Source organism: Telmatherina bonti, assembly GCF_933228915.1.
Source record: "Telmatherina bonti genome assembly, chromosome: 1".
NCBI classification, from domain to species: Eukaryota; Metazoa; Chordata; class Actinopteri; order Atheriniformes; family Telmatherinidae; genus Telmatherina; species Telmatherina bonti.
The window spans coordinates 40,419,735-40,685,203 of NC_136619.1; the positions used below are offsets into that span (position 1 = coordinate 40,419,735).

Below are 265,469 nucleotides of genomic sequence, written 5' to 3' on the forward strand. Positions count from 1 at the left end.
ACAGTAAATCCTGCAGTTTGACTTTTCTTATTATTTAACAGAGGAATAATGAGGAAATTCAAATGTCATATCTGGATTTTCCACAGACGGTCAGGAAATGACAACCAGATCTTATTTGTGCTTGTGTTCACATCGACTAATGAGGCGGAAAAAAAACTCAGGGCTGAGAGGCGGTCGCAGCTCGTTCATCTGTGTCGATGAGGCCTTAAAGCGTCTGGCTTATGTAACTAATGGTCAAGTTCAGCGGAGGGGATTACGCATGACTGTCAGTAAAAGCACAAGCTGTTCAGTGTCACTAAACTCTATTTCAAACCACTAATGTGGTCATAAATGAGACAACTGAGCTGGTATCCAGCATGTTTTTATGACAAACTTCACACATGGCAACAAATACACTTTCTTAATTAGATTTTTATTTAAAAATATATAGAAACAGGAACCACAGGTATAAACATTCAGTAACATGAAACAGTGTACACACTTTAACGCAGTTAACCCAGACTGGAAAAAGAGAAACACAAATCCCACTTCAGAGCAGCACTTCACCTTCAAAAACCATCAAAACGGCACACACTGCATGTTCAAAAGAATATTCTCACAGCTGGCATCCCTGTACGTCTAACATCAGGTGCGTTTTTATCAGATTTTATAATGAAACTAAACAGAAGCTTCAGCAGAGAAAAGCTTCATTTAACTACAATTAAAACGTCCAGTCAAAAAGCCTTACGTTCATCGTAGAAACATCTTTGTGACGGATCTGAAATCCTCATTTTAATTGTGTTTTGAGCCTTAAAAAAACAAACCAGTTTTTTTTACATTTATTGTAGCGGCACCAGATGTCAACAAACGTCCAAACCGGCTGGAAAAACCAATAAAGTGCAGTTGTTTAGGGAATGAGAATGAAATCACAACCTGAAATAAAACGATTAATGGTAAAAATATTATTTACTTACAGGTGAGAAACAAAATCTGGTTCATTTTTTACTTTTTTTCTTCTAAACTAAAAAGTGTTTAGAAAAGTTCCTACGTGAGTTGAGGCTGCGGGCGGCGCGGCGGGTCGTCAGAGCGGTAAAAACATGTTATTAGTGAGTCTGCATGACTCAGTTCCCTTGTGAATAATCACTTAGACTCTACAGATGCAGAAAAAAGTAGAATCACAAAGCAGGTTTGATCAGGGTGTGAGAACACAGGAAGGAACTATACCGACCCTAATCCTACTGTGAGTAATGGCAACAACAAATCTTTTAACTTTATTACACCAAAATAATGCGAAAAGCTCACCTCTGACATGGAGGTGGTGTTATTGTACTCCTGAACCACTTCAGAATGATGCAGTTTACAGCCTGATGCTGATAAAAGTCTGTCAAAGTGATGTAAGGAGTTCTTAGGTCTTCTCTTTTCTGCAGACTGAAGGCGGTTTTTTCCTGTTTTGGTGACGTGACAAAGACGGAGCTTCTGTATTACGTTACAAAAAGCACAGTTGGAAACACAACGTGACATTTAATGCTTTAGTTTAGCTGCATAACAGTCTGGTCCCAGCGCGTTTTCCACCAGCTCCACAGCAGGACGGCGCTCTCTATGAGGAAGCTTCTTCCGGCTGCTCGCCCTGAAACGGGTAGCTGAGTGCAGGAGGGAAGCCCTGAGTACGAGGCTGCTCATCCAGAAGCATCAAGTCCTCCACGTCCTTCCCTTTGTATCTCCGCCTGCAGATCTTTACTGTCACTTTCCGGCCCTGAAAGACTTTCAGGGCTTCTTTGGAGGCCATCGCCCTGGCGGCGGGCTCATCCCGCCCGTACCCGGTGCCCATGTAGACCGTCTGACAGCGGATTTCACACACGTGGCCTTCTTTCTGCGTGCGGCCTGCAGGGAGGCCGGTGATATCCTTCAGCGGCACAAAGACACACATCAGGGTCTGTTTACAGGATTCCACGCAGCTCCGTAAGATTTCAAAGTGGTCCAAGTTGGGACCGAAGCCCCCCGCCGACACCAGCTTCCACGCCACAGCCTTGTAGAGTCGGTTGAAGAAGGGCTGGTGCTCTGCTGGAGCCTGTGGAGGAGGTCCTGATTTCTGACTGGCAGGCCGCGTGCTTGTCCTCCCAGCGGGTCGACCGTCGAGCTCATTAGGCCCGGATTTGGCCCGTTTCACACAGCTGTCAGCATCACACTCTGCAAACGAACACACAGCAAGAAGGACGGGGTTAACGGCACACGAAGCCACGCTTAACGAGGGAGCCGACCCCGGCCTCAGGTGTGGGTGTGTACTAAACAAACTGGAATGTGTAACGATGCACTGGTTGGTAACAAGCAGCAGAGACACTGTGGAGACGCACGGAGGTCTCCACAGTCCAACCTGCGCGTAAACAGTCTTATTGTTTATGTAATGATACTAAATATTCCAACCCTTCAAACCATGTAAAAACATTTCAGATTATTATTTTCACTTGTTAGAAAACATCTTTTATTTTTCAGTCGTTTCTTCTGCATGAATTAAACTGAATAACAGATTTTTTCACAACAAAATCCTCTAAATGAATGTTTAAAGTTACCGTATATGTTAAAATGAAAACATCTTTACCGGTTGTGGCGCACCGCTTGCCTTTGGCCATGGTTTCATCTTTTGTGGTTTTGTTAACAGGAGCATCTTGGACGACTATCCCGTCGCCCATTTCCCGGATCTTCTCCATCACAGGCTGCGGATAACTGGAGACATGAAGAGAACCAGTAACCTCTCAGCTTTAGAGGTTTAACAGTTTATGTACTCTGTTAAACTTTACATTAAAATTCTAAATAAAAAGATTTTTGTTTAAATAAATATCAACTGTAAATTACATAAATTAAATTCTGAATAAAGTTAAATGTTTTCAAATTGTTATTTGTTTAAAAAACTTAATATTACATTCAAATTAAATTACACTTTCTTATATAAAAATGCATGTATATACATTTGAAATATATATTTTTTTACTTTGAATTTTATTTAAATATCTAAGCTAAGTTCAATTATATGATTCAATAAAACATAAACAATTGCAAATATGTATCATAATGTATAATAATTTCTAATTTCATTATTTTATAATTCAAGCTGTTTCAGTTCGATTTATAGTGAATGGTAAAGGAACTGTAGCGCTTTTCCAGTGAGTGTGTTCAAGCAGGATGTTACGGCTAAAGTTTTTTATCAGTATATTATACACAGAAACACCAATTAATCTGATTACTGTGGGGAAAAAAATAAATAAATAAAATAAAAAATGTTCTGATCAACAAATTTGTTTCTCTTCTACTAATCCAAATAGTAAATAATTATTTTTAAAAAACTGGAATGGATCAGTTTTAAACTCCACAACATGCACCGTGTAACACTGTTCACATGTCATTGACCAAATAAAAATAAACAGATTTTTCTTGTTCATCGTCACTTCCTGACAGCCTTGCCTGGAGACATGTAACCATGGCAACATACCTACACTGGCGCTACTAAGATACTGAATTCCAAACACTTATTACGCTGAGCAAAATTAAATAAAACTCTTCTTATTTTAAGAGGTGCATCATGACCTGCATTGCATTGTGGGAATATTTAGCCAGTATAGTGTGTCGTGCTCCAACATTTCCCCAGACATGTAAAAATCTCACATATGATCTGAAATCATTTTGCTTCAGTCAACTTGGTGGAGAAAACAGATTGAATGCAGAAGAGTTAAAAGTTTCAGATGCAACCAGGAATTCTAGTAATATACAGTTATCCTCATATGTCTTCATCCCCTTTCATTAAAGAAAAGGCTGAATTTACAACAGTCACTCAAATAACTGGAGACTTAAAAAAGGAACAATAACTAAAAATTTGCAAAAATATAATTTAGTAATATAAGACACTGTTTTTTCATTTAATTGAGTTGAAGAAATAAAAAAACAAACAAACAAACAAATGTGTCCTGGACAAATTAGAGACTTTTCTGTTGAACAGTGGGACAAAATACCTGTCAACAGGTGCAGAAGTCTGACTGAGAGGAACAGAAAACACCTGACTGGAGCGGAAACATTGAAGGATTGTTCAACTAAATATTACTTTATGACTGATGTAATATGTAATAAATTATCTTATTTGTTTGTTTTTTAAGAAAAATATTTCTATTGAACCAGAATTAGAAAATAATGTAATGATTTTCATAAAATTTTTATTTATTATTACTTTAGTCAATTTTTAGCTTATTTTACAGGCAGCTGTTTTTTTTTCCCCTTCTTTAATGAAAAGGTATGAATAAATATGAGCACAACTGTATTATTTATACGCCATCTTCACAGTTTGGCTTCACACATTGTTAACATTTCTTTTAAATGCTAATTATGAAACATTTAAGAAGCAGTGCTTCACATGGAAGTGCTGTTTGAAATAAAAAATAAACATTATTTTATCTGAATTGTTATGAAGTGAAACTACAAAGTTTCACAAGACAAAAATATCCAAGTAAAGGATAAATCTTTGCCTGGTTTAAGGGGTTTGACGCAGCAGTTGAGTAAATGTACTTTCCACCATGTCAGGTGTCTCCTACCTGCATCCAAGGAAAACGTGATTAGCCCAGACCATGGACAGCGAGAGCAGCCTGTCCAGACTGCTGCTGGGGACTCCTGGCTCCACTGTGGGGAACGCCTCCATGTTCCTCAGGATGAACTCTCTCCGAGCAAACCAGTGCTTGTTGGTCTCACAGTAGCCTCTGAATGTGTCGACCCACTGGGCCAGCTGCGGGTTCTGGCCCAGATACTCTGAGACTACGTCCTCTCTGCTCCTCTCCCCCGCCATCCCTGGATCGTCAAGACAACAACAGCAAACTCAAGCTTGCTCTAAAAAAATCTATTCATGCAACACTAAAGTTAATATGGCTCACTTCAATCTAGAATGTCGGTCTGGTTTACTAACTAGGTAACGTTTTGGACCACTGCTGTTTTCATACCAACTTGTCTGGCAGGTAAATACCCTTAGTATAAATGACTAATTAATGACTGTCAGATTATTACTTAAAAAGTTTCTAATACAGTTGTGCTCATATTTATTCATCCCCTTTCATTAAAAAAGGAAAAAAAAACAGCTGCCTGTAAAATAAGATGAAATTGACGAAAGTAATAATAAATAAAAATTTTATGAAAATCATGACATTATTTTCTAATTCTGGTTCAATAGAAAAAAATTGTTTTTAAAAAGCAAACAAATAAGATAATGTATTACATATTACATCAGTCACAAACTAATATTAAGTTGAACAATCCTTTAATGTTTCCGTTCCAGTCAGGTGTTTTCTGTTCCTCTCAGTCAGACTTCTGCACCTGTTGACAGGTATTTTGTCCCACTGTTCAACAGAAAAGTGCTCTAATTTGTCCAGGACCAATTTGTTTGTTTTTTTCTTTCTTTCTTCAACTTAATTAAATGAAAAAACAGTGTTTTATGTTACTAAATTATACTTTTTACAAATTTTTAGATATTGTTCCTTTTTTAAGTCTCTAGTTATTTGAGTGACTGTTGTAAATTCAGCCTTTTCTTTAATGAAAGGAGATAAATACATATGAGCACAACTGTATACACGACTGGTTAAGCGGCACGTAAAGAAACATTAGCTTCACCGTAAGGCACGTAATAAGTACAACATAAAGTCAAAACAGGCTATATTACGATGACTAACAAGCTACCAACTGCTTATACATGTTGTGAGAAGTGGTAATCGGACTAGAAAACAAAAAACATACCACGATTTCTCTTGCGACGACTTGCTAGCTAGCTACATGACCGAGTGATTACGCAAGGCGACGGCTGCGCGAAGAAAACTACATTTCCCATGAGTCCAAGGCAAAGCTACAGGTTGTCGCGCTAACCAGTGTTTTTTAACGCTAAAAAACTCCTACTTATGATAACATTCCTGGAAACTAAAACGTTTATTTGATAAGAGATATATTTACCGTGGGAAAAAACACTCACTCTTATTTTTTTGCTAATTTTTTCTCATGTAAATACAACGAAACGCGTAAACGACTAAACACATGCTACAACTAGCAGCCGCGGATGTGTTAGCATCCGTCACGTGATGCTTTGCTTGCCTACGTAACAAGCTGCGACGGTCCGATCGGGCGGTTTGTTGTTGCAGATGAATTAAAACCATTGTGTTAATATTTAGATTAATGAAAACCATCGCATATTTAGATACTGTAATCAGGTGAATCATCATGATCCACGAGCTGTTACTGGCGCTAAGTGGATATCCAGGGACAATCTTTACATGGAATAAACGAACAGGTTTGCAGGTAAAAGTGCAGCTTTATGATGCAGCAACAGTGTGCTGGCTAGTATGTTTAGTCTTATATCCTTTATATCTTATTTTTAAACAGGTTTAACTTATAGTATTAAGTTTTGTTACTGGAAGGTTATCATGTTTTGCCATTATGATTTAAGGTTAAAGCGACAAAACACGTTAACCTGCTTATTTGGCTTGAAAAATATGAGTCAATGTATGTTTATTGAAAAAAGAAAGAAACTAAGATAGCTCTTATTTTTATATTTAGACAAAGATTTATTTTAGCTCTATCTATCTATCTATCTATCTATCTATCTATCTATCTATCTATCTATCTATCTATCTATATCTACACACACATATTTTTTATATGTGTATATAAATATATATATATATATATATATATATATATATATATATATATATATATATATATATATATATATATATATAATGTATGTGTACATATATATATGTATGTATGTGTACATATATATATATATATATATATATATATATGTATGTGTACATATATATATATGTATGTGTATATATATATATATATATATATATATATATACACACACGTGTGTGTGTGTGTATGAATGTATGGATGTATGTATGTATGGATGGATGGATGTATATCTGCGACTGAGTGTGTTTTTTGCCAAACATAACCTCTTTAGGTTTTTCCACAGGTGTCCCAGGAACTGCCCTTCCTTCATCCCAGTGAGACCAGTGTCCTTAACCGGCTATGTAAATTGGGCTCTGATTACATCCGCTTCACAGAGTTCATAGAGCAACACACCGGTCATGTTCATCAACAAGTGAGTCTCAGTGCTCCCTGCGCAACATTTGTGCACACATTTCTCAATTTAGTGTCCATAACTTTAGAAAATGATCATTTGCACAAGTTTTGATATATTTGCAGATATTTCACAAGGTCTTCATTTATTCAAAAATAAAACAAATACAGTGGCAATGTATTTGACTAAACTTGAGATGAATCCCAAGACTGATGTGACTTTTCTAAAACTTGGATGGTAGGAACATCACACAAGCCAGCCCAACCAGACGGGACTTCATGGAATCTATTTGCGAGCTTTTTGCACAGGATTGGACTCCATGCTGCAGCCATACAGACAGGCTCTGCTGGACCTCGAGCAAGAGGTAAAGAAAAGTAAAAACATATTAAATACAGCCCAAAAAAAATTAATCTTCATGCAGGGGAGAGATTTTCTTCTTTTAACTAATGTGTATGTTTCAGTTCCTTGGAGACCCACATCTGACAATATCTCATGTGAATTACAAGCTCGACCAGGTAACTCAGAAAAGAAACTTGTTTATTATTTTGAAGGTTTTTTAAAGTCAACCAAAAATCTAAACTTGTCAGTTTGTTTAATGCTTTTCTTTCATTGATTTAGTTTCAGCTGCTGTTTCCATCCGTCATGGTGGTGGTGGAGACAATAAAATCCCAGAAGGTAACGATGCTTTAAAGCATTTTATTTCCCACCAGAGTCAAAGCAACAATTGTCTCATTATTTAAAGAAATCCAAACATTTGAGCTCTTTTCTTCATTTTTAAAGCAAACTATTGCAATTTTTAAAAAACATTATCTGTAACTTAATATTCAGAAAATGTTCACAGAAGGAGAAGGGAATTATAATTTAAGGGGAAAGCTACAATTTAAAAGGCAAAAAGTAAGAACAACAATGAAAAGTATGTGCATATCAAGCTGTGGGGGGACTTTGTGCAACAAGCTGGATGAAGAATTAAAGCAAAGCAGAAACATAAATATATTCAAAAAGAGGTACAAAAATTTCATTCTGGAAAAAGTACATGGATGAGGGATAAAAATGAAAAAAAAAGATATAAGGAATATTATAAGTAGATGGACATTAATGTAATATATTGTAGACATGGATGTAAGTACATGTATGTATGTAGTATATCTGTGTGGATGTGTTTATATGAATGGAGGAATATGGGAATGTGTGTGTAAGTGTAAATATGTGAATGTAAATATTTATAGTAAATTAAATAAGTATGTCGTGACGTGAAGCGACAGAATATAAAACTAGATGATTAGAAAAAGGGTGGGAATACTAAATACACTTCTTCCCACTCCTTTTTCAAATTCCTTTTATCTCACAAATTTATTTAATTATCAAATTGATGAGGAATTATTATTTTTATTGTTATTAATATGAATATTTGAGATTATTATTATTTTCTTAATTAGTATGTATATGTATGTATGTATATATATGTAAATGTGCGTGTATGTACATATGTATGTATAGGTATGTACGTATATTTTTCTTTGGTGGTTAAATAGTTTTAATGCGTCTCATTTTGTAAGAATACATAATCCTGATCTAAGTTTATGATGATTAATGCAAATGTTAGTTCAGACCATCCCGTTCTGTTATCAGAAAGAGTCTAAAATGGCCAAAGAAACAATCTCAATGTGAACATACTTCAGTGTTTGTTTTAATGAAGCTGCCTTTTAGCTTTTCTTTATCTCTTTTTTCAGCACACAGATCAGATATTTTACCTTATATTTAAACAGAAATCTAGAAAACTGTAACATACTTTCAAGCACCTTCTAAAAGTTGAGCCAAACTCTGACGTTTGGACCGATGGTGACTTTCTGGACAGAAAAAGTTGTCTGATTATTTGCCGCCTGTGCTGGTTTAGATCCACGGCTGTCAGATCCTGGAGACTGTGTACAAACACAGCTGTGGGGGGCTTCCTCCAGTACGCATGGCCTTAGAAAAGTAAGTTGACATGAGGCATTGATGTGACATATGTTTGTTACAGATTTGTCCCACTAAGGTCTAAAAACAGAGAAACAAAAGAGTGATTTCTTTAATATGTTGCATTTTGCAGAATTCTGGCTGTGTGCCACGGTGTCATGTACAAACAGCTCGCAGCCTGGATGCTGCACGGTTTGCTGTTGGACCAAAATGAGGAGTTTTTCGTGAAGCAGGGTCCCAGTGCAGGAGGCGCCGCTGCCAACCAGGAGGAAGAGGAGGAAGACTTGGGATTAGGAGGTCTGAGTGGGAAACAGCTCAGAGAGTTACAGGACCTGGTGAGAAAGACACGCATCCAGCACCGGTCTGGATCTTAGAACATGTTTGCACAGTCCGCTTTAGTCCTGGACATGAGTCTTTTCTGTCCTGCAGAGGCTGATTGAGGAGGAGCACATGCTGGCGCCGTCGCTGCAGCAGTTCTCTCTGCGAACGGAGATGCTTCCATCCTACATTCCCATCCGAGTGGCAGAGAAGATCCTCTTTGTAGGAGAGTCTGTTCAGATGTTTGAAAACCACAACTACAGCCCCTCCAGAGCCGGTACTGTTCTGCAGAGGCCTTGTTGCACCTTCTTGTTTCACGAAAACAAACTCATGATGGTTTTATCTTCAGGCTCCATCCTGAAACACCAGGAGGACATGTTTGCAGCTGAGCTGCACAGACTCAAACAGCAGCCACTTTTCAGCTTGGTGGACTTTGAAAATGTGATTGATCGCATCAGGAGCACAGTGGCCGAGGTGAGCTGCGTTGAGCTAAGTGTTCAGTCGACAGCGTTGCAGAAATGAATCCTAACGTCCCGTTTCTGTTGCTGCTCCTAAGTTATGGAACAGCCTTCCCCTTCACATCAGAGCGGCTCAGTCTGTTTCTGATTTTAAGTCTGTCCTTAAAACCCACTTCTCTGCGCTGGCACTTGGTCATGCCTGAGCTTTTTCTTTGTGTATTTTACTTTTATTTTAAGTTTTTGTTTTGTGTCCAGATTTAATGTATTTTTTTAATGTGCAGTGTTTTTGTTTGTTGCATTACTGTTCAGCACTTTGGGCTGCAGCTGCTGTAGAAATGTGCCATATGAATAAACTTGAACTTGAACTTGCAGCATCTGTGGACGTTGATGGTGGAGGAGGCAGACCTGCTGGAACAGCTCAAGGTTCGTTATCATCACATGATGCTTCTCTGTGAGAAATCCTCTGTAAAATGAATCGCGTTCACTCCTGGATTTTCCTGCAGATCATTAAAGACTTCTACCTGTTGGGCCGAGGCGAACTCTACCAGGTTTTCATCGACCTCGCGCAGCACATGCTGAAGACGCCTCCGACAGCTGTTACTGAGCACGGTGAGTGTTTCTGCTCAGATCCGACTCTCAGCACAGCTTCTGGATTTCAGATGAACCAGATGCAATCAGAATCAGAACATTGAGGGATTACCTGGAAGAAGAAGAAGAAACAGAAACATGGGGTACCGGACCCCCTTGTACGAGCTGTCCGGTCCCTGTACGACAGGTGTCAGAGCTTGGTCCGCATTGCCGGTAGTAAGTCGGATTCGTTTCCGGTGAGGGTTGGACTCCGCCAAGGCTGCCCTTTATCACCGATTCTGTTCATTACTTATATGGACAGAATTTCTAGGCGCAGCCGAGGTGTAGAGGGGATCCGACTTGGTGGCCTCAGGATTGGGTCCCTGCTTTTTGCGGATGACGTGGTCCTGTTGGCTTCATCTGGTCGTGATCTCCAGCTCTCGCTTGAGCGATTCGCGGCCGAGTGTGAAGCGGCTGGGATGAGAATCAGCACCTCAAAATCTGAGACCATGGTCCTCAGCCGGAATAGGGTGGATTGCCCTCTCCGGGTTGGGAGTCAGGTCCTGCCTCAAGTGGAGGAGTTTAAATATCTCGGGGTCTTGTTCACGAGTGAGGGAAGGATGGAGCGCGAGATCGACAGACGGATCGGTGCGGCGTCTGCAGTAATGCGGACTCTGCGCCGGTCTGTCGTGGTGAAGAAGGAGCTGAGCCAGAAGGTGAAGCTCTCGATTTACCAGTCGATCTACGTTCCTACCCTCACCTATGGTCATGAGCTGTGGGTCGTGACCGAAAGAAGGAGATCTCGTATACAGGCGGCTGAAATGAGTTTCCTCCGCAGGGTGGCCGGGCTCACCCTTAGAGATAGGGTGAGGAGCTCAGTCATCCGGGAGGAGATCAGAGTAGAGCCGCTGCTCCTTCGCATCGAGAGGAACCAGTTGAGGTGGCTCGGGCATCTGGTCAGGATGCCTCCTGGACCTCCCTGGTGAGGTGTTCCAGGCACGTCCCTCTGGGAGGAGACCCCGGGGAAGACCCAGGACACGCTGGAGGGATTATATCTCTCGGCTGGCCTGGGAACGCCTCGGGATCCCCCCCGCAGAGTTGGTAAATGTGGCTGGGGAGAGGGAAGTCTGGGCTTCCCTGCTTACGCTGCTGCCCCCGCGACCCGACCCCGGAGTTACGATGATGTAAGTAAGGTGATATGAATTAAACCCACATTGCTTCGTTGGCTTTAACTTTTCACTCAGCTCAAAGCGTTACCGTAGAGACACACATCTGCTGCTACTGGACAGCTGTTGGGATCTGAGCTGATATAAAACAGACAAACATTACAGACAGTTATTCTCAGCAGCATTTTTATTGTTATGTTTTCAGGTTGATGTTTCATTCATGTTGTTATCTTGAAGTATTTTTAGCCACAGCAACCGGAGAAACTGGTGAAGCTCTAATACAAGGAGTTTATTTAGACTTCATGCAAGTGTTTTATGTTCCGGAGATGATGAAATAGTCTCCACTGTAGGAGTGTGTGCGTGACTTTGCCAACAGTCCAAGATGGTCCGTGTTTCTGCTGCATTTCCTGCAACGACAGCCTGGAAGCAGCATCTCTGCGTCGGGTGTGACGGAGCTTTTCATGCTGCTGTCTTCCTTCCAGACGTGAACGTGGCTTTCCAGCAGGCGGCTCATAAGGTGCTGCTGGACGATGACAACCTCCTGCCTCTGCTGCACCTCACTGTGGACTACCAGGGCAAAGACAGCAAAGGTCTGCACTTCCTGCAGCTTGTTTAGGAGAATTAAATCTAAAAGATGTTGTTTTCCTGCAAGTAGAATCCTTTTTTTATTAGTTTCCAAACAGCCTGTAGCGACTGTACGGTCGCTCTGAACCGTAGGCATTGTTAGAAGTTTTGTGTTTTTAACCTTTATCTGTGAATATTTCTGTTTGCCTGTTGTTTCCAGAGGCGTCCGGCACCAGAGATGGAGCAACTCCACCTCAGGACACCTCGCCACGAGAGGTTCCTCCCACCGGCTGGGCGGCTCTGGGCCTCGCCTACAAGGTCCAGTGGCCGCTGCACATCCTCTTCACCCCCGCTGTCCTGGAGAAGTGCATACCCATTCATTCTGATTAACACAGCCCCTGTGTTTCTACTAACCAACCTCACCCCCCCTCTCACTCGTCCCTCCAGGTACAATGTTGTGTTCAGGTACCTGCTGAGTGTGCGGCGGGTTCAGTCGCAGCTGCAGCACTGCTGGGCTCTTCAGATGCAGCGGAAACACCTGAAATCCAGCCAGACGGACGCCGTTAAGTGGCGGCTCCGCAACCACATGGCCTTCTTGATTGACAACCTGCAGTACTACTTACAGGTACCAAGCTGTAGACACACCTCGCCTGGTAGCTAAACGGCGGCTACCAGGTGAGAGGTAGCAGAGAGGGAGAGGCTTTAAAAGCAGATGTTGCCATAGCGACCACAGTTTGCAAACCACACGGCTGGTTTATAAAGCTTGTGGAGAGTCGTTGTTAGGGCTGTGATGATACGCTTTTGTCCCGATTCAATTCTGATTTTTTGGGTGCCGATTCGATATAACTTGCGATTCTCACAATTCTTTGATATTGCTGATTTTTGTAGATTAAAAACAAAGAAAATGTATCAAATTTTTTTTGCTCGTCATTTTTCTCGATTTCAATTAAGCCAGACCATCATTCTGCTGCTATAATGCCCAAGAAGACAAGTTAAAAGATCAATAAAAACAATAAAAATGACTAAAATTTTATAATGGATTATTTTTATTTATTTGAATAAAAAAAAGATTTTTCTTGATTTCAATGAGGAAAAAACAAGACAGTAAGCCAGACCACCATTTTGCTGCTATAATGCCCAAGAAGACAAGTTAAAAGATCAATAAAAACAATAAAAAAAAAAAAAATTATAATGGATTATACTTATTTATTTGAAGAAAAAATAAGATTTTTTGTTAAAGAAATCTATTTTAAAATTGTGAAGCAAAAAAATCTCAATTTTGCATTTTTCGATTCGACTTTCCCAGCCCTTGTAGTTGTGTGTTTCATGATTCTGGTTCCAGATATAGGTTTAAAAATGAACTCTGAAGTCGTCCGTCTGTCTCCAGGTGGATGTCCTGGAGTCCCAGTTCTCCCAGCTGCTTCAGCAGATTAACTCCACCAGAGACTTTGAGAGCATCCGACTGGCCCACGATCACTTCCTCAGTAACCTCCTGGCCCAGTCCTTCATCCTCCTGAAGCCGGTAGACCTCCTGAACCTGCTTTTAGCTCCTGTTTAAACTGGTCCTTTCTCAGTTTAGACGTGTTCAGACTGAAATGACCAGCATGTAAAACTAAACTACAGGAGTTATAAAGCTAAAAACTGTGTTCCTGTTGGCTGCTAGACTAAATGAATGTGATTGTGTGACAGTGTGTGTGAACAGGAGAGGATGAAGGCTTTAGTGTATCGCAGATCTGAAATGTGATTCTGATCATGCCGTATGTTCAGAGACACTCAGTAAATGTCAGAACTAAAGTAAGAAATGATCTTTATTTTAGCTGAACCTCAACTTTTCATCAAAATGCAGGAAAATCTGTTTGTTTTGATGAAATAAGAGTTTTATGTGTTCAGGTGTTCCACTGCCTGAACGAGATCCTGGAGCTCTGCCACAACTTCTGCTCTCTGGTCAGTCAGACCGTTGCTTCACTGGACGAGAGAGGAACCGCTCAGCTGGACCTGCTGGTCAAGGTACCGTCCCAGTGACTGCTGTGGACCAGAACCAGTCTGGAGCTCTGCTTCAGGGAGATGTCTCCTCTGATGCATCACGGTTTGATCGTTACGATTCAGGATTCTCAGTTCATCTTCAGGTTGTTTTCCTCCTCCTATGGCTACTACATCATACTCCATTCATTTAACCAAATTTATCTCCACTGTTTATGTGGAACCATAAATAAAATTATCGCCTGAATCTACAGTAACAACAAGAAGCTCCTCTAACCGGAAAGGAAAGGAGCTGCTGTCACACGTTTCTAGTATTACTGTTAGACTGTTAAAAGGTGGAGTATGTAAGATTTTCAATATTTTAAAAAAAGTAAACTAAAAAAAATAACTACCGGTACAATCATAATTAGTTTTTCAAACATGTAGGTTCCAGTCTGTCCATATTTGATGCGTTATTAAATTACAAGTTTAATTAATGACAAAGACCCTTCTTAAATGTTTGCCTACCAGTAAAAAAAAAAAAGTGCTTTTTGTCATTTGTCATTAATTAAACTTGTAGTTTAATAACACATCAAATATGGACAGACTGGAACCTACATGTTCAAAAAAATTATCTAATGATGATTGTAGTTATTTTATTAATTTATCTTTAAATATTGACAATCTTACATACTCCACCTTTAACATCTTCCATGTGGAGTCATTCTTCTGGATGTTTTCATGTCCATAAAAACTAAAATGTTTCTAAACACAAGCCTTCAAACCCGTAAATCTAATGCTCTGAAAGAGTCGCTGCTATCTGTTTAACCGGGACACATCAGGGTGTCAGATTCCAGCCCGAGGACCAGTATCCTGCTGGTTTTAGTTGTCTCCATGCTCCAACACATCTGACTAAAATAAATGCGCAGGTTGACAGGAAGCTGTTGAATCCATTAAATGTGAATCAGGTGTGTTGGAGCAGGGAAACAAAGACTCTGCTGGAGTTTAACACCCCTGCATTAGGAGGACGGACCCTGAAGCGTCTGGCCTGCAGCCCGACTTCTCAGACTTTTCTGCTCCTACCGCACTTTGCAGCTGCGTTTCTGTCATTTCAGTTTAGAAAATAATCATTTATGAACATTAGCGAATTGTAATTGAATCGTCACCTATGTATGAAAAGCGAGTCTTCCCATTTGTAACGCCACCGTGTGAAACTTCAGGGCTTCAGGCGCCAGTCATCCCTGCTGTTTAAAATCCTGTCCAGCGTGAGGAACCATCAGATCAACTCGGATCTGGCTCAGCTCCTACTGCGACTCGATTACAACAAGTACTACACACAAGCAGGAGGCACCCTGGGCAGGTAGGACACAGAACGCAGCGACACGCAGCGACACGCAGCGACACGCAGCGACACGCAGCCTCAGTGGTCCAGACTCTGACCTGATCCAACATCTGTCCTTTCAGTGTTTAAGGAGAGCAGAGAGGATGAAGATGCAAGCTCCACTCATCTTCATGTGTAAATATTGCATGTTTGTTTGGAGAAAATAAAGTTAAAAGCATTAAAATGAAACAAGAGTCACAATTTATTATCCCATAAAAACAGACAGGATGGAGTTATGTACAGCGGAGGCATGCAACAGAACATTTAGCTTGGTCCAAGGCGTTTCTCGTGTGTGGAGTCAGACTGAGGAGGAGGAGGAGGAGGAGGAGGAGTAGTCGTGGCGGTACTGAGGCTTGCTGTGGAAACCAAGGCACTCCCCGCAGATGAGGCTGTGGATGAGCCACTCCGGAGACACCAGCGGGACGTCCTGGGATGTCAGGTTTCTCTCTACCAGTGGTGGACAGGCGCCGTCTGTCAGCACCACGTCGTACTTCCCAGGAGAAATGTCTGCAGGAGAGGAAAAGCAACCTGCTGAGCAAAGTTTGGACGGGATATCGAGCTCTTTGGGATGCGCTGTGGGTTCAGTACCGGAGCTGTCCTTGTCGGCCTGGAAGTGCCGGACGGAGGAAGCTCCGCCCATCGTGACCAGCTGAGCCCACAGCTCCTCCGGCTTGTCGAACACCAGCAGGACGCGGAGGCTTCTGAACGGGCTGGAGCGGGGATGCCTGAAGGAGGAAGAAAACACAGAAACCAGCTGAAGACATTCATGTCTCCTGATGTCGGGTCTCGGCGAGGAGGGAAAGTTGGATGTTTTGTCTTTTTTTACCTCCTGCCAGGTCATCGTTGTAAACAACAAGCGGTTCTCAATTGATTGTAAATGGTAAAATAAAGATTAAATAACTAAAAATTCTGCTCCAGCAGCTTCAACTCCTGCTTATATTTTTTTTTTAGAGGTGCAGTTGATTAAAATTAAATTAAAAAAAAAAAAAAAAAAGGAGCAAATAAAGTGAGAAAACGTCTCATTTGGGGAAACAATCACATTCATAACTCCACTGTCAATTATATTCTTTAAATATTGACGTGTTTATGTTTTATCCTTATATTTTTATTTTTACATATCTATGCCATTTATTTTCTATTAATGTGCGTTTAATCTGAGATTCTTCAAATATAAAAAAACACAGAAAAAAATTACCTGAATGGATAAAAATGTCCCTGATGACCTAAAACACCGAGTATTAATGTTACAGTCTTTGGATTAATATTTTATTAGTGATTAAAAGCAGTTTGTTTTTGTTTTTTTCATAAGTTTTGTAAAAACGTGAATAATTACTTTCACTGTGTTCAGATACAGTTGTGCTCATATTTATTCATCCCCTTTCATTAAAGAAGGAATTTAACAGCTGCCTGTAAAATAAGCTGAAATTGACTAAAGTAATAATAAATAAAAACTATGAAAATCATGACATTATTTTCTAATTCTGGTTCAATAGAAATATTTTTTTAAAAAGCAAACAAATAAGATAATTTATTCCATATTACATCAGTCATAAAGTAATATTTAGTTGAACAATCCTTTAATGTTTCCGCTCCAGTCAGGTGTTTTCTGTTCTTCTCAGTCAGACTTCTGCACCTGTTGACAGGGATTTTGTCCCACTGTTCAACAGAAAACTGCTCTGATTTGTCCAGGACACATTTGTTTGTTTTTTTTCTTTCTTCGACTCAATTAATTGAAAAAACAGTGTCTTATATTATTATTAATATCATATTACTTATACTAAATTATATTTTTGCAAACTTTTAGTTATTGTTCCTTTTTTAAGTCTCCAGTTATTTGAGTGACTGTTGTAAATTCAGCCTTTTCTTTAATGAAAGGGGATGAATACATATGAGCACAATTGTAATATTTCCGAAACATTAAAACCACTGTTTGCAACAGAATATTAATTAATATTCTGTAATGATAATAATTACTATGATTATTTCCCATTTAAAACACATTTTTTCAGCAACAGAGTGAAAGCAGCACGCTGAGCTTCATCTCACCATTCCACGATGGCGTCGTCCGGACCAACGCCTGCAGGCAGCAGGTAGTTCCTGTAGTTGAGCAGCTTATTCTCTTTGCAGCAGTCTCGGACCCAAATATGAGACACGCAGGGGACACCGCTGGCCAAACACAGCATGTACTTCCTGGTACGGCAGTGCTGGTCTGCGATGAGCAGGCTCTGGTACGCCGCCTTACACTGGCCACGGAGAAGAGATGATTACAGACCCGAGACGTCCGCGAGGGGAAACTTATCACTTCACTTTAACAGGTAAACGTCTCAGGTTGGATGATCAGCATCAGTTACCATGGTGACATAGGATGGATCTCTGAAAAAGTGCATTTTTACTGCTCTGCTCTGTAACTTCAGCGGCGCGTCGTGACAGAAATTTAACCTGATCTTGAGCATTAATGTGAAACATCAAACAGTAACATGTTTATGTGTTTGTAAAGAAGCTGCAGCAGAGGAAGTTTAATTCTCCAAGCTCAGTATCCTAACTCGTATAAACAAAACACACGATGGTCTGAACACTAGAAACAGCCAATTTGAACCGTTTTGAAGTTTGTATGTTCAATAACGTTTAAATAAAATCACAAAGCTGCTTTTTTATGTTTTTATGTTCCTGCAGGAGCAGCTTGAGGAACTTCATGTGAAGTTTGTGGAGGAGAAACGGACAGAAAGGCAGGGGGAACGAGCTGAATCATTAGTACAACAACTGACTCCTAGAGAGGAGCAGAGGAGCTGCGATGACAATGAAACCTCCGACACCTGCAGCCGACGCCGTGTGAGAGAGATGTGTCTGAAGAACAGACCCTATCTGCTCTGACTCTCTATAAACCGCATAATAAACACAGCAAACAACCAGAAAGATGTCAAAATCCTGGCCTTTATGTAACTCATCACCTTCTTCGGTTGCTGCTTTGCCAACGAAACAAAGCTACAGTTTTATTAATGATAAATAACGTTTTATAAAACCTTATTTAGCTCTAATTAAACGTGAAACCTGCAGCGGTCACACAGCTCTTGTAGCCGCTACAGAATGTTAAATTCTCTACTAATGATAATTGTTTTAATGCATACCTGCTCCTCATTGAAGTCCAGCAGGATGAAGCCTCCACCCGCCTGCAGCTGGGACTCCGTGTACGTTCTGTTATACGGACCTGTCTGCACATAATCTGGGAAAAAAGTAAAAAAAAAAAATAAAAAAAAAACATTAACCCTACAATAAAGGAAATGTAAAGTCTGATCATTTTCCACTCCTGCTCTCAGCGAAGGCGGCTGCTTTTTTCTGCGCTCCTGTTTCCTCCCTCTCCTCCCACTCTGGCCTGCGACTTTGTCCTGTCTGACTCGGAGCCTCTTTTTACATCTCTTTACTTCCACTCAAACTACATCATGGATTTGATCGGCTGGTCTCTCAAAGCAATTGATCAAATTTTCTCAACCTGAAGATCGGGCAGAGGGCAGCCCGCATGTCCTGAGGGGACGCTTCCGGCTGGATACGTTCAGGACTCGTGGGCCAGATAGAGGACAGAACCGCCAGACACATCGGTCTCCGAGGACGTGGAGGATGTTTACATGTTTGGATTATTGGTGATCGGGATTCTGCTGATTGGTGCTGGTGGAGTCCTGATCTACCTCAAGACCCGTGAGATTCTGGCAACAACTGGCAGGCTGCCTGAGTTCTGTAACGGTATGTGCCGGGCTAGCAGTGCACAGACTCTTGCGCTGACCAGACTCGACCGTAAGCAGGATACCAGTCTGACCCACACTGGTCATCTGGCCGCGGTCCCGGAGCTGGTCAGCAAAATTGATAACATGGAGAAAATGTCTGCTAGAATCGGTGGAAATTGACCCCCCCCCCCCCCCCCCCCCCCCCGTATTGCTCTTTTGTCATGAATGTTACATGTCTGTATGTCTGACCTTGGACGAGCTGGCTTGAACTCTGAATTTCCCCTCGGGGATGAATAAAGTATCTTTGATTCTTTGATTTGATCTGCTCCTAAACACAAGTTTCTACCCATCTGTTTGTAACGTCAGACGTTCTGCTGACATAACGTCTGGTTTACAACCAGCAGTTTGACCCCTAACCTGCACGTTGTACAACTTTTATCCAACATTAAACCCAAATCCGGTGCAGATTTCTGGACAGAACTATAAAACTCCTGCTTTCTGATCTGCCTCACCTTCCTCCTCCTCATCGCTGAGGATCTTGTTGGTCAGCCGGTCGCTCTCAGAGGAGGCCGTCAGCATGAAGGCGAAGCCCATGAAGAGCGATGCATTCTGAGGCAGTGGGCCGTGCGTTTCCGCCACGTCGCACGACTGACCGGGGAGATCTGTTCCGCTGCCGGAGGTGTTGCACACACCGAGCCGATGAGCTGAGGACGGGAATTCAGCTCAATGTTAAGGAAGAAAATGATCATTTAAACAGACAAAAGTACTTTATTAAAAGCAAATTGTCTGCAGCTGAACTTGCACCATGTGCCCATGGCATAGTTCCCCTTGTGGGACAATAAAGTTTCATTCAATTCAAAATCATAAAAATATTAACAATAAAAGTATTTAACACTTTGTTTAAATATGAAAATGTAAAAGAAACTAATATAAATATATACAAAAAGTACACTGCCCGTCCAAAAACCAAGATTTAGCAAAGCCAACAGATTGGATAATTCCTGCATCGATGATGATGATGATGTTTCAGTTCTTTCACCCTAAATGAGAAGCTTCTCACCTCCTAAACAACCATGTGGAAGGACACTTCCCGTGGACGTGGAAATTACGTTTATCTGTGTCCGAAGGGTCACGTCGTTGGCACAGAGCACAGAAAACCAAGGACATGTTGAAAGGACTGAAACTGGCTAAAAGCTGGAAGGAAAGTGGAGAAGCATCGTCTTCCAGGAAGAGATGTGGCGGGAGAAACGTCCTGAACATTTGCTGAAATCAGATCAGCAGCATGTTTAACAGGGAAAGTGAGAATGTTTCCATCTTAGGGGGCGGAGCAGCTGTGGAGCCGGAAGAAAATCACTGATCAGTGAAGCTAAAATGTTCCGTTTGCTGGGTAGCATAAAGACTGGACTCATCTCCTCATGCAGACATCATGCCTGATGTCTTCTGTACGAGCCTGCGGGGGCAGTCTATGATCTGGAGTTTCTGCAGTTTGTCAGGTCTACGTTCAGGTCTATGTTTAGCAAGACTGAGGTCAGCCGACTACCTGAATATAACGAACAAGCAGGTTATTCCCTGAAGGAACGACCATGTTAAAAGATGACAATTCCAGGACTTATTGGGCTCAAATCATGACAGAGTGGATCTGGGAGCAGAACTGGCCAGACCTGAACCCCCTGAGAAGCTTTCTGGAGAAGGCTTTGCACTGCGGTCGGACTCTCCACCATCAATACAGGATCATTGGGAACAATGAATGCAACACTGGAGGGAAATAAATGTTCTGACGTTGCAGAAGCTCTTCGATGCCAGTGGATGTGTACTGTAATCAGAGCTAAACGCAGTCCAATAAAATACCAGTGGCCTTTTTTTTTTTTGGATGGGCAGTGTTTATTTTAAAGACAAGTTCAGCTAAATGATCATTTGCTCTGAATCCGTCAGATTTCCTGTAAAAGTGGATAAATCAAGCAGCAGATTAAAAAGTCAAGATTCCAAGAGGTTTGTGCAAAGAAAGCAGCGGTTTGCTGGATAAACACCATAGACTGTATATGAAAAGATGGGCGGAGCCTCCGTGACGCCACCCGTAGGTTTCTGAAGAGCTGAATTGAAGCTCGGTGGGCGGTTCCTACCATCACCATCTTGGCAGCGTCATGCGCGTCGTCTCGTCCGGAAAATACAAATATGGACAAAGAGGTGGAGTTGAGAGGGGGCTGTGAGCGTCATGGTGGAGGATTGACATCGAGCGAACTCCGAGCTTTCTGTAGCTAAGAGCTAACCGAGCTAACCCGGAGATAACAGGAGCTAACCAGCTAACGGAGGTAAGCGGGCTAAAGCTAAGTCACATTGTTAACCGGCTAAAAACTGCTGTTGTTCTACGTTCTTCTTACTTGAAGCGGGAGATCGGGTACCTGTCAATCAAAAGGACACGCCCCTAAATATGCAGAACTTCGAGATTAAATTACTTTTAAACGGGCGAGTTAGAAAAAAATTCACTCCCCCCACAGTTGTCATGAAGGTAAACCTGACCTATTAAACCTAAAATGGATTTTTGAACCAGGCTGTAAACATGTTTATTTCTGCTGTAAACATGTTTATTTCTGTTGTAAACATGTTTATTTCTGTTGTAAACATCTTTATTTCTGCTGTGAAGTTGGTCTTTTTTAACATGGGAGTCTATGGGGATTTGCTCTGTTTTGCAGCCCCTAGTGGATGAAGGGGGAACTGCAGGTTTATGCACTGCCTCGTAGGCTTCACTTTTAACCATCAGAAGCTCCGTCCATCTTTCACATGCAGTCTATGATAAAGACACTATACACCTCTTCTATTTCAGCTGAACTGATCTTCTGACACACACACAGAACTACATCAGCAAACGCACCCGTAATGCATCTTCCCTCCACCTGTGAACCAACACCAACACAGCATGCAGCGTGTTATTCATTACCAATTCAGCCTCAGCGGCAACCAGCAGGTCACATGGACGTCGAATGGACGCAGGTCACATGGAGGTCGAAATGTCTCAGTTACACTCCACACAAAAATCACACATTTCTGATTTCACATCAAATAACGTGATGCATCGTCCCAGTTAAAAATCCAAACATTAAAACTATTTAGCTAAAAGAAGAGTAAAAACCATTAAAAAGTAAAAAATGCTGCAACATCTACGAAGTCGATTCACAAAATCTCATTAAAGTGGTTTCATGTAAAAACTGTACAGGAAACCATGAATTCAGGTTGTTTAAACAAACCGGCCCACCCCTACCCCCCAGTTCGGAGACAGTCATGGTCCCAGTGAGCGGGTCACCGTACCAGCTCTGGCTCCACCCCCTCTTCGCCCTCGTTTAGAAGGCGTCCGGTTCTCATCGGAAGTCACCAGCTTCCTCTTGCCGGAGGGGCCGGGGGTCCGAGGGCTGCTTGAGGAGCGGTTGGGAGTGTTCTGACCGCTGGGGGTTCCTCTGCGCCGCCTCTTCCCTTCCACTAAGTTATCTACAGAAAAAAAAGACCCAGAATCATGTTAGAAGACATCCAGAGCTGCGAGTTAACACTGCGGCGTCAGACATCTTGCAAGCCTGACCCAGACTGATGTCGGAGGCTTTGGTCAGGGGAGTGGTGGGCTCGTAGGGTCCGAGGCTGTGCTGCTCCCTCAGCTTGTTTCCCTGCTCCAGAGACAAGATGATGGCCGTCCTGTTGTACCACTGTCTCTGGCCCTCCTTCTCCACGCTGTAGAACAGCTCCTGGCCCTCAGACTTATGGCCCTTCACCACACCTGCACACAGGAAGAAGACGATTATCGTGATTTCGTACGACACACTGTTTGTGTGGTTTGCTTGAAGCGGAGACATAAGAAGCAGCGCACAATGTTTTCATGTTTTTGCTACGTTCTGATAAAACTGCTGGGGGTAGAACTGTGTTTCATTTCAATGTGTTTTAGCCGAGTTTCAACCTGAGATCTTAGTGAAATACATGGAAGGATTGGAGTTTGTTGGGTTAAGAAAAGATCGTTGCCACTGCAGCATCTCATGTGATGGACTGGCCACCTGTCCAGGGCGTACCTACCTCTCATCCAATCACTGCTGAGATAGAACCAGCTTACTGCAAGCTGTAAGTACTAGTTAAGGATATAAATGAATAAATGGATGGATGGATGGACAGAGATGGATGGATGGATGGATGGATGGATGGATGGAATGAATGAAGGGACAAAGATGTGATGGATGGACGGATGGATGAAGGAATGGATGAAAGGCTGGATGGATGAAGGAATGGATGAAGGAATGGATGAATGGCTGGATGGATGGATGGATGGAGACAGATGGATGGATGCTGTGTTCCTTAGCTATCATGTATATTTTGTGTTTCCCAAGTTGCTGCTCCTCCCTGTCTGACGCCTCTTCACAACATGGAACAGTTGTGAGGTAAAAACCCGTAACTGATGTCAAGATGTGGAAACGGATCAGGGAGAATTATTTGTGTACAGACACAACATTCACGTTACACACTGACAATTTTCGTTTCATTTGCATGCACAGTTTGCATCCCGCTTGCATGAACACTCACTACATAAACACGTTTTTCAACGATTAATATGCATTTACAGATGAATATTTTCTTCTCTGCTGACTGAAACTGGAGCTGCAGCGCTCAGTTGTTGTCATCCCCCCCCTTAAGATACTAAATCCCTCTGATGCGAAACCCATGCACCGCTCCAACTAGCCCATACTTCTTATTTGTAAGCTAATTTGAATACAAATTTATGTTTAATTAATCTAATTAATGATGAGAGCAAGTCATCCATGTAGATGCAGAGATGACAAGCAGCTGATTACATCCATGTTGAGATGCCTGCAGAGGGAAATGAAACCAGGAGCAGAGCAGGTGGAGCTGTACTCCACCATGTTATGGAAAAGCAACACCATTTATCTGACTGTGTGACGATGAAATGTACAAGTTTCTTCCTCAACAAGAGGATCAGAGAAATCAAATGTCGTCTTCCCCACCTATACTGAAGTATTCGTCCTCCAGCAGAGCCGTGACCTCCGTCTCCAGGGGGATGGGGTCACACAGGAGAATGTCCTTCCCCGCCACCTCACACTCATAGCCGTCATCAAAGCGAAGGCGGAATCTCCCGTCCCCGGCGTCTTTGATGATTCGGCCCGAGTAGAAGTAGCCATTGGATGACCATTTGGCCACAACTCGCAAGCCGACGAAGCTGCTTCCAGCCGAGCTCGCCTCCTCCGGCGAAGACCTGAGGGAGTCTGAGCGGCTGGTGAGGTCGGGGTCGGTGGGGCTGACAGGGAGGCGCGGGGGCAGCATGCGGGTATATGGTTCATCCTCTGAGGAGGACTGGGGCTGGCCTTGAGCACTGAGCCTCTGAAGCGAGCTGACACCACCACCCCTGAAAGAGAGAGGTACATAAGATACAAGCATCTACTGCCAAATAAACTGCAGCTTTTATTACACGATTAGAACAAAATATCAACAATTTGTCTCTTTTTCAGGGTGATAAATGCTGAAATTCTTCCTATCTGGGGATTCCAGGATATAGCGGGACATTTTCTACATGTTAATGGTTTAAATCTGCAGCTTCACTGCCATCCTGTCCTTTATTAAAAATAGTTTATGTTGATGAAATAGCTCTGATTAGGACTGAAGCTGATAAGAATGTTTAACACTTCAAAAGTGAAAAAAAACTTCCAGTTTTTTCTGCAGGAACTGAGGAACCAACAATCCTAAATGTCCCTTTTTTGACATAAACCTGCACTGTTTTACAAAACAAAACAAAAAATAAGAAAAATCAACTAAATTATTGTTTGATTTTACTGACATATTGAGAGATTTATTATTATATGACACTATGCTGCTTTCTTCTTATAACAGGGGCATCATTTTGAAAAAATAACCATAAAAATATAAAAATTTACAGATTAGGACTGAAGTGGAATAAAAACATTCCAGCTTAAAAAGTGGAAAATAATAATAAAAATAATTCTGTAAAACTGCAGGAGGCCAATTTGTGTCCAAACTGTCCCAGATTTATTTTTTAATCCACATATAAACCTGAACTTCTCAAAAATAACAATGCATTAAAATAAATGTTGTTATATCATCTATTTACTACTTGCCGATATGCTAATATCATCTATTACTACTTTTATACTTACCGATATGCTCTCTACAACATCAAGAGAATCAGATCGTACCTGACAGAACATACAACTCAGCTTCTGGTTCTGGCGCTGATCATCTCGCACATCGATTACTGCAGTTCCCTACTGGCAGGTCTGCCTGCATGCTGGTTAAACCTCTGCAGATGATCCAGAACCAGCAGCACGTCTGATTTTCAACCAACTCAAACGAGCTCATATCACTCCACTGCTAATCACACTTCACTGGTTTCCAGTTGCAGCACAGATCAAATTTAAAGCTTTGCTTCTGGCTTACAAAACAATAACTCAAACGGCTCCCGTCTACCTTCACTCCCTAATCCAGACCTAAACTCCCTCTCCACAGCTAAGAAAAACAAGTGAGAGAAATAAAAAACTGTGCCCACCCCGACGTGGATGATTAGTTGCAGCTCTAAGTGGGAAGATTAATCAGTGAAGGAGTGAAAAGAGGAGAAGTGTTACGGCGGTGAGGGCTGGAGCAACACGTCTTTGTCTGGGTGCAGGGTTGAGCCTCAGGGAGGACTCACCTGGACAAGGAGGAGCGGGATGGGGGTCGCCCCCTTCTAGCCCTTCCTCTGGGGGTCAGCGGGACGAAGGCCCGGGACCCAAAACTGCTGTAGCCTCTGCCCGTTGTGACCACTGACCCTGCCCTTTGAGCCCTGTGACCCCTCTGTTGATGCCCACCTCCCCTCCTGGGACTGCAGACACACAGAGGGGACGAACGGAGCCGGTCAGGTTTCACAGACAGCTGATCAGCAGGGGAGGGCTGTGAAAATGTAGAGCGCCCCCCCCCCCCCTGCTGATGTCTGTGAAAACATGCACCTGAACCAGGCAGGGATCAGTGAACCACAGAGAAAGGAGGAGGTTAGAAAGACAAGAAGGTGAAGGACTGAAGACTCTGCATGCAGCTAGTGCAGACGGGAAGAGCAGAGAGATCCACGAGGGACGCTCCGAGACGAGGCGGTACCTAACGGAAGTGGCCCCTCTGCTGGGGGGCATGATGAAGTCTTGTCTAGCGTTTCCAGTGCTGCCGCTGGTGCCTCCGGAGCTGTGGTGCAGGCTGGAGGCTTTGGACGACAGAGAGCTGATGTCGGCCAGGTCACCTGAGGTGATGGAGCTGCTGCCTGTACGGCACGGAGAGATGTCGCTGTCGAGGACCTGACAATCCACCACGGGCTCCTCGCTCTCCTGCAACACCGAAACACAGCAGCAGGACGAGAAACAAGGCGTTACGACTGCAGATTTACAATAAAAGCTGCGTTAACATGACATTATGTCCACAATAAGAGTCTGCAGCAACATCAGCAGCTCTGCGAGGCAGGAATGTGTAAAAAATCTGCCTGTTTTTTCCTTAAATGTCAGAAATTGAAAGCTGAGGGACATCATTTAAGTCTGAACTGTGTTGCAGAGGTTGTGTTTTTGTGAATGTTGTCATTTTATAACACCTGCAGGAATGTATGAGCGCTGCTGCTCCGGGATAACATCTAAATAAAGTTTCTAACCCTTCTTTTACACATTCTGATGGAAACTGAGTGTAAATGCTGCTCTGCACGGCTCATTGAGCATTCAGAAACGTTTACGGTTGCATGAAACCGCTTGACATTTACAGGCAAGTGTGTAATGCTGTGCAGGGATGAAACAAGATGCCATTTATGTATATTAATAAGTTACATGCCAGCCAGTTCATGCACAATGTTGAGCTATATTTATACTGTTTATCTTTGTTTCATTATTTAAATCTTTATTGTTTCTCTGGTGGTCCTCAGCGGGAGCCCTCTGCACTGGGTGTCGTTTTGGACATGGCTGCAGGGACACCTTTCACCTCTTTGGTCTTTAGACCAGTGACCGTCATGGTGCCAGATACGGTGGTCTGGTGGACTCCTGGTGCAGACCTGTGAAGGTGTTTCCTTACCCGGCTTATCTGTGCTCAGCAACATATAACTAGGAGGTTTATATGTGATGTTTAAAACCAGTGTTGGAAATGGAAGCACTTTGTGTTGCATTCTATTGTGTTGCATTCACAAATAAAGTTTGATTTGATTTAATGCATTCAGTCTGTTTCCACTGTCCAACAAAGACTGAGTGAGAGAAATAACCATTTCAGCTCCCTGGTATCTGGAATCAGGTGAGTTTCTACACAGCAAAGCAGGTAAAAACATTTTTATTCCTCGGCCTTTAACCCAATGTAAGACATGTTCCGGTCAGTGTGCTTTAGTTTATTTTTATTAATTTTTTTATTTAGGTTATTTACTATTATTTATATATTTATAAACTTTGTTTTATTGTTTTAATTCCGTGTTCCTTGTATGACCTGTTGTTTTATTGTGTGATTTTTTTGCATTTGAACTGTTTTATTCTGTTTTTGTGTTTCAACTCTGGTTGTTTTAAAGGGCTTTATAAATAAAGTTGGGTTGAAAACATGGAAGAGTTCTTTATGTGTGGATAAGTGAATGGAGTCGGAATCGAGACCTCTCAGGATAAATCCTGCATCGTTTCTGCTTCTCTCAGCTCTTCTCTTTTTCTACAAACACGAGTTAAAATGAGCTCAGTATGTGTGCTTGCCAGATACTTGCTCAGCAACTGCAACCTTTACAAGGAAACATGGATTTATATTCACACAGCGCCGGTTTACAAAGTCATTCACATGGGCTCCACAGAGGCCTGACGCGCCTCTTCCAGACTGGATAAATCCAGCTTAAAGCATCTTCCTCCCATGTTCAGGTCTCCAAGGAGCTTTGCTGACCTCCACTTCCCCGTAGGCAGAACTACTGAAGCATATGACGCCACGTGAACACGACAACTACGTGGAAATGTCACAACACAACGGGAAATGAACACTCACTTCTAAAGTTGTCAAGCTATTTTGTCCAAACTCGTTTGTGTTGCGTTACTCAGCTGCCCGCCTGTTAACGCTCTGGGGACGCCGGCATCGTCGGCGATACCAGGGACCATGTTGTGTTTAATCGAGCATAACTTTCGAACCATAAAAGATAGAAACTTACTTTTTTCCCCTCTTAATCGGGAGACTCCGGGCTTTCAGACGGTAGTCCCGGCATCACTGTAGCCCATTCATAGGTGATACAGTGTTGTGTCAAAATAGGTGTTCCAATCAGAGCCTTTGTCTTTGGCGCATGACACGTGTTTGTCCAATCAGAACCGACGATGCCTCAGGAAACGCCTCCAAACGGTGTCAATCACTCTGCATCGGTGTCATTAGCAGTCGGATAGCTGCCTTCTGTATTTACAAGGCCGATAAATGATGAAAACAACAGCTTTTATGCACGCATACCATGCGTAATTGCTCAAACAAACATTTGCATTCCTCAAGTAGTTTATTTCAACATGAACGACACGACGGCGTCGTAACAGATGGATAACTTGGTAACAGATACAGTGTGTGCAGCGGAAAGCTGCGGTGCTTCAGTCCCCTTCAGTACCTTTAGTCATGCTTCGAAATGATGATACTCTTTATTTCAAGCAAAGGAACCTCATTTACATAGCAGTTTATCATATTTCAATTCAAAATAATAAAAAAAACAAGGTATAGGACATTATGGGGCATTGAAAGGTGGAGTTTATTAGCATTTAAACTAATAAAAGTCAGGTTTATTTCTCTAAAATACCCTTGGTCCCCAGAAGGTTAACGGGGAAAAGACGGTGGGAGCACATGATGCTGCGATCGCTTCACCGGCTGCCTGTCTCATTTAAAACAGTTTTTAAAGCTTTACTTTTGGCTTTTAAATGTTTAAATGGTCTGGCACCTCTGTACCTCTCTGAGCTTCTGCAGCATCATCGTCCCGTTAGAGCTCTTAGATCAGATGCTTCTAGTCGTCCCGAGGACTTGTGACTCGTGGAGACGGAGCCTTTTCTACAGCAGCCCCCAAACTATGGGCCGGTCTCCCTCTTTCAGAAAAGTCTGCTGGGACTTTAAGTGGTTTTAAATCTCTTTTGAAAACTTACAAAAGGTCTTATCTGTCTTATTTTGTCTTTTAACTATTATGTTGTCTTTATTTTAGTGCTTTTAATGTTGATTTATTTTATTTTACCTGTACAGCACACAGGTTACTTTGAGGGATGTGAAAGTGCTCTACTAATAAAGTTTGATTGATTGATTGATTGATTGATTGATTGATTGCCATTTAACGCCACTTAAATCGCTGTAAGTCAAGCTGAGTCCAGACCGCAGGGACGAGGACACGTACCTCTGTGACTTTCCGGTCCACCTCTTTGCCATCCTCGTAGTAAACGTCTGTGATGATCCGTGTGATGGTGGTCCGTACTTCCTGGATGGTGCGCACGTGTCTGCGGTGGGTTGGAGCTGCGGTTCTCCTAAATGACGGCGAATCAGGTTCACCCTTTGAGACAGAACCGTGATCGTTAGACAGCCGTTACAGACAGGAGCTGTGAATGGACGCCGTTCTCCGTACCCTGCCAGGAGGCGAGCGCGGACCCGGGGCATCGAAGCTGGTCTGCTGAGAAACCGTCTGCTGCCGCATCTGAGACAAAGAGGCCGTTATGACACACATGCTGCGTTCAACACGAGAACAATCTGGGATGTTTAACATGGGTTAAATATTCAGTCTGAGCGCAACACATGCACGAGTTTCAGATCCACGTTCGTGCTGGATCGACTGGCTGACGAACCTTCTTCAGGGAAGCGACGGCATTGTTGGATTTCTGCTGGGGAACGACCCTCTGCCTGACATCCGCCCTGCGTGAAGGAGGCGTCTCAGGCGCCGCTGGGGGTCTCCGTCTGTCTTCAGACGACTCAGCAGGAGCGAGAGGCTCTGGAGGGTTCTCCTGCTGCGATGCCATCACCTCTGACTGGCTGTTCGGGAGACTGTTGCATCCCAGCGAGGACGCCTGGGAGCTTCTCTGTGGAGAGGCGAAGAGCTCCCCCCTGGAAAAGATGCAACGACTCCAACGTATGAAAATGAACCAGTAGAGCTGCTCGATTATGACAAAAATTATAATCACGATTATTTGGACTGAAACTGAGATCTGGATTATTTAACACAATTATCCAGTATTTCCAGTGGTGTTCTAGACTCCGTGTCGTGCATTATAACCGTCTAATGGACGGTTCCGAGTTGTTTAATCTGCTTTTACTGCTTATATAGGAACTATTTTACGTTGGCCTGGATGTACGTTTTATACCAAACAGCCGCTGTCAGGCTGCAGCGCGTTTCTCTCATTCACCTGTTAAAAGACGGCTGATCTGAACCAGCTGGTTAACGCGTTGCTATGGTAACGCCCCGTAACGGAGGGATATTACAGTGTTTAACTGGCCGAACTATGTATAGGAAAATAATGCAGCCAGTTGTCACTGACAACGGTATAAACTATGTTTAGGAGAACTTCCACAACCTACTGCAGTTATTCTACATTGACCTGCAGCCGGAGCCGACTGAGACTGGCCGCCTGGGAGTGCTTTAGGACGGGAGAGGCTCCCGCTGCTCCTTCCTTACAGTAACTGCAGAACAATATGTGCCTTCAAGTCAGTCGCCAAAACACCAGAAAAGTCTCTAATAACTCCAGTAAAAGCTGCTAGATTTGTCGCTTTTAACAAAAAAAAGTCTCCAGATTTAGCGAGAAAGTCTCCAAGTTGGCAACAGTGTCTGAATGAAAGCAAAGCGGCTGTGGGAGGAGTTTACAGCACAGCGCTGCAACGCCAGAGACGCTCGATTAGCAGCTGAAGACAGCAGGAGAGGAAACTGCAGAGAGAGAAATAATCACACACTTTTATTTTTATTTATTTTTTTTTATAATCGCTGAAAACTCAGATCGTACTGAGATTAAAATCTGATTAATCGCCCAGCTCTACCAACCACGCTTCAGAAACTTTAAATAAATTTTAAAAAATCACTTCAGGATAAACAATAGAAAACAAAATAAAAACAGATACATGTTTATTTTCCACATAATGATATCTGCTCTATGGCCAACCTTCAGTCCTCACGTGGACTAAATCCAGTTTGGTCGTGTCGGGCCGATGCCCAACTGCGCTTCAACTGCGTAAACAGTTTTTATAAAAACAACCAATCAAACTGGGAGCTACATGGAATAACTGCAGCACAGCATTTTAAAATGTAAAAACATCGACTAAAACAAGCTTATTAAGATGTAACGGTGTGTTTTCACCAGACTCGCCGCTGGTCACTAAACTGTCACTGATGTGTCCAACGACCAAGTCCTGACGTGGAAAAGAGAGGCGGAGCTTTCCTCCGTCTCAGCCCCGTCTCTGGTTCACCAGATAAATCGTCGGCGTTTTGAGTTTCACCGTTTACTCCAGGAGCTGCATGCTAATGATTTCGTCTCACCCGGCCCAGTCAGACAACCTGCTGAGCCGAATAATACATCGCTCTGATTGGTCGACGCCCTGCGTCAAGCAGCAAAAGTTTGGATTTTCCTTCTCTGGCGTTTGACCTCATCCTTATGAAACTCTTTAAATTTTCAGCGCGTGACGTGTGTCACGGCAAACGCTGAAAACAAGAAAGCTTGACGCCTCCATAAAGACTTCACATGTAAACCTGACGCTCAACACGCCTCTGGTGTGAACACACCGTGAAAGCTTGAATAAAGTCAACATTTCAGTATAAACAGCTCCTTCTGACAGAGGCTGCTTCAGAAAGGACCAAACACGCAAACAAGCCGGCTGGTGTTGCGTACGCAGCCTCAAACCACCACTTTATTAGGTCAGGAGAGCAGCTCTAACCCCTGGCCGAAACCCGGAGGTCCGTCTGCATCTCCAGCACAAACGAGATTCTGGACCATAAACTGCCACATTTACACTCTTCATCCCATTTTGGTCCAAACATGGAATTATAACTTAACTTCAGGCATCTCTTTCCAGCCCTGAAATGAACTTTTAGTGAAAATACTTTGAAACAGGCGAGTTTTCGTTCCAAAGACGCAACAAGTCAGAATGAAACTGCAGGTATTTTTCTGTAAAACTTTGTCCAAGAGGCAGGACAAAACTGCACTTATCCAATCTTCCCCCAAGAGAACAAAACAAGCACAGGAGTCCAAAAGTAGGTCTCTCTCATACACACACACACACACACACACACACACACACACACACAAAAGACCTATTTCTGTCTACTGAAACACATTACAACAGGGGAAAGCTATTCATACTTGCACCGGTCAGAGAAACACGACCCTCCAGCAGCTCTGAACCGCCGTGAATGTCAGAGAGATGTGAACGTTGTGAAGAAAGGAAAAACTATTTCTGTAAATATTTTGATAAAGAGGAGCTCAAGTCACAACTTTTTATTGTAAATTCACAGAAGTGGGACAACCCTGCTGGCCTGTTTAGTCCTTGATGCTCGTATAACAACAGCATATGTAGCTAAAAAGCACCAGAAACATGTTTACGTTCTTCTACCGTCTCTCATCTTGTAAATAACTACGAATAGTTCACATAAAATTCATCTCATCTCCAACTGCAAGCTGTTCTGTCTCATCAGGATTCATTAAGTATCATTTACCTGACAGGAGCAGAGTTGTTTCCAGGCTGGCTGTCATCCGCTACCTCCTGCTCCTGCTGCTGCTGGTGTACCTGCCTGACCCGAGTGAACACGGAGGGGCTGCTGCAACACCAAACATATGTGTTGTTTACATCTGTTTCAGGAACAAACATCTTCTCAGACTTTAAACACCAGAGGTCAAAGGCAAACTAGAAACCTTAAAGTCCAATATTATGCCAATAAATCACTAGTTTCACTGTAATATGCTGCTTTTATGGTTAATATTTCAGTATTTGTAGATTTCAGTATTTGTTTCTGATGCTGATTATTCCATCCAACTGATTCTGCACATCCGCTTTATGCTTTTTAAACACGTGCATGTGTTCACTGACAAACTTAGAAAATCATTTTAGAGCTAAAGACTCTAAGTGGAAAATGTTTGGGCAGATCTGAAGGGAATCAGAAGCTGGACTTATTATTTCCAGTCTGTCATTATATAGTCTGATTAGTCTGTGATCGCTTCATGCACCTGAGTGAAAACATCACAAATGTCACTTTGTCCATATAGTCTTCTAACATGTTTGAGTATCTGCATAAAACTAAATTAAATCATTCAATTATTTGTATTTAATGAGGAAATTTACTAATAAACAGCTTTAAAAAATGTAGTAATTTTACCAAAAGACCAGGCTGCTTGGATTTTCTGAATGAGATGCATGTGCAGGATGCCTTCTAGTGGCCAGTTTGGTATTTCTCAGAACAAATACGCACCAACGGCTTTCTGAAACCCTTTTTAATGAAATGATCAGAGCAAACTGGCTTTTTTCAGACGTAAACAGGAGCTAAAACTAAGTGTTACAGACAAAAGGAGATGAGATGTGCAGCAGCAACAGATGTTTTTAAACCTTTTCTGCTTTAAACACTAAGAGCGACGTACCTGGAAATAAGCATGATGAGGCTGCTTGGACAGGAAAACAACGTCACGCAGGATAAGAATGAATTATTTGGGTTTTAAGGAATTCTGAGATAAAAACGGTCACCAACGCTGAAAATGATAAAACTGTTTTATTTATGCAGCATTTCCGTCATTTCTTCCTCCACATCTTTTTTTTTTTCATGCATTTTATTCATGATCCCAGTTCTGATCAGTCTGTTGTTAAAAAAAAAAAAAAAAAAGCAGCTTATGTATGAAGGAGTTGGGTTAATGAGAAAAGTCAGGGTCACAGCGCCTGGTTACCTGGCTGCAGCCATGGAAACAGTCGTAACCTTGACAACGGAGGTATCCTCCTGCGATAGTGTTGGCTCTAAAGAAGGAAAAGCAAGAGTGAAAGAGTGCAAAAGGTGATAAAAATAAAACCTGGACTCGTCTCCTTGGATATTATCTCATCACTTTTAACACAAAGAGTTCTCACTCTGCAGACTGAAGCGCTCCGAGCTGCCTTCTTCCACCGGCGTCACCAGCTTCATCCTCAAACTCAGCTTCCCAGCTTCCTTTTCAGCCGTGTCCTCTCCGCTTTCCCCCGATACAATATCACTGGAGGCCATTGCAACATCTGCACAGACATCAGCCGCTACATCTGGCTTTTCAGAGAATGGAGGGATCTCTGCGTTAAAAAGAAGAAGAGGCATCAGCTGCGAATCACCGGTGCTCATTAACATCTGCTGAGGTTTGGTCGGACATGAACCCACCGATGGGCGTGCTGTGTCTCAGCGTCTGCTTCAGCTGGTTGATCAGAGGCGGTGTCGCTCCGACAGAAGGACCGATCAGCTCACCTTCTTTGGGAAGTGTGAAGTGGAAGGAAATTTCTGTCACAAGAAAAACAAGACAAACCTGAAGATCTGTGGAAGCAAAATCCACAAAGGAAAAAGAAGTAACAGAACGTTATCAGCTGCTTCAGCACTGAATGTAAAGAATCCTTTTTGAGACTTTTAAATATGCAATATTTAACACAGACTGTAAACAAGTTGCCAGGTTTAATATGTGGAATTAGTTACTTTATTTATAGTTTTTGTTTTTTTTTTTACACTGAGACACTCATTTGTAAGAGAGACCTGTTCACCGAACCGGTCTGCATGGTGGGAGGAAGCCGGAAAACCCGGAGAGAAGCCGCTGCTTGATCCGTCTGATGAGCCGAGGCTCCAACCAGAGGAACATTTCTTTTCTGCTCAAACAGCTTGTTTGTGTTCACTTGTTTTAACAGCCAAACGATTTTTCAGGAAAAAAGCCAAACTTTTGTTTGCTTAGCGTTGGCTTTGGTTGTTAATCACGTCTTTCTCAGGGCTGTGACGATGTGCTTTGGTCCCGATTCCATTCCGATTTTATGGATGCCGATTTGATTTAAATTAAGATTCTCACGATTCCTTGATATTGCTGATTTTTGTGGAATAAAAAAGGGGAAAAAATGTACAAAACTTCTTTTTTTCTCATCATTTTTCTTGATTTCAATGAGGAAAAAACAACCCAGTAGCCAGACCATCATTCTGCTGCTACGATGCACATGAAAGACAAGTTAAAGGATCAATAAAAACAATAAAAATGACAGAAGAATTTTTATCATGGATTATTTTTATTAATTTGAAAAAAAAATTGGATTTTAAAATTGTGAAGCAAAAACTCCTGATATTTGATTTTTCTATTCGATTTTCTCACCCCAGTAATTACTACTTGTAGGGCTGGGCGATTAATCAGATTTTAATCTCAGTACGATCTGGGTTTTCAGTGATTATAAAACTAAAAGGGTGTGATTATTTTCCTCTCTGCAGTTTCCTCTCCTGCTGTCTTCAGCTGCTAATCGAGCGTCTCTGGCGTTGCAGCGCTGTGCTGTAAACTCCTCCCACAGCCGCTTTGCTTTCATTCAGACACTGTTGCCAACTTGGAGACTTTCTCGCTAAATCTGGAGACTTTTTTTGTTAAAAGCGACAAATCTAGCAGCTTTTACTGGAGTTATTAGAGACTTTTCTGGTGTTTTGGCGACTGACTTGAAGGCACATATTGTTCTGCAGTTACTGTAAGGAAGGAGCAGCGGGAGCCTCTCCCGTCCTAAAGCACTCCCAGGCGGCCAGTCTCAGTCGGCTCCGGCTGCAGGTCAATGTAGAATAACTGCAGTAGGTTGTGGAAGTTCACCTAAACATAGTTTATACCATTGTCAGTGACAACCGGCTGCATTATTTTCCTATACATAGTTCGGCCAGTTAAACACTGTAATATCCCTCCGTTACGGGGCGTTACCATAGCAACGCGTTAACCAGCTGGTTCAGATCAGCCGTCTTTTAACAGGTGAATGAGAGAAACGCGCTGCAGCCTGACAGCGGCTGGTTGGTATAAAACGTAAAATAGTTCCTATATAAGCGGTAAAAGTGGATTAAACAACTCGGAACCGTCCATTAGACGGTTATAATGTACGACACGGAGTCTAGAACACCACGACGCGCAGCGTTGTTTATAAATACTGGATAATTGTGTTAAATAATCCAGATCTCAATTTCAGTCCAAATAATAATTATAATTTTTGCCATAATAGAGCAGCCCCGCTAATTGTTGTCCAATCGAAGGAGAAAAACTTCTGGAAAGTCTGGTTGTAAGTCAGACTCTGGACATAGTTACATGTCATGCCTCTCTAACAGGAGGAGGTAATATTTGCCGAGCGGAGTGCTTACCTCCCGAGCTGTCACTCAGGCTCTTTTCTTTGTTGCCCTCTGCTTCGCAAACCGCCTTCCCAGCCTGGGATGACCTATGAGGATCCACACGGACCTCCTTCCCTCCAGTTTGGGATTCGTGGCCGTTAGTGGAGGCCGACACGTTAACGGAAGGAGGCGGGGAGCCGCTGGTCTTCGTCTGCGAGGTTCCGCTTCTTTTCTCAACAAGCTGGGAGTCTTTCTCGCTGTCTGTTACTACGATGATGCTGTCTCCACCCTGGTCTTCGCTCTCCCCCTCCTCCATGGGTTCAGGAGACAGCAGCTGGCTCTGGGAGAGGACTAGAGCCATTCCTGAGGCGTGTCCCGTGTTCTCCTCCTCCTCCATCACCCCCTCCTCATGCTCTTCTTCATCACCCGTCTCCCCCACTTTGTCCTCTTCCGTCTGGCTGTTAACCTGCGGCTGTGACGGCGGTCCTGCAGACCGACTCTTGGAGGTTTCTCCTCTCGAGTCCACATTAGGAGAGCTTTGAGAGATCATTGACTGCGAGGGCAAACTGCCGGGCGTGGCGTCGGGCGGAGTTTCCTGCACACAGCTGTTCAGAGTCGAATCAGAGCAGGACACCGTATGAACTGAGCTCGCCTCTTTACTGCCGCTCACATCCTTAACATTCAGAGAAGTTTCTGTTAACTCGAGCCCGTCAGACTTCTGCAGCTGACCGCTCTGCTTGGTACATTCGCTGCGCTGCGATTGGGATTCAGCACAGATGGAAGTTTTGGAAGCTTGGGACTCGGTAGGAACCGCAGAACTTTTCCAACTGCGACGCGGATTCACAGAGTCACTGGTGTCAACGCCAGGAGGCTCGTCCAGTTCTTCGATCTGCGTGGCCTGACTGTCCTCCTCGACCTGCTCGGGACCTTTCTCATGAGGACTTGTGCTTTCTGTGTTCGCAGAGAGCTGCAAAGGCAAAGTAAAGGGAGCCGAGTCCAGACGCTGAGACTGCGCCGCTCCAGGCGGCGAGGCCGACTTCCTGTCGGAGGGCTGTGGTGTTTCCTGGCTCTGCGTTGGGACAAACGCATCCTGAAATACAGAAAAAATCCTTCATCCGTTTGGAAGCAAAGTATTTATTCTTACAGATAACGGTTAAAAGGTATTCTTTAAATGCACACCACGTGTCAGATTTCTAAATAATTTTCTCAAACTAACAGTGAAAATGAGCAAAAAGTCGGAGAATTTGGACTTTTTAAAGCAGGATTTAGTAACTTTCAGAATAAAACGAAGGAAAACCAACTCTCTCCTTCTCTGATGTGCTTCAGCTCTGCCTCCTAAGCTCCTCCCAGTGGAGCACACCTCCACAAACAGACGAATCGTATCGAGCCTCGCCCACGTGAGCAAAACATCCTTAAAGGGGTCCTGTGATGGTATTTGGAGTTTTCTGAGCTTTCTACAGTGTTGAATCTTCATCAGACATGTGAACGACACTGTTTTTTATCACCTAAATGCATGTTTGAGTTTGAGTTTAAGTTCCTGCACTCGCTCCATTCGGTTTCGGTTCGGTCGTGCAGGCGGCTGGGCGGGTCGTGCAGGCGGCTGGGCGGGTCGTGCAGGCGGCGGGGCGGGTCGTGCAGGCGGCAGGGCGGGTCGTGCACGATCGAGGTGGTACTTTCTCACCACCTCGATCAGCTGTTTTATCAAAACAATCCATTTTACCTGCAACAGTGAAAACGCGCAACTCCACTTCCTGCTTTCTCCATGTTAACCACGCCCACCTCACATGTCCGACCAATCACACAATACTTCTCAGAGTCCCGCAAGAATAAAGTTCTGCCAGCCCGATGTGTCGAGAACCGTCTTCAAACGCGTCATTTTCCTCTCGGTGCCTCGAGAACAAGAACTACGTTCTGGCTTTTTCTTTCTTTTTCTCTTTATCTCTCTCTTTGAGTTGGACTCAACTCAATCTGTTGGTTTCCTTATATAGGCTGTTATGAATTGGCCTTCATTATGTTTTCCCCTCTGTCTGTAAAGCGTCTTGAGATGGCATTGCCGTGATTTGACGCTATATAAATAAAGTTAAATTGAATTGAATTGGCTTCTCGTAGAGGATGGAACAGAGCCTGAGATCCACTAACTTGGTCACCAGCAGCTAAATGCCATCTTGTATAACTGGCTTTTGTTAAGCTTCTCCTTTTTATTTCTAGATTTCTGGTATTTTACTGCAAAGTATTTTCTGATTTTAATCTTGAAAGGTGCGTTCATAAATACAATTTTTATTTGCTTCACTATAAAAGCTCCTAAACTGGAGTAACAGGAAGGAAGCTGTAAAGATGTGTGCTAAACTTACATTTCTTTTCCTTTTCCATATGTATGTAAAGCTACAGGGAGAGCTCATCAAGTCAAACGGTTGGTTTCAGAATAAAACCAGTAAGGAACCTCTCATACACAGTTAGATGTTTAGTTATTGGTGAATATTTAACAATATTCAGCTATATTAAAGCATAAAAAAGCGATGACAAGATGGATCTCATTTCTGACGTTGGTGGAAAAAGTGTTAAAATGATCAACTCGTTCTGAGGCTGGTTGTAAAAAGAGCGAAGCACCTACATGAGAGAAGTCGGGCTGTGAGGGAACAGAGAGATGTGGCTCCACCGCGAAGCCAGGAGAACTCTGGGAAACAGGCGTAGAGGCAGACGGACGTGGCTTAGCGAAGGTCTCGGTTTCCATCGGCTCTTCCTTTTCCTCGACGCGGTCGTCGGGAGGCAGCGAGGTATCCATGGGTTCACCCGCGCCTGACGGAGCAAATTAAATCAACTGGTTTTTAACCGCCTGACTGAATTTACCAATTTAAACTCACCACCTGAGACCGATTTGGTCCTTTACCGTGTTCATTTTCTGCTTCGGTTGGTGAGCTGGGAACAATTAAAGGAGTGTGTGTGAAGTTGTCTGGGGTGGGGGCAACATAATCAGTAGAACTCCTGGAGAAATAAGCAGAAAGAGACGAACATTTGGGTTGTTTTTGTGTACGGCTGAACACAAAGTGCAAGAGCAAGACGTGGCTTACTGGGACAGACTTTCCTGCACCAGGGTTCGCTGTCCGGACAGGTGCAGCAGCCGGAGGGTGTGGCTCGGCGTCGGCGTGGGGCGGCCCTGCTGCTCCGGCTCGGACACCGTGCTGTCGACTGCAGCGCCTGAAAGCAGCACAGACGTCATGCAGAGAGAAATGCACCTTAAGTTTCAGCTGCAAAACAAGCAAATGTGTTTATGTGTGACTGGGAGGACTGGAGTCCAGCAGGAGTTACAGACACTGGGTTTCAGTCACATGACTCTTACAGGCTCATGCACTGGTGGACAAACAAATCAAATTGTACAAAGACAACACAAGACTTTATCTGAGTTATAACTTAAAAAAATGTGAGTTATGTGATGACATCACACCCAGGATTAGACTAACTAAAGTAAACGACATTTTAATAGAGCTGCTCGATTATGACAAAGATTATAATCACAATTATTTGGACTGAAATTGAGATCTCGATTATTTAACACAATTATCCAGTATTTCCAGTGGTGTTCTAGACTCCGTGTCGTGCATTATAACCGTCTAATTCACGGTTCTGAGTTGTTTAATCTGCTTTTACCGCTTATATAGGAACTATTTTACGTTGGCCTGGATGTACATTTTATGCCAAACAACCGCTGTCAGGCTGCAGCGCGTTTCTCTCATTCACCTGTTAAAAGACGGCTGATCTGAACCAGCTGGTTAACGCGTTGCTATGGTAACGCCCTGTAACGGAGGGATATTACAGTGTTTAACTCGCCGAAATATGTATAGGAAACTAATGCAGCCAGTTGTCACTGACAATGGTATAAACTATGTTTAGGTGAACTTCCACAACCTACTGCAGTTATTCTACATTGACCTGCAGCCGGAGCCGACTGAGACTGGCCGCCTGGGAGTGCTTTAGGACGGGAGAGGCTCCCGCTGCTCCTTCCTTACAGTAACTGCAGAACAATATGTGCCTCCAAGTCAGTCGCCACAAGACCAGAAAAGTCTCTAATAACTCCAGTAAAAGCTGCTAGATTTGTCGCTTTTAACAAAAAAAGTCTCCAGATTTAGCGAGAAAGTCTCCAAGTTGGCAACAGTGTCTGAATGAAAGCAAAGCGGCTGTGGGAGGAGTTTACAGCACAGCGCTGCAACGCCAGAGACGCTCGATTAGCAGCTGAAGACAGCAGGAGAGGAAACTGCAGAGAGAAAAATAATCACACCCTTTTAGTTTTATCATCATTGGAAACCCAGATCGAGATTAAAATCTGATTAATCGCCCAGACCTACATTTTAACACCATCAGAAATAACAACAAAAGCCTTTAAGAAGCTAAAAAGATGCAAAACCTTTGGATGAAGTTCAATGTTCACAGAAAAAGCCAGTTCCTGAAAGCACCATAAACAGCATTTATGTACCAGTCCTATCAGCGTCGAACAGGTCCTCCTGAGAGGACAGGATCTCACAGTCCTGCTGGTCCTCGTCCCCGCGGGCCTGGAGGCTCTGAGAGTGCAGCAGAACCTGGACACTCAGCTGCCGGCTTGACAGACCCAGAGACTCTGAGGAGCTGCTGGAGCTCACCTCAGACCTGCAGGATGGAAGCTGCGTTAGTACGAGGCTGGGATTCCTTCAGAAAGCAGGGCGTGACGTGGAGACGCACCTGGCGGCTTTGTGGTCCTGATTCTGCGAAGTCCTGGAAGCGAGGCGATGCTCTGCTGATAAGAAGGTATAAGATGGGTTGATAGATCCTCCAAGCAGGTGATGATGAACTGTTACAGCATGGTATTAGAGCTTCCTTAATCATCATTTACTCTCTCTATATGTATGCAAGCATGTCACCAGCAGCAGCATATGAAGCTAATAGCAGAGCTGGAAAAAAAACCTGATGAGATCATGCAGTAAAATCCTGACCCAGGAATGAGTAAAAACACACCAAGCGTTCGCTGCCTTTCGCTATCCGACTGTGGGACGACGTCTTCTGCTCCCTGCAGATCCTGACTCTGAGACAGCTCAAGAAAACCAAACTGGGAAGATCCTCCTGAGACACATGCAAGCACATTTAATCCCACATAATCACAGAAACGCTCCAGATTATTTATCTAAAGGTACCAGACTGAACAGAAACTGTAGCCGTACCCTCAGACTGAACGCAGTTTGTTGTAGAATCCGCTCCAGAATCCATTTCACCGTCTTCTGGTGCACACCTGACCGAATGAAAACACTCCATCAGCGTCTGACCCTCAGCATCATCAGTCTGTGTAGTCCACACAAACCTGTTCCTGGTTGGAGGCGGGCAGACGTTTAGAACTTGGCTCTCTTCCTGCGGCGGTGAGCTGGGGTTCGCCGCTGCAACGAACTCTACATGAAGAAACAGGATCGTTTCGTTATTTTTCCGACACCGTGTTCGTACCTGCCAGCATGTCTGACCACAGAGAACCACCGACCTGGTTCAGCGTGGTTGTTGCTCTCTGATTGGCTGTCGGTCTGAGAGCATCGGCTTCCTAATGGTGACGATATCAGCTCCTGGTTGGAAAGTAAAGTTTAAAAAAAAGTTAAAGTCACAATGAAACAAATGGTAAATAATGTAAATCAGGCAATTTCAATTAGAAGTCCAACGCCGGGGAAATTCAGATATGAGATGAAATTCATTCCACGCAGCCAGTAATGAATCAATGAGTTGGTTTTTTTTGCTCGTCGTCTCAGAGGCTGTTGAGACGACGTCATGTGATCACACATCACTTCCTGACAAAGCATCACCCAGACACACAGCGCTACCACCGGCATGCAGTGCAGCTCAGCCAGGCTGCCTTTTTGTGAACTGTCTGGTATGAACTCAGTAATGAACTGGATTAATCTGGATTTATTTTGATTGGTTTGAACTGATTATGTTGTCCAATGACCCATAGGTCAGCGGTTCAAATCCCGACCTTGATCAATCCGCCGTTGTGTCCCTGAGTATGGCTGTATGAAGGATGGGAGAGGCGGCTGGGTCGGGTTTCTGTTTCCTACACATGTAGCTTAACATCCCCAAGTGTGTCTGAATAAAGGACTCAAAACAAACCGCTTTGCGTTCCTCGAAAAGTGCTGAACGAATATAATCCATTCATTTTAATCTTTTTATTCATATTTTATGTATTAGTTGTAGATTAGTTACACCTGATCCAGTTCAAACTACCTTTTTAAATCCTAACTTTCATGCAGACAAAAGGTCCAGATGTGCGACAGTTGTCTGAATACTCCACAGACAAATCCAATCCACTTCATTTATAAAGCACATTTTATAAACATAAACAGTTTCCAAAGTGCTGCACAGAACAAAAACAATGTTACAATACTAAAATGACAGTAAATACAAAGTAATAAATACAAATAAAAGTACAGGGGAACAATTGAATAAAAATAAAATAATAAAATAACTAATAAATAAATAAATAAAAGTACACAGATAATAAAAATGAAATAATAAAATAACTAAAAAATAAATAATAAAAGTACACAGAGGACCAATTGAATAAAAATAAAATAATATAATAAATAAAAATAAATAAAAGTACACAATTGAATAAAAATTAAATAATAAAATACATAAAAAATAAAAATAAATAGAAGTACACAGATAATAAAAATGAAATAATCACATAACTAAAACATAAATAAATAAAAGTACACAGAGGACCACACATCTTACACGGTGTTAAAAGCCAGAGAACAAAAGAGAGTCTTAAGATTTAAAACACTCCAGGGTCGGGGCTGTTGTGGCTGACAGGTGTCAGTTTCTGACTCAATATCAAGCAAGCCTGAATTCTGCAAGTCTTCTTCAGGATGGAGACGGTGAGGGGAGGAGCCACAGTCAATGACAACATAAGACAAAGGGTCAGGGTCCATTACAGAGGCCTTCTGGGAATTTATAAATCTTAAAATGTGAAATGTCCTGGACTGTATCTGCAGCTGGAGGAGGACAGAACCCAATAAAGATTCCATCTCTGTTGTAACATGATTCTTTGAAGCTTTTTGGTTAACCTTCACCGGTTTTAAATGTCCCGTAGAGATGAAGATGACTTCATCGGATGGAGCTTACACACACATTTCCAGAATCATTGCAACGCTACTCTTTGATTTCAATGCTGAATTATTGAAGAGAAAATAAAAGCATTTTGGTCTGGGAAAAAGAATAGACACTAATGCAGCTTAGTGATGGTCGGGGAATGTCCAACCTGTCTCCCTTCTCGTCCCACTGACCAGAAGCCCACTCGGATGAACACTAAGCTCTTTTATTTGAGTCAGTGCATTGAAAATCTGCAGAGTCGTGGCCCTCGAACACCAAAGCAGGACACTCCTGGCTCAGTTAGTGGAACTTTAAAACACCAACCCAAACATTACCCGAATCTCTTCTGGGAAGGAGAATCTGTTCAGAAGTCACCGACCTGATCAGACGCACTCAGAGTCTGAATGATTCTAGTTCATGTCAGAACAATGGTGATAAATTCTCACGTTTGTCACAGGTATCTTTAGGAACCAATTAGGCTGCATGTCTGTTTATTTTTCTAAAATATGATTCAATTCAACTTTATTTATATCGCGTCAAATCACGGCAATGCTATCTCAAGACGCTTTACAGACAGGAAAGAAAACATATTGAAAGTCAATTCATAACAGCCTTTATAAGGAAACCAACAGATTGAGTTGGAAAATACGACTAAATATGTGGTTATTATTTAGTTTAAATGAAAAATGTATGTGGATACGAACGCTGCTGTGACACCAGGAGAAATACTTTAGTTTCCATGTTCTGCCCTTAGTTTCTGTGCAGATCGGTGTGTATGCATGCTTGATAAATATGGAAATTGGATGTGAAATCTAAGGGACAACGTGAAGCAGGGCTGCACAATTTCATGCAAATGAGAATACAAAACACGACGCATCCAGAAATTCTGCTGTATATGACGTATAAGCCACTTTCCACAACTGTCACCTGATATCAAGCATCCTGAAATTAGCTTGGTTTATCCTGGTCTGCATGGGTTTACATGCTGTTATCTGGGCTGCTCCAGGAAGGAACTTTATTTCTGTCAGCTACCATACAGCTGTGCTCATATTTATTCATACCTTTTCATTAAAGAAGGAGAAAAAAAAAAACAGCTGCCTGTAAAATAAGATGAAATTGACTAAAGTAGTAATAAATAAAAATTTTATGAAAATCATGACATTATTTTCTAATTCTGGTTCAATAGAAATATTTTTTTAAAAAGCAAACAAATAAGATAATTTATTACATATCACATCACTCATAAAGTAATATTTAGTTGAACAATCCTTCATAAAGTAATATTTAGTTGAACAATCCTTCAATGTTTCCGCTCCAGTCAGGTGTTTTCTGGTCCTCTCAGTCAGACTTCTGCACCTGTTGACAGGTATTTTGTCTCACTGTTCAACAGAAAAGTGTTCTAATTTGTCCAGGACACATTTGTTTGTTTGTTTTATTTTCTTTCTTCAACTCAATAAAATGAAAAAACATTTACCTAAAATTACTAAATTATATTTTTGCAAATTTTTAGTTATTGTTCCTTTTTTAAGTCTCCAGTTATTTGAGTGGCTGTTGTGAATCCAGCCTTTTCTTTAAATGAATACATCTGAGCACAACTGTAGATGAAGATGATGAAGGTCAGTTTCTCATATAGCTCATACAAGGAGCACTAAATTCTGATTTTAAGAAAACCTGGCTGAACAACTAAGTAAGGAGTAAAAGGAAGTTTTTAAAAGCACCACATTGACCTATGACCTCTAAAGTTCACGCCCTCAAAAACAGCAGTGAAAACAACCCCAAAGTGTGGATTATAACTACATAAACGTGACAGGAGATTCCTCTTGGATTCAGCTTACCAGAACCGGACTGCGGGAGGTGGGCTGGAGGCTGGACAGGCGGCGGGCCAGCAGAGCTCGGTAGCTGCTCTCCGGGTCGTCTTCAAGAGCGACGCTGTCCGGCTGGGAGTCCTCCACGATGAGACATGGGTTTTCTGGCTGAGGCAGGCTGGAGTCCAGTTCACTCCCACTGGGATCCATGTGTTCAGTCCGAGAACAGGAGGAGGCCGGCTGTTGTCAGCTAGCCGAGCAAAGGGAGATAAAAGCGGACACGTGACTTGTTGTTACCCGGGACTAGCCGGTGCTTTAGCATGCATGCTAAGCTACAAGCTAACCGCTAACGCTCCGCCCAACAACAAAACACGTTGTTACCCCGCTAAAGTAGCAGCCTGGTGGGGAAGAGACCTCATCATAAAAATGGAGACGTAAACAGCTGTAGTAACATAACTGCAAAGCATTATTTATAATTATTTTCACTCTTTTGTCTGTTTTGTTTTCAGACATTAACAACACGCCCACTTCAACTCCCCTTTCTCGCGGGAAAACTTCCAACAGCTGATTTCATTGGTCCGCTTGGGCGGTGACGTCACATACATGCGCAGATCAGTTTTATAGTTACAAACATAGACATAATATACATAGACGCCGCATCATCGCGCCGCCATCTTGGAGGGGTCTACCATGCGCGTCCAATACATTTATTAAAAAGGGGTAGACCGTGTAGACCCAATCTCAACACTAATTTAACGAATTTTCCCCAATTTTATTTTTCTCACAGCTTAGTATATTACAAAGGACAGAGGTATTGTTATGATACCAATCATTGTAAAATATTTTTTTTGAAAAAACAAGGCGCTTTTATGATAAAATATTTTTTTATGCTATTTAACTAAGACATAAAGTAACTAGTGCCCTGCGATGGACTGGCGAGCTGTCCAGGGTGTACCCTGCCTGTTGCCCAAAGCCGGCTGGGATAGGCTCCAGCTTCCCCGCGACCCTGAATTGGAATAAGCGGTTCGGAAAATGAATGAATGAATGAATAAAGTAACTAGAATATAAGTAAATGTATAAAATGAATTCCATACTAACATGTTTGATTGTTTATTAATGCATTTGGATTTGTCTATCTTTTTTATCTGGTCAAATTAATTATTATTCAACCTTGTGAAACGTAATTCCACACCATCTGTTTTCAATATTTTGCCGGTTATTGCAACTGTACAGACAACAAATTAAGACAAACAAATAAAGCCGGTAAAATCATAACCTCCTTGGCGGAGGTAATTATGCTACCATGTAAAACTCTCTTTGTGAAACATCAATGTCATATTTTTCCATAAACATCTCATAGGAGTCAAATTTATCATTTGCACATAGTAGATAATTCACTGTGTTAACATCAACCAATTATATAGAAAAGTGTTTTGTTTGTGTGTAATATATAAGCATTGTTCCACAGAAAACAGGAAACTACATTGACTCTGCAGCAAAACTCAAAAGCGGAGACCCATCCAATAAGGCGGCATTGTATATATATATATATATATATATATATATATATATACTGTATGTATATATGATGTCTATGGTTGTAAACATATATACGTAGACGCCTCATTGAGCGCTGGAGAGTGCCGCCATATTTATTTAACTTACGTATGAACTTACATATGTTCAAGATAACTAAAGTTATTGACGGATGTCAGGACTTGTTGGAAACATGAAAAGGAAGAACTGATTTACTTTTGGTGGTGATCCTGATCACCGTTTGGATCCAGGAACTTTTTAAAGGCCTTGGTTGAGGTTTGTGATCTCCAAGTGTTTTTCTGTGTAACTTCTGAATTGCACAGTTTTGATACAATACTTTATTTTCAGACTTTGTACAACTTTATCTCCACATTTATAAATAATAAATATAAAAAAAAGAGTCAACCGTAGTCAAGAGAAAGCCAGCAACTATTCCCGTATTTTGTTCAGCATACATTGCAATAGCAGGCAAAATATTGACATTTCACAAGTTTGAATAATAATTTATTGAACCAGATAAAAATAGATAGATAAATCCAAATGCATCAATAAACAATGAAATATGTTTGAATCAAATTCATTTATACATTTATTCATATTGCAGCTTCCTTATGTCTTTGTTAAATTGCATTATAAAAATATTTTAGCATAAAAACATGTTGTTTTTAATGTTTACAGTGACCTGTATCATAACAATATCTCTGTCCTCTGAAAAAAACCAAACTGTGAAAAAAATCAGGCAAAAATTGACGAAGTTATTGTTGTGGTTGGACCTGCATCTTAGAAATAAATGCATTGGAGGCGCATGAAGACCCATCCAAGATGGCAACGTGATGCTATATATGATGTCTATGGTTACAATAGATAATTGATAGGTAATTTATTGACATAGAAACATAGACCGTATATGTCTCTGCATAGAAACCACTGATCACCTTTTCTTAGAATGCATACCTTTAGATTCTGGGAAGATCTACAGAATTGAATAAATACAAAAGTTCCAACTATCGGCTCCCCTCACCAGGAATAAGATTGTGTTTGGTGTCAATATGAACAATACAAAAAGTCACTTTGTAATGAACAATTTATTGCTGCTTGCTATATTTTTCATCCACACCTACAAATGCAGGAAAACAAAACCCGTCTTCCCTGCATTTAAAAAGACTTCTTGGACCATCTCAATGCCTTAAAGCTGATGAAAAGGAAACCTGCACTATATCTTCTTACAGCCGATGAGGAACTAAATATGTTCAATGATAGCATGTAACTGACTGGAATCTCATTTATTAAACTATTTATTTGTTTTCCTTTTCATTTAATCACATTTTTTAAATTTGTTTTATTCCTTTTACTTAAATTTAAGCTTAATGTTGGACTTTCTGTTCATGTTATATGACACCTGTTCTGATGACTGTGCCTTTATGTCAAAATATTTTCAATTGAGAGCATAAAATGCCCCGTATTTGTGTACAAAATATTCAATAAAGAAAAGAAAATTGTAATTTATTATTTATTCGTGATTGATTAAAAATAGGATACTGTTTAAACTCTGCAATAGTTGATATGAACCATTTGTTGAGTAAATTATATATGTCCAAATAATAAACTTATTTAATTGGAGTCAATTCCAAATAATGACAAAATATTTTTATAAGTTTTAACTTATGTCAAAATAAAAGCACTAACCTTGTCATTTGAAAATAGCCTCCTCAGATATTTTGGGATTTCTTTTTTCATTCTTCAGTCCATCTATCATGTGATTTGTTAACCTTAAATCTGTGTTTGGGGTCAATTTTGTTGTTTGTTATAAGAATAAGAGGACGCTTCAAGGTTTTCCATGGTGAGTTTTTTTGCACTCTGTAATGATAAATCATGTAAAAGATAGAAATCCAGGGCATTCTGTCCCACAGCGGGATCCCTAAGACCTTCATGGGTCCTTGTAGGATTCACAGGGAGCTGAACAATATAGGTTAACTTTTTTATCATTTCCCTCAGTGCAGCGTTGCTGAATTTCTCTGCACTGAATACATCTAACCATTATTACCTCCACACCTCCCTCTTAATACAAACAGTTTTTGTTTTATATGTATTTTATCATCACTATAATAAATCTCAAAGATGGGTCATTAAAAAACTTGGAACAGAGCTTCCCTGTATGGAAATGTCAGGTGTAATGAATTCACATCTGGGCCACTGCAGGTCTAATTGCTCTATTCATCATTCACATTTCCAATATGATTGTCCTCTTGCTGTTGTAAAAAAAAAATCACATAGGACACCATATCAGTGTTCAAATCATAGCAGATATTAATCATTCCTGTGAGCACATGTTGATGCAGAGTTATTAAAACTGTGAAGACATTGTAATGAACTTTTAATCTTGAGCTGTGTGCTCAGTTTTGAAGATTAATACACGGGCCTCTGAAATATTAACATGACTTTGTCATCACCATTTGACAGCCTCAGTTTCCATGGAGACAACACATTCCTTTAATGTTGCAGTCTAAGCTTATGTAGATCAGAGGAGAAAAACACACAAAGCACCCATCATTTGTCTGATGGAGGCTGCAGGGAAGCTGGGGTACAAAGCAAAACTTGGCTGAACTAAGTCACAGCAACACAACCAGGTTCATCAAATCAGCTCAGATCCATCCTCCTCTGGAGTCAAGAAGACTCAGAAAAGTCATCATAGGTACTAAGTCTGTCCAAGAAAGTCTCCAGTTACCTGCAAACAGCCCCCATTAAGGAACAGAGAGGGATACTTTGTGCATCATATGATATCCTGCAAGAGGCATCACATAGCATCAGTGATGTGTAGCACAAGTTGAGGTCAGCTCAGGTTGCCACCGAGCAAAATGATCAGAGGAAAAGGCTGCATTTTATCCTGCAGAATCCAAATCTGACTTATGTCACGTCTGGGCAGCTTTTTCCAGCTTTTTCACGTTTTGCAAACATCTGGAGGTGTTTGTCTTTTCTCCCAGCAGGGGCCTGGTCGCAGCCACAACCGGCTTTCATGAGGAAAAGGCTGAAGTGGAGCGAGGCAACAATGCAACCCTGAATGACTGGACGAGCATCTCGCAGAGATTCTGCCCACAAACAGAAAGAAACGAGAGGAAAAACCAGGGAAAGAGGTCTGAAAGGACGCAGCTGGCCAACATGCACCGGCACCGCAAAGTTCAGCGTCATTTCTGCAGGTCTGCTGACTCCCACATGAAGAAATACGCAGCCACTACCCCAAAATGTCTCATCTGAGCCACCTCTGCTGGAGCTGGCGGAGCCTGCAGGGCGCACTGGCAGCGCCAGAACGCCGCTGCGCCTCTCCTCACAGCGCAACTCTTCCTGCTTTTACCGCAATCAGGACGCAGAGGAACAAAGAGCTTTACCTGGGAAATGTGTCTGCTCCTGGGCTGCTTCTGCTTTCTTCCACTGTCCCGCTGGTTGCAAGAATCACGCGTCCAGCATCGCTCAGTCTTGCCTTGCCTCTGTTTTGCTGAGAGTCAGGGTGTGTGGGATACACACACACGCATGGCACGTAAAGATGCAAAGGCATTTTTAATGTAGATATCATTCTCACCTCCTCTCAAGTCAGCAGCATCACAGTGATTAGTTAGAGGTGCAAAATACTGAAGGGAATAAAGGCAAAGTGACTTATTTTAGAATGCAGTTTTAGATGTTTCCAAGATTTTATTTCAATTTCAAGTCAGGTGTGTTTTGTTTTGGATTTGCAGCTCCAAGATGACATCATGGCTAATGCTCATCTTTTGTTCTGAAGCAGAACATTTAGAGTTGAGATACAAAGCAAGAGAAACTCAGTGTGGTTGTATTTCCAGCAAAGCTATAACTGTAAATAAAGAGAGTTTACTTACTTTAAAACTAAAGAAAAAAAAAAAATCAGACTTGTAACTAAATATGATAGAAATTAAAATCTGTTTTAGTTTTTATTATGAGGAAAAATGACATTTGGACAGATAAGACCAGACTGGGCTCTTTCTGCAGCCAAATAATTAATCTTTTTATGAAATATTCTACAATCAAACACAAGTCCATCTGTCTAACAGCTAATGCAACAAGACAATGATCCCAAATGCTGCGACATATCTACAGCAGACGGTCTGAAAAAGGGAAATAATCAAGGTTTTGTAATGATCCAGTTGTTTCAGACCTCAAGTTGACTGAAATGCTGCGGCAGGACCTCCAGGGAGCTGCAGAAACCAATGAACTGAAGCTATGTTGTGAAGAAGAGAGGACCAACATTCCTCCACAACCACATGAGACACTGATAATATTACAACCATTATTTCACCTCATTGGTGCTGAAGATGTTTCTGAAAGCTGCTGGATCATAATGAGAAATCAGAAATAAGTGATTAAAACACTGTAAAGACGGCATGTGCTAGTAGGCCACTTATCTTTCATGGTTTCTTTCTTTGAGTTGATAATTTTTCCTTCTTTTTTACAGATTCGTGAATAATAGAAGTCATATCTTTAAGTTGCAGCAAAATGTCTTATTATATGATAAATATATGAATTTTCAGGGCATAAAAATGTCTGTACAGTAAATAGTTTGTGTTCTCGGTTCTTGCAGTTCCTTCTCCTCCCTGCAGGGGTCAGTGGAGACTCTGAAGTGTGTGACAGCAGACTGCTGAATCACTGCTGGTCACACACATCTTCCTCACAAGAGATTTACCCAGAGATGCCACATTAAACTTCATGGTCTTCCATCTTTAGCAACCTTTGCTCTGCAAATGAGACACAAAAAGCAGTTTTAAAAAAGAAGGAACCCAGAATAACGCAGAGCTTGTGGGATTGTGTGCTTCTTTAACTTCCACTACTGAGCAAACTGAAGACCAAGTTGAATTTTTATGCAGATATTCTCTAAAAATATTGCATAAAATCTGATGTTAGTCACATGAAATTACATTTTGGTCCTGCATGTGTTCGGGATCAGGGCACAGTTACCTACAAAGTCATTTATATTAGCCTCAAAAAGCTCAACACAACCATTCTGACTTTCTGACTCTTATTTTATGTTTGGTTTTTAATCTTAAACTGAACACTTTTATGCTTTTGAGTCTTAATCTGCTCAGTGTGCAACAACACCAGGTAGCTGACTATCCCACCAGAGATGTTAAGACGTAAAATCTCTCCATCCCTGTCCGTTTCTTTTCACTCTGACTGACTGTCCCGAGCATACTGACATCTGCAGGGCACAACTCGCTTCACTCATCCTGCAGCCTTTTACAAAAATCAGCTCTGCAGTGTGGAGTGTGAGCTGCTCGGTCCTTCCTGCAACATTCAGGAGATATTTATGACAAAGTTCCTCTCCTTCATCTTCCAACTCCGCGTCAGATTAGTTCTAAAAAGCAAGAATCACATTGACGTGATTGTTGATCAGCTGAAATGTGGTTTTTATTTTGTTTGCTTTTGTCTTTTGTGTTTACTTTGGTTGTGACAAAGTTGCACAACCACAAAAAGTTTTAATGTTTCAGTATTTAATTTTTCTTTAATAAAATAAAAAGAAAAATCATAACATAACCAAACTTTGGAAGAAATCATTGTAGATGTTCACAAAGTTCTCTGGAGTGTTTGAAACAACAGTGGAGTTACTGGAAACAGCACAAAAAGACAAACCACACAATGGATTTCTGGTCTTTTCTGACAACTTGTGACTTTTGTGCTGCAAAAGGAGCTCTTTTGAATCCCTCATGAAGCTTAAATGAAGAGTTTTTCCCTGGTGACTGTGAGTCTTTGTCAGCGTTTCTCTCTGCACACATGAAGCATTGTTTCGTCTGAGGGAAACAAGAGAATGTCAGTTTAACTGAAGCGCAGTACTCACAGTGACAGTCTCTGTGCCACAAACGTCTTCGTACCAACGTCTTTTAGTCTCTTAGTGAGGTTTAATATGCAGCAACACAAAGATAACTTCAATGGGATTCATGCCTCCCAATAAATATAACATCTGAAACTGATTAAATCATTTTTCTTTAAAAAAAAAAAAAAATCAATAAAAACATTCAGTGAGCACATTTCAGTCTGCATCAGTGGTGATGGTGTGTTTCAGCTGTCTCAAACAGGAAATATGATCAACATTAAATTTCATAGCCCATAAAGCTTTTATCCAATCATGTGTTGTGACATCAAATAGTCACATAACCTGCCGTCCAATCAAATATTCCCGATCTGTGATGCCGCGCCCATCGCTCCTCCCGCCTCATCCTGCATAGTCATGGTGCTTGCTCTGGATGCAGTTGTCATGGAGATGGAGAAGAGCTCAGCGTCCACTAGTGGCACTGTTACCATGGAAATCTCCACCGCTGCAACGGTCTCAGTGGTGCGGGCAGAACCGGAGGAGTTTGTTCAGCTTCACGGGCAGCACCGCTCCGGAGCCGCATTCCTGCACAGAAACTATCGGATGCTGATCGTGATAGGAGAGATTTCCACCGACCATCACCTGGAAGCTGCCAGGAAGCAGATCATACAAGGTAAACCAGCCGAGACGCCTGGGATCCTGCAGCTCTCTTCACTTCTACTAAATACTAAATTAAATCTACAGTATTTATCACAAACTGAATTTCTGTGTGTTAAAACTCCATTTTCATTAAAGATTAGTTTTTCATTCTTTACAAAGTACAAATACCACATTGTGCAGATTACCGTAGCAGGTCGAAGTTTAATCTAAACGTATTCCTCTTACATAATTTAAAGTGCTTTAACCTAATAGCAGCCAAAGAGGAAATAATTCAAAATTATGCAATTATTTTTAATAATGCAACATATCTTAACCAAAGGCACATCAGGATCTTTTTAATGATGTAATATGTCAATGTGGCATCACTTTTAACACACGCTGAATGCTGCAACATCATGTGTTATGTGCATTTAATAATGTCCTCATAGAAAGATCTTGAGCCCTTCATCACCAGATGTTCTGTTTTCGCTGACATAGTAGAATACAGTGAAAAAATTACCTGAAACATGCATAAACCATAAACCAAAATCCATAAAAATGGAGCAAAGTTGATTCTACGGAAGCAGAAAGCTGCCAAGCTCACGTGTCTTTTTACCAGTTTTCTCCTGATGATGAGATAAAATATCTAAAACTTCATTTTCCTCCAGATAGCAGATTATTCAGAGGCACAGTTGTGACTGTCTGGTCCGTCACAGACCCAATCTGAACCTTCAGTCAGACTCAGACTCAGTCCTAGTGAGAAGTTAGACTCATAGCAGCCTAACATGCACGTCTGTGCACGGTGGGAGGAAGCTGGGAATCAAATCAATCAAAATCAAAGATACTTTATTAATCCCAAAGGGAAAAGTTCAGAGTTCTAGTTCAAGAACAGCTCGTACAAGATTTGACAGAAAGACAACCAACATTTATGACATAGATCGACAGGTCTGAAACGAACTTTGGCCCCGCAGCCAGCTCTACCGACGGCGCCTTACAACAGATAAGAACAGAGGTCCGTTAGGATCAGTAGGATCAAGGGTAAAAAAAACAGGTACCATCAAACTGTGCCACAGGAGGGCGCAGTCTGGAGAGACAAAAGAAAACACCTTTCGTACACACAAGCACAAAGTCAAACGAAGACAACAGTCCAGAAAGGTGGTGAGTCAGAGGGTAAAGGAAGGGTACAATGGAGGAGGACAGAGCGTCAATGAACATCCCATTCCTTTCTCAGGGGGGTTGTGCCGGCCCAAGGCCGCTGGGAAGGCAAATCCAGATATGATTGTTGTTTGAGTTTCAGGCTAGGAAAATATTTTGCCCTCGGCCTTGAGTCCATGACTGGTCTCACATGCTGGCTGCTCCAAACAGCCTGATGGCGGTCAATTTCCACTGATACGAGCAAACATCTGTTCAGTGCTGGAATCAATTCTGCGGACCAGCTCTGGAACCGCCACCAGTTTGCCAGTTTGGGCCAGAGTGGCATCCTGCTTACGGCCGAGGTCAACGCATGAGTCCGTGCATTGCTAGCTCGGCACGTTCCGCTACAGAATTCAGTCAGCCTGCCAGTATCTCACGGGTCTTCAAGTAGATCAGAAATCCGCCATCGTCAATCAGCAGAATCCCGATCACCAATAATCCAAAGATGTAAACTTCCTCCATGTCCTCAGAGGACAGAACCGCCAGACACATTGGTCGCCACCTGGCCCGTGAGTCCTTTCCAGCCGGAAGCGTCCCTTCAGGACATGGGTGCTCCCCTCTGCCCGATCTCTGGGTTGAAAAAATTTGATAGATTGCGTTAAGAGACCAGCTGATCAGGCAGGATGTAAATTTTTCAGAAAGAAGAGATGTACAGTGAGTCTCAGAGGCAGACTGGACAAAGAAGCGGGCCAGAAAGGAAGGAGGGGGAGAAACAGAAGAGCAGAGAAAAAAGCCTCCGCCTTTGTTGAGAGCAGAGCTTGCCTCCCAGGCAAACACGGGGAGAAACTCTACACAGCTTCCCTCACAAACCTTCCTGTTCTCAATGGAAATACATAAGTAGCCTACGAACATCGCTGAATTGGATTTTGCTGAGAGTTTTTTTTGGTGCTACTGGAAGCGGCACTGGTTTCCAGTCTAACTGCTGCAGGAATCAAGGACCTGCACGCTCTGCTCCTTCAACGTGGATGAAGGTTAGCCATCATCTGTCCAAACTCCTCAGCTGGTGGGTCAGAGGTTGTGTCCGCTGCTGGATGTCTCAGTGCAGTCAAGTTCCATCCGTAACGGTTTAATACATCCGATTTTACTCTTATCAAGTCCGACAAAAGCTGAAACTGCGACGTGTCCGACGGTTTTGTTTCACCACCATTCACAGAATTACACAAACACACCAGCCCCTCCCCCGAACTGGCTCAATTTTAGACGGTGAAACCAGGTGTAGCAGAGTATCCACTAACCTTTTGAGCCCACTTTCATCATCGCACCATCGTTAAAAAACAAACTTCATTTTCTTGAGATAACGATAAAAGCAGAATAATATGATTGGCTGCTCTCAGCTTCCGTAGCTTCAGCTCCTCCGCTCTACCAAATAAATCTGGATAATCTATAAATGCCCATTCAATTTGGACATTTTTCAATTGATGCCCCTGTTTTGCTTCAGTCTTTTTAAGGAAATATTTGAGTGTCGCCATGCAGGAAGTCGTTAAATTCATTACAAGCTTTTGCTTCCTTAAAGATTTCTTCCCCTCCGTGGGAAACTGAGCAGAAAATATAAATCTGTCCTCTTTAAGATAAGAGGATGATCCTGTCTGTTGTTTGTGTTGTCTTTGTTGTAAAACCAGGTCTGTGCTCCTGGAACGTCGACCTCTCCGTTTTAGACCTGAATAAGGAGCTGCAGCTGTTCGAGACCAGACACACGGCCCAGTTTTCCTCACAGGTCAAAGGTCAGTCCGCATTGATGGAAACACATACTGCGTCGTGCACATTGAATGTTTCTGTCTTTTCCTGCCTGCAGACGGTTAGTGTCTTCATGCTGTGTGGAAGTAGCGGATGACTGTTCATGCAGCGAGTCTGCAGAGACAATCTTGTGACAATCTAGTGTTTTGTTTCTTCCAAATTAAGCCTTTCAATGATCCCCCCCCCACCCGTTCAGAGGACACTGTTGTGTCGTGATGAGTAATCTATGAGAAGACGTCTAAATGAAGGTCAAACTGAGACAGATTTCGAGCGAAATCCTGGATACAAAGATCGTACTAAAAGCGATTGACATTAATAAATGTGTTCAAATAAAAACTGAACCAGATCCGCTCAGTTTAGTGTGAAGTTCAGGAAGAAGCGGATATTTTACAGATGTGGATAAAATCACTCTGAGCAGCTGTTTTGTTGCCCCAAGTTCAGTATTTTTGTCGTGTGTTCACGCCAAACACGATTGGTGTGAAAGTGTTACAGTACATGAATAAATCTGATCTGTAGGATCAGATCATACCCAAGCCGGACCAAATTAAAGACACACACCCAATCATTCATGATCTATCTGTCATGCACTCTGATAGATAATGCACACACCCCCCACAAACCCACAACTTTACACAGTAAACAAAATCTGACAGCTAATATAAGGCTTGATGTTGCCGTTGGGAAGCTATATCTGGGGGAGATATGACCTATCCATGACAACAGAGGCCACAAGGACCACCGCAGCCATTAGGCTGCAGCGCAGGAACCCAACAACCACCCAGACAAGGGCGGTCCCTGCAGCAGCAACACTGCAGACAGAAGCAGGAGAAACCTTTTGCGTGCAGGATCCCAAGGAGAAACACAAAGTAAAAAATTAAGTAAAACAATCAAATAAACCTAAAAATAATGAGGGGGCGAGGGAAAAAAGGATAATAAAAAGGTTATGAGCAAGAAGTATAAAATATGTAAAATAAAACAGTAAAACCAGAACAGAGCAAGCTAAGTAAACATGTTGTGCTTAAAATAAGATACCTCACATGTGCAAATTCATCCGCCGGACTGCTGTTTTATGTGTTTAACAGCACAGATGTTCGCCTCTGGTTTGCATGAAGCCACAAGTGTTTCTGCCATCAAGTCAAGTATAGAAAAATGAAAACCAGAACTCAAATAAAAATGGCAAAAATAAAAAGACTAAAATGGAATAAAAACAGTAAAACATGATTGTTCTATGAAATAAAACAAAAGAGTGATTGCACGAGGAACAAAGACATTTGCTCACTTTACCTCCATCATCACAGCAGGCATTTTTTTTTTACCTGGAGAGCCGAAGCCAGGAGTGCCCAAATCCAGTCCTGGAGATCTACCATCCTGCAACCTTTAGATGCAACCCCTGTCCAGCACAGCTGAGTCAAATAGCTGAATTCCTCTTCTGCATGTCATCCAGCTCTGCAGAGGCCTGCTAACGAGCCATTTATCTGATCCAGGTGTGTTGGAGAAGGGTTGCACCTAAAAACAGCAGGATGGTAGATCTCCAGGACCGGACTTGGGCACCCCTGGCCTTTGCTGAACAGAAAGACGACTTGCATTCTTCCACATCTGGAGAAACAGCAGGGAGGGTTTGGGGGAACAGTAAATTGGAGGGAAGGTAACCAAAAGTCTCTAAAGTTTATTAATAAATGTAAAACCAAATGTTTAATGTTTAATAAAAACCTTGTAGTCATAAGGATTTAATAAAAAGAAATAAAACAGTGAAAAGGAAACATAAAGATGAACATCTTGCTGTTTGTGTGTCCTCTCACGCCTTATATGTGGAGCCAGTTGTGCATAATTTCCTGTTGCATCATCAAGTTCCTGCCTTGATCCACCCAGGATGCATAAACTCCCAGCGTCTTTCTTTTAACACACACACCAACATGCTTCCCTGTGAAAATGGCCAGCTGAGATGATGTTTTTGGTGCTTTTTGTCTCCAAACCAGCCATGTTTTGAGTCTCGCTGTCTTGTTTGGGCTGCAGTTTTTATGTCTGATGGTTAATGCACGTGTGTCTTCTCAGTGTTGCCTCTGTTGGACTTCTGTAACTGTTTAGCTTTCTCAGTACAGCAACAGGCCGTTCCTGTATGTGATGGTTTTACCGATGCACAGAGAGACCTGAGTCCTGCTGGAGGGTCAGATATGTGGTCTGAGCTGCAGTTCAGCCTCTGTTGTTTTGTTTTTTGGTCAAACACTCAGGATTATTTAGATCTGGAAACCATGAGAGGTGCATGCTGAAGCAGAAAAACTTGACTTTGCTTCCGTTTTGCTTGAATTGTGCTGGTCCTCTGGATGAGCTTGCATCCTCTGGATGAGTGTCTGTCATCAGATAACACAGTAACTTGCTGACACACTGTGATTCCCAGAGACATTGAAGCTGCCCAGAAAATATTTTAGAAAACCTCCTTTAGCTTGTTTGGAGTGGCTGAAAGTGTGTTTGTTTCTAAAGGCCTAAAAAGACAAGAACATTTGCAGAAAAACAAGGAATTTCTTCTTTACACTCAGATCTGTGGAAGAACTTGTGGAGCGAACAGCGTTTTTGTTTCAGCTGGTTTTATTTGGACTAATCTGCAAATCTGCCATAGTTTAAACGAGATGTCTGACATGAAAAGGCTGTGACAAGGTTTATAATGGTGTTTTACATCTATATGCACAACAAAAACATGAGACAGGCAAATATTTCCTCTTTACTGGTGCAGCAGGGACGCAGGTTGGGCTTTAACTGGACTTTCTAACCCCTTCATTCATTCAAAGGAAGCAGAGACATGAAATTCCAGTGTATATAGGAGTATAAAGTCTCCTCTCGACGCAGGCAGCTGATTTACCTCCCAGCTCCTCCTGCACCTCTGCATTAGATTAAAAGTAAAGAAAATGGATTTGTTTATTTGTTTTCTTTGAGTTTGCACTTTAAAGTGGAACTATTCTGTGCATTTCAGGCTAATTTATTTTTTATTTCTGAGACCAGAAGGGCTGGGATTGATCGAGTTATTGTCACAAATGGCTTTATTTACTTCAGACCGACCCTCTCCGTAGGCTGTCAGATCAGCCTGCGGGCAAAACGAGTGGATTGAGACTCTTCCGCATTAAGCCCCGCCTCCCGCCACTGCACTACATCGGGAGCGCGCACCGCACCTGCTTTCACCGTCATTGTAACATCTCATAAACAGAAGGATTAGGCTCATATGAACTCAGTTAAATACAATGTCAACACATAGCATACAGCCCTACATGTTGGAACCTGAATCAGAGCCTGAAAACGAAGTGGAAAACAGCAACCCACAGCAAGGAATGCAGCAGGATGTCTCTCTTTGGTAAACTCACCAGCCATCGTTGGAAATAACTTTATCCCACGTTTTCCACCCGCCTGATGTATTTGTACATGCCCTTGTTAACCAGTAGAAGGTAACCAATCACCGAACCTTATCCCCCGGGACGTCACAAGGATTTCCAAGTAGAAAAAACTTTTTAAAAGTTTTTCGTCGCCATGGAAACCGAACTGAAAGAGTGCTGGAACTCAAACTCAAACTCAAACATGCGTTTAGGTGATAAAAAACAGTGTCGTTCACATGTCTGATGAGGATTCAACACTGTAACACTGTAGAAAGCTCAGAAAACTTGAAATACCATCATAGGAACCCTTTAAAAGTAACAGTAGAACATAGAGAAAAAAAGTAAGAGGAAATGATAGACAATACGCGTAAAATAATATTATAAATTACAGTACTGGGGAGCTTGGAAACCCTATCAGGGCTTATCGAGAACCTCACCATAATCTAAATACAAAAATAAATTAAGTAATTGATTAAACCAGGTAAAGGAAATACATACAATGAAGCATAAAAAAACAACTAAAAAACAAACAAGCATTAAATGCAAAAATATTACAAATAAAATAAATATAAAGTAGAGCACAATTTAACACGATCCCACTGCAAATAGATGTTCCTTCAAATTCTTTTTGTATAATAATTCAGAAGGTGATATGTCTAACAAGGTGATGTATTAATTCCATAAATGGACCCCTCTGAATTTAATGGAAAATAGACTTCTAGTGGTGTGACAAAGTGGGGAAGAAGCTTAGATTGCCTGGTATTTTTCTGGAAACAATATTTAAATTATGTTGGAAGTACTATTGGAATTGATAAGGAAGTGTGTGACCCAAATACTGGACTTCGTAGAGAAAAATACATCTTTCTACAATGTTTATATTATAAACTGTCTAGATGTTCGCTTTAGTAAGTCGAATAACAGACCTATCAGTATGGTTGGAACGAGTGTTTATTCTGATGAAACATTTCTGAATTAAATAGAGTTTATTTAGGTAAGTGGGATAGCTGCTTGCCCAGACAATGTTGCAACACAGAAGGATGTATAAGACTATAATATAATGTTAATAAGCCAGATCTGTTAAGGTATTTGAACACATTTCTGATAATTCCCAGATTTTTGGACATTGTTTTAGATATAAAATCGATATATTCTTTCCAAGAGCACTTCTCATCAACATATACACCCAAGAAACAAGTGGAGTATACTCTCTGTATTTCTATTCCATCAATGGATATTTCAGCATCATCAATTTTCTTCTCGCCAGCAAAAATCTTATAGTTTGTTTTCTTTATATTCAGTGATAATTTATTTAGCTGGAAGCATTTTGAATTAAAGTTTTAAAATGCTTATGGGAAAGAAACTGGATGGAAGACAAAGTGAAGGGTGTTGTGACTTATTTGAAGAGTGACTGAGGTGTTAAAGACCATTCTTAATTCATGGGTTAATTAATAGAGGTTCAAGTTAAATGTTTGACTGAAATAATTTGATGATTTAATAGTTAGGAAAAATGAATCTGTTCCAGAGCTTGGACATAGGCTAGTGCGCCCAGATTTGTTTTTGAGAACTTCATTACCCACAAAGCATATGGGTCAGGAACGCTTTGCTTCTATGGTTTTTTTTTGGCGCAAACGGGAAGTAGTAATGAATAACAAGAAAAAGTGGAGTCGAAGATTTTTCTCTGTACCTGTGATCTAAGAGTTCACTAAAAAACGTTCAACCGCAAGCCAGAGTCTCGTCCCATCCTTTTTTTTGATGCAGTTCGCATGCACTGCAACAACAAAGGGAAGCTGCAACAGATGATCCTGCTGACCAGCTGAATATCAACATTAGACCATAATAATGCTGCTATAGTGTACATAAAGTTGTTTTTTCCTGTTTTAACTTGATTAATTGATTGTGCACATGACGCAGTGACATGGAGAATAAGAAACTGTGGAGCACAGCTAAAATGTTTACGATTGATGCTATTGATTATTCTGTCTTTGATTATTGCATCGATGTCTCCCGCTGCTCACATCGACTGAAGTCTTAAACCTTCTGCACAGACATGGAAATGGAGCCAGCCTTTTTCTGTTCGTGGGTTTTCATTGTGACATGTTTTCTATCCTATTTTCCCTTTTTACTAATGTTAGTGTGGATTTTTGCATTTAGACGTCCAGTCACCATTTTTCTAATATTTCTTGCCTAACCAGCATCTTATCAGTGATTATTCTACTTTATCTATGACCCTCATCATTATACAGTCATGCTCACTCAGGTGCACCCCCCACCCCCCTGCGCTCCCATCAGATGTCACGGAAACTGCTTGAAACTGACAAAAAAAAGAGTAAATAATAATCAAATGAAAATCTTGATGCTCCTTTGAAGTAATCACAGTATTCAGGTGTTTCCTGCACCTGTCAGTCAGACTTCTGTACCTGTCTGCAGGTGTTCTGGCCCTGTTGGGACTGGGCTTCTTCCTCTTCTTCTTAGATTTTTATTATTATTATGATTATTATTATAATATCATGATTATTTATTATCATTTATTATTCTTATTATTCTTATTATTCTTATTATTATTATTATTATTATTATTATTATTATTATTATTGTCATTATTGTCATTATTATAATCATTATTAATAATATTATTATTAGGGTCCGAGCCATACAAAGTATGGCAAGGCCCTATTGTTGTTGTTGTTATTATTATTATTATTATTATTATTATTATTATTATTATTATTATTATTATTAATAATAATAATAATAATAATAATAATAATAATAATAATAATAATAATAATAATAATAATATTATCATCATCATCATCATCATCATTATTATTATTAATATTTTTATTGTTATTATGATTATTATCTATTAGAATTTTTATTAATATTGTCATTATTGTTATGGTTATTATGAATATTATTATTATTATTTTCAGCCACAGCTCCAATGCAGTGCCTCTTTTCAATTAAAGTTTTGCAAATTTAAATTTATGATTGTTATTTTGTTCAGTTTCTAGTGATTTGAGTGGCTGTTGTAAATCAGCCTTTTCTCTAATAGGAAGCTGTCAGTCCCCTTGAACACGACTATTTTTTTTATCACGGCTTTCTGATCTGACTTTTATTTGGATTCATGCTTTTGGGAACTTTTCCATTTCCTGCCTGCGCTCCTGTTTTTGTACATATAATTAAAGACTTCATCTGATTTATTCCCCGGTCTCTGGTGTACTATATTTGGATCATATAGTTAAAAGACTTGACAATAATCTTGCTGCACGCAAAAACAGTCACCGTGGTGCAACCGTTCCCCCGACAGGATTCATCTTAACCTGAAGCACCACCTGCTTAACCTCTAACTTCACCTTCTCATCCAAGCATTTACATGACAAGCATGTCTCTATTTTGTCTGCTTAGAGCTTCCTATTTCACTTTAAACAGCTTATTTGTCCATTTTCATCCTGAAACAACCATTTTTCTCCTCTTTCACACATTATTATCGCTGCCATCCCCCTCTCTAAGACCACACTGCTGTCAAAACCAAAAATATCTCTTTGTATTTTAAAGGACTGATAATCTGCATCGGATCTGCTCTGGATGCAGACCGCACCTGGACCGCTAAAGAAAGCGATGGCTCAGACTGCATTAATAATAGACAAAGAAGAAGAAATCTGTAGGCTCAGATGAAGTTTTCAGAGATGCTAATCAGTGAATGGAAGAATTGCAGTATAATTTCCCCTGAGTCAAAACACATTTCATAAAGTCAGTCCTCTTATTTCATCTTAAAGAGAATCAGCTGACAGCGATCAGGATAAAAGTCTAGGCATCGCCTGCAAACAGGCGACTATTAAAATGCAGTTTAGCATCTTAAAGCTGCTTTTTTCATCCTAATCATTAAAAAAGAACAGCAAAATGTATTTCTGAACGTTTGCATGTAGAAGGAGATAATCTTCTTGTGTGAGCTCTTATTGACATCCGTGGTTTCAGTGAAAATAAATGAAGCTCAGATCAATGTTCTGCATCCAGGCGGGGGAGGAGCAGTGATCCTGGGTGTGAACGTAACGTAAGATACCACGTTGTTACTGGAAAATCAACATTTGACCCTGCATTTGCAAAGACAGCAATATATTTATGATTTCAGGCCAGTAGAGAACGTGTCTGATGGGATGGAGCTCCAGTTCGGCTGCTGCTGGACGAGCCGGGATGAAACATGGGTTCAGTGTTGCTTACAGCCTGCAAAGGTCACATTGATCTGGTTCAGGCATGAGAGATGTCTGCAAGGAGAAGGGATTCCCTTCAATCAGGAAGACATTTCTTTTGCTGTGGTTCTCAAAGAGCACGGGGGTCCCCGAGGCTTTGACTGTTCGGAGCCAGTGGGATTTAAATTCATCCACACAAAGAGTTGAGGTGTATTTTCTTAAGTTTCTTTTAATATTTGGGTGTTTTGGGAGTCAGACAGAAAGCATATTTCATGCAGCTAAACCAAACATGGCTTCAACATGGTGGAGGGTCCACAGCCTTCTGCTAGATGCATGAGGAGTCCTAAAGGAACATAGACTGGGAACCACTGTGCTCGTGTCTCTCCTGCAACATGCCAACATTCAGAGGGGTTTTAGACCCTAACACTCACCGTGTGTTGGCTGGACGAGCAGCCACGCCGGCCGCGCTACAGCTCCTCCGCGTCTGTGCCTGGAATACTGATACGCAGCAGCTGTGGGAGTGCACAGTCATCATGGCTGACAAGCTCAAACACAAAGAAAAATCCAGAAGAAACAAGTAAAGATAAACTGTAACTTCCAGGACGGGACAACTGACTGCTTTATCCCCTTTTTACCTAGTTTAATATACAACGTTGATCATTAGTGACTGATTTATGTTCGTTCATCAGCAGGATGAATCCTGGAAACATGAACCGTCTGGCCTGAGAAAATAACTGGAAACAGAAACCAAAAACAACCACAGGATAAACATTCATTCTAAAGAGTATCATGATACAATAATGGTAATAAAAAACAAATAAGATGTTAAAATGACGTAAATAAAACCCCAGCACATCACATGCTGTATTACAGCTTGTCAGTATTTACCAAAAATAAACCAAGTCTTTCTGCTTCCTTATGAGCAGGATGGATGCAGGCAGGTGGTGTTGATCACATGGAGCTTGATTAGCGGATCATCATCAGTCTGAACATCTGTAAAGATGCTTTCTGGTCTGTAAACCTGAAGAAACAACTGTTACAGCTCATCATACTGAAGAGCTCGTCACTTCCCAACTCTTCAGAATCTGTTATGCTTCAGAGAGAAATTTTACTGATGAGTGGAAAACAGGTAAGATATCCCGAAGGACCCCTGGAGTCTGGATGTGTGGCGGAAAGGTTTATTCACAAAGGACCCAGAGTGGATGGTATCACTACATAGTGGAAGTTGCAGCTTACAGACAGAGTCCAGGAGTCAAGCGAGACGTCAGAGCCGGGGAGACAGCATACGGGGAATCCTGAGACCACCAGGAGGATCAGAGTCAGCCTGGTTCCAGAGAAGCCTGGAAAAGTTGGGAAGATCAGAGCCAGGAGAGCTATCCGATGATCTTCAGGGAAGGTGTGCAAGTCGAAGGGATGAGGAAAAAGATGAGGATAGTTATGAGGTCCGACGATGAGTGACTGGGAAACTGGTGAAGTGAACAGAGGACAGGTGGGAATGATTAGAAATCAGGTGAACTGCTACGTGGGTAGTGGATTGCAGCGGTGTGATCATGGCAGAGCCTGCAGGTGTCACACAAGACAGCTAATCTGTAGGGAAAATAGACTGAAAAGCCAAATCTCAGACTCTCCAGGCCTCAGTCTGCGCAGTAAATGTTAAAATTCATGTATAATTACAATCAACACATGCAGAAAAAAAATCAATGAATTGTTCTTAAATAAAGCCTGAATTTGTAAGTATGAATGAAAATATCTTCCTTCTCCTTACAGAAAAACTACATGAAAATATATTTTAAAAAAACTGTTTCGCATGTGCTTCACGTGTTCATCACATATTTACACATCTGGTTCCCATGTACATGTGGAGCACATTTTTTCTCTCTCTCAGGGCGAAACCGTTACTGCAAGTTACCACTGCTAACGGTGTTCCTACCATCTGCTGAATCCTGAGATGGCGTTACGTTTTGTTAAGTAAATAAGTTCTTTTGTTAAGTACTTCTGTTATTCCATTTAGAGAGAAAGAACAAAACATGCACGACTAGCTGACATCACATGAATACTTCCCAGCACTAAAACACAACCTGCACACGAGCAACACACATGACAGCTACAGCTACATTTCAGTATGGAAGCCCAGATGGGCCAAGTTTGAACATGTCATTGTCTCAACATAATACGTTTACTATCCCAAAAAATGTTATGTTTTTTTTAGATATGAAGAATCATTTACATTGTTTTCTCAAGTTAACAGTTTGCTTTTAACAAATATGACTTATTTTTGTCTTTATTTGACCAGAAATGAATCTAATAAACACATCTTTATATAAACATTATATAGAACGTTGTTTGTTTTAGAACACAAAGTGCATAGAAACACACTTACAGGTCAAAATATCAAAAACAGGAACCAGCAAAGTGTTTAAGGCAAAAGCCATAGTTCCCATAAAACTGCATAAATGATCAAGTCTGCAGTTCTGTGTAAGTAAATCTATAAAGTCCAGATCAATAATCACCTTTAGCATCATGTAGGAGCAAACAGCACGACTGGGAATCCCAGTGTGCAACTTAACCCACACAGAACAACGCGAATCTGCCATTAACCACGTAATCAAAACCAAATGACTAGGATTAACCCCTTAATGCCTGAATTTATGTACAATAAAACAAAATTAATGCGGGGAGAAAAAATCAGGAAAAAACAAGAAATATTTTAGAATAAAATATTAAATAAATGAATAACAATAAACAATAAATAAAATAAAATAATGAATAAAATAAATACATAATTAAGAGTAATAAAATAAAAAATGTAATAAAATTGATTAATTAGATAAAAAAAAGATAAAGACAAGAAATGTATTTTTTTTTAACATAGAGTTTAAAAAGTAAAAAAAAAAAACAAACAAAAAAAAAAACAAAAAAACAAAATGAGTTCCTTTTCAATAGACACCTGTTTCCATGGAGATAAAATTAAATAATGAATAAATTCGGGCAAAAGAGATCACCTAAAACCTGACATTTAAGGTCCCTTTTTAGCTGCTGGATGATTTCCCTGGGGAGGGGGGGGGGGGGGGCGCACGCTCTGATGACGTTACGGTGAAACGGAAACTTCGCCACGCATCCATCACTCCCAGTCGATCAGTTCTCAGCATCTAAACCAGGAGTCCCACAGACACTCTGGCAACATGAAAGATCACATGTCATCCCGAGAGAGTGGAAGGAGAGGAAGAGGAGAGACAGCAGGAGGAAGATAAATGCAGCTGTCGCCCACATGCTGCAATTAATAAAGCCCCAGTGGAGCTGCTGCAGATTGATGGCTGCTAAACAAAAGCTGGTGGCATCGGGGCGCTCTCGGGGGAAATGCAGTCGATAGTGACCCTAAGACTTAGTGCTTCTTGCATTTCATGTCTGTAAACACAAATATTAACACACAAGGCACAGATGACGTCTTTATGTTTGCTTTGGAGGGCTGGAGGTGTCATATGAAGCTTATTAATCCTTCATAGCAGTAAGCATTTAAGAGAAAAGGTTCGTAAGCTGCAGCTTGAACACTAGTTGCTTATTTCATCCATGTAGCGACAGTACAGTCTGAACTGGTCGATGTTTTCACATTCTTTTATTTTTCCTGTATACTTTGGACTTATTGACCGTCCTTCCATGGTTTTCTGGGATTCTTTGGGATTTTTCTGATCCAAAATGTTTGGATTTGCTCGGACTTTTTGGAAAGAGATGTCATTTTTTTTCACAGTTTTCTTTCTTTATTCATGTTTTTGTTATTGTTTGTTGACAACTTATTGTTTTAGTTTTTTTTTGCCTTTAAATCTATTTGAATCATTTATTTCTCTCTTAGAGGTCCTGCTCTACCATTTGGTAATGGTAAATTTTCAGTAACTTTGATGAATTTCTTTAAAAAAATTGTGGAAATGAATCTGCCTGAACATCTCTACCAACTGGTTTGGGTGTGTTAAACCCAAACTAAGTGTTCGTAATAACACGACTGCTTCACATTTCAACCATTTCACTGTTATTTGATTATTATTTACTTCTTTTTAACATCTCAACCATTTGCTAAAAACATTTGTTGTGTTTCTTTTTGTCCAAAACAAACAGAAAAACACAAAGAAACATTTTTCTCTGGATTAGTTGTTGGTGTGAAAGTTAAAGGAGTAAAATTCAGACTCGATATTTTAACAATCTTTAGTGAAATAAAGATGCAGGGAGAGTTTGGCACCATTCACATTCAGATGAGTTTTTTTTTACCTGCTGATGCATAAACTATTAGCAAAACAGCACCACAATGTTTTCCAGCAAATATTTTACACCTAGACATGTACACAGTGATTTTAGCTTTAATTTGTGTTTAATCTTATGTGGCTTTTTATTTGATTTATTTTCAGCTCTTAACGATAAAAAATGACTCAGTTTCAGTGTCAGATATGTTGTTTATGCTCGACTGAGAATAAAACATGTCTGGATGAGGTTTATAAATGATTGCAATCTGATTTTGTTCCCATTCTTCACAATGTCTTGTCTTTTTTTTTTTTTTTTTTTAATCAAATCAAACTTTATTTTTCGGACAGAAATAATTCATAATGCCCAAAACAAAGCAACCAGGTGACGACATATAGAGGAACATATGCAGGTAAGAGCAGAACAAGGTGGATGAAAAGGCAGCTTCTCAAGCAGAGAGGAAATATAAAGTTAAAAGAATATAAAACAATACAAAAATAAAAGACAACTAGTTAAATGAGAGGGTTATTAGTAGAGTTTAAGGGGTTGTTTAAAACAGTGTTTGAGTGATTTGAGTCAAGTGTGTTGCAGCAGGGAAACTGCAAACACTTGCAGTACTCCAACGCCATCGAGGGCTGGAGGTGTCCACCATGTCTGACGGGAAAACCGACATCAGAATGAAACGAACGACTTGATGAAGTTCATTAATCTGAATCAGGTGTGTTGGAGCAGGAACACATAGAACATGCTGGACAGTCGGTCCTGACGGTCTGGGTTTAGCAGCAGCAATGAGCAGAAGAAGCCAGGGTTTCAGGTGCTCTGCAGTTCTGGCTTCATGTGGATTCTTCATGTTTGGTTCCAACGCCGGGAACAGAAAGCAGCGTAACGATCAGCGCTGCCTGGAAGGGTCGTGGTGTAACAGAAGCACTGGGATATATTATACTCCCCAGTCAGTTTGTTGGACAGGGAACCAGTATAAAGACCTAAAAACAGGAGCGACATGATCCACCTTTGTGGTGTCGGTGAGAACTGGAGCTGCCGTGTCGCAGTGGTCCAGTCTGCTGAAAGTAAACGCATCAACCAGTTTATCACCAGACAGCGGAGGCTTATTCATGCACAGGAGCTGCCACTTTTTTAAATATTAAAGCATAAAACATAAAACTGATTAAATACTTTTTAATTGCAAGATCATTTTGAAACATTTTAATGTTTCTTCCAAGCAGTTTTTAGGCACCAAAACAGAGAATTTGGTTAATTTCTGACGAAACTTCTGGCATTATTTACTGTGAAATCTGCTGCCGTATGTTCAGTCCATCATTCCAGGCACTTCAGTTACTCATGCATCAAGCCTGGTAGTTTATAGAAGATGAGATTACAATGAAGACAGTTGCAATATCTAATGTGACGTATAAGTTCCTCACAAACCCACACCCACAGGCCGGGTGGGTGTTCACGGAGCATGACGGACACAACTGTAGGCTGAGATGAGCGATGGCTGCAAGAGAGAGGAGGCTGTCCGGGGAGCTGAGTTCACACTCATGCGTCGGACACACATGTTTAATATCTGCTCATGTTTTCTGGTCACGTACACACAACCGAATCGCTGGCAGGGAAGAGGAAGAAGGAGCAGAGCAGACCAACGTCGGCATCATGGCGGACGGTGATTTACCGCCGCAGAGTCAGCATGTTTGCTTTCCGCCTGCATCACAACTTTATTAATCACACTTACAACTCATGTTACTCATGTTTATTTTCCCTCTCTCTCCTGTCATCTTTATGAGTTTCCTCCTCTCTTGGGGATTTTAGTCGTGATGCTGATCCAACAGAAAGAGTTTTTCCTGGACTGCGCACACTTGGTTAATCTCTTTCTCTATTGATCATGAAGGGTCCGGAAATACCACAAATCACCGGAATGTGACGTGAAAAGCACTACCTGCAGGTCATACTGATGAGAGGGAAACTGACTGATACGTCAGGCTGCAGGGATGAGGTGCAGTCTTTAGGGCCGTTAGTTATCGAATGACTTTTTACAACTTTAATGAGGCGCTGAAGGAAATCTCCAGGCACAATGAGGAGCTTTGATTGTGGGGTGAGGCTGAGGTGACCGCGTGTGGATATTATTGACGTGCTCTTTTGTTTCTGTGCAGTCGGGGATGTGCATGACGACACCAAATCTCCTGCTCAGATTTATTCCTTTGGAATAAATGTGACACTACGAACATACAAATACCAAAGTTCAGGTTACAGCAGGACAGCTTTGGCTTCTCATTTCTAGTGGGAAAGTTTGGAAAACAGGTTTTTTCATCTAAATCCGTGTGTGAATGTGATGGATGGCGTGTAAATTTATTATTACCTGTAATGTGAAGTTTATGAGTTGCTTTAATCCAGCCTTTAAAAAGCTAACAAGCAGTTCGTTGTGAGGAAAACGTGGAATCACAGATCACATTGTGGCGTCTTGTATTTATCACTCTGCGGTACAAACTTCCCCGTTTCATTTTTCATTTCATTTTTATTTATGTCATTCAAAACAACATAAAAATAAATACAAAATAAGACTGCCAATTAAATATGGCTTGAATGAAAAGGAGCAGAAAGAAGAGCAATCTTATGATATCTGCCCCCATTAATTTCATGATCATCCATTTAACAATATTCACATACAATATCCAGTTGTTCCAAAATTTGCATTAAATACCCATTATATTCTTTTCTTTTAATAGTTTTGAAAGCATTTACAGATGTAACACCATCAAAATTACTCAAAGTAATTCACATTATGCTTCTAACTCTTCATAAGTCTTTAATTTTGTTCTTATTATGCTTTTCTTCAACACATTGAGACATTAAAAACTTCAGCACCCTTCCATAGCTCACACAGGGAAACTAATCAAAGCTGGGAATGTAAATTGTCTTTATTTTTTATTCTGATTGACTACAAAAGTGTCTGTACTTATATGATTAATTATTTACAACATTTATCCAAAATATACCTGCATTAAAAATGTCCTGAAGATGATGGATTTCCTTGTGCTGTGATGCTTCAAGATGCCAACTTAAAATAGGAATAACAAGAGAAAATCTAAATTTAGCATAAAAAGCTACAAAGTAGAGGTTTTATTCCTTTCTTCAAAACCAGTTATAGTAGATTACATGACTTATTATTTTATCTTTATTCTAATATGTCGTATTATTGGCATGTTCTGATTTGAGAAGCAGCTTTTCAGGAAACTCATGAAGCTCTTTTACATTTATATTTTAACAGGACTTTGTTGGTAGCTGAAGTGTGAAGTTTGTTGCATAGCAACAGTGTTTTTGATTAAATGCGATGATGCAGATGTGAGAAAGTGGCCAAAATTTCACCTCATTAGCATATCAAAACCATCATATCAAACCATCAGCCAGTTTACCAGCTGCAGTTAGTCCAGAACGTTGCAGGTCCAGTCCACAATAAGACCAGGAAACTGGATCAGAAAACTCCAGTCATGAAATCTTTACATCCATCTTCTGCAGCTTATCCGGTGTCGGGTCGCGGGGGCAGCAGCCTAAGCAGGGAAGCCCAGACTTCCCTCTCCCCAGCCACATTTACCAACTCTGCGGGGGGGATCCCGAGGTGTTCCCAGGCCAGCCGAGAGATATAATCCCTCCAGCGTGTCCTGGGTCTTCCCCGGGGTCTCCTCCCAGAGGGACGTGCCTGGAACACCTCATCAGGGAGGTCCAGGAAGCATCCTGACCAGATGCCCGAGCCATCTCAACTGGTTCCTCTCGATGCGGAGGAGCAGCGGCTCTACTCTGATCTCCTCCCGGATGACCGAGCTCCTCACCCTATCTCTAAGGGAGAGCCCGGCCACCCTGCGGAGGAAACTCATTTCAGCCGCCTGTATACTAGATCTGGTTCTTTCGGCCACGACCCACAGCTCATGACCATAGGTGAGGGTAGGAACGTAGATCGACTGGTAAATCGAGAGCTTTCCTTCTGGCTCAGCTCCTTCTTCACCACGACAGACCGGCGCAGAGCCCGCATTACTGCAGACGCCGCACCGATCCGTCTGTCGATCTCACGCTCCATCCTTCCCTCACTCATGAACAGGACCCCGACATACAGGAACTCCTTCACTTGAGGCAGGACCTGATTCTCGACCCGGAGAGGGCAATCCACCCTATTCCAGCTGAGGACCATGGTCTCAGATTTGGAGGTGCTGATTCTCATCCCAGCCGCTTCACACTCAGGTCTTTACACTGACCTCTAAATCCTGCTGGTAGTTTATAAAGCAGTTAATGGTTTAGGACCCGAATCCATTCAGGATCTTCTGGGTTGTTATGAACCAACCAGATCCATCAGGTCATCAGAGTCAGGTCTACTTTCTGTTCCCAGAGTCAGAAACAAACATGGAGGCAGCGTTCAGGTTTTCAGCTCCTCACATGTGGAACAAACTCTTAGAAATTCTGCTGAAACTCTCAGCTGCTTTATATCAAGGTTGGAGATGGTTTTATTTGCCACCTTTTATCAAAATAACTCTTAATTCCTCCCACTCATTAAACCAGAAAAACATTAACAATGAATCTTTTTCCAAATCATTTTATCTGCAGCTTAAGTTTTTTTTTTTTAAAAACATACAGTAAAAGTAAAAATACTAAAAACCTGAATCATTTCTATTATAAAGTCAAAATGAAACTTATTTCTCCAGCACATTTAAAACAACCTGACTGACCAAAGCGCTTTACAAATGTATTTAAATTATGTTAATAAACGCTAAGAAAGTATTCCTGCTGAGGAGGGTGTTGATGCTGGCATTTAAAAGACACTAACTAAAAAAATGCATCTGAATGAAGTCGTGACACCGGGGGAAAAGTAGGAGATTCCTCTAAAACAATCACAGTTTATATTGCATCATATTAAAGGTTGGTGACATTTGAGTTAATGTTCGCATTTTCAAAGCCAACTACAACCCTGTTGGGTTATAATACTGCTCCATACACACATATCCGTTCATCCAGACGGCTGTCCTTTAAATGAACTGCTTTATTCTGGACAGAATAGTCAGTGCAGTTCAGCGCAGTCATACAGGATCAGGAATACTTAAAAACCTTCTCAGAAATGCATTAATCTCCAAAAACCATGTGACCCTGCCCGGCCGCCATCTGCATTCGTGCATGTGTGAGGGATTTAACAGGGATGATGTAAGGAGGTGGTGGAGGGAGGAGAGGAGGCGTTGTGGAGACATTCAGAGGAGTGAAACAGAGGAGAAAGGCAAGGCGGGTCGGACATCCGAGCAGTGCAGCCAACAGCTGTCTGACATTTAGAAGAAGCTGCCGGTCATCTGAGACGATGCTGCATCAGTAACGTGGCTGCAATGCAACTTATTGTCTGCAGAGACATTTAAAAGACAGAAGCAACCAGAGGCAAAACCGTCTCAGAGGACAAAGTCCGCGAGTGGAGAGCATCGGTGTCTCTAAAGGGGTTGCAATCTTTATTTTAATACAGACAAATACAGCACTTTCTGTTGCTTTGGCTGTCATTTTTTGCTTTTTCATTAATTTAAAAAAAAGGTTTAAATAGGAAAAAAAAAAGAGATAAAAGAGGCAGTTTCTTATTTATAGCTGGTGGTTGGTTAAAAAGACTGTGACAGATTTAATCAGCAGCAGAAAAACAGCTGTAAATCAAGACAATGTGGGAAAAAGTCGTCTCCAGCTGACTGTTTAACACAGATACAAGTGCCAATCAGATGGACATCATTTCCAGCGGTTTATGGTTCATGTTGAAGTAAAACAGCCGCCTGATGGTGGTGTCTGATTATTCATCTAAGGCCAGGTCCAACAGGCAGCTTGTGTGGCTGCTGAACATGTGTGGTAGGCACAGCAAGACCAGATTTAGAGGTGGTCTGGGACACTTGTGTCCATATTTCCAAACCAGTGTGACCACAAATGTTCCTTGGACTCAGCTGTGACACCACACAAGCAGCAGAGGTTTTACTGGAATGTTTAACTGGGAGAGAAAAAATAGCCATTTTCTCAACAAGATAACTTTTTATTAGATTTTTTTCTAAATTTACTAAAAAAAATTTTCCCTTTCTCTGTCTTAATGAACACTGATGTCCACGGTGAGTGGGGGTATTCACAGAACTTCAGGTCAGGTATCAGGTCCCTAACCTTTCACTAAGGTCTAGGACTACAAATAATTAAGAGTGAGAGTAATAAAGAATTCATGTTATACTTGAGGAAATGACACTCAGAGGCGATTCTCGAGTCTCTTAGGGTCAGGGCAAAATTTAACAGGGGACCCCTCCATCCACCACTCGTTGCTTTTATACTAAGCTATATTTTTAATAAAATGTCAGTAATATTATATAAAGGCTTTGTTGTTTTAGCATTAAATTCTTCAGATGCAACCTATTGAACATTCTTTGGTAGCTTTTATTCTCCTACTTTCCGTTTCCACTTAATTAGATTGTTTTTATTTACATGAGGAGTGGCGATGTGATTTAACATGATTCTAAAGCAGAACATTAAACCATGTGCTGAAGCTTGCAGAACTATTAAGGACAACATTTGAAACAGCTATTTGAAAGATATAGAAAAAATATAAACACCACTTTCACATGGCACTGTAACTTTGATTTAAAGACTTAGCATTGTTAGCTTAGCAGTTAGCTTAGCTGGACAAAGCTTTACTTTGGTTGCTGAAGAAGAAGTAATGACAGAGTTGTTTTTATTTTTAGCATGGTGACACCCAGGTATTCAACTGGAGGACTTAGCTGCTCTGATCTAAACATGTTTCTGGATCATTTGCACAACTTATTGCACAACATAAGCACTCTTATGTATGTAATAGATACATCCCAAGCAGCAACCTCCAGCGGTTAAAAGCGAAGCCTATGCAGAAGTGCATAAAACTGCAGTTCCCCCTTCATCCTCTACAGTGCAACAGTGCAAATCCCCATAGACTCCCATGTTAAAAAGACCAACTTCACAGCAGAAATAAACATGTTTACAGCAGAAATAAACATGTTTACAGCAGAAATAAACATGTTTACAGCCTGGTTCAAAAATCCATTTTAGGTTTAATAGGTCAGGTTTACCTTCATGACAACTGTCGGGGGAGTGAATTTCTTTCTAACTCGCCCGTTTAAAAGTAATTTAATCTCAAAATTCAGCATATTTAGGGGCGTGTCCTTTTGATTGACAGGTACCCGATCTCCTGGTTCAAGTAAGAAGAACATAGAACAACCGCGGTTTTTAGCCGGTTAACAACGTGACTTAGCTTTAGCCCGCTTACCTCCGTTAGCTGGTTAGCTCCTGTTAGCTCCAGGTTAGCTCGGTTAGCTCTTAGCTACAGAAAGCTCGGAGTTCGCTCGATGTCAATCATCCACCATGATGCTCACAGCCCCCCTCTCAGCTCCACCTCTTTGCCCATATTTGTATTTTCTGGGCGAGACGATGCGCATGTCCCTGCCAAGATGGTGATGGTAGGAACCGCCCACCGAGCTTCAATTCAGCTCTTCAGAAACCTACGGGTGACGTCACAGAGGTTCTGCCCATCTTTTCATATACAGTCTATGGTTACATCCGTTTCAAACGCTGTCATTTGTGTAACTGACAGAAAATCATGGCTCACTGTGAAGAAGTTGACAAGAAGCTGTTGAATCCATTTGATTTTATTCAGGTGTGTTGGAGCAGAGGAACAACCAAAACCTGCAGGACAGTGACCTCTTGAGGACTGAAGTTTGACACCCCTGAACTTTGTCGTGTTACAGGGATGCCTCATTTATTATGCAGAGTGACAACATACCTCACATGAACAGTTTCATACGACACATGCTGTATAGTTCTGCTTCAGTACTTCTGAAATATTTCAGCATTGTTTCTTTACAGCCCTGCGATGGACTGGCGAGCTGTCCAGGGTGTACCCTGCCTGTCGCCCAAAGCCAGCTGGGATAGGCTCCAGCTTCCCCGCGACCCTGAATTGGAATAAGCGGTTCAGAAAATGAATGAATGAATGAATGAATGAATGTTTCTTTACAATGTGGAATTCAGAGGGAATAACAAGGATAAAACATGATATCCAACGTGTTTTAACATAATTATAGCAAATAAAACCTCTCTTTTTCTTGTGCTTTGACATGATTTTGAATAGATAACATTTGTTACATCAGCAACTCCAGGAATAAGGTGAGGCTTTTGCTATATGATAGAAAACATACTAAAGTGAGTTTATACTCACACCATTAAGCACATGTGTTATTTTACCTTCTCTGTGAACTTAAACTTGAACGGCTTCCTTGTGACTGACATCTTTTTCAGCATCTATGAAAACCTGCATGATGAAGCTTTGTCTTTCCTTGCTTTTAACTTCCCACGCGGTTTAAAAAAGGAAAGAAAAACTTTTTAACCACCTTTGAAGGCTATTTCTGTTTCAAAGCGAACCATTTTCTGTGATTTAACAGAACATTATTTTAGGGATAAAAGAATAGCGACAGTCTAGACTAGTTTCTTACATGTCTAGACATGTGAGGTTCACTGAATCTGTGACAACCTCCTTTCTGAATCAGGATCAGACTCTACGTATAACGCTTAAAAGTGATGACTCCTGGTTTATGGTGTAGGGTTAAGCTGACAAGGCGCAGAGCCTATTTTAGCTGTAGTTTTAGTCCCACACAGCAGCTGCAGTTTGAGTCACAGCTGTTTGACAAGTCTCTTCCCAGATGAGACGATCCATTTGCTTCCCAGCATGCAGTGAAGCTGACAGGTTTATATCTACTCAGCCGAGCAACATCTGATCAAACACTTTCTCTGTCATATTTGTAGGTGGAAAACTCAAAAAATCATTAAATCAATTTGCACCACTGTGGTAATAAGCAAGTTGGAGGATAAATAGTTTCATTGCTGTTGTTACTTTGGGGGCTTCTACTCCACACTTGCTGCAGAGCACCACGGTGTACCTCAAGGGTCGATGCCCGGTCTCTTCTTCACCTTTTACATGCCTCCCTACTAATCGACAGCTTCACTCTTATGCTGACGACACTCCGCTATATCTATTCCATTTATCTATTCCATGGTTTATCTGGTTAAACGAAGTTTAAAATTCAAGCTCCAATCCATCCTCCGAGTTCCTCCTTGTTCAAGTTTCTGCATGAAATCTGTGGCCATGAAATAATGTCACCATACAAGCTCCATGAAAAACATACATATCTACTTATTTTTAAAAAAATAAAGCATGTTTCTATTTAACTAAACTAACTTAACTGTCAACAGTGGTAGCTACAGCATAGCAATAATTTATTGTTTAACTGGACCACATCAGGCTAATCCAGACTACATCTACTTATTTCTACTCATTTATTTATTTGTTTGGTTGTTAATTAACTCGGAAACAATTCTTTGCTCTTTAAACCGGCCTTAAAGGGGAAACTGAATGCACTTTTACCCAATCTGAAACAGTTCTCTGATATGTAAATTAAACTCTGGAGCCCTGCTTTGGTAAACGTGGTACAGCACTGCTCAGGTGACGCCTTGTTCCAGGCAGCTTCTTTTTCCTCTGATTTTGGGAGTTGATGTAGAGAAGCCTCTTCCATCTGGCTGGACACAGCTCCTACTGCTTCCTGACAGGCTGAAGGTGGGCCGCAGACAGGCTAAGGTCGGGCTAACGCGGGCTGAAGTCGGGCTGAAGTCAGGCTAAGGTCGTGCTGTAGTCGGGCTGAAGATGGGCCAAAGTTGGGCCAAAGTCGGGCTAAAGTCGGGCTACAGTCGAGCTGAAGATGGGCTGAAGATGGGGTGAAGTTGGGCTGAAGTCGGGCTGAAGTCGGGCTAAAGTTGAGATGAAGACAGGCTGAAGTCAGGCTGAAGTCTGGCCAAAGTCGGGTTAAAGTCAAGCTGAAGATGGGCCAAAGTCGGGCTAAAGTCGGGCTACAGTCGAGCTGAAGATGGAGTGAAGTTGGGCTGAAGTCGGGCTAAAGTCGGGCTAAAGTCGGGCTGAAGATGAGCTGAAGACGAGCTAAATTCGGGCAGAAGTCTGGCTTAATATGGGCTAAAGTTGGGCTGAAGACAAGCTGAAGACGAGCTAAATTCGGGCAGAAGTCTGGCTTAATATGGGCTAAAGTTGGGCTGAAGACGAGCTGAAGACGAGCTAAATTCGGGCAGAAGTCTGGCTTAATATGGGCTAAAGTTGGGCTGAAGACGAGCTGAAGACGAGCTAAATTCGGGCAGAAGTCTGGCTTAATATGGGCTAAAGTTGGGCTGAAGAGGAGCTGAAGTCAGGCTAAAGACGAGCTGAGGAGGGGTGAGTCGAGGAAACCCCATACAGACATGGACGGTGTTGAAGACCGGAACTTAATAGTTTATGACGTCATAAAAATGGAGATTTTAAAACGAGCTGTTTAAATAAATAATGTTAAAGTCCTGGGTGTTTTTTTTTTAAATAGGATTTTTTTTTTAATTTTTTTTTTTTTATTTTACTGTTCGTGACTTAAATCACGAGACATTTTTAAGCACTCAAAAAAAAGCCATTTTTAGATTGCAACGTCCCCTTTAAATCCTCGCGACCGCTGAAGCTGCTGTGTACGACGGGTCTTGAATGCAGCACGGTGTAGGTGTTGAGCTGCAGCAGGCCGGTCTCCCTCCATCCGCATCTTCAGCAGCAGCAACATCCTCCTCCTCATCATCATCAGCAGCAGCAGCAGCACCGCCCCTCCCTCTGCTCCATCCACACACCGCTGAAGGACGCAGAGCGACGCCTCGCAGCGGTGACTCTCCCCCCGCATCCAACACGCCGGCTCCCCGCTTCTTGGTTCTCTGGCGGACAAGGATCGTGGAGGCTGACCGGACTGGGGGGGGGTCTGGTTTTTCTAAAACCGCCTGCAGACGGTCGAAGCCACTGGAGGAATCCGCATTCAACATTATTCCTGACAGCAACTGTGCGTTTTCAGAGGCCGTGAAGGAGATGCGTGTAATGTGAGTAAATTCATGCTGTAGATCATCATAATCCATCATAATCAATGCATTCTGTTCACCAGCATGAACTAAATAACCTGCTTTCTACTGAAACACTCCAACTACAGCTTGCATATCTGCATGTGGTGCATGTTTCTGTCACATTTGTGTCAAGATTTTACACATCAGTTGGTCTTAAATCCCAACATAACAGCAGAGGAAACCATCCTTCTTCCTGCTGATCTATTTCATGTCAGCAATACTTCTTTTTTGATGGTTACAATGAAATTTACTGTTAAATTCAAAAGCTGTCAAAACAAAATCTATTTAATTCCCCTCCATAAAAACAGTCAAATGTAAAAAAAATTAAAAGATATCTTCAAGCCAGAATGAACTAAAAAAACATAGCCGTCCACAACCTCCATTTTAACATCTTGGTAATTCTTATTCTTTATGATGATGCTGCAGTTTGTTTATATATGAGCATATTAGAGGCCTGCAGGCTCTCTGACTCGTGCTCACATCACTAAAATACAGTTAACAGTCATTTCCCAGTTTGTTAGTTGCTCTGAATTCAGCTGAGCACATTGTTGTGACCTGATTTTACGGTGAGAAGAAGAAAAAACGAGCACAGAGTGCTTCTTGTGACCTGCAGGCAACAGCTGAGGCTCACCGAGCGTGAGGCAGCATCAGGCCGTTCATGTTGAAAACTGTGCAGGGATGTGGATTATCTCTCAATAACCCACAAGTTATGCAACTGACAAGACCAAAATAATGGATAAAAACAGGAAGGTACACATGGTAACCTGACAGCTGTTTTAATCCAGAAACACACGAAGAAGAGAAGCTCTCTGAGAGTTAGAAATGTTGTTTGCATAATGGAAAGCTTTAATCTGAGCAGCTTTACTGAGATGTTTCGCTGATTCAGCCAATTTAAATAAAACAAAACGACAAATTATTTAAATCTTACATGACCTGCTACATACAAGCTGTTACATGGATTTAGCTGTTTAAATCTAATATACTGGGATTTAGAAAACTGTCTCGATGAAGGTTTTGGCTTTAATATTGTTATGATTTTATTTTCCAATTTCACATTTAAAAATTTGATCCTTCATATGAAAATTCAGAGAACAAAAAGATGATGAAACAAATTGTTTTAGTGATGAATTTAGTTGATTTAGTGACTCTGATTGTCTCTGTTAATTAGGTGTTATTAAAGCAAAAAGCACCCAAAACTATTATTCATATTTCAGTCAGACTTTTTAGATTTATTTGACAATGATGCAATTTTTTAGTTGGACTGATTTTATTGGTTATTTTTTTTATTCATTCTTTAACTTTACATATAAGAGAACAGAAAACCATCCAGAAAAAAAGACAAGAGTTGGATTCTGACACTCAAATAAAGAAATGTTGGACATTTTAATCTCCAAATGTTTCCCTTAATCATTAATCCTTTATTAAAAATGTGCATCTGTCCTCCAGTGTATCATTTAAACATATTCTGAGTCTCTTTTATAACAAACTGTGACAGTGATTTGTAAATCCCTGATGGCAGCAAGGCCGAGTTCAGCTAGCAGCGAGCGTCTCTAACTGGGAGCATTTCCGAGACGTCCTTGAGCTGGTGTTATATTTCACCCAGACTGAAGCTTTTCCTCCTGCAGGCTGACCGGCAGGACACAGCCAAGCAGCTCGGATCATCTCTGACTCTGTAGAACAGGCTTCTCACATTGTGCCAAGGTCGTGGTTTTTACAACATCGACAGCCGCCTGAATGACATCAGGTTTTAGCTTTTGTGTTAGATTCTCCTGCAGAGCAAACGGTTCCACAGCGCCGGAGTAACCCCCTCACACTGCTCTGTGAACTCCCATCATGCCTCAGGCTGGGCGAGGCAGAGAGTGCTGAGCTCAGCAGGATCGGGTGGGGTGTGGATAGACTGGATGCCCAGCAGTGGGGATCGTCTCTGTACTGGTTTCATAGAGGTGTGGCTCAGACTGACTGCAGTCACTCCTACAGTGTAAAAAACAGCTCAGCGTTGCAGATTTAACAACAACAAAAAAAAGGATGACATGTGACCTTAAAGTCTGAATTTATAGGATTTTTTTTAATAACCAGAATCCATCATGATAAAATAATTCTAAAAATAATCGTAGTGCAGAATAATTAAAAGGAAGGAGATGTGGTCATCAGGATTGACGTAATGAGATATATACGTTAGGGATGTATCTCATAACGAGACACTGAAAAGAGAGGAAGACGTTTCATGTTTCACCTGTAAAACTTTCTTTCATTGGAATGTGGACGGAGATCTTTTTACATGTCTGGAAACATGCAGGAAACTGGCTTAAATGTAAGGAATAGCAAACTTTTTTATGTTTTTATATAATTTCTTAGGCAAACTAGTCAGTTCTTGTCATGTGATGATGATGAGATGATTATTTGCTGCCAGTTGGACAAACTAATCTCTTCAGTCTCTGTTTGTGCTTCTTTTTACAATGAAATATTAAACCTGAATGACTTTTGTCTTGTTTGCTTTTATAAGTGACTGTTGTCGTCCTACAAAGGACCCAATCAGCTGTTTGTTCATGCAGCAAATCACTACCTGCTACTAAGAACATTTGAGTTTTAAGGCAACACTTACTGAACTTATGCAGGTTTTTGCACTTTGATCCCTCTAATGACAGCTAATTTGGCATCCTGTCTCTTCTCTGAGCTCTCTCCAGCCGGTAAAAGTCAGCCCAGTTATATAACTTTGGTCTAGCCTCTCATTTGGTCCCTTTCTTGGCTTCTTTCCCTCTTGTATTTCTTTGCTGAATCAGCCATGTTGCACGTTAGAAACGGCCAATGTGTTGACACCAGTTCCTTGTATGTGGTACAAATCGATACACAGGTGTCATGTGATACCTCAAGGTGGAACACAAAGTTATGTTTCTCATCCCTAAAATGCTGCAGGGCAACAATCGCTCCAGGAATACGCACCATGTGTCACTAAGCCACCAAAACGAGTCAGAAGCACAGAATTTTGATGTTGGAAACTTATTTGTTGTACATGATGTGGTATAAAGATTGTATTTGAGCATTGACCAGGATCATTTCTTTTTTTTAATCAAGGTATTTTTTATCATCATTAGCAACATTTCAACATACAAACATATAGCACTTCCCCATCCCATCCTACCCCTTGGTACCAGATCTCACATAATCCTATAGGGAAAAAAAGACAAACAAGGATTGTACACACCATACACATTTATACCAATGGGTCACTGGTTAATAAACATAAACTACAAAATTATGAATCAATATCTGCAGCAGACATATCCTCAACATAGCAAGCATGACATTTTTCAACACATCCTCTGATAGTGAATTTTATCTTTTCTAAATGAAGGTAACTCGTCACACTTCTAATCCATTGGGCAGGAGTCGGGGGGCTGTGAGTCCTTCCATTAGCTTAGGATCAATTTCCTGGCCAGGAAAGAGGAATATGCAATCATGTTTGAATAAAGTTTATTTTTTGGATACTGTGAAGGGCCATCAAGGGGGTTGGATTGATAATTTGACCGGTTATTTTGGAGTAAGATTCTAAGATTAAGCTCCAGAATCTGAACAGGTGTGAACAGTAACAGAGGTGGCAATTCCTGGTCCAGAAAGTAGAAGTCCTGCCATGTTTCTGGATCTACCTGTACATTTAGAACAGGCGTTTTCACTAACAGGCTCGTTCACCCGGCAAATAAACTCTGCTCATTAAATTTAGCTGGTTTGGTGACTGGTTGGAACAGCTGCCGGACTGGACTTTTACTTTCTGGACCAGGAATTGCCACCTCTAGTCATGACCAAAACATATGTATTAGTGTAGCTGTGGTTGTCTTACATTGGTCACATGTGCTGTCTAGATCTTTTTTAAACCTTGCCAATCTATCTTTAGACCAATGAAGGTGGTGCACAATTTTAAACTGCATAACAGAGTGTCTAAGGCATATTGATGACGAGGAGATCTTTTTAAGAATCTGGAGCCAAATTACCTCTGTTATTGGTTCTCCCAGGTCTCCTTCCCATCTCCCATAAGCTCCTCTAGACTGGGGGTGTTGTAATTGTTAAGTATTGAGTATAATTTGCCTATTATCTGTTTTGGGTTGTTTTTAGTTTCAGGTCCAGAAGAGGAGTAGAAGGACACAAAGGAAAACATTCCAAGTTGGATTAAACAAAACACCGAATTTGCAGATATCTAAAAAATTGAGATCTATTTAAATTGAACTTTTGAGACAATTCTTCAAAAGAAGCAAATCTACCATCTATATATAGGTCATTTAATGACTCAAGCCCAAGCTTTTGCCAGTTATTAAACGCTTCATCCATGACTGAGGGTGGGAACGGATTATTTTCTTGTTACTGGAGCAACAACCTACATCTCAGTAAGGGTAAAATGATAATTTCTGACAGAACTCTGCGCTTTAATTGCTTGAACTCAACCAGGAAGTGACAAAAAGGTTTTTGCTGTGTTGACTCGTATTATTCCATCGTTGTAGTTCTGTAATAGAAAGTGCTGCATGTCACCATCAAATTTAATTTAATCTATCTAAAGTAAATATATGAGAATGTTTAATTTTTTTACATGGTGATGCTCTAAGAGTCAAAGTTGGGACTGACCAACATGTCAAATGGTCATTTAGTTCTGAGATGTGTCGTACTGTAGCTGCTTAGAGAATGTCTTAATGCATCGTTTTTAGCTTAATGCAAGGTTTTTGTGTGTTTGTGCACAAGTTAAAAGCTACTGCATGCCTGCAGGGTCAGGAAGCTTCATCGAAAGGAAGTATAACTGGTCCATAATATGTTAAAACGGTGTGACTGATGGTGTTGCCACATCGTCAGCATCCACACTGTTCTTCAGCTCCTTGTTTTCTTACCTTTCATTGTTGTTTTCGATCCAAGTGCATGTGAAGCTGGTAAGCTGAGTTATATTCAGGCTGCATATGATCAGATACAGAGACATTTATATCATGCAGACATCTCTCAGTAACCACACACAGAACCCATTAAGCTGGATTTATACTTGCACAGCGTCTGCGGACGATACGGCTGGCACAGCCGATGCCGGTGAAATGTGCTCTCACATGAGTGTATGGTTACAGCATCGTTTTGTAGTTTTTCTTCTGTGTTTACTGCACAAACTCTGCGAGAAGCTTTAGAAATCCTGAAGGACGCAATCACAAACCACAAACGAGTAAAAATCCAGCTTTATCTGCCTTCAAGAGTGTGAACGAGGTCCTTTAGTCTGCAGGATCATCGTGCATGAAGAAGTTGCACTTTACTGCCTCAGCAGCAAGAAATTTCATGATTAGTTTTGTTTGATCAGTTTGTCAGGAAGCTGTCTCTCCTTTAATCTGGCTAAAAGTTGCCTTCTTTATGTTTAAATCTAAAATTTCAATGTAAATTTTTCTCCACATTTGATCATTTTTTTGACCAAAACTCTGATCTTAATGATGCAACACTGACAACTGGAAAGAAACATCATGAATATATATTTTTCTAAAAGAATTTGAGGCAATATTATTACATCAATATTATTTAGTAACAGGTGAAAATAAATGAATCCACATTAAATTCAACAATCAAGTCCACAACCATCCCAGAGTTCAGTGGCGACAAGGACTATTTTAAACATCCTGCTGCTGTGGAACATCACAGACTGTTTGCCGTGTCTGCTGGCGAGAAGTTCCTGTGTTAGACGTGTAAATTAGTTTCTGCTGCTTTTTTTATTTGTACCTGAAGCCAGAATTTATTCGAGCAGGTGACAAATGGAAAAAATAAAGAACTGTACTTATCTTAAAGCCACCTGCTGTGGCATTTATGAGGCGACATCTTGCCTGTTAGCGATAAGGCTGAGGTCTGAATTTATTCACTGAGTCTTCTCATCTTCCAGACAGGTTGTTTCAGACCTGACAGGGTTTAAAGTAGTTTCACATGACTTTTAAAAAGCTTAACAGTATGGAAATGATTGAAAAGCAAAAAGAAAAGCAACTTAATTATAAAATTACATAAAATGGTGAAGAAGTGCTTTTATCACTGCAACTGTTTTGATTTAATCAGCATCTATAAGTTAAAATCATCACACTAGTTTGCCAAGCTGTTTGATTCCTGCCAGAAAAACAACCAAAGAAGAAGGCTTGACAAAAGCTACGTTTTGGTATAAAGTGTTCTGTTTTGATGCTAAAGGGGTGCAAATATAAGAAACACACAGTCAAATGCTACATATGAGTCCAGCATATCTGTTACTAGATAAATTTAGCATGTTAGCAGCTAGTATAATGGCAATGCATAGTTTTGTTTTTTTAAGTCATATCTTCTACCAAATCACAATTTTCTTGATGAAAAACAGCAAATCTTCTCTGGCAGGGCCTAACAGTTTATTGTGCTATTTTTTAAAGGTTCTGTAATCATGGACCCCATTAGCGCGGCCTGTTACTAGATAAATTTAGCATGTTAGCAGCTAGTATAATGGCAATGCATAGTTTTGTTTTTAAGTCATATCTTTTACCAAATCATAATTTTCTTGATGAAAAACAGCAAATCTTCTCTGGCAGGGCCTAACAGTTTATTGTGCTATTTTTTAAAGGTTCTGTAATCATGGACCCCATTAGCGCGGCCTGTTACTAGATAAATTTAGCATGTTAGCAGCTAGTATAATGGCAATGCATAGTTTTGTTTTTAAGTCATATCTTTTACCAAATCATAATTTTCTTGATGAAAAACAGCAAATCTTCTCTGGCAGGGCCTAACAGTTTATTGTGCTATTTTTTTAAGGTTCTGTGAGCATGGACCCATTAGTGCGGTCAGTTTGCATCTGATCCAAGCACAAGAAAGCTACGCTAACTGCTGCTCCGATACGGTAACAGCTTTTTAATGAAGGCAAAGTGATGGTGTGTGGTGTCCTCTTCCTACTGAGGCCCCCATTTGTTAAATGAATTTTTTAATAAATTGCTTATATGTCTCGTTTCTGCAGAATTCAATCACAAAACCCAAGAAATGGCACCAAATTAGAGTCAATAGCAGAATAAGCTGTTTGGCATTGGCAAACATTGAGTAGAAGCAACCCACATACTAAACTCTGATCTCTCAGTAAACGTGGCTCCATTTGAAATAAACAAACCAAAAAGGTGTGTTCCCACAAAGAAATGCTACAGTGTGAGATTTTATATGAATCGTTTGGCTGCAGCAGCTTCGCAGGCTGTAGCTTTTCATGCCATGAAAACTTTGCTCATCTCCCTGATAATTTCCCTCAAGACTCACCTGCAAACTGCATCAGTGTTAATCCGTCTGACAGCGAAGGCAGCAGGTACAAATCACCTGCGTGTCATAGTTATGTCCCTCTGAGGAAATGTACACTGGAGTCCATCTGGATAACTCTGTGTCCCTGCAGCTTTTAGTCATAATTCACTTTAGTGTTTTATCCCCTGCGGTTACATCACTGTGTTTGTGAGCTGATCCCATTTCAGTGAATGTTTTCTGTGTCGTCTGTTAGACAGTAAACTGACGAATCGGCGATCTGTACCAGTGTAATGATTGATGCAATGCTCCCTTAAGGAAGACATGGAAGGTACACGGGTTTAGACTTCAGCAAAGAACATGGTGAGCAGAAACTCCCAGACCTGGACTGGAGCAGGCCATGAAATAATGATCAGTATGTGGTCAAATTAGAAAGGATTTGGCAAAAAAAATTGCATTTTTCTACTGATTAATCTTAAACTTGAGCACGATGCAGAGATTTCTAATGTTTTCCATTCCACTGTAAGTAATGTCTGTAAGAGATTTGTGTCTTTTGTAATGATACGCTTTGGAGCTGCTGTTGTTGCTTCTTTGTCTGGTTTTGTTTTCCATGTGATGCAGCGATGCTTTTCCTTTGCTGGTTTCTGACGTTTGCACTCTGCTGAGTTACGTTATTCCTCATGTTTATGCTTGCCGTGTAGTTTATTCCTGTTCAGGTGTGCCAGGTCGACATATTTATTACAAACAGTTAAGGCATTTTGCATCACTTTATGGTAAAAACTTTGCTCAAAGTCCTGTTGAAACATATTTCTGGCTTCCTAATAAGCAGAAGCAGAAAATTACCCCGTAATACTTTTGACGTGCCTTATGGTAATAAATAGTAAATATCACAAAGATATATAATTTTTTGTAACATTTTATTAAAGGGCAAAATAAAGACCTCATATGAAATTAGATTTTTCTCACCGTTTATTCACGGGTCAGACCTTAAAGCATTAAGTTAGTCATGTTTGTCACCAACAGATGGAAGTTTTCAGTCTAAATCCAAACCGCTTCCTTGTCACTGACATATTGCCGGCATTGTTTGTCAACTACTTGGACAGTTTCGGAAGATAATGTGATTTCAGCTTGCAGTCACACCTAGCTGTTTTTATTTTCTTCAGCTATTCTTATTTTCTCCAATGTTTCTGCTCAGTTTCCTTCTTTAGTCTGCATACAGGTCATTTTATTATTGGGGGATTGTTTCTTGTGGTTTTAGGCTCATGGTTGGATTTACGGAGGAGCTACGGGAAAAAGCAGAGGAACTGCCATGAAGACATTCAGCTGATACGTTAAGGGTCCCACGCTGGATTTATGTGTGTGGGGTTGTTAAAGTCGAGATGAATTGAGGATATTTTTATGGGAGTGTGTGAAAAGTGTGTGTTTTACCTCCTGAACACGGCTGGTCAACAAATGCAAATGCAAGGTGATGATGATGATGATGATGATGTGTTGTGCCCGACTCCATCACTTCTGTCTCTGTTTTCAGATGTTTCTGTTCATTTTTTGTAGATTTTTGTGGGATTCTTGCAACCCAACATGTTTGCTTTAGTAGTTTGCATCATATCTTTCACATTTTCAGGTGTTTCTCTTCACTTTAGTTGGTTTGATTTGAATGAATTAGCATGAACAAGAGAAAATTAGATTTTTTTTTTCATATCCATATCTATTTTCTGAACTGCTTAGTCCAATTCAGGAGTCTGTCCCAGCAATCCCTGTGTGAGAGGCAGATACACCCTGACAGGCCTACAGTCCATCACAGGGCCACAACATGTAGCAATAAATTTCATTCATAGCTTTTATTTATGAAAATAAAACACGTCGTACCTGGTATAGTATCATACATATAGCAGCACAGAACCTGCATGTAAACAGCAAAAATACAATAACTAAAGTGCACAAAAACACTAATTTAATAACGTCAACAACAAAAGCAAATTTGTGTTTGATGGCCACATAAAACCAATAAAAGTAAATGAAACCAGCCACATAAACTGTAAACGCAGTAAAAAGTTTATGTAAATGATTTCTGTCAGGTCGGCGGTGGGAAAGATGCAGAGACGCAGAATTAATAGAAATTAGAACAATTTGCATTAATTGCTTCGTGACATTTTGGCCGCCCGGAGCTCAGACAAGAGGACGCTGAATCATCGTGCAAAGCGCTTTAACACCCATCTGATAGTTTTTGAAACATTTTGACATATTTATAAGCTTAAAATATTTGCAGCTCTGCAGAATAAACTCATCCCATAACAAACCACAACAATTATTGGTTTTACGTGCTGATAATTACAGCGTGATGAAAACAGTAACTCAGTTTATTGTATGCACATTTTGCATCCCTTGCTGCGACTAGTAACTCTCCCAGGAGCTCTAATCAGTCATAACGACGGTGTGTTATTGCTTCTGTTAAAAAGGGAAGCTGCCATTCATCATGTCACCCAAAATGAACAGAAGAACAGGTCAGAAACATCTGCAGGCTAAAAAAGCAGCAGAAAAGTCTTTTTCATGGTTAAAATAACTTTGGTGACTAAAGTTCTGGCCAAATATTTGACTTTTGAAACCATTTCTACTGGAAAAAGTGAAGAAAGATGTTGTGATTAAAGGTCTTTGCCTGCATTTTGTTCTCACAGCCGATGTGTCAGCAGTTCTTTCTGCTCTCTCTGAGTTCTCCTTCTGAACCACCACAGTCAACCATTTCCAGCATATTTTTAACCACTACCGTGAGAATCAAGCCATGTTGACTCATACAAAGTGACATATATGGGACATGGTCCACTTTCACAAATAAACACGCATTAACGCTCCGCTGACATCTCCCTCGGCCTCAGTTGGCATGTTGGCACGTGAAGTTGTGGCTTCGGCTCAGCGGTGAGTTGGCAGAAAACGTGCCGCTGCCTGTGGTGGCTGCAGAGCTTTTCCCATCATGCACCAGAGGCAGCAGTGTGTAGGCTGCCTCTGCTTTAGATTTAGACTCATCCTGCGATGCTTTCAGCACCCACTCAGTGTCAGACAGCTCACTGTTGAGATCCTTCTGCACCATCTCAATTCCAAACCTGGAGATACTTGCTTGAAGATTGTTTGTTGTCGAGATTAATAATGTGAGAAATGCTGATGAAAGACAATCACATGCCAGAAGCTGAGTGTATTTAGTCGTGAAGACATGGTGAAGACGACTTGCTGGAGTTCAAACTGAGCATCACAATGAGCTCAGGAGAATGAACTTTGAACGTGGCGTGTTTGTTGGTTTGAGGATTTACTGGGATTTTCACACTTAATCGTCGATAGAGAGACAACAGGAGGTCAAATAAGCACTGGTTCCAAGTAGGATATGTAGAACAGCAACAACACATCCAACCTTGAAGCAGATGGTCTACAGCAGCAGAACGCACCGAGTGCCAAGAACAGGAAACTGAGGCTACAGTCTCATCATTGTAGCCTCAGGGAAGGTTTTTTTGTCCCCATTTGGTCCCCTCAGTACCAACATGACATGATTTAACCTCCACAGCCTACCTGAGTGTTGCTATGACCATGTCCATCCCTTTATGAGCACAGTGTAGCATCTTCTGATGGAAACTTCCAGCAGGATGATGCACCATGTCACAAAGCTCACATCATCTCCACCATGACGATGAGTTCACTGTCCTCCAACGGCTCCACAGTCACCAGATCTACATCCAGCAGAGCAGCTTTGGGATGTGGTGGAACGGGAGATTCTCATGGTGATGAGGTGGAACGGGAGATTCTCATGGTGATGAGGCTGAACGGGAGATTCTCATGGTGATGAGGTGGAACAGGAGATTCTCATGGTGATGAGGAGGAACGGGAGATTCTCATGGTGATGAGGTGGAACAGGAGATTCTCATGGTGATGAGTAGGAACGGGAGATTCTCATCATGATGAGGTGGAACGGGAGATTCTCATGGTGATGAGGTGGAACGGGAGATTCTCATGGTGATGAGGTGGAACGGGAGATTCTCATCATGATGAGGTGGAACGGGAGATTCTCATGGTGATGAGGTGGAACGGGAGATTCTCATGGTGATGAGGTGGAACGGGAGATTCTCATCATGATGAGGTGGAACGGGAGATTCTCATGGTGATGAGGTGGAACGGGAGATTCTCATCATGATGAGGTGGTTGGGAGATTCTCATGGTGATGAGGTGGAACGGGAGATTCTCATCATGATGAGGTGGAACGGGAGATTCTCATGGTGATGAGGTGGAACGGGAGATTCTCATGGTGATGAGGTGGAACGGGAGATTCTCATGGTGATGAGGTGGAACGGGAGATTCTCATGGTGATGAGGTGCAACGGGAGATTCTCATGGTGATGTGGTGGAACGGGAGATTCTCATGGTGATGAGGTGCAACGGGAGATTCTCATGGTGATGAGGTGGAACGGGAGATTCTCATCATGATGAGGTGGAACGGGAGATTCTCATCATGATGAGGTGGAACGGGAGATTCTCATCATGATGAGGTGGAACGGGAGATTCTCATGGTGATGAGGTGGAACGGGAGATTCTCATGGTGATGAGGAGGAACGGGAGATTCTCATGGTGATGAGGTGGAACGGGAGATTCTCATCATGATGAGGTGGAACGGGAGATTCTCATGGTGATGAGGAGGAACAGGAGATTCTCATGGTGATGAGGTGGAACGGGAGATTCTCATCATGATGAGGTGGAACGGGAGATTCTCATGGTGATGAGGTGGAACAGGAGATTCTCATCATGATGAGGTGGAACGGGAGATTCTCATGGTGATGAGGTGGAACGGGAGATTCTCATGGTGATGAGGTGGAACGGGAGATTCTCATCATGATGAGGTGGAACGGGAGATTCTCATGGTGATGAGGTGGAACGGGAGATTCTCATCATGATGAGGTGGAACGGGAGATTCTCATGGTGATGAGGTGGAACGGGAGATTCTCATGGTGATGAGGTGGAACGGGAGATTCTCATCATGATGAGGTGGAACGGGAGATTCTCATGGTGATGAGGTGGAACGGGAGATTCTCATCATGATGAGGTGGAACGGGAGATTCTCATCATGATGAGGTGGAACGGGAGATTCTCATGGTGATGAGGTGGAACGGGAGATTCTCATGGTGATGAGGCTGAACGGGAGATTCTCATGGTGATGAGGTGGAACGGGAGATTCTCATCATGATGAGGTGGAACGGGAGATTCTCATGGTGATGAGGTGGAACGGGAGATTCTCATGGTGATGAGGTGGAACGGGAGATTCTCATCATGATGAGGTGGAACGGGAGATTCTCATCATGATGAGGTGGAACGGGAGATTCTCATGGTGATGAGGTGGAACGGGAGATTCTCATGGTGATGAGGAGGAACGGGAGATTCTCATGGTGATGAGGTGGAACGAGAGATTCTCATGGTGATGAGGTGGAACGGGAGATTCTCATGGTGATGAGGTGGAACGGGAGATTCTCATCATGATGAGGTGGAACGGGAGATTCTCATCGTGATGAGGTGGAACGGGAGATTCTCATGGTGATGAGGAGGAACGGGAGATTCTCATGGTGATGAGGAGGAACGGGAGATTCTCATGGTGATGAGGTGGAACGAGAGATTCTCATGGTGATGAGGTGGAACGGGAGATTCTCATGGTGATGAGGTGGAACAGGAGATTCTCATCATGATGAGGTGGAACGGGAGATTCTCATGGTGATGAGGTGGAACGGGAGATTCTCATCATGATGAGGTGGAACAGGAGATTCTCATCATGATGAGGTGGAACGGGAGATTCTCATGGTGATGTGGTGGAACAGGAGATTCTCATCATGATGAGGTGGAACGGGAGATTCTCATGGTGATGAGGTGGAACGGGAGATTCTCATGGTGATGAGGTGGAACGGGAGATTCTCATCATGATGAGGTGGAACGGGAGATTCTCATGGTGATGAGGTGGAACGGGAGATTCTCATGGTGATGAGGTGGAACAGGAGATTCTCATCATGATGAGGTGGAACGGGAGATTCTCATGGTGATGTGGTGGAACAGGAGATTCTCATCATGATGAGGTGGAACGGGAGATTCTCATGGTGATGAGGTGGAACGGGAGATTCTCATGGTGATGAGGTGGAACGGGAGATTCTCATGGTGATGAGGTGGAACGGGAGATTCTCATGGTGATGAGGTGGAACGGGAGATTCTCATCATGATGAGGTGGAACGGGAGATTCTCATGGTGATGAGGTGGAATGGGAGATTCTCATCATGATGAGGTGGAACGGGAGATTCTCATGGTGATGAGGTGGAACGGGAGATTCTCATGGTGATGAGGTGGAACGGGAGATTCTCATCATGATGAGGTGGAACGGGAGATTCTCATCATGATGAGGTGGAACGGGAGATTCTCATCATGATGAGGTGGAACGGGAGATTCTCATGGTGATGAGGTGGAACGGGAGATTCTCATCGTGATGAGGTGGAACGGGAGATTCTCATGGTGATGAGGTGGAACGGGAGATTCTCATGGTGATGAGGTGGAACGGGAGATTCTCATCATGATGAGGTGGAACGGGAGATTCTCATCATGATGAGGTGGAACGGGAGATTCTCATCATGATGAGGTGGAACGGGAGATTCTCATCATGATGAGGTGGAATGGGAGATTCTCATGGTGATGAGGTGGAACGGGAGATTCTCATCATGATGAGGTGGAACGGGAGATTCTCATGGTGATGTGGTGGAGCGGGAGATTCTCATTTTGGACGTCCAGCAAATGTGTGATGTTTCATATCAGTATGGAGGAAAATCTCTCTAGAATGATTCCAAAACCTTTTTGAATCTCTCACACCAAGAATGAAGGAAGTTCTGGAGGTAAAAAGGGCTCCAACAGAACCTGGTTTTAATAAACTGCCTGGCAAATGTTGCCTCAGACATTAGAGCCAAAAAGGCTGAGAAAGGGGCACATATTTCCCCGTTTGTCCCTCCATTATCAGAGCGAGGCGCTCATCTGATTAGAGGCACCAGCCTCAGAGACCCAGACTCCATCTGTGGAGCGCTGGTTTCCATGATAACAGTCTGAATGATGTGTGGGCAACACAAGTGGCCTCAGAAGAGATTGTCCTCGAGCACGTTAATATCTTGAAATAAGAATGAGAGGAGCGAGGCGGTTAATGGGCTTCTCAGACCAGCAGAGCATTTATATGAGCTGGCTGGAGCGGTGGCAGGCTGTCACGGCGTGGAGGGAGGAGTCATGGCTCACGTCGACATTCTTTCTTCTTACATCAGACTGGTTGTTTCTGATCCCTCCTGACTGGACCGTCACCGTGCTCTTTGCTGTAGACATGTCAGGACTTATGTTGCCATCGACTCAGTTTCAGTCTCACTTTAATTAAAGCAACATTTGATTCGCTTCAGATTATTTCAGCCGTCTCTGTGTATTTATTCTGTACATGCTTCGGTTTGCTTCTCTATTAAAGAGGAGATTCGTACAGTGGTTGTGAAGTTGCTGCCATGCTGCTAGAATTAGAATAAAATAATCGATTTCAGACTTTTTAATGGTAAATTGATGAGTTTTCTCTTATTATTAATAACACACCATTGTATCATTATATTATTCATCATTATTGTCTTTTATTTTGTGCGTTTGATGAGTGTTGCCTCATTCTTCTTCTGTGGTTTAATCCCACCTGAAAGCAGACGTAGCACCGCTAGCCGTTTGCGCTGCATTGCTTAACTCTAAATCTTGGTGTTGCATTTTCATGCCTTTTTAATGTTTTGCATTCACTGCGCTGCAGATGTCGTCATTCATCCCTCATCTTGAGGTCTTTCAAGGTTTGTCTTCAGACATTGACTGTTTTATTTTACTCATCTTTGGTCCATTTCTTTTTGCCTTTTCTTTATTTGCTAACTTGACTCGTAGTTATGAGCTTTTCAGACATTAAAACGGTTCCAGACTCGTATGAATGTGTGTTCTGTCGACACATAACAGACCCAGCAGTAAAGAACCGGTTTAAACTGGATCTTTAGGCTCTTTGTTGTTAGCAGCTTGTAAACAACGACCTGAACTGGACCTGAGAGATGCCTCTGGACCGTCAGTAGATCTGTTGGATCAGTAAGCCTCAGTAGAAATGGTTTCCATGGAAACGTGGCTAGAAACAGAGAGAAAATGATGAGGTGTGACAGATGACACATGAACTGGATTATAAAACCAGCAGCAACAGGTCTGATGGAGGAGCAGATCCTCCCCAGAACCTGGACTTTGATGTCACTGAAGCAGTGTGGATCATCTGGACGAGAACGGAACAAAAAGGCAAAAATAAGTTCAGTCTGTATGGGACCCGCATCTCGGTCTCTGCAGATACGTAGAATTCTGTTCCAGCTGGTTGCTTGATTGTTTATTTATAAGCTAATTGACTTTGTTAAAGAGGAAAACACACACACACACACACACACACACACACACACACACACACGTTCTGCTGAACAAATGCTTTTCCACAAACTTTGTTTATCTGAAATATTTATTTTTCTTGTAAAGCTGTTGCTAATGAAAAGGTGATGATTCAATGTGGTTATGATTTAAAACAGTCATGCAACCAAATAAAATCATATTTATCTCATGCAAAAGACTTTAATTGAATCTGATTGAATTATTTAGGTAGATTATAGAACTCTGCTCCTGTTCTCCTCGCTGTAAATCAGGTTGTGTTGTATTAAAGCTGGAATTTAAGTTTAAAGTTTTCAGTACAGATTTGTTTAAAATCTATTTTATAAAACGACTATTTGCTGAATTAAACGTGAATTTCCCCAACTAGAACATATTCTACTCTCACCTTCTGGGATTAAATCCACCTCCTGTATTTAATCATCTGCTCCTCCTGCCACGTCCACTTCATGGGACTGTTTCAGAATCAGAAACTGGAATTCTGCCAAGATGTTCTGAAGAGGATTTGCTCATCATCATCATCATCATCATCATCACGGGGGACTTGTTTAAAGCTCTCAGTCTTCGCAGGACGTCGTCAAGGTTACAGAAACATCGTGGGGCAGTTTGTGTTCAGGGAGCAGCTCAGATTAATGTGCTGGAGGTGATAAGATGATGGAGCCTGTTAATGTGTGTGCGCAGTCAAATCAGATGTTATTACTGAACATGGTTTAGTTTGGTCGTATCTTTGTAGACCATCAAGTTTCAGAGTAACGGAACAGATAACACGCGTTCAGCTAATGACCACCATATTAAAGCTAAACTCGTAACTTTAGTCTGCCGTCAACTTCTCCCAGTTAATATCCTGGTTTAGATGAGTCTGAACAGAAAAACCTTTATCTGGACTGATGACTCACACACACACACACACACACACACACACACACACACACACACACACTGCAGTCAGTGATACAGATGTTAATGCTGGAGTTTTATAAACTCTTAGTTGCCTGTTGTAGCAGAAATCATTGTAGCACACGTCATGTTGGTACTAAGGAGCCCCGACCCCAAGCGTTGATCCTGACGGCAGGATGGATCCATGTTGTCATGATGTTTCCAGCAGATTCTGATCCTACCATGTGAATGTGGAGCTGAACTGGAGACTCATCAGACCAGCAACGTTTCTCCATCTTGTATTGTCCAGTTCTGGTGAGTCTGTGTGAATCGTAGCCTCAGTTTCCTGTTCTTACTGACAGGAGGAACCCGCTGTGGTCTTCTGCTGCTGGAGACCATCTGCTTCCAGGCTGGACGTGTTGTAGCTGCATATGTTGGTTGGAACCAGTGCTTACTGGTCTTCCTGTTGCCTTTCTATCACCTCCAACCAGTCTGTCCAGTCTCCTCTGACATCAGCCAGACCTTCTGGTCCAGACTGCTGCTGGATATTTTCTCTTCTTCAGAGCTTCTCTGTAAACCCTGGAGATGTTTGTGTGTAAAAATCCTAGTCAAGGCCGTTAAATCTCTTTTCTTCTTCATTCTGATGCTCAGTTTGAGTCGTCTTCATCACGTCTGCGTGACGAGATGCACCTGATAGAATGTGAGTGGATAAGCAGCTGAACAAATACAGATAAACTGTTTCCGTGTTGCCATGGAGAAACAAAACAACGGTGCCCTCTAAAAGCTCATCCACGTTGTGTTTAATCACTAAACATGCGAAGCTGATGTTGGCTGTTGCAGTCACATTTGTTTTACGCCTCATTAATTACTGCTTAAAATGACACTTCCGCGTTGCATCTCTGCATATCTGACTTGTTAATGGAGGATTCTGTGACATGAACATGAAGGCAGGTCACCCCTCGCTGCCCTTCCTCCTCTCTGATGCAGCCTGTGTCAGCTCCTCCACATTTAGGGTATGGAGGATGAGCAGGTTTCCTGCTAAAAATAGACATCCCCTCCAAAAAAGAAAAAAAAAAAATCGGGCGCATGCATGCTTATCAAGGTGCCGCTCGTTGCATGTGATGCTGCGTGCATGTGCTCACGCAATGCACGCCTCCCCCCCTCTCACAGAAATGCTGCAATGCGTCTCCCTCAGCCAAGACTGGGTCAGTGTAACTCTGCTGGCAGTGGCAGCCGGTGGACTGTCTCCATGGCAACAGCCAATCAGACTTGTAGCTTAGGATGTTTTTTCTCCTTGTTTTGCATTGTTGTTATGATTGTATATGAAAATGAGCATACTTTGAGGTTTAAACTCGTCATGTAGGCTTTAGTTGATGGTTTCTCAGAAGTGAGATGGCAGGAGAGGCGGTGGGCGGGGCTGAGGGTGCAACGCCACAGCCATGTTAAAAAGGATGAAGATCAGAAAACGATTCTGTGCTACGTGCTTCGTTTTCAACTCATTCCAGTAAAACTCAGCCTGATAGCTTTTCCTTCCCTGCTTGTTTCATTTCCATCTGTGGGGTCAGGCAGATGAAGCAGAACCGAAGCAGAAGAAAATGTGACGGTCTGTCACGCCGGGCTGCGTCTGGGGAAGGAAGCTTTCCCTTGTGGAGGACATTTACTGTGTCTGCTACCATTCCTCATCTGGTTTTAAGGGTTGTTTATCTCTCTGTCCATTTAAAAACACCATTTAGACCAGTTAGGTTTAGACACACTTCAGGAACAAACATTTCCTAAATGAAAATAAACCAAACGTGTCTGAAAATGATTGTTTTACATTGTTCTTTACATTAAAATGCAAGTCTGGCACATGATTGGATGTCTTACAGACTTCGTGGTGTCTTCAGTTATAGGGCTGTGACGATATGTTTTTGTCTCGATTCGGTTCTGAGTTTTTGGGTGCCAATTAGATTTGAATTGAAATTCTCACAATTCTATTATATTAATGATTTTTGTAGATTAAAAGCAGAAATAAAGTAGAAAACTTTTTTTTTTTTTTTTTACTCGTCATTTTCCTTCATTTGATTGAGGAAAAAACAACACAGCAGCCAGACCTTCATTCTGCTGCTAAAATACCCAAAAAGACAAGTTAAAAGATCAATAAAAACAATAAAAATGATTAAAAAAAAAAAAAAATTATAATGGATTATTATTTTGAAAAAAAAAAATCGATATTTTAACAAAATAAATTTGAAATTGTGAAGCAAAATAATCCAGATTTACGATTTTTCGATTCAGTTTTCCCGCCCCTAGTCATTACTCTATGTATCCAAAGTTTTTCAGTTTTTATGTCTTTAGCGACAGATGTGGAAATCACTGCTGTGATAAAAAAGTTTCACCTCTGACGTACTCATGGTGCAGAGACACTCTGATGTTAGAAAAGCTTGCAGGATCTGCAAGCTACAGCTTTGTCGTCAATGTTGCTCAAAATGCTCAAATCTAATTGGTCAGAAGAGCTGACCTGAATATCACACCATTGTGTCCACCATGCAGCACCTTCACTCACTGCACTGCAAAAACTCAGCCTTAAAAAACAAGAAAAAAATACACAAAATTTAGGTAAATGTTGCTTAAAATAAGATAAATTATCTACCAACAGAACAAGAAAATTTGGCTTGTCAAGACTTCCCAAAACAAGTAAAAATACTCTTAAAGAAAGAGGAATTCCCTGGTATAAAAACTAAGAATTATCTTATCTTTAAAAAAAAAAAGCATATGTGTACTCAGTCTAAGATTTTCCGTCTTAGATTTCAGTTTTTGCCGTGTAAACCTCTTCTTTGGACTGAGTTCATGTAAAATCCAAGGAAGTTCTTTACAACATTTTTTTTTTTTTTAGATAAACACATTTTAAAGTTAAAAAACAAAACTGTATTTTAAAATCAAATTCACAATGCAAAAAACAAATTCAATCTCAAAAACCAAGTTTACATAAAAAATAAAATAAAATAAAATAAATAAAAGAAACAAAGTCCCTCTTTTGGAAATAAATACACATTTTAAAAAACAAATTTATATTTCCAGAAACATTTATACATTTTAGACAAGAAATAAAATTAATAAAATGTTCTATTTGGGGAAACAAATTTATATTTCAGGAAACAGTTTTAAAAGAGCCGAGACGAGCTGCAGACGGCAGAACACTTTCACACATCCCGAAACAAATGAAGAAAAGGCAGCTTTACATGGAAAGGACTTCAACACCGGAAGTGGCACAAGGGAGAAATAATTTCATAGTAGACTCCAAGATTCTGTTGTTTGCCTGTGAAAGGAGTGTTGGGGGTGTAGTGGTTAAAATTTTAATTTGTTTTGCACTTCCCAGCCACCGTAGTTTAGGACTCTGCTTTAAAATGTCATAACGAATAAGAATATCTGTATGAGTCCTTCTGGAGCCATTTCACTGTGCATACGCAGACTTTCATGTTGGTATTTGTCTATAAATCCATTCTTGCTTCCCTCTTACTTGTGTGATTATATTTATTTAAAGTCCAGATACTATCATCTGCCTATTAATGCTTTTCTCATCCTGAAAGCTGAACTTGTGAATTCCCTACATCCTGGATCAGCTTCCGGCTGAAGCCTGTCCAGCTGACTGTGCTTTCCCTGTCCATTCTCCCTCTCAAATGTATGTTTTATACTCTATGTTTAATGTCTTTTGTTTTCATTCAGGTTATCTTCATTATTGAAACAGCACTGCTGTCATTTTTCCTTTTAAAAAAAAGGGTCTTTGTAATCTTGGTGGGATTTTACTGCTAAAATGAAGAATAATTTAAATAATAATGATAAATGTAGTAAATAGTGAGATTTATAAATCTCACTATTAAAGATTTTCTGATATTATCAGCCTACTGATATTTTTTGGTCGATATCGGCATTAAAATTCAAAATCAGAAATGATCAGTGTCGGTTTTTACTTTTTTAATGACACAACTTTTACACAATATGCACGTATTATACATCAAACGCATATATTGGCACCATACATCATCTCTGCAAAGGTCGATTCTGATAAACAGAAACAGAATAATCATAAAAATGAGAAAAGTTTTAGTGCAGATAGTTCAGACGAGGTCTCCAGAAAGACCAGTGTTGCACAATCTCGTCTGAAATCAGCCTTTAAAAGCTCAACCCGTCAGTGCAGCCTGTTTTTAAAACGGTTTATGAGCATCAGTCCGCAACGGTTCCTCTGTGACTCAGTGAACTTTCCCGTTTTATTACCTGCCAGACAATATCTGAGCTCAGCAGGGTTTATTTGCTTTCCATCTGTTTGCTGCAGGCCAGCGAACCCTCCAGTATCAGAGTGATGTCCTGGAGACCGTTGTGTTGGTGAACCCAGCAGAGGAGACCGTTTCTTCAGAGGTGAGTCAAAGCTGAAATTGAGCGTTACATCTCTGTTACATCGCCAAACACCAAAAACTCAACAGCAAACCTTTAACCTTTAAAATGACAGCAGGTTGCAGCTGCTTCTACTGCTTCAAAGCAGCTGGAGATGTTTAAACTGTTGTTAATACGGGCATTTTGAGCAGTAAGATAAAAAAAAAAAAAAAAAAAAAAAAGATCATTTCTGTTCATGCTGCAGGAATAATTAGTGATTATTCTTGCATATTTACTGACACAGTAAATCTGAAAGCAAAAACAAAAAAAACCTCCCAGCTGTACCTTTGAAATTGTCCCATTATGCAGTTATTTACATTCTTTCTATTGGTATTTTACTATTTTGTTGGATTACAACCTGGAATTAACACAGTTTTTGTAGGGTTTGATCAACACAACATGAATATCACATTTACGGTTCAAAACTGGAAACAAGAAAATATATTTTGGACTCACAGAGAATGTTTGAGTATTTATGAGTATTTTCTTCCTCTACACAGATTCGCTCCCTGATCACCGATTCTGCTGCAAATAAGTTGCTGATCCTGAGCGGCCAGAGCTCCGAGCAGGGAGGCGACATCCTTCTCCAAGGTGGAGCCTTCACCTGGCAGCACTTCTCAAACATCATCTCCAGCCCTCAAGTAAGCCGAGCATGCAGTCACTTCGCATACTTAAGCTTGTTCCATCCTCTATGAGAAGCAAGAACTGAGTTCTGTCTCTCGAGGCTGCAAGAACAAGAAAAAACTTGTGATGTCGGCTTTTATGTGCAATGAACCCGGTTGTTACCTCCACCAAAGGTTAGGTTTTTCCCGCCGTCTTTGTGCTCAAGATAACTCAAAAGGTTACGGACGGATTTTTATAAAAACTTTCAGGAGTTGTCGGAAATGTAAAAATGAAGAACTGATTAAATTCTGGAGGTGATCTGGATCACCGTTTGGATCCAGGAATGTTTTAAAAGGATTCTTTAACATTGTGCTTGGCGGTGGTTTCTGCTCTTCTTCTTCTAGTTCGTTTACTTCGTCCACGGCAGGGCGGGTCGTGCACGCGGCTGGGTCCGAGTGTTTTAATGCCACATGTCAAAATGTTGGTACTTTCTCACCACCTCGATCAGCTGTTTTATCAAAACAATCGTTTTACCTGCAACAGCAAAAACGCGGAAGTAGCAACTCCGCTTCATGTTTTCTCCGTGTTAACCACGCCCACCTCACATGTCGAGCCAATCACATGATACTTCTCGGAGCGCTGCAAGGAGAAAGTTCTGCCAGCCCGATGTGTCGAGAACTGTCTTCAAACGCGTCCACGATAACAAAATGACGTCATTTTCTTCTCTGAGCCTCAAGAACAAGAAAAAATTTCTAGCGTCTCATGGAGGATGGAACAAGCTTCAGTCCCAGTTGATGTGTTAAGACAGCAGGTGCGTTTCCATTAAAACACGAATTGTGCAAAAACTAAATATCACAATAAAAACCTCTAATGCAGAGGTGCCCGAGTCTGGTCCAGGAGATCTACCATCCTGCTGTTTTTAGGTGCAACCCTTCTCCAACACACCTGGATCAGATAAGTGTCTCGTTAGCAGGCCTCTGCAGAGCTGGATGACATGCAGAAGAGGAATTCAGCTGTTTGACTCACCTGTGCTGGACAGGGGTTGCATCTAAAGGTTGCAGGATGGTCAATCTCCAGGACTGGAATTGAGCACCCCTGCTCTAAATGGAACTTCAACTTCAACTTCAACTTTATTTATATAGCGTCAAATCACGGCAATGCCATCTCAAGACGCTTTACAGACAGAGGGGAAAACATAATGAAGGCCAATTCATAACAGCCTATATAAGGAAACCAACAGATTGAGTTGAGTCCAACTCAATCTCCCATCCTGAGCTGCACACTGGCGACAGTGGGAAGGAAAAAACTCCCTTTTAACAGGAAGGAAACCTCCGGCAGAACCCGGCTCAGGACAGGCAGCCATCTGCCTCTGCTGTGTGGGGGGAAGAGGACAGAAAGACAACAGACAACAGGAACTGCTACTCCCGGCCAGGGAGACCTGCTGAGACAGGAGACATACATGTTAATGATGCAACACTGTTAAAGGGGGGGGGGGGGGGGGGGGGTAAAAGAAAGAGATAAAGAGAAAAAGAAAGAAGCTCAGTGTATCAGGAAATGTCCCTCAGCAGTCTAAACCTATAGCAGCATAACTAAGGGATGCTAACCATCCCTAACTCTAGGACTTATCAAAAAGATAAGTCTTCAGCCTAGTCTTAAAGGTGGGGAGGGTGTCTGCTTCCCTAACACTAACTGGGAGCTTATTCCATAAGAGAGGGGCCTGATAACCAAAGGCTCTGCCTCCTGCTCGGAGGCAAAATCTAAGTGGAAACACTTAGATTTTGAAAAAAGTCTCAAATATTGATAAAAAAGTTTTTACACTCTCATGAGGTGTTTTTTCTTTAGACGGTTGACATAGAAACATATCGCAAATGTTTAACGGAATGCTTTTTTCACATTTACGTGTCTCTGGATGTAACGTGTGGGCATCATGATTAGTTCATTTCAGGTAAAGAAACAAAAAAATAGCAAATTTCAGAGTTTTAAAAAAGAAAATATGTGAGAAAAGCTTTGAAAATCTGTAGCAAATTCTCCGCACCAAGTAGAAAACCTCAAAATAACGGTACTTGCCTATTATGTATAAACCACAATTTTTGTAAAATCTCGCGAGAGTAATGAGATTTTACGAGACTTGAGGCTAAAGCACTAAAAACCGTTCAATGGAAACACTCACAAACCACAATTGCTGTTTGTCAAAATGTACAAATGTCACTTTTATTTTGCGAAAAAATGAAAAGGAAACGTAGCTAGTGTTTCCCAATCCAGGTCCTCCCCCCCGCCCTGCATGTTTTATAGGTAACACTACTTTAACACACCTGAATGAAATAAAGGCGGGTTAACAGGGTGCAAAGAACTTGATGAGGAAGTTAAATAATCTGAGTCAAGTGTTTTGGAGGAGGAACATGTCTAAAACATGCATGGCTGGGGGGCCTGAGGACCTGGATTGGAAAACACTGTTAAGATGTTCGGAGAAAACAAAGGTAGATGTCCTTCTGCTCCTGTGTTTTCAGGTGATTGAAGTCCTGTCCAGAGTCTCGTCAGAGCAGCCATCCAGGCTCACTGTTTCCTGTCAGGGAGAAGGGGGCTGGAGCTCCCTGGGCCAAAGCCAGGAGCAGCAACCACTTCAGAATCTTCTTGAATACCACCTTAACCCCGAACCTCACCTTCCAAACATGGACGGAGTCTCTGAGTTTACAGAGTACGTCTCTGAAACGGTGGACGTGCCGTCACCCTTTGAGCTGCTGGAGCCGCCAACCTCTGGAGGGTTCCTGAAACTGTCCAAACCCTGCTGCTACATCTTTCCTGGAGGCAGGGGGGACTCCGCTCTGTTTGCTGTCAATGGATTCAACATCCTGGTGGACGGAGGGTCCGATAGGAAGTCCTGCTTCTGGAAGCTGGTTCGACACTTGGACAGGATTGACTCTGTTCTGCTCACCCACATCGGTGCAGACAACCTCCCAGGCATCAACGGGTTGTTCCAGAGAAAGATAGCAGAGCAGGAGGAAGAAAAAAACCAAGGATCCGGATCAAGCAGCAATGGAGAGTGGATGAAGAACCTGATTTCACCTGAGCTTGGGATTGTGTTTTTCAACGTCCCAGAGAAGCTGAGGATGCCAGAGTCTGCGCTGAAGGTAAAGCGAAGCATTGAAGAAGCTTCTCTGACGCTGCAGTACCTCAACAAGCTTGGTATCACACCAGAACCTCTTCACAGGGTTGTCAGCAACACCATCGAGCCAATCACACTGTTCCACAAACTTGGTGTGGGAAAGTTAGACATGTATGTCCTAAATCCTGTAAAAGAAAGCAAAGAGATGCAGTTTCTTATGCAAAAATGGGCTGGAAACAGCAAAGCCAAGACAGGGATTACAATGCCGAATGGAAAAGAAGGAGAAATATCCGTCCCTTATTTGACTTCTGTTACAGCTCTCATTGTTTGGGTCCCACACCGTCCGACAGAAAAGATAGTTCGGGTGCTGTTCCCAGGAAACGCACCACAAAATAAAATATTTGAGGGCCTTGAGAAACTAAAACACCTGGACTTCCTGCGGTACCCAGTGGCCACCCAAAAAGAGATGTCGTCTGGCGCCCTACCTCCCATCATCAAACATACCAAAATGAGATCAAGAACAGACAGCAAAGAGAGCCTCAAATCTTCACCCAAACCACACTCTAAAGCAAGCAAGAAGGAAACCGGCGGACAGGAGGAAGATTCGAAGAGTGACATCGCCAAGGAGAACAAAGCTGAAAAGAAAGAAGAGAAGAAACCCAAAAGTGAAAGTTTGAAAGCCACCAAACAGCAGAAGAACAGTCAAGTGGCTCCTGGAGCTGACAAGTCAGAGAAGAAGAAAACTTCCAAGGACAAAACTTCAAAGCTAGAGAAAGCATCCAAAATGGACGAAAAGAAAGACAAAGAGAAAAAAGAAGTCAAGAAAGAAAAAGTAAAAAAGGATGAGAACATAAGAAAAGAAGAGAAAAAAGAGAAAAAGGAAAGCAAAGCCAAGGAGGACAAAAAGAAAGACCCAAGTAAGCCTGAGCTGAGAAAAATCACCAAACCCGACTTAAAGCCGCTCACCCCTGAAGTGAGAAAAACTCTCCACAAAGCCAAGGCTCAGGCTAAGCCCAAGACTGACAAAAACAAAGCAAAGAAAGAAGAAGCAAATGAGAAAAAACCTGTTCCAAGGAACATCCCTGAAGAGGTTGCAGCAGCAGCACTTGCTGACAGATCCATCGTTTCCTCACCTGAAGACCTCACTGAAGACTTTGAGGCTCTAAAACAAGAGGAGAAGTCCGAACACAAGACAGAGCCCACCCAGAACGATTTTATGTCAGGGATGTCAGCGGACACAGATACCAAAATTTCCTCCTCATCTTTACCTGAAGAGAAGGTCACCTCCTCAGCCACGGTGCCAAAATCCCCCATCACAAAGGACAGAGAAAACCAAGACAAAGGTGCACCTCAAGGTCCCGCAGATACGCTAAAGAAAGATGAAAATCGTGGCTTTGATAAGATATATGAAGAGGAGAAAATGGAGAAGTATGACAAATACTCTGGAAAGGTCGAGATTGCAGACAGATCAAAGAAGAGTGAGAGCTCAGAGGAGGAGGGAGATGTGATTGAAAAAGCCGACGTTGAAGGAACAGAAGACGATGAAGTTCTTAAGTATAAGACAGAAGAGGTGAAAAAGGAAAAGTTGGAAAAAGAGTGGGACATCAAACCGGCAGAGCAAAAACCAACAGCTGGAGCTCTAGTAACAGCTTCTGCCTCCGAGCAGTTCTCCTTCATCCAAGATGAGACCATCCCTGGATACTCAGAGACTGAGCAAACCATTTCTGATGAGGAAATCCATGAGGACACAGAGGACAGGATCCCACAGCTGCGTTATGATGTGGGCTCTTATGACATCTCTGTCCCTGATGTTCCTGGCTCCTTTGACTCCATGCATGGTATCAAAGAGATGAAGGGCTCTGCAGCGACTGATGTTGCAGACGTCAAACCCAAAGCTTTTGTTGTAGCTCACGAGCCTGAGCTTGCACCCTACCCAGCCATCATTGCTGCTCCTCTTGCTGAAGAAGAGCACATCTCCTCTGCAACATCAATCACGGATTATGACAAATTGTCATCCTTTGCAACATCAGTAGCTGAAGACCAGTCCATTGCCTCAGTGACAGCGCCTCAGACTGAAGATGTTGGGAGAAACTCACTCCTGCTGGACACCATCAACAGCGTCCCATCACGAGCGGAGGCTGCCCAAGGAAAGGACTATCTCCACTCTGCAGGAACCATCTCTCCCACTTCCTCTCTTGAGGATGACAAGTGTTTTAAGTCTCCTTCATCTGATGAGTACCAGCCCAACATTCCAGAAATGGAGGGGGATGCAAAGATCAAATCCGTCCATGAAGAAGAAGAAGACGAGGAAGAAGAGGATGAGGACCAGACCCCAAATGTTGACATCCCTCTTGGTAAACTTCAAGAGGGTTACGAACACGCAGCCTCCATGATGCACCAGGAAAAACAGAAATCTCCATCCTCTCTTTTTCCCGTGCAAGCTGTGAAAGAAAAAGAGACCACCTTTAGCACTGGTGAATTTAAGGCTGCTGAAATAAAGCCTGTATCACCGCCTCTATCTTTCTCCCCGGGGTTAGAGTCCCACTCTAGGCAGGAGAGCGAAGAAAGATGTTTAAGTCCTGATGACAGCACCATGAAATTGGCTTCACCTACGCAGTCGGTGCCAACAAGCAGCGGCTACTCTCCAACAGAAGAAAAAGTGTTCAAGACAGAAGACAAAGACGAACTGGCAATCAACATGAAATCAGATCTCCTGAAAACAGAGAAATCTGTCACAATCTCTGACAACACCTCCTTTATCGGCATACCCGGAGACAAGACTGCATTTGAAGCATCAGAGGAATCAGATGAAGACAATGATGAAGATGATGATTACTGTAACAAAAAGGATTTACAGCCTACTGTAAAGGCCAAACTCATGGAGGCAAAAGAAGGTTGCTTCCTGGATGATGACTTCTCATTTGAGTCAAAATCTTCAAAGACAGAAACCAAAGTCCAAAGTTCGGATAAGACACAGGCACCCTTCAGCACAGTGGAGAAACCAAAGCATGAAGTGACGTACTCGGATGAAAAAGATGTTGATTTTCCACTTGGGTTAGGAGCTGAGCCCTCACCGAAAGATCAAGGCAAAGTTGATTTTAAAAATGGCAGGGATACTACCATCAAAGAAGCAGAGAAAAGCGTTCATTTCAGTCTTTCTGATTTTTCGGAGAAGGAGAGTAAAGAAAAGGCACCATACATCAGACAAGACACGCCATACGTGCATGGCAAAACATTCTCGTACGGTGACATTTATGACAGCAAAACAAGTTCTGAGGACTCTGACTTGTACCGTCAGGAGTCTGAAGACAAGGCGGAAAAAGAGGCTGCAAAGGAAGAAGCAGATTTCCACAAAAACACGTCTCCTTCAACAGCCACAGGTAAGATGTCCGAGAAAGAGGGTTTTACCATCTCTTTTGGAAAAGAATCTTCCACTTCTTCTTGGCTTGAGTCAAAGGGTGGCCCTACTCCACCGCCTTTGGAAAAAGACACCAAGGAAAAGTCAACCTTTGAGTTTAATCAAGGCTGTCACTTCCCTTCAGTGGCTGACAGACCGGAAGCTTCAACCACCTCTTTGTCATCGGAGAAGGACTCTGCACCGAAAAGCCAAATTGACAACAAGCCTGCCATCCCTGCTGCTTCAGCCTTCATCGAGAAAGGAACGTGCCTGGAGATTGATATGCGAAAACTAACCGCAAAAGATGAGGAGGATTATGATGATGATGAAGTTATTGATGACGATGATGATGAAGAAGATGAAGAGGAGGAGGATGAAGAGGAGGATGGTGGTGTTGATTCGGATATGGAGAAAGGTGCCAAAGAGAAATCCGAAAAACAAGTAAAGAGTCCTGTCAGCGAAATGTTTGGCTCAAATAGACCCGAGTTCATGGTTTCTTTGGTTGGATATGGTTATAACAGTCAGGGAAAGCCGAGTGTGAAAGAAGTCGGCTTGAGCCCAGTCACTAAGCCTGAAGATAGGGCTAAGAGTGACTCTTCATTGGCAAGTGGAAAAACAGTGGACTTGGTGGCCACAGGTTTCTCTGGTTACTCCTCAGGCTTTGACTACTCATATGGAAAAGAAGACAAAGAGTCACTTTTATCATCCAAAGACGAAGGAAGAGAGGATTTCAGTTTGAAATCCAAAGAGGAGAGTTATTACCACAGCGACAGAGCTGATACTGAATTTGACAAGCAGAAAACACCGGATCTTCTGAGTAAGAGTTCACTGGAGACAAATTTTCAGTACACAACAACTGCTGGCCCTGGGTACTCCTCCTCTTCCGCCTATAGCTACTCCTCCTCCACCTCGGGCTCCCTCTCTACCAGCCGTCAATTTGGAGAGGAGCTAGAGACACCTGCCTCTGCTGAGCCACTCTTTGAATACTCCTCCTTTAAAGAGGAGCACTCGCTCGTTATGGACTCTCCATTCTCTAGCTCTGCTGGCACCAAGGATGACTATCTTGAAGTTTCAGAGAAGCAAGTCACTGCAACGACCACAGCGGAGTCTACTTCCAGTTTAGCTCGCTTCTCACCCCTCAGTCCATTTGAGGAGGTCAAATCCTTCCCTTCCCTCTCCTCAACCGTCATTGCTGAAGACAAGAAGGAGCACTCAACTGCATTAGGAGGAGTCCCAGATAAAGGTCTTCAGTCCGACTGCTTCTATAAGCCTGAATGGTCTGAAGGGAAAAAACTGGACACAGCTGCTGGGTTTGGGGCCTCAGCAGGTCCATTTGCTCAACTTCCAGACTTCTCCACAGACAAAGAGGCTGCCAGTGCTGCGCTGTTTGGTGTCACTTCCTCACCTCGGCCAGACATTGAAGGCAAGCATTACTTTGAGGAGACAGACAGTAGTGAAGAAGAGGACGAGGAAGCGTATATGCGTCAAATGACTCGGAGGTCTCCTTCCAGCAACGTCACTGGTAGTCTCTCATATTCTGACAAGCCTGTTGCTCCAGCTGTTAGTGAAAAAGCTGGTGGCGCACTTCCAGATGTGCTCGGCTCTTACATGTCATCACATCTTCCGACCACCAAGCCAGACACAGCAAATGGCCCCACAGAGGTCAGCACAAGTGCCGCTACCCTTCCCGGAGGAGCAGCTGTTGGTGTGGCTTCAGGCTTGGCCAAAGAAGAGTCCAAAGAGGGAGCAACAAGTTATGTTAGAAGTTCGTATGAGTGGGAAATGGCGAAGCCTCAGATGGGAATGGTACCTGGAGACTCGCCTCCCCATTATCGCCATGATGATGAGTTTGAAGAGGAGTGCGAGATGGAACCAGAGCACCCTGCCCGGCCCCTGTCACTCCCGTCAACTGATCAGCCATTTCGCTCACCGTTCTATGCAGAGGAGTGCAGCCGAGGTGGCCAGGATGATGACGACGATAGTGATCAGGATGCACCCATGGGAGCTACATCCTCTTACACAAGCCGCACCTCTCCAGGGTATTCATCCTCTGAGTACAGGCAGCGCAAAGAGGACCTTTCACCTTCCTTTATCAACCCCTGTCTGCGGCAGCTCTCCAGTGATGAGGATGAAGACGAAGAAGGGCACAGGAGTGATCAGTCACAAGAGGGTGATGAACATGACCTGTCGGTGAAGAGGAGGGCTCATAAACAGCCCCATCATCATCATCAGTCCCACAGCAGGGACAGCAGTTCTCTGCACCAGGCTGGTGGGATGTCAGCAGGGTTGGGTCTGGCTACAGAAGACACCCCACCCACCTCTCTTAGCGAGTCGCTAGCCTCTCAGTCTGACTCCGATGCACCTCCAGGCACTGAAGAATACCCCTCAGTCACAGGTGAAGGCAACATGGACTCTGATGAGGATGGTGACTACATGCCTGTTGATAAATCTACGACAAGAGGAGGTGGCTATCACTCTGCCTCCAGGAGGAGCCATGACCCTCCACCTGCTCCCCTCATGGACCCATACCCCCAGCCCCCTCACCCAGATGTCTGCATGGTGGATCCAGACTCCTTGGATAATGGCTCTCTTAAGAAAGAGCCCAAAGTCAAAGCCTTAAAGAAGACTTCTGGGAAAACCAAATCGGCATCTCCAGCCAGGCGCAAGAGGTCCCCCATGCCTGTCAAACAGACCCCATCTCCTCGCAGTGCCTTGCTGAAGAAGAAGGATGCAGACAAAAGCTCCCGCATGTCTCGGCTGTCAGATGGTCAAGGCTCCAAAGATGATGACCTCTCCAGATCGAGCTATAATCCCGGCAAAGGGCTGACTAATGGAGTGAAGAGCAGCTCAGGTGAGTAGATCTAATAAATTAAGTGTCACATTTTGCTAAATGTTCCTTGTGCATTGATAGTGATAGTTTGGTGTTGTTTTCCTAGGTTCTCAGAAGTCCGGCTCTGCAGCTGCTCCTGGTCTTCCCATTTATGTGGATTTGGCCTACATTCCCAATCACTGCAGTGCCAAGAACGTGGACCAAGAGTTCTTCAAACGCATCCGCTCTGCATACTACGTAGTCAGTGGGAACGACGCAGCGAGTGGTGAACCAAGCCGAGGGGTCCTTGATGCTCTTTTAGATGGCAAAGCTCAGTGGGGATCAAATCTACAGGTATCATTTAAAAAGCAGGGCTCATCCTATATTCTGAAAAAATTACTAATTTATTGTTCCATCAATTAGCATACTAATTTATGCTTTCTGTGATACAAAGCCTCATTTTTCAGCTAATTAGGTTGTTTGTTCATTGTCTAATTTCTGACTCACATGGACATACTCTGAACTAGATCTCCATTGGACAGAAGGAGGGAAATAAAACACACATAAGTGTTTGCATAGATAATCATCCTCTGTTTCCTTTAACAAGACAGAAAAGAGTCTGTTGGTAGGTAGGTAGTACAATCGTGTGCAGTGCTTTCAAACATGGTATTCCAAGTTCAACATGTAGATACAGTAGCTGGTTTTGATGAGTGTAACCTGTCTTAGAATAAAAAAAAAACTTGTTTATGATTAAAAAACATTATTATCGGGAAAAAAAACCTTCTTTTATGGCAGGGGTGTCAAACTGCAGTCCTGGAGGGCCGGTATCCTGCAGGTTTTTGTTGTTTCCATGCTTCAACACACAACTGACCGACACTCAAACAGGTTGACAAGAAGCTGCTGGATCCATTGATTTGAATCAGCTGTGTTGGTGGAGGGAAACAACAAAAACCTGCCGGATTCCGGCCCTCGAGGACTGGGTTCTGACACCCCTGTCTTATGGCTTCCTCATCTGAATTACCATGCAGTTCTGCTCATGACCACTAGGGTTGAAAATAATTTAAATACCTTTAAATACTCATTCTGATTCTTGATATTGTATCTGACCACTTACAGTTTGATTTCCAGAATATTTAGAATAAGGAAGAGGTTGTTTGTCAGGAAAATAAAGAATTTAGAATTTAAATTAATAACTAATAAATTAGGCTGTTTTTAAACCCACTACAACACGCGACATCTACTAAGTAGTACAGATCCAGTGCACACTGTGTACAATAGTTTTGTATATTGTATGTGTCTTATCAGCTTCTTTTTTGGGGTTAAGCTACAGCATTTTTATCTAGTTTCCTGTTAAGTAAAGCAAAAGTAAACTTTTGCAGAGCTGTTTAGCTGACATGCATGTATATTTTGTTTTGACAGCTTTGTATTACCAGATGCAGTATGCAATGCAGACTAGTTGAATGCATAACGGATATTTTTTTTCTAAATCACAACACTTTCCCCAGGCTACTAATCCTGCTATTTTTCATGTAGGCCTTTTGTAGATTTCACAATAGCTACCATACTGCATACTTTGTACTACAACTTTGAAAAATCGGCAAGAATTTACTATGCTAGTATAGTACACAGTTTCGAATACAGCCTTGATATTTGTATTAACATCATCACATAAATCTTTGTCAATCAACACCAGAGCTGCCAAAGTCCAGTCCTGGAGAGCTATTATCCTGCAATGCCCGAATTTCCTCATCTGCATGTCATTCAGCTCTGCAGAAGCCTGGTAACGAGCCAGTCATTTGCGTAAGATGTATTGGAGAAGAGATGCATTTACAAGTTGCAGGATGGTAGATTTCCAGGACTGGATATGTGCGCCTCCTGATGCATACTGTGGTGTGCAAATCTAAACTTCAGTTTGGGCCTTTCTGCTGAGTTTGCATGTTTTCTTTGTTCATGTCGAGTTAATTGATAGTTCTAAAATGTTGTTTAGGTGTGAGAGTATGTAGTTGTTAGTCTCATTTGTCTCTGTCAGGGATGGGCAACTCCAGTCCTCGAGGGCCGCAGTCCTGCAAGTGTTAGTTTCCCTGCTGCAACACATCTGACTCAAATCAATGGATAATTAGCAGAGCAAACTCAGCACAAGTCTGATAATTACCCATTGATTTGAGTCTGGTGCCTTGCAGCAGGGAAGCGCCTAACACTTGCAGGAGTGTTGCCCTCCAGGAACAGAGCTGCACCCCTGGTTCAGAGTAAAACTCTGGCCTGAATTGTCATCTATCTTTAGGTTCTTTAGATTTTCGTTTCTATTGCTCATCATTTAGCTTGATTCCTTTATTTTTTTTTAGTTTTGTTCTCTCTGTATTTTGTGTATTTCCATCCTGTTCCACCAGCTGCTCAGGTTTGATAACCACACCTGCTCCTTGTTATTTCTCTCTATTAATACTCCCAAGTTTCCTTTGTTCATAGTCAGGCCCTTGTCGGCTCTATCCTAGTTTTTCATCGCGTCCTCCGAATTTTACTTTCTCAGTTTGTCTGCTAGCAGAGGAAGTTTCCATATTTGTTTTTAGTTCTTAGTTAATGCTATCATTGCAACACCTTTAGGTTCAATGATAAATAATCCTCTTCACCTGCCTCTTGCTGCATTTTGGTCCTTCCTCCTCGTCTCTCACCACAGCTCATGAAAAAGACGAAGCAGCTATAGCAAATAGAGGGATGGTCAAATATACATTGATGTATAATGTAATCATATAAGAAGAGCCAACATAATATGCACATTTCCTGACAGAGAGGCATCCTTTGTTTGCAAATGATATTTTGTCCTTTGGACTCCTCCAGGACCCGGGGAAGATGGATATGCTGTTTATTGGTCATTATTACCTGCATGAAGAAGCGAAGCCTATCAGTACTCTGTAACTCCTTCATATAAGTAACTATACCATATAAAGCTATAAAGTAAGTGCTAGCAAACAGACAGCGATGATGTGGATTCCATACGTAAGATGGAAAATGATTTGGAACTCGAAATATTCCCAGATAAGCAAATGTTTAATTTAAAAGCATGAAATCTGAAGCCTGAAATCTGACATTTCCCTGAGGATGACTGTACTCTGACACTCACTGGCCCATCACATGTGGAACATTCCAGCTTCTCCACGTCACCTTTCACCTCGTGACATTTCTGCTATTGTTGTTTTCCCCTCAGGTGACGCTGATCCCCACCCACGACACCGAGGTGACCCGCGACTGGTACCAGCAGACGCATGAGAGGCAGCAGGAGCTCAACATTATGGTCCTGGCCTCCAGCAGCACCGTTGTCATGCAGGACGAGTCCTTCTCAGCCTGCAAGATTGAGTTTTAAGATCCCCTCCACCTCTTCTCTCTCCCTCCTCCTGGCCTCCCCTGGTGTAGATCTGTTTTTAATCCCTCCTCTGTAATCTGATATGCAAATTTGTCTTTGCTTTGGGGGGTTTGGATTTGTGTGGAAAGCAGAGACAGATCTGGATAACATGGTTTTCTACATTTCTGGTTATTTCTAAGCTTGCATTTCTAGCACAGAAGTAGTTTTGGGCTATTCATCCTCCGCTACATCTTTCTTTATTCCTTATATTTCAGAGACGTAAGCAGCGGTTAAGACAACAAAACATGACGGATGATGCTTTCTTGTCTTCTGATTGGCTTAAATGGAAGCACAAGTTTGCCCATCTCAAAACCATCGAGCCCCTCGCAGAAAATTCCGACCAATTTCTTTTACTTTCCTCTCCTGTTGCGTTAAAAGTCTCTTACGGTGTTGAACTGTGTGCCTCCCACTGATGTAGTCGAATAGAAACATAGAATAAGTAGGTTCCAGCGACCCTCTTAATATGTCTTTTGAGTATATTTGCTGTAGCATAGAAAAAAAAATCATATTCAAAGATCTGTATTGTAGTGAATTCAGGTATTTCTACAGTTTTTCTCAAAAACACGTTACAGTAAAAAAAATTCTCAGTGGCTGTCGTTTCTTACAGTGAACATGGCAAATAGGTTCTCTATAATTGTTTCTGTAGTCTTTGATGTGTTTTTAATGTATTTGTGGTTAACATATCGTCACAGAGGTCATGTAGAGAGCTGTAGGCCGAGGCGGTGATGCGCCACCTGTTCATGTCTTTACGTGCTGAAAAGCATTGTGTTCAGAGCTCATTAGAGAACAGTAGACAAACCTCTTTAGTAGTCGCGTCAACACAAAAGCTACGGAAGGAAGAAAGTAATCGGCTACAACAGGAACATGTGGTTGCGAGAAGAGATTGTGTTTGCCTGGTTGATGGTAGAGGTTAGACTGTCACCCACATGTGCCTTTCTGTCCTGCTGTGCTGGAAAGGAAGCGAAACGGTGTGCAGTTCATCTCTGGCTCTGTGGCAGAAGCTCAAATAAACTCGACTTCTTTTTTTTTTTTTCTTTTTTTTAATTTTTTATTAATCCTGCCAGTGAGAATGTCAGCGGCACATAAAGGTCAGAGTTGTACATAGCGAGCATTAAAAAATGGCACTTTTAAAGCACCAACTCAGTATTTCAGCTGCCACACAGAGAAGCACAAAGGCGAACCGGCGTGCAAAGGCTACAATCTGGTCTTCTTGCTTTTTCAAATGGTGTGATTACATACAGCATTTCCTCTATTTTCCTTTGATCTTTACTCGTTTTATTTAACTTGCAATGCAGAAATTTAGTGTTTTTTTTAAAAAATTTTTTTAAATGACTACTTTGTCACTTAAATATTGTGATTTTATTTAGTTCATTGAGAATTTAATGTTAAATTTAGGCTTTTTAAATTTTTTTTTTTTATTATTCTAAACGGGAACAAAAAACAACAATTTACAAATATAAAGGACCAACAAGCCTCAGCAGGGTTGATATTTTATGATGTACAATCAAACTCCAGTTATTGTTTTTTGTGATTAAAAGGATTTCCTCGGCTCATCTATTGATGCATGTACAACAGATGCATGTAGAGAAAGGCGATGGCTCTTTTAAGTGGGCTGCAGAAACACAAACCTCAGTGGTTCTAAGAGATTTGAATGTGAAGATGCAGATTATACCTTTACGTTCTCCGTGGAGGACTTTGAATCTCCTGGTTGCCTTGGTTACCATGCATCATACTTGCAGCAACAACCTTACCGAAGCCTGAAACACATCATACAACTCTGTGCAGGGAGGAAAAAATAAATAAAAATTGCGAGCAGATTAAACTCACAGAACTCTGACAACTGGCCTGTCTGTCTCCAAAGTTCAGTGTTTTCAGAACCACAAAGTATTTCTGCACTGATGCTACACACACTGCTGAGCTCGTAAACTTCTAGGGCTAACTGTGCTTTTCATGGTAATCCACTCCGCTGCCCAGTCAATCAGTGATAATGTAATCTGCATTCCTATTTAACACTTTGTAACTGTAAAGGACAACAATAACAATAAACAATCATCACTACTCTCACATAAGGAGACAGTTCAGACTGCCAGACATGAGGCACTCTGCACACTCATGTCAATACATTCTTCCTGTAGTTATTTTACTCACATTTATCACCAATAAAACACATACACACCTACCTAACTGCTGCATTTTCATAATGTGAAAAAAAAAAAAAAGAAAAAAAAAAAATGTGGGAAAAATAAGATGTTCGGCATTCAGACTGCCGTGAAACAAACATCACAGACTGTTGGTTTCCAATAAGCCCTGCTCGTTCGTGCATGTGTACTTTTTGAGTTCTCCTGTATTGTAACAGCTGAAGAAAACCTGTCTTAACATTGAGATGCTATTTAAAATGTGTATTTAAGAAGCTAAGCTGTCCAGTTTGAAGGAGGCCCATGTAACCTGGCTGCACCGTGCTGTAAAGAAAGCCTCTTCATAGTTTGCCCTCCTTTCTGCTTCATTGTTCTTTCATCTTTTGTTTTAAGTGCAATATTCTCTTTATCTCTCTTGAAATGCTTATTAAGGTAAAAATAGAAAACAGATTTATTGTTTAAAAGGGTAAAAGTGTGGTAAAGACCAATAAAAACATTTACTGAAGAAAAATGGCTGCCCTTTATTGGCTTCTAGGATCATTTTATGCTAATGTTTACAAAGGCTTTTTTTTTTTTTTTAATTGAATAGTTTCATGGCTTATTTTATTATTTATTATTTCATTTAAGTTTTCAGCTAGTGATCTTTTACTATGTTTACAGGCTTGAAAGACAAAACTCTCCTTAATATTCAGGAAAAAGTTGTTTGCTATTTACAGCTACAAGCTAACACTAGTATGCTAACAGCTAGCTGTGCTAACCGTTAGCTGCAGAAACCATAGACATTAATAAAGATTAATAATCTTTATTATTGTCTATGGCAGAAACTGCCTGTGTGAGAAGCTTCCAGATGGATAAATAAAGAAATAAGAGGCTATCAGTGCGAAGTTTATGCATAATAATTTTAGTTATAAATGCCAAAAGCTGTGCATTTGTTTTGTGAAACTGTTATTTGATTATTTTAGGTTTCCATTTAGTTTTTAGAATATTCTGCAATACACACCAACATGACTCCCAAAATTTCTAATCAGGACTAGAAATTCAAGCAGATATCACACTAAAATCCTGGTAAATGAGGTAACAGCCCACATGACAGCTTTTTTTGAGCAGTTCTTAAAGGACAGGACAGTATTAAATGTGACTAATGGAAAATACTGTGACTGGCACTGTGAATGGATAGTTTCCCATACAGTTTAACATGCTTAGATCTAAGCTGGCTTACTATACCGTGAGGTATTTTGTATTAAAACAGCAACCACATGAAGGTTTTCTGTAAGTAAAATGTTTAATCTTGAGCCATAAGTAAAATCCAAAATAAAGCTGAGCAGCAGGATCAACTCAACAGAATCTTTCTAGTTATTCATGGACCGGCATCGCATTTATTTCTTAACTCTAAATAAATCAGATTCAGAGTTTAAAATATACTGATTTGAACCTCTCAGACATCAAATTTCCTTCCATGTGGCCTCAGTGAGAGGATGATGTAATCCAGTGTGGGTTCGATGCCACAGAGAAAGGGACAACGTGGGCTTTGTTCTGGCTGAGAAAACCCTTTTTCAACATTGTGGGAATCTGGAGACGAGCATGTTGGGAGCGCTGAGGCCCTGCAGCGAGGATGTGAGCTCTTTGTCATGCAAAGCAAGCCAAACAGAGACGACAGTGATCGGAGGAGCATCAGCTCCCAGGCGGACACTGCCGTGTCCCTGTGAGGCTGATACTGAGATGAAGGAACAAACTGGGAAGTTGGAGGACAATCCCTGCTGTGAGAAGCTGCTGGATGGATGCTGGAATGACATCACCCCCCGAGGCACATGATCAGGATGGAAAACAGATAAATGTGACGCTTGTTACCGTCATAAATACAGTGAAGTAAAGTTGTTTTTAACTACAATTTCATTTATTATTATACACAAAACTTAAATATTGTACTTTTGCTGCACATTATTTGATGTCCATCATTCATCCATTTCCAACACGTCGATGGGAGCTGGAGTCTACTCCAGTGGCTGCAAGGTGAGGAACAGAGTACACTCTGAATAGGTCTCCAGTCCATCACAGAGAGACTAACTTAAATCCGATGTGCCGTTTTGCATTTAACTAACTAGCGAATGGAGCATCTAAACGGCATCTTTTGTGTGCTTGAATTTGCATGATCACAATTCTCACCAAACATGTCTTATTTGCTTTATTTAGAACTCATAGGTTGTATTTAATAGCATTAGCAACCATTGTGTTTTTCCAGGCTTATAGCTGGTGCTGTTATTTGTATTCATCTCAGTTTGTCTTCTTCTAGCTGCTCCCGATGATTGTTTTCCAACAACGGATACACATTAGCACCTGCCTTTTTCATGTTGGTTGTACAGTTGATGTGGTTGATGTAAAGAAGTCAACCCGTCCAGCCTGGAAGCAGATGGTCTCCAGCAGCAGAAGACCACAGCGGGTTCCCTCCTGTCTGTAAGAACAGGAAACTGAGGCTACAATTCCCACAGACTCACCAGAACTGGACAATAGAAGATGGAGAAACGTTGCTGGTCTGATGAGTCTCCAGTTCAGCTCCACATTCACATGGTAGGATCAGAATCTGCTGGAAACATCATGACAACATGGATCCAGACAGACTCAAATGCCTGATTTAAAGTCAAAACCATCAGTGTTGATTTTTAACGAGGTCAAACCCTCTTTTCTCTGGGTATCTTTTCACATTACACATCCGTAACCGGATGATGAGGAAGACTTCATGAGCCAGAAAGTCTCATCATGGAGTCAACAAAGGGTAGAAAAGGAACGAAATCGTAAAACACAGAAGAAACTTTTGTGATTTAACTTCAGATATCATGACATCATCGTGCTTTTGTCAATATGAAAACAAATTGCTGCAAATTTTCACATTTTTCTTATATATTTATTTCTGTCCATAAAATTCCGAACCAAGCAACAAAAAGGCGCAAATAGAAAGTAAATACAGGTTTTTCATCACAGATGGACATTTTCCCACATCATCATCAGTTTGTGTGTTCAGTATCTGCGACCAAAAGGTGGATTGTTCAGCTTTTAAAGGGTCATTTCCCACAAATTTCTTCTTAAGTGTTGCCTTGTAACAGCAAAACATCCTGAAAGACACACACAGCTCATGTTTTATTGGACTAAATTTGTACCACAGTCCTATAAGTTCACTATAAAAAGCAATAGTATATCTATTTAATAACAGATTATATAAAGACATTCAAACATTGAATTTGAATTTGTTTTGTCCTTTCTTTGCCAGCATTTTGACTCTTTTCTTTTTTTTTTTTTTTTGTCAAAAAATGCAAATAAAATCTGGAATTTGGTCAAAGGTAGAATTAGAAACCTGAATGTGAAGTTCTGATCACAAAAAAGGATTTCCAGCATTCATTCACGTCGCTCGCGTCTGTTCGCAGCTACCCCCAGAAGGTCGGAAAGCTTGGCTGTCCGTGGAAATCTCTGTGTTTGCCAGGAAAATGAGAACAATCCATGGTTTGACTGTTCCAGTTGGAGAGGAGAGAAGTCGCTGGTTTCCTGTGAAGGAACACCAGCGAGCGGCCGGAGCAAACTGGAAGCTGTGGCGCCAGCTCATGTCCTTTGAGGTTGGCCGCCTGATGACTCGTGAGAGTTCGCTGCCCAAGCAGGAGGCTGCAGCGAGTCTATCGGCGGGAAATTGTCTTGGTAAGCACCGGCCTCGTTTGCTACTGGTTCAGCCACACATCGTGATTTAAGATGTCAGAATAACCTCACAATCTTTAAATTCCTGTGCAAGAAGTTTTGCATAAATTCAGAAAATAATGTTTTTAAATGAAAAACGCAATAAAACAATAAAAACCTCTTCTGGCCGTCGTTGGTAGCTACGAGCAAGCGGGAGCAACATCTGTATAAATGACAAAAAGGGTCTATTATCCAGAGAAATGAAGACAGAAGCTATGAAAAGACTCAGTTTGAGCAGAAAACATGCGCACGGCGGCTGTGTGAAGAACTTTAAGCAACCCTGAAGCAGAAAAAGGCGGGACACACTCACCTCAGTGTTGCCAACTCACAGTGGTATATTTCACTTCCACAGTACACTGACATGTAACATGTAACGTGTAACATGACAGCCAGACGACCACAACACGACGACGTGAGCAGCCTCCGAGGCGGGAATCTGCTACATTCTTGCTCAGCAACATAAAAACCCGAACCCTCCCTCACCGTTGTTCAATGAGAAAACAAGAAGTTCAGATGAACGCATCGTGATTTTACAAAAAAATATACACATCCGTTATGATACAACCACATGTCTTAAGTGCAGGTTTTAAAAAATACACTTTTCTTTTTTAAAATGCGATCTCAAAATAAATATCTTTAATGTTCTGTTTATTATATTAGATCTTTACTGTGGTTCAGGACTTTGGCAGGAAGAGATACGGTTTGACCTTGTGATTAAATACTTTCTTTTTACTTTAAAGTGATGAAGATTCAGTCGCTGTCGTTTAGGTGTGTTTGTTTTAACGTGCAGCATGTGAGAAACTCGTCCCCGGACAGGCGTGGCGAAGAGCAGGGTCACCTGATTGTGACGTAACAGCTGGTTGTGGAAAAGCTTAAAGCGGCTGAGAGATGAAGACAGATGCATAACCGAACACACACAAGCTCCACTTGTCAGTTTCTCCATCAGAAATCATTACATCACTCCCGTCTGATGCAGCTTTTCACACACTTGCTCTGTTATTTAAGACTAAGCTTTCCTCAGCGTTTGTTCTGGAGGCTTCTGCCCCCTAGTGGCCAGAACCAGGTAATGCTGCTGTAAGGAGGCGCCTCTGGCAGCGTGAACTGGTCAGTCACCTTCTGTCGTCGCTCCAGGCAGACTGGAGCAGCATGTATGGCTGTCCTACAACTCCCCAGCAGGGATCTGAACGTGTGACGAGCTGCCAGAAATGAGTCCTCAGGCTGGAGGGGGTGGGAGGAGGGGGGGGGTTCGGCTGGCTGCAGCTCAGAACAATCCATCACCTCGTTGGTAAAGTCAGAGATGTGATCTATGGCTCGGCTGTCTGGGGGGGTCCAGCCTCTAGAGGACTCTCAGGAGGGGGGACACCTTCTGGACTGTCCGTCCACAACTCCATGGACTCCTGCGTGTCAAAGAACTCGTCCGGGCCTTCGGGAGACTGGGGGGTCTGCGAACTGGAGCCTGCCTCGCTGCTGCTCTCTCTGAGCTCCAGTAAGACCGGCAGAGACCCCGGGAGGCAGTAACCCTCCATCCGACCCAGAGCCAGTTCTGCTAAGGCAGAGCAGGCCGGCCTCAGACTGGGGTCAGAAACCAGACCACTTGAAGGATCCAAACCGCCAGAGGCGAACTCCTGCCCCTCCACTGGGGGCTCAGGATTGTCCGGCTGGGTTTCAGCAACGCCGCCGAGCTCAGGTTCATCTTCAGGTGAGTTATTTGGAGTCAGAGGGACTTCCGTTGGGTTTGTAGCAGCGGGACAAGCTGGGTCGACACCTGGAGAAGCGGAGGCAGGTGCTGGTTGAGCGGGAACATTCTGGGAGGAGTGGGTTTCCTCGCTGCTCTGCGGGGTCAGGGAGACCTTATCGCTGAAGCTGAACCTCGGGGAAGTGTCGGCTGTGGTGGGAGAGGAGGGTCCAGCGCTGGATACCGTGCTGGACGGACCGCTGCTGTCTGCAGGGACAGAAAATAAACACACAAAACCCTCCAAGTTTCTGCTGCAGGAAAACATCCAGAAGTCCAGAAATAAACACACGTTGCAGTCTAAAAATAATATCCAAATGAGACAACCCAGTAACGTCAAATCCTGCTGTACTCACACCAAGGAGGTCTGTCAGAGCGAGATCTGAGGGAGACGGAGGAAGAAAGGACTCTCTGGGGGATGTACGAATCCACCGACGGCTGGTTGTGTGTGCCGAACATGGCCGACAGAGCTTTGGGGTAAAGAAAGAGACGGATTAGAAGTCCAGCTTTGCCTCCACAAAGACCAGACTAGTGCTTATTTTCTGAAACTTGTTCCATCCTCCACGAGAAGCCAGAACTTTTTTCTTGTTCTCGAGGCTCCGAGAAGAGAATTGCGTAATTTTGTTCTCGCGGACGCGTTTGAAGACAGTTCTCGACGCATCAGGCTGGAGGAACTTTTTCTTGCGGCGCTCCGAGAAGTATCATGTGTCAGACATGTGAGGTGGGCGTGGTTAACACGGAGAAAACATGAAGCGGAGTTGCTGCTTCCGAGTTTTTGTTGTTGCAGGTAAAACGGATTGGTTTGATAAAACAGCTGATTGAGGTGGTGAGAAAGTACGAACATTTTTACATGTGGCATTAAAACATTCAGACCCAGCCGCGTGCATGACCCACCCTGCCCAAGCGGCAACCTCTGGCGGTTAAAAGTGAAGCCTATGCAGAAGTGCATAAAACTGCAGTTCCCCCTTCATCCACTAGGGGCTGCAAAACAGAGCAAATCTCCATAGACTCCCATGTTAAAAAGACCAACTTCACAGCAGAAATAAACTTGTTTACAGCAGAAATAAACATGTTCACAGCAGAAATAAACTTGTTTACAGCAGAAATAAACATGTTTACAGCAGAAATAAACATGTTTACAGCCTGATACAAAAATCCATTTTTGGTTTAATAGGTCAGGTTTACCTTCATGACAACTGTGGGGGGAGTGAATTTTTTTCTAACTCGCCCATTTAAAAGTAATTTAATCTTGAAATTTGGCATATTTAGGGGCGTGTCCTTTTGATTGACAGGTACCCGATCTCCGGCTTCAGATAAGAAGAACTGCGGTTTTTAGCCGGTTAACAACGTGACTTAGCTTTAGCCCGCTTACCTCCGTTAGCTGGTTAGCTCCTGTTATCTCCAGGTTAACTTGGTTAGCTCTTCGCTACAGAAAGCTCGGAGTTCGCTCGATGTCAATCATCCACCATGACGCTCACAGCCCCCTCTCAGCTCCACCTCTTTGCCCATATTTGTATTTTCCGGGCGAGACGACACGCATGCCTCTGCCAAGATGGTGATGGTAGGAACCGCCCACCGAGCTTCATTTCAGCTCTTCAGAAACCTACGGGTGATGTTACAGGGGTCCGTCCATCTCTTTATATACAGTCTATGGCACTGCCGCGTGCACGACCCGCCCAGCCGCAGACAAAGTTGTTCGGTAAATATGAAACTAGAAACTCGGAGAGCGGAAACCTCCGCCAAGCACAATGTTAAAGAATCCTTTTAAAACATTCCTGGATCCAAACGGTGATCCGGATCACCCCCAGAATTTAATCAGTTCTTCGTTTTCACATTTCCAACAACTCTTGAAATGTTTATAAAAAATCTGTCCGTAACCTTTTGAGGTATCTTGAGCACAAAGACGGCGGGAAAAACATAACCTTTGGTGGAGGTAACAACCGGGTTCATGGCACATAAAGCAGACATCGCCCCCCGCAGTGACCCCTCCCCGCTGCAGACCTGCTTCTCTTGGAGGATGGATGGACCTGCCGAACAAGAAGTTTTTTCTTGTTCTTGCAGCCTCGAGGACAAGAACTCAGTTTTTGCTTCTCGTGGAGTATGGAACAGGCTTTACCTCTGGTGGTCCTGGTCTGTGGGTCTCCTGCATTCTCACACACGCTGGTGAGGAACTCGTTGACCTGTTTCAGGGACAGCGAGTTGTGCAGCGTTTCCAGGGGATAGATAGAGGGCACCATGGAGCAGCCTTCGAAGCCTGCGGGCAGAGGAGACACCAGAAGCCCGCAGGCACATCAGTCCCTCAGGCCAGGGAGTCAGACCAGCAACCATTTCAGTGGACACATCCAACATCAATGCTTCAATGCCGCTCACACACACACTCCACCTGAACACACAGCCCTCCTATCTCCCTAACCGGCTGTGAACTCCTGCCAGCCTCTATGTTTCATTTCCACACAGGCAATTTGCAAAAAAATAAAACAAAACCCATGCTCGACACCGAGAACACACAACGACAAGTTGCTCTCTAAAGGCAAAAGCAAGCATCTCTTAACAAAAGAAAAACTGGTCAGTCCCATCACACATCCACTGCAGCTCCAGCAGCAGCACAGCTCAGGTCCCACCAGGGTTCATCCGCTGTTAGTTCACAACCAAGCTACATTTCACCAAAGCAGCAAATTCCGGCTCATTTCCACCTGGTTAAAAGAAAACCTCCGAGGAGGAAGTTCGTAGTGTGTGGGTGTACGTCAGAAAGACGGCAAACAGGCAGAAATGTCATGCTGGTTAAGGTCAGGAAGGACGGCCGGCATTCAAACAGATTGGCTGCTGCCGTGTCGAGCAAAACCGCTTCCATGTCGTCACTAATCACTAATGTGCAAGTTAGTGATGAAGTCTGCGTGAATCTGGAGGGAAAAAAACCAAACTGGATGCATAAATGTGTCAGGAAGCACTGCGAGATGCGACATTTTTATCCAGTTTCATGAAGAATGGATATATGTTACTGTCAGAAAGAGAAGAAAAACTTCCCAAAATACAACCCAGCCTCAAATTAGAAATAAAAAGTCCTGATTTAGATCAGGTAGAACGGAATCAAAGATGTGTTGGATCTAAGGCATGTTTCAGTCTGCTCAAGTAGGGGAGAAGGACACAAACGCTCATGGTAATGTGACAAAACATTATTTATTTATTCAGTTTTAACCATTTCTTGCTGCTTCTTTGCTTCTGCTGTTTAATGACCTCCGATAAAAACATCGGATAAAAGAAAATCTAATTTCTTTTTCTATCTAAGTGGCTTTAACCTCAGATAGAACGCAGAATCTAAAGCACAGCGTTGCTGTTTTATGGTGATGATAAAAATAAGCTGAGGGAGTTTAGAGGAATCAGACTTTAATACAAACTGATTTCATGGAGCTAAGATGAAGTCTGATGTGCCAAACAGGATGTAAAGTCAGAGTTATAACACATAATACTTTAGTTTTTAATTGTAAAAGAACATTATGCAGTTTTAGATTTAACAGGAGTAATATATCAGATTTTCTCCCACCTCATCACCCTCCTTTTACACATTTAGAAATATTTCAGAGAACATTACCATGACTGGAAAGATAAATAAATGGCTGAAAAGCTATTTAAAAATGATTATTTATTGATTTTCTGAGATGAATTTGGGTTTAAATGTCTGAGACGCCATGATGCAAAAATCTTAAAACCTCTTTTTTTTCATGATTTGTTAAAGAAAGAGAAAGAAAAGAAAAGAAAGAAAGAAAAAGAACAAAAAGAAAGAAAGAAAAAGGAAAAACGAAGAAATAAAGAAAAGGAAAGAAAAAAGAAAAGAAAGAAAGAAAAAAGAAAGGAAACAAATAAAAGAAAGAAAAGGAAAGAAAGATAAGAAAGAAAGGAAAGAAAGAAAAAAAGGAAAGAAATAAAGGAAAGAAAAGGAAAGAAAGTAAGAAAAAGAAAGTAAAGAAAGAAAGGAAGAAAGAAAGAAAAAGAAAGGAAGGAAAGAAAGAAAGAAAGAAAAGATAGAAAAAGGAAAGAAAGAAAGAAAGAAAAAGAAAGAAAAAAGAAAGAAAGAAAAGGAAAGAAAGAAAAAAGAAAGAAAGAAAGAAAAGAAAAGAGAAAAAGGAAAGAAAGAAAGAAAAGGAAAGAAAGAAAAAAGAAAGAAAGAAAAGGAAAGAAAGAAAAAAGAAAGAAAGAAAGAAAGAAAAAAGAAAGAAAGAAAAGAAAGAAAGAAAGAAAGACAAGATAAGAAAGAAAGGAAAGAAAGAAAGGAAAAGAAAAGAAAGGAGAAAAGAAAGAAGAGAAAAGTGGGGAGCTCGTGGGATTATGGGGGAAAGCTGCCTGGAATCCCAGACAGCTCACGCCACGACAGCTTGCATCTGCAGAACCACAGAAACAGGCAAGCATGCAGAAACACCGGTAGGCAAAACCAAAGAGCAAGCACAGTCCCAACGAAACCGTCTGCAGTGGTTAAAGCGAGCACGAGGCCGGGGGAGAGGGAGGGGGAGTGGGGGGGCCAGGAGCTGACCGTGGAGGTACTCTACGGGGTCCTGGCCGGAGATGAGCCAGTTTCGGAAGAGGCGCAGGTGGTAGGAGCACTGGTGGAGGTGGTGGGCCAGCGCCTGGTCCAGAGAGAGTTGGCGACCCAGGCTGAGGTCAGTGGAGAAACACCTCAACAACTGGGCCACATCATGTTCCTTCAAGGGCTCTGAGGAAGAAGAGGGAGAGCGAGTGGACAGAGCAGTGGACCAGGAGGGAGGAAGAGGAGGAAGCGTTACAGAAGACAGGAAAGGACAGGCTGAAAGCTGGGAGAGATGGAGAGTAACGGTCTGTGTTACACAGATGAGAAGGGAAGTCAGAGCCGGGGAAGAAAGAGAAGGTGTGGAGACAGAAGGTGGGGGGGGCTGTGGTGTGTCGTGGTCATGAAGAAGGTGTTCTGAACAAAAGCAGCAGCCAAAAGGTTGTAAATCGGCTGCACAAGCTTAAAGCAAGACGGGAACATGAGATACAGACATGGTGCTCCTCGGCGGTCTCTAAACGTGCAGATGATGCGGTGAGAGTCCACCGAGGAGCAGCGGCACATCGACCGGAAGCGGCCGGCAGGGAATCCAGACACGCTCCACAGAAAAACTACCAGATGTTGTTAGAAGTGAAGAGCGGTGTCATGCCATCCTGTTAATATCAGTCAGAGCCAACTAGGGTTGTCACAAAACGAGACCTTCGGCCTCGATACTGAGATTTTCAGCCTTGATAAGGAAACGTTTAGCCTCGATACCGAAACTTTTAGCCTCGACACCAAAACTTTTAGCCTAGATACCGAAACTTTTAGCCTAGATACCGAAACTTTTAGCCTCGACACCAAAACTTTTAGCCTAGATACCGAAACTTTTAGCCTCGACACCAAAACTTTTAGCCTCGACACCAAAACTTTTAGCCTAGATACCGAAACTTTTAGCCTCCATACCGAAACTTTTAGCCTCCATACCGAAACTTTTAGCCTCGATACCAAAACTTTTAGCCTCGATACCAAAACTTTTAGCCTCGATACCAAAACTTTTAGCCTCGATACCAAAACTTTTAGCCTCGATACCAAAACTTTTAGCCTCGATACCAAAACTTTTAGCCTCAATACCGAAACTTTTAGCCTCGACACCGAAACTTTTAGCCTCGACACCAAAACTTTTAGCCTAGATACCGAAATTTTTAGCCTAGATACCGAAATTTTTAGCCTAGATACCGAAATTTTTAGCCTAGATACCGAAATTTTTAGCCTAGATACCGAAACTTTTAGCCTAGATACCGAAACTTTTAGCCTAGATACCGAAACTTTTAGCCTAGATACCGAAACTTTTGGCCTAGATACCGAAACTTTTGGCCTAGATACCGAAACTTTTGGCCTAGATACCGAAACTTTTGGCCTAGATACCGAAACTTTTGGCCTAGATACCGAAACTTTTAGCCTAGATACCGAAACTTTTAGCCTAGATACCGAAACTTTTAGCCTAGATACCGAAACTTTTAGCCTGGATACCAAAACTTTCAACCTCGATACCGAAACTTGCAGCCTTGATACCGAAATTTGCAGCCTTGATGCCGATACCCAGGAAGGTGTCGATGACACTTCCCGTCAATAGAGGAACATCGCTTGTGTTGTCTTTTTGCCTCCATCATTCACAGTGTTTAAAAGTCCTTTTCTCTTATTTCTGCCTCCTATTTTGCTTTATAAAGGTGTAAATGAATTCAGGGATAAAACAGAAGTTTGGAGCTCCAGGTCACCGGGCTCTATCGATTATTACACATCTATCAGTCTATCAATTTAAATATCAAAATACCGCTGTGCTCAATATGTTTTAATTATTTGCAAAAACAGATGTAATGATGACAATGATATTACTAGTGAAGATGGTATTGTGTTTAATATTTTACTGGTTTAATTAAGGTTTATTAGCTCTATGTCTAGATTTAATTTCACACTAATATTGTTTTTGTTTAATTATTTTCATATTTTAAAAAGTTTTATTTTAAGCTCATTTCATTCATTTATTGTTTCATATATTAAATTCTCATAAGCTTTTTTATTTTTGGAAATCTATTTTATTCATAGTTTATAAATAAAGATAATGCACACTGAAAAATCATGTAATATTCCTTGAACAGGTAAAAAAGATCAATATTGTTATGGATGTTAAAGGAAACCCATTGGTATTGTATGGAAAGGATCGGAAATGTTGCAGTTTTGCACATCTCTGGTGATATCACTTCCAACGAGCTGGTCACTGAAAATGTCTAACTTTAGTTGTTTTTAAAATAATTAAATGTGATTCATAAATGTGAACACTGGTTTTGCTTTACAACTGAACGATTCATAAATCTGCAGTTCTCTTCTGCAGACCGGCTGGACGAATCCTGCTGTCATCCTGCTGCCAGGATAAAGGCGGGATATGCGTTACACATAAAACATTCGCTGCACTCACATCTAACGTGTTTAAAGTTTGTGGTCGAGTCAGAAAACCATAAAAAAAGTCATTTTTTTCTTTATCTGGATGTCATGAGCAGCTGAAGTTTAACTGAGTTCTCCACTGCAACGATCAAGTACCAGTCTACACCCCAGATCCAGTCTTCTGCATAAAAATGGAAAAAAACTGTCTGCACTGACCACTTCTGTTTAACTTTTATTTTAAAAAAAAAAAACCTTCCAAGTTTTTAAACACTCCAATATTACAATAACACCGTTATTTATGGTGGAAAATGTACATTTCCAACCGTGTCAGTAAGTGGGTGTTGATAGGTTAAACAGTGTTTCTGCGAAAGCACAGCATTGCCATAGTTACGCAGTGGGATGGCGTAAATGTGGGGGCAAATGTGATCTTAAAGTCCATTTATGCTGGACATAGAAGATGGACAGTTCCGTCCATGTCCTGCATCGGTTACGGACATGATTTGGCTCGTTTTCAAGGAGCTTTGCCATCCGTCACTCATTTTTATTTTACCACCAGTGTTTCATTAACATCTCGGACCCGCTTTTCATCTGTAAGGACTGAAAACTGCCGACTTCCCGTGATGTTACGTACGTAGCCGTTCACTTCAGATCATGTGAATTCCATTGTGGCCGTCCTGAGGAAAAAAAAACAACAAAAAGCAGCGTCCCTTCTGTTGTGGCTGATTGTGTTGCAGCTTTTGTTTTGCTCTGACAGTTCAGGGCCACCGTAGTGTTGAGTTGTACAGCCGACACACAACCAGCGAAAGGAACAAACCAAAGAAGAGGAAGAGGAAAAAGGCAAACAGCTGACTGGTTCAGGAGGCCAGAAGTAGCAGAGACTGGGTGTCCATTTAAAAAAAAAATAAATTATTTATTATTTAGAGGGATGACGGCAGTGAAAGTGGGCGACATTAACTGGATGAATCCTCTGTTGTGCTACATATGATAAATAAACGCCATGTTTCAAGCCGCCTACATGAGATTTTCTTTTTATTTATGTTTCTGTCACTCACAGCTGACAGCTCACACACAGACATACACACACTTTCTCCTGATGTCTATAAAAGAGAAAAACACAGAACAAGGGACTTCCAAGTGGCGCTTATGTGAAATATCGGCACAGCGTCTCCAGAAAAGGTGGAATTTAAACCACTGAGACGACTTAAACGGTATGAAGTTAGTTTTCTGGCTCGGCGTCGGAAATGTCAGCTCGTGTTCATGTGTTCAGCTGCTAAAGCTGCAAATCAGCAGGAGGTGGAGATGGACCTGCGGCTAGACGCTACTAGAAATGAGCGTAAAACAGACAACTTGTCAGTACCGATTAGTGCCAGGTATCCGTGTTCTCCCGTTTCTTTTTGACAACCCTAGTTCAAACACAAACACGGCAAGGGCAGGGAATGCAGTACCTTTCGCAGTGCACCACCGAGACGGGGCCACTGCTACAGCGGAGGTGTCGTCTTTAGTTCCTGTGGTCAAACATACGTGTAAAAGGACAGTAAAACAATAATATGGCTTGCAGATGGTCTGCTTTTACTGTTCAAAAGTCAGAGACACATTTTCAAGAATCAAAAGTTTCATAACCAAAATAAATAAATCAAAAGGCAGAAAACTTTAATTCCAGCTCGGCTACGAAACTGTACTTACGAAACCCAAACACTAACTCCTTCACTGCATCTAAATCAGTCTAAACCCAGCAATAAACCATTAACATGACCGAACATCTACAGCTGCTGGTGGAGACGGGACGAACAATGGTGTAACCCTTCCCCAGGTTGCCAATAAGAGTTCAATCAGCTATGATTGATCCCTCGTGTCGCACAACTGCAGGTTTAACAAAAAGAAAACAAAGCTAACACAGAAAACAGAGAAGGGTTAAACATTGATCTGCTGTTGGTGACACTTTAACAATGAGTTGTAAATTCATCTATAATCATGGCACAGGCATGAATTTGATGTAATTACTGTGTACACGTGCACTTAACACATCTATTCACTGGAAAATAACATGGAATTACTGGGTAATGGTGACTGATTGTCAAACAGTATGCAGGATGTTAAACAGGATTCCCACCCTTCGCTTATCAGCTACAAGGCGGTAAAGACACGACGCTTCGCAGCTCAGGACACACGCGATGAGGATTGTTTTTACTTTAATATCTTTAGTTTTCTTTTATGAAACAGCTTTCACACCACCCAGTGTGATGCTCCTCCTAAAGCAGCGGTCCTGTGCGTTGTGGCTCTTGAGGATCGGGGTCTGGGAGCTGCACAGTTTTCTCATCAGTGTTGAACATGGCGAGAAAACAAGGTAACTTAACTGAACCTCCTTTGTCTCTCGCAAGCCTCCAAATTGGATAAAAGTGATACTAAAATGAGAAAATTTGACATCAGCTGAGATATAAAAGTCTGTGACCAACAGAGTTTGTTTTTCCTCATCTGGCCCTTTAATTTGAATCCCGCTGAGACTCCTTTATTCCCACCTGCTCACTGATTATTATCTCATTATAATAAAAACCTTCAGAGAATATCACATATCTATATATAGTTTCCTTTCTTTGTTTAAAAAGTGTAATATATTTTATATACAATTCTGAATGTACAAAATGTTTTTGAACATTAAATAAGTTTTAGTCTTCGCAGACGGTTATTTTATGGGTTTATGTGGTTTATTTGAAGCAGAAAATAAGACTTGTAGGCCTCAAACTCATAAATCTGATTTCATAAACAAGCCTTCATCTGTAGGACATCCATGATGGTAAAATTCCCAGTTAAACCACGCAGCACATTCGCTGACACAGCTTCAAGCTGCCATCTCACAAACCAAAGGAAAAGCAGCGCCAAGCAGACAAGCACCGAGACAGAGATTAAACACAAAGTCACCAAGTAGAGAGGATTTTTCTTACGCATTACCATCTTTAGGTTAGAAAGCTACATTATTTCCAGTTATACCTCCTTCTTCTGAAAAGTCGAACCTCAGTTCTTCGCATTTCGCTTTTGCAGCCGGACTTTCTTGCTGTCTATTCAAGTGTTCTACAGACTTTTTCTGAGGGTCTATTGAAGTTTTTGGTGGTTTTTTTCTGGACCTGCAGTCCTATTCTTGATTTGAAGTGGAACCAGATATCAGCCTAGATACCAAACCTTTCAGCCTCGATCCCGAAACTTTTAGACTAGCTACCGAACCTTTGAGCCTCGATGCCGAAACTTCCAGCCTCGATACAGGGACTTTAAGCCTAGATATGGAAACTTGCAGCCCCGATACAGAAACTTTTAGACTCGATACCGAGACTTTCAGCCTAGATACCGAAACTTTCAGCCTCGATCCCGAGACTTTCAGCCTAGATCCCGAAACTTTCAGCCTCGATCCCGAGACTTTCAGCCTAGATACCGAAACTTTCAGCCTCGATCCCGAGACTTTCAGCCTAGATACCGAAACTTTCAGCCTCGATCCCGAGACTTTCAGCCTCGATCCCGAAACTTTCAGCCTCGATCCCGAAACTTTCAGCCTAGATACCGAAACTTTCAGCCTAGATACCGAGACTTTCAGCCTCGATCCCGAGACTTTCAGCCTAGATACCGAGACTTTCAGCCTAAATACCGAAACTTTCAGCCTAGATACCGAAACTTTCAGCCTCGATCCCGAGACTTTCAGCCTAGATACCGAAACTTTCAGCCTCGATCCCGAGACTTTCAGCCTAGATACCGAAACTTTCAGCCTCGATCCCGAGACTTTCAGCCTAGATACCGAAACTTTCAGCCTCGATCCCGAGACTTTCAGCCTAGATACCGAAACTTTCAGCCTCGATCCCGAGACTTTCAGCCTAGATACCGAAACTTTCAGCCTCGATCCCGAGACTTTCAGCCTAGATACCGAAACTTTCAGCCTTGATCCCGAGACTTTCAGCCTCGATCCCGAGACTTTCAGCCTAGATACCGAAACTTTCAGCCTCGATACCGAGACTTTCAGCCTCGATCCCGAGACTTTCAGCCTAGATACCGAAACTTTCAGCCTAGATACCGAAACTTTCAGCCTAGATACCGAGACTTTCAGCCTCGATCCCGAGACTTTCAGCCTAGATACCGAAACTTTCAGCCTCGATCCCAAGACTTTCAGCCTAGATACCGAAACTTTCAGCCTCGACGCCGAGACTTTCAGCCTAGATACCGAAACTTTCAGCCTCGACGCAGAGACTTTCAGCCTAGATACCAAAACTTTCAGTCTCGATCCCGAGACTTTCACTTGAACTTGAACCAGACTTGAACCAGGACCTGAGAGATGCATCTGAGGCCATAGCCTCATTGGTCTCCATGGAAACATGTTTGCAAAGAAGCCGTTCTTGAAAAAGGGAAGTGAAAAAAGACAGCGGTACGCAGCAGCACACAAAAACTGGACTGTAGATGAAGGAGGAACAGATCCTCCACAGAGTTCAGAGGGATGACACAACCATAAAGTCCTTCTAGAAACCTGGAGAACTATTCCTGACAGAAAGCTTCTCTAGGTGGGTTCGGGCTGTGAAAAAGCTACTCAGACCCAAACATTCACTTCCAAGCTCATTAAAACATTTCTACTTTGCATTCTGTATTCATGTTTGTAAATAAAAAACAAACAAAAAAAAATCACCAGTTTCCTGTTTTTTGTGGCAATAAATGAGTAATGGCAGAAACGGTTGCACAGTAATGTTCACAACATAGCTGTATTTATGTCATGCTCTATGAGGCCTTTGCAACGGCTGACATTCCCTCTCCCAGCTTTTATTCACATCTACACACTGAAAGACCAGTGGAAACCCTGGTTAGAAAGAGAATGTCAGGTAGTGTTAGAAAGCTAATGGGTAAAAAAAAAAAAGAAAAAAGAAATAGAATAAAAAATAATTTAAACAATCAAAAGAGAAAAAAAAAACGGAAACCTGAAATGCTGGAAGGCCATGTGGAAAAAAAATGACTCAAGGTCAAAAAACCAAAGTTTGAAGACATGCAAGACAAAAGGGAGGTGAAGTGGAAAAATACTTTAAAGAAGCAGACGTACCATTAGTCGGATGCTTTGCAAACGACACAGAAAATCGTTTTACTGCCGGCATAGACAACAACTCTGAGGAAATAAAAAAAATAAAATAAAAAAATCACTAGTGTTACTATGAGCCACAGGTATCATGATTAACCATCCCCTGTTCTTGTCTAATGTGGACGCAACAACAACAATAAAATAAAAAAATAAAAAAAAAAGAGAAAAATCAACCAACACTTTGACAAATAAGTAGTTTACAAGTCAGTACTTCCAGTTTACAAAGGAGCCCGTCGGAGGTGGCTGTAAAAATGGATGATTGATGCTGGAAGATGTGGGCCAATGCGCCAATCTTCAGACCACTAACGTGACATGAAATGAGTTCAACTTAAATAATAAAAAAAGAAAAACACAAAAGAAAAAGAAAGAACATCTCATCCAGGCCCAACTTTCTGCTTTTCTTTCCTTCTGTACGTCTAACCACGTTGATCTGATCAGTCTGGGAAACTCTGTACAGACACGAGGAGACAGCGACATAAGCCAAATGCTGAACCTGAGCAGGACGAAGAGGCTGCAGCATGACAACACACACACACACACACATACATAAAAAGGATGAATTAACCACTGCTATGTTTAAAGACATGCTCAAGTGGAAAGGAAAAGCATCCTCCAGCTTTTAAATTGTGGTTTGTTGATCTTTTCCGTCATTTAACACTGGAGAAAATAAGGTACTCTCTAAGAGGCTGCGTTAATAAGTTCTTCAATATGGCAACCTATTCAATTCAATTCAACTTTATTTATATAGCGTCAAATCATGGCAATGCCATCTCAAGACGCTTTACAGACTATTCTGGATCAGACTGCCACTGCACCTGAGACAGGCAGGGTCTCTTCTGCTTTTTAATCTGCTCCTAATGCCGGGCGGACACTGTGCGATTTTAGAAATCTGACTGTCGAGGAAATGCTCCCACTGCACGACCGGGTTTGTCCCTCGTGCTCTATCTGACCCTACGACATGTGTACTCATACTGTACGACTGCTGTCAGCCACCATTATTGACAACCACGAGTACTTGTCGGCGTCAGTCGGCGTGTGACGGCACGACGTGCTCGAGTGTGAACAATGAAAAACAAAGCTTCCTAGTTCCTATGACAACCACAGCGTGCCTGACAACAAGATGGCGAGCAGGCAGCAAGTTCTTGCAGTTGTGTGCGCTGTCTTGTGCGCTGAAACAAAATAAAAAAAGAAAACCTCGTGTTCTCTCCATAGCTCTACTAATCTCTCTTCTAGCAGCTGTGTCCACCGCACACATCTGAAGTTGGGGTTGCCCGCCATTGTTTACAATGTTTCCACGAAACATCGTGGTGAAATCCCCTCAAAATCGCACAATAGATACTGAAACTTTCAGCCTCGATCCCGAGACTTTCAGCCTAGATACCGAAACTTTCAGCCTCGATCCCGAGACTTTCAGCCTAGATACCGAAACTTTCAGCCTCGATCCCGAGACTTTCAGCCTAGATCCCGAGACTTTCAGCCTAGATCCCGAGACTTTCAGCCTAGATCCCGAGACTTTCAGCCTAGATACCGAAACTTTCAGCCTAGATGCCGAGACTTTCAGCCTAGATACCGAAACTTTCAGCCTCGATCCCGAGACTTTCAGCCTAGATACCGAAACTTTCAGCCTCGATCCCGAGACTTTCAGCCTCGATCCCGAGACTTTCAGCCTAGATACCGAAACTTTCAGCCTCGATCCCGAGACTTTCAGCCCCGATCCCGAGACTTTCAGCCTTGATCCCGAGACTCTTCTAGCAGCTGTGTCCACCGCACACATCTGAAGTTGGGGTTGCCCGCCATTGTTTACGATGTTTCCACGATGACGCAGCGTGGTCTGCGACAGCAAAATCGTGGTGAAATCCCCTCAAAATCGCACAGTGTCCGCCCAGCATAAGAGTCACCTTTTTTCACTGGCTTTAACCACTGTTTGAGTTGCAGACTCCTTTTTTATGTTTCCTTTTTACTCTTTTTATATATTGTGTGTTAAAGTGACCAATATTTTTATTTTATTTTACTTCTATTATATTCTGTATGTTGTTGAGCTTGGGGATTGTGTACAGCGCTTTGGTCAACTGTGTTGTTTTAAAGCGCTCTATAAATAAAGTTGGAATTGGAAATTGGAATTAGATCAAAAAGGTGGATCCCTCACTTATCTTACATGAGTAACTTAATCTTTAAATTATTATTGTTTCTGTAATTTTTTTTTATGGTGCAACAGCGTGGGTTTGTTCCAGGGAGTTGTATATTAAAAACAATATGAACATATTGTATTTTCAATATTATGTCTAAATAATTTTTCAATTAAAAAAATAAATTAAAAAAAAAAAAAAAAAAAAAGGACATGCTCACAAGAAATACTGAGAATAAAAAGAAGAACTTAAAGTGGTTACCGAAACCACAAGCGTTCCTTTCATTCCTGTAAATGAGGTCTGACAAGATGGATGACAAAGACCGACAGAGAGTCTACGTGAGACAAGCGGGAGAATGGATGCTGAGGAGACGCATCTCCATGGCAACACACTGACACCTGCTGGATGAGATGGCGACACACACACTCGCCGTCTATGTCCCACCTTAATCCTTTCTAAAAATCCTTTAAATCAAATCCAGCCCAGGTTTTTGGCCCTGGCATCCAGAGCCAATCAGCAGACGGCTGATTGTTGCATTATCTTTCTAAAAAGTGGTTTTAGTCCATTAAGTTTCAGCTGATTGCAACACAAAATCAGTGCGTGAAGGCAACAGGTGAAGGTCATGACACTCGGAACAAAAGGAAAGTTAATGGAAGTGTGTGCTGCTTCACCCTAGCAGAAAACACACACACACACACACTTCTCAGAATGGGGGAAACATGGGCTCCAGCTGACGTGTCGAACTGAATGACTCAACGTGATCGCTGCTGCAGCAACGCAATTACACAACTTGCATCAAACTCACAACAAACAGCACATTTCACGAATTCTAAGACCTACATGCTGCCTCTGACACCCGTTTACATGACCCGTGAAATCCGATAACTTGGAGCAATCAGATCATGTGCCGAGTCAGCGTGCACTTTGGGCACGCTGGTCTGAGTCGGACACGCCGGCACCCAGGTCTTAGCATTAGCTGCTAATGTGGAAACTAATTAGCTACAAAAAAGACAAAACACTAAGGTTTTACCTTGTTTATGTTAAATTTATCGCTGCTGCACACCATTGTGTGTGTGTGTGTGTAACAGAAGAAGTTAAAAAGACGGAAGTGGTGCAATGCTTTGCACATTCGCTGATGTAAAAATAAATTAGAAGCATAAAGACATCAGAGGTTAGAGGAGAATGCTAACTGGCTCATTTAAGCTCTCTTTATAGATGTAAATCTGTACGTTGGTTTTAAATGCGACTTCCTCACATGTTCATCAACTCCTTATGCTGGCGTGGTTATTAAACCCGACATCCACCAGAGGGCAGCGGAGAGCTCTGTTTCAGTCAGCAGTAAAGGTGGTGATGGCGCCGAAGATTGTGATTATGTAAGTTCTCAAAAAAAAGAGACACTGTGGCGTGGGTTCTGTCTGCCCGGACCCGGGTGGCCCCCATGATGATGGCCTGGGTGGTCGTGGGTGGGGGTAGCCCTTTGTCTAGATCAGTGTTTTTCAACCCGTGCCGTGGCACACTAGTATGCCGTGAGAGATTGCCCAATTTCACCTCATTGGTGTAAAAAGCAGCTCTGTGTTTCTCCAAACAGGCCCCGGTGAAAGATAATAAAACTCTTTCTTCTTGTGTTTATCTGATTTCTATTTAAGAGGCTCTGACTTCCTGGACTTTATATTAATAATATAGACTTTAAAAAAACGAAAAACATTTTGGTTAAATTGTTTTATTATGTAAAGCACTTTGTATTGTTTTTAAGCACGAAAAGTGCTATACAAATAAAGTTTGATTTGATAAAAAGAGGTTGACGTGAGGCCACTGAATGTGTTGAGGCTTCTTACTCTTTGTTCCTTTTGCAGGCTGCACGTTAGAAATACTGCTTGAAATGATGCGGTGCCCCAGAAGAAGACCAAATAACGCAGGCAAAACACAAAAAGGATGAAAAGCTAATTTCTTTCGAGCATAAACTGGCATTTAGTCTGATTTCTCATAATCTGATAACTCAGGTTATCGGATCCATGTGAGACTACAAACACGATCAGTTGAATAATCTGATTACTCCAGAAATCAGGTAACGGTCGGATTTCTGACGTGCATGTAAACGGGATGCTATATGCGCCGTTCTCGCTGGAATGGTGTACTTTAGTCCAAATTTCCAGAAGCGGCACCTCACACGTCACAAGTCCTGAAGTCTGTCTGGTGGCGCAGTCTGCTGGTTACCTGCTGGTTAACACACTCCAAAGTGGCGTGGAGAGAAAAGAAAACATGGAAAACTGTGGAGCTGGTGACTAGAATGATATGAGGATTTAAAAAATAATTTTAAAAAAAGGAACAAAAAGTCACCAAAAATAATCATAAATAAAATAAAATAAATCTATAATTTACATGTATGGGCATACATGGCAACTGTCCCAACCGCCTTACTGCGATAAACTAACATCTTTCATAGGTGAGGACAAGGAGATGTGGTTTGTGATGCAACGCGGTCTTTAAAACACGTACCGTCTTTGTAGGACAGACTGCCGGTGGAGAATTTTTTGCGATGTGCGCGTGCGTAGTCCTGCAGGTTAGGAGCGCTAGAGGAGCCACCAAGGACGGTGGTGCTGAAGAGCCCGGCACACTGAGAGCCTGCGAGGGGGCGGGGTGGGGGGGTTAGTTACCACTACATCACATGCCGTTACTCAAACAGCTCACCAGAGAGAGTCCGAAAGAAGAGGACAGGAGGAGAAACAGGAAGAAGAAACAGGTACACAGACTGAGAGGACCATGCAGCCCGTACCAACCTCCATCTCCATCGGTTTTCATGGCTTTTATGACACAGAGGCTGGGACGGATATCTTTCACCTGAACTATGAGCTTATCATTTTAAAAAAGGAAAAAAATCCACTGGTTTCTTTCCATCAACTTACTCCCAAACAGAAAACAGAACGTTACGGAGTAGCAGAGAAAAGGAAGATCCTAAGAGGCGACGCAGGCGGGAGGGTCTTGGCTGCAAACTGGAGAATGAGGCAGGGATGGACGTCCAACCTCGCCCCCTCAACATTTAGATTGGCGCTAACCCTAACCCCTAACACCCACTGGCCATCTAAACCGGCACATTTGACAACAAACTCCGCCCATTTGACAACCAATCCTGCCCATTTGACAACAAACCCCGCCCACTTGACACCCGACCCCACCCAACACACAGCCCCGCCCCATTCTCCAGGCTGCAGCCGGGAGTTATTGACACAGGCTGACACAAAGAATTATTTCAATCTGCTTCAAACAGCTGCGACTGCACGTGTGATGGAAACAATCCAACACAAATATTTGCAGCTGCAGAATCAATCAGTCTTGTGCTGAAGGTGGAGAAGATCGGAGATGGGGGGGGGGGGCACACCACACCAGCAGGTTTACTGGGTTTTAATAGATGTGATGGTCTTGTTTGTATGGAAACTGAAAAAAGTCCTGCTATGTGATAAAAAACTAGAAACCCCTCATGTTTATCGTTGTTCTTTATGAATATTTGTCAAAATTTCTTATTAATTATTAATATTTCTTCTATCAGCACTGGGAGAAATGAAATGAACATGCTTTATAAAAACACAGTTTCTGCTTTCAATCACTATTTTAATCACTTTTTATGTCCATTACAGATAAAAATCTATTCTAACAAGTCATCTCGCGCTGTTGCGGTTGCCATGACAACACCTACCTAATCCACTTTGTTTCATCTCAGGAGACTGGCGTGAACAGAACGAAAAGAGGCGATAGCTGCCAACTTTGGAGGAGGATGTTTCTGACAGGACCTGGTAAAACACACACACACACACACACAGATAAAATACACACATGGTTGGGTGTGAACATACCGGATGTCATACAACAGTTTCCATATTGAGGTAAATGGACAGATATGTCTGTAGAAGGGAACAGCAATGATCCTCACCTCCATGGAGCCTGTCTTATGATTGCGAATAAGCGGCGACCTCCTCTGAATGGTGATTGGCTCAGACAGTGGGACGGCACGGTCCGTTTCATCCCGCGAGAGGTCCTCCAGGCTGCCCGGGTCAGGCTGCTTTTGCCCGTTCTGAACGAGCAGACATGGGATGATTTTTGCAGGACAATAAGAAGAAAGGCTGTCACAGTAAGATCTCAGTGCTGCATGAGATCTTACCTGCCGCGCCACCTCCGCAGATGCAGGTCTGAAGCCAAACCCGGTCGGGGCGTTCTCCTCCTCCTCAACACCTTTAACTCCGGGGCTGAAGTGGAGCTCAACATGGAAACGCTCTTCAGAGGAGATGTCCTTCAGACAGAAAAGGTTTAAGATATACGTATGGAGGTTTTACGCCATCCCTGCTCATGTTTTCATCACCCAGAAATCCAACATCTGCCCTCCAAAAGGTAGAAGAACAATCACTCAGATCAGAAACGGGTCAGAACCGGTTCCAGGAACACCCAGGACAGGACACCAGTCCATCCAGGGCCAACACACAAACTGTCCACGCTCACGCACACATTCCCAGGGAAGGTTTAGTCAGCCTAACATTGGAACTTAATACTGACTCATAGGGGTGTCAAAATCAAAAAAACATTTTTTTGCTTCACAATTTTAAAATGGAATTTTTTTTGTCAATTATAAAAATAATCCATAATAAATTTTTTGTCATTTTTAATGTTTTTATTGATCTTTTTACTTGTCTTCTTGGGCATTACAGCAGCAGAACGATGGTGTTGTTTGTTCCTCATTGAAATCAAGAAAAATTATGAGAAAAAAAACTGTTTTATAAATTTTCTTTGTTTTTAATCTACAAAAATTATCAATATTATAGAACTGTGAGAATCGCAAGTTAAATTGAATCGTGACAAAAAGCATGTTGCCACAGCCCTACGGACTCATACGGATGTTACTGATCAACATGTAGGTAAAGAGTCCAGCAGGAACGCACCTTATTGTTGTCCTCATAAAGCATGATGACGATCTGCGTCATGTAGTTGAGTTCGGAGACGGCACTGAGGTAATCCATGGCACGCTTCCACTGCTGGTCCTTCTCCTCCTGCAGCAGACACATGCAGATGTCATTCTGCTCGCACAGTTTCACCCCATCTACACACATTTAACCAGAGCGTTGACGTGTGCTTACATCAAGCAAGCCTCCGTATCGGAAGATGCTGAGCAGGGAGTGGACGTGGCTCTCACTGGTGAAATATAAACGTGTCCTGACGTGACGGCCGGGGGACATCACTCCACGAGAGTACCTGTCCACATTTATTCTCCACGGTTAGCTGATTAACCTTTTGATTAAAATATTATTTCTTTTTATAAAAACAACCTTCTTTAGGAATGTTAGACTCACAGAGGATGCAGTTTGTTGACGGACTCGTCCTCATGCGTCCTCTGTAGGTCTAGCTGAATCTTTCTAACCAGTGGGAGGCAGTAGGCATATGCTATGTCCAGTTTCTCCCCTTTACTGATGCCGTACTCCTGCAAAAATACATCAAATGTGCAGAAAAACATCCTTAAACACAAGTATTTTTCCAGTTTCTCCACTTTACTGATGCCTTACTCCTGCAAAAACACGTCGAATGTGCAAAAGACTTCCTTAAACACAAGTATTATCCTGCAGCAGTCCACGCTGCTCCCTTCCGTCTACCTTCCTCCTACCTGTGGGATGACGATGTCGGCCAAAGCTCGAGACAACCGGAACAGTTCCAGGGTGTCCTCCAGGCCCAGGGTGGCGTTGTGTATGACGTCGTACTTCACGCAGTCATAGATGTCGGGGATTTTACTGATGTCGTAGCGGCCGTTTTTCATGCGGAAGTCTCTTTCTAGTTTGGACCAGCGCTGCAGCATCAGCTCCAGAGTCTCGCTGTGGTACAGCTGCAGGTCTGGTGGGAGACAGAGGGGGGGAGGGGGTTAGGGAAAGAAAACTTCTACAAAGCATGGGGATAAAGAGGGATTTTTCCTCACCAGCTGATTTGGGGTCCTCCATTCGTTTGCGGATCTGCGAGGTGAGACTCTGAATGAGCGCGTACACCTGGTCACACATCGCCACGGGGTTCTTCACTTGGTTCATTGAATTGACCAAAGAGGCGCCGCAGGTTGGAGCCAGCTGTCGCAAAGACACATTATCACATCGGCTTAACCCATGTTTAAAAAAAAAAAAAAAAAAAAAAGCTTTTTCTGACATTTTTGTCCACTTCTGTGTTTTTATTTAAACGTGAAGCGTAAAAATTCATGTAGAAGCTCGAACTTTTTAATAAAAGTCAACATACAGACTATTTATAAGGCACCTAAAGGCTTCCCCGTAAGCCTGAACTGGTATAACTGGAATAGAAAATGAGCGAACAAACAAATAAAATTTATTATAACGGTACTTTGCAGAAATAAAGACAAGTCTTTTCTCATCTGTTTATCATTCTAGTTTTGGCTTTCAGGAGAAAAAAACATACTGTTACTGAAATAAATAAACAGAAAATATTTACATAATCATACTTTTTCCACATTTGCAGTTATTTATGTTTCTATTTACCAACTATTCTCAACAATAGACTCCAACTCATCTCATTTTTGCACCTCTTTCCCTTCATTCCAGGCATGGAAGACCATTAGTTTTGTTCTTTTTCAGACCCAAACATAACTTTCTGCTCACTTGTTGATCTTTAGCTGCTACAAACCATCTGATTGGTAAAAATTTTCATCATAATTTGCAGGAAAAATTTGATGAGACAAAGTAGTGATAGCTATCGTTTTGATGATAAAAATATGGTAAATAATGATGTTATGGTGGATTTACCACATAAAGTTTCTGAATAAACATCATTTTGGAGCAGGATTATAAACAATTAGAGAGGGGATATAAATGCCTAGAAAACGTCCATAAATCACCAAAAGTCCAGCTGTTACTGTGGAGCCAAAAGACGTTGTTTGTGTGACGAGTTAAGGAACGAAATGCACCGTTTGGGAGGAGAAGCTGCAGAGGTTCGCAGACACAAGAGGCTCTCTGAGATCAGACGGCTGTTTGGACTAAGAGCTGCTTATTCACCGTATCATAGTCTTCCTCTGTGAAGTCCCGGTTCCTCTGAAGGATTTCATGGAGCCGGGCCTTGACGCGGTGCTGGCAGCCGCTCAGAGAGTCGCTGTCGTTGTCCAGCAGCCCGTTCATGTTGGCGCTCTTCACCATCTGCACCAGGATGGGGGTCAGCTCACCCTCCAGAGCCAGCAAACCCTGCTCACACACACAAACAAAGTCAGCAGAGTTTCCTTCAGAGCGATACGTAGCTAATGAGAAGTTTGATCAGACTGGTACTGCACATGGAAGGTAGGCTGTCATCAGCAGTCCAGATATGTTACTGTACTTTTACATGAATAAACTGTTTCCTTCTACGTCCTTACTGTAAATACTGAGTAAATTAAAAAAAAAAAAATATATATATATATAAAATTTAAATAAAAATACTTCCACTGACTTCAGGACAAAGTCATTCTGACTGCTTGAAAACTCCGTTCAGCTTAACAAAAATGCTTTCCTTACGGAGAAACAGTTTTATAAATAACCGTACTGGTTGTCTTCACTTGCTTATTTATTCTTAAAGATGTAATAAAAATGCTTTTAGCTTTTGACTTTAAGATTTGATTACAATAAAATTAAATCTATGAAAATAAAATTAAAATTTATAGTAAAATAAAATTGAAAATGAAAGTGAAATAAAAACTATAAAATGCAATAAGTATTGCATTAAAATAAAAATAAAATAAAAAATATAAAATAAATTAAATTCAATAAAATAAAATAAAATAATATAAAAATAAGTCAAATGTAGGTTTAACAAAACCAACAAACTATCAAAAAGCAAATATAGAAAATTGATAGTCAGCTATTATATTAAAGGAGAATATAAACAGTTATGCAATGGTTTTCTTTTAGGTTTGGTCAACAAAAAATTATAATTATAAAAACATGAAGTAAAGTAAAATAACCAAAGAGCAAATCAAATGAGGAAAACAGTTGTGTCATCTCTGTTAAAGTCAGCTAATAAATGCAATTATTTTCCTTTATTCACTCTTTGCCAACACAACTTCTAGTTTTCATGTCTTTTTCCATCTGTAAGTGGAATTCTTTTATTCTACTTTTACTAAATTCATACTAAAAGCTTGTTTTAATGAAACAGATGTCTTTAGATCTGCAGAAAATTAAACTTTATCTCCTTTGATTCTTTTCTCCACACTTGACTTTTAACGGAGTGGTGAAGAATAAAAATGCGAAGTTCTTGTGGTTTATCTTGTAAAGTCCATCGCATACCGAGGCCTCAGTATCAAATCCCAACTACCTTTGCAAAAGCTGCAGCCGTCATCTGCACCCTGCCTTCATCAGATGCGTATATCTTCAGGTCGTGTCTGTAGGTGCTGTGTAGCCGCAGTAACCCGCAGCCTGGAAAGCCGGCGTAGTCACCTGAAATTAAAATAAAACATAAAAAAAACCAATGGTAAGTAATAGAAGTTTGGATTTGATGTGTAAGCATCTGTATTTATTCAAACTATTATCAATGAATCCTGTAATTATGCGGCTTGTTTGTTATGAATAAGAGAAAGCAGTTTTGGGTATTTTGACCCACTTTTTGTGTCTTTCCTCCTGCGGCTCAGTCAGAACGTAAATGAATCTGTGTCTGCTGAGTGTGGGACTCATGCTTGTGGTTTGCATGTGTTTCAGACCTTTGTAAATAAATACATGAAGGTTTACTTGAACACCTAATCACAGATTCCAGTGAATAAATTTTTCCGTTTCCAGGTCGGAGAGCCGCATTTAGCAATTTACTGTGTGCCGACAATGTTGGAAGTGCTGGGAAAAACAACATACGACGTTGCATCCGCATGCATCTTACCTTGTCCTCCGGGGTACATGCAGCGAAAGGCTCTGCCCAGTTCCTCGGCCTGCACTCTGCCAGCAGGAGTCAGTTCTCCTCCCCACTTCAGGACCAGGAGCAGAGATGGACCTTCCTTACGTGTGTCTACAAAAAACAAAAACACATCAAATGTTGCAGAATTGAGCCGTTTCATTGTTTTAACTGGACAAAAAGCTAAAAAATTAAATAAAACTCCCTTTACCCTCTTCTTCACTTGAGGTTTTCGGCTGCCCATGGGGCAGGTAAGTTAGTTGCACTTTCCTGTTGATCCCTGAGAAGTGGCCATACCTTCATGAGCAGGAATACAAAATACACAAACAAGTTTACTGATACTAATCTCAATCTAAACAAAGACATCTTTAATGTTCATTTGTGAAGTTAAATGGCTTGAATGATTGTTTTGGCAAAGCCCGACCACAACACGTGTCGCTGACGTCAATCCTGCTTCAACAATGTTCAGGACGTCGACTGAACATCAGCCGCAGCAGCTGCTGAGGCAGCTCCGTATGACAGATGGTGACCTTTCCAAAACGCATTTGTCACAATCACACGAGAACGCCAAAGACAAATTTAGGAAACAATTTCCAACCACGACACCTCCTACGTATCTCCACCTTGGCTCTTCCACTGGACAGAGGTGCAAGATTGTTGCTCTTCTTTTCTTTTAAATGTCTGAGATGACACAAAACTAGTCTGATTGAATTAAACTAAACTTGGTGGAAATTTGGAACATATAAGAGTTTATTAGATTTCTTGTAAAATTAAACACTTATGCTGGCAAAAAATGCAGGAGAAAATCTTCTCACACTGGAAAAATTGTTTTATATATAGTTTTTTTTTAGCTTGTGTCTAACTACTTGCAGCAATGGCTCAAAACTAAGTTATACAGGAATGAGATCGGGGATGAGTGGTTAATGACGTGACCACTTGTCCCTTACATTTCCAGAACGGTCTTCAGCTGCTCCAGTTTGGACTTCTTCTCTTCAATTTCACAGTCATTGTGCTGTCCCAGTTCTGCCAACAGCTGCCGTGTGATGTCCAGCACCTCCTGTTGAGATGCAGAAGCATAACCAGCAAACACTCAGAGACGGAGAATTATGGACATTCGGAAGTTAAAACCAGATCATCTATGATTACCTGCAGCTGTTTGGGCTTTTTCAGTTTTAATTTCCCGGTTTTGTATCCTCCATATTTTTCAAAGAGTTCAAAGAACCTGGATGAATCACAGACATGCAAATTACTCAGGAAAATTTGAGGATTTTTGGAAGTAAACAGGGAGGTTATAACACAGAGACGACGTACATGGGGTTTCGAACTTCCATCTTCATCTTCTGTTTGGGTGTTCTGTCTCCATGACGGATGACGGCGATGACGCAGCGCAGCTCCATCCTGACAGGTTTCAGCAGAGATTAAAACAAACTGGTTAGATTTAAACCAGTTACACCATAACTCGTCCTCTAGGTATCACCGTGCTATGACTTACATGGTGCCGGAGGTGGTGGGAACTATCGGGATGTCTTCTGCCTCGGTTGGGATGGACCAAGGTATCTGAAACTGAGGAGCCAGCTCACGCATCACGATATTCCTGAAAAGTTGAGCAGACAGACAGATTCCATCACAGCCAACTAGAGAAAGTACAAAAAAACCTCAGCTATCTGGGTAGAGCAAACACTACAGCTGGTACCCAAGGATCTTTGCACAGTCGTCGTAGTATTTCATCGAGTTCTTGACAAAACTGAAGCCGTTGACGTCACAGACATAGGAGTGTCCGTTGGCTCGGAGGAGGTCGAAGCCACATACGGTTTGCTGCAGCAAAAGGAAACAAAAGCAACGTTCTGACTCAACATCCGGGATGAAGTAAAGCTAAGCTAAGCTAATTTTTCCCACCTTGAACGCCAGGCACACTTTACGAGCGACCAGTTTCTCCATAGCTGAAAGCATGACGGGGTAACGGACCTCCTTCCCCTCGCTGTCCCTTTCCACCTTCCCATCCAAAGCAGGAGACTTCCGGGCCTCAGCATGTGCGTAGTCAGGCCCCACGGTGTAAACCTGGAGTCACAAGAACGCCGCAATTACACAGCTGATTTCACCTCTTTGGAAGGGTATCCGTTTAAGGTACATGTTGCCTTGTTTGCCCGTACCTGCGGATATGCTCTCTACAACATCAAGAGAATCAGGCAGTACCTGCTGATTTGCTCTCTACAACATAAAGAGAATCAGGCAGTACCTGCGGATATGCTCTCTACAACATTGAGAATCAGGCCGTACCTGCGGATTTGCTCTCTACAACATCAAGAGAATCAGGCCGTACCTGCGGATTTGCTCTCTACAACATCAAGAGAATCAGGCAGTACCTGCGGATATGCTCTCTACAACATCAAGAGAATCAGGCAGTACCTGCGGATATGCTCTCTACAACATCAAGAGAATCAGGCAGTACCTGCGGATATGCTCTCTACAACATCAAGAGAATTAGGCAGTACCTGCGGATATGCTCTCTACAACATTGAGAATCAGGCCGTACCTGCGGATTTGCTCTCTACAACATTGAGAATCAGGCCATACCTGCGGATATGCTCTCTACAACATCAAGAGAATCAGGCAGTACCTGCGGATATGCTCTCTACAACATCAAGAGAATCAGGCAGTACCTGCGGATATGCTCTCTACAACATCAAGAGAATCAGGCAGTACCTGCGGATATGCTCTCTACAACATCAAGAGAATCAGGCAGTACCTGCGGATATGCTCTCTACAACATCAAGAGAATCAGGCAGTACCTGCGGATATGCTCTCTACAACATCAAGAGAATCAGGCCGTACCTGCGGATATGCTCTCTACAACATTGAGAATCAGGCAGTACCTGCGGATATGCTCTCTACAACATCAAGAGAATCAAACCGTTCCCGAAAGAACACACGACTCAGCTGTTTGTTCAGGCTCTGGTCATCTCACGCATCAATGACTGCAATTCCCTACTGGCAGGTCTGCCTGCATGCTCTGTTAAACCTCTGCAGATGATCCAGAATGCCGCAGCGCATCTGGTCTTCAACCAACCCAAACGAGCTCATGTCACTGCGCTGCTAATCACACTTTACTGTTTTCCAGTTGCAGCACACATCAAATTTAACGCTTTGCCTATGGCTTACAAAACAATAACTCAAACGGCTCCCGTCTACCATCACTCCCTAATCCAGACCTACACTCCCTCTCGAGAACTACGTTCCATCAGTGAAAGACGCCTCATGTTACCACCACTTTGTGGGACTAAATCACCAGCCAGACTCTTTTCCTCTGTTGTGCCACGATGGCGGAATGATCTCCCAAACTCTGTCCGCTCTGTAGAGTCCTGGTCTACTTTTAAGAGCAAGCCGAAGAATCAGCTCTTCAAGGAGCACTTCTACCCTTAGTTTACCTATATTTGTTGGAAAGTTGGAGAACTTAGCCCAGTTCTTTGCAACAAACTTTATGGTATTAATTCTTTGTATTTTACATAGGTGATATTATGGGGTGGGAAGGGAGTAAACAACAACAAAAGAAAAACAAACAAATGGAAAAAAAAAAAAGCCTGTAGCACTTCATGGAAGAACCTGCGTCCAACTGGACAGTCCACTAGCACCTTCCTACGATGTCCTCTACCGTTTGATTTTGTGCCTGTGTTGTTCTCACTCATATGTAAGTCGCTTTGGATAAAAGCATCTGCTAAATGACTGTAGAATATAACAGAACAGAATGTGATTATAGCCTACATTAGCACACAAATAGATTTAAAATTCTTTATTCTGTAGAACTGCATGGTGAATACTTATAAAATACTGTAGTTTATAAACATCGTCATGTGCATACTCTACCTTAACATCGGTGCCATCTGTCGGCATGAACTCTTCATAGATGTAAGAGCCAGTCTTCCTCACGCTGCTCTCTGGAGAGTAGACACTGCTCCGGCTCCCAATCTACGCAAACAGACACTGAGCTGAGTTGCTGTTCTGTTCATCCTTCTGTCTGGCGCAGCTCATTTGATGAACTGGGCCGATAAAACAGTCATGTACTGTACACAATCTCTACCACATTCATTCGTCTGAATAAAAGCCTGCAGCCTGTTTGACAGCACAGTCCCTGATTTAAGATGATGCACTTTTCTGTTTGACAGCAACGTTAATGAGGGAAGCTCATAAAGGTGAAGGTTCATGCTCGGCGTGTACTCGTCTGCTCCGTCCATCAACAGCTGAGCTTTGCACCAAACACACGAAACCAAAGTGAGCATTCAGAAAGTCTAGGCCAGCCGTGCATCTGTAGCGCTTCCCAAATGTAACATGAGCGCTGTAAGAGCACTTGGATGGAGGAAAACGGACAGGTGGGAGGGGAGAGGTGGGGGGTTTGGAAACGTATGAAATGAGCCGCTTGTTTCCATCAGCTTACTAACTGAAGTGTGATGAGGAAAAACAATGAGCCACAAGGGAAAAATATATTTCTGAAGGACCTTCCTGAAGAGTCGCTGGCTGCCTCCGCCTGCAGAGGTGGGGTAGTAGATGTAGACGTTGTGGTCCTCCGCACAGACAGGCTTCTCGACGAAAGGTTTCTGGAATATTTCTCCGTTCACCTCCACGTGGTCCTCTCCTTCCACCAGGTTACACTCTGAGAAACAGAGGAAATGACGCCCTTCACCTTTTTATTACACCCAATAATACACACAGAGGATGTGTGACCCTGCAGCGTTTACGCTCAAGCCCTCTGAACCATCCGACACTTCTGTGAGACATGTAAAATATCAGATAGCTCATCTCTCCAGGGTCTGGGCCACTCTGTAAAAACAGGGACTGAATGCCAGAACCACGTCACAGGACTTACGTCTGGGACTGCTAAGATACTAAATTTATCCGTGAGCTCAAATAAAACTGAAGCCGTCTTAAAGAAATGGCAACAGGAGGCTGCTTGCCTGAGACTTTGAAGGCTCTTTTCCATCAGTATCAGTGTGATGGCAGCATGAGCTGCCACATAGTAAAGGTCTGGTAACTTTCTTTTTTTCCCTCAATTTCTTATGTAAACACTTTAAAGATCCACTCTATCATTTTTTTTATTAGCTGGGTTGACAGGGGGTTAACTAACTGGGTGCACACATTGAGTTAACTTATTTTGTCACCTTGTTATTTTGCTTTGCTTTCAGTTAATATACTTTCCTTTTGAGTTGTTTGGAGTTCCCAATCTTGCAAAAGGAAAGAGTCCTGGCTGCACTGGAGCTCCTTAAATCAGGCTGAGGCCTGATTGGGCAGAACCATCTTTATAGGAGGGAAGTGTAGGAGGGGTTCAGGTTCTTCTATTGATTGTTTGACACTTGTGTCTTGCATTATTTGGGAATTATAGATTGTTTAGTTTATTGTCTAAACAGGTTACATCTAACACTTTATTGATAAGTTAAGTTTATGTGATAGTTGGTATAGAGTATTGTATTGTCCCTCCCTCCTCGTTGTTAAAAACAATGGCCCGATCAGCCAGTGTATATATGTGTAGTGTATATATGTGTCCCTTGTGTGTCCGTTAGGTAGGTCAGTTAGTGTTTGAGTTCCTTATGTTAATGCCTATGTTGAAGTCTGTTTTCTTTGACCTCTTTTATGGGCCCAAAGTTATTGCATGAAAAGATTTATTTTGATATTTTTGTTAAATAAATGTACACATATTTTTCTGAAAAAATTCCTTGCCAAGGCTCGGTTTGGAGGGTTTTCCACTCGGCTTTTGTACTGTTTACCGGTACTTTGTTTGTAACTCCTCAGACCAGGTTCTAAGCGAGCTGAGTCGGGTTGTATGTGACGTCACCAGACTACATGCCGCTATTGGTCAGGGGCGCGGCCAATCAGAGGTCAGAGAGTGACATCACTGGAAGAGCGACTCCAACTCTCAAGTTGTTTACATTACGGGACAAGCAATGGTGCCACAAAAGTCTGTCCCGTGGTCCAACATTGAGGTGGAGACATTTCTTTGGTTGCTGAGGAAAGGATACAGAGGGAACCAGATGGAGCGACATGAAATGAAAAAAATCTATCAAGAGCTTTCCGACTCAACGTCTACGGCTAGCAACAGAGTTTCCAGCAGCGTCCAGTGAAGCTGAAAAAGCTCCAAAGTGACTATCGGCAAGTCAAGGACCACAATGGTTGGAGTGGATCAAACAGACAAGACTGGAAGTGGTTCCAACATATGGATATGATTTATGGTCAGCGACCAGTGAGCCGCAGACCAAGTAGCAGATTGCCTCTTGGTCAGGCCTCTTCCCATGGCGACCCGCGGGCCACATGCGGCCCAGAACCAACTTCTATGTGGCTCAGCTTATGGAAAAGACTAAAGATATTAATCAAGAACCTTCAGTTGTTCCTACGCTGATTAAGTAGTCTACAATCCTACAGTTGTACAGACCATGAATGCACACTTGGTTGCCTAGCAACAGTTGTAAGGGTAGCGCTAGCAAGCATGTTGCTCTCTGTCCCAAAACACAAAAGTGACAATGAAAACCGCAGATTTATCCCCGCTTGGACTGATAAATATTTGTTTTTTTGCACATTTGAGCTCCAAACCGATGTGTTTAATATGCAACGAGTGTGTGGCGGTGTTTAAAGATTATAACGTGAGGAGGCACCACATCAAAAAGTTTAGTTTGATATCACCTTTTTATGTTAAAAGTTAGGAGAAAAATAGTCTCTGACTGGAGTTTTCATTATTTTATTTTGTGCATTTGTCCTTGTTATGTTGGACTGAATTTCAAATAGAAAAATTAATAAACTACTTATTTTTCAAAATGTAAATGTCTTATTTGTTTATTTCTACTGATTTCTTTTCCCTTAATTTATTTTTTGGCTCTGATAATTTCTTTATTTTAAAATCTGGCCCACCTGAATATCTAATTGAGAAGCCATGCTCTAGGTCCTGTGTTGTTACAGAGCTTGTCGTGCACAACACTGACGTCACAGCGATTTCACACAAACCCCGCCCCTTTTAGACCTGGCACTAAAATGTAATGGAAAAGAAACAGGACCGAGCTGAGAGACGAGTTAAGTTGAGACAAGCCGAAACTGATGGAAAAGAGGCGTTACTCAACTTTTTTTTTTACAAAAAAAAACCAACTTTTTTCTGAGTTGCATGATCAAACTATTATCGACACATAAATCGAGCTGGCAGCAGACTGACCATCTGGTTTATCTGGGTCACGGTTCAGCACAGTATAACGTGGGAGATCGATCCCTTCCTCCTGCAGGATGCGATACACCTCCCTCCTGGGAAAAACAAACGATCATGAACACACAAGACTGATTGCTGCATTCCCAGATGCATCTTCTTCCTTTTCTTTTTAAGTGAAAGGCCCCACCTGTCCTGTATGTAGTACTGCATGTTCAGGTCATTGATGAGCAGAGGGTTCCTCAGTTTGGCGTAGCTCACCGCCTTATCCAGCGGGAATCCTGGAATGTTACACATGGAAGAGATTAAGGCTGTGACGATATGCTTTTTATTCCGATTTGATTCAATTCCGAGTTTTTGGTGCTGATTCGATTTAAATTGAAAATCTCACAATTCTTTGATACTGCTGATTTTTGTCGATTATAAACAAAAAGAAATATACAAAACTTCAAGTTTCTTGATTTTGATAAGAGAAAAACAAAGTTGCCAGATCATCATTCTGCTGCTACAATGCCCAAGATGACAAGTTAAAAGATCAATAAAAACAATAAAAATGGCAAAAAAATTTTATAATGGATTATTTTATTTATTTGAAAAAGAAAAAGAAAAATCGACTTTTTTAACAACAAATTTAATTTTAATATTGTGAAGCAAAAAAAATCACGATTTTCAATTTTTTTTTTTTTGATTTTACCACTCCTAGAAAAGATACAAGTCAAAGCTAGTGCACTGTAAACAAAAGAGGAAACATAAAAATTAAAACTATGTTTTGGTGCCGACGGCTCGAGTTCTGTTTCTAAAGCCCTTTCTCTAGAAGCAGAAGTCCTCGGTGAGTTTCGCCGTTCGGCCTGCGTAAACGTGCTGGTACCTTTGGAGTGGAAGGAGATGAGACAGTCACACAGAGGCCATTTGTCCACAGGCTCGTTGAGGATGACGTCCTCGGGGAAGATGACCACGGTGATGTACTCAAACCTGCACAGCCTCTCCAGGATCTGGGTCATTGGCTTGGACTTGGACTTCTTCATCATGCAACAGATCCCCACCATGATCTGTCGCTCCGGGGGCTTTACAGCAGACAGAACAAGAACACCGTACTTATAGTCTGTTCAGCCTTCGCAGGGTGACTCTGACGCTGCTGAAGCGTTAGTATCTGTGCAGTTTACACAGCATGCAGCAGTGAGCTCAAACCTCTTTCTGCTTTATACAAGCCCTAGCTAAAGTTTCAGAAATAAAACCTAAATGAAGAATTTCTCAATAATAATCAAGGTTCATATACATGTTCCTCCATGTTCAAGGACCTCAGAGACTCCCTTCCAGCAAAACATTTTAATAAAACAGAGGAGAAACGTAAACATTTCCATCTCTGCATGCTTTTTATTCAATAAGTCCTTGAAATTAAAAGTTAACATTTATTCGTGTCTGTACCAAAAAACACTTTGGATTTTTTTTATTGAGCCTTACAGTCTAAATTCTGTCCTGTCCCGATCAGACTGTATATAAAAAGATGGGCGGAGCCTCCATGATGTCACCCGTAGGTTTCTGAAGAGCTGAATTGAAGCTCGGTGGGCGGTTCCTACCATCACCATCTTGGCAGGGGCATGCGCGTCGTCTCGCCCGGAAAATACAAATATGGGCAAAGAGGTGGAGCTGAGAGGGTGGCTGTGAGCGTCATGGTGGATGATTGACATGGAGCGAACTCCGAGCTGCCTGTAGCTAAGAGCTAACCGAGCTAACCCAGAGATAACAGGAGCTAACCAGCTAACGGAGGTAAGCGGGCTAAAGCTAAGTCATGTTGTTAACCGGCTAAAAACCGCAGCTGTTCTGTTAAACCGAAAATGGATTTTTGAACCAGGCTGTAAACGTGTTTATTTCTGCTGTAAACACGTTAATTTCTGCTGTAAACACGTTTATTTCCGCTGTAAACACGTTTATTTCCGCTGTAAACGTGTTTATTTCTGCTGTAAACATGTTTATTTCTGCTGTGAAGTTGGTTTTTTTAACATGGGAGTCTATGGGGATTTGCTCTGTTTAGCAGCCCCTAGTGGATGAAGGGGGAACTGCAGTTTAATGCACTTCCATATAGGCCTCACCTTTAACTGCCAGAGCTCCGTCTGTCTTTCATTTTGTATGGCCCTGATTTCTTATTCTGTTGCTATGATTGATTCTGTCTGTAATATTTTCAGCCCTTCGAGGAGCCAATCAGGGTTTAGGGATTAAATGACGAGGATATAAACTTAAAATGCAACAGATTTGTCTGACAAGTCAAACTGCTTCATTTTCCTTCAGCAAAATGTCTCATAGCTTTATGAGAATTAACTGACTGTAAAGTCGTTGCTGTTGCTTCTATCCAGCTAATTCGCTGCTGAAATCTCACAACGAAACACAAATGATCTTGTTTGGGGTTCGTAGAAACTTCTTTCTCCAAAAATTCGTCTTAAAAAACCAGAGTCTCTCACCGAGTCTGTGTCTTCATCGTCCTCGTACAGCTCCATATCGGTCCTTATGCTGCCTTCCACCACCTCGCTCTCATCGTCCTCGCAGCCCACGAAGAATCTGGGAGCGCCACGCCGGCTCTCGCCCGGGCTGTTGGGCTCTGACATCACAATCCCCCGCGGCAGCCGTTAGTGTCCCACCGCGCCATCGTACACCAACACACCGCCGGAGCGGGCCGCCGATGGGAGGGCGTGAGGCCGGGGGAGAGGGAGTCCACTCCGCTTCAGCTGCGCAGCAGAGCCAGACGAAGGTTTGTGAAGCAGAGCAGCGAGATGAAACTGGACGACAAGACGGTGCTCTGCTGGTCAATCCGCTGGAAGGATCTTCGTCTACTTTCTTCTTCTTCATTCAGCAAATTCTCATCCTCCTACATGAGGCGATTAGCGTCAGAACGAAGCTCCAGGTATCTGATGCGTCTTTTCCTCCACTTGTTTGCAGGTTTAACAGGCCTGGAAGAACACAAACACAATAACCGTCATCTCTACACAACTGTCACATTAATCAGCGATCTACTGAACATGAGAGTCACAGAAACAGACCAGACAAACTGCATCTGATCAAACAACCCACTTCAGCGTCAGGCGCAGGCACTTAAGGGTCTGGATGACTGTTTGCAGGAGGAAACACTGTTATTAGTGCAAGCAGCCGAGAGAGAGCTCAGCTGAGATCATAAACAAACTGTCCCAACCCGTAGGGAACTCGTCGCAGAAAAAAAGGCCAACTCCAGCCGAGAGGAGTTTTTTTATTTATTTATTTTTTTATTTCAAACATCTGTGACCTGAAAACAGAGCCCACTTACGCAATCTTTTATGAATCTGTATGCATGAAACACTTCAACTTGTCCAGGGTGTATGCTGCTTGGCGCCTGCAGACTGCTGGGACAGGCTCCACTGAAATCCGGGTTTTTGTCTGCAGTCTGTAACAGTCATGCTGCCGTGCAGAAAAATCATGATTATCTCTTTAGGAGAGAAGATGTAACCGTGACGACCTCAGCTTCCATGGCTGTCGACGAGGGCTGCACGATTATGACCAAAATAATAATCACGATTATTTTGAGCAATTTTGTAATCACGATTACTAATCACGGTCATTCATTGTGTCAGGAAAACATGTATTTTTATTGCACTTGTAAATATAATATAAAATTTGTCATTTTATTGTTTTTATTGATCTCTTTACTTGTCTTATTGTGCATTGTAGCAGCAGAATGATGGTCTGGCTGCTGTGTTGTTTTTTTCCTCATTAAAATCAAGAAAAATGACAAGCAAAAAAAGGTTTTATACATTTCTTTTTTTGTTTTTAATCTACAAAAATCAGCATTATTAAAGAACTGTGAGCGTGGCAATTTAAATCGAATTGGCACCTAAAAGAAAAAAATCGGAATTGAAACAAAAGCATATCGTCACAGCCCTAGTAGATACCAATAGAAACAAGCTTTTCTGACATTTATTATTGATTTTTTTAAATAAAATGAAGCCATAATCTGCTTTCTTGTCCTCTTTAATGCTGCACTTCAGTCTGTCAGACAAACCTCATTAGTTACGACAGAAGAAACCCCGCAGATAATACATATCACCCCGATTTCTTTTTCTTGCACCGTTTACAGGAATGCTTAACATGTAAATATCGATTACATCAATAACTGCCTCCAGCTTTGGTCGTTGTGTGTGTGAATGTGTGTGTGTGTGTGTGTAGGGTGCACGTTTACAGGAAAACACACGAACACGTCTTGTTTTTGCATGATGTGTACATTATTTTTTAGACAATACTTTCTATTTTTGCACCGTGGACTGAAGACAAATGTCCCTTTTGACTCCTCTGCATGTGTTCACACACACTTGACATTGACAATAAAAGTATGAATCGACCAAACACACACACGATTCACATGAAATGACTCTCCTCCACAGCTTGTTGTCAAGTTCTGCTCAAGCGTGTTGACGCATCAACCTGCTGGACCAGGAAACATCCAAAACCTGCATGGCAGTGGTCCCTGAGGACTGACATGAATACTAGGAGATAAATCTCCTAGTAATTATACACATGAAATACACACTCTTCCAAAGCATTTGCAGTTTATTAATATAAATATAACCTTTCCGTTTGGACTGTGTGTGTATTTAATCCTACAAGGACTCAGGAAGAGGAGTAAAGAAAGGGTTAACTGTGAAGTCTGTGATGATTACATGTCACTTACTGCTGTGACACACACACAGCTCTGAAATTCATTCTTATTCCCGTTTTGCATTGATCTAAAATAAATGCATTCCACACAGCTGAGTGGATTAGTGTTACAAAGCTTGATTATAACAGGTAATCTCCTCTATTACACCTGCTCACTCAGGCCGGCAACAGGGCCACAACTCCATCTGAGGACGCTGAGGTCATGTCCTCTATTTCTGAACTGGACTTTGGGGATTTAGGTGGCCGGGGTGCGGTTAACATGCCACAGCGTGACACAGAGCAGAGCTCTTCACGTGTAAAAGCCTTTTAAAGAGCTAAACGGAGAGTTTTCTTCTCATTTTTGTGAATATTATTCCTATACACAATATCATTAAAACTAAGTTTTCATTTTAAACAACTTTAACTAGAACAATTTTTATGTTTTTAGTCATAAAATAAAACCAAAAAGACCCTAAATAAAACATCAGATTGTCTTATTGTCTGATTTACAGGTGATTAACAGTTAATTATGTAAACAAATCAGTATTTTCTTTGTACTTTAAACAAGCAGACAAATTTTAACATGCTTCACAGCTTAATGGTGAAGACATTGCAGGATTTTTTTTGCTCATCCAAGCTCCTGTAGATCAGAGATAGCGTACAAGCCTGTGTTTGCATTTTTACATATATTTTACATTATCTATCTAATTTGTTTTAATGTTCTGACCTCATAAACCCCGACTTTTCTCCAGTCTTGTTACAGAAACACAATCCAACACATGCAGTGATTTGCATGTTATGCAATTTCCTTCTTTATGAAATCTCAGACTAGGTGTAAGAATCTAAAATAACAGCAGTTTGCTCACTGCAAAAAAAAAAAAAAAAACTGTTCTTTGCAAGATATGCCCAAACTATTTACAAAAAAGGCTTGCAAAACCTATAAATGAATAAATGTGAGTGTATAATAATGGTAAATTACAGTTTAATGATCAGGATATCTCTGTAAACAGCAACAACTACAATCACAGTAGCAATCTATTTAAGGTGAAACTGCATTTTCTATTTTCTGATCATGCAAAGAAGTTGGAGCTTTGCTTGCAGTAAAATGAATATTTAGGGGAAAAAATAGTTTTGACTTAGGGAAACTATTTTGATTGAAATACTCACTGTTTAAATAGAAAATGTTACATTTTTTCTTATTTAAAACAGTCTAAATGGGTATGTTTGCATGGATAATGGTCTGGGCCATCCCCATCACACACTACATGGAGAAATTCCATTCATTTTCTGGACTAAAAAACATGTTTCAGCTCGCTGACTAGATGAACAAGAAATGGGTCTGACAGGGTACCACATGATGGATACCATTAAGACTGGGTGGAAAAAAACACTACATCAGCTTGTTTCTACAACCTACAGTAAAATCCTCCATTTCTTTCTATTTAATTTACAACATCTTGCACGAATCCTTTAATGTACTTAAACACTATTAAAGATCAATTCATGTTAATGTCTATAAATACAGAAAAGTAGACTTCCGATGTGATTAGAGGAATCTAATGTCATACACAGATAAAACTGTTAACAGCTTCCTTACATGTTGTAAAGAGATATTTAGTACATGTTAGCATCCTGCTAGCGGGGTTGGAAATGTAAACAAGCCTTTCGAGGCCATTTTGTGTGCATTTGAAGCAAATACCCAACGACTTTGCTGTCACTAAAACTAACGTTCTGTCAGTGGTTAACAATGGAAAAAAACAAAATCATCGACTCACGATGTTGCTACTTACCTTCGTCTCGCTTCCTTTAGTCTTTGACAGTTTGCACGAAACCAAATTTTCTTTTTCCTTTTTCAGTTTAGCACACAGATGATTGACGTTTCAAGCAACCAATAAACGAGGAGAATCAGTCCGTAGAGGCGTGACGTGACAACCGAGTAAGCTAATCAGCTACGGCCAAAACCAGACAAGGAGAGGAAGAGCGGCAGAGACCTCTAGCGGTGGAAATGAGGAATGACACTGTACATGAAACGAAACGTAATGACGTGAAATGAAATGAAATGAATTGTCAGGTCAGCATCACTTATTCTTCCTCTATGCTTTGCATGTGACATTGTTGATGAGTTTAACTTCAGATGAAGCCATTTAAATAATCACTAGTGTTTGACTGTGTTACAGACAGTTCTGGACTTTGTGTCAAACAATCATGTTTAAAAATGACACAACTTAATGAAGCATTGAGTTTTGTCAGCCAAAACATTGCCATCAGATCATACCAACAAGCTGCACTGAGATAATTTACCAATAATTTCTGGTGTTCATTTACTTTCTATGAGAATTCTTGATCCACTATAAAAACTGACTACTGTATTTTATTTATTTGTATTAGAATTTAAGTTTTAAAGTTTTTAAAGCCCTGGCTAATCTTTAAAATGGAGACTTTCCTCCATGTGTATCACCTGTGTATATTAATTATCTCCCACAGATGCAGTTTTCATTACTTATAACATAAATCTGATGGTTTTGTTAAATAACATTGATTTAAATTTAACAGCATCCCATTGCTTCTAATACAGAAGTACACTGAATTCTGCAGTAATTATATTACTGCAAAAATATCAGATAGCTCATTGCAGTTATCTAAATATTTGTAATGCAATGCAGATATTTGGCAAGCCTAAACTATTTCTTCTCCCTTGTTCTGCCTTTATTCATTTGCATGATTTTGCTTTCAGAGATGATAATCTTGGCAATTTATGCATTACAGCAGTGCAGATGAACATCTTGCACTTAATTAATCTCATGTTTGTCATTGTTTTTTCAGCTCTTATCCACCATCTTGGGTTCCCAAACTACATACTGATGATTCCCTTGGTGGGAGCCTGTAATAAGATGCTCTTCCAGTCCATTACACTGATAAAACTATGTCTGCTTCAAAAGCAGGAAGGCTTCCACAACTTGAATATTGTGAATAACACCTTTATATACAAGAATTAGTTTAAGTTTAATAATTTTAAATGTTCAGACTCATTTTAAAATGAGAAGGAAAGGGTATTTCAACCAAAGGAAAGTCCAGAATGTCCTCAGAACAACCAAGTCTTTTTTATTTATTTATTTATTTTTATTTATTTTATTTAATTTTTTTTACTTTTTAAAAATAAATTTAAAAAAAAAAAAACTAAACTAAAAAAAAAAGAAACAAAAAAAGAACAACCAAGTCTGAAAGCAGATCTCAGAAGAGCAAAGGGAGGTTTATGCATCTATGTGCTCAACAGGTCACATGAGTGGGAGGGGGATTATGAAAGCATGAACTGTTAAAAAGATCTGACATCAGCCCCGCTGGTCAAGAACTGATGATACGTCAGGCATCGTTTTATTTTCAGATCACCACAAGGAGTGTACTACCTCCAAACCACAAAGTAAACCACTTCTGCTGTAGCGCTTCCCTGATTAGTGATCTGTTTATGAATCCGCCAACCTGTTTCTGTTGCTTCCTCTTCTCTATCTCAGCATGTTTAACAAGGTGACCCCCCCGCCCCTCCATCCTTCAACAGAGCAAACTGTCTGCCTGCTGCTTTCTGTTGGTGAACATGGAGCCAACACTGACGTCAGCATGTCGGAGAGCCGCCCTGTGCAGACCAGAGCCTGTTTGACCAGCACACCAACTGGTCGGTTACATACCTGCATGCAGGCCGAGTGAGGCGGTTTCAGAGGGCTGTTATGGTGCCAATGAAAGGAGCATTTTATAAACAGCTAGGCGAGCAGCGAGCTAACAAAGCTGCTCTGTAAGTAAACTGAACACGAGGGTGAAGGGCGGGCCCACTTCACAAATATTGTCAGTGTGAAAACAGAAATAACTTGAGGCTCTCAGCATTTCTTTTTCATCATAAGCTGCAGCTTGAACTTGTGTTTGAGTTGCATCAATGGGCCTTTCTCCAAAAACCTGACATGAGAGGTGATAAAATGGTTTTCACGATCCTCACATTCTGTCCCAGTACTCCCAGTTTCTGTCACAAAGACCCTCTGTAAGGAAGCTCCTGCTGCCCTTCGCCCTCATATGGCTTCCATTAGCCAGAGTCAAGGGTGTCACACTCTTATTGACTTTCAGAAGCAGGTCAGATCGGGACAAGAAGTCTCATTATAGAAACAGTCCCAGTCTTTGATTCTGGACTGCTGGCTGCTGCTGGTTGCTCCATCAGATGATGATGAATTTCCAGTGTTTACCAGTAAAACGAAAAGAGTCTCCTACCTCTAACTGGCTCTTTGTTACACAAGTTGTTCTTTAAACGGCTCTTAAATGCAGATGGGAACAACACAAGCCTTAAAGCATTGTTGCAAATCATTTCAGACATTTCTTCAAGCAAAATCAACATGGAGTCAATTTAAAAAGAATTAAAGATGGAGAGTTCACCTCTGGATTACAGAGAGGATCAAAAAATATGAGTAGGTCAAGAATATTAGAATATAATAGAGACTGACTGGCACTTTATTAAGCATGGAAGACCAACTTACAGAGCTCTACAGAGGAACAAAAGACAAAGGAACATGACAGCAATTAAAAGTACAACAGGTCCAAATTAAAAATGAGGTTGACAAGGATTATAGTTGAGATTCCATAAGATTTAAATAAAGTAATTAAATCAAGGTTATGCTTATAGAATAAAAAATAAAGCAGATCATGTCGGAGGATACTAGAAAGACCAAAAGAGATCATTTCTACACTTAATCTGAACAATTCATTAGATTCACCTCCCTTTGCATAGACTGAGTTAGATCATCTTTTCCCTCCAGAACCGCCTAAATCCTTCATGTGATGGATTCAGAAACATCCTTCAGATATTTTCTCCATACTGACATGAAGCATTAAACAGTTGCTGCACATAGATAATGAGAATCTCCCGTTCCACCTCATCACAATGAGAATCTCCCGTTCCACCTCATCACCATGAGAATCTCCCGTTCCACCTCATCACGATGAGAATCTCCCGTTCCACCTCATCACCATGAGAATCTCCCGTTCCACCACATCACGATGAGAATCTCCCATTCCACATCATCACCATGAGAATCTCCCGTTCCACCTCATCATGATGAGAATCTCCCGTTCCACATCATCACCATGAGAATCTCCCGTTCCACCTCATCACAATGAGAATCTCCCGTTCCACCTCATCACGATGAGAATCTCCCGTTCCACCACATCACAATGAGAATCTCCCGTTCCACCTCATCACAATGAGAATCTCCCGTTCCACCACATCACAATGAGAATCTCCCGTTCCACATCATCACCATGAGAATCTCCCGTTCCACCTCATCATGATGAGAATCTCCCGTTCCACATCATCACCATGAGAATCTCCCGTTCCACCTCATCATGACGAGAATCTCCCGTTCCACCACATCATGATGAGAATCTCCCGTTCCACCTCATCATGATGAGAATCTCCCGTTCCACCTCATCACAATGAGAATCTCCCGTTCCACCTCATCATGATGAGAATCTCCCGTTCCACCTCATCACCATGAGAATCTCCCGTTCCACCTCATCATGATGAGAATCTCCCGTTCCACCATATCATGATGAGAATCTCCCGTTCCACCACATCACAATGAGAATCTCCCGTTCCACCTCATCACGATGAGAATCTCCCGTTCCACCTCATCACAATGAGAATCTCCCGTTCCACCTCATCACGATGAGAATCTCCCGTTCCACCTCATCATGGTGAGAATCTCCCGTTCCACCTCATCACGATGAGAATCTCCCGTTCCACCTCATCACGATGAGAATCTCCCGTTCCACCACATCACGATGAGAATCTCCCGTTCCACATCATCACCATGAGAATCTCCCGTTCCACCTCATCATGATGAGAATCTCCCGTTCCACATCATCACCATGAGAATCTCCCGTTCCACCTCATCACCATGAGAATCTCCCGTTCCACCTCATCACGATGAGAATCTCCCGTTCCACCTCATCACCATGAGAATCTCCCGTTCCACCTCATCACGATGAGAATCTCCCGTTCCACCACATCACAATGAGAATCTCCCGTTCCACATCATCACCATGAGAATCTCCCGTTCCACCTCATCACGATGAGAATCTCCCGTTCCACCACATCATGATGAGAATCTCCCGTTCCACCTCATCACGATGAGAATCTCCCGTTCCACCACATCACCATGAGAATCTCCCGTTCCACCTCATCATGATGAGAATCTCCCGTTCCACCTCATCACAATGAGAATCTCCCGTTCCACCTCATCATGATGAGAATCTCCCGTTCCACCACATCATGATGAGAATCTCCCGTTCCACCACATCATCATGATGAGAATCTCCCGTTCCACCACATCACCATGAGAATCTCCCGTTCCACCTCATCATGATGAGAATCTCCTGTTCCACCACATCACCATGAGAATCTCCCGTTCCACCTCATCATGATGAGAATCTCCCGTTCCACCACATCATGATGAGAATCTCCCGTTCCACCACATCATGATGAGAATCTCCCGTTCCACCTCATCATGATGAGAATCTCCCGTTCCACTTCATCATGATGAGAATCTCCCGTTCCACCTCATCATGATGAGAATCTCCCGTTCCACTTCATCATGATGAGAATCTTCCGTTCCACCTCATCATGATGAGAATCTCCCGTTCCACCACATCATGATGAGAATCTCCTGTTCCACATCATCACCATGAGAATGTCCCGTTCCACCACATCATGATGAGAATCTCCCGTTCCACCACATCACAATGAGAATCTCCCGTTCCACCACATCATGATGAGAATCTCCCGTTCCACCTCATCACCATGAGAATCTCCCGTTCCACTTCATCATGATGAGAATCTCCTGTTCCACCACATCACAATGAGAATCTCCCGTTCCACCACATCGTGATGAGAATCTCCCGTTCCACCAGATCACAATGAGAATCTCCCGTTCCACCACATCAAGATGAGAATCTCCCGTTCCACCTCATCATGATGAGAATCTCCTGTTCCACATCATCATGATGAGAATCTCCAGTTCCACCACATCACAATGAGAATCTCCCGTTCCACCACATCATGATGAGAATCTCCCGTTCCACCACATCATGATGAGAATCTCCCGTTCCACCTCATCATGATGAGAATCTCCTGTTCCACATCATCACCATGAGAATCTCCCATTCCACCTCATCATGATGAGAATCTCCAGTTCCACCACATCACAATGAGAATCTCCCGTTCCACCTCATCATGATGAGAATCTCCCGTTCCACCTCATCATGATGAGAATCTCCCGTTCCACCACATCATGATGAGAATCTCCCGTTCCACCACATCATCATTATGAGAATCTCCCGTTCCACCACATCATGACGAGAATCTCCCGTTCCTCCTCATCATGATAAGAATCTCCCGTTCCACCACATCATGATGAGAATCTCCCGTTCCACCTCATCATGATGAGAATCTCCCGTTCCACTTCATCATGATGAGAATCTCCCGTTCCACCTCATCACCATGAGAATCTCCCGTTCCACCTCATTATGATGAGAATCTCCCGTTCCACCTCATCACAATGAGAATCTCCCGTTCCACCACATCACGATGAGAATCTCCCGTTCCACCTCATCACAATGAGAATCTCCCGTTCCATCTCATCATGATGAGAATCTCCCGTTCCACCTCATCACAATGAGAATCTCCCGTTCCACCACATCATGATGAGAATCTCCCGTTCCACCTCATCATGATGAGAATCTCCCGTTCCACCTCATCACCATGAGAATCTCCCGTTCCACCTCATCATGATGAGAATCTCCCGTTCCACCACATCATGATGAGAATCTCCCGTTCCACCACATCATGATGAGAATCTCCCGTTCCACCTCATCATGATGAGAATCTCCCGTTCCACTTCATCATGATGAGAATCTCCCGTTCCACCTCATCATGATGAGAATCTCCCGTTCCACTTCATCATGATGAGAATCTCCCGTTCCACCTCATCATGATGAGAATCTCCCGTTCCACCACATCATGATGAGAATCTCCCGTTCCACATCATCACCATGAGAATCTCCCGTTCCACCTCATCATGATGAGAATCTCCCGTTCCACCACATCACAATGAGAATCTCCCGTTCCACCACATCTTGTTGAGAATCTCCCGTTCCACCTCATCACCATGAGAATCTCCCGTTCCACTTCATCATGATGAGAATCTCCTGTTCCACCACATCACAATGAGAATCTCCCGTTCCACCACATCATGATGAGAATCTCCCATTCCACCACATCACAATGAGAATCTCCCGTTCCACCACATCATGATGAGAATCTCCCGTTCCACATCATCACCATGAGAATCTCCCGTTCCACCTCATCATGATGAGAATCTCCCGTTCCACCACATCACAATGAGAATCTCCCGTTCCACCACATCTTGTTGAGAATCTCCCGTTCCACCTCATCACCATGAGAATCTCCCGTTCCACTTCATCATGATGAGAATCTCCTGTTCCACCACATCACAATGAGAATCTCCCGTTCCACCACATCATGATGAGAATCTCCCGTTCCACCACATCACAATGAGAATCTCCCGTTCCACCACATCATGATGAGGATCTCCCGTTCCACCTCATCATGATGAGAATCTCCTGTTCCACATCATCACCATGAGAATCTCCCGTTCCACTTCATCATGATGAGAATCTCCCGTTCCACCTCATCATGATGAGAATCTCCCGTTCCACTTCATCATGATGAGAATCTTCCGTTCCACCTCATCATGATGAGAATCTCCCGTTCCACCACATCATGATGAGAATCTCCTGTTCCACATCATCACCATGAGAATGTCCCGTTCCACCTCATCATGATGAGAATCTCCTGTTCCACCACATCACAATGAGAATCTCCCGTTCCACCACATCATGATGAGAATCTCCCGTTCCACCTCATCACCATGAGAATCTCCCGTTCCACTTCATCATGATGAGAATCTCCTGTTCCACCACATCACAATGAGAATCTCCCGTTCCACCACATCGTGATGAGAATCTCCCGTTCCACCAGATCACAATGAGAATCTCCCGTTCCACCACATCATGATGAGAATCTCCCGTTCCACCTCATCATGATGAGAATCTCCTGTTCCACATCATCATGATGAGAATCTCCAGTTCCACCACATCACAATGAGAATCTCCCGTTCCACCACATCATGATGAGAATCTCCCGTTCCACCACATCATGATGAGAATCTCCCGTTCCACCTCATCATGATGAGAATCTCCTGTTCCACATCATCACCATGAGAATCTCCCATTCCACCTCATCATGATGAGAATCTCCTGTTCCACATCATCACAATGAGAATCTCCCGTTCCACCTCATCATGATGAGAATCTCCCGTTCCACCTCATCATGATGAGAATCTCCCATTCCACCACATCATGATGAGAATCTCCCGTTCCCCCACATCATCATGATGAGAATCTCCCGTTCCACCACATCATGACGAGAATCTCCCGTTCCTCCTCATCATGATAAGAATCTCCCGTTCCACCACATCATGATGAGAATCTCCCGTTCCACCTCATCATGATGAGAATCTCCCGTTCCACTTCATCATGATGAGAATCTCCCGTTCCACCACATCATGATGAGAATCTCCCGTTCCACCTCATCACCATGAGAATCTCCCGTTCCACCTCATTATGATGAGAATCTCCCGTTCCACCTCATCACAATGAGAATCTCCCATTCCACCTCATCACGATGAGAATCTCCCGTTCCACCTCATCACAATGAGAATCTCCCGTTCCATCTCATCATGATGAGAATCTCCCGTTCCACCTCATCACAATGAGAATCTCCCGTTCCACCTCATCATGATGAGAATCTCCCGTTCCACCTCATCACCATGAGAATCTCCCGTTCCACCTCATCATGATGAGAATCTCCCGTTCCACCACATCATGATGAGAATCTCCCGTTCCACCACATCATGATGAGAATCTCCCGTTCCACCTCATCATGATGAGAATCTCCCGTTCCACTTCATCATGATGAGAATCTCCCGTTCCACCTCATCATGATGAGAATCTCCCGTTCCACTTCATCATGATGAGAATCTCCCGTTCCACCTCATCATGATGAGAATCTCCCGTTCCACCACATCATGATGAGAATCTCCCGTTCCACATCATTACCATGAGAATCTCCCGTTCCACCTCATCATGATGAGAATCTCCCGTTCCACCACATCACAATGAGAATCTCCCGTTCCACCACATCTTGTTGAGAATCTCCCGTTCCACCACATCACAATGAGAATCTCCCGTTCCACCACATCATGATGAGGATCTCCCGTTCCACCTCATCATGATGAGAATCTCCTGTTCCACATCATCACCATGAGAATCTCCCGTTCCACCTCATCATGATGAGAATCTCCCGTTCCACCTCATCACAATGAGAATCTCCCGTTCCTCCACATCATGATGAGAATCTCCCGTTCCACCTCATCATGATGAGAATCTCCCGTTCCACATCATCACCATGAGAATCTCCCGTTCCACCTCATCACAATGAGAATCTCCCGTTCCTCCACATCATGATGAGAATCTCCCGTTCCACCACATCATGATGAGAATCTCCCGTTCCACCTCATCATGATGAGAATCTCCCGTTCCACCTCATCATGATGAGAATCTCCCGTTCCACCACATCATGACGAGAATCTCCCGTTCCACCACATCATCATGATGAGAATCTCCCGTTCCACCTCATCATGATGAGAATCTCCTGTTCCACATCATCACCATGAGAATCTCCCATTCCACCTCATCATGATGAGAATCTCCAGTTCCACCACATCATGATGAGAATCTCCCGTTCCACCTCATCATGATGAGAATCTCCCGTTCCACCACATCATGATGAGAATCTCCCGTTCCACCTCATCATGATGAGAATCTCCCGTTCCACCACATCATGATGAGAATCTCCCGTTCCACCTCATCATGATGAGAATCTCCCGTTCCACCACATCATGATGAGAATCTCCCGTTCCACTTCATCATGATGAGAATCTCCCGTTCCACCACATCATGATGAGAATCTCCCGTTCCACCACATCATGACGAGAATCTCCCGTTCCACCTCATCATGATAAGAATCTCCCGTTCCACCACATCATGATGAGAATCTCCTGTTCCACCACATCATGACGAGACTCTCCCGTTCCACCTCATCATGATAAGAATCTCCCGTTCCACCACATCATGATGAGAATCTCCTGTTCCACCACATCATGACGAGACTCTCCCGTTCCACCTCATCATGATAAGAATCTCCTGTTCCACCACATCATGATGAGAATCTCCCATTCCACCACATCATCATGATGAGAATCTCCCGTTCCACCTCATCATCATGATGAGAATCTCCCATTCCACCACATCATCATGATGAGAATCTCCCGTTCCACCTCATCATGATGAGAATCTCCCGTTCCACCACATCATGACGAGACTCTCCCGTTCCACCTCATCATGATAAGAATCTCCTGTTCCACCACATCATGATGAGAATCTCCCATTCCACCACATCATCATGATGAGAATCTCCCGTTCCACCTCATCATGATGAGAATCTCCCGTTCCACCACATCATGATGAGAATCTCCCATTCCACCACATCATCATGATGAGAATCTCCCGTTCCACCACATCACAATGAGAATCTCCCGTTCCACCACATCATGATGAGAATCTCCCGTTCCACCTCATCATGATGAGAATCTCCTGTTCCACCACATCATGATGAGAATCTCCCGTTCCACCACATCATGATGAGAATCTCCTGTTCCACCACATCATGACGAGACTCTCCCGTTCCACCTCATCATGATAAGAATCTCCCGTTCCACCTCATCATGATGAGAATCTCCCGTTCCACCTCATCATGATGAGAATCTCCCGTTCCACCTCATCACCATGAGAATCTCCCGTTCCACCTCATCATGATGAGAATCTCCCGTTCCACCACATCATGATGAGAATCTCCCGTTCCACCTCATCATGATGAGAATCTCCCGTTCCACCTCATCATGATGAGAATCTCCCGTTCCACCACATCAAGATGAGAATCTCCCATTCCACCACATCATCATGATGAGAATCTCCCGTTCCACCACATCACAATGAGAATCTCCCGTTCCACCACATCATGATGAGAATCTCCCGTTCCACCTCATCATGATGAGAATCTCCTGTTCCACATCATCACCATGAGAATCTCCCGTTCCACCACATCATGATGAGAATCTCCCGTTCCACCACATCATGACGAGAATCTCCCGTTCCACCTCATCATGATAAGAATCTCCCGTTCCACCACATCATGATGAGAATCTCCAGTTCCACCACATCACAATGAGAATCTCCCGTTCCACCACATCATGATGAGAATCTCCCGTTCCACCTCATCATGATGAGAATCTCCCGTTCCACCACATCATGATGAGAATCTCCCGTTCCACCACATCATCATGATGAGAATCTCCCGTTCCACCACATCATGACGAGAATCTCCCGTTCCACCTCATCATGATGAGAATCTCCCGTTCCACCTCATCATGATGAGAATCTCCTTTTCCACCACATCATGATGAGAATCTCCCGTTCCACTTCATCATGATGAGAATCTCCCGTTCCACCTCATCATGATGAGAATCTCCCATTCCACCACATCATGATGAGAATCTCCCGTTCCACCTCATCATGATGAGAATCTCCCGTTCCACCACATCATGATGAGAATCTCCCGTTCCACCACATCATGATGAGAATCTCCCGTTCCACCTCATCATGATGAGAATCTCCCGTTCCACCACATCATGATGAGAATCTCCCGTTCCACCACATCATGATGAGAATCTCCCGTTCCACCACATCATGATGAGAATCTCCCGTTCCACCTCATCATGATGAGAATCTCCCGTTCCACTTCATCATGATGAGAATCTCCCGTTCCACCTCATCATGATGAGAATCTCCCGTTCCACTTCATCATGATGAGAATCTTCCGTTCCACCTCATCATGATGAGAATCTCCCGTTCCACCACATCATGATGAGAATCTCCTGTTCCACATCATCACCATGAGAATGTCCCGTTCCACCACATCATGATGAGAATCTCCCGTTCCACCACATCACAATGAGAATCTCCCGTTCCACCACATCATGATGAGAATCTCCCGTTCCACCTCATCACCATGAGAATCTCCCGTTCCACTTCATCATGATGAGAATCTCCTGTTCCACCACATCACAATGAGAATCTCCCGTTCCACCACATCGTGATGAGAATCTCCCGTTCCACCAGATCACAATGAGAATCTCCCGTTCCACCACATCAAGATGAGAATCTCCCGTTCCACCTCATCATGATGAGAATCTCCTGTTCCACATCATCATGATGAGAATCTCCAGTTCCACCACATCACAATGAGAATCTCCCGTTCCACCACATCATGATGAGAATCTCCCGTTCCACCACATCATGATGAGAATCTCCCGTTCCACCTCATCATGATGAGAATCTCCTGTTCCACATCATCACCATGAGAATCTCCCATTCCACCTCATCATGATGAGAATCTCCAGTTCCACCACATCACAATGAGAATCTCCCGTTCCACCTCATCATGATGAGAATCTCCCGTTCCACCTCATCATGATGAGAATCTCCCGTTCCACCACATCATGATGAGAATCTCCCGTTCCACCACATCATCATTATGAGAATCTCCCGTTCCACCACATCATGACGAGAATCTCCCGTTCCTCCTCATCATGATAAGAATCTCCCGTTCCACCACATCATGATGAGAATCTCCCGTTCCACCTCATCATGATGAGAATCTCCCGTTCCACTTCATCATGATGAGAATCTCCCGTTCCACCTCATCACCATGAGAATCTCCCGTTCCACCTCATTATGATGAGAATCTCCCGTTCCACCTCATCACAATGAGAATCTCCCGTTCCACCACATCACGATGAGAATCTCCCGTTCCACCTCATCACAATGAGAATCTCCCGTTCCATCTCATCATGATGAGAATCTCCCGTTCCACCTCATCACAATGAGAATCTCCCGTTCCACCACATCATGATGAGAATCTCCCGTTCCACCTCATCATGATGAGAATCTCCCGTTCCACCTCATCACCATGAGAATCTCCCGTTCCACCTCATCATGATGAGAATCTCCCGTTCCACCACATCATGATGAGAATCTCCCGTTCCACCACATCATGATGAGAATCTCCCGTTCCACCTCATCATGATGAGAATCTCCCGTTCCACTTCATCATGATGAGAATCTCCCGTTCCACCTCATCATGATGAGAATCTCCCGTTCCACTTCATCATGATGAGAATCTCCCGTTCCACCTCATCATGATGAGAATCTCCCGTTCCACCACATCATGATGAGAATCTCCCGTTCCACATCATCACCATGAGAATCTCCCGTTCCACCTCATCATGATGAGAATCTCCCGTTCCACCACATCACAATGAGAATCTCCCGTTCCACCTCATCATGATGAGAATCTCCCGTTCCACTTCATCATGATGAGAATCTCCCGTTCCACCACATCATGATGAGAATCTCCCGTTCCACCTCATCACCATGAGAATCTCCCGTTCCACCTCATTATGATGAGAATCTCCCGTTCCACCTCATCACAATGAGAATCTCCCATTCCACCTCATCACGATGAGAATCTCCCGTTCCACCTCATCATGATGAGAATCTCCCGTTCCACCACATCACAATGAGAATCTCCCGTTCCACCACATCATGATGAGAATCTCCCGTTCCACATCATCACCATGAGAATCTCCCGTTCCACCTCATCATGATGAGAATCTCCCGTTCCACCACATCACAATGAGAATCTCCCGTTCCACCACATCTTGTTGAGAATCTCCCGTTCCACCTCATCACCATGAGAATCTCCCGTTCCACTTCATCATGATGAGAATCTCCTGTTCCACCACATCACAATGAGAATCTCCCGTTCCACCACATCATGATGAGAATCTCCCGTTCCACCACATCACAATGAGAATCTCCCGTTCCACCACATCATGATGAGGATCTCCCGTTCCACCTCATCATGATGAGAATCTCCTGTTCCACATCATCACCATGAGAATCTCCCGTTCCACTTCATCATGATGAGAATCTCCCGTTCCACCTCATCATGATGAGAATCTCCCGTTCCACTTCATCATGATGAGAATCTTCCGTTCCACCTCATCATGATGAGAATCTCCCGTTCCACCACATCATGATGAGAATCTCCTGTTCCACATCATCACCATGAGAATGTCCCGTTCCACCTCATCATGATGAGAATCTCCTGTTCCACCACATCACAATGAGAATCTCCCGTTCCACCACATCATGATGAGAATCTCCCGTTCCACCTCATCACCATGAGAATCTCCCGTTCCACTTCATCATGATGAGAATCTCCTGTTCCACCACATCACAATGAGAATCTCCCGTTCCACCACATCGTGATGAGAATCTCCCGTTCCACCAGATCACAATGAGAATCTCCCGTTCCACCACATCATGATGAGAATCTCCCGTTCCACCTCATCATGATGAGAATCTCCTGTTCCACATCATCATGATGAGAATCTCCAGTTCCACCACATCACAATGAGAATCTCCCGTTCCACCACATCATGATGAGAAGCTCCCGTTCCACCACATCATGATGAGAATCTCCCGTTCCACCTCATCATGATGAGAATCTCCTGTTCCACATCATCACCATGAGAATCTCCCATTCCACCTCATCATGATGAGAATCTCCTGTTCCACATCATCACAATGAGAATCTCCCGTTCCACCTCATCATGATGAGAATCTCCCGTTCCACCTCATCATGATGAGAATCTCCCATTCCACCACATCATGATGAGAATCTCCCGTTCCCCCACATCATCATGATGAGAATCTCCCGTTCCACCACATCATGACGAGAATCTCCCGTTCCTCCTCATCATGATAAGAATCTCCCGTTCCACCACATCATGATGAGAATCTCCCGTTCCACCTCATCATGATGAGAATCTCCCGTTCCACTTCATCATGATGAGAATCTCCCGTTCCACCACATCATGATGAGAATCTCCCGTTCCACCTCATCACCATGAGAATCTCCCGTTCCACCTCATTATGATGAGAATCTCCCGTTCCACCTCATCACAATGAGAATCTCCCATTCCACCTCATCACGATGAGAATCTCCCGTTCCACCTCATCACAATGAGAATCTCCCGTTCCATCTCATCATGATGAGAATCTCCCGTTCCACCTCATCACAATGAGAATCTCCCGTTCCACCTCATCATGATGAGAATCTCCCGTTCCACCTCATCACCATGAGAATCTCCCGTTCCACCTCATCATGATGAGAATCTCCCGTTCCACCACATCATGATGAGAATCTCCCGTTCCACCACATCATGATGAGAATCTCCCGTTCCACCTCATCATGATGAGAATCTCCCGTTCCACTTCATCATGATGAGAATCTCCCGTTCCACCTCATCATGATGAGAATCTCCCGTTCCACTTCATCATGATGAGAATCTCCCGTTCCACCTCATCATGATGAGAATCTCCCGTTCCACCACATCATGATGAGAATCTCCCGTTCCACATCATTACCATGAGAATCTCCCGTTCCACCTCATCATGATGAGAATCTCCCGTTCCACCACATCACAATGAGAATCTCCCGTTCCACCACATCTTGTTGAGAATCTCCCGTTCCACCACATCACAATGAGAATCTCCCGTTCCACCACATCATGATGAGGATCTCCCGTTCCACCTCATCATGATGAGAATCTCCTGTTCCACATCATCACCATGAGAATCTCCCGTTCCACCTCATCATGATGAGAATCTCCCGTTCCACCTCATCACAATGAGAATCTCCCGTTCCTCCACATCATGATGAGAATCTCCCGTTCCACCTCATCATGATGAGAATCTCCCGTTCCACATCATCACCATGAGAATCTCCCGTTCCACCTCATCACAATGAGAATCTCCCGTTCCTCCACATCATGATGAGAATCTCCCGTTCCACCACATCATGATGAGAATCTCCCGTTCCACCTCATCATGATGAGAATCTCCCGTTCCACCTCATCATGATGAGAATCTCCCGTTCCACCACATCATGACGAGAATCTCCCGTTCCACCACATCATCATGATGAGAATCTCCCGTTCCACCTCATCATGATGAGAATCTCCTGTTCCACATCATCACCATGAGAATCTCCCATTCCACCTCATCATGATGAGAATCTCCAGTTCCACCACATCATGATGAGAATCTCCCGTTCCACCTCATCATGATGAGAATCTCCCGTTCCACCACATCATGATGAGAATCTCCCGTTCCACCTCATCATGATGAGAATCTCCCGTTCCACCACATCATGATGAGAATCTCCCGTTCCACCTCATCATGATGAGAATCTCCCGTTCCACCACATCATGATGAGAATCTCCCGTTCCACTTCATCATGATGAGAATCTCCCGTTCCACCACATCATGATGAGAATCTCCCGTTCCACCACATCATGACGAGAATCTCCCGTTCCACCTCATCATGATAAGAATCTCCCGTTCCACCACATCATGATGAGAATCTCCTGTTCCACCACATCATGACGAGACTCTCCCGTTCCACCTCATCATGATAAGAATCTCCCGTTCCACCACATCATGATGAGAATCTCCTGTTCCACCACATCATGACGAGACTCTCCCGTTCCACCTCATCATGATAAGAATCTCCTGTTCCACCACATCATGATGAGAATCTCCCATTCCACCACATCATCATGATGAGAATCTCCCGTTCCACCTCATCATCATGATGAGAATCTCCCATTCCACCACATCATCATGATGAGAATCTCCCGTTCCACCTCATCATGATGAGAATCTCCCGTTCCACCACATCATGACGAGACTCTCCCGTTCCACCTCATCATGATAAGAATCTCCTGTTCCACCACATCATGATGAGAATCTCCCATTCCACCACATCATCATGATGAGAATCTCCCGTTCCACCTCATCATGATGAGAATCTCCCGTTCCACCACATCATGATGAGAATCTCCCATTCCACCACATCATCATGATGAGAATCTCCCGTTCCACCACATCACAATGAGAATCTCCCGTTCCACCACATCATGATGAGAATCTCCCGTTCCACCTCATCATGATGAGAATCTCCTGTTCCACCACATCATGATGAGAATCTCCCGTTCCACCACATCATGATGAGAATCTCCTGTTCCACCACATCATGACGAGACTCTCCCGTTCCACCTCATCATGATAAGAATCTCCCGTTCCACCTCATCATGATGAGAATCTCCCGTTCCACCTCATCATGATGAGAATCTCCCGTTCCACCTCATCACCATGAGAATCTCCCGTTCCACCTCATCATGATGAGAATCTCCCGTTCCACCACATCATGATGAGAATCTCCCGTTCCACCACATCATGATGAGAATCTCCCGTTCCACCTCATCATGATGAGAATCTCCCGTTCCACCTCATCATGATGAGAATCTCCCGTTCCACCACATCATGATGAGAATCTCCCATTCCACCACATCATCATGATGAGAATCTCCCGTTCCACCACATCACAATGAGAATCTCCCGTTCCACCACATCATGATGAGAATCTCCCGTTCCACCTCATCATGATGAGAATCTCCTGTTCCACATCATCACCATGAGAATCTCCCGTTCCACCACATCATGATGAGAATCTCCCGTTCCACCACATCATGACGAGAATCTCCCGTTCCACCTCATCATGATAAGAATCTCCCGTTCCACCACATCATGATGAGAATCTCCAGTTCCACCACATCACAATGAGAATCTCCCGTTCCACCACATCATGATGAGAATCTCCCGTTCCACCTCATCATGATGAGAATCTCCCGTTCCACCACATCATGATGAGAATCTCCCGTTCCACCACATCATCATGATGAGAATCTCCCGTTCCACCACATCATGACGAGAATCTCCCGTTCCACCTCATCATGATGAGAATCTCCCGTTCCACCTCATCATGATGAGAATCTCCTTTTCCACCACATCATGATGAGAATCTCCCGTTCCACTTCATCATGATGAGAATCTCCCGTTCCACCTCATCATGATGAGAATCTCCCATTCCACCACATCATGATGAGAATCTCCCGTTCCACCTCATCATGATGAGAATCTCCCGTTCCACCACATCATGATGAGAATCTCCCGTTCCACCACATCATGATGAGAATCTCCCGTTCCACCTCATCATGATGAGAATCTCCCGTTCCACCACATCATGATGAGAATCTCCCGTTCCACCACATCATGATGAGAATCTCCCGTTCCACCACATCATGATGAGAATCTCCCGTTCCACCACATCATGATGAGAATCTCCAGTTCCACCACATCACAATGAGAATCTCCCGTTCCACCACATCATGATGAGAATCTCCCGTTCCACCTCATCATGATGAGAATCTCCCGTTCCACCACATCATGATGAGAATCTCCCGTTCCACCACATCATCATGATGAGAATCTCCCGTTCCACCACATCATGACGAGAATCTCCCGTTCCACCTCATCATGATGAGAATCTCCCGTTCCACCACATCATCATGATGAGAATCTCCCGTTCCACCTCATCATGATGATAATCTCCCGTTCCACCTCATCATGATGAGAATCTCCCGTTCCACCTCATCATGATGAGAATCTCCCGTTCCACCTCATCATGATGAGAATCTCCCGTTCCACCACATCATGATGAGAATCTCCCGTTCCACCACATTCCAGCAGCAGCCTGAAAGCGTTGATCTTGACGGCAGGATGGATCCATGTTGTCATGATGTTTCCAGCAGATTCTAATCCTACCATGTGAATGTGGAGCTGAACTGGAGACTCATCAGAGCAGCAACGTTTCTCCATCTTCTATTGTCCAGTTCTGGTGAGTCTGTGTGAATCGTAGCCTCAGTTTCCTGTTCTAACTGACAGGATGGAAACCGCTGTGGTCTTCTGCTGCTGGATGCCATCTGCTTCCAGGCTGGACGTGTTGTTGCTGTTCTGCAGATCTTGTTTTTTGGACTTCCTGATGTCTTTGTATCAGCATCTTCTGGATGCACCGATACAGATGAGAAATTTTCTCATTCATATCCTGAACTCTTAAGTCTATTAGTGCAGGCTGAGTGAGTATATTCCCGCTAATTAGCCTTCAAATTTCACTTGTTTTACAACCTTAATTTCCATCTTAACCCAGAAAAAGATGAGCTACTGGGGATGAAAGTTGTTTAATCATATGTTAACACGTCCTGTTTGAAAAAAAAAAACATGTAGAAAAACACACAAGAGCTCTTTTTTTACAGACTGAAGAGACGTTTCTCACCATGCACCATGAGTTCCACGGGGTGCAGGCTGGATGTGGGTGGATGTTGTCTTATCCGCTGTGTTTTCCACTTGTGCTAATGAGCAGAGTGTCTGTGCAGGAGGGAAGCAGCGTTGTGTCACAAACACCACCAATATGTCCACAGGGAGATGTCGTCAAACTTAGCCTGCTGGGAAAACTGTAGCTGTACTTTCAGAGATGTTCGGTTCACTTCAGCTGAAGGAGCAGGCAGGGCATGACCCAGAGCTTCATGATTTATCATTCTCAGATCCGTTGAGTCAAAAGGTTTTATTTTAATGACTTTACTTCACTTTATTTAGACTCAGTCAAGTTTTAAAAAGTACATTTTTCGGCAGAAACAACTTGGAAAAGCCAGCTGGTTAGATTTTAGTGTAAAGATGGTTTTTATGGTTTCAGACGAGCAGAAGACAGAAAACTTTAATATTCTGTCATTTTTAATACTTAAAAAGTAAGGAAGTACTCGTGGAAGAAAAATTCTACCAAGAAATGTGTGCATTAAACTTATGTAGGAATGTTGTTTTCCCACTTAACCTTGATTCTGAGAAGTCCATGTTGCCTCCATTCCCAGAAAATTCCTGAATAAACACCAAACATGAAATTGAACTTGTTCTGAATGTCTAGTTTAGATATTCGAGACCCACAGGAGGTGTGCTGTGTTCAGTAGGAGTCAGGTTTTCTTCACAGATGGAGCTGAAAATAAACACATGGTCATTTGAAAAGCAGGTTTTCTGAGACGTTTCTGGCAAACCCCACAGCGAGCAGACGTCCTGACTGGAATAATATAAAAATATCAGTATCGTTCATTTATTGCCACTTCGTGCTTAATCAGCTCACTGCAGTCCAGCAGGCTTCTCTTAAAACTTATCTAGTGAAGTTAAGTAGTTTTACGTGGATAAAATTACTCTGACACCACCAAGGGTGTCCAGTTTGGGTCTTCAAGGACCCAAGTTGTTGTTTCTCTGATTAAACACACCTGAAATGATACTCTTGTTGACCCATCAGTCTGATTCAGGTGTTCTGCAGCCGCAAAAAGCTAGCTGCAGGAAAACTAGTAAACTGTAACCGGTATGGTTGCTCTTTTCAGTATGGAAGCAAAAGTGTCACAGGCATTAAAGGCTCCACACTTGAACTCAGCACGAGATTAGACAATGTAATGATCTGCAATTCACAACGAGCAGTCGCAGACGGAGAACAGATGATGCAGTCGCAGACGGGGAACAGGTGAAGCAGTCGCAGATGGAGAACAGGTGAAGCAGTCGCAGACGGAGAACAGGTGAAGCAGTCGCAGACGGAGAACAGGTGAAGCAGTCGCAGATGGAGAACAGGTGAAGCAGTCGCAGACGGAGAACAGGTGAAGCAGTCGCAGATGGAGAACAGGTGAAGCAGTCGCAAACGAAGAACAGGTGAAGCAGTCGAAGACGGAGAACAGGTGAAGCAGTCGCAGATGGAGAACAGGTGAAGCAGTCGCAGACGGAGAACAGGTGAAGCAGTCGCAGATGGAGAACAGGTGAAGCAGTCGCAAACGAAGAACAGGTGAAGCAGTCGAAGACGGAGAACAGGTGAAGCAGTCGCAGATTGGGAACAGGTGAAGCAGTCGCAGATGGAGAACAGGTGAAGCAGTTGCAGATGGAGAACAGGTGAAGCAGTCGCAGATGGAGAACAGGTGAAGCAGTCGCAGACGGAGAACAGGTGAAGCAGTCGCAGATGGAGAACAGGTGAAGCAGTCGCAAACGAAGAACAGGTGAAGCAGTCGAAGACGGAGAACAGGTGAAGCAGTCGCAGACGGAGAACAGGTGAAGCAGTCGCAGACGGAGAACAGGTGAAGCAGTCGCAGAAGGAGAACAGGTGAAGCAGTCGCAGAAGGAGAACAGGTGAAGCAGTCGAAGACGGAGAACAGGTGAAGCAGTCGCAGATGGAGAACAGGTGAAGCAGTCGCAGATGGAGAACAGGTGAAGCAGTCGCAGACGGAGAACAGGTGAAGTAGTCGCTGATGGAGAACAGGTGAAGCAGTCGCAGATGGAGAACAGGTGAAGCAGTCGCAGACGGAGAACAGGTGAAGCAGTCGCAGACGGAGAACAGGTGAAGCAGTCGAAGACGGAGAACAGGTGAAGCAGTCGCAGATGGAGAACAGGTGAAGCAGTCGAAGACGGAGAACAGGTGAAGCAGTCGCAGACGGAGAACAGGTGAAGCAGTCGCAGACGGAGAACAGGTGAAGCAGTCGCAGACGGAGAACAGGTGAAGCAGTCGCAGACGGAGAACAGGTGAAGCAGTCGCAGACGGAGAACAGGTGAAGCAGTCGCAGACGGAGAACAGGTGAAGCAGTCGAAGACGGAGAACAGGTGAAGCAGTCGCAGATGGAGAACAGGTGAAGCAGTCGCAGACGAGAAACAGGTGAAGCAGTCGCAGACGGGGAGCAGGTGAAGCAGTCGCAGATGGAGAACAGGTGAAGCAGTCGCAGACGGAGAACAGGTGAAGCAGTCGCAGACGGAGAACAGGTGAAGCAGTCGCAGACGGAGAACAGGTGAAGCAGTCGCAGAAGGAGAACAGGTGAAGCAGTCGAAGACGGAGAACAGGTGAAGCAGTCGCAGATGGAGAACAGGTGAAGCAGTCGCAGATGGAGAACAGGTGATGCAGTCGCAGATGGAGAACAGGTGAAGCAGTCGCAGACGGGGAACAGGTGAAGCAGTCGCAGACGGAGAACAGGTGAAGCAGTCGCAGAAGGAGAAAAGGTGAAGCAGTCGCAGACGGAGAACAGGTGAAGCAGTCGCTGATGGAGAACAGGTGAAGCAGTCGCAGACGGAGAACAGGTGAAGCAGTCGCAGACGGAGAACAGGTGAAGCAGTCGCAGAAGGAGAACAGGTGAAGCAGTCGAAGACGGAGAACAGGTGAAGCAGTCGCAGATGGAGAACAGGTGAAGCAGTCGCAGATGGAGAACAGGTGAAGCAGTCGCAGACGGAGAACAGGTGAAGTAGTCGCTGAAGGAGAACAGGTGAAGCAGTCGCAGATGGAGAACAGGTGAAGCAGTCGCAGACGGAGAACAGGTGAAGCAGTCGCAGACGGAGAACAGGTGAAGCAGTCGAAGACGGAGAACAGGTGAAGCAGTCGCAGATGGAGAACAGGTGAAGCAGTCGAAGACGGAGAACAGGTGAAGCAGTCGCAGACGGAGAACAGGTGAAGCAGTCGCAGACGGAGAACAGGTGAAGCAGTCGAAGACGGAGAACAGGTGAAGCAGTCGCAGACGGAGAACAGGTGAAGCAGTCGCAGACGGAGAACAGGTGAAGCAGTCGCAGACGGAGAACAGGTGAAGCAGTCGCAGACGGAGAACAGGTGAAGCAGTCGCAGACGGAGAACAGGTGAAGCAGTCGCAGACGGGGAACAGGTGAAGCAGTCGCAGACGGAGAACAGGTGAAGCAGTCGCAGACGGGGAACAGGTGAAGCAGTCGCAGACGGAGAACAGGTGAAGCAGTCGCAGATGGAGAACAGGTGAAGCAGTCGCAGACGGAGAACAGGTGAAGCAGTCGCAGACGGAGAACAGGTGAAGCAGTCGCAGACGGAGAACAGGTGAAGCAGTCGCAGACGGAGAACAGGTGAAGCAGTCGCAGAAGGAGAAAAGGTGATGCAGTCGCAGACGGAGAACAGGTGAAGCAGTCGCAGACGGAGAACAGGTGAAGCAGTCGCAGACGGAGAACAGGTGAAGCAGTCGCAGACGGGGAACAGGTGAAGCAGTCGCAGACGGAGAACAGGTGAAGCAGTCGCTGATGGAGAACAGGTGAAGCAGTCGCAGACGGAGAACAGGTGAAGCAGTCGCAGACGGAGAACAGGTGAAGCAGTCGCAGACGGAGAAAAGGTGATGCAGTCGCAGACGGAGAACAGGTGAAGCAGTCGCTGATGGAGAACAGGTGAAGCAGTCGCAGACGGAGAACAGGTGAAGCAGTCGCAGACGGAGAACAGGTGAAGTAGTCGCTGATGGAGAACAGGTGAAGCAGTCGCAGATGGAGAACAGGTGAAGCAGTCGCAGACGGAGAACAGGTGAAGCAGTCGCAGACGGGGAACAGGTGAAGCAGTCGCAGACGGAGAACAGGTGAAGCAGTCGCTGATGGAGAACAGGTGAAGCAGTCGCAGACGGAGAACAGGTGAAGCAGTCGCAGACGGAGAACAGGTGAAGCAGTCGCAGACGGGGAACAGGTGAAGCAGTCGCTGATGGAGAACAGGTGAAGCAGTCGCAGACGGAGAACAGGTGAAGCAGTCGCAGACGGAGAACAGGTGAAGTAGTCGCTGATGGAGAACAGGTGAAGCAGTCGCAGATGGAGAACAGGTGAAGCAGTCGCAGACGGAGAACAGGTGAAGCAGTCGCAGACGGAGAACAGGTGAAGCAGTCGCAGACGGAGAACAGGTGAAGCAGTCGCAGAAGGAGAAAAGGTGAAGCAGTCGCAGACGGAGAACAGGTGAAGCAGTCGCAGACGGAGAACAGGTGAAGCAGTCGAAGACGGAGAACAGGTGAAGCAGTCGCTGATGGAGAACAGGTGAAGCAGTCGCAGATGGAGAACAGGTGAAGCAGTCGCAGACGGAGAACAGGTGAAGCAGTCGCAGAAGGAGAAAAGGTGAAGCAGTCGCAGACGGAGAACAGGTGAAGCAGTCGCTGATGGAGAACAGGTGAAGCAGTCGCAGACGGAGAACAGGTGAAGCAGTCGCAGACGGAGAACAGGTGAAGCAGTCGCAGAAGGAGAACAGGTGAAGCAGTCGAAGACGGAGAACAGGTGAAGCAGTCGCAGATGGAGAACAGGTGAAGCAGTCGCAGATGGAGAACAGGTGAAGCAGTCGCAGACGGAGAACAGGTGAAGCAGTCGCAGACGGAGAACAGGTGAAGCAGTCGCAGACGGAGAACAGGTGAAGCAGTCGCAGACGGAGAACAGGTGAAGCAGTCGAAGACGGAGAACAGGTGAAGCAGTCGCAGATGGAGAACAGGTGAAGCAGTCGCAGACGAGGAACAGGTGAAGCAGTCGCAGACGGGGAGCAGGTGAAGCAGTCGCAGATGGAGAACAGGTGAAGCAGTCGCAGACGGAGAACAGGTGAAGCAGTCGCAGAAGGAGAAAAGGTGAAGCAGTCGCAGACGGAGAACAGGTGAAGCAGTCGCTGATGGAGAACAGGTGAAGCAGTCGCAGACGGAGAACAGGTGAAGCAGTCGCAGACGGAGAACAGGTGAAGCAGTCGCAGAAGGAGAACAGGTGAAGCAGTCGAAGACGGAGAACAGGTGAAGCAGTCGCAGATGGAGAACAGGTGAAGCAGTCGCAGATGGAGAACAGGTGAAGCAGTCGCAGACGGAGAACAGGTGAAGTAGTCGCTGATGGAGAACAGGTGAAGCAGTCGCAGATGGAGAACAGGTGAAGCAGTCGCAGACGGAGAACAGGTGAAGCAGTCGCAGACGGAGAACAGGTGAAGCAGTCGAAGACGGAGAACAGGTGAAGCAGTCGCAGATGGAGAACAGGTGAAGCAGTCGAAGACGGAGAACAGGTGAAGCAGTCGCAGACGGAGAACAGGTGAAGCAGTCGCAGACGGAGAACAGGTGAAGCAGTCGCAGACGGAGAACAGGTGAAGCAGTCGCAGACGGAGAACAGGTGAAGCAGTCGAAGACGGAGAACAGGTGAAGCAGTCGCAGATGGAGAACAGGTGAAGCAGTCGCAGACGAGGAACAGGTGAAGCAGTCGCAGACGGGGAACAGGTGAAGCAGTCGCAGACGGAGAACAGGTGAAGCAGTCGCTGACGGAGAACAGGTGAAGCAGTCGCAGACGGAGAACAGGTGAAGCAGTCGCAGACGGAGAACAGGTGAAGCAGTCGCAGACGGAGAACAGGTGAAGCAGTCGCAGATGGAGAACAGGTGAAGCAGTCGCAGACGGAGAACAGGTGAAGCAGTCGCTGACGGAGAACAGGTGAAGCAGTCGCTGACGGAGAACAGGTGAAGCAGTCGCAGATGGAGAACAGGTGAAGCAGGTGTGGTGAGATGGAGCCAATCTGCATTACTGCTACGTATTTCCTCAGCATGTCCTCCTCTCACCTGACAGCTTTTTGTTCTGTCTCCTGAAAACACAATGATGATGCACGCTGAGGACCAACATGTCTGCTAACTGACTGTCTCCATCACCACGGTGATTTTATCGTAAACAGTTATCTTTTTCAGTTTGTTAAATTGTTCACCCAGTTTTCAGCATAAAAGCAACTTTCACATAGACACCCCTTCTCTCTGAATGGCCTAAAAGTCGAAAAATCTAAACATTGTAAGGAAACAAGTGCAGATGAAGTCTCACCATGCAGGTCGTCCCCTCCTCCTCCTCTTCCTCCAGCCAGATGCTTCAGCTACGCTATTCAGATGCCAACCAACCCTTCACCTGGTTGCTGAAGCCCTGCAGCCTCTCATCTCGCAGCGTTCAGTAGGAATGAAGTCAAAGGAACAATTAAACAAAGTAATCTGTGCAATATCATGAGTAAAATCAGCTAATAGAAGCAGAGCGTGACCGTCATTTTGTGGCAGTAAACTCGAGTCAAGTCATCAGTTAAGTGGGGCTGATTTGTGGTGCATGGCGACAACATTTCCGTAAATGGACTGTAATCACCGTTTCCTGTTCTGGGAAAGCTCGGTGGAAACTGCCTAAAGAGACGCTTTGTCTCCACTTCTGAGAACCTATTATTGGAGAATTATTATTATTATTATTATTATTATTATTATTATCATTATTATTATTATTATTATTATTATTATTATTGTTGTTGTTATTTTAACTATTATTGTTATTCTTCTTCTTCTTATTATAAATTATAAATAATTATTTTTTTATATTATTAATATTATCATTATAAATGATAAATAATTATGATAAATAAATCAAGTTCCATATACATGAGGCAAAATAGTGCTAAAATATAGCACAGAGATTGCTGTTCTGTATGCTGAGATGCTGGACAGGACAGGTAAAAAAAAAAAAAAAAAAAAAAAAAAAAAAAAAAATATATATATATATATATATATATATATATATATATATATATATATATATATATATATATATATATATATATATATATGTATATATATATATATATATATATATATATATATATATATATATATATATATATAGATGAATGAATCAAGTTTAGCTCTTGGTGAACATAAAGCGGGACAATAGGGAGGAGAAACATGGCGGCTCGGTGCCACTTTAAACATAATTAATCTCTTTATTCCTCAACCAATGAGTCAGTCACTGTCTTGGTTTGTTTAAAGGAGACGTTAGACGCTGGAACATATTGGTCTGTTTTTAGTCATATTTCATCAGGGAAAAATTGTTTTACATGAATAGCTCAGTTATTTAATTTTGGCTCAGTCCCCAATTCATGACCTTATTTTTACCATGTGTGGGACGGCGCACACCCCGTTATATCAACATATTTTTTCCTCTTTACTGCTGAGTCTCCTCCATTTCTCTCTGTTGCTTTATTTCGACCAGCAGGAGGAAATGCAGAACAGGACACTTTACAATGAACATCATTTTGCTTGTGGTACCATTTGTAGCTCCATTGGGTGTTTTTTCTTCTTCTTCCTGTTTGTTGTCCTGGTTTTAGCTCACACCCTCCCACATTTTGCTCTAGTTCAGATTTGAGTTTCCACAGTGATGTTTTTTCCCGATTAAAAGTCCATGTTGAATAGTTCATAGTATAATCAAGACAAAGTAGTTTATGTAAAATGTCCATCAGTAAAGAAAGATGTGGAAAAGAGCAGAAAAGACTGATTTTAGAACATGAAAAAGAAAAACATACGACGTCCCTGAAGGCTCCAACTCCAACCCCAGCTCCAACAGTCTTCATGTCAGAAAACAAAACAAAAACATAAAGTCTTTATGCTGACCACACACTCTCATACAAAGCTGCAGCTTCTGTCTAATCAGTCCTCAGACATGCCAGAATTTTCTTTGGATGAATAAAAATATGTCTGAAGTCCTTTATGATTCGTTTCTGACATGCCCAGCTTCATGGTGAGATAATCATCTGATCTGCTGATGTGAGACAATCAGATTTCCCAGTTTGAGAGTTAAAACTAAACGAAACTCAGTTTTCATGGTTTAGTTATCAGGAACCAGAAAACCTGAAGTCTGCTCCAAACCTCAGATTATATCTCAAAACTTTTCATTATCTTTTAATTAATCCAGAGTTTCCTTTTTTGTCCAGTTTCTAATGATGTGATGAGGATATAAAACTCACTGCAAATATTCTCCTGTTTTTTTTTTTTTTTTTACATTAAATAAATCACGTCAGGTTGCAGACGGGGAACAGGTGAAGCAGGATGTGTGAAGAACTTCACCTGCTTTTATTTTGAAAACTGTTTTGGAGCTTCCTGTTTGCCACTTTGAGCAGCTTGGTGTTGTTTCCTCTGAGGTTTGACAGCCAGACCTGCTTCCAGCCTCTTTCCTCTGCACTCAGCCAAGCATCCTCACCGTTCTGCTACTGCTGCTGCTCACCGGGACTTTTAAACTCCCAACCTGGCAACCCACCGCTCAGCTGGACCAAAAACACATCAGTGAAGAAGAGCTGGACTTCCACAGGTGTGTCTGTGTCTCTGCAACAGGTGAGTTAAACACTGTTTGGTTGTTTTAGTTCTTCCTTTTCATACACCACATCATTTTTTACGCTGCTGCTTTAAAGTTTTGCATGTTCCTGAGATGTTCATGCTGATTTTCAGTCTCATATCCGCTGCATTTCATTTATGTACTAACTTGAAATACTTGTAGGAATTTACAGGGTTTGTTTTTTACCGTTTATACTAAACACTTTTACAATCCATTTGGTTTGTATTTGCATCTGTAAGAGTGAAAAATTATTTTTAAAAAAACAAGGTATTGCTTTATAAATGGTTAATAATACATAAAAAGTTTAATTTATTCACTCAACATTCATCATTTTAAATTACTGCCACAAGCCACAATGGTTTATAGTTTATTTTATTATCTTTTAAATCAGAAATAGAAACTTTTGTTAACAAAATCTGGGAAATTAAGTGACTCTTGGCTTATTATCAGAAAGTTCCTTCACTGTAAACCCTGTTCTGTCACAGAAAGAATGTGTCACAACATGGAAATGAAAATAAATGAACTAGTTGGGATCAAAGCCTCGTCTGAGCGCTTTCCATCACGTCTCACATATTTCCCTTTATTCCTGCCTGAATGTGAGCAGTGTTGGGATGTGACGGAAAGGGGCGGACACATGGAATACACACCACGCTGTTTTCATAGGCGCTGGTGTCGTCAAAGCTGCCATAATATTTTCTTCAGGGGAAACAGATCTGGCCTTATGGGCCCCAGGTCTCTGTGGGAGTGGACCTCACCACAGTGGCTGAATGAGCGCAGTGTGGAGCCGGCCACCGGGGTGGGGTGAACTCAGCTGCTAATGAACTGTCACTAAGTCCCAGACGCCACTCTGCAGGGCCGGCGGGGTTTAAAGTGTTCTGAGAAAGTTCTGAGTGCGTCTGTGACGACTGACCACCAAACGGCGACTGTGTGTTGTCGGCAGAACAAGACTTGTGGATAAATCCTGACAGCCACTGAGGTCGTTTCCAACAAATCAAAGTTAAATTTACTGATGTTGGTGCAGAAACGTAGAAGAAAGTAAAGCAAAAGTCAAAAGCTGTGCAGCGGGACACTTTTCTTAACCAAGTTAAATTAATTCCACTTTCTTTTATGATGTTTCCCTTCCTTAACAGCAGCGTTTCCATGGAGACCATGTCTTAGAGTCTAGATCAGTCCCATCCTGCAGGTTTTCAGTGTTTCCCCTGTAACACACCAGACTTAATGACTATCATTAAGATGCTTGTGCAGAACTTAACAAGTTATTGGAGAACCACTTCATTTCCATCAGGAGTGTTGCAGCAAGGAAACATCCAGAACCCCGCAGGAAGCAGAAGGTCAGAAAGGTGGTGACCCTTGCGCCACATTCATCCGAAAGCTCTTCAGGAGTCGCCTTGTTGCAGCAAAAAATCTGTTTCCTGTTGTCGAAATGTCTTATTTTCACTGATTTTACAGACAAAACTACATAAATGAGAAGAAATTCTACATCTGAGAGAGCTAAGTGGCTTAGCAGGTTGAGAAAGAAAGAAACTTTAAAGGATCTGCACAAAGTTGGTGCAGAATAAAGCAGCACATTTAGCTCTGAACTCTTCTTTTAGAGCGAATGTTGGGTCTATGTACAAAACTCTTACATGGTTAAAACTGAGGACAGATTATCTACTAATATCTTTTTATTACTATATTTAATGTTGTTCTGTAAAGGAGAAAAATCCATGCCATGTATCGCACCAGGCTGAGTAGTTTGTTTTCTGGCAGTAATACTACAGTCACTTAAAAAAAAAAAAAAAAAAAAAAAAAAAAAAATTTAAAATAAAAAATTGAAAAATAAATTAAAATTAAAATCAAAATTAAAATTAAAATTAAATCATTTATTGTAAACCTTGATTATTATGATGATTATTAATAATGAAAGACACCATAAAGCAAACTGAACACCCAGTTTACGTCTGTTAAATTGGATTAATATTTATTTTCAGCATGTCGCTTTTCTTGTCTTCCTCTGGTTTGCAGGTGAAACATGATCAGGTGGGCTGTGCTGCTGTCATCATGTCTGAGCATCATCTCCGCGACATTTGATTACATTTATGAGGCACATTCCTTTATGGGTGAGAAATTAATCCACTATTTAATGTCAAATTTATGTCACCGTCTCCAAAAGCACTATTCTTGTTATGAATTCATGGATTGGGATTTTTTTTTGTCTGTTCTGACACACAGATCCAGAGGATGTGCTGAGTGTGAGCATTCCTCTGGAGGAACCACAGCATCCTCTGCTGGGAGCGTCACTGGAACTCCCGTGTTACTTCGAGGTGTGTGATTCTAAACCTTTATTGGACATAAATGGCTTCATGTTTTCTTCTGACTATTTAAAAAATGCAAACAGGACTGACGTTCATTCGGTGCTCAAAAGCAGCTACATAATTACTGCTAAGACTCATTAATATGTTGGGTTTTGTTTAAACACAAAAACAGAAAATTGTGGAAATTTTTTCCCACATTTATTCACTGTAGCCTAAAACATGATAATAAAATAAGAAGGACTTTAGATAATTAATAAATAAATAAATAAACATTGCTATGGACTGGCGGTGTACCCTGCCTTTCGCCCAGACTGATACACTCCAGCTTCCCCCAGCAACCCTTCCTTAGACTAAGCAGTTAGGATAATGAAATAAATAAATAAATAATGAAAATTGAACTGAATGTCATCCATAAAAAGCATAAAAACATCCAAGTAGGAGATGTTTGTACCCATTATCCCATTAAATCCATTGGGTAAGTGTGTCACTGGTCCGCTAGAGAACCAACACACAGAGACTCCCACTCACTCCCAGTAACAGTTTAGAGACTCAATTTAGCCAAGCATGCATGTCTTTGGACTGTCAGAGGAATTCAGGAGAGAACCCACACATAGCTGGAAGAATCCACAGAGATTCCCTCCAGAAACCTACTTTTTGTTCATTGATAAATACTTTTTGTTCATAGAGCACTTAAAAAAATCATACAGTTATATAAATATATTTTATTGGCTTTTATTCAGCATGTTTGTGGTGTACTGTACTGGTTTCCAGTCTAACTGTGGCAGGAATCCAGAACTTGCAACAGCTCCACTCTGGATGCAGCAGCCTGTGTCTGAAGGAGCTCTGCAAGGCTGCCAATGGGGGTGTGGGGTGGTGGGAGAGGACTGTTTAGCCTTTATCTTCTTCTCTCCCAGTCCCTCAACTGGTTGGTCCGAAAGTCTGAGCACAGTAAAACTAGCAACAGACAGAAGTTGTCTGTTGCTTCCATTTTTCCTGTGTCTAAAATCAAATATCTATGTTTGTGTGTTCCTTATTCTTTAATAGCAAAAAATAAAGACAATGATCGAAGATATTCTGCATTAAATCTGATTTAATTGTGAATTTTGTACTAATGCTGTATTGATCAGCATTAAAGCTGTGAAATGTAACATGTTGGAAAAACGCTTTTTCTTGAAAGTTTTGACATCGAGTGGAGACTGCAGTGGAAACTATAAGTGTAAAGTTGGATTATTGGCTTTATTGTGAGTAAACAAGCAGAAAGACGATGTTGTGTACCTTATAGGACCACACCATCCCAGACCCTGGAGCTCCCATCATCCCCCCCCTTTCTCATCGCATCAAATGGAGCCTTGTAACTAAAGAAAAGGTGACGACCATCCTGGTGGCGTTGGAGGGACAGGTGCGCATCGGTGAGGGCTACCTGGACAGAGTTCACCTTGTGGACTACCCTGACACCCCGACCAATGCTGGCATCAAGATCTCCGAGCTGCGCTCCAGTGACTCGGGAGTGTATCGCTGCGAGGTTCAACATGGCATCGAGGACAATCACGACGATGTAAATGTCCATGTTCAAGGTAAATATCTCCTGTTTCATTTTTAACTCTATTTCCTTCTTTCCTACAGTTTGTTTTTACATCTGTATTACATCTGTATTGTACAGTTTCCACAGTGCTACATAATGTTCTGACTTTAAAACAACGTGTTTCCAACTCATTTCAAAGCCACAGTGATTTTCATTGTGTGCACTGCTGGAACCATCATTGCTCTATGGCATCCAGGAGCTGAAAAGCTGTACTTCATAACTCTATTTTCCATCATGACCAGTCATTTTGCAGCAGCATTTTCTTCTCCGGCATCAGATCACAAGCTAGCAACTGGATATCAACACACTTGCTATTTTGAACGAGCTAAAGTAACCCAAATCAAATCAAATCAAATGAAAGATACTTTATTCATCCCTGAGGGGAAATTCAAGGTTCAACGTTCAGTACATCAGGATCATAGGGGATTGAGGGAAAAAACATGTAACTCCAGACTACGCCACTAGATGGTGCAGTCTGGAGAGACATGGAAAAAACCTCATACACTTAAGCACAAACTCAGACAAGACACACAGGGAGACAGTGAGCCATGTGGGAGGGGACCGGAGGTGGTTGAGGAGGGGGACAGAGCATCTATGAACATCTCTTCTTCTGTTCTCGGGGGGGGGGGGGGGGGGGGGGGGTTATGATTGTTGTTTGGGTTCCAGGCGAGGAAAACAATTTGCCCTCGGCCTTGAGTCCATAGCAGGTCTCAGGCTGGCAGCTCCAAACACTCGAATGGGGGGTGGGGGGGGGGGGGGGGGGCAATTTCCACCGATCCTAGCAGACATCCTTTCCATGTTGTTGTCAATTCTGTTATCAGACGAAAAGAGAAAGGGAAGGAGAAAGACTTGAGACAACATCCATTATCGGACTGACTTTTATTGGCTGGACAGAGCTCAGAGAAGAGACAGCTTGATGAGAGCCCCTGGAGGACAGTGTGAGAAACATGCAGTACATAAGAAGACACTAGGAAACATGAAATCATAACATGTAAAACACCAAAATGACAGGAAGAAAATTTGCTAATAGACTCTTGCATCAATATCTAAAAACAACACTGTTCAAACGCCAAGCAGTTTTATGGAAAGAAAAACATGCGAGCAGCTTCGTGCAGGTTAGCGCTTCCCATCATTTTCATCTTTCAAGCAAACCACATGAACAAGGTGTTAAATGAAAACTGAGACTCTGCCGGCTACAAGGACCTTTGACCCATCGGTGTGGGACAGAAACTCTGGCAGCTAGCCTCCACAATCCGGAATCATGTCCTACTTTGGCTGTTTTGGAGTCAAAGTTTTACTCTAGCTCTAAAAAACTCTGCTAATGTGTTCTCCTAGTCTTTGTATGACATGAATCATGAAGGTCTTGGTAGCTTCCATGGAGATGAAGGTTTTTAGTGAATTTTTCCTTCTTCCTATTACATATCATCCTGAGCATCATTTCTTTCTGGATCCTTGTGGTGTTTCCAAAGTGAATTTGGGAAGTATCCCTCAATTCTCTTGACTTTGACCATTGATAGTGGTGATCATCATCATTATCATTGGCTGATGGCTCCCTGAGATATTTACCTGTGTAAAAAATCAATTAAAACACCTTAAAACTGCTTTTAGCTTCTGCTTTTGCACAGTTCCTCATCAGACACTACATTACTAATGTAAAATGGGCAACCATCCTCTGGTTTTCACTGACAGTAATGTGGTTTTCTACAGTTTCTAAGTCAGACACTTCTCACATGTCTCATCTTTATGCTGAGACCAAGTTTAAACATTCAGGCCTTGTAGTTGTGATGGTATACTTAAGTTTTGGGAATGGGGCAGAAAAAAATGGTCTCGTCAAGAAGAGGCTGAGGAACGATGACGTCTACAGTCTTGCTTTAGAAACTTAGAAAATAAAAAAGTGAAGGGAGATTTGTTAAGATGTTTAGAAACAGTTCATATGCATTACCATTGAAGAATAGATGAAGATGGCACATACAACGAGAGAAAAACGTTTCAAATAAACATGAAAATCTCATTGGAATGATACAGATTGTAGCTCCCAAATGGCCATTATGGGTCAGTTTGCCAGCATCTGCTCAGGTTTTAGAGGGTTAACATCAGAGGTGTATAAAGTAGAAGTAGACGTAAAAATAAAGTAGAAGTCCTGCCATGTTTTTGGATCTACCGATGCATTTAGAACAGGCGTTTTCACTACCTTGCAGTGGAGTTGAACCAATTAAATTCAGCTGGTTTAGTGACTGGTTGGAAAGAACTGCCAGACAGGACTTCTACTTTGTACTTCTACTTTATACACCTCTGGTTAACATCACACACTGCTGCCGATCACAATCCAAATGGTGGATTTAATCTGCTGGAAAACTGCGAGCAGAATTGTTGCTTTGCATTTTCACAGACATCCAATTCATTCGAAGACACAAAGGAAAACTGAACATAAAAAGTTCTTTTTTGTCCTTCCAGGTATCGTGTTCCACTACCGGCCCATCATGGGTCGCTACACTTTGACTTTTGAAAAGGCGGAGGCAGCATGCGCCCAGAACAGTGCCGTCATAGCTTCACCTGAGCAGCTCCAAGCAGCCTATTATGATGGTTTCCATCAGTGTGATGCCGGTTGGCTGTCTGACCACACAGTCAGGTTGGGTGATTCCATATCACGGTCTACCTCTTTCTATCCAAATATTCTGACTATTCCAGCTGTTTACTGTATTTTCTACTCACCTAGCTTTTCCTCATAGCCTGTTTAAGAATTGAGAGAATTCAGTCATCTGCATAATAGATAGTACTTCAACATCTGAAGTTTACAGCAAAGCCACAAAATATCATTTTACAGTCTGATTTACATACTGAAGGTAATAAATCTCTTTTTATTTAATCAAAGGTACCCAATCCATGATCCCCGTGTGAACTGCTATGGTGACAAAGAAAACCTGCCTGGTGTGAGGACATACGGAGTGAGAGACCTGAACGAGACGTACGATGTGTACTGCTTTGCCGAGAAGATGACGGGTAAACGTCATGAACACTGTCATGTCTACTTTTTCTTTATGTTCAAGCTTCTCATAATGGACCTCTCTGTTATGAAACAGGGAGAGTTTTCTACACTGCTTCTGCAGAAAAGTTCACGTTTTCCGAAGCTGTGATGGCGTGTTCTAGACATGGAGCCCAGTTGGCCACTACGGGTCAGTTATACCTGGCCTGGCAGGGAGGGATGGACGTCTGCAACGCCGGCTGGCTGGGAGACAGGAGCGTCCGCTATCCCATCAACGTTCGCCGGCCGCAGTGTGGTGGGGGTCTGCTGGGAGTACGAACCATTTATCTCCACACAAACCAGACTGGATATCCATTTCCTGAGTCTCGCTACGATGCGTTCTGTTACACAGGTAGGTTCAATGGTGTGTTCAAGTTTTTTTGGAATTCCAAGCACCCAAGTGTAGGTAGTTGCACCAACTCTGAAGTTTACAGCAAAGCCACAAAAAACACTGGACGCCTCCAAAATAACAGTATAATAAAATAATAATGATTTATGAGCATCCACAAATGTTTTATATAAGGAGAAAACCATGAACCCTTGCAAACACCTGCCAATGTAGGTGATTTTGATTAATAAACCAACAATATGAACAAGATTTTTTTATGAACAAGCAGCCGGAAAATGTAATTATCGATCAAAACAAGTCACTCCAGTTTATACTGAAAACAAAACGGACACAACACAGATTTTTAATGAAGACAGCTTGGAATTTGAAGGTCGCCTGATAATTTCCGACAAAAATTTAGAGGTCAACAAAAACACACATCAAGTATTAAACCAAGAATTATTATGTATCACTAGCTGCGTTTCCATGACTTCTAGAAATAGGCAATCTCATAACATGGCAAGCTGACTACCTGGCAACCTCATTACATGGCAACCTGACTACCTGGCAATCTGGCAATCTGACTACCTGGCATTCTGGAATTCTGGCAACCTGACTACCGAGCAACCTAACTACTGAGCAACTTGTCAACCGGACTACCTGGTCACCTGACTACCTGGCAACATGACTACCTGACAACTTGGCAATCTGGCTACCTGGCATGGCAACCTGACTACCTGGCAACCTGACAATGTGGAAACCTGGCAATATGGCAACCAGATTACCAGGCAATCTGGCTACCTGGCAATCTGACTACTGAGCAACCTGGCTACCGGACTACTTGGCAATCTGGCTACCTGGCAACCTGACTACCGGGCAATCTGGCAACCTGACTACTGAGCAACCTGGCAACCGGACTACCTGGCAATCTGGCTACCTGGCAACCTGACTACCGGGCAATCTGGCAACCTGACTACTGAGCAACCTGGCAACCGGACTACCTGGCAATCTGGCTACCTGGAAACTTGATTATTTGGCAACCTGACTACATTGCAGCCTGCCAACATGGCAACCTGACTACTTAACAACCTGGCAACCTGACTACCTGGCAATCTGGCTACCTGACAACTGATCAACCTGACAACCTGACTACCTGGCAACCTTATTACATGGCAACCTGACTACCTGGCAATCTGGCTACCTGACTACTGAGCAACCTGGCAACCTGACTGCCTGGCAACCTCATTACGTGGCAACCTGACTACCTGGAAATACGTTGTGAGGTCCAAATGAATATTTCGTCTTTACTAAATAAAACTTTGTGATTAATTTCAATCTGGTAATAAATCTTGACCATATAAAGCAAAGTTGAGGAATCAGGTTTGTTCCAGAGCACGTTGCTCACAAATGAAGGAAAACCAAAACAGGTTTGGAAATGGAGTCAGTGCTGGAAATGTTTTAGAGAAACTACATCTCTGTGAGTAAATGCTGCTTCTTCCGGACTTCATGTGCCCAGCTGTTTACATCCGTTGATTATTTTAAACCGGAACTTTCTGACCTTGATATGATGATGAATTTAGCCGAGATGTTACATGAATCCAACCTTCTCTGTTTTCCAAAGCCCCTCCATGCAGAGGAGGCTGTAACCAACAGGGGGGGGCAAGATGGTAACCATGACAACTAGAGAGGTGGCATTGACATTAGTTTGCGTTTTCTCCGGCACAGTGCATTCTCACAAATCACACAAACATGGAGTCACAGTCATATATTACCGTCAGGGGTACAGTGACAGTTCCCAGAGTTATTTTTATTAAAGTAATGAAACCCACAGATGGTGACGGATGGCCTTGCTCCTCCTTCGGTCTGGTTCTGCAGGAGGTTTTCCCTCCTGTCAAAGCTGAGTTTTATCCTCTTGAGGAAAAACTGCTCCAGAAAAACCTGCTTGGGACTGAAGATTGAATCAAAGAGATTTGATGCAGCATGAAGTTCCTTTTGCATGGCATGTATTCCAGTGTGAACACATTTATTTCAGTTTCACTGACATGGATGATATCATCCACAGATGGTGCAAAAGTTTGCTTTTTCTGGACCACCTGCACAAAGGATTTTTCAACTAATTACTTGATGACTGATGTAACAGATATTTTACTTTTGTTTCCTTTGTTTTTCTTTTTTTTTTTTTTTTTTTTTTTTAAAAAAAAGCATTTTATTAAACCAGAATAAGAAAATGTCAGGATTTTCATAAAATATTACTACTTGAGTCAATTTTGACTCATTTCACAGGCAGTTGTATTTTTTTCCCTCTGTAATGGGAGGGTATGAATACATCTTAAGACGACCATGTTCAGCACATAGTTTTTTATAATGTTCTGTATAAACAAAGAGCATTGGATTGGTCCACCTACAGCACCAGCAGGTCTGTAACCATGGCACTGACCACTGATTAACCCGTTCAAATGAACTTTTAAACCAGCGCTCACCAAAATATCAACAAAGTAAATAGTGCTCTTCTGTTTCCAGAGTTTCCAGATGAAGATGGTTCAGGCAGCGGTGAAGGAGGTGACATATTGAGCGTTATCACGGTGACACGGAGTCCAGAGGTGTTTTTCAGCAGGACGAGCACAGAGGGTGAAGCGATTGGAGAGGTGGAAACTCAGCTGCCCGTTCATGTGAACACCTCCACAGAGAGTCCCACCGTGCTGCCGCTGCCTCAGCCACCAAACGTCACCGACCGTATCGAGGCAGCCACCGCCCGGCCGGGTGTAGGGACAGGGCTCGGTGGAAGCTTTGAGATGCCTCCATCTGGTTAGTGATGAAGCTGTTGATCACCATGTCCTTCATCTCAGATTAAACACATGATTTCTTTCCTTAGACTTCCCCCACCACAATATTTATAGATTTTTTTTCTTTCACGTTGGTAATATTAGTGAAAATGTAGACTTTATATGTGGCAGCAGTTGATGCAGTCTAGAGTTGCACATAAACAATTTAAAGATAAAAAATAAGAATAACCTTAACATGTTTAACATAACTAGTATGGTAAGGGTTTGAACTTGTCAGGTTAAAAATAATCTTTGCTTTACCATTCAGCGCTCAAGCAGGCAAATAGCCTGTTTTTTTTTTCTCTATCTGAACAGGAGGAGTGATTCTGACGCAGCATGCAACACTTATGGATTCTTTTAAGATCCAAAACCTCTCATGGTTTTAAATTATAAAGAAAAATGTACAAAAAAAATCAAACAGACAACCAAACATGAAAGAGATCCTTTAAATAATATGTGTGCAAAACATTTCAGATTTATCTGTTAAAGGTATTTTACTTGTGTAACTGGACGCAGTAGTTTAAGACCCATCTAATGATCCTACAAGTCCAAAGGTCACTATTGGTTCCCAGATTTTAAGTGCCGGCACAACACAAGATTTTGTCGATTCAATGAGAGCAGGTGATGTACGTCCGATTCCCCATTAAAACATTTAAAAAAAAAAAAAAAGTCACGGAAGAACCATCAGGAGAAAAATGAAAAGCAAAAAAACTGGAGGCCACAATAGCTTTCCTCCTGACATAAGATTTGAAGAGCTGGCGACCGAATGTGAAAAAACTAAATATAGGCAGGGTTCTTACCACTGGGAGATGCTATCGCAGACCCCAAATCAAGTGAACCCACTGTGATCACTCCACAGCACTCCACACTGCTACTCACACTGGACAGCAAACAAAACATTTATGTGACCCCCCCTTTTCTTAGGTCTACCACATTGTGTGCAAAGGGTGAGGAACCCACGTATACTCCCTGCAGTTTGCTCCACTGTCTAAAACAAAGAAAAGAAAATAACCAGGGGTGAGTCTCACTTGGTTCAGTTTACAATGAAGACGTAATAAATAAAAGAATACATAAAAAACACTCAGTAATTTTCATAGGAGACTACTCCTGGACAGTCCTTCCAGTCCAAGTTAAATCCAGTCCAATGGGGTAGGACAAAGTGGACCAATGATGAAAATGAACTGGTTCCGGCAAAACAGCAGTCTGGCTCTTAATCTGCAACGAGGGGGGCATGGCCAACAGTGTTGGCATCAGCTGTCAAAAATACTTTAGGGACTAACCCTCCTACATTTCCAGTTTAGGTTACCTTGTCCTCTCTCAGGCCCTGATCAGTCTATGGGGATTTGCTCTGTTTAGCAGCCCCTAGTGGATGCAAGGGGAACTGCAGTTTTATGCACTTCCGCATAGGCTTCACTTTTTACCCCCGAAGGCACCGTCCATCTTTCATATATGGTCTATGATCAAGACATATCTTTCCATACCAGCCACATCAGTCCCCTGGGAAAGAATATTCTCCAAAGCAGGAGAGATTTCGAGCAAAAGGCGAAACCGTCTCAGCCCGAGTACAGTTGAGCAGATTGTCTTTCTTAATAGAAATTCCTAAATGCACAGAAGCACCCCTTACAAATATGATCACATTTTATACAGAACCACCACATACAAATACTGACTGGTTAAAATGAAACATCCTTTCATACTGACATCACTTTAAACTAACTGAAGAAGTTACATCAAATGTTCCAGTTTATAGAGTTCAGTCAGTTGAAATCACATTTTTAGCCACTAGATGTCACTGAGGTAATGTGTTCCGAACTTTCCAAAAGATCGATTGTTTTATTGGAACAATCGTTCCAAACGATTTGATCTCGCAAACGTTTCATTTTTGCCATCACTATCAGCCAGAATAAATCAGAACACAACTCCAATCAATCCAAGAAATATTACCACAACGTCCACCCGAATCCAAACAAAAGATACTAATTGCCCTCACCTGTTCTTGTAAAGAACTCCTCCCTAAAGAGGGCAGTGCTCTTCACCCTCCATGTCAACTCTCACACCTGCTTCGGGAGATGTTGTCCTTCAAGTTACATAAAACTGATCAGAGGAAAACTTTTAGAGCTTCCAAAAGAACAAAAAAGACTGCTGTTGATGGTGCTAAAGGGGTTAATATCTTCACCACACACCCCTGTCATCGCAGGTGTGGTGTTTCATTACTGCTCAAGCGCTGGCCGCTATGCCTTTAAATTCATTGAGGCGCAGATGGCGTGCCGAAGCGTCGGAGGCTCCATCGCCAAACCCGAGCAGCTGCAGGCGGCATATGAGGCCGGGTACCACCAGTGTGATGCAGGTTGGCTCCTCGACCAGACTGTGAGGTAAATCTGAAACCAGCCATCAAGGCAAATGAAGCGTCGCCTCTCTGAGACTCAACTCAGGATCTCTCTCTGTGCAGGTATCCTGTTGTCTTCCCAAGGGACAAGTGTGCTGGAGATCTGGGAGACGAAGCAGGAGTTCGGTCATATGGCTTGAGGCCAGCAGATGAGAGATACGATGTGTACTGCTATGCTGAGGGACTCAGAGGTGACATCAATGACAAGGCTCTACAGCCTTGTTTTAATACCAAAAGTTATTTTCTTTGTTTTACATCGACGTCTCTGCTTCATGTCTAACAGGAGAGGTTTTCCATGTGGGATCTGCTGAGGGTTTCACCTACGATGAGGCTTCTTCTCGCTGTCAAGAGCACAATGCAGTGTTAGCATCCACAGGAGACCTCTATGCTGCCTGGAAAATGGGCTTTGATAAGTGCCGCGCAGGCTGGCTAATGGATGGCAGTGTCCGTTATCCCATCAACAACGCCCGCACTGAGTGTGGAGGAGGGAAATCAGGAGTTCACACCGTGTACACTCATTCCAACCAGACAGGCTACCCGCAACCTGATGCCAAATTTGATGCATACTGTTTAAGAGGTAAAAACTCTTCAGCTGCTTATATCCAAGTGGATTCTTTTACTTCACGAGTGATTAAGTTTGTTTTCTTGCAGTGGACATTATGCTGATTGCAAATGAAACTGGACTGAACATCACAGACATCCAAGAGGCTTTGCTGAACCGCACATCGGTCACTGATCTGTTGAGGCCTGGTAAGGGTTTGTGAAGTCCCTGAAAATCCTTTTCTTCTTTTTAAAAGTCTTTTTGTTTCCCTGAGGATCTTCGTACTTTTCTGTGTTTCTACATAGATGTTCCCCCCATCGCTCCTCCCATCCCCGTGGAGATTTCAGGCTCTGGTTCTGGGTCAGCAGACTTTGGTTCAGGATCTGGGGATCATTCTGGGGAAGTGTCTGGCTCTGGAGATCAGATTACCTCCGGGGATCATGCTGCCTCTGGAAACCTGTCGGGTTCTGGAGACGTTTCTGGCTCTGGACACATGTCTGGTTCTGGAGATCAGATTACCTCTGGGGATTATGCTGCCTCTGGAAACGTGTCTGGTTCTGGACACGTGTCTGGCTCTGGACACATGTCTGGTTCTGGAGATTCTGGAGACTTTTCTGGTTCTGGAGCCTCGGCCGGCAGTGCAAGTGGTGATCTTCCCAGCGGAGGGTCAGGTTTTAGTGGTGCTTCTGGATCGGGTCTCAGTGGAGAAGGATCCGGCATTGCTGTTGTCTTCCCAGCAATCGACAGCTCTGTCTCAGGAGAGGGCTCGACTTCAGGAGGACTTCAAGAAGCTGGAAAGGAGGGCACAGAAACCCTGATCTTCCATGCATCTGGCTCAGGCTCTGGAGAGCTCAGTGGTAGCGGGGACCTGTCCTGGTCTGGATCTGGATCTGGCTTTGACGCTAAATTCAGTGGCTCTGGGGAGAGCGGACAATCCTCCGGCATGTCGTCTGGTTCCATCTCAGGCAAGGACTTCTCTGGATTTAGTGGTCATTCTTCAGGATCTTCCTCTGGAAGCGGAAGTGGATTGTCAGGAAGTGGAGATGCTCAAATCTTATTGATAGATGAAAAACTGATCGATGCCTCGGTTAGCCAGAAGGAACATGAGCTTGGTGGAGGCCTGCTGGTTTTCAGCGGGTCTGGAGACTTTTCAGGATCAGGGATTCCCAGCAGCGACTTCAGTGGATCAGCCTCTGGAAGTGGTTCTGACATCTTCTCTGGTGTGACCCTTGTGGGTTCAGGTTTCACTGAACTCAGCGTGTCATCTGCTGGAGGGTACGAGGAGGCCTCTGGGTTTCTGTTCTACGGTTCCGGGAGGGGAAGTGGAGGACACCTGTCTGGATTCGGAAGCTCACATTTCTTTTCCGGCTCTGGATCTGGACTGTTTGGATCAGGACTTTCTGGATCTGGATCTGCAGGTGGAGAGGAAGGCAGTGTTACATTCCTGACTGGAGATCTGTGGAAGATGTCTGAAGGTACCACGCTGCCCATGAAGCTGGGTCAGGGCTCTGTGGAGTTCAGCGGAGAGGGAAGCGCAAGCCGTGCAGGTTTTCACTCTGCCGGCGGAGACGGCGACTCTTCCACCACCAGCGACGTCTTCTCAGGAGCTTCCTCTGGAGAACCGCCTCAGACTAGGATCCCCTCTCCGCCCAGCGAGCAGGCACCGACGGAGAGCGCAGCAGAACCAGACGAGGCTCCTCAAACAGGCCCTTCACTGACAGAGCTGCCCAGAGGTAGTTATGTAACCCCGGGTCCTGCAGGACTGATGGGTCCTAAACCCGTATACGTACAACCACCATCCGTTATAGAAGGTGAGTTAACTAAAGGCTGTTACACACACTATGCTGCAAGAACAGGGAACTTTGTTTAACATATTTGAATTGCTGGAAACCATTTTTGTCCATTTCTGATCATTAATAATCAAATCAAACTTTATTTCTTGAGCTCTTTTCATGCCTCAGGTAACACCAAGTTCTTCACAAGATAAAATCAAGTCACAAGAATTAAAACAAACAGTAGATAAAAAAGACATTTAAAAACAATGAAGAATCTAAATATAAAGAATAAAAATTTCTTCTAATCTCAACACTTAAGGAGAATCTGTAAAGATCCTTTTCCGTATTAGTCTTTGTTTTCTTTGCTCAGTTTTCTTTCTGAAGACACACATTCTGGTCAGAAACCTCGACTCCTTCTATAACATCCACACAGAATGGAGCTCATGAAGACACGGCTGGATGAAAAAAACGCTCAAAAAACTGTTCAAATTCTCAAATGACCTTTCTTTTCTGCTTTAGGCTTTAACCCATGTGACCCCAACCCCTGTGGCGAAGCCTCCTGCACAGCCGAGGATGGAGTCGCTCTCTGCCTCGGTGAGTCTTTGATTTTTATTTTCCGTTTCTTTTAGCGACACATCTGAACTCTCACCTGTTGTTTTCAGAGCTAGCTCATGACTTTTCTTTGTGTTTGACATTTGCATGTTTAATTTGGTCTGTATTGTGATTTGAACAGCTTCTGATAGGAGATGTGATCATGTTCTCTGGTTTTAAACAACCTTACAACACTTGCCATGATTTTTCTTTCTCTCTGCTCTCCTGTCTCGGTGTTTTGCATCATTTGTTGCCTTGTTGTGCGCTCCTTTGACTTCCTGTTTGCGTTTTGTCTGCGTCCAGCCCGGGTAGTGCCTGTCTTTGTGTGGCACATGTGAATGTTGGGGTTTTTCATCAGACATGCATCATCTCAGCTCCGTGGATGTGCCTCCTCCGTGTTGAACGTGTCTCCAGTCTGTATTTTGTTTTTGCTCTGCTGTGCCTGCATGCTGCTTCTGCTGTGCTGTTCGCTCAGTGTTTGCCAACATTCGTGCCTTCTGGCATCGTTTGAAGCTTTTCTTCCTGCTGGAATTTGGACTTTAACCTGTTGCAACTTAGCATGGTATCAAACATGAACTTACTGCAAACATTAGGATTTATTTAGTGTTTTCTGTGGAAAAATAATCAATTATTTATAACATTTCTATAACAAGATGATTCATTGTGCAGTAAGCTTGTGTCTGATGAGAAGCTGCAGCTGCTACAGCTATTCTTCCCTAACTCATCTTGCTGGCACATCCCCACCACTCGCTCAAACAGTAGTATCACCTGCACCCACCGTTTTTTGCAGAGGTAGATGTGTGCCATCCCAACCCTTGTGCCAATGGAGCTACCTGTGTGGAGAGCGCTGACTTTTTCAAATGCTTATGCCTACCCAGCTATGGAGGGGAGCGCTGTGAGATCGGTACGAGATCAGCTTCAGCTAAGAAATACTAACAACTGACTCTCAAAAACAACTGAGAAGATGCTCAGTATCACCAGCAGACAGCATCTCTGATCACAGCGAAGTCCAGGTGGCTCAGAACATCCAGGACACATGTCTGTGATGTTACTAGTTTGTCATGGCAACCTGTTATCCACCTTGGGAAAAGGTGATAAAAAGAATATCTAAAAGGTTAGAATCTTCAAATCCTGAACAAAACTTTTGAATTACATGTAAGAGCAGATAAAAACATAACAAGCATTAAAGCTGGGGTAGGGGAGTTAGCAAGATGTGAAAGTAGCACCCTGTCTTGGCTCCTCCCTCTGTCCTGGCCCCTCCCCCCCCCCCCCCCCCCCCCCCCCCCCCCCCCCGCATTGGCTCCTCCCCCAGATTTCTGGGAGTTTGTTCTACAAAGAAGGAGAAAACCTCCATGTTCAGCTCTGACTCTGGGATCAGAAAGTAGATATGACCCTGATGACCTGAGGGATCTGGTTGGTTCAGAACAAACCAGAACATCCTGAACCATGCGGACCTTTGTAAACCAACAGCAGGATTTTTGAGGTCAGTTCATTGACAGATAGGAAGACGGTGTAAAGATCTGAGGAGTGGACTTTTACAGTCCAGCTTACTGGTCTTAGAGAGGACTCAAGCAGCAGGATTCTGGACTAACTGCTGTCTGATGGACTTTTTAGAAAGACCTATAAGGTCTAGTCTAGTAAATATAAATGCAGAAATCCTGCTGAGTCATGAGTCTGTGAATCCTCAATATGTTCTTTAGGTGATAAAATACAGACTTCACAACTGTCTTAATGTAATTGTCAACATTCAGGTCTGAGTCCAGGACTACTACTAAACCATTCAGGCCACAGTTCACTTCATCGATAACATTGTTAAGCTCCAACTCGCTTAAATGATGACAAACAACAAAATATGTTACCATAGTTACACACACACACATCTGCATCACCCTCTCACCAGGAGACTATAGTCTCTCTAGTTTGACAATTTTCTCAACAGAACCTCCACAAAAAACAACCTGGAATATTATATTTCATTACATGCAGGCTCAATGTGCTGATCAGCAACATGTGACCAGCTACGGTAATACCTAAACACATGCAGGTAACCACAGACACACATGTACATGCATACACAAAACAAAAACACACATTTTGAGAGGAAAGTGTAAAACAGGAATGTTTTAGATGTCCACGTTGCAGGACACAAAAGAGGAGTGTCACCTTTGTCCCCATGGCTCTCTAAACTCTAATACTCCTCTGTGCTTCAGCATCATACTGATGCTTCGTTCCCAATCAGATCCTCTTCCTTGTTTAACTGACTGCATATGCCGCGGAGCACGGATCTGTGGCGGCCTTTACAGTCCTACCTCTCGTGTATTGATACTTACTGATTATCTTTAGCACATGATTTTGTTCTCTGGTCTCTATGGCTTTTGATTTGCATCTCAGGGAGGAATAAAATGTTTGGAAAGGAGGTGAATTAAAGGTAGATATTAAAGGTGATTCTGCAGTGAAAAGGTCGTGGGAGTGGAACTGCAGGACTTTCACTACTGGAGTGTTCAGTTCTAGTATGAGGTCTCCAAAGTCGGTCCTCGAGGGCCTCTGCAGGTGTTTGATGCATCCATGCTCCAACACACCTGACCCAAATTAAATTGATCCAGCAACTAATGTGATTCTGACTAATGACTGATAACTTTGAGTCAGGTCAGTTGGAGCAGGGATACATGGGAAACATGCAGAGTTGTGTTCATCAAGGACACTCCTGGGTTGTGATGTAGTAGGGGTGCTCATAGTTGGTCCTTCATGTCTCCTGTCTTTCAGGTTTTTATTCTTTCCCTGCTCCAACACATTAGACTCAAATCAGATGGATCCAACAGCCTATGAAGTTCTTCACAATGACACACGATTTGGGTCGGGTCAGTTGGAGCAGGGATACATGGGAAACATGCAGAGTTGTGGTCATCAAGGACACTCCTAGGTTTTGGTTGTAGTAGGGGTGCTCATAGTTGGTCCTTGATGTCCCCTATCTTTCAGATTTTTAGTCTTTTCCTGCTCCAACACATTAGACTCAGATCAGATGGATCCAACAGCCTATGAAGTTCTGCACAGTGACACATAATTTGGGTCAGGTATGTGGGAGCAGGAATACATGGGAAACATGCAGAGTTGTGGTCATCAAGGACACTCCTGGGTTATGGTTGTTGTAGGGGTGCTCAAAGTTGGTCCTTGATGTCTCCTATCTTTCAGATTTTTAATCTTTCCCTGCTCCAACACGCTTCACTCAAATCAGTTGGATCCAACAGCCTATGAAGTTCTGCACAATGACACATAATTTGCGTCTGGTCTGTGGGAGTAGGGATGCATGGAAAACCTGCCGCAAACATAGCAAAAGGAGTGAAGCCAAGTGTCTCTAATTTGGTCCTTGAGGGCTTCCACCCTGCAGGTTTTAGTGTTTCCCCACTACACCACACCTGACCCAAATCACTGTCTCATTAACAGTCAGGTGCAGAAGATGTTGGAGAACCTTTAATCTAAATCAAGTGTGTTGTAGCAACAGGGAAACACTAAAACCTGCAGGGTGGTATCCCCCAAGGACTGGAGTTGGTGACCGGTGCTCTACATGAAACCCATACAGCTGTTAGCATATGTCGCCTACAGGCTATTTGGAGCATATTAATTTTACACGTATGCTCTAAACAGACTGTTAGTCATCATAAGAGAATTTCTATAAATAAAACGGGGGCTTCTCATTTCTACACAATGTGTTTTATGTGCATAAAAACCTGTTTGGAGTTGCAGATTATCTTAAATAGCTGATTCTCACCTTGAAACTTTGAGCTTTGCTTTGAGTGAAGCCAGAGATGTTTGCTGTTTGTTGACCGTTTGCTGTCGCGGCTGCAGAGGAGCAGCAGTGTGAGGACGGCTGGACTAAGTTTCAGGGAAACTGCTACCTGCACGTCGCAGACAGAGAGGAGTGGCTGCATGCAGAGCAGCATTGCCGTGACCTGAACGCACACCTGGTCAGCATCGTCACGCCAGAGGAGCAACAGTTTGTCAACTGTGAGTATTTAAAGTGATGAGAGGAGATGGAGGGAAAATGAAGCATCTGAGTTAAGTTTCTCTTCCACAGCTGCTGGACAGGACTACCAGTGGATCGGGCTGAACGACAAAACAGTAGAGAACGACTTCCAGTGGACTGATGGCACTCCGCTGGTGAGTGATGACAACATATTGGTGATTTTCTGCTACTAGTTTGGATTTTTATACACTGCAAAGAGAACATGAGATTATTCACAAAGGCACAAAAGTCTTTACTGACAGTAAACACCTAAAAAAAAACAACAACCACAAAATCAGAAAAATAGCCAGCTATATATGAATAACACAAAACAATCTGAAACATTTAGGATAGTCCGTTTGCTCGGAAAGTCCGCTTTGTTTGGGTAAATGTGAATGCTCCAAACAAATTCTGATTCAGATCAAAGAAGTGGATTAAACGCAGCTCTCCGTCCGTTTCAAGTGACAAAACGAAAGACAAAACAAGTCACTTCCTGCATTTGGCGCAGTGTTGCATTGCTGGTAAACGTTGTAGACGCTAACATAACAAACAAACGTGGAACTTTAGAAATGACTCGTGGACGTACTTGATGATGGAGTAAAAGCACTAACAGGTATATATGGTCAGAGGAAAATATATCACAGCTGCAGAAATTCTGAATGAGTTTTCTTCTTCATGTCCTCTCTTCTGGTAAATACTAGTGCAGCGCCACCTCTGGTGGGAATGGGGAGATATTATTCTAATGGTTTGGCTGGTTTGACCAAAGTGCAGCATGAACACGATCTCGGTCCGTATGGATACACCCCCCTACAACCCCGACCAAGTCCAGTGGACTGTCTTGATGTGAAAGCACTGTAGGACGCAGTACTTTTCTGTGTATGTTTGGAATGAACATCACCGTCTCCTTCTTTGTTGTGGCAGCTGGTAAATTATTGCATTAAATAAAATGTGGACTGGAGTGTCACTAAAACCTACATACAAAAAATCATAGAAAAAAATCAACTTCCTTACATCTTTTAAACCAAACATGTCTATTTTCAGCCACATTGAGGCCAAAGTGGCCCAGATCTGTTATATCTTTTTTAAATTTATTTATTTTCCCCACGTGTGACCCATATCTCATCTTTTTATAACAACTCAAATCCAACCCGCCACTTTCATTCATGGTCCTGGTTACAACAATACTTCTCAAAGCCACCTCAGTCTGAAAGGTCACATCACGTTTCATTCAACTTCTCCATTGGTAAAGTGAGACAGAAAATACAAAGCACAGCTGGAGTAAGGCTGGTAAAAGACAAGTAATAATCCTTCACAACAAGGGAGAACATTAGGAAATAAAGACAAGAACAATCGCTTCATATCAACGAGTTAAAAAAAAGTCTGTTGACTGATGGTGGTCACATTAAAACTAGCCTGGTAATCCGTAACTGATTACCTGGAGGCGCGAACAGGAAGTAACAAGAAACGAGGAAGCAAGATGAACCAAACTCTTTACTGTTGAAGCTGGGGTAGGTAATGTTGGGGAGCTAGCAAGACCCTGTCTTGGCTCCTCCTCCTCTTGTTTTTCTCCTTGCATGATCCAAGGCTTTTTTATTCGCAGCTTTTCCACCAACGATTTTCTCTTTCTCGGCTGTTTAGCAGGAGGAGGCAAATAAACCGAGCCGGGTCGGGAAATCCTTCCTGCATTTTCTCAGCCATGTTTGCCTTCAGAGTTTCTTCTTCACTACTTTGTATTTTCATCCTAACACGCTGTTTATATGCAGGGTGTGGCTATCAGGTATGCTCTGCTGGAGGGGGAGGAGGGGAGCCGGGAGAAGAAGCTATGAAATATAAGAAATGAACAACTCCATTTGGGTCCGAATGTTTGGATTGGTCAGAGTTTTTACAGATTTACAGTAAACTGAGGGGTCTAACTGTATTTCTTATTGATCATGATTACAGAATGTATAGACTACTATCAGGACAAGGAACCACTTCACCCAGAGAAACATGTCTCTGAGCAACATGACCTACCCCAGCTTTAATTCACAGGGTTTATATTCTGAAAAACTTTATATTAATTCACATCCAAGGTCCTGAAAGGACATAAAAATAGACATAACATAAAGAACAGGGTAGCTACACGATTATAATCAGTAAAATAGTAAAATTCCAGCTCAAAGATCTTTTTCTTTAGCTTTCAGCTATCTGCTTTCAGAGATCTACCTTGCAGAGTTGCTTGTTTCTAATTCCTCTTCCTCCACAGCAATATGAGAACTGGAGGCCGAACCAGCCTGATAGCTACTTAAACTCTGAGGAGGACTGCGTGGTGATGATCTGGCATGAGAACGGCCAGTGGAACGACGTGCCCTGTAACTACCATCTACCGTTCACCTGCAAGAAGGGCCCAGGTACGCTGGCCATGTAAAGTCATCTGTTTAGATTTATTCTTCACTTTATTGTAAAGCAAAGCTTTTGTTTTTGTTGCCAGACAGTTTCACACATCACAATATTCTAACAGGCATTATTTTTTTTTACTTCAAATAATACATTAACCCTTATTAAAGCTTAATTAACTGGATATCAACAGACTGGTTGTTTTGAAAGCCTATCATGGTTAATTCAGCAAATATAATGCAAGAGGACATTATTGGAGGAAGGAACAGAGAAGATGATGAGCCAAGTCAACAATGGACTGATTTTTACTGAGTGAAGAGATCTCAGAAAAGAGGCGGGATGCAGGATGTAGCAGGGTGGCTGGAGCTAAGTGTCCCTGGGCAAGACATTGAACCCCAAGTTGCCCTCCGATGTGCCTATCAGGGTATCGATGTATGTCGCTTTGGATAAAGGCGCCTGCTAAATGATTGTAAAACAGAATAGCATGGACACTAAATCAGCCTTGCTGTGCAAAAAGTTCAGTTTTAAACCTTTCTTTATGTGTGTGAAACCAGAAGCAGAGCTATGGTGGTGATGTTACAGGGTGTGTGTGCAGAAACCTATAAGTCTACGTAGCGGAATCATGGGACTAAAACACCTATGAGCTCTTCGTGTAGGCCAGTGGTCATCTACAGCAGTTACACCTGCGATGTTAAAAAGGTTGTCTAGTGTTTGCTGGGAGTTTGTCATAAAGAAAAGATCCATGTTTGGGTTCATGTAGCCTCCTTCACTGTTGAACCAAAAGAATTGGCTCTATTTAGCTGCTCAGAGGGAATTCTTACCTGGAAGGCCGAGACTGGACATGAAGCAGGTCTAAGACCAGGTACATACATCTGATGTAAGGAGAAGAATTTGCTTGTTTTGCTCACATTTCCTGTCGGGATCGTTAGTGTTTACATTGTACAATTTTGTTACAGCTTTTTACTGATGTGTGACTAGTAAAAAGTCCTGGTGGTGTAAATCAAAAGTTTAATCATGATATCAGGTTATACTGTTTAATCTGAATCTGTCAGAATTGTTAAAAAACAAAAAACTTTGTTCAAACTGTCTATAATCTGATCCAGGCGGCCCTCGATATATCAACGACTCTTACGCTGCGGCTTAACCCAAAAAAAGTCGGATTTTCATCATTAAATACCCCAGAAATGCCCCCTTGATCTATAAATATGTCAAAATACAAGTATTATACATCATATTCATGGAAAACCAGTCCAGGCAATTAAAATATATATTTCAATTAAAATAAAATAATCAACACGCATTGAGGCATCGTCTCAACCTCTGCGTCACGCTTCGTACCAACTTATGCGTTACACTCGTAACTTCAAAACTTGCGCTATTTTATTTATTTACTTTTAGTTATTGAGTGTCGTAAAGTCGAAATGACGTAAGTCGAGAACCGCGTAACCCGAGGACTGCCTGTACTTACATTCTGCCCCCTGGTGGACAAATTTTGAACTACAATAATCTTAACATCACATGATAATGAATGATAAATAGATAAAAATAATCTTTGTTATTTATTTTCTAACATTTTTTGAAAGGGTAAAGTTAAGGCCTCACATTGTAAAGTTTTAATACCATCCCCGTAATTTCTTGGTTCGGGCTGTAACTAATTAAACCCCTCTTGTGGTCTTTGGCTCTTGCAGTATCATGCGGGGCCCCTCCAGAGGTAGAAAACGCTTACATGTTTGGTAACAAGAAGCAGGAGTATCCTGTCAGCTCCATCATCCGTTACCAGTGCAACCCAGGATTTAGACAGCGCCATTTGCCGGTGGTCCACTGTCAAGCCGACGGCCGGTGGGAGGAGCCTCAGGTGGAATGTACTGATGGTGAGAACATGGATTCATGTCTTCATTGTGTGGTTTGAGGAAACACCCAACTGGCAGCCGTTATTTTCTAAAAGCTGACTTTTTATTTCATGTTTTTTGTTTCAGTGAAAGCCAGAAAAAGGTTACAGCATAGACGCAGCAGGAGTCGCGCAGCCAGGAGCAGCAAGAAGTAAAAGCCAGAGGAATTAAGTATTTAAAAAGAACATTTATTAACAACAATTAGTAAAAATTATTTTTGAATGCCCACTTGAGAAGTGCAACATCATGGTAATGTGATTTATTTTAATTCCCTGCCCCTGCTAATATATTTTAGATATCATTTTATTGCTCTTTATGATTTTTATTGTGTTTGTGATGTAATCGTTTCATGAAATCATTGCTGGTGTTGTTTGTTTTACAGTCAAATCTAATTTCTGTTCTTATTGTTAATGAGATGCTGAAGGTTTTATTTTTCCTGGATTTGGAGATGCACTTTGCTGCTGTTTGGTCCTGTGATACAGGACAAGTGTACAAAAAGTTCCTGTTGAGTTAAAATGATAGAAAACATCCCAAAATAAGTATTTATGCTCAAGGTTTTACAGTTTAACACAACCTTTCCTAATATTAGAGCCTTTTTGTAATTAATGCATACGTCACTCACACATACTTGTAACTACCAAAAGCGCCCAAAAGAGTTTATTTGCATCATATTTTTCATTGACATGCGATATCTTTTACATTCCTGTGAAATGGTTCATAAAGGAGTGGATTTGAAGAAGAATTATTGCAGATTAGCAGAGGTTAGTCTAACTTGTCCTAGAAACCTCTAAAACATTTTTTAATCACAGTTTTGTTGGCTAAAACCAGCCCAGTTTGGCGACGCCACAAAGCAGGCAGACTCACCTAGCATTGGCCGAGTATTTGGGACAATAAATGACAACGTCGGATCTGTTTTAAAGACTTGAAGCATTCATAAACGAAGTTGCTCTGTGATATTTTCAGATGTAGTAAACATGGCAGGTGTCAATTCTTGACAGTTTCCCCGCGATGGACTCGCTGCAGCCTCTTAATCAGGTCAATGTCTCAGCTTTCCCTTCGTAGTCGTTGTCTTTGGAGTCATCAGACAGTCACTTATAGACTAAATGAGCAGCATAAGCAGTGCGAGGGAGTCTGTTTTTGGTTTCCAGGCTGCTCTTCGGTGTTTCTTCATGGAAAACCAAAGAAAACTTATTTCCTGTTTACGTGACTTCTCTCCTGTTCAAACAGAACGCTCAAACATGCAACAACACTCCGGCATTGTTCTCATTTTCCTGGGAATCATGACTCTACATGGAGATTTCAGTGGACATCCAAGCTTTCCGACCTTTCTGGGTAGTTTCAAGCGAGTGATGTATGCATAAATTCCAAAGTTGCAGCAGAACATCTGAATGAACTGCTCAACCAGATGTGAAAGCGGTTCAGCTACCAGATCTCGTTGTTTTTCAGCTTAAAATTCAAATTCGAGGAAAATGTTTAAATTCATAAAACAGGAACAATAATCTGAAGATTGACCCTTTATTTCTCTATGAAAAACAATTTATCTCTTTTATTCTGAAATAGATTTAAAGACTCACTAAAGAACTTTAGCCATTTTCCTGTCAGCACCCTATATTGACAGCTAATCCGGCCTCCATCTTGCATTCCACCTGACCTGTTAGCTCTCTCCAGCCATCAGACGACTATCTTACCATGAATCTTGTTTTGTCTCTTTTTTTTCTTTTAATCTTCTTGGTTTTCTTTGCTGAATCAGGGAAGTTGCGTGTTTGAAAGAGCCGGTGTGTTTTCTAGCGTGATGTGAAACTCTGCTGCAACGTCACGTCCATAGACTGTATATACAAGATGGGCGGAGCCCCCGTGACGTCACCCGTAGGTTTCTAAAGAGCTGAATTGAAGCTCGGTGGGCGGGTCCGACCATCGCCATCTTGGCAGCGTCATGCGTGTCGTCTCACCCAGAAAATACAAATATGGGCAAAGAGGTGGAGCTGAGAGGGGGGCTGTGAGCGTCATGGTGGATGATTGACATCGTGCGAACTCCGAGCTGCCTGTAGCTAAGAGCTAACCGAGCTAACCCGGAGATAACAGGAGCTAACCAGCTAACAGAGGTAAGCAGGCTAAAGCTAAGTCACGTTGTTAACAGGCCAAAAAACCGCGGATGCTCTACGTTCTTCTGACTTGAAGCGGGAGATCAGGTACCTGTCAGTCAAAAGGACACGCCCCTAAATATGCCGAATTTAGAGATTAAATTACTTTTAAATGGGCGAGTTAGAAAAAAAATTCACTCCCTCCACAGTTGTCATGAAGGTAAACCTGACCTATTAAACCTAAAATGGATTTTTGTACCAGGCTGTAAACATGTTTATTTCTGCTGTGAACATGTTTATTTCTGCTGTAAACATGTTTATTTCTGCTGTAAACATGTTTATTTCTGCTGTGAACATGTTTATTTCTGCTGTAAACGTGTTTATTTCTGCTGTGAACATGTTTATTTCTGCTGTAAACATGTTTATTTCTGCTGTGAACATGTTTATTTCTGCTGTGAAGTTGGTCTTTTTAACATGGGAGTCTATGGGGATTTGCTCTGTTTTGCAGCCCCTAGTGGATGAAGGGGGAACTGCAGTTTTAAGCACTTCCGCATAGGCTTCACTTTTAACCGCTGGAGGCTCCGTGCAGCCTTCATATACAGTCTAATCAGTCACGTCACGTCCCGGATGTAGAAGTTGGATAGTATCGGTTTCTCCGCCTCAGGAAGCTGCTGGGTAGCAGCGGCTCTAGAAATACACCTGATAGATGTCACTGTCATCAAACAAGACCGGGACACGAAGTTTTATGGTCAGAAAGTTACATAATGCACCTTTAAGAGATAATCTGTACTGTATGCACAAACTCTTGCTCATCATTAGGACTTGAGTTGGCTTCATCACCTCTAAAAGTTAACAAATGAGAATTCAGAGAAGGAGAAAACACTGCTTTGCACCTTTTATTTATTTACTGCGTTTCCTCTGGGTGAAATGATGAGACCGCAGCAGCATCAGCAGCACAAACCCATAAACATTCAGAGGAAAACATGCTGGAGACCTGCAGTTTGTCACGCTGGCCGGGTCGAGTCTTTTCTTGTGTGTGTGTTTTCCATGCTCGCCGTCCACCACACCATGCAGTGCACGGTTACGTTGTGGAGCGACGATGATCCTGTTTCTAGTTTGTAACGTCAGAGGAAATAACCTCCAACTGCTTTCATTCGTTCATTTGTCACGATTGCTGGATGTGGGGGCTGTGCCTCTTTCCAACATGATGTCACCTGCTGCACAATAAAGCAAACACTGAAAATCCACCCTCATCGCTGTGCACGTGTCTGTTTATTCACACAATTAATGTTGGTTCTGACACATTTTGTTCCCTTTTAGTCATAATTTAGTCATCTGAGTCATTTGAGGTTTATTTGACAAAATTAAACTAAATTTTGTTGACTTAATCTGCAGTAAACTCAGTTTAAAAAGACACAGTTGGACTCCACCAGCCACCAGCCAATCACATGGCAACAAGTCATTCAATCATTGTTACAGCTGCTGTAAATTTGTTCTAATCCCCCGACTTCATTTAGCCTGGAAACCTCCTCTTGCCTCACCTGGCTGGGATTCACCTTGTCTCATCGGCGTTGCTGAGTGGCTGCCCTCTGAGCCAATGAAGATTTGACGCCAGTATAAAAGACGTCAACTCCTTCATTCAGCTACGGCTTGCTCTCTTCCAGACTGGTTTGTTTTGAAGAGCCTTCCGGGTCTTGTGTGCATTACTGCTCGCTTTTTGTGTTCCAGTTGAGCTCAGCCTTTTGTTTGCTGTTTTGACTGTTGTGATTTGGGTAATTGATGGTGTTTGTTTGTGTTTTTTGCCTTTTAAAGAGTTTGAATTTGATGTAAGCTGCACCCCCTGCCCTCCCATTTGGGCCTGTATTGTTTCTTTTTCTTTCTTTTCTTTTGATATGGGACAATAAAATTTCCTTATTTTTCCTTAATTTCCTTAAAGATCTTATTTTTTGTATGGCATGCTTTTGTTTTATGTAGCGGCCCTGACCCCTAGCCGTAACAGTCAAGTAGACATGATGGAGATGGCTCGCTGAAGTCCAAACTGAGCATCAGAATGAGGAGGAAAGGATGTTTAAGTCACTTCCTTTCAGAAACTTCTGGGATTTTCACACATGAACAACCATCTCTTTGGACTGCAGAGACCTTTTTAAATACATGCTCTTTTAGTCTGATTTTATTCTATTTCCTTATCTTATTCTATCTGTAATCTCTTATACATTTGGAGCGGGAGGGAGGGGTTATTTATATATTCTATTATCATTTAATCTGTCATTTTTATCCTTAAACTCCAATCTCTTATTTGATAATTAATCTGTTTTTGCTGTCTCTTAGTCTTTTGTTCTTAGCTCCAGTGCTTCCTCCGGGGGGTCTCCATGCTGGGTGATATGAACTTCACTGGCTGTTGGATCTATTTAATTGGAAGCCAGGCATGTTGGAGCAGGGATCCATGGAAAACCTGCAGGACCGACTTTGGGCTCCTCTGATCTAGTTTCATTTACATTGCTGAGTCTGATTTCTTAGTCAGTCCATAATAAAGACATCTTTGTTGCGACTCCCTTTTATTAGTTCGACTCTCAGCTTCACCGGTGTGTAGCTGCAGAGATCAGCAGGTCATCTGATGAGGGTCTCCACCTTGACGTTCCAGGTTCAAACAACAAGCATGTTCTTTTCCCTCCGAGAGGTAAACAGAACGGAGCGCTGACTCGTAGGAATAATAAAATTACAGTTTGTATTTGCCCAGCAGGGTGGGAGCGTTACCTTGACTCTGAATGGGTTTCTTTTAGAGATCTCCAGATCCCCACCCTCCACACTCACCCCAGCCTCTGCATGAATCCCAGCTCTTTTTACTGAGGATATTCTGCACCTGTTAATGGAAACTTTAGGATGTTGCTAATCATGTGCAAGAAGCACAGTTTGTTTTTAGCCTGCCTGACGAGCAGTCAGGTGATGCTTTATTTCAGCTACCTGCCACTCATCTCAGGAAATCACAGTGACTTCTGACCCCTTAAGGATTTGAAGACTTATCTGAAAACTAAACATCTTGTTTGACATCTGTCATGTGCAGTTTGTGTGCAAACCTCCTCCTCCTGGATTGTTGCTGTAAAAACAGACTTTCAAACGAAACGTTGATGCCATATTTAGCCAACACTGATATTTGATTGGGACTGGTGAGCTGTCCAGGGTGTACCCTGCCTGTCGCCCAAAGCCGGCTGGGATAGGCTCCAGCTTCCCCGCGACCCTGAATTGGAATAAGCGGTTCAGAAAATGAATGAATGTATGAATGATATTTGATTGACGGCTTAGAAAGTGGCAAATTTCTTCAAACTCTTTAAATGAAGACATCAAGTTCTCTGGTTGAGGTTCATAAATGTAGGTAAATCTTTCTGCATCTGTTGGATGTTTAAATGTTAAAAAACTAAAACAAAAAAAGCAGGAGATATCAGAGGTTGAGTGTCCAGGAGCTACTCAGAGAAACTGGACACTAGATGGTGCTTCTGCTGCAGTGTATTTCAGCTCCTCTCAGCTGCACATGGAGGAATAATGAGCCAAAAGCTGCAGAGTTTGACTTTTTGATCTTAAGAAAGCTTCTATAAATCATCAGAGGAGACTTAAAAAATATGCATATATACTTGAAGGTCATGTCAAATGATAAAGACAAAAAACAAATGACACAAACAGACTCTTTATATCAGATTAGTAAGCAAATACTGTCACTGTGCATCCTTGGAATTAACTATGAAACCTATTTTAATAAATTGTCAATTTTTTGAGAAGTTGACATGCCATGACTGAGTCAATATCCTGAAGTGAATACAACCAACTTCTTGTTAGGCTTTATTGTCAGATTAAATGTGCATGTTTTTGCTTTCTTGAGTTTTCGCTTTTAGACAATATTTAAAATGAAAACAGCGTTAAGAACAATCATTCATAAGTCCAGCTTCTGAGGAATCTGAAGTATTAAAGCAGCACAAAACCAGACCAGAATTCAGAGAAATCTGTATGGAGAAAAAAAACACACAACAAAACAGACAAATAAAATAAAAACAAGCAAAAAATTACAAAAACAATATAAAGGAAAAAAAAGTGCAAATAAGTTACTCGAAATAAGACATCAGAACACAGCAAAAACAAATAAACACAATAAAAATAAATCTCTAAAAATTGATGAAATGCTTATATAAGTGAAAGATTAGTACAAAATGATAAAAACTGATAGATGTTCTGCGAATAAAACCTGCACAAATAATAAACAATGACATTACTATATAAACTGTTTTCTTAAAACAGCTGTGTTAAACATGAATCGTCTAACTAGTAACGTCGGTTGATCATTTCAAGTTTATGAAATTTAACTATAATTTTCCAATGTAGAAAGTGGACCGTTAGCGGAACTATAAAAACTACATGTTTGCGACCGGACCCCAGACACAGACGGACTTCCTTTCCACGGTTTCTTGCTGGATAACGATAGCTTTCCCAGAGTTTTTAGCAGAATAAATTAAGTTTCTCGACACTTTATTATCGTTTTGAGCCACCAAACAACTCTAGTGTATGTATATAAATATTTCTATTATAAACTCATCGAGTTGATGTTGCGTCACGAACGCTAAACCACGTGGTTCGTTAGCTAGCCGATGCTAACATACCGTGAACAAACATCTGCCGTCACTGCAGACTTAAACAGCTAATAACAATATAATACTATGTACATAATACGCAGCATACATTTATATAAAATGTAAAGAAAGAGAGATTCTCAACCCATTCTGTTTAGCTCGTGCTAATATACCTGTCTGTTGGCCATCAACACGTTTTCCTGCGTTAGTTTGAGCCAATGGAGAATTCTGTTTAAAGATGAACCTGGTGTAACTAACTTAAACGTTATTTTCTAGATTTATAATCTTATGCATCTGAAACTATCACATAAGATTAAGTATCCAGCTTGAAGACAACCAGAGCAGGAAATTTATGAGCAAAGATTTGGTGATATATTTTTTGCTGTTCCTGCAGTTTAATGGAATCAGATTTGTTTCAGAATCTCCAAGCAAAACATTTTAAAAACTGAAGCAAAAAACAACAATTAAAACCAAAACTTTCTAAAACTTAAGTAAAATAAATTACCTCAAAATAAAAAATTATCAATCATCGTTAAAACTATTAGGCTTTTATTTCGTTAAATTGAGTACTTTTGTTTCAGTTTCTCTCCTCTCTCTATTTTGGTTGTGCTTCACAGTCTTTGGTTTTGATTCTTGATTGTTTGGTTTCATTTCTGACACAAACCTTTCAGGGGCGCATTCTGATTGGCTGGTGAGTTTTTGAGAGACAGTGAAATAAGGAAGATGTGGTTAGATTTTGGGGTTGATCCGGATCATCGTCTGGATCCAGGAACGGGCTGATAGTGATCTGTTTGCCGTGACAGCTGCTAAGATAATGCCCAGAATCACTGGTCAAAGAGAAATAAAAGAAAGAAAAATTAGACAAATGCAAATTTCTTCAATAACTTCAGGACTGTTTCAGCTTCATATCAGGGAATGTTTCCAAGGTCACTGGTTCTGAACGAGAGGTGGCATCTATCCCCATCATGTTAGCTTGAAGTAAAGCATGGGCTTGGTATCGGGGTGTCGGGCTGTTTGGGGTTTTTCTCAGGTGAATGACGCTATCGCAGGAGCCCTGGAGATCTACAATCCCGCAACTTTTAGATGAAGCCATCTCTGACACACCTGGATCAAATGAATGTCTGGTTTCCAGGCAGAGCTGCATGACATCTCAGACATTTGGTTCAGGTGTGAAGCAGAAGGGATGCATGTAAAGGTTGCAGGATGGTGGATCTCCAGGACCGGACTTTGGCACCCCTGCCGTACTGCACCCCCGAGGTCTGAGCTCTGTCAGTGCTTCTGGATTGATTTTTTTTTATTATTATTTTTTTTATTTAAATCTTACTTTATTTCTTAATTTTATTTTGTTTTTATTATTTTAAACTTAATATCTTTCCATTAAACTACCATTGTTTTAGTTTTCCCAGTGTGACTGTGAGGACGCTGTATGTGTGTTTGTACGCATGCCAGGATATATGTCATGTACGTGTGACGTGTTGGTTAGTAGTCTGGGGGACTTTATGGATTAAGACGTGTTTTTATGTTTCTAATGTCAAACATTTTTGTATAAAAAAGACTGATAGAAAAAGACTTAAAATCAACACGAGTGTGTATTTGAAGACCCGAGTTCTGAAGCTGGAGAAATCCAGAGCAGAGTTGAGTATTACAGCAGGATTTTACCTGCTATGTGGATGAAACTGTCTCTTTCTGAAGAAGCAGCCCAGGGACTTTAATGTCTTTGTGAAAGAAAAATAAGCTAAAATAGACTTTAGTTTTTTTCTGATGGTGTGCTTTCATAGCAGAAGGATGCCTGAAAGGTCAAATAAAAACCAGAAAAGCAAAGACAGAACATGAAGAACAAACTTAAGATAGATGGCAGGCATAAATACAGCAGAGTTTAAAAAGCCGTGACGACCTTGAAGCGATCTGTTTTCCTGATCTGTTCAGCAGAAGTCTAAACTCTGAGCTTTCTGCGTTTCACGTTTTCCCTGCAGGTTGATGGCCCGTCTCCTTCCTCCCGTCCCGTCGGATCTCAGCTCCTTCCTCTGCTCGTTGCTTCCCTGCGGGTTGGCTGTAGGGCCGTCCCAGCTCTGCCGGGGTCGGCTGGGGCTGTGGTGGGTCGGCCGCCCGCTGGAGGCGGGCTCCGTGCTGGGGAGGGAAGTGGACGCAGAGTGGACCTCCGCCAAGTATCGCTCTGACTCGCTAACCCAAAGCAGCGAAATCGCCACCAATGTGGAGTCTAGAGCAGCTCAGTCTGGCAGCTCAGAGAAAGAAAAGGTAAAAAAAAAAATCATCTGTAGGATTTAATTTTACTTTCATGTTGATCATTGACTGTAAAGGAATTTAGATTTTGTCTTTATAATTTGAAAAACCTCTTAAATATCGCGAAAAGGTTTCTTCCTGTCATGAGGTGTTTTTTTCCCAGATGTGTCGATATAGAAGTAAATCACAAGAGTGTTATGCTTTCATCACAGTTATGACTCACCTGACGCGACGTAGGGGGTCATGTGACCAGTTCATCTCAGGTAAAGGTGGCGCGGTGTGTATGGACCATAGACTGTATAAAAAGATGGGCGGAGCCTCCGTGACATCACCCGTAGGTTTCTGAAGAGCTGAAGTGAAGCTCGGTGGGCGGTTCCTACCGTCGCCATCTTGACAGGGGCATGCGTGTCGTCTCACCCGGAAAATAAAAATTTTGGGCAAAGAGGTGGAGCTGAGAGGGGGCCTATGACCATCATGGTGGATGATTGACATCGAGCGAACTCCGAGCTTTCTGTAGCTAAGAGCTAACCAAGCTAACCCGGAGATAACGGGAGCTAACCAGCTAACGGAGGTAAGCGGGCTAAAGCTAAGTCACGGTGTTAACCGGCTAAAAACCGCGGTTGTTCAACGTTCTTCCGACTTGAAGCGGGAGATCAGGTACCTGTCAATCAAAAGGACACGCCTCTAAATATGCAGAATATCGAGATTATTATTTTTTATTCCAATATTTTTTTTTTTTTTGCAAATCTAGGTGTAACGGAAACGCAACTTGAAAGCACATAACGAGTTATTTATAGAATTTAACTGAACAAAATCGTTCCTGTAAGACATGGCTGCTAAATTTGGCCTTTTAATGGCCGCAGTCTGGCAGGTTTTTAATATTTCCCTGCTCCAACACACCTGACTCAAACTAATGGTATAAAACTTCATAGGATGTATTCATATTATGAACTGGCTTTCACTATGTTTTCTTCCTGTCTGTAAAGCGTCTTGAGATGGCAAGCTGGGTGTTTTAACTGCTCACCTCAGCGTTTCTCTGCATCTGCCTTCATCTGAATATTTAGCATTTAGCTTGCTGAGCAGTGGTCACCTCCTCTCTGCATTTATCATCAGACCTGAACTCAGAGCTGCACCTGAACAAAAACAGAAACCACGGTCTGGATCCATTCTGTCAGGCTGTGGAGTCAGCCTTGAGCTCGTTTCATAACCACGTCTCAGTCTGATGCAGTTTTTGTTCCGACTGCAGACGCCCGGCAACTGCAAGCCGCTCTGCTTCATTAAACGCCGACCCCGTGGGAAGATAATGAAGTGGTCCTCGCAGTTTCCAACGAATGTTCAAGCGAGGACAAGTTGAGGAGCAGCAGTCAGCGGCGTTTCACAGAAGAAAAGATGTATCAGTGATAATTTACATGAGCCCTGCAATCAGCGCACATTCAAAGCTCCGTCTGCTTGTCTGAGCCCAACGTGGATGCTAATGACTAGCATTAATGTAAAATGACACTTTTTTTCCAGGTACCGAACTCATTACATGAGTATTTGGACACTGTAAATGGAAAACAGCTCATTTTTAATGTGGCAAAAATATGTAAATGAAAATAAACGGTCTGTTTTTGGTTTTTTAGGAGCTGATGGGAAAATCGGCTTCTGTCCAGAGAGCCATCTGGATCAAGTAAGTAGACACAGTGGAAGAAAGTATTCTGCTTGTTTAGTTATGTAAAAGTACCACAGCAGTGGTGTAAAAATAATCCGTTTCACATCAGAGAAGAACAGAACTTTACTGGTACAACAACAAGTCCAACAACTCTGGATTTATGAAGCTACAATTTAGCAGAATTTCATATTTACACATGAAAACTACAAAAAAACAAGGTGTTGAATGTGAAAACTACGATCTGCTCTGACTAGAAGCTCCTGGAATATCTGATGTGAGACTATTAATGCTGCGATAGAGCAGTGTCTGCAACCTTTCCCCCCTAAAGAGCCATTTTTAGTGTCAGCCCGGCTGAATAAACATCATTTAGAGCTGCTAATGACCTTTCTACACAAGACAATAGGTATTTACCTCCGCTATGGAGGTTATGATTTCACCAGCGTATATATCTTTGTTTGTGTTCAAGAATACTCAAGAACGGATGGATCTTTATGAAATTTTCAGGACTTGTTGGAAATGTGAAAAAAATTATGGTGATCCGGATCATGGATAATGCTGTCAAAACACTTTAAATAAGAAATATTAGCGCTTAAAAACGAGTTTTCCTATTGAAGGCATCTTAAATATCTTAACTTCCAAGTTTGAGCTCAACAACCGCCCCATTTCTGAGGGTTTGCTTGTGTGTGATATAGTTTATATCTCACCAGCCGTTTCTTTTGTTGCTGGCTGCATCTCTGCTTCGCCATCTGCTGCTCCAGGCTGTAGACTCGGAGGTGTCCCGATAAGAAAAAAACTGCCCTAGATTTCTCTCCTACAGCGTGAAATTGGAAAAAGAGTTACACTAACATTGGAATCGCCTGTGATGTGACTGTAGTCGCTCCAGCTGAAATGATCGTTTTTCCTGTTATAGCTCAGTTTTTTTTGCCCATTTTTCTGCTCTTTTCATTTGTCAGTCGAAGCTTCCTGCTGATCAGAAACATTCTCACTTCTCTTTGGGTTTTTTTCCCCGCCAGCTTTGCCTGCCAGGTGCCAGGCCCAGCCCAGCAGAACGTGGCGGTACAGTGTGCATGTGGTGGTGTGTGTGAAGGGGAGTGTGTGGACGTGTGTCTGCGTGTGTGTCAGGACATCCAAGCCGGATCAGAGCTGCTGTTGTACGATGATGCTGCAGTAAAAGGTCAGAAAACGGACCAATCGGATGACTCGGCTCGACGCACAGGTGAGACCGAAGAGAGTTTCAGAGTTTGAACAGATCGGTTATTTGCCTTTTAAGCAAACAAGACATTTAGCATTAAAAATGTAACTAGATATAAAGTTAGTGAAAAAATACTGTTTTCTATTAGTATCTAATTACTGAAATAGCTTTAATGCTTGTGTTCCTTTATAATAAGCCATTTATATCGACTAACTGCGGGTCCACATGCGTGGCAGCTGCCTTATTTCTGCCACCATGCCTGCTACGGTGTCTCTGAAGGGACACACAACTGTGTGAAGTGAGACCCTCTTTGAGCTTTAACACTGCAGTACAAGCTTTGTTTGATGCTGTAGTACTGTTTAGGTTACATAATGTCAGAGAAGTATCATGGAAGACAACAGTAAGGGTGTGATGGTACTTGTATTTGCATATTTTTGGGACGGCCTTTGGCGTCACGGCTAGCTGTAGATTCCAGGAGAAACCAGAGCTTCTGAACCGTCTTCTGTCATTAAAATCACATGTTTGGGAACACTTCGGCTTCACTGTGAAATATGTGTTTCCTGACTCGGGGTTCTCTGCGTTCTGACACGTTTTTTCTTTTTCTTTCTACAGATTGTATACGTTTTTATAGGTTGTGTACACAAAGTCAGAATCAGAAAGACTTTTATTGCCATTGTCTTTGAACAATTCACAGACTAGGAACTTGTTTCAGTGATAAGGTGCTGAATAATAAAAATAATAATAAAAACACTGAATAATACAAAAGTAGAAATACAGCTATTTTACAACTATTTTACAAATAAGGTAAGGGCATGCAGAGAAATGAACATGTATACATACATTTTTTTTTGTTAAAAATATGTAATAAAAGTAAAGGTAAAAGTAATCTTGTAGACATGCAGATATGTAGAGTATAAACAGCAGCATCTGAACAACCGTGCAAAGTCTGTGGAGGTGTGCGTGTACCTGTATGTGTTTTTAAATGTCTAAAGCACTTTGTGCTATGTTTTTATCATATGAAAAGGGGCTTTATAAATAAATTTGATTTGATGTACCTGAACAAAGACAAGTGGGTCAGATGGAAGCAGCTGTAGCTCCGCCCCCTTCATATGTAAATGAGAACGCTCTCAATGAAAACTTGTTGTGGATGAACTGTGCTAAAATCACTACGAAGAGCATGATGGTTTTTTTTTTTATTTTTTTTTTTTTTATTCCTGCAGCGTTGAAAGTGTTTCTATTTATGAGAAATATTTATCTGTTTTATCCCTGAAACATCCCTTTTTATAATCTGCAGTTCAGATCCTGTTAATTTAAACAGAGAGGACACGTCTTCCTTCATACCATCCTTTTGGTTTCATTTTAAATGTCTTTCTGCATGTCTATGTTCCCACTAAAGTCCAGCAGTTTCATGTTTTGTGTTGGTTTCCTTACAAGCTGCGTACTGAGCCGGGAGTCTGGCGTACCGTTGCATCCCTAGTACAACGTTGCAAGCAAGGCATCTAGATTGGTGATTGGACTGAACTGCATAGGGTAGAGGTACTCACTTTGGCCCTACGGGGGGGACAATACAGCAAGTTTTCTATGTATCCCTGCTCCAACACAGCTGACTCACACCGAGTCATTGTCCAGAAGCTGATAGGCTGTTAGATCCATCAGGTGTGTTGAAGCAGGAATACATGGAAAACCTGCTGGATGGATCCGAGATGTTGTGCAGGTTTAAAGCAGCAAACATGTCCCTGCATTTCTTTTTAAATACATCTTTTATTCCACAACAAGCTTTAGATAAACTCTAAAGAGACGAACTTCTGGAATCTGCTGATTTTTACTTAATTTAAAGGTAAAATATGTAAGAATTCTTGACATCTGGTGGTAAAAATGAGCCTAGAAATGACTTCAAATGCTAAAATCCTTCTGGACAGAAACATGTTTTCATCTGCGAGTGGAACCCGTGGTTCTCCAGCTGGCTGTTCCACAGACGAAGACCGTTGTAGTGCTACCAGACGTTTTAGTTCTAACTTTTCGGCCGGTACCGGTACCTCAGAGTCCACCAGGGCTTCTAACTGGGAGCTCAGGTACAGTACCAGTCAGAAGTGTGAACAAACTTTTTCATTATATTTAATGGAAAAGTGTGTCCAAACCTTTGACTGGTGTTGTAAATAAGAAGGCTCAAGACTATAAGAACATAATAAAAAAACTAAAATAATGAGATGAAATGAAGAACCTCACAGCTCTGCAGGAAAATATGAAGTTGGCGCCGCAGATTAATGGCGTTAATATAAACCATCTGAAGCCGTTATAAAAGCTGACCGCGGTTGCTTTGCCTAATATCCTTTCCTTTTCTCCACCTGCTACATCTACCTCCACTGTGTAATCATTTGTGGAATTAAGATCTCCAAAACTTTCTTTGTTATTAACTTTTATGATTACAGCCTCGGTTATAATTAAAGGAATTGTGCAACACGAAGGGGCGAGCGGAGAAACGTCTTCACTCATCTGCTTACTGATTACGTTCCGGCATCCATTATTTTCAGCTGAGGTCTTCAGGAGGAAAACAAAAAACCTCCAGAAAGCAAAAAATGAAGTCAAAACAAAATGAAGGCGAGAGATGAATAATCAGAGGAGGAATAATTTCTTTCAAAACACAAAATGATTCATTTAAATCAGAAAACACACACACATTAAAGCACATTAGTTTTAAAGCAAATAAGATGCTCTCCAGCTCTGCTAATCCTTTATTATTTCTGCTTTGTGGAGCTTTTATGCTCTGTGATTGATGGGATGTTAAGGAGGAGCTTCATGCAGAAATACCCAGCAGCAACAGACTCTGCATGTCTGATTAAAAGTGTGCTCTTGTAGCGCGCTGATTCAAACACTTTCAGCCTATAAATCTTCAATGCCTCTTCAAAACAATTAGAATTACTAAATTAAATATAATCGGATAAGAAGTCATTGATCCCTGCAGGGAACATACAATGTTGTCTTATTAATTAGATTTAAAGACAGAAAACGGTTATATTTGGAAGAACACAATAACAAGGAGATAAAAGAGGCTTTGAAATAAATGAATAAAATGATGAAAGGACTGAACGAATCAACGAAAAACGAGATGAACATTAGATTTCTTTCAGGGGAACAATACAGAAGCCAGATCCTAATTTTAAGCTAGATGCTGTAAAAGTTGTACATGTAAATATTTAACAACAACACATAAAAAAGAATTTGTATCCAAGTTTAATGAGGAAAATAAACTTTATCATTTTGTTTTCCAGACACACAGAAAGCACAAAGTGAAATAAACCAAATGAAATGATACAGAATAGGGTCAGTTTATATTAATAACCTTAAGTAAGTAAAATTGGCTAATTTTTGTGACCATTAAGATCCATTTAGACTAAATATTCACTTTAAATAAGCTACAGTAACTCTTCCATTCCAGCCTTCTCTATGCACGTCTTTCCATAGATTTTCCTCTCTTGCACCACTTTCAGCAAGTTCTAACTTCCGCAGACCAAAGATGCTGCAAAAAGGCTGCAGTTATGGACATGCTTTAATCTTACTGTATGATTTTATTATTGTTACAGTCACTGAAACCTTCACACATGTTTCTCAAATGAACGACTTATTTGCAGGTTTGCAGAGAACTTGATCAGAAGTTTAATCTGAATCAAGTGTGTTGCAATAGTAAGCAAATAAAATAAGCAGGGTAGGATTCCCCGGGGACCAGGAGGGTTACACTGTCACCACAATATCAGAATATCTCCAGCTCTAAACAAGTGAGGGCCGAGGGGAGAACCAGGGGATACCCCACCGTCAGAAGAGGAGGATCTTCACATATAACGCTGTTTAAATCAAACATTATAAAGATTGGTTGTTCTTACTCAGCACCAAGAAAACTCTTAAGAGCAGCTTTAGTGAAATAATTGGCCTTTAACCCCTTAATGCCTTAATTTACTTGCAATTATATAAACACAAAGTAAATATGGGAATTAAAAAAATCTGGAAAAAGATAACAAAAAAAATGGAAAAAAAGAACTAAGTCTTTCATAAAAATAGATAACATAAAATTAAATACATAAATATAAGTGCATAAAATAAAATAGGTCAATTGAATAAAAAATAATGAATAAATTTGCCACAAATTTGTGACACCAGTTCGTTTGTTCGTAATCCAGGACTTAAAACTACATTGATAAACCCTCAAACCTCAAAATATTGAGTTTACAGAGCTATAAAACATGAGAAAAATGATGAAATATTATTTTTTCTGTACTTAAAAGGTTAGTATGAATAAAAATGTGAATGTCTTCTTGATAAATTCTGGTGGTGTTTGATTTACTTTCTTTCTTTTGGACAGAAGACAAAGTGAATCCAACAACAGTTACAGAGACTGAATTTATCAGCAACACAGTCGTTCATGAAAACCCAGACAAGAAAGAGAAGAAACGACTTCAGGAGGACGAGGTAGAACAACACAGAGACTCTCACAGATGCCAAAAGAGGAGTCAACCACCGACATGCAGCAAGAGGAGGAAAGTTAAGTCCGACCCATCTGAGTTGAGTCCTGACTCAACAGCAGTCCGACACTCGGACGGTGTCTCTGCTGCTGTGGACAGACAGTTAAACTCCAGCTCTGTGGACAAAGAGACAGACTCCAGAGGACTTCTTGCTCCTCCCGCCCTCCGCTCCAGCTCCCGCCTGGCTGCTAAACCACGACGCGTTCACACCCTGACAAACCGGGTGAAACGCAGCGCTCCTCCATCTGAGAAAGGATGCATCGAGGAACAGACCGGAAGCTGCTCAGAGGACCCCGTAGACTCCTCAAACACACCCCACCCTGAAGCTGAGTCAAACAGGACAGAATGTCCAGCTGATGGGACCCCTGGATGCGAAGTGGACATCAGAGAGAGACGCTACAGATGTTCCACCTGCGGTAAAAAGTTCTACCAGATGGGTCACCTGAAGAAACATCAGTTCAGCCACACAGACAAGAAACCCTTCACCTGTCTAGACTGTGGGAAAAGCTACACCTCGACAGAAAGCTTCAGAGCTCATCAGGTACCTCCGTCTTTTTTTTAAGTCTTCTTCAATTCTGCAGCACAAAGTTTGAAATGTAAAATGAAGCCAGTGCTTTTTGCACTTGCATTGCAGAAAAATAAAACCACAGGTAGGTGAATTGATGCAAACAGAAGGAAGAAGTATATGGTGCTTTTGGTCTCAATCACAGGTGTCGAACTCCAGTCCTCGAGGGCCGGTATCCTGAAGGTTTTTGTTGTCTCCATGCTCCTGACCAAAACTTAAAAACAGGTTGAGAAGAAGCTGCTGGATCCATTTGATTCGAATCAGCTGCGTTGATAGAGGGAAACAACAAAAACCTGCCAAAATCACTCGAGGACTGGAGTTTGACACCCCTGGTCTAAATGGGTTTCTAAGGGTTTCTCACTGCACCAAGTCTAGATGACTGCTGGTTTCAGAGCAAGCGGCAACCTCCGGCAGTTAAAAGTGAAGCCGATGCGAAAGTACCAAAAACTGCAGTTCCCCCTTCATCCACTAGGGGCTGCAAAACAGAGCAAATCCCCATAGACTCCCGTGTTAAAAAGACCAACTTCACAGCAGAAATAAACATGTTTACAGCAGAAATAAACATGTTTACAGTCTGGTGCAAAAATCCATTTTAGGTTTAATAGGTCAGGTTTACCTCCATGACAACTCTGCGGGGTGGTCATTTTTTTCTAACTCGGCCGTTTAAAAGTAATTTAATCTAAAAATTTGGCATATTTAGGGGCGTGTCCTTTTGATTGGCAGGTACCCAATCTGCCGCTGCAAGAAAGCAGAATGTAGCACAACCGCGGTTTTTAGTTGGTTAACAGCGTGACTCAGCTTGAGCCTGCATACCTCCGTTAGCTGGTTAGCTCCTGTTAGCTCCAGGTTAGCATTAGCTATAAACAGGTAAACAGACGTCAATCATCCACCCCGACACTTAGAGCCCCACCGCAGCCCTACTTCTTTGCCTATTTTTGTCTTTTCCGGGAACAGACGAAAGGCGTGACGCTGCCAAGATGGTGACAGTGGATGAGCTTTAGTTCAGCTCTTCAGAAACCTACGGGTGACGTAATGGAGGCTCCGCCCATCTTTTATATATGGTCTATGTTAGCAGTATAGTGCTAGTAGCTCAGTTTACACATGCTGTTACTGTAATGTTTCTCTTGAGTTGGTAACTGATCCTCCGGAATCCTTCACAGTCCAAGTCAAGCTATGATCAGAGGTCACACTTTACTAAAATCATAAAATAATCAGTTCTCTGGTGGAAAACGTACATTAATTTTGTCAAGATTCAGCTTCTACACTTAACAGCTCACATAGAGATGAATATAAATGTGTGATAATCTGATGTTTCACAGGAAGAAGTGTTTGGTTCCTCTTCGGCTCACTGTCTTTGTTCCAGCTGGTAACTCTGTGTAACTTTTCAGCTGTGGTCTGAAACCGCAGATCGATCAAAACGTCAGATTCAGAGTGACTGACATGAAGGGAGGATATTTGCAGCTGATGCTTTAGCTGAAACATTTTCTGCCATCCACAGGAGCATAAACAGCACTTGACAAAGCAAATGGGTTCGGAATAGCACACTGGTGTTTTATTCTGTCGTTAAAAGGGACTTTTCTTCCTTCCAGACATCTCCCTTGATGTTTAGGAGCTTAGTCATCATGCCAGGTAGCAATTTTCCCGTCCTGGCGATGGATAACAATGGCAGTGATGCTTGCATGTATCATTTCAAATAATGATGGAGTTTATTTTCAGATGAGTCACCGCGGTGAGCGTCCGTTCTCCTGCCCTCACTGCGATAAAGCCTACGGCCTGAAGCGAGACCTGAAGGAGCACATGGTCCTGCACACCGGGGAGAAACCTTACACCTGTGAGCACTGTGGCAAAGCCTTCGCACGCCGCCCGTCCTTGCGCGTCCACCGCCTCCTTCACTGCAGCAGTATGATCTACATGCAAACCCCAAAGGTAGCTCCAAAAGCTATCCGTCAAGTAATTCTCCTCTCATATCTGGTGGCAGGAACAGATGATTGCAGATTTAATTAGAAGAGCAATATGCAGCTAAATGGATTCATTTCTCGCCCCTGTACAGTATTTCTCCTGAAACCTGCAGGAATATTTAAGCACTGCTTCTTCTTTCCCCTTAAGCTATCCCAGACTTTCACATAACATCTTTAAATATGCATGCAAGTCTTGTATTTTCCTCCCAGAGCATAGTATTCAAAAATAGGGATAGAAGACAACCTGCTGCAACTTATTTTGGTTTTCTTTCCCCAGATGCAGTGCACAGTTTGCCCCAAGCTGTTGGCCAACAGCAACTCCCTGAGGAATCACATGAAGCTCCACTCGGGGGAGAAGCCTCACATCTGTCAGCACTGCGGGAAGTGCTTCAGTCAGAAAGGTAATGTTAGGAACACAGGTGTGCTCCTGCAGCTGCAACAAGCTGATCAGTCGGCTGAGATCAGCTTCATGCTGCTGTGGCCAGATGTTTGTCTGACAGCAGGGCTTACTGAAGCCAACAGGTTGCACGAACCCCCAGGGACATGAAGCAACGCGTACGGCCAAGGAAGTCTCAGATAACAGGCAATGACTGGTGTGGAAATTTTGTTAGATTTGCATTTTATTTTCCCCACTTTGTTTTTATCTTTTAGACTAGAATTTATTTTTTAAAGAAGAAATAATCCAATGATTGTTTAGTTTTTTCATTGGGTTTAAAAAAAATGGCTTTAAAGACAGCAAAAGTACTCACCATCTTGTTAGCGTGCACCTGCTGGAGCCAGATGATGCAAAGTGGCTCCACATATGTCATTTATCTCTGAATGTCTGTTCCTCACACTGAAAATCTGTTGAGAAGCATTAAATGAGAGAAATACGGATTTTTATTTATGAAAAATAGCAAATTATAATAATGTAAAACTACCTGGTTCAGAAAATCCATGTGATATTTTATTATTTCTACTGTTTTTAACCGAAGGCGTGGCTGACCTTGACTCATACCTGCTCCTCAAAAGTCGGAAGCTTTTTTTTTTTGTTTTAAATGTATTTTTATTTGATTTTATTTATTTATTCATTTTTTTTTTTTTTTTATCTTTATTTTATTTTTTATTTTATTTTGCTTAATCCTGCAACATTGTTTCTCTGATTCTTTCCCCCTAAAGAAAACATTTACATTCCTGGCCTTTTCTCACTGCTTCTGTTCCATAAAAGTGTCATAGTTTATTCAGAGACGTCTTTTACTTGAGGCAAGCGAGTTGCTTCTGTTGTAAGCTGCAGCAAGCTGAAGATTCTTGACTTGCACACATTTATCCTCAAGTCTAAAGAAATACACACGCCATGTTTAAAAATGAAACTGGAGATAATTTTACCGTCGGACGCAGCTGTTTGCTGACCTCTTTTCTCTCCTTTGTGTAACAGTTTACATATAAACATGTCAACAAGGAAAACAAACGAGACGTGCACTTTCCCTCATTTGGGTCGATGTTGATGACGTCTCCATAGCAACTGACTGGGGAAAACAAAGAGCACTTTGAAGTTATGAAGTTGTGTGAAAATACACCCGCTGGCAGTTTGCATTAGAAGACTGATGTCACCGTCGTCTCTGTGCTAACAGAGAGTTTAGTCGAAGGTGTTTTCAGCAGAGCTTTGCATCACTGTTGCCGACAAATCCACTTCCTGGCTTTCTCTGGCAACGTTGAAGTCTCCCTTAGCAACATCAAATTTGCAGCTTAGAAATACACTACCTGGGTATTTTATTAGGGTTACCTTATCACCATCTGGTTGGATCACCCTTTTCCCTTTAGTACTGTCTTCATTCTTGGTGTCACAGGTCGAACAAAGTGTTGGAAACATTCCTCAGGGATTTTCCTCCCTAATGATATGAAGCATCACACAGTTGCTTTAATGCCAGCCTTTCGATCCAAATCGATGTCCGTTTGTTTGGAAAGTAGACTTGATGTGAGCTACTTTGAAAGTACAAATATGGACTGGGCGAAACGACCAAAACCTCATATCCCGATATCGCTCATTTTATATTCCCATAACCATATAAAACTGAGTGATGTTGTGTCAGTCATCAGTTATGTATCAGATGTTGCTAGGCAACAGCAGCAGTGATCTCTTTCCATCTGGGGGAACTATGGCCGTATGACGTTCCACAGGTAAATACCTGCTGCAGCGTTTGGTCTGGAGTTTATTCTGACCTTTTACCTCCACTTGACGCTGCTTTTGCTGCTTTTGCTGCTTTTACTCGTTGTCTCTATTCTTTATTCTGTATTCTTTATCCTGATTCCTGCGCAGGTGATAAAATGAGTTAGTTGTGTCGGAGTCTGTTGTTGGGACTGTGAGCTAGTCTGTTGTCGGTTCCACGCCCGTATTTTTAAATCCAAACCGCATCCATGCCACAGAAATTTCCCTCTTTTAGGAACAAGCTCATCAGTTTGGGTTGGCTGCTCATCTTCTAGTGAATTATCCTGCTCTGAAACACGTCTGCTTCCGTCTTCCTCAATGTTTATGTATCATAGCGTGCATGCCATAAATATTGCAGTAAAGCAGCTTATGGTGGCGTAAACGATAGAGCCTGGTATGAAACGACAGACATTTTATATCATCCAAACGACATATATTGTCATATCGCCCAGTCGTAGTACAGATGAATGCTGATTTGGATCAACGGAGGGAATTTGATTCATTAACAGCGCCGCCTCTGGTTGAGAGTGGGATGCTGCTTTAAAAGGTCTGATTTGTTTGAGAACCCCAGTTTTGGTTCAGACCAGTGTTATACCTATAGACCTTATATGAAAGATGGACGGAGCCTCCGGCGGTTAAAAGTGAAGCCTATGCAGAATTGCATAAAACTGCAGTTCCCCCTTCATCCACTAGGGGCTGCAAAATAGAGCAAATCCCCATAGACTCCCATGTTAAAAAGACCAACTTCACAGCAGGAATAAACATGTTTACAGCAGGAATAAACATGTTTACAGCAGAAATAAACATGTTTACAGCCTGGTACAAAAATCCATTTTAGGTCTAATAGGTCAGGTTTACCTTCATGACAACTGTAGGGGGAGGGAATTTCCTTTGTAATTTGCCCGTTTAAAAATAATTTAATCTCGAAGTTCGGCATATTTAGGGGTGTGTCCTTTCGATTGACTGGTACCCAATCTCCTGCTTCAAGCCAGAAGAACGTAGAACAACAGCGGTTTTTAGCCGGTTAACAGCATGACTTAGCTTTAGCCTGCTTACCTCCGCTAGCTGGTTAGCTCCTGTTATCTCCAGGTTAGCTCGGTTAGCTCTTAGCTACAGAAAGCTCGGAGTTCGCTTGATGTCAATCATCCACCATGACGCTCACAACCCCCCTCTCAGCTCCACCTCTTTGCCCATATTTGTATTTTCCAGGCAAGACGACACGCATGCCCCTGCCAACATGGCGATGGTAGGAACCGCCCGCCGAGCTTCAATTCAGCTCTTCAGAAACCTACGGTTGACGTCATGGAGGCTCCGCCCATCTTTTTATATAAAGTCTATGGTTGTACCCCACTAACTCAACCGAGTCAACAGTCAGATGGACTCTAGATACCCTAAATGCCTAAATTTATTGACAGGTGTAAGTATATTTAAAAAAAACAAAATAATCCAGTAAAATATAAATTAAAAAATACCAAAGAGATAAAGACTATAATAATATAAGACAATTGAAGGATATATAAAAAAATAAACAATAATAATAAAAAACATAAATGTTTATGTCTGCTTTGGGAAAATATGCAAATTTGAGTGCGTGTGTAGGTGATGATGGTTGTGGTAAAACTCATAGGATTCGCTGTAACTCCTTTTAGCCTCCTGTGCTGCGTTTGTGTTCAATAAAACTTTTTGTGTCTCCATGGATGCTTGATAATCGAGGAGGATGAGTCATTTTCATGTTGTGTCATGGTCACAGAGAATAACATAACACATCAATAGAAGTAAATAAAGTAAATCACTTTAGAAATAAAAGCTTCGTGTTTTGTCTCCTCCTGAAAAGTTGTGACAACAGTTTTGCTCAGCATTTATTTTACAGCTGCTGGAAATAAATTTCATCTTTTGTGACTACTTTTTCACCTCCTTGCAATTACATTGCCTTACCTAAAGAAATAAATCTAATACATAACGTGCTCTCTAAAGGTTTTGAGGTAGCCCTGGGTTGGGCAGCACTTTTGTTTCTCTAGACGGCCATATTGACTGAAAGTATAAATGAAAGAAGAGAAAATAATTAAAATATGGATGCAGTGCTGTCTGCATATATAATTGCCTTTAAAATAAAATAATCCACCATCACTGAACACAATCGCGGGCAGTGAAGCAGGCTTTTTCTTTATTCTATTGTATTATAACCTTAAACTTTTTTTCATCTTTTCTCACTTCTCTAAGCCTTTATTGGTCCTAATAGACTCCATTTTTACACACTTCATGATACATTGCAGTTCAAGCAAAGCAGAAATAAAATTTCTGAGTTACATCGCAGAATAATGTGATATTAGCCACTGAACCAAACACTAATGGTGTAAAAAATCAGGAAATTAAATGAAGTTTTATGAAATGAGCACTCTTCTGTGCCGCCAGACGCTGCAGGCGTGACACCGAAACTCTAAACTTGCTGATCTCATATCAGCTCAAATTAAGCACATTAACAAGGAAACAGAGCAGAGTTTTAACAGAAACAAACTTATTAAATGTAAAATCACAAATACACACTCCAGATAAAAAATGTTCCAGTTATTTTTTAGCTGTGGATGCCACAGAAGTTACCGATGTTAATAAATTATGCAGCATTTAGCTCTTATTTTTATTTAATTACAGGTTTATGTAACAGGAACATATACATAAAACATTGCTTCATAAAATTGTACAAAGTAAATGCCTCGCTTAGTTTCACACTTTCCAAATCAAAACAGACAAAACAGTATTGAGTTTTTAAAAAATGCTTAAAATATTAAAAAGGCATACAGTAAAATCAGTATTTACAACAAAAGACAGGAAGCAGCACACAGACAAAGACTAGGAAAGATGTAAGAATAGTTTGTTTGGTGAATTTTAAATGTGTGCGCAGGTGCGTATGGATGTGCGTGGATTATTTGGTTCGTGCATCTTTAAACAGGATCAGGAATTACTGCTTTTAATGTTCCTAACCCAAGACTTTGCTGACTTTCCATTTTAGATACTATTGTTGGTGCGAGCTTGGCAGATGCCTGCTGGCATCAGGTAATCCTCTATTTAGCCATGCCTAAAGAAAAGAACTATAGATGCCTCTGTAATGAACAAGTATAGACCTATCTAACTAGCTATAGACCTATCTCTAACCAGCTATAGACCTATCTCTAACCAGCTATAGACCTGTCTCTAACCAGCTATAGATCTGTCTCTAACCAGCTATAGACCTGTCTCTAACCAGCTATAGACCTATCTCTAACCAGCTATAGACCTATCTCTAACCAGCTATAGACCTGTCTCTAACCAGCTATAGACCTGTCTCTAACCAGCTATAGACCTATCATTAACCAGCTATAGACCTGTCTCTAACCAGCTATAGACCTGTCTCTAACCAGCTATAGACCTATCTCTAACCAACTATAGACCTATCTCTAACCAGCTATAGATCTATCTCTAACCAGCTATAGACCTATCTCTAACAGCTATAGACCTATCTCTAACCAGCTATAGACCTGTCTCTAACCAGCTATAGACCTGTCTCTAACCAGCTATAGACCTATCTCTAACCAGCTATAGACCTATCTCTAACCAGCTATAGACCTATCTCTAACTAGCTACAGACCTATCTCTAACCAGCTACAGACCTGTCTCTAACCAGCTACAGACCTGTCTCTAACCAGCTACAGATCTGTCTCTAACCAGCTATAGACCTGTCTCTAACCAGCTATAGACCTATCTCTAACCAGCTATAGACCTATCTCTAACCAGCTATAGACCTGTCTCTAACCAGCTATAGACCTGTCTCTAACCAGCTATAGACCTATCATTAACCAGCTATAGACCTGTCTCTAACCAGCTATAGACCTGTCTCTAACCAGCTATAGACCTATCTCTAACCAGCTATAGACCTATCTCTAACCAGCTATAGACCTGTCTCTAACCAGCTATAGACCTGTCTCTAACCAGCTATAGACCTATCTCTAACCAGCTATAGACCTATCTCTAACCAGCTACAGACCTATCTCTAACTAGCTACAGACCTATCTCTAACCAGCTACAGACCTGTCTCTAACCAGCTACAGACCTGTCTCTAACCAGCTACAGACCTGTCTCTAACCAGCTATAGACCTGTCTCTAACCAGCTATAGACCTATCTCTAACCAGCTATAGACCTGTCTCTAACCAGCTATAGACCTGTCTCTAACCAGCTATAGATCTATCTCTAACCAGCTATAGACCTATCTCTAACAGCTATAGACCTATCTCTAACCAGCTATAGACCTGTCTCTAACCAGCTATAGACCTGTCTCTAACCAGCTATAGACCTATCTCTAACCAGCTATAGACCTATCTCTAACTAGCTACAGACCTATCTCTAACCAGCTACAGACCTGTCTCTAACCAGCTACAGACCTGTCTCTAACCAGCTACAGATCTGTCTCTAACCAGCTATAGACCTGTCTCTAACCAGCTATAGACCTATCTCTAACCAGCTATAGACCTGTCTCTAACCAGCTATAGACCTGTCTCTAACCAGCTATAGACCTATCATTAACCAGCTATAGACCTGTCTCTAACCAGCTATAGACCTGTCTCTAACCAGCTATAGACCTATCTCTAACCAGCTATAGACCTATCTCTAACCAGCTATAGACCTGTCTCTAACCAGCTATAGACCTGTCTCTAACCAGCTATAGACCTATCTCTAACCAGCTATAGACCTATCTCTAACCAGCTATAGACCTATCTCTAACTAGCTACAGACCTATCTCTAACCAGCTACAGACCTGTCTCTAACCAGCTACAGACCTGTCTCTAACCAGCTACAGACCTGTCTCTAACCAGCTATAGACCTGTCTCTAACCAGCTATAGACCTATCTCTAACCAGCTATAGACCTGTCTCTAACCAGCTATAGACCTGTCTCTAACCAGCTATAGACCTGTCTCTAACCAGCTATAGACCTGTCTCTAACCAGCTACAGACCTGTCTCTAACCAGCTACAGACCTGTCTCTAACTAGCTACAGACCTGTCTCTAACCAGCTATAGACCTGTCTCTAACCAGCTATAGACCTGTCTCTAACCAGCTATAGACCTGTCTCTAACCAGCTACAGACCTGTCTCTAACCAGCTATAGACCTATCTCTAACCAGCTATAGACCTGTCTCTAACCAGCTATAGACCTGTCTCTAACTAGCTACAGACCTGTCTCTAACCAGCTATAGACCTGTCTCTAACCTCTCTTTTATATCCAAGATAATTGAGAAAGTTGTGTTCAATCAGCTTAATGACTTCTTAAATGAAAGTGGAAATCTTGATAAATTCCAGTCCAGCTTTCGACCTCATCACAGCACTGAAACGGCTCTGGTCAAAGTCTTAAATGGTATTAGGTTGAATATGGATTCTGGTCAAGTGTCAGTCCTGGTTCTGCTGGATCTTAGCGCTGCATTTGATACTGTAGATCACATAATTCTGTTGGACAGGCTGGAAAACTGGGTTGAACTTTCTGGATTGGTCCTTAACTGGTTCAGGTCTTATTTAGAAGGCCGGAGTTATTTTGTTACAATGGACAGCTATGAATCTGAGCGAGTGGGCGTGACCTGTGGAGTACCTCAGGGGTCAGTCCTTGGACCTCTTCTGTTTAACTTGTATATGCTCCCGTTGGGTCAAATAATACAGAACTTTAACATCAATTATCACAGTCATGCAGATGACACGCATCTTTATGTGTCTTTGTCACCAGATGACCAGAGTCCAATAGACTTCCTGTGCCAGTGTTTGGAGCAAGTAAACACCTGGGATGAGAGAGAATTTCCTTCAATTTAATGAAGACAAAACTGAGATTATTCTGTTTGGTAGCAAAGAGAAGAGGGTCAGCGTTGGTAAACACCTGGAGACTTTGGCTCTCAAAACCACCAATCAAGTCTGTAACCTTGGAGTGTTGATGGACTGAGATCTGACTTTCAGCAGCCACATAAAATCTTCAATAAGAAGCTTTATACCAACTGAGAAACATCAACAGAATTCAAAGTTTAGTCTCCCAGAAAGATCAGGATAAACTCATCCATGCATTCATCTCCATCAGACTGAATTACTGTAACGGTCTTTTAACAGGACTTCCTAAAAGGAGCATTAAACATCTGCAGCTCATCCAGATGCTGCTGCTGGAGCTTTAACTAGAACTAAGAAGTCTGAACACATCACACCAGTTTTAAAATCTTTACACTGGTTTCCAGTCAATCACAGGATGGATTTCAAAACCCTGCTGATTGTTTACAATTCCCAGAATGGTTTAGGACCAGAAAACATCTGTGATATGTTCAAAGAATATAAACCAAGCAGAGCTCTGACATCCAAAGACTCTGGTCAACTAGTCCAGACCAGAGTCTAGACCAGAGTCTAGACCAGAGTCCAGACCAGAGTCCAGACTAAACATGGAGAAGCAGCGTTTAGCTGTTATGCTGAAAACAAGTGGAATAATCTGCCAGTGGAGATGAAACTTTCACCAAATGTAGAAACTTTTACATCCAGGTTAAAAACATTTCTTTTCTCATGCGCCTGCAGAACATTTGCACAGTAACTTTCTTTGAGTTCTGCTTTTAATTATTTTCATATAATTTATGATTTTATTGTGATTTTGCTATTTGTATTTTCTTTTATGGTTCTTTTCTGTAATGCTTTTAATGTTTCATGTAAAGCATTTTGACTTGTCTTGTACATGAAAGGTGCTATACAAATAAACTTGCCTTGCCTCGTTTACGGACTTAATCTTAGGGATGGCCATATCGATACTTTGGAGCCGTATCGATATGAGGAGCTAAAATGTTGCTTTTTTTTATCATATTTCTGATTTTAATGGTCTTATTTTTCCAATTCACACGTTTATCTGCAGTGTACTCATTTTCCAACAGACTGAGACCACTACTGTCCTCTTAACGTCTTACTTTAATTGTAAATTTATAGGCGAGTTCATTCGACTCAGTTATTGTGGAAAAGAGGCCGGGTCACTGTTGTTTTCCGTCTGCTGAGAAGATGAATCCAGCTGTGATCAATTCCTGCAATCCATGCTCTCATCCATCAAAGTGACAGCATTAATTTACTGTTGAGAGTTTAATCTTCACACATTATTGGACAGATGAATATTCATCCTGCCTACCTCCTCTTCCTCCATTTAAAATGAACAATCTCTGTCTCTTCATCTCAGGGAACTTGGAGTGCCATTTGAGAATTCACAGCGGCGAGAAGCCGTTTTCCTGCCCCGAGTGCAACCAAGGTTTCTCCCAGAAAACAGATCTCCGTCGGCATATGTTCTCCCACACCGGAGGGGGCTTTCTCTGCAGCCACTGTGGGAAGTCGCTGAGGGACCCCCACAGCCTGAAGTCCCATGAGAGACTACACACTGGAGAGAGACCCCATCACTGCTTCGTCTGCGGAAAAGGTGAAAATATTGGACCAAAATGTAAAAGTAGGGATACGGATCCAATTTGTGGCCAAATGGTTTCTCCTCTTCATAGACCAACTCCATTATCACTGGGGTTGTGGCACCAAACCAGTCAAGGATTCTTTGTATAGACCTATGATGCTCCATATCTTCCCCTCTTTCCACTTTCCCAAGATCAAATGAGCACAGTACGTTCAGGTGATAAATCCAGACATCCCTCGCTCCAGTGACCTGCTCCAGCTCCTTCTAGGAAAGTTTGTCCAAGCTTAACATAGCCCAAGACTTTCCCAGTCCAGGAGGGATATAAAATCTCTCCAACGTATCCTTTGTTTTTCTCAGGGGTCTAGAGAAAATCCTCCAAAGACAGGAAACATAGAGGCATCCTAATCAGTTGTCCATTCCTCCTCTGCTTACTTCTTATAATAGGAGCAGTGGTTGGACTCCCAGCTTACCCTTTTATCCTCCATTTATACTCACACAGCATCTATGTGCACCCCGGTTTGCAACACGGTTACGACTAAGTGGTCCCTTGTGATTGGTTGGTTTGTGAATAAGCATTTCCGGATTTCTGGGACTTTTCGTTGAATTTGTTCAGGAAACATAAGGTGTGTTTCCATTACACATAGAAAAACTAAATATCGCAATTAAAAAGCGCTAATCAAAATGCTACATTTTGAGAAAAGTATCGTAAAAGTGTAATGGAAACACTTTTTCGCAGTTACGTGCAATGAACCCGGTTGTTACCTCCGCCGAGGAGGTTGTTTTCCCCGGCGTCTTTTTGCTTAAGATAACTTAAAAGGTTACGGAGGGATTTTATAAATATTTCAAGAGTTGTTGCAAATGTAAAAATGAAGAACTGATTAAATTCTGGTGGTGATCAGGATCACCGTTTGGATCCAGGAATGTTTTAAAAGGATTCTTAAACATTGTGCTTGGTGGAGGTTTCCGCTGTCCGAGTTTCTAGTTTCATATTTAACGAGCAGCTTCGTCCGCGGCAGGGCAGGTTGTGCACGCGGCTGGATCCGAGTGTTTTATTGCCACATATAAAAATGTTGGTACTTTCTCACCACCTCGATCAGCTGTTTTATCAAAACAATCCTTTTTGCCAGCAACAGCAAACACATGGAAGCAGCAACTCCGCTTCATGCTTTCTCCGCGTTAACCACGCCCACCTCCAATGTCCGACCAATCACACGATACTTCTCGCAGCTCCGCAAGAAAAAAGTTCTGCCAGCCCGCTGTGTCAAGAACTGTCCTCAAACACGTCCGCGAGAACAAAATGACGTCATTTTCTTCTCGGAGCCTCGAGAACAAGAAAAAAGTTCTCGCTTCTCGTGGAGTATGTAACAGGCTTAAGCCTCAGTTGTTCAGTGGAAACATTGGTGGTATTATTCTTTTAGCGTTTTGGATGGTAGTAAGCAACTTTACAGTTGTGTATTACGGCTAACACGGGTGTCAACGCTGAACTCAACACTGCCCACTAGGGGACAAATTAACAGAACCATGGCACTTTAAAAGAGGCATGGACACGTGGAAGTATGAGGGTGGCAAAGGTATGACATTCGAGCAAAAAACACCAACATTTCGATAACCTGACCAGATAGATAATTGACTTTAAATCTGACGTCATTTTGTAAATATTATAGTTAATATTAAATTAAACAATATATTAAATAAATATTAAATATTAAATATGTTCTTTTTATGGAGTATTGAAGTAAAAACTTCCTTAGTTCAGTCGTGTCCATACTGATCAAGTGGAAGACAGCTGATAGAGGGATTTCATCCTTCATCACGCCTTACAGGCGCAAACACCCACAAATAAAGGTGGAAATATCTGGACTGGACATATTAACTGTCCGGTTGATTTATGTTTTAATACATCAGAGGTGTTTTGTTTATTTTTTAAACATTAAAGACTGCTCAGACCAGAAGTCTTCGGACTTTCATACCACAGCTTGTCATTTCAGAATAAAATTAACTGAAGTCAATAAAATTAAAGATGATGCCTATGACCTGAGTTCTCATTACACTTTATACAAACAGCTGAATTATAATGAACTAAGAAGATATTAAAGCCTTGGGATGACGTTGGTCGGATGCTGTTGGGTGTATTTATATTCAGGAGCTCCTGCAGTGTAAAATTGAAATGAACCGTGTCGACTTTGACTTATCAGACAGATTTTCTGCCTTTCTTCACGTGTCCAGACGTTATAAGTTCTGCTCTAATGACTCCTGCTGAGTCTTTTCACACTTTATTTCCAGCTTTCATCATGTTTTTATTCATTTTATATATCAGATAATTTATCTTTAAGCTTTATTTGCTGATTCTCTTTCTGTGTTTCTGCTGTGAAAGATCTGGAAAAATCATTTGGTCAGGAAACTTAACATGCAGTTATCTATAAATTCCTTGTCCTGATGCAACACAAGCAGAATGACTGGGACCCCGAGGTGGTGAGCGTAATGACAAGCATTCATCTCGCTGCCTGAAAGGGGTGTGGCCAGAAGCAGCCAAGTTGTATTCAGAGTGGCTCATCATCGTCTTCATCATTGTCTTTTTCATTATCTTCATCATCAGCTACTTCAACTTTAACTCATCGTTGGCATTACACTGTGGTCTGGGGTCACACTGTGGTCTGGGGTCACACTGTGGTCTGGGGTCACACTGTGGGTTAACAGTACACTGTGGATTGGCGTCACACTGTGGGTTAACAGTACACTGTGGATTGGCGTCACACTGTGGGTTAACAGTACACTGAGTTGGCGTCACACTGTGGGTTGGCGTCACACTGTGGGTTACCAGTATACTGTGGGTTGGTGTCACACTGTGGGTTGGTGTTACACTGTGGGTTGGCGTCACACTGTGGGTTGGCGTCGCACTGTGGGTTGGCGTCGCACTGTGGGTTGGCGTCGCACTGTGGGTTGGCGTCGCACTGTGGGTTGGCGTCGCACTGTGGGTTGGCGTCGCACTGTGGGTTGGCGTCGCACTGTGTGTTGGCGTCACACTGGGTTGGTGTCGCACTGTGGGTTGGCGTCGCACTGTGGGTTGGCGTCGCACTGTGGGTTGGCGTCGCACTGTGGGTTGGCGTCGCACTGTGGGTTGGCGTCGCACTGTGGGTTGGCGTCGCACTGTGTGTTGGCGTCGCACTGTGTGTTGGCGTCGCACTGTGTGTTGGCGTCGCACTGTGTGTTGGCGTCACACTGTGGGTTGGCGTCACACTGTGGGTTGGCGTCACACTGTGGGTTGGCGTCACACTGTGGGTTGGCGTCACACTGTGTGTTGGCGTTACACTGTGGGTTGGCGTCACACTGTGGGTTGGCGTCACACTGTGGGTTGGCGTCACACTGTGGGTTGGCGTCACACTGTGGGTTGGCGTCACACTGTGGGTTGGCGTCACACTGTGGGTTGGTGTTACACTGTGGGTTGGTGTTACACTGTGGGTTGGCGTCACACTGTGTGTTGGTGTTACACTGTGGGTTGGCGTCACACTGTGGGTTGGTGTCACACTGTGGGTTGGCGTCACACTGTGGGTTGGTGTTACACTGTGGGTTGGCGTCACACTGTGGGTTGGTGTTACACTGTGGGTTGGCGTACTCCTGCTACCAGCTGGACCAGAATGTCAGATGTTTTGACTGACAGGTTCATTCTTCTCATCTTGAAGATGTTGAAGCGTTTTTTGTTAATTTGCTTCACTGCTGTTACAAAACGCCAACATTCCCAAAATCAGCTTCTTTCATCCACATTTTGCTCTTTTATACGACACCATTAATAAACTAGAAAAACGCTCTTCTTGCAGAAGAGCAAATGTGAATGCCCTTTTATGCTGAATGATTAATATGCAAATTGCATAATCATTTGGAGACGCAGCAAAACTGTCCAACTTAATTTATTATGGTAATGCATCACGATCTGAACAAGAGCCCATTTCTTTAACCACTACACTGCCACAGCTCTCCACTGCATTGTGGCAGAATCATCAAAATTTTTTATCATTAGAATGGGAATGTTTTGTTTTTTTTTTGTTGTTTTTTTTTTACACGTCCTGCAGTGTGGAATCGGCAAAAGAGCTGAAGATTTAAATGTGTGAAGTAGCACACAAGATCTATTTGATATAGATCAGCATTAGGAGAAATACAACCATCTGATATGATTTATGAATATCCACCACCTGGATTTGAACTTGCAACCTTCTGAATGAAAGGCATTTCATTTTACCACTCTGCCATTATAGTTCTTCTCCACACCCTGGCAGGAGCGCTAATATTTTTTGTCATTGCTATGGGATTGCCTTTGCCACCAGTGTGTAATTAGCAGAATTGCCAAAAGATGTGGAAGGTTGAACTGCTGTCAAGAAGCTAAAAATTATTTTAAATAGTTTGTAAATGCAACTAAAATTCTGAAGTCAGTAGTTAAACTACATTAATCGTTGCAGAAAACCATTTAGCACTGCATGTGTAATCAGTTAAATACTTTATTGTTCAACGTGAGCAATGTTGTTTCATTTGAAGCATTTTAACAACAAAACTGTAATATTTTACTGTCATTTCTGCAGTTTTTTTTCTTTTTCTTTTACCTTGAACCAACCCTTTGTGTTAATTACACAGGACATATCTTACATCTAACAGCTCACACTTGAACTGTACAGTTCGCAGTCAAAGCCAAAGCCAAATTTCTTATCTGACATACCATCACAGTGTACAATGTTCAAAACTAGATTTGAACCCGTTCCTTGTATACCAAGGCGTACCTGTGTACCTGTGCAGAAAATTAACCAATCGCTGAGGTGTATTTTCTGCTTTTTCCAATCACAGGAACGGATTTTAAGAATTAACAAAAACTTGAATAACTTAAAGTTTAAATGTTACAAGGACCAAAAGTCATAGCACATATCTCCTGAATTTGACGTTTGAATGGTTGAAGTGAGACAAAAGGTGTGTGAGGAATACCATTTCAAACATTTTGCAGGAAAGACAACTTTGTTTTATTTGAAGCATTTTAACAATTTAAAATTGAACTATAACTTCTTATTTATTTTATTTTTATTTTATTATTATTTTAGTTTATTTTTTTGCTTAACATAAAATACTTTGTATTAAGTGTTCAACTTTTCAAGACCAACATTGCACAGACGTTATCTCACATGTGCAGACTGCTCATACTTTAACGACATAGTTTGCAATTGAAGCAGAAGCTTTTTGATGGACGAGTACATTACACTCTGTGTGCAACAACTGACATACCATCATGGCAGAAATTGTATATAGGACTTGAACAGTTGCCTTGTATACCAATACGTACCTGTGTACCGGTGCAGAAAATGGACCAATCACTGAGCTGAATTCCATTTCGTCCAATCACAGGAACAGATTTGAATACATACAAAACTTGAATAACTTGAAAAGTTGAAATGTTACAAAGACCAAAAGTTGTAGAACATATCTTCTGAATGGACTGAAGAGTTTGATACTAGAACGGTTGAAGTGAGACAAACGGTGTAGGGGGAGTAGCATTTCAAACATTTTGCAGGAAAGACAATGGGGACGGGAAACTGATGAACCGGACACTTCAAACCGGTGCAGAACTCCGAAACCCTGCTGAAGCAGTTTTCGGCTCATTATGCAAAAACCGACCAATCGCTGTGCTGAATTTTTGCAGGGTCCAAAACGCATTTGGTTGAAAGGACTTTCATCCAATCACAAGGCTGAATTAATTTTTTACAAAATGCTAAATATCTCAAAAACTACAAAGATTTGAAACGACAAAAGTTGTGGCACACATCTCCCGAAGGAGCTGCAAGGTTTGAGATATGAATGATTGAAGTGACCTGAACGGCGCAGGAGGAGTAGCGCTGCAAAGTTTGGCGGAATAATGGGCCCATGCCCCCATGGGCATTCACATTAATAAAAGTAAAACGTGTAATTCCAAAGATGAATCTCTTTCTGTTAACGTTCATTTCACAGCCTCTTCATCAAATACAGAATCCTTTTACTGATTTTTACTCTTCCTCTTTCAGGCTACACGTTGGCCACCAAACTGAGGAGGCACATGCGGTCAGCCCACCTGAAGGAGAAACCGTACAGCTGCGACTGCGGCGCCTCCTTCAGCGTGAGACAAAGTCTGCTCAGGCATCAGGCTCAGCACAAGGCGGAGGCGGGAAGAGATCATGGCCAGGAGGAGTTGGTGGCTTCAGGCTGCGGTCACTCGAAGCCAGCCAGAGGCAGACCCAGGAAGAACCTCCCCCTTCAGGAGGGAGGTGAAGTGAGGCGGAGAGGAGGACGAGGAAAAGTAGAGGAGAAAACAGCTGAAACTTTGACTGTCGGAGAAGGAGAAGCTTCGGGCGACGGCGTCCAGCACACCGTCTTGTACGTCCACACAGATGACCTGTCTGCCCCGACCTCCGCCCCTCTGCTCCTCACCACGGACGGCTCGCTGTCCTCGGGGATGGAGCCGGAGCTGGTGGAGGTGGTGATATCTGAAGGAGCGGAGCAGTGCATTGTGGTCCAGGGGGAGCAGGCGGTGGGAGAGCTGCTGATCCTTCAGGATGAGGGGAGCGGGCTCTGCTCTGTGGCTCAGACCGTGGAGATAAACACCGTCTAACCCGAAACCATCACCAGAAAACGTTTTCCAGTGAGCCCAGCCTCTCCACCTCACCTCATCTACACTTTCCTCCATTCATTAGTGTTTGATTACCTCTCAGCGAGCTCCACGGAGCAGATGTGAACTAATTAGAGGTGATTAGCTGCTATTTGTGAATAAAGCAATGTAGAGAAATACCAACAACTAAAGGGAAAAGTGGTATTTTAGATTAAAAAAAGAAAAAAAAAGATGTATTTTCTGCTTATGTGTGTTTCCTATAAACCATGAATGGGCAGTTTGCTTCTGAGCAGCTGCATGACATCCGACTCTGACATTTACTGTTGATGCAAAACACTCGCGCTGTCAGGTTACAGTGAAATTGCTTTGAAAATATCTCATCTTCCACATTTAGCCGGTTATTCCCTCGGGTTAAAAATGAATAAATAAAACGGCTGAACAGCCAAACGAAAAGCTGGCTGTGTGAGTTAATACGAGGATAATTTGCCCCCCCCCCCCCACCCCAACACAGAAAACGATTAAATCTAATCTGTTCGCTCCTACATAAAGATGTAAAAGTGGCACAGCCAGAATAATTACAATTACCTGCAGGTTTAAAATGAAAATGAAGTCCGCGCGTCCACGTCTTCCTCTGCAGACTGAATTTAGCTGAAAAAGGGCTGCTGTCCTTTAAATTTTATCCCTGTCTTTGGCTCATGCTTGTGGACTCTGACAGTTATAAAAATGGCAGAAAATCTCCTGAAAATGAGGCACAATTGGACCCAACATGCGCTGGCGGTGACAGGTTTTTGTAAACCGAAACTAGAGCGCCGAGTTCGCTCTCGGTCGGGATTGTGATGACAAAAGATGTTTCTGGTCTGGACTGGTGTTTTGTCCAGAAACAACGGCTTGTTTAGATGCATTTTCTCTGTCTGACCCGCAACTCTAACTTTAGGACTGTTTTTCTTTTTATTTTATTTTACAGTTTCTCTCTGGAGCTAAAGTATTTTCCATCTCATGATTTTATGCTCAAACTACGGCTGCTCGATTATGACAAAAATTATAATCAGGATTATTTAGACTGAAATTGAAATCTTGATTATTTAACACACTTATTTATAAACAAAGCTGCGCGTCGTGGTGTTCTAGACTCCGTGTCGTACATTATAACCGTCTAATGGACGGTTCCGAGTTGTTTAATCCGCTTTTACCGCTTATATAGGAACTATTTTACGTTGGCCTGGATGTACGTTTTATACCAAACAACCGCTGTCAGGCTGCAGCGCGTTTCTCTCATTCACCTGTTAAAAGACGGCTGATCTGAACCAGCTGGTTAACGCGTTGCTATGGTAACGCCCCGTAACGGAGGGATGTTACAGTGTTTATCTGGCCGAACTATGTATAGGAAAATAATGCAGCCAGTTTTCACTGACAATGGTATAAACTATGTTTAGGTGAACTTCCACAACCTACTGCAGTTATTCTACATTGACCTGCAGCCGGAGCCGACTGAGACTGGCCGCCTGGGAGTGCTTTAGGACGGGAGAGGCTCCCGCTGCTCCTTCCTTACAGTAACTGCAGAACAATATGTGCCTCCAAGTCAGTCGCCAAAACACCAGAAAAGTCTCTAATAACTCCAGTAAAAGCTGCTAGATTTGTCGCTTTTAACAAAAAAAGTCTCCAGATTTAGAGAGAAAGTCTCCAAGTTGGCAACAGTGTCTGAATGAAAGCAAAGCGGCTGTGGGAGGAGTTTACAGCACAGCGCTGCAACGCCAGAGACGCTCGATTAGCAGCTGAAGACAGCAGGAGCCTTTTATTGTTCTTTTGTTGATCATTGGAAACCCAGATCGTAGTTGAGATTAAAATCCGATTCATCGTCCAGTCCTAGCTCAAACTGTTTAATAAGGCAGGAATTCGCCAGGAAGGAGCAAGTTTACTGGTTTGTTGAAGGTATGGATCGATTTGAAGGTTCTCTATGGATGGATGGACGGAGAAAAGAAGGAAAGATTGAAGAGAAAGGATGGTTGGATGGATGAAAAGTGATGAGGAGAGGAGAAAAGGCTGAATAAACGAAAGATGACGGAGGGTTAGGATGAATAAATTGCTGAGAGACATGATTGATGGATGGATGATGGAAGGATGACCAGAGAGAGGAAGTGTGGATGAACATGTGGAGTGAAGATGATGCCTGGATGAAGGGAGCAGAATGAATGAGGATGTAAGGATGATGAAAGGATTAATGAAAGTGAGAGAATAAGGATGGATGGAAGAGAGGGTGATAATGGATGAACTGGTGAGGGAAAGGATGGATGAGCGAGGGAGGATAAAGATGGATGGAGGGGTTAGGGAAGTGAATCAGGATGAAGGATCTACTGGATGAGAGAAGTGGAAAATAAATGGAGGATGTTGAGAAATCAAGACTAGAAATAAATCTGGAATAGATCCGATTTCTGCTCAACATCGTCTTGTTTATCAGCAGAGCAGCACAGAGTCACCACTCCTGATGATGTCCACCTTCATCCTTTTCCTTTTGTCACTTCTCTCCTTTGGTTTGTCTGTTTTTAGCCCCAAATTAAACCCAACAACAAGACAACAATGACAAAGGCAAAGGGCAGTCCTGACAGGATGGTTTCTCCCACGCAGCTTGTACAGGATCTCCGATAGAAGCTCTGGCGTGCCAGCATGGAGGGAGCTAATGAAACATGCATGAGGCTTCACCTTTACATGCAGTAAAAAAAAACCTTTCAGACACAAAACACATCACTGTTTTCATCAACCTGTGTTGTGTGAAACATCTGGGATGAACGGAAGGATTTTTACAGAAGCGTGTGTCAGCTCCACGCCAACATGTTTCATCGCCCTCCCTGTATCTTCGCTCACTGGTCTGTGTTCCCTATCAGATGCAGAAGTAAATTGCAAACGCAGCAGCTGCTTGAGTGCCACAACTAATGGCGTTAGCAAGACTCACACAGCAGAAAGGTTTGGACTCCTTTAATTAACTTGTTTAACAACACAATCTGTTCATTCCCTCTAAAAAAAAAAAAAAAAAAAGCATTAACATGGCTGCAGATGTTCATTCAAACATGTCGGCAGTGCAGGATTTACCACCCACAATCCAGGTCCTTGAAGTGCACCTTTTGTTTTATTACCTCTATGTAGGACTGTACATCAAATATGACATTAAAACCAACTGACTAATATTATTTATGCTGTCTTCATCCATCCAAAGCAGCTCTGAGCCACCGTGAGCGGTCAGGACCTCCGGCTGCTGAGGGATGAAACTGAAAAAGTCCCAGACTGATTCTGCAGGGACCACAGTTACAGACATGTTCAGGTGCAGATGCTTTATTTACCAGAAATAGATGTGCAGGTTACAAAATGGAAGTCCACTGAGTGCTGTGTTTCCTGCAGAGTAATGGGTAGGAGCTGTTGTTGGGTTATGTAAAGGTTGAGCGGATTTCAGGGCGCCCGCATGGACCCGGGTTTTAAGGCAGCCACCATGTAATTGCAGTGTGGCTGTTTGGAGACTGGCTCATGTTGCGTGTGATCCTGCATCTCATTCCTACTTCCTGCCACCTCTCCGCTGTCTGCTCATGTTGAGAATAAATGTTTCATGAAACTGATAGGAGTTCAGAAGCAGTAAAGCAGAAAAATAAAGTCCTGAGAATAAGCTCATGTGGGATCATCCTGCCTCATCCTGGAAGAGATGGAAACAATAGCTGCATAAAAGTATGTCTCAGTCTGAAGTATAGTTTGTCCATTTATTTCTGACAGAATGAAAATGATGTTTCTAAAAATAAATTGTTCTATTTTAGACCTTTTTCTGCCAGATTTAATGCAGGGGCTTCAACATGCTGCGAGCGTCCAGGAATCTCACCTGCAGCAACATAACGGATCTAATGACACCTGTACACACCGGGGATCTCACCTTCTTCTTTAATGTGTGAAAATGCATCTAAACTAGGAAAACATGTCAGCATCATCGCCCATTTGTCGTGAAAAATGACTGTAATGTCGAGAAGTGCATCAAACCACACCAGCAGGAAAATATAGCTACATGTTTAGCTGTGCTCCCAGTCACATGATTAATAGCAGAATGCCTCGACTCTACATCTCAAAAAAAGCAGAACCCAGTTTTATCCTGTAGGGGGCGTTTTGAGTCAGAAATGACCTGATTTTTAAATAAAATGTGTTTTTTAACAACAGTATGGGTTGTTTTCAATATAATTAAGTAATAAAACAGATCTGAGACCATGGTCCTCAGTCGGAATAAGGTGGATTGCCCTTTTCGGGTCGGGAGTCAGATCCTGCCTCACTTCTTGTCATGGTGAAGAAGGAGCTGAGCCAGAAGGCGAAGCTCTCGATTTACCAGTCGATCTACGTTCCTACCCTCACCTATGGTCATGAGCTGTGGGTCTGACCGAAAGAACCAGATCTCGTATACAGGCGGCTGAAATGAGTTTCCTCCGCAGGGTGGCCGGGCTCTCCCTTAGAGATAGGGTGAGGAGCTCAGTCATCCGGGAGGAGATCAGAGTAGAGCCGCTGCTCCTCCGCATCGAGAGGAACCAGTTGAGGTGGCTCGGGCATCTGGTCAGGATGCCTCCTGGACCTCCCTGGTGAGGTGTTTCAGGCACGTCCCTCTGGGAGGAGACCCCGGGGAAGACCCAGGACACGCTGGAGGGATTATATCTCTCGGCTGGTCTGGGAACGCCTCGGGATCCCCCCCGCAGAGTTGGCAAATGTGGCTGGGGAGAGGGAAGTCTGGGCTTCCCTGCTTAGGCTGCTGCCCCCGCGACCCGACCCCGGATAAGCGGCAGAAGATGGATGGATGGGTGGATGGATGAGTGGATGGATGGATGGAAAAGTGGATGGATGGATGGATGGGTGGATACATGGATGGACGAGTGGATGTATGAATGGATGGATGGATGGATGGATGGATGTAGGAATGGATGGATGGATGGATGGACGGGTGGATGGATGGATGAATGGATGAAGGAATGGATGGATGGATGGAGGAATGGATGGATGGATGGATGGATGGAGGAATGGATGGATGGATGAATGGATGAAGGAATGGATGGAGGAATGGATGGATGGATAGATGGATGATAGATGAAGGAATGGATAGATGGATGGATGGATGGATGGATGGAGGGAGGAATGGAGGAATGGATGGATGGATGAAGGAATGGATGGATGGATAGATGAAGGAATTGATGGATGATGGATGAAGGAATGGATGGATGGGTGGAGGAATGGATGGATGGACGGACGAGTGGATGGATGGATGAGTGGATGAATGGACGGATGGATGGATGGATGAACGGGTGGGTGGATGGATGGATGGATGAGTGGATGAATGGACGGATGGATGGATGGATGAACGGGTGGGTGGATGGATGGATGGATGAGTGGATGAATGGACGGATGGATGGATGGATGAACGGGTGGGTGGATGGATGGATAGATGAGTGGATGAATGGATGGATGGAAGGATGGACGGATGGAATAATGTTTACAGTTAAAAAAAGACACATTTTAGGTCACACTACCCCTTTAAATCATCCGGCTTTTGATCTCCTCTCTGGTCAAACTGGAGAACCACGAGGCTCTTTCTGAAAAAGATGACTGAGATCCAGCTGTGAAAGATCAAAGTTTTTCCTGTAGAGAAAGTGGTCAGAACACATCCATCTCCTCAGCTCTGCATTAGGAAAAACCTTTATGGAAGAGCATACTGCTGCTGCAGAGCGTTGAGGGGAAGTAGAGGGTCGACAGGCTAAATAATGGCCGAATCTCATCTATTTTAAGTCATGAAAAGATTTCTTACAACCAAAAATCATGTAAATGTGTCATTTCAGTGATCAAATGTAAGTTTCTGTTTGAGACTTTTTTTTTAACTGTATCTTGACTTTTTTCTCCTTTATTGCTTGCACAGCTTAAACTCCTCCTTTATTCTAGTTTTATGAAGCCCTTATTACTGGAATTGTTTTTTAGAGCTCTCTGGAGAGATTTCAGCTTATTGTTTAGTGGTAAACCTGAATTCTTTCTGTCGCTTGTGATGTTCTCCAGCTGTGAAATTAACAGCTGCATGAGAAAAATATGGTACCATTTGCATAATTTAAAAAATACAAAAACAGACAAAGCAGCAGAGGAAATGTCGGCCGCTTTAGTGAGAAAAGTAGATGCAGCTGTACCACAGGCAGCTGTTTGTTCTGCCTCAGCTACATCCCCACACAGACACGAACCTCCTTCCAGTCGGATCTTATTGCTTTGATGGTGATAATGCGAACGTCTTAGTCATGATGCTAAAAGGGGAGACAAGCCACTGGACAGCCTTGGCATGCTAACATCTGTAAGAACAACCAGGTTGCAGCCGCTAATGGATGTCTGACACACAAAAGGAAGCGATAATGCTGAAGAGAAGACATTTCTTCACCTCTACGGTGCCGACAGGTCACTCAGCCTGCAGGTTTATTGCTGTATGTAAATACTTCGGCTTTGTTTAGTTCTAATAAATGGAAATATGTTTCAATATCCTGCATGGTGGATTTCTTTTCACTTCTTACCTATATGTCCTGTTTAAACATCCTTGCAGCTCACAACAGCAAGGCATGAATAAGCGAACAAGCTGCTGCATAACTCAACTATTTCTGAAAGAGTTGGAAGTGAATGGGATACATAATCATTGCGCTTTGTCTGACTGTTTTTCAACTTTTCCAGGTTGTTCGTGCCCAGAATAATCAGGTTGTCCACATGTTCAGTGCAGAAGTCTTGTAGAGTTCTGCCAGAACCGGTTTCAGGAACTGGACTTTAAAGTCCATCTTGATCTGCTAACAGCTTTTCAAATATGGAGGAGGCAAAGCATCTTTTAACCCTTTAAACCCCAACCTCAGAATATCTGGGGAGAAAAATCCATTTTTTAAAATATGAAGTCTTTATTTTGGCCTGTTAACAAAATCTAAAAAAAAAAAAAGAAAAATAGATTTTTTTGAATTTTTATCATATATATGATAAGTCAAAATTATTGTTGTGTAATCTTGTGCTTTCTGGTTTCCACCAGGATGCAGGAGACCAGTATAATATGGTCTACAAGTCTAAGTTTCTATCATAAACTGATGCAAAATGTCTCAGAAACAGCATGAAATGATACGCTCGGCTTTGTCGACATGAAGCAGGTGCGCCTGAGTCTGGTCCAACTCTTCTCCAACAGAAAGACTCGTTACCAGGTCTGAATGTCATGCAGACGAGGCGTCTCAGCTGTTTGTTTCAGGGGTGTTGGAGAACAGATGTGTCTAAAAGATGCAGGATAGTAGATCTGAAGGACTGGACTTGGACATCCTGTTTTAAAGCAGACTGCAGGACTTTTCCATTTCCCCATCAGCACCCCCCATCGGCGCCTAATCCAGCCTCCATCCTGCATCCTACCTGACCTGTTAGCTCTCTCCAGCCAACAGAAAACCATCTTACCATGACTCTTGTTTTGTCTCTTTCTCTCTTTTAATCTTCTTGTGTTTCTTTGCTGAATCAGCAATGTTCAAAACAGCCGGTTCCTTATAAGCAGAGGTGGCAATTCCTGGTCCAGAAAGTAAAAGTCCTGCCATGTTTTTGGATCTACTGGACATTTAGAACAGGTGTTTTACAAACAGGCTCGTCGACCTGGCAAATAAACTCTGCTCATTAAATTCAGCTGGTTTGGTGACTGGTCAGAACAGCTACCGGACAGGACTTTTACTTTCTGGACCAGTAATTGCCACTTCTGCTTATAACACGGTGAAGCGAAACGTTACGTCGCGTCCTGGATGTAAAAGTTGTAAAGTGTCGGTTTCTCAGCCTCGGGACGCTGCTGGGCAGCAGCAGATCTAGAAATACACATCACAGATGCCACTGTGTCATCAAACACGTCCAGGACGCCCAGTTTGAAGGTCAGGAAGTTTCGTAAAGCGTCTTTAAAGCACACTAATTCAGGATCAATATTGCATCCTGTCTCATCTCTTGGCCCTGTCCAGCAGGTAAAAGTCAGTCTGATGTGGATTTTTTTCTTACCTATTCCTTTAGTTTCTTTCTTTCTTTTACTTGCTGCTTGTGATAAAGTCCCCTTTGCTGAATCAGCTGTGGTGCATATTTCAGACTGCCAGTGTGTTGATATCTAGTTGTTGGGGTTTGAGGCGTTACCGAAGAGCAAACAGAGCTGTAATGTGATGCCGGTCTGGAAAACATGGACTGTACGGCTCCAGGAATGCGTTTAATTAACATCAATGTACCAACGTTACTTTAGACTTTCGCAGGATTTAATAAAACTGATGAAAATGAAGCATCCTTTAGCTTTACTTTGTGCGTTTTCATTTCAGTAATGGACTTTCTCCTTCTCTTTTTGTTATTAAGTAAATAATTAACCACTCAGAGTGATTTTCTGTGATGAAAATGTCATTTTGACACAAATAGATAATAAAAGAACATGTGACATATCAGCGAGGAAGAAAACAGCTGCCAGTGAGTGTGCTCATAACAATGGCCTTAAAATCAGACCTAGAAATAAATCGGTTGAGTTTCTGTGGTGTTTGTAGGTCATTCCAGTCCTTTGCTGCAGCAACAAACCGAGGATTTGTTAGAGGAACGTTTCACAGAATACGTGGCAGCACAAGCATTGGGAAACTGTCTGACTGACACAAATAGGAGACGACGTAACCAAGACGGCTTTGTAAACAAGCATGAGTCAATGAATACTATGACGTGTAGGGATGATCACTTTATAAAAGAAACCAGAGTGCAGTAGCGTTTACACTAAATCGGTTTGCAGATAAAAGACATCAACTGGAGCGTAGCTTTCCTTACAGACCGATATACTGAAAGGAAGTAAAAGTAGAGCTCATAAGAGCCAAACTTTACTTTTAACCAGCTAAAATTTAATATATTAACATTGTTTTATTCACATCCAACAAATTCTTCATCATTTTATTTGTAAATTCACAATTACATTTAAAACACATACGGTTGCACGCACAACCACATCGTTAAACAGGTTATTTCCACAAACACCACATGCAACTTGCCCAACACACACTGAAATGCATCCTGCAGATGGCAGAATAAATAGGTATGATGACTAATAGTAATTTTAAAAAAGCAATTAGTGCTTGTTAGCATTCAGCAGGATAATGGCTGTGGGGCGAAATCTGTTCTCAGGTCTGTTTGTTCCGGACGTGATGCACTGGAACGTTTCCTTTAAGGCAGCAGTTCAATAGCCTTTTGCTAAATTTCACGCTCGAGAAAAACAGCAAAAGTTGTAAATTACCTTCAAGGTGGGAAGAAGTTCCATGTCTCCCCTCTGCAGCCACTTCCTGTTGGTTTCAGTGCAGCTGGCGTGAGGCTGAAAAATGTATCTCTGCAGACGTGTTTCATATCAGTCAGTATAGACCAGGAGAAAAATATGGCTGAATTTAAATACTTTTATTTTACACATAACATGTAAATTGATCTATTCTATTCATCACGTGTCTATCGCCATAGATATTGTTATATTGTATTTGGGTCCAGTGGATTCGGGTCTTTTGGCTAGTTTCTTTTGTTATTAAACCATGTGTTTTAACCTGGGTGTTACATTGGAGATTGATTTTAAACTAGATCTCCACATTTAGAGACTGTAATCCATACGTTGATCACTTCCCAGGTCCAGGTCCAGGTCCATGTCCAGATCCAGGTCCAGATCCAGGTCCAGGTCCAGGTCCAGATTCAGGTCCAGGTCCAGGTCCATGTCCAGGTCCATGTCCAGATCCAGGTCCAGGTCCAGGTCCCAGGTCCAGATCCAGATCCAGGTCCAGATTCAGGTCCATGTCCAGATCCAGGTCCAGATCCAGATCCAGGTCCAGGTCCAGGTCCAGATTCAGGTCCAGATTCAGGTCCAGATCCAGGTCCAGGTCCGAGTCCAGGTCCAGGTCCAGGTCCGAGTCCAGGTCCGAGTCCAGGTCCAGGTCCAGGTCCAGGTCCAGGTCCAGGTCCAGATCCATGTCCAGATCCAGGTCCAGATCCAGATCCAGGTCCAGATTCAGGTCCCAGGTCCCAGGTCCAGGTCCATGTCCAGATCCATGTCCAGATCCAGGTCCAGGTCCAGATCCAGATCCAGATCCAGGTCCAGATTCAGGTCCAGGTCCAGGTCCCAGGTCCCAGGTCCAGGTCCAGGTCCAGATCCAGGTCCAGATCCAGGTCCAGGTCCAGATCCAGGTCCAGGTCCAGATCCAGATCCAGGTCCAGGTCCAGATCCAGGTCCAGGTCCAGGTCCAGGTCCGAGTCCAGGTCCAGGTCCAGGTCCAGGTCCGAGTCCAGGTCCAGATCCAGGTCCAGATCCAGGTCCAGATCCAGGTCCAGGTCCAGGTCCAGATCCAGGTCCAGGTCCAGGTCCGAGTCCAGGTCCAGGTCCAGGTCCAGGTCCCAGGTCCCAGGTCCAGATCCAGGTCCAGATCCAGGTCCAGGTCCGAGTCCAGGTCCAGATCCAGGTCCAGATCCAGGTCCAGGTCCAGGTCCGTTACATTTACAGCTCTTTCTTTGGAATTCTTTGCTGCTGCACATTAGGGAAGCACCACTTTCCATTTTTAAACCCACGTAAAAAGTCATTTTATGCTCTGGTCTTCCTCCACTGGAGCCCCGTTTTATGGCTCATTGCTTTTTAATCATTTACTGTTCTTATTGAAGTAAGTTGAGTTATTGTTTGACCGCCCAGCCCTGAGCTGGCATGATGCACACTGATGCAGGATGGCAGCAGGCTCTGAATGCAGCATCTCCACATGGCTTCCAGCTGCTTACAGTCCAGCTTGTTCTTCCTCTCCTTTGGGAATCACCTTGGACTATTTTCTGTCATCTAAACTGTTACTTTTGGTGTTTTTAACTAAGAAATATGAGCAAATGGTGTGTTTTAAAGATCCCACTGAAAACTGATTTCACGAGTTAGAAGCCTGTTTTATGCTGAGGATATGAATCTTTAATCGGAGAAATAAATTCATTCTATAAACACATATTTGTATTTTCTGTCCTTTTTATGCTTTCAATAGAGAGGCAGCAGTTATAAATCATGTTCTGCACATTATCTGCGTTTCCATTTCCCTAGAAATGCACAAAAACTAAATATCGCAACAAAAAAGACATGAATGGAAACACCTAAAAACATTTCATGAGGTAATTTTTTTTCCAGACATTTTGATAGAGAAGTATATCGCTAGATTTTATTTTGGAAACTTTTTTCGCATTTACGTGTACCTGGACGTGACGTCAGGGGTTGGGACCAGTTCATTTCCGGTAAAGATGACGCGGTGCCGAAAAAACAACAGCGAATTTCAGAGTTTTGGTAAAGAAAATGAGGATATAAGAAAACTTAAAAAAAACTGTAGCAAATTCTCCACAGCAAGAAGAAAACCCCAAAATATTGTTACGTGGCTACCTAGCATAAGCCGCAATTTTCTTAAAACCTCGTCCGGTTGAACTGATGCTAATGCGCTAAACACTGATCAATGGAAACAAATCGCAATTGTTGTTTATCGAAACTTAGAAATATTGCTTTTATTTTGTGAAGAAGTGTAATGGAGCTCTTGTGTGGAAAGCTGTGCTGACCAGCGACACTCAGCTGAAACGATAAGATGAAGAAAAGCTGCGTCTCCTGCTCCGGTTCTGTGTGTCACAGTTTCCTGTTTGTGTTCAATGAGATTCAGTGTCCCCAAGATGGGTTCTAAGCTTTGTTCCCTTTAAAGGATTAATTCCTCCCTCTGGCTTCTGGACTGGAGAAAATAGGGATTTAAAGCTCTTTTTGGGACATTTTTTAAAAGCGTTAGCTTCAGAGAAACGACATCCGAACTCAGATGTGCTTCCGTTCACGCTTTGTGTTACTTCTCTCCGTAGTGCTGTATGTTGCTCTCTCAGCAGCTTTCTTTCTATCACAGTTGGAGATATGACTCACCCTGAGGGTCCACAGACATCAGCCTTCACTTTGCTCTCCAGGCTATTAAACTAAAGAAAGAGAGAAAAAAAAGAAAATGGAGTGTCTTTTTCTTGTTCGCTGCTGCTCTTTTTAAGTAGTTGCGACGGAGCAAACCAGGATCCCGGCTGTTTTCTGAAACTGCTGCTGTGGCGGCTCAGGGGGGCTTTAGGGTGATTTAGCGGTGCAATGGCTGCAGGCCTCCTGTTGTAATGCATCAACACATTGTGAGGAAGAGGAATTTCTGATTGAGGCTGAACACCTGCCTGTGGAGGTGACACTGAATGGTCTCTTTCAATCTCATCTCACTCGTTTCTGTGACTCCTCCACCACATTTCTGACACTTTCAGCCCTCAGTTTCATCAAGTCCTTCTTTTTAGTTTATGCTGTAAATTCTTAATATGTAGAATTTAATGCTGTGTTTCTGAATAAATGTGTATTTCTGGGATGGAGGTGATGAGAATATTCACACAGAAAGCAGTGTCATACTGAAGTGAATTACAAATAACTATGAACAGCTTTTACCTGAGGCGAATATTTGTTCAAGGAAAGTTTTAAAACAATAAATTACATTTATAGTTCATTTGATTACTTGTATTTTGTACAACATGTGAAGAAAACATCCAGATAGCTCTGAATGTGAAAAAATGAAGTCAGCAGGTAAGACACCTGAGGGTAGAAATATTTATTCAGGTTTTTATTTGGAGTCTTTTACACTTCAACTCATGTTATGTATATGCGGCAGGGATCGTCAGTCCTAGTTGATGAGGGGCCGTGCACCTGGAGGTTTTCCAAGTGTCCTCATTGCATCACACAAGTGATTCAAATCAATATGTATTGAACAGACTTGTGCAGAACTTATCTGAATCTGAGTCAGGTGTGTTACAGCAGGTACATGAGGAAAACCTGCAGGACACCGGTCCTCAAGGACCATGATTGAGGATCCCTGAGCTACCTGTGAGATCACCTGTGATAATGTCAGTTATTGAGGCTCCACCCCCGACCCCCTTCTCTGTTTGCTTTGATTGGTCAGTTCCAATGGCCTGATTAGGCTCCGCCCACCACTCTGCATGACTCCTGTTAGTGATGGGACTTATGGCTCTCTGAAGGGAGCCACTCATTTGGGAGCTGTTCATATCAAAGAGCAATTCAAAAGACTATTTTATGATCATTTTGCATTATTTTAATAGACTAATGTTTTAATCATGAAAATAGGCGAGTGATACATTACAATTTAATTTACATCACACATGTTGACCTTAAGTGTTCATTGATCCAAACTAACATTTTTATCTCTTTCTTCCAAAAAGTGCTTCCGAATCCTACTTTTTTTCAGGAAAATAACTCTGTAATAAATTTATTTATTGTACTAGTCAACGTACTAAAAACAATAAAACATAAAAGAACAACTCTCTACTGGGAATCGGTTTCTGTTGTTCACAGAGCAGAGCTGTTCAAAATGTTCGATTCACTCATGAAATTAACACGACTCCTGCTAATATATTAGCCTCATGAGATTCATATGCCACTCGTGCATGCCTTCTGATCTTTTTGGGTGATGCGGCATATAATGCTAAATGCCAAAAATCATCTATTCCTGCCGTCTTATTTTTACCATTTTCTTCCAATTAAAGTAGTGTCCACAGCTTGTGACTTCGTTAGGAGTAAAACTCGGTAGTGAAGGCGTAGCGTGTAGACATGGTTTTGGAAAGAGTCTTGATGACCCCTTCTGTTTGATATCATACCTCCCCAGGTAAAAATACAGCGCCCCCGAATGGAGACAAAGGGAACTACATAGCTACAAAACATGTGGCACCTATCGTGTCAACATGGAGGAAGATCTCTTAGAAATGTTGCCACCAGCTTGTTGAATCTAGAGGACAACATGGTTCTAATCTGGAACAAGGAAGGAGTAAATAATGATATGTCCAGTAAGTTTCTGTTATCGTGCAGTTTCTATTGAATGGACATAATGTAAAATTCCACAGCTGCTGGTATGATATATTGTTTTCGTTGCCACTAAAACAGGAAACCAGGCAGAGAAATAAGCTACACTTTATTCCTTCCAACCTTTTTTTGACAAAAGGTTTTTTGCAGCTCGAATGCACCTCTGCTCCACTTCTTCCCCATAAAATCTTAACATACAGACATATAATTCCAGATGCAATATGACATCGTCTATCTGAGGATGCCATTACCTCTCATATTCAAGACAGGCGTTCAAAACTCACAGTTTAATCTCCGTTGTCAAGGAGATAACAGCAAAATGGCTATGAAACGGGGTGAAATACAGAATTTTTTTAGACAATTTTCTGCAAAGAATGATGGGCATTTGAAGCATCATGTGAGAGTAGGTTAGACTGCGTTTGTGGTAATAGCCCATCATGTAGCCCACTGCAAGAGAGCGGCTCCCTCATGTGTTTTTAATAGCTTTTGGATGATGCAGGAATATAATCCATCAGGCCTCTAAACACACACATTTGTCATCATAAATAATTTATTTGAGGTTTTGTCGATCTGATGGGATTTGTTAGACATCTACAGATTTTCCCTTCGTACAGTACGTCTTGTGTTGCTTTCACAGCTGCTGGCTGACACACTGCTCTGATTTATCATCCATAATTACCTTGTTATAGGGAATGTGTTGGCAAACAGTCACTTATTTACACAGCAGACATCATCAGAAGCCAGTTACAGATGTTTTTCTGCTAACCTGATCAATTAAAATCTAATATTTACTCTTTTTTTTTATCTGATTCTGTGACTCCTTGATCAGAAGCTCTGAACCATATTTTCACCAGGGCCCAAGTGGGATAGGTTCCAGCTTCCGTGCGACTCTGAACTGGACGGAGAAATATGGAAAAAAATCAATGAATAGTTTAATTGGTCTTCCTATTTCTTATTGTTTGTGTTGAATAACCAAACCAAATCCACCTGCAGTTTGACGAGATGAAAGCTTGTTGAATTTGATGTGATAAAAATATTTTTTTTATTTTACATGTATGTAAAACATAATGAGACATTAAATCAGCTGATTTAAAAAATCAAGCTGCAGGAACACATTTAAAAGGTCAAGTTGAGCTTATAAATACTAAATCTACTAAGATCTTACAAAAAAAAGAAAAAAAGAATAAGAGCAATATTTGATTTTCACTAATAAAAAGCTAAAACAAGCACACGCTGTACCTTTAATGATAAGTTATATTTTTGCTGCCAGTGAACTTTGATTTTGTAATATGCTGGACCTTTACAGACTGGATTCCGGCGATCATAAAAGCCCAACTTGTTATTGAAAAGTCTGTCAAACTCCTCAAGGTATACACAGATTTTATTTGTAAACCCTTTAACAGTGAATTAACATTTTGTATCTGAATGTAGAGGTTAATGACAAAAATGCAAATCAAAGCTGATGACAAAATTATGTGGTCCTGAAAACCAACGGCAAAGAAAAAATTCTAGGAGGAAAACCTCAGAATGGTCACTCCTTGCCAGGAAGGGACACGTTTGATCTAAGCGGCAACATCAGGCGGTTAAAAGTGAAGCCTATGCGGAAGTGCATAAAACTGCAGTTCCCCCTTCATCCACTAGGGGCTGCAAAACAGAGCAAATTCCCATAGACTCCCATGTTAAAAAGACCAACTTCACAGCAGAAATAAACATGTTTACAGCAGAAATGAACATGTTTACAGCAGAAATAAACATGTTTACAGCAGAAACAAACATGTTTACAGCAGAAACGAACATGTTTACAGCAGAAATAAACATGTTTACAGCAGAAATGAACATGTTTACAGCAGAAATGAACATGTTTACAGCAGAAATAAACATGTTTACAGCAGAAATGAACATGTTTACAGCAGAAATGAACATGTTTACAGCCTGGTACACAAAACATTTTTCGTTTAATAGGTCAGGTTTACCTTCATGACAACTGTAGGGGGAGTACATTTTTTCTAACTTCTCCATTCAGAAGTAATTTCATATCTAAATTCAGCATATTTAGGGGCGTGTCTTTTTGATTGACAGGTACCCAATCTCCCTTCAAGTCAGAAGAACGTAGAACAACCGCGGTTTTTAGCTGGTTAACAACATGACTTAGCTTTAGCCTGCTTACCTCCGTTAGCTGGTTAGCTCCTGTTATCTCCAGGTTAGCTCGGTTAGCTCTTAACTACAGAAAGCTCGGAGTTCGCTCGATGTCAATCATCCACTCCAACATTCACAGCCCCCCTCTCAGCTCCACCTCTTTGTCCATTTTTGTATTTTCTACTTGAGACGACACAGGTGGCGCTGCCAAGATGGCGATGGTAGGAACCGTCCAATGAGCTTCAATTCAGCTCTTCAGAAACCTACGAAGACATCACAGAGGCTCCGCCCATCTTTTATATACATCTTATGATTTCATCATAGAGTGGAAAATTCCCAACTACGGTAAAGGGAGGAGGGTTTGCAGGAGGAACAAAAAATCCTGGTAATTGTAGTGCTAATATGAAATCTGCTCACTGCTACCACCTTCTGTTCTGGAGTTGTAAGTGGAAGTGATCTGCAAAGAAACCATTAGGATAATGTTGTGTCTATTATTATTATTATAATATATTATTCTAGTAAATTTTAATTCACTGCATATTGTGTGAAAACTCTGAGTCTGACATGATTTTATTCAATAGAAGCCAAGTTAGATTTGAGACTATGCAGCAAGCATCTGGTCCGTGCAGAACAAACACACGAGGAAAAACTCTTGTTCAAGGCTGCATGTGAGTCTTTGAGAAGACAGAAAGAACTGATATGTCTCTCCAGCCCCGAGGACTGAGCTGACAACTGCCAGCTCAAAAAGCTCTCAGTGTAGCCTTGAAGTTTCTGTCGTACTTTGTCCTGTAATATAACTGCAGAGTTTGTGATTTGTTTTTTTATATTGTGCATCATGGTGATGAAATCTCCATGGAGAGAAAGAAATCAAGACACTTCTCACTCTTAAACAGAATATGTAAATGTCTGTTGCTTAGCAAATTCCTGTGTTTGTTTGTCTTTTTATTATTTTATTGGGACAATGCAGATTAGTGAACATCCGTGCCAAAAAGGTATGACGTAAACATGCAAACATTGCTATTTTCCATCTGTTTTCGCTAATTTTAAACAATAAAAACAAATAGAGATAGAAAAGATTTACACAAAATTCAACAATGATCAGAAGTTTGATGGTCGTTCAGTCTTATTTCAGTCTTCAAGGTGAAGTATTTGGAGCACTTCCCTGAAACAGAAGGTAGATTATTCCAGAACTGACGTCCTTTTTCTGACAGCCTGTTCCAAAGCAGCAGGTGTTTCTAAAAAGGGGGTGCGTGTATCCCTGGGGGTGGTGGGGTACGTTCATCTCCCTAACGTACAAGGGGCATGTGAGAAAGCAAACAAAGAAGGATAACTTGTCCCATATTTTGTAACTTTATGAACAGATGTGACTTTAGTTGAGGTGAGTCCGTTCAGGTGTTCAGGACACTAAACGCATGTGGAAATGTACACGTATTGGCTCAGCTGTAGACATCACATACAACATATAGAGCTTTACTTTAATTAAAAACATTTTACTTATTTACATGTTTATATTTATATATTTCAAGGTCTACCAGAAGAAATTTACCTTAAAATAAAATAACCTTAATTTTTCTCCATCTGCAGATTACTGTCCGCTTGTGTTTAAAATGCTTGTAGCCCCCGTCTTTTTAAAGCTTCTTTCACTCAGCGTTGACATGAATAACTGCAGGGATATTTACCTTTTGAGCCTTATAAGCCTAAAGACCTTTTAAACAAACCAATAAGAATCAGAACCCAATTCTACGTTAACCTTTTCATATAGTGGCCTTGTAGTGGACACCTATTTACAAGCTTTTTTCTTGCATATTTATAAATGAGGATGTTATTTTTGTAAATAAACCACTTCAGTGGATGTTAGTGAGTCATCCAATATGTTTCCACTCACTGGAGAATAAATAAATATATGATATAATTAAACATAATGTTATTACGCAAGCTTGCCTTTGCAATAAATAGGAAAAGAAAATAATACAGCTATAATTTATAGAAGATTTACATAATATAATTATTATTATATATGGTTTTTTTTTTTTTATAACCATTTTATAGAATATGTTAAAATAAATCATGATAAATTCTAAATGTGACTAATAAACAAAAAAGTATAATTGCATATGTCTGTAGAGGTGAATTTTAAAAAATGTTTAATTGTTTGTTTTATTAATTCATGCATGAAAGGGTTAAACGATGTAACATCACGTACAGACCCCTGGTTTAAATCTGGCCCACTCCGCAGGTGAACGAGTGTGTGGGTCCATTGTTGCTTTTGGTAAAAACAAATTTAATTCTTTATTAGGCAATCGGCTATTTTTGATCACTTTGTTTTCTTTCATTTTCAGCATGAAACAAATTTGGAAAAAAAGAAATGTAACGACAGAATGGAGGTCTCGGTACAGAAGGACAATTTTAGGTTATTATTTCTAATTTCAAGTTTATCATTGAGTGCCCTTTAAAGGGTTAAAGGGGCAACAAATTATATTATCAATATTATTGTTATTATTATTTTTATCGAAGAATGTGACAGAGTTTACACCTCACCATCATATCCAACCTATCCGGCTCAGGAGCGAGGTCTCGACCGCCAATCACCTGCTGAGGCTTCTTATGGTGGGTTTACTCCCCCAACCTCCATCTTATCATCCAGCATGCATTCATCCATCCTCCCATTCCCTGGTCCCTCTCTCTCTTCCATTCATCCATCCTCCCCATCTCTCACCGTCTTCCCATTCCCTCAGGTCTTCATCCATCCTCCCTCTTCATCTTCATCCCTCTTTAACACATCCCATTCCTCTTTGTGTCATTAATCCACCTTTCCCTCTTGTGACCCTTCTTGTTCAGGTACCACCTGGGGGTGGACCTATAAAGCCAGGGTCGCTGACATCCTGAGACCGTATCCCTCCCATCCTGAGTCTCCTCCACCCAGCATATCATTACAACACCCCAGAGGATTCACCTCATAAACCTCATCATTTTCATCCTGCCATAGATCCTCATTAAATCATTAAACTCACCTTGTTGTGGTCCTGGCTCGTGAACTGGAAATCATTTGGATTTTATATGAAGGAACATTGTGAACAAAAGTCCACAGGCTTAATTTAATTCTACCTCTAAATCTAATTTAGTCCCAGTGAATTCCCGGAGGCTAATACAGCGAGCAACGACATGCCAAAGATAAGATAAAGACACAGATACTAAAGAGTTTTTCCAGACGTAAATTCTGCAAGGTCACAGTTAAATGCAGCCTCTACTGGCTGACTTATTGTTTCAGTCTCACTGCGGCTGTCGGCTTTAGTGATGTGAGATGTGCCGAAAGACAAGAACTAGAACGTATTTAACTTGTTTTTACTTGTACATGAAATGTGTCAAATCACAACGATCTAGTATACTTTTTCACGTGAGCTTCTGTCCTTGCACTCTTTTACAAACAAAAATAAAAATATATTAAGATTCTGGTTTTTAAAAATGTTTTGTGTATGTGTACTTATTTCATAGAACATATTTATAAATACATATTAAATAGCTTTACTTTTAGAAGGTAAAGATGCAGAGTGAAATGGAGTAACCTATCATTTAGTGTCAAAAAGGCTGCTTTCATTTAACCTGACTGTATCACCATGGTAACGGATGCTGAATACATCACTTGCTGTGCTGAACATTTTAATTATAGTTTCAGAGTTTTATCTGAAGCAAAAGCAAAAGAAGAAGAAAAAGTACTATATGGAAATATATATATTACATGTAATGTTGCTTAACAACGTGGAATGACCAGTACATATATAGCTCTCTCTCTCTCTCCCTATATATATATATATATATATATATATATATATATATATATATATATATATATATATATATATATATATATATATATATATACATATGGTGCATTGCACAGGTCCCATGTAAGTCCCATATCCCATAGAGCATGTCCATGTGGGTCTTATAAGGGTAAATAATCAATCAAATCAAATCAAAGATACTTCATTCATTTATCCCCGAGGGGAAATTCAAGGTGCCAGAAACTTGGGCTTTTGGGGTGGTGAGTATGCATGGACTTAAACTTTTGGGGCGCTCATAATGGGATGGTTAATTGGGTTCCAAGTTGGGCCCCAGCTGAGACCCAGTCAGAATCAACTTGATACCCATAAGGGTAAAAGCTGAGACCATTAAACTGTGGAGAAGCCCATGCGGGACCCTTATCCACAGTCTGAATTTAACCCTTAAGGAGGTTAAATTCAGACTGTAGATGGATCTCTTTTCCACACTGGTTATCCAGTCAAATATCTCTGACTGTTACTGGCTTCAGTCCCAAAAGCTAACTGTAACAGTTCTACCTGTAGCTAACTGTAGTGTTAGCTAGTTAAGCTAACATTAGCTTTGCTAGCTAATTAGCAAAACTTTGTAACACGCTGCATGCTACTGTAGATGGATCTCTAAGCTAATATCTAAGCTAATATTAGCTTAGCTAGCTAATGGGCTAGTTTTAATTGCAGCTTATGTTTTTAAACGCCACAAATAACAACAATCAGTATAATTACAATACGTGTGTGTTGTTTTAGCATAAATATTTTTTTATTTTACCTCCACCAAGGTGTTTGTTTTACCTACATTTATATATTTGTTAGCATTTATTCATTTCCTACACCGCTTCGTCACCGTAAGGGTTGCAGTGAAGCTGGAGCCTGTCCTAGCAATCACTGGGCGAGAGGCAGGTCCATCTGGACCAATCGCCAGTCCATCGCAGTGCTGTCTGCTAGCAACTATATGTAAAAACTACTGGGAAGATTTTACATATTGGAAAGTCTTACATTTTGGGAATGATCTGGAAGGAAACTTTTCAATGAATCTTCACAATATGGGTGGAAATGAGCTGCTTGGTGGAGTTTTTCTCTCTCCGAGTGCTCGTCCAGTTTGCAACTACAGTAATATGCAATGACTCCTAATGGTGCTTTTCATTTTAGGATGAAGTGATGAACCATTGTTCAGTTCTTCCCTAGACACCCAAAGTTCCCTTTGAGTCGAGCAATTCCTTCCTGCAGTCTGAAATACCACAGCTGAACAGCCTGTGGAGAATACTTCAATAAACAACTAGTTAGCATCAGAACATACCCAGAAACAGATCATATCCACCTTCTTCATACCCTTTATCATCTGATGAACCAGCTAATCCAGAATAAAACTGTTCTGAACCTGCTGAGTTATTTTCCTTATTGAGGCGTAGGCGTCCTTTCATTGGTCAAGGTATTAGGACAACTAAACAGGAACAATGCCTGCTTTAAAGTCTCATATTCCCAATTACATGCCTGCATATTCATCAGTGTTGACATTTGGATTTTTGCAGGCATCAAAGGGCATTATTCCCACTGACCTAATGCCCCAGAGGCACTTTCATTTGAGTAAACGGCTGCAGACATGCCTGATGCGAACGCTCCCCGAGGATGCTCGTTGATGCTGATCTGACCCGGCAGCAACAGCGAGAAGACGAACTGGATGGATCCACTGATCTGCTGCTAAGTGTGCCTGCAGGCGGCGGCATCATTGAATCACTTCCCGACAAAACTCGTTTGGCTTTTGTGAGGCCCGACTTTAGAGCCTGTCCACCTCAGAGGCGTAAAAAGGCGTGTCGTTGTGGGTTTTGTGGGCTGAATTGAGTAGCAGGAAATTCACAACGGCACGGCAGGCAGACTCAGGTGGGCGGACTCAGGCAGGCGGACTCAGGCAGGTGGACTCAGGCAGGTGGACTCAGGCAGGCGGACTCAGGCAGGTGGACTCAAGCAGGTGGACTCAGGCAGGTGGACTCAGGCAGGTGGACTCAGGCAGGCGGACTCAAGCAGGTGGACTCAAGCAGGTGGACTCAGGCAGGTGGACTCAGGC

At 42.4% G+C, this 265,469-nt stretch overlaps 7 protein-coding genes across 11 annotated transcripts; 4 read left to right on the top strand and 3 right to left on the bottom strand.

Moving 5' to 3' along the window:
* Nucleotides 1–478: 478 nt before the first annotated feature.
* On the bottom strand, nucleotides 479–6,014 carry cdkn2aip (CDKN2A interacting protein). The gene is made up of 4 exons (XM_079244491.1): nucleotides 5,740–6,014; nucleotides 4,554–4,803; nucleotides 2,576–2,700; nucleotides 479–2,166 (listed from the first exon to the last, which is right to left on the bottom strand). The coding sequence occupies exons 2-4, from the start codon at nucleotides 4,799–4,801 to the stop codon at nucleotides 1,577–1,579; spliced, it is 963 nt and encodes a 320-aa protein (XP_079100617.1). The 5' UTR covers nucleotides 4,802–4,803; nucleotides 5,740–6,014; the 3' UTR covers nucleotides 479–1,576.
* A 138-nt stretch (nucleotides 6,015–6,152) lies between these two features.
* tubgcp4 (tubulin gamma complex component 4) lies at nucleotides 6,153–15,630 on the top strand. Its single transcript, XM_079253423.1, has 18 exons — nucleotides 6,153–6,291; nucleotides 6,980–7,108; nucleotides 7,329–7,451; nucleotides 7,549–7,602; nucleotides 7,706–7,762; nucleotides 8,982–9,061; nucleotides 9,174–9,375; nucleotides 9,470–9,635; nucleotides 9,708–9,832; nucleotides 10,189–10,239; nucleotides 10,320–10,425; nucleotides 12,032–12,139; nucleotides 12,334–12,478; nucleotides 12,561–12,738; nucleotides 13,501–13,635; nucleotides 14,004–14,120; nucleotides 15,293–15,432; nucleotides 15,537–15,630. The coding sequence occupies exons 1-18, from the start codon at nucleotides 6,214–6,216 to the stop codon at nucleotides 15,541–15,543; spliced, it is 2,001 nt and encodes a 666-aa protein (XP_079109549.1). The 5' UTR covers nucleotides 6,153–6,213; the 3' UTR covers nucleotides 15,544–15,630.
* A 112-nt stretch (nucleotides 15,631–15,742) lies between these two features.
* On the bottom strand, nucleotides 15,743–45,855 carry tp53bp1 (tumor protein p53 binding protein, 1). The gene is made up of 29 exons (XM_079253551.1): nucleotides 45,705–45,855; nucleotides 45,354–45,573; nucleotides 41,918–41,996; nucleotides 41,747–41,831; nucleotides 41,610–41,677; nucleotides 41,407–41,511; nucleotides 41,134–41,188; nucleotides 40,892–41,061; nucleotides 39,492–39,618; nucleotides 39,311–39,405; nucleotides 39,035–39,219; nucleotides 36,457–37,513; nucleotides 34,489–34,605; nucleotides 34,212–34,403; nucleotides 34,037–34,103; nucleotides 32,821–32,922; nucleotides 29,972–30,227; nucleotides 29,755–29,823; nucleotides 29,530–29,682; nucleotides 26,295–26,515; nucleotides 25,855–26,025; nucleotides 24,161–24,558; nucleotides 22,738–22,929; nucleotides 22,473–22,649; nucleotides 19,682–19,873; nucleotides 18,579–18,673; nucleotides 17,500–17,696; nucleotides 16,042–16,178; nucleotides 15,743–15,960 (listed from the first exon to the last, which is right to left on the bottom strand). The coding sequence occupies exons 2-29, from the start codon at nucleotides 45,531–45,533 to the stop codon at nucleotides 15,752–15,754; spliced, it is 5,151 nt and encodes a 1,716-aa protein (XP_079109677.1). The 5' UTR covers nucleotides 45,534–45,573; nucleotides 45,705–45,855; the 3' UTR covers nucleotides 15,743–15,751.
* Nucleotides 45,856–53,085: 7,230 nt separating this feature from the next.
* On the top strand, nucleotides 53,086–113,218 carry map1aa (microtubule-associated protein 1Aa; the record flags this gene model as incomplete). Its single annotated transcript, XM_079245667.1, has 7 exons — nucleotides 53,086–53,341; nucleotides 56,121–56,222; nucleotides 99,854–99,936; nucleotides 100,452–100,592; nucleotides 103,062–109,905; nucleotides 109,991–110,217; nucleotides 113,063–113,218. 7 exons carry the CDS (start codon nucleotides 53,086–53,088, stop codon nucleotides 113,216–113,218), a joined length of 7,809 nt encoding a protein of 2,602 aa, XP_079101793.1.
* Nucleotides 113,219–119,693: 6,475 nt separating this feature from the next.
* On the bottom strand, nucleotides 119,694–157,566 carry ppip5k1a (diphosphoinositol pentakisphosphate kinase 1a). Of its 5 annotated transcripts, XM_079240115.1 has the most exons (31): nucleotides 157,488–157,566; nucleotides 153,498–153,983; nucleotides 151,910–152,105; nucleotides 151,232–151,322; nucleotides 151,054–151,139; nucleotides 148,361–148,515; nucleotides 147,732–147,833; nucleotides 145,767–145,928; nucleotides 145,564–145,685; nucleotides 145,363–145,464; nucleotides 145,182–145,268; nucleotides 145,017–145,092; nucleotides 144,818–144,927; nucleotides 144,082–144,167; nucleotides 143,859–143,984; nucleotides 143,307–143,428; nucleotides 142,022–142,204; nucleotides 140,947–141,088; nucleotides 140,641–140,864; nucleotides 140,333–140,460; nucleotides 140,120–140,234; nucleotides 139,925–140,032; nucleotides 139,153–139,281; nucleotides 138,925–139,065; nucleotides 138,691–138,784; nucleotides 137,496–137,621; nucleotides 129,224–129,283; nucleotides 125,367–125,546; nucleotides 122,958–123,095; nucleotides 121,198–121,311; nucleotides 119,694–121,051 (listed from the first exon to the last, which is right to left on the bottom strand). In XM_079240115.1, the coding sequence occupies exons 2-31, from the start codon at nucleotides 153,639–153,641 to the stop codon at nucleotides 120,414–120,416; spliced, it is 4,287 nt and encodes a 1,428-aa protein (XP_079096241.1). In that variant the 5' UTR covers nucleotides 153,642–153,983; nucleotides 157,488–157,566; the 3' UTR covers nucleotides 119,694–120,413. The 5 variants fall into 5 exon arrangements, with proteins under 5 accessions (XP_079096241.1, XP_079096240.1, XP_079096239.1 ...); XM_079240114.1 differs by having other exon boundaries at nucleotides 122,958–123,086; nucleotides 138,925–139,281; XM_079240113.1 differs by having other exon boundaries at nucleotides 138,925–139,281.
* Nucleotides 157,567–186,937: 29,371 nt separating this feature from the next.
* Nucleotides 186,938–208,747, top strand: LOC306774675 (aggrecan core protein-like; the record flags this gene model as incomplete). The annotated part of the gene is made up of 19 exons (XM_079264819.1): nucleotides 186,938–187,025; nucleotides 187,138–187,229; nucleotides 188,503–188,794; nucleotides 191,257–191,431; nucleotides 191,675–191,802; nucleotides 191,883–192,188; nucleotides 194,682–194,957; nucleotides 197,172–197,346; nucleotides 197,424–197,551; nucleotides 197,644–197,937; nucleotides 198,012–198,110; nucleotides 198,207–199,712; nucleotides 200,196–200,270; nucleotides 201,058–201,171; nucleotides 204,111–204,269; nucleotides 204,340–204,422; nucleotides 206,513–206,657; nucleotides 208,332–208,514; nucleotides 208,620–208,747. The coding sequence occupies 19 exons, from the start codon at nucleotides 186,938–186,940 to the stop codon at nucleotides 208,685–208,687; spliced, it is 4,386 nt and encodes a 1,461-aa protein (XP_079120945.1). The 3' UTR covers nucleotides 208,688–208,747.
* A 6,299-nt stretch (nucleotides 208,748–215,046) lies between these two features.
* Nucleotides 215,047–243,765, top strand: znf408 (zinc finger protein 408). The gene is made up of 9 exons (XM_079243099.1): nucleotides 215,047–215,159; nucleotides 217,200–217,482; nucleotides 219,090–219,136; nucleotides 220,132–220,334; nucleotides 224,665–225,365; nucleotides 227,106–227,315; nucleotides 227,625–227,748; nucleotides 236,737–236,970; nucleotides 242,988–243,765. Exons 2-9 carry the CDS (start codon nucleotides 217,204–217,206, stop codon nucleotides 243,569–243,571), a joined length of 2,382 nt encoding a protein of 793 aa, XP_079099225.1. The 5' UTR covers nucleotides 215,047–215,159; nucleotides 217,200–217,203; the 3' UTR covers nucleotides 243,572–243,765.
* Nucleotides 243,766–265,469: the final 21,704 nt, after the last annotated feature.

What these genes read in the sequence shown, in the direction of transcription:
- cdkn2aip (XM_079244491.1), bottom strand. Translation starts at nt 4,801, where the DNA reads ATGGCGGGGGAGAGGAGCAGAGAGGACGTAGTCTCAGAGTATCTGGGC. An exon ending in CACGTTTTCCTTGGATGCAG is followed by an intron (nt 2,701 to 4,553) that starts GTAGGAGACACC and finishes TCATGTCTCCAG; the next exon opens with TTATCCGCAGCCTGTGATGG. An exon ending in CAAGCGGTGCGCCACAACCG is followed by an intron (nt 2,167 to 2,575) that starts GTAAAGATGTTT and finishes GTTCGTTTGCAG; the next exon opens with AGTGTGATGCTGACAGCTGT.
- ppip5k1a (XM_079240113.1), bottom strand. Translation starts at nt 153,641, where the DNA reads ATGTCAGAGCCCAACAGCCCGGGCGAGAGCCGGCGTGGCGCTCCCAGA. An exon ending in CAGTACTACATACAGGACAG is followed by an intron (nt 151,140 to 151,231) that starts GTGGGGCCTTTC and finishes TGTTTTTCCCAG; the next exon opens with GAGGGAGGTGTATCGCATCC. An exon ending in CCCACCACCTCCGGCACCAT is followed by an intron (nt 145,269 to 145,362) that starts GTAAGTCATAGC and finishes GAAACCTGTCAG; the next exon opens with GATGGAGCTGCGCTGCGTCA.
- znf408 (XM_079243099.1), top strand. Translation starts at nt 217,204, where the DNA reads ATGGCCCGTCTCCTTCCTCCCGTCCCGTCGGATCTCAGCTCCTTCCTC. An exon ending in GCAGCTCAGAGAAAGAAAAG is followed by an intron (nt 217,483 to 219,089) that starts GTAAAAAAAAAA and finishes TTGGTTTTTTAG; the next exon opens with GAGCTGATGGGAAAATCGGC. An exon ending in GAAGTGCTTCAGTCAGAAAG is followed by an intron (nt 227,749 to 236,736) that starts GTAATGTTAGGA and finishes TCTTCATCTCAG; the next exon opens with GGAACTTGGAGTGCCATTTG.
- tubgcp4 (XM_079253423.1), top strand. Translation starts at nt 6,214, where the DNA reads ATGATCCACGAGCTGTTACTGGCGCTAAGTGGATATCCAGGGACAATC. An exon ending in ATAAACGAACAGGTTTGCAG is followed by an intron (nt 6,292 to 6,979) that starts GTAAAAGTGCAG and finishes GTTTTTCCACAG; the next exon opens with GTGTCCCAGGAACTGCCCTT. An exon ending in AGCTGGACCTGCTGGTCAAG is followed by an intron (nt 14,121 to 15,292) that starts GTACCGTCCCAG and finishes GTGAAACTTCAG; the next exon opens with GGCTTCAGGCGCCAGTCATC.
- tp53bp1 (XM_079253551.1), bottom strand. Translation starts at nt 45,533, where the DNA reads ATGGATCCCAGTGGGAGTGAACTGGACTCCAGCCTGCCTCAGCCAGAA. An exon ending in CGAAGCAGAAAATGAACACG is followed by an intron (nt 39,220 to 39,310) that starts GTAAAGGACCAA and finishes TTGCTCCGTCAG; the next exon opens with GCGCGGGTGAACCCATGGAT. An exon ending in CAGCGATGAGGAGGAGGAAG is followed by an intron (nt 18,674 to 19,681) that starts GTGAGGCAGATC and finishes CTTTTTTCCCAG; the next exon opens with ATTATGTGCAGACAGGTCCG.